The sequence below is a fragment of the Anolis carolinensis genome, chromosome 5, assembly GCF_035594765.1.
Source record: "Anolis carolinensis isolate JA03-04 chromosome 5, rAnoCar3.1.pri, whole genome shotgun sequence".
Classification (NCBI taxonomy): Eukaryota; Metazoa; Chordata; class Lepidosauria; order Squamata; family Dactyloidae; genus Anolis; species Anolis carolinensis.
In genome coordinates this window covers 113,085,706-113,374,063 of record NC_085845.1, presented here as the reverse complement: position 1 = coordinate 113,374,063, position 288,358 = coordinate 113,085,706, and the positions used below count along the sequence as shown (strand labels likewise).

General features: G+C 41.7%; 4 protein-coding genes across 10 annotated transcripts; 3 read left to right on the top strand and 1 right to left on the bottom strand.

Annotated features, from left to right (window-relative positions):
- The first annotated feature begins 49,791 nt into the window (after nucleotides 1–49,791).
- prom1 (prominin 1) lies at nucleotides 49,792–183,540 on the top strand. Of its 6 annotated transcripts, XM_016993315.2 has the most exons (28): nucleotides 49,796–49,959; nucleotides 64,140–64,549; nucleotides 106,820–106,878; nucleotides 118,397–118,423; nucleotides 121,009–121,214; nucleotides 126,054–126,174; nucleotides 128,513–128,576; nucleotides 129,869–129,958; nucleotides 132,622–132,839; nucleotides 135,122–135,196; nucleotides 139,554–139,617; nucleotides 143,152–143,311; nucleotides 143,862–144,014; nucleotides 144,994–145,117; nucleotides 156,481–156,584; nucleotides 159,031–159,115; nucleotides 161,363–161,509; nucleotides 162,542–162,613; nucleotides 163,497–163,589; nucleotides 167,581–167,634; nucleotides 168,334–168,414; nucleotides 168,532–168,600; nucleotides 168,847–168,939; nucleotides 170,696–170,811; nucleotides 172,196–172,219; nucleotides 172,652–172,720; nucleotides 181,490–181,529; nucleotides 181,803–183,540. In XM_016993315.2, the coding sequence occupies exons 2-27, from the start codon at nucleotides 64,327–64,329 to the stop codon at nucleotides 181,506–181,508; spliced, it is 2,610 nt and encodes an 869-aa protein (XP_016848804.2). In that variant the 5' UTR covers nucleotides 49,796–49,959; nucleotides 64,140–64,326; the 3' UTR covers nucleotides 181,509–181,529; nucleotides 181,803–183,540. The 6 variants fall into 6 exon arrangements, with proteins under 6 accessions (XP_062838253.1, XP_062838255.1, XP_062838252.1 ...); XM_062982185.1 differs by lacking the exon at nucleotides 172,196–172,219 and having other exon boundaries at nucleotides 49,794–49,959; XM_062982182.1 differs by lacking the exons at nucleotides 181,490–181,529; nucleotides 181,803–183,540 and adding an exon at nucleotides 164,829–164,846 and having other exon boundaries at nucleotides 49,794–49,959; nucleotides 172,652–172,724.
- A 140-nt stretch (nucleotides 183,541–183,680) lies between these two features.
- fgfbp2 (fibroblast growth factor binding protein 2) lies at nucleotides 183,681–188,946 on the top strand. Its single transcript, XM_008109786.3, has 2 exons — nucleotides 183,681–187,625; nucleotides 188,693–188,946. The coding sequence occupies exon 1, from the start codon at nucleotides 186,950–186,952 to the stop codon at nucleotides 187,613–187,615; it is 666 nt and encodes a 221-aa protein (XP_008107993.1). The 5' UTR covers nucleotides 183,681–186,949; the 3' UTR covers nucleotides 187,616–187,625; nucleotides 188,693–188,946.
- Nucleotides 188,947–203,452: 14,506 nt separating this feature from the next.
- On the top strand, nucleotides 203,453–209,665 carry fgfbp1 (fibroblast growth factor binding protein 1). 2 transcript variants are annotated; one of them, XM_016993322.2, is made up of 3 exons: nucleotides 203,463–203,584; nucleotides 204,514–204,585; nucleotides 208,232–209,665. In XM_016993322.2, the coding sequence occupies exon 3, from the start codon at nucleotides 208,253–208,255 to the stop codon at nucleotides 208,913–208,915; it is 663 nt and encodes a 220-aa protein (XP_016848811.1). In that variant the 5' UTR covers nucleotides 203,463–203,584; nucleotides 204,514–204,585; nucleotides 208,232–208,252; the 3' UTR covers nucleotides 208,916–209,665. The 2 variants fall into 2 exon arrangements, with proteins under 2 accessions (XP_062838251.1, XP_016848811.1); XM_062982181.1 differs by lacking the exon at nucleotides 204,514–204,585 and having other exon boundaries at nucleotides 203,453–203,584.
- A 34,875-nt stretch (nucleotides 209,666–244,540) lies between these two features.
- LOC100566030 (ADP-ribosyl cyclase/cyclic ADP-ribose hydrolase 1) lies at nucleotides 244,541–287,817 on the bottom strand. Its single transcript, XM_062982180.1, has 8 exons — nucleotides 287,459–287,817; nucleotides 263,389–263,518; nucleotides 258,755–258,890; nucleotides 258,268–258,350; nucleotides 256,154–256,230; nucleotides 249,274–249,366; nucleotides 247,610–247,696; nucleotides 244,541–245,690 (listed from the first exon to the last, which is right to left on the bottom strand). The coding sequence occupies exons 1-8, from the start codon at nucleotides 287,698–287,700 to the stop codon at nucleotides 245,627–245,629; spliced, it is 912 nt and encodes a 303-aa protein (XP_062838250.1). The 5' UTR covers nucleotides 287,701–287,817; the 3' UTR covers nucleotides 244,541–245,626.
- Between the last annotated feature and the right edge of the window lie 541 nt (nucleotides 287,818–288,358).

Below are 288,358 nucleotides of genomic sequence, written 5' to 3'. Positions count from 1 at the left end.
GAAGACATTACAAAATTCAGAAACCTACTGACTGAATATTTTGACTTAAATTCGACCCCAGACATCTCCGTACAAATGCTTTGGGATGCAGGGAAGGCAGTTATGCGTGGTTATTTCATGCAACATTCAGCCTGGAAGAATAAGCTGACAAACGCAAAGGAAAAAGAGATAGAGGTAAAAATAAGAGAGGTAGAACAACAATGGAAGGGAAATCCGGAAAACAACAAACTGAAACACCATTTAGAAATCCTACAAAAGCAGAGAGACCTATGGGAACAAGAAGAAAGAGTGAAACAACTAAAATTCATAAAACAGTACCACTTCTGCAACACAAATAAACCAGGCAAGTGGTTGACAAGGAGGCTGAGAAAGAAAAAAGAAAAGTCATACATTAACATTTTAAAAAACTAACGAGACAACCTTTACAAAAGAAGAAGACATACTTAACCAATTTAGACTATTTTACAACAAACTTTACAAACAAGAAAAAACAGAAGAGGACAAAATATCAATGTTTTTGTATCAACAAAAATTAACTAAGACCACAGAAGAACAGAAAAAGGACCTAAATAAAGAAATTACGGACCAAGAAATAAAAGCTGTGATCTGTAAATTAGACTCCCAGAAAGCGCCTGGACCAGACGGACTGACAGCCGCATATTATAAGACCTTCAAAGAAACCCTTATACCTCATTCACAAAGCGTAAGATCCCACAATCATGGCAGCAAGCAACAATCACAATGATCCATAAAGAAACTCGATAGAAACAAACATGAAAAACTACAGACCCATTTCCCTCCTGAATGTCGATTATAAATTATTTACAAATATCCTGGCGAGCAGAATGAATTTAAAAAAAAAACATGGATAAAAGAAGAGCAGTGAGGCTTTTTACCATATAGAAGAATAAGTGACAACGTCAGAACCATCTTAAATTTAATCGAACATTACGAAGTGACAAAACAGAAAGAAGTGCTTTCCTATCACTTGACATAGAAAAGGCTTTCGATAATGTAAACTGGTTCTTCCTCAAAGCTTTACTAAGAAGATTAGATATCAGTGCAGAATTTCAGAACATGATAGAAACAATATACAACACACAGGAAGCCAAAATCTTTATAAGTTTATATGGCAAGGAAGGAAGCTGAGAATAAAAATTAAAAACCTCTCAGATGACAGAATTAGAGGTGGAATGAACCTCCCAGACCTGCGCCTATATTACGAGTCTTGTGCTTTAACATGGATCAGGGACTGGCTTTTCCTAAAAAACAAGAAAACTTTAGATTTAGAAGGTTTCAATCTCAAATCCGGCTGGCACTTATATTTATGGGGCATCCCAGACAAAAATGAAAAGAAAATCTTCAGAAATCACACAATAAGAGACCCCTTAAATAAGATCTGGGAGAAATATAAGAACAGGATGTTCCTTAAAACGTGGCTATCGACACTGGAAGTAATCCAGAAGAGCCACCAAAGAAAAATGAACTGGCCAACTTACAAAGATATTCTAATAAGACAAGATAACAATTACATTTTAAAAACTCAGGAAGAAACTCTGGAGTCATTCAAGCAAATAACATGGCTCCACTTTAGACAAATAAAGGAACAATACAATAAAGAAAAACAAGTAGGCTTCATGATGAAAGACTCAGAATGGGAAAAAATATAAGACGACCACAAAAATCTACAAATAACTATTGGAGTGGAATACCGAGACAGAGCATGTCAAAGATTGCATGGCTCAATGGGCCAGAGACATTGGAAGACCAATCAGGTATGAAGAATGGGAAAGGATTTGGAATAAAAACATAAAATTCACCTATATCTCGGACCTAAAAGAAAACCAATATAAAATTTCTAGGAATATACAAGATTAAGAAGGGCACAAGCGGAGGATGCGACTTAAGGAACAGGAAACCCAGTAAATGAATCAAGAGACGAAGCCCCACCACAAACCAAATCACTCCACAAAATCCTCTTACCTCTACACCCCCTTCCTTCCCTTCCACATGCAATTCCCCCTCTTCCCAACCACTCTTAACCTACCCCCTACCCTCCCCCCAACAAAGTGATTTACCCCGATTTTAATTCTGTAATAAATGATATCAATAAAAATTATATTTTAAAAAAATCAAATTTAAGTACAGGAATATATCAATGTAGATGTGTTACTTCTTTGGTATAAAGAAACTTTGATACCGGAGCCAAAAATAAAAAGGAATAAATAAGGAGAAGTCCCATGCAGCACAAAAAAAGGACAGTTCCATTTGTTTCAGCAAACTTTTCATTTGAAACTAATGAACTAATTCAAAACTCATCTGGACAAGTGAGATGAAGCAACCATGTCAGGTAAGCCTTGCATAAGCAAACAAAAACAGTGTGAATCTTTTTGAAACTTATCGGTACTTGAAGGCTTTTTTCAAAATACAGTAGAGTCTTGTTTATCCAACGTAAACGGGCCAGCAGAATGTTGGATAAGCGAATATGTTGGATAATAAGGAGAGATTAAGGAAAAGCCTATTAAACATCAAATTAGGTTATGACTTTACATATTAAGTACCAAAACATCATGTTATACAACAAATTTGACAGAAAAAGTAGTTCAATACACAGTAATGCTATGTAGCAATTACTGTATTTATGAATTTAGCACCAAAATATCACGATGTATTGAAAACATTGACTACAAAAATGTGTTGGATAATCCAGAATGTTGGATAAGCGAGTGTTGGATAAGTGAGACTCTACTGTACATTCAGGGATGACTTTTGCTTTTACGAGCTTTCACTTCTTAATTGGGGGTCTTCTTTTTTAACATGGTGATACCCAGCGAGACAAATATTTCTAGACACAGGTTGGGATCCTCTCACCTCTGCAGGAGTATTGTATACCATACAGCTGTGGACAAGTCTACATAGGGTCCACCAAAGGCAGCATTGCCCAAACACAAATCAAGGAACATGAAAGGCACTGCTGACTAACTCAACCAGAGAAGTCAGCCATAGCAGAGCACTTGAGGAACCAACTTGGACACAGTATATTATTTGCAAACACAGAACTGCTGGACCACTCTGACAACCACCATGTCAGACTACATAGAGTCATTGAAATCCACAAGCATGTGGACAATTTCAACAGAAAAGAGGAAACCATGAACATGAACAAAATCAGGCTACCAGTATTAAAAAAATCCTCTAAAATCAGGACAGTAAATAAAGAAAAACACCCTGAAAACAGGGGAAATCCAGACATGAAACAATCAGGGCCAGCTAACCTCCCAACAAAGGATTCCCCCAGGCAGGAATCAGCCAGGCTTTGAAGCTACAAGGCTTTTCAATGTTAATCAAGGTGATTAATTGCAACATTCACACTTGCCTCCAACAGACAAGAGTTCTTCCTCCCACCCTGGACCTTCCACAGATATATAAACCTCCCTTGCTTAGTTTCCAATACACCTCACGACCTCTGAGGATGCCTGCCATAGATGTGGGTGAAACATCAGGAGAGGATGCTTCTGGAACATGGCCATACAGCCCAAAAAACTCACAGCAACCACTGTACAGTATATTTTTCAATGCCTCATTCCATTTTCATCCAGCACCACCTTCAAAATTCCCTTTTTAGAAGGTTATTTCAGAATTTCCCCTTTAAAAAAAAACCCTAATTCTAATCATGTAAACAGCTACATTGTTTGCTGGACTATTAGTGATTTTAATATCTGAAGTTTTGTTTTGCTAGCAGCCTGTCTGTGGAAACACAATGGTACACAATAAACAATGCCATGGTATCAAAGTAAGATACATATTAAGAAGCAAACAAAACTTTCGAGAGGCCAGAAAAGGGTTTAAAGCTTTTGGGCTGTTTTTACCATTTGTGTTTTGTGTGTGAGTGATAAAATCTGTCACCAGTCTTGGCTTGATTTCCAGATCTATTTATATGTTGAAGTGCATCTAATCCTTTATTTGTCCTAGCTCAGTACTACTGAACTGCAAGGAGAAAACGGATGTTTGAAAATCCCAGTTCAAATTACATATAATTCACAAGTTTCTTCCTGAAGCCTTGAAAGCTAAAAAAAGTGAATGTTCTCAAAATAAGGGACAGCAAGAACTTAAAACATTTGTGCTCTGTATCCAATTTGGATGCACTCAAGGATCGTGCATTGCTCTTTAAAGTTAATCATAGAAACTGAATCTCAGAGGGGCCCTCTCAGGTTAATCCCATGACATGTTGGCCAATCTTGAGTTAGCTCCTGTATCAGTAAATCTGATGGATGTACTACTACTGAGACTCAGGGATTCGTTGAATGATTTTGTTCCTCCCTCCCTTGTGATCTTCAAAAAAGTTAGTAAATAAGTTACTTTATCATGATTTCTCATCTGCCTCCTAAATCAAAATCAAAATATTTGTTTTCACTGGGCTATTGGTATATCCACAGCAGAATGAAGGGAAAACCTAATGCCAATTTATATTCTGGGGTTCTCACATATGCGGTGTCTATATCAAATGTCAATCTGTCTTCCCAACTCTCCAGCTGGTGAGAATCTCCAAGGTATTAACAACTGAGTTTGACTTCCTTTATTTGGAAGTGAATGCTAGCAAGCTATGATATGGAAGCAGAGGGGAGTTTCAATAATCCATCTGATTTGCCATAGACCCTAAAGAGTATAAATAGATTTAAGAACTTGTGTCAAAGGTCAGACGCCAACTGAGAGCAAAATATAGTTTATTTAAGTAATAATCCAAAAACAGTTCAGTAAATTATCAGGGACTTAAAACACTTAATCTTCAGTGTTATTAGGCAGTCAAAACAGAAAAAACGCCAAAAGCATGAACTGGCATACAATCCGGATTAACCAGAGATATAATCTGGATTTAACATAAAGTGCTTGAACTCAGCCCAAAAGCTCAAAATGGGCTTAAAATGGCAAAACAAACAAAGGTAAACAGCTATGAAGCCCCAAAAACTTTCCCAAAACCCAGGAGTACACCAGCAATTCCAAACTAAAGCAAAAACCCAAACCGGGCTAAAAGCTCTTTGCTGGGAGTGGCAAAAACAAGCGAAACTGGAAGACGCTGAGGAGTTAGTGGCAAGCCGCTGCAGAGACGAAAGCCAAGCCAGGAGTTAAAGGAGCAGAGTGTTGTAGCATAGTCAAGCCGGTCCGAAGTCGGGATAAGGAAACAGCGTCAGGGTCGGGAATGAAGCCAGTAGTCAGCAACAGAAGACGGCCACGGAGATGAGAACGATGCCAAGCCGAGTTTGGGAGCGAAGAGATAAGCCAAGTTGAGTTCCAGTCCAAGGTCCAAAGGGTGAAGTCGTCACAAGAAGGTCCACGTCACGGGATGGCACAAAAAGCCAAGACAACGGAGGCGAACAGCAGCTAATGCAAAATAGTAATAACAGTGCAGTCCAGGAAAACCCACACAATTCCAGCCCTCCCTTGAAGAATAACCTGGATCAAACTTACATCTGTTGCAAAGTCCCAAGCCAGTCTTCAGAATCACGTACAGGAAACCCAATGACTCCCAGCAACACCTTGCCACACGCAAAGCATAGTGGCCAAACATCCCCAATTTATTTAGGTTTCCTTGGGTGTCCAAACTTCCAACGCCCTAGGATCAGGTGTCCCAAGTTCCTCATCAGAATCTGAGCTCCAAACAGCCAAAGCCCTAGGAACAGGCATCCCAAACTCATCAGAATCAAGATCATCCTGCCCACACCCAACTCTATCCACACCTGTGGAACTACCCTCATTCCTCCAGGCAGGCCATGTGGGGTCTGCTTCTGAAGATACCCAAGCCTCTCCAGCATCTACAGCATCCATGGACCCAGATTCCTCCCCAAGATCCTCCGGAGCCCGTGCCCAATCTATGCCAACCTCCTCCGTCACCTCAGTATCCATTTCCACCTCAAGATCCCCTCCCAAGTCCCCACATGAATCCTCCTCGGAAGACTCCTCATCAATCTCCCTAATTCTCTTCCTGTGTAAATCTTCTAGCGAGCCCTCCTCGCGAGGGTTCTTCCTTCCTCTCCTGATCCCACCATTATCACTCACAGCCTCAGAAGACTCATTCACAACAACTTGACTCCTTTAAATGCCATGAGAAGAGTCATGCCTCTCCTCTACAGTCAGAAAAGAAGCTAATTACAAAATTATATAATAAACTGTTGGAATTGGCTACTGAAACAGAAGAATAAAGAATTCAGTGACAAAATGTGCAAGAAATATAGGTAGACCAATAATGATGAAAGATTGGGAAGAAGTATGGAAAAGTATGTTTTGAATTGTTATTTCCTGTTCAATAGGGGTTCCTTCACTGTGAAAGTCCTTCTTCTACTTGTGTAACATTGTTTCAGTGCCCGTAAATCTGTCAAAATGTTAGGGCATTGGAGGCCATTGGCCAAGAGACACATTGTGCTGCCACAATGCGCAATGACTTTCCCCAGGCATCCATATTGGAGGCCATTATACCACAGGGGTCAAGCCCCTACCCCTCCCAAGAAATGTAAGATTTGTGCGACGTTGGTTTGATTTATCGCCTGATGGCAAAATGGGGGCTTGGATCCCACTCCCCTGGGGAGCCGGCCACCGTGGGCCGGCTCCCACCCCCGCCCCTTTCCCCAAAGCAGCAGGGTATGGGCTTAACTGCGGAAATAGACATATGGGGGCATGGATCCCACACCCCCGCCCCTTTCCCCAAAGCAGCAGGGCATGGGCTTAACTGCGGAAATAGACATATGGGGGCATGGATCCCACACCCCTGCCCCTTTCCCCAAAGCAGTAGGGCGGTGGCTTAGCTGCAGAGATACACATGAGGGTTTGGTTCCATTAAAAGCACTGGCAGGGGGAGTGGGAAAAATTGCAGCAAAAAGAAAGAAAAAATCAACATGGTGATCCGAACCGCAATGGCCAAGATAGAGAAAAAAGCAGAAAGAAAAAATCCCCGTGGGGATCCGAACCCCAATGTCTATCTCAGCAGCAAAGACCCCACCCTGCGCCGGCCACAGTTGGCCGGCATGCATCCCGTAGAGAGAGAGAGAGAAAAAAAAACAGAGGACCCCGCCCCAAAGGAAGGATCTGGGAAAAATTGCCCAAATATGTACGGAAGGACAGCTGCGAGAGAAGAGAGATGCGATGCATCGTGGGAAACTCGACCACGTAGGCCGAGAGGCAGCAAAAAGAGAAGAAAGAAAAAATCCGCAGGCAGCAAAGACCACACCCTGCGCCGGCCACAGTTGGCCGGAACGCATCCCTGAGAGAGAGAGAGAGAGAGAAAAAACCAGAGGACCCCGCCCCAAAGGAAGGATCTGGGCAAAATAGCTCAAACGTGTGCGGAAGGACAGCTGCGAGAGAAGAGAGATGCGATGCATCGTGGGAAACTCAACCACGTAGGCCGAGAGGCAGCAAAAAAAGAAGAAAGAAAAAATCCGCAGGCAGCAAAGACCACACCCTGTGCCGGCCACAGTTGGCCGGAACGCATCCCTGAGAGAGAGAGAGAGAAAAAAAACCAGAGGACCCCGCCCCAAAGGAAGGATCTGGGCAAAATAGCTCAAACGTGTGCGGAAGGACAGCTGCGAGAGAAGAGAGATGCGATGCATCGTGGGAAACTCGACCACGTAGGCCGAGAGGCAGCAAAAAGAAAAGAAAGAAAAAATCCGCAGGCAGCAAAGACCACACCCTGCGCTGGCCACAGTTGGCCGGAACGCATCCCTGAGAGAGAGAGAGAGAGAGAGAGAAAACCAGAGGACCCCGCCCCAAAGGAAGGATCTGGGAAAAATTGCCCAAATATGTGCAGAAGGACAGCTGCGAGAGAAGAGAGATGCGATGCATCGTGGGAAACTCGACCACGTAGGCTGAGATGGAGAAAAAAGCAGAAATAAAAAATCCCCGTGGGGATCCGAACCCCAATGTCTATCTCAGCAGCAAAGACTCCACCCTGCGCCGGCCACAGTTGGCCGGAACGCATCCCTGAGAGACCGGCCCGGCCCACCCACAAAGTTTTCTGCTTTTGCGACCTTAGCCTCTACCCACGTCACCACCCCACCACCCAAGGGGAAGGGCGTGTTTTCTTCACGTCTGCTAGTGAAAAGGGGGCCCAAGCCCCACTGACCAGGGGGCCCGGCCACCGTTGGCCGGCCCCACGCCAACACCCCACCACCCAAGGGGAAGGGCGTGTTTTCTTCACGGCTGCTAGTGAAAAGGGGGCCCAAGCCCCACTGACCAGGGGGGCCGGCCACCGTTGACCGGCCCCACGCCAACACCCCACCACCCAAGGGGAAGGGCGTGTTTTCTTCACGTCTGCTAGTGAAATGTGGGCCCAAGCCCCACTGACTTCTGTGTCAACCAGACCAGAGCTCCAAAGTCTCTAGCCGCCACAAAGGCACACTCCCTGACAGAAAACCGTCAGCGGCCCTGGCCGCACCCCTACCGGATGGACACAAGCATGCTGGCAGTCCGCAGGGTAGTCATGGCCACCATCACATCAATAATGATTATAATAATAATAACAACAGTAAGATCTTTATTTTTATTCCCCGCCCCATCTTCCTGGAGGGACTCTGAGCGGCTTCCATGGGGCATGCCCGTCAACAATACAATGGGAGCAATTAAACCAAATATATATATATATATTAAAGAAAATGTTGCATCAATAACACATAAAGTAAAAAAGCTGTCACAGTCAGCATACAGCATTACCTGCTTAAAAAACAGTGGTGTAAAAACACGGCTCTGGGCCGAGGGCTGAATACTTCCACAGAGATGAGGTAGTTTGACAGTTAAAAATCAATAAAATGCGAAATACTCTTGGCCTGGCAACCAATTCTTCAACAGGCAATGATCCACCCCACTGTCCTTGAAGGCTTTTTGGAAGAGGAAGGTTTTAAGGCTCTGATGTAAGGCTCATGTTTCTACGGAGTTGAACTAGAGGGGAGACTTGTGTGTGTCTGGTGTTATTAAAGATCTCTAGCAGATGAGCTGGAAAGAGGGAAATGACTTCTGTTGGTATACAGTTTCAGTAAAGTTGTGGATGTAAAATAATGAAAGATATTGTCTTTATGGAGTAGAAATGAAACCAAAGAACTTAAACATAGCATAAATGTTGAGACAAAAGAAACCATGAAGACATAACTCATTGTTTTTAATAGCAATACAGAGTTTCTGAATGGTTTGTTTCTCTACTTATGAGTCTGCAGAAGATTAGCATCACATACTTACCCTCTGTGTCTTATCCTCTCAGACACACGCATAGAGAAAATAATTCTAGCAGGCAATGGCTGGGATCCATTAAAAAAAGGTTTATCCCTGTCATTGTGGGATTTCAGTTATCCCATATTGTAAAAGCATTGGAAAGGGGTGGGAGATAAATAAAATGTTTCCGTTATCCTAAACGACAAGAGGCTTTGGGCAGGGTGTCCCACATATAACAATGGCTGTGTTAACTAAGTTGGCTTGTAAAGCACCTTTCGTTTCATCCGTCAAAACACAGTCCTCATTTTCAAATACAAAACGCTAAGAATTGTCCTGGACTGTATCAGCTTAAGTGTTGGAAAAGTGCACCTGATACTTTTGCACTGCAGACATTTCTGCAAGTACCGTAATATTTTATGATGTCAACTCAAGACATAAAATTATTTTATTACTTTCATTAAAATAAAATAAAATTTAAATTATTTTATTTTATTTTGTTCTCATGTTGTTTGGGCCGCTGCCCCAAGTAAGCCGCACCGAGTCCACGCAGGGAGATGTTGGCGGGAAATAGAAAATTTTTTAATCATTTTACATTGATCGTATTATAAACTCGCTGAGAGTCCTCCTCGCTTCAAAGGGATTTCTTGATATTCCAGGACCGGGAGTTTGGCCTCGAGGAAGAGTATTCTCAGATCGGTCACTCGGAAAGCTGCTGCAAGGGGTCACACCATCGTCGGCCATGTTGAATACTCTCTTCAAAGCCTTGAACTGCTTGGAGGATAATAAATGGAATGTGCTGGGTTATTTGGGAATTTCAAGTCACCTAGTCTGTCCCACGAAAAGTGTTAGTTGACATGCTGGGAACAGAAAACAGATCAACCGCCGTTTTCAAGATTGGGAACGGGTTGCGGCAGGGCCGCATAAGTTCAGCCTCTGGAATCATCTAGCTGTTTGTGTGGAACATTAAATGCGACATGCGTGGCTAGAGGACCTGTAGGCAGGATTTGAAATTTATGGAAAGCACATTTACAACCTATGGTATGAGATAACAGTCTGCTGGCTGAAAGAGAGAGTAGGGGCAGATGAGCCTTCTCTCAAAGGTGAAAGAAGAAAGGACCAAAGCTGGGTTGTAAGAGAAGGAAGCCTAAAGGAACCACACAGATTTATAACTGTCAACAACATGGATTGGATGTGGAGGGTATGACAGACGTTTTATTTCTTCTTGCGACATATCACTGCAGGTGCGGACTGTGGCATGGAAGTTAGTAGATGTTTTGCAGAGCTATGTCCACACTTGACAAAATAAGAGCAGAGACTTCACGCAAACATTGGAGGACCGCATACTCGCATTGTCATCGCAATGCCATACCCCATAGCAACCTAAGGATGTGAGAGCTTGACCGTAAGGAAGGCTGAGCGTGGGAAGAATGGCACTTTTGAAATTAATTGCTTTTGGAAAAACAGGACAGTGCCTGGGAGTGTAAGAAGATCCAACTGGTCCATCCTCCATGTTTTAATGCCCGGCCGCTTCAAGGAGGTAGTGAAATTACAGGCAAAGCATCAGGATGGCATGGACTTGAAGGAAATGTCGCCGTTGATGTCCGACAGGGAATTCTTTTGTGAATCCGTCCGAGAGTTCTCCATAGATCGGAGAAGACTACAAGTCTTAGCTCTGAGTGAAAGACTTACTGCGGTGTGATTCCACCCTCTTCTATCGTCCCGCCAAAAAGCCAGCAAAAAGCACTTCCGAAGCCAGAGAACCTGCGCCCACAGGTCACTAGCAGCCGCAAAGGCACACGCCCTGACGGGCAAACGCCACCGTCCGTGTGCGCGTACAGAGGGCGCGGGGACCATCAGGCGGCCGTCCCGCGGCCACAGCGTCGATCACAGCCTTTCAAGGCGATGGGACAGTGAAAGACAACAATTTTGACAAATGGTGACCAAGGCCGAGGTGTCCTGCTTACTGCGGTGTGATTCCACCCTCTTCTATCGTCTCACCAACAAACCAGCAAAAAGCACTTCCGAAGCCAGAGAACCTGCACCCACAGGTCACTAGCAGCTGCAAAGGCACACGCCCTGGCGGGCAAACGCCACCGTCCGCATGTGCGTACATAGGGTGCGGGGACCATCAGGCGGCCGTCCCGCGGCCACAGCGTCGACCACACCCGCTCAAGGCGATGGGACAGTGAAAGAAGACAATTTAGAGAAGTGGTGGCCAAGGCCGAGGTGTCCCGCTTTCTGCGGTGTGATTCCACCCTCTTCTATCGTCCCGCCAACAAACCAGCAAAAAGCACTTTCGCAGCCAGAGGACCTGTGCTCACAGGTCACTAGCAGCCGCAAAGGCACACGCCCTGACGGCCAAACGGCCCCATCCGCTAGCGCGGCCAGAGTGGAAGACAATTTAGAGAAGTGGTGACTAAGGGCGAGGTGTACTACTTAATGCGGCAAGACACATCTGTGTCTAGCAGCCACAAAGGTTCTGATGGACCCTTATCTCTGTAAAGTGAGACTCTGCCGTATTCCTTCACCAAATATGTCTTACCGAAGGATCCACATCGATTATAACAATGTTCTTTCTGTACAGGAACTGCGAGGATCTGGAGAAGACCTTACAGTCATGGCTCATTCCCGAAATATTTTTTGCCAAAAAAAGGGTAGAGATTTGAATTTAATCCATTCTGAACCCAAAGCGGATGCATTTCCTACCTTGGCTTTTATGGACTAAGTTCCCCCTGAATATCCTTCTTCCCATCCGGAATCATTATTACGGGAGACAAAACCTATAGGAACCTCAGGGAACGGCCCCTAGAGATTGATTTACCCAAAAACGAAAGTGGGCAACGGAGTGTGATGATAAAGACGAGAACAGAAGGGATGAGAGGAAGGAAAGCATAGTAGGATAGAGGAGAGAGTTGTTGAACATAGGCCAAAGGGGCAACCCCCCCCCCCAACAGAAATAGCCAAAGTTAATCAGAAGCAGAGCTGCTTAAAGGAGGAGAACTGTTGTTCTAGGAGGCGTCGGTGTCAAAATCCAAATCGGGGAAATTCAACACGTGAAGGTTGGCCTTCAGGAAGACCAGTTTCTCAACTGTTTGAGGGTCCAGCAAGCTGCGGTGGGGCGTGACTACATCTCCCGCTAGGCTGAAGACCCTTTCGCTCTGCACGCTGGTGGGCGGACAGCTGAGAAACTGGCGGGCTACGTGCGACAGATCCGGCCACATGTGATCACGTGAAGCCCAATAGGCCAATGGATCACAAGAAATTATCTCAGGAGGCTCCTCAAAGTACCTGTTGACCGAGCATTCGGCCGAGTCTACCTTTTGCGCAGAAGCCAGCAAAGAGGAATCTTCCGAGCAGGCTAGTATTGCCACCGTCTCTGCAAAGAAAGCGTTTCCTGGTCGCGGCTGGAGATCCGTAACCCTACGGCAACCCCCTGCCGGCTCCCCGGGACTATCACTCTCGCCACTAGCGCTAGTGCTGGGGGTGGCAGGCATTTCCAGTAGAGGGGCCACTGTGCCCGTTTCCTCCACCCTGGCAGCAAAGACCTCCCTCACAAGGTTAACTAGTTGGGCCTTCCATACGGTAAAGTCTTTTGGGCAGATGTTGCACTTTAGCCGTGGATCACACAAGGCCGCCAGCATATGGACCTTGCTGGAAAGAAGTGGCTCTAGGCGTTTCCGTACAGCAAAGGACAAACTCCTCACCACCGCCTGGACCGGCGGTGTCAGCGGTCCAGCCAGGGAGTCCAGTGTTCGACCGGCCCCAAGCCTTTCTAGGTGCCTCCTTAGCCCCAAGACCATGGGCACTGCCTGGCTAAGAAGGGCTTTTGATTCCGAAAGGGTCTCTGTGGAATGTTTGAATGGCTTTAGGACGTCTACCAGCTGGGAGATGGTGTCCCACTCTTGCTTAGTTGGAACAAGCTTGCTAACAGGCGCAACCAATGTAAGGGAGATGCCGTGTACCGCCTTCTGCTGCTCGACCATGCGTTCGAGCATCTTATAGGTTGAATTCCACCGGGTAGAGACGTCCTGGAGCAGCTTGTGCTGCGGGAGGCCTTCAAGGCTCTGCCTGTCTCTCAGCTGCCGGGCTGCCTTGATGCTCCTGTGGAAGTAGCCAAAGTCTTTCTACAGCGCTCGATCAGCAGGGCGATGTTTGCGGTGCTGGCCAGCTGCTCTTCCGGGCTCTTTAAACCTTCCTTGACGGTATTGTGAAGCAAGTGGGCCATGCAGGTGACATTCAAAAACCCAGCACTTTCAACCGCTTTGATCATATTTTTACCAGCGTCAGTCACCATGAAGCCCCTCCTCATTTCTTCCGGCCTGCAACGCATCCACTCCCCCATCATGTTTCCCAGATAGCTGCAGATGGTCTCTGCCTTGTGATCACGATCAACTACCTCCAAAGCGAGGAGTGCCCAAAGATGGGATGTATCCATACTGCCTTCCTTCTCCCACCAATGTGCCGTGAGAGAGAGGTAGGAATGGCCTCCTCCCAAGCTTGACCAAATATCAGAGGTAAAATGGATGTGTCCTCCCATGGCGCTCCGCAACATCTGGATAATGCGTTCCTTGCAGCCCTCGTACAATCCGGGAATAACTTTTCTGGAAAAGGTGTGACGGGAGGGGATTTTGTAGCGGGGGCACAGGCGTTTCATAAGGCGGACGAAGCCTTCTTGTTCAACCAGGCGGAAGGGATGGTGATCAAGGGCCATCATCTCTCCCACACTTTGGGTTATCTGCTGGGGTGAGGGTAATGTTTCCCCCGTTCTCTTCCTGGCTAAAGGCATGCCCCAATCCTCCAAGGTGAACTGTGTCTGCCTTCCACCATCTACACCAGGAGAACTTTGTGTGCTAATGCTGCCACTGCAAGGGCTTGCAGCTCCCCCTCCTACCGATATCGAGGGATGGTGTCGCTTCATGTGAGAGCTCAACCCCGAGGTCGCAAGATGTCTCGGGTCTCTGCCTCTGCTGATATTTGCCCCACAGTGTCTACAAACTGCCAAAGTGGCACGCTGAGTGTGGACATGGAAATGGTCCCAAATATATGACCTTGGCCTCCCCACAGCCACTGTGCCGACGCCCAGGGAGATAGGAGTCGTGGGCACCCTTTCAGCAGCATGAGAAAGTCTATGATTTGATGGTACTACCTCCTCTACCTCCTCCTCACTGTCAGTAGCGGGTGGAGGGGTGGGGTTATCAAGATCCTCACTATCCACCACCTGTAGTTCCAGGACGGCAACACCTGCATGTTCCATTGATCGTCCACTTGTCTCAGCTCCAACTGACAACTGGCTCCGGGTGGAGGGCTGTGAACTTTCAGCAGTCGAACAGCCAGCTTCTTCATCAAGTCCACCCACTCCCATCGTTCCGTGTTCCAGACGGATGGGACCCACCCTAACTTTTTTGGCCCCCCACAGTGTCCGGGCTGTTGCTTGACCACTAGCAGGACTTGCTCCACCAGACCCGCGTTCAGCTGAACGCTTCATGATAACGGGAGTGTTTTCAGGTTACAGAAGGGAGGAAGGTATTGTGTTACTGGGGGGAAAGATGTGTTGTTTCTTTATTGGCAATGTGTTCTGGGTCGAACTGCCGCAAACCCTTCTACTACAGTTGTTCTTATTGTTATACGTTAAAAAGGGGATACCTGTATTTTCCAGACCTTGATAGGGTTAATATAGGAGAAAGATATTTGCAGCAAGCCCTACTTGAGCAGCTGAGAAGAAAGGAAAGAGGGGGAACCAAAAACAGGGTCCCTTTTTTCCCCAAACAGGTGGTATTCTACAGAGAATGATGGGATGCGCAACCCTTTTGCCAGACTTTGCTATTGAATCACTGCTGCCCTGGCACTGACTGCAAGCCCTATAGAGCAGCACAGCAGGAAAGGAACCAAAAACAGGCGGTCTTTTTCCCCCAAACAGGTGGTATTCTACGGAGAATGATGGGATGCGCAACCCTTTTGCCAGACTTTGCTATTGAATCACTGCTGCCCTGGCACTGACTGCAAGCCCTATAGAGCAGCACAGCAGGAAAGGAACCAAAAACAGGGTCCCTTTTTTCCCCAAACAGGTGGTATTCTACGGAGGATGATGGGATGCGCAACCCTTTTGCCAGACTTTGCTATTGAATCACTGCTGCCCTGGCACTGACTGCAAGCCCTATAGAGCAGCACAGCAGGAAAGGAACCAAAAACAGGGTCCCTTTTTTCCCCAAACAGGTGGTATTTTACGGAGGATGATGGGATGCGGAACCCTTTTGCCAGACTTTGCTACTAGCGTTGAAAAAAAGAAGTTTCCTAATCAAAACGAAAGCCCACCCCGCCCGCACCAGGCAATATGGCGCAGCAGAAAAATTGCAGGCCTGGTGGGCAAATGGCAAACGCCAAGCTTGTGGGGAAAAAAGGCCACAGGCCCTTTGGGAAAAAAAATTCAGAAACACCCAACAGTTTCCCACCCCACCTCACCCACCCACCCTTTTCTCCCGGTCTTATAATCTGTAGCTCAGCCAAGGAAGCTGTGACGCAGCAATCTTGCCTGCCTGCCTGGAATCTCATTCCCAACTAGCGTTGAAAAAAAGAAGTTTCCTAATCAAAACGAAAGCCCACCCCGCCCGCACCAGGCAATATGGCGCAGCAGAAAAATTGCAGGCCTGGTGGGCAAATGGCAAACGCCAAGCTTGTGGGGAAAAAAGGCCACAGGCCCTTTGGAAAAAAAAAATTCAGAAACACCCAACAGTTTCCCACCCCACCTCACCCACCCAACCTTTTCTCTCGGTCTTCTAATCTGTAGCTCTAGCTCAGCCAAGGAAGCTGTGACGCAGCAATCTTGCCTGCCTGCGGAATCTCACTCCCAACCCACCCTCTCTCTGCAGATCCCGAGCCAAAATGAGCCACGAGGCGCCCATGCACGCTCTTTTAATTCAGGTCGTACCAGCCCCTCCCCTGGGTTAAACGTGCTCTCTGATTGGCCACAAGGTGGAAACAACACGCTAGGTTGCCCCAGTGCACTTAAACAAGTTTGGGTGATTTGCAAAACCTTGTTTTCCCAACGAAAAAAAACGACGACATAAAAAAAATGGCCTGTCGCGGTTCGAAACCGCGATATCCAGATGAGTGGACAATCAAGGTCGTTTATTGCTTCACAAGTTACAAAAGTAACGAATTAGCAACGACTAACGAGGAAATCGAATTATTTGAGCAAGCCTAGTAATTACAGTAGAGTCTCACTTATCCAACACACGCTTATCCAACATTCTGGATTATCCAACGCATTTTTGTAGTCAATGCTTTCAATATATCGTGATATTTTGGTGCTAAATTTATAAATACAGTAATTACTACATAGCATTACTGTGTATTGAACTACTTTTTCTGCCAAATTTGTTGTCTAACATGATGTTTTGGTGCTTAATTTGTAAAATCATAACTTAATTTGATGTTTAATAGGCTTTTCCTTAATGCCTCCATATTATCCAACATATTCGCTTATCCAACGTTCTGCCGGCCCGTTTATGTTGGATAAGTGAGACTCTACTGTACTGTATTTACAAATTTACCACTAAAATATCACAATGAATTTAAAACACTGACTACAAAAACATTGATTATGAAAACGCAGACTGTGTTGGATAATCCAGATCATTGTATAAGTGAATGTTGGATAAGTGAGATTCTACTTTAATATGAAATAATTACTGGGATAGAATAATGCAGAACAATATAATCTCTAAAACCAGGACAGTAAATAAACAGGGGAATTCCACACAGGAAACAATCAGGGCCAGCTAACACCTCCCAACAAAGTATTCCCATCATCAAAGTCTGGCAAATCCTCTGTTTTCTCGGGGCCACAGACAGTAGAAGCACATAAAATATCGCCAACAACACCACTCTGAAAACAAGGGAATTCCAGACAGGAAACAATCAGGGCCAGCTAACACATCCCAACAAAAAATTCACTCAGCTGGCCTCGAACTCATGACCGAGTAATTACTTGTCAGGACCATAATTTCTGGGCCTGTACTCTGGCGCCAGAAATCAATGACGCTTACACAAAGAACTGATAAGGCACCTGCGGCTCCCAGCTCTGAAGGGAAACGGCTGATGTGCGAGGGGGAAGAATTCCGCGGGGGTTTTCTCTAGGCGGGAATGACTACTTTGAATGTGGGGGGAGTGTATATAAGGGAATCTTGCTGGGCCGACCATCAATCTCGGCTTTATATGTGTGTCAAAGTGTTCTTCAGTAAAGTTTTCAGTGACAACAGAGCAAGCCTCTTGTGTTCATTTGGAAGCGGCTGGAGTGAGCTGACAATTACTCGTGTCAGAGTAATTTGTTACAGCTGGTTGCAGCTGGCTGGCTGCTCACCAGCCTGCGCCACAGCCCAGGCCATTACATCCTAATCATTTTTCCTAATTGCAGCATTCATACTTACCTCCAACAGACAAAAAAAACCAATCAGAAATATTGTATATTCACAACCTTTCGGAAATAATATCCCCTGATGGCGCAGCGTGTTAAAGCGCTGAGCTGCTGAACTTCTGGACCGAAAGGCTGCAGGTTTGAATTGGGGTAGCGGAGAGAGCCCTCACTGTTAGCCCCAGCTTCTGCCAACCCAGAAGTTCAAAAACATGCAAATGTGAGTGCATCAATAGGTACTGCTCCGGCGGGAAGGTAACGCCGCTCCATGCAGTCATCCCACATAACCTTGGAGGAGTCTACGGACAACGCCGGCTCTTCGGCTTAGAAATGGAGATGAGCACCAACCCCCAGAGTCAGACATGACTGGGCTTAATGTCAGGGGAAAACGTTTACCCTTTACCTTAACTACCACCAATTCCTCAATACTTTATTTCCCATACCACCATACTTCGCCACAGCAACGCGTGGCCGGGCACAGCTAGTATTTACTAAAGAACAATAATACGAAAAGTTTGAAAATGACTGATTGGTCACCCTTAGAGAAATATATCAAAATGTCTTGCCAAGTTTAAAAGCTGATACTAAATTTTCAAACTTGCTCTTTTCTTTTCTTTTTTAATTATTTTTGTCTCTTTTTCTTTTTACATTTTTTATTTTTAATCTATCTTTTTACCCCTCTTTTCTATAAATAAATTTGTTCTCACACTTTCACTGTATATACCATCTGAAATCTTAATAAAAACTATATAAAAAAGAATTTGCCTCCTTTAAATGCCTTGAAAAGAGTGCATGCAGGCCTGGGAGAGAAAGCATGCACCTGCCTGCAACGCCTCTCCTCTAGAGTATAAACAGGGAAGAAGCCTCCCTAAAGTGCGCACACCAGACTGCAGCACCTCTCCTCTACAATAGAAACAGCTTTAAGAACTTGCCTCCTTTAAATGCCTTGGAAAGAATGTGTGGCCTGGGAGAGGAAGTGTGCATGCCTGCCTGCAGAGCCTTTCCCCTAGAGTAGAAACAGCTTAAATACCTAAAATGATGGGAAGGGGAGCCTGGGAAGTCACCCCCCCCCCAATAAAGGGCCAGATAGAAAATGGATATTTCAGCACCCCAGAGAAAAAACATATCTGCCCTCCCGAATGTGGGAGGCTTCCGAAAAATGGACCGGGGGCCCTACCAAAATCCAGGACACTGAAATGGATTGCAGTTTACCTGGAATGCACAAGCCTACTCTTTACCTCTGTTCTATCAGACTGCAGACTCTCGTTCTCTTTATTCTATAGTAGAACATATCTGGAGAGTTGTACCGGTTGATCTGAATTTCTTAAAGGAAGAGCCAGGGTGTCAGAATGATAAAGAAAACAGAGGGCTATTTTCTTTTTGCCACCATCTCGGAAAGAAAAGTCGGTATCAAATGGTCCTAAATGACAGCCCCTGATAAGTTCCTCCTAGTCTCCCTTAACATTTCCTGAGACTCCAGAGCATCGGACCACAGCAAGCAAAGCAGGAAATACAGGAAGCATAGTTGTTTTGATTCATGTTAAGGAGAGTGAGCTAGAAATGCAGCTGCAGCTTTTGGTAGCAACTGTGTATCTGTGTGAGGTCTGGCCTAGCCTGCAGAAACTGTCTAGAAGTAAACAGGCACAACAGTGTGACATTTACTGCCAGACTTTGCAAGCAACTTAGAAAGTCCTAAATTTTGGGTGAAAGAAACACCACAGACCTCTGAAAAAACCAATTTTGCTAGCACAAAAGCACAATCTAAAGCAGTGGTTCCCCCAACCTTTGGTCATCCAGGTGTTTTGACTTCAGCAACCACAATTCCAAACAGCTGGTAAAATGGCTGGGATTTCTCAGAGCTGAAGTCCAAAACACCTGGAGGATCAAAAGTTGGAAATAACTGATCTAAAGGAACAGTTCAATCACCTTTGTGAACTATTAACAGAGTGCATATTATTATGTTTGCAAGGTTCACAGAAGAGAATCGACATGTTAATTTTAATTACATTATTTAAAATTCAAAAACTCAAGGTTAAATGTAAGGCAAACACATATGCATTATTAAATGTTACCTCATGCACTTACATCACATTTTTTTCTTCAATTGTGATACAGAAAACAGCAGTTTTGTTGCATTGTTGTTCTCTTCGCTTCTTTGCCATCCTTCCCTGAGCAGTAACAGCAAATAGAAGAGGGAGGAGGAGGAGGCAGCTTGCTGACACATAGTCTTGTGATGGCTCAGAGACACACATAGACAAGGAAGACTTAAAGCAGTGGCTCTCAACCTGTGGTGCACAGATGTTTTTGACCTTCAATTCCAAGAAATTCTAACAGCTGGTAAACTGGCTCGGATTTCTGAGAGTCGTAGGCCAAAAACATCTGGGCACCACAAGTTGAAAACCACTAACTTAAAGAGAAGGCAGGAGGAAAGGGGTGCCAAGTTGCCGGGGGGGGGAGAAAATTAAAAAAAATGGGAGAAAAACAAGGAAGAGGAGGATCCCATTGAGAGAATGAAGATGAAGGTGGACAGCGAAAGCAGAGAGAGTGAAAGAAAGAGAATGGTCATGGAAACATGGATAGGTAGGTAAAGGTTTTCCCCTAACATTAAATCTAGTTGTGCCCAACTCTGAGAGTTGGTGCTCATCTCCATTTCTAAACTGAAGAGCTGGCATTGCCCGTAGACGCCTCCAAGGTCATGTGGCCGGCATGACTGCATGGAGCACCGTTAGATAGTATGAATGGATAGTAGATTAATAAAACAAATCTAAAAAGTAATTATTGAATCTGCCATTTTGTATAACTATCATCATTTTACTATGCCATTTTATATATTGGGATTTCAGCGTACATGGATTTAGATATCCACAGGGGCTCCTGGGACCAAACCCCAGCAGATACCAAGGGTCCACTGTATTTTTTAATGATTAATAAGCTTCAAAAGCTAATTAAATTTGATGCATTTTAGACATGGGGAGAATACAACCATTACATTTATCTGTAGAGAATGCAACTGTTACATTTAAATTGAATTGCCATTTAAGTCAAAAGGAAACAATAGAATCTAAGAATACCTCAGTCAGTGATTTTACTGACAACTTCACCCATCCCTGTCTTGAGCTAAGAGAAAGGACATGGTTGCATGAATTTTTGAAAACCTCGTTTTTCATCCACTCCAGCAAAATCCTACTCTTGTTTTTCCTTTTCTCCATGCCTTATAATCGCATCTCCTTCCTTTCTTGTTTCATTATCATCATAGGCTATCACTCATTGCCAAGTATGAGTGCTTTCCAAGTGTGGGGTCTTGGTGGTGGTTGACTGAGGAGACCTATTCTGGATCTGCATGTTCTTTTGGAGTGAGGAGATCAACTTCAAGATGGAAGATTTATTTATTTATTACAGTATTTCTACCCCGCCCTTCTCACCCAACAAGGGATGTCTTGATGCACCTGCCTCTTGAAGCGTTTCTCCCTTTCATCCTCCATTCATACCTCTTCGAAATCCACAGCTGACCTCCAGTTAGAATGCCCAAGGGCCAGGGCTTCCCAGTTCTCGCTGTGTATGCCACAGTTTTGAAGGTTAGCTTTAAGCCAATCTTTAAATCTCTTTTGCTGTCCACCAACATTCTGTTTTCCATTCTTGAGTTGAGAGTATAGTAATTGCCTTGGAAGACGGTGATCGAGCATTTGGACAACCAGCCAGTGAAGTTGATGGTGGAGGAACATCACTTCAATGCTGGTGGACTTTGCTTCTTCCAAAAAACTGGTGTTTGATCACCTGTCTTCCCAAGAGATTTGCAGAATTTTTCAGAGGCAAGCTGATGGAATAGTTCCAGCAGTTGTGAGTGACGTTTATAGGTGGTCCACGTTTTGCAGGTGTATAACAGGGTTGGGAGGACTATAGCTTTATAAACAAGCATTTTGGAATCCCTATGAATGTCAGATCCTCAAACATTTTCTGCTTTATTTTTTAAAATGCTGCACTCGCAGAGCTTAGATGGTATTATATGTTGACCTTTGTGGAGAGGTGGCTGCCAAGAAATTGTCAACATTTTCTAACATTGCACCTTTAAGCTGTATTTCTGGCATTGTAGAGGGATTGGTTGGTGCCTGCTGGTAGAGCACTTTGCTTTTCTCGATGTTTTGTGAGAGGCCAAGCTTTTTGTATGCTTCTGCAAAGTTGTTTAAAGCAGCTCGTAAGTCTTCTTCTGAATGAGCACAGACTACATTATCATCAGCATCTTGGAGTTATATAACAAACACTGTTGTGAACTTGGTTTTGGTTTTCAGCCTCCTGAGGTTAAATAGCTTGCCATCTTCTCTGATAGGTGATTTCCACACTGATGGGAAGCTACAGGGTTTCTTAGCACCTCTGCTGCTTAGCTTAGTACACATCATGTTATGTTAAGTAAAAGGCAAAACAGGACTTCACAGCATTAATCCTAGAAGTTAACCACCTACGGCCACTAAAATTTTATAATGATCCATTGCCAAAACAAACACAAACAAACAAATGAGAGAGATCTCTAATAACCTTCCCCAACTTCAGAGGCTTAATAGGAATTTTTAAAAGAACACTATACTTATGGTTGGTTGTTTTTATTTTCTTATGTCTTATATCTCTTTGAGGCACACATATACTGGAATGGTTTCATATCTGAGGGCAGACTTTCTGTCACCAGGTTGGTACTATCATGGGTAAGCATTGTTATATTAGCAACTATTAATTGGACAACAACAACTGATTCTACCCATTTTTCAAAATTAGAATACATGCACATCTGGTGTGCTTTTGCTTCAGTTTAATTTTTCTTTTTCTGTTATCCCAATATGTCAGGATGTCAAAGCCTGCAAGCAGAAATAAAAACACAGATTACCAGAAATCATAAGGGGAGAGTGACTCACAATAGTGTACATGTGTTGTGTAATCCCTTGTCATTTCATATCTTTATTTAGCTGTGAAATCTGTAGAACAAGCTGTGGCTTACTTCAAAGATGAAAAGTGATGAATATCATTTTAAATTTTCCATGACGAGTTGCTGCTTGCTTCTGTCTGGGTCTGGCTGTGAGAAGGCAAGGACAATGCAGCAAAAACAAACAAATAAGCAATGAATGACACATGAGCAATCCCAAAAGGAATACAAAGTGATATGCAGCTGGAGAAACTGAAGTTTAGATAAAGGAAGGCATTCCAGGTCAAAATGGTGCTACAAAGCAGTATCAATAGCATATTCCTAGGTAAAGTGAACCTTTCCTCTCACTTTCCTGTGGAGCAGTGGTGGAGAACTCTTAGCATTTCAGAAGTTCTGCATTCCAGTGCATATCCTTCAACACATCAGAGAGTAGTCAAGATGGCTAAAGTTATGAATGAGGACGAATGCAGAAGCAGAAGCTACAGGAGAGAAACTGTTCTCCATGATTGCTCTCGAGTTAGAGATTAACTGGTTGGGATAGCTGCATCTATGTTAGCATAGCAAAACACATGCATTATTATTATTATTATTATTATTATTATTATTATTATTATTATTATTATTATTGAGTTTGGGAAATATGACTGTCTAGATCAGGGGTCCCCAAACTTTTAAAGCAGAGGGCTGGTCCACAATCCTTCAAACTGTTGAGGGGCCGAATTATCATTTGAAAACAAAAATAACGAACAAATTCCTATGCACACTGCATATGTGTTATTTGTAGTGCAATACAACAATAACAATGAAAGGACAATACAATATTTAAAAATGAAAACAATTTTAACCAACATAAACCTATCAGGATTTCAATGGAAAATGTGGGCCTGCTACTGGCCAATGAGATAGTCAAGTTAATTAGGGTTGTTGTGTGCCTTCAAGTCATTTCAGACTTTGGGCGAGCCTAAGTCTAAAATTATTTATTTATTTATTTACTACCTTTATTTACTACATTTATATCCTGCCATTCTCACCCCGAATGGGACTCAGAGCAGCTGTATGTACATACAATATATTATATTATTAGCATAGCACAATATTAGCATTATATATTACTATATTGAACTATACCACTATACTGTAATATTACTGTATATGTAATATATAACATATACTTAATATTATTATATGGTATTATTATTAGTATTATATTGTATAACATAATATTTTTATCAATATTATATTTATATACAATATATTATATTATTAAAACTGATATAAAAATATTATATTATAAAACTAAGGGCGGGGGCCAGGTAAATGACCCTGGAGGGCCGCATCCGGCCCCCGGGCCTTAGTTTGGGGACCCCTGGTCTAGATGTTGTTAGACAGTTACTCCCATTAATTGTTGCCATCAGCAATGATGGATAAAGTAGATGGTAGTTCAGTATCTGCTGAGCCACGCATTAAAAAGTGATAAGAATTTTGCAATAATGCAGTTAGGGTGGTGTAGTTGTTTGAACATTGGACTATGACTTTGAAGATCAGGGTTTCAAATCTCTGTTCAGTGATGGAAACCCACCACTCTCTTTCAACCTCAGAGTACACTTTCTGAATTAATCTTGGTGAGAAAACTTCATGATAGCCTAGAACAGTGGTTCCCAACCAGTGATCCATGGATCACCATTGGTTCACAATAACTAAAATATGGTCTGTTACTACACCATTGCAACAAGAGCGACTGGTCTCGCAAAACCCTCTTATGGTGCTGAGGCTTATTAAATATGGTTTTTCTGTGGGTGAGCAGATGGTGACTACTGGATGGCATATGTTCTGTATCAGAAATTAGAACTGATGTGGTTTATCCAATACAATTTTCTGAATCAGCACCCCAAATAATAATAATAATAATGACAGTCGCATTGACAAAAAGCAACAGGAAAAACTCAGCCGCTATCAGGACCTCAAGATTGAACTTCAAAGACTCTGGCAGAAACCAGTACAGGTGGTCCCGGTGGTGATCGGCACATTGGGTGCCATGCTAAAAGATCTCAGCCGGCATTTGGAAACAATAGACATTGACAAAATTACGATCTGCCAACTGCAAAAGGCCACCCTACTCGGATCTGCACGCATCATCCGAAAATACATCATACAGTCCTAGACACTTGGGAAGTGTTCAACTTGTGATTCTGTGATACGAAATCTATCTTGTTTGCTGTGTCCTAATAATAATAATAATAATAATAATAATAATAATAACAATAATAATACTTTATTTGTATTCCGCCCTATCTCCCCAAGGGGACTCAGGGCAGATTCCAACATACAACGGCAAACATTCAATGTATCCACAAAACAAACAAATACTGACATAAAATTCTAGGAAAATCCCATATATAAAAGCAGCAATTAAAATCTACCATCAAATTAAAGCTAAGATTGATGAATTAAACCTATAATCAATAAATTAAACCAACATAGTCAGACAAAAATTATATAATGACATAAAATCTGAATAAATGTCCACATTAATTTACAGAAGCCAACTGGAGTTCACAAAGTTGTGTGAGTTAGTTGTGTGGCCTATGGTGGTAAATTGGCTGACATAGACCAGCAGAGACCAAATAACCAAACCAAATCTAAAGTTGACCAAAAACTGATTCGTAACCCTTTTGGTACTAATGTTGGAGAGTGGTCCCTGGTCAAAAAAAGGTTGGGAACCATTGGTATAGAATCACGGTAAGTCAGAAATCACTTAAAGGCATACAACATCAACGACAACAACAACAACAGCAACAACAACAACTTGCAATTGTTTGCTGTCCCATATGTACAGGAGGAAATTGATAATGAAGCCGGAGCAGTTTAAATGTGATATCTTGTTGGCCCTCTACAAATTCAACCACTCACAACATGAAAATATTTTTAAATATTCCAAAAAATAAACCATTTTGCCATTTTATATAAGGGTCACTATTTTACCATACCATTGTACATATTGGGGTTTGAGCTTTCATGGATTTTGGTATCAAACCCTAGGGTAAGGGAGGGAACCCTGCAATCAAATCAAGACATATGCCAGATTTCAATCCCCAGAAAGCTATCTTGTATTTAGCTGAAGAAGTATTAAAGAGGTTGTAAATTCTACATTAATAGTGAATTCTAGACTACTGAGACCTGTATTAGTGCTATGTGGTGATAGCATAATCACTTTTCCTGCCTCATACTTTTGAGCAGCCTGAGATTTTAGAAATAATGTATAAGAAATGCAATGTCATTTCAATTTATGGGGGAGCAAAATAGCAGAGAGAAAGAACTACACATTTTATGTCTTTGGCCTATGGAACATTGCATCCAGTTTGTTATTTTGTTTTGTTATTCATCCGCCTTCAATTTGTGATTGCAGCTATTTGAAACCCAGGAGGATTTTGAAGTGAAAAGAGTTCTGTTTTGCATTCCCTGGAAGTTTTGCATAGAACAGAAACTCTGCTATGCAGGCCGCCTATAATTCCTTTAAAAAGGAATGATCAATGTAATGAATTAAAGATTTCCACTGAAGTTAACAATACTGAATTAAGTTCTCCTTCTCACTAAAGATTAATGCAGTGGGTTTTTTTAAAAAAGAAAAGTTAATGTTCCAAGTTATTATTTTAAATCTTACGTTTAAATGATAAAATTCTTATACTTTCTTCAGGCACAAAAAGTATCACCCTTCAGTTATTAGATGGATATGTGGGTGGACAGTTTTGTAAGGTCACATACATTCCATCTCCAATATTTATGATAAAGACTAAAAAAGCTAAACAACCTAAACACCCTAAACAACCGTATGTATTTATGCAAGTGGGACACCCCCGCCCCCCACATACTCTTCCAGGGATATTTAATTACACCAAACTATTGCTGTATACATCCCATATATGAGCAGGGACTCTGTAAAACATTATAAGCACACAGAGAACAAAAGCAGGAACATCGTATTATGAACCAGCAAAACCAAGGATGCACCAGACTAACTGGATTCCAACTAACTGGATTTTCAGTGAAGCAAGGAACAATAAAGTTCTTAAGTGCCACTTTCATTTTACAAACTAATACCTACTCTGTGAGCTGCTGTACTTACTTAAGCGATCCCTCGTTGTCCGAGTATGGCCTTCCAAGTGTAGTGTCTTGGCGGTGGATACATAAGTGACTGTGGAGCCCTATTCTTGACCCGCATGTTCTTCCACATTGAGGACATCGGTTTTCAGGGTTGACTTGATGTGCCTTCCTCTTGGCAAGTTTCTCCCTTTCACCCTCCATTCGTGCCTCTTCAAATTCCACATCCTCAGAGGTTGTGAGGTCTGTTGGAAACTATGCAAGTGGGGTTTTTATATTTGTGGAATGTTCAAGGTGGGAGGAAGAACTCTTGTCTGTTTGAGGCACATGTGAATGTTGCAATAGATTACCTTGATTAGCATTGAATGGCCCTGCAGATTCAAAGGCTGGCTGCTTCCTGCCTGGGGGAATCCTTTCTAGGGAGATGTTAGCTGGCCCTGATTGTTTCATGTCAAGAAGCAGCCAGGCTTTGAAGCTGAAAGGCCATTCAATGCTAATCAAGGTGGGCAATTGAGGCATTCACACCTGCCTCAAACAGACAAGAGTTCTTTCTCCCAACCTGAACATTCCACAGATATATAAACCTCACTTGCCTGGTTTTCAACATACCTCACAGTCAGAGACGCTCCAACGGCGAGGCGAATTAAGTGGTCGCCGCTGGCGCACACCAACAAGGGGCACATTTGAGGCGCCCCTGTGTAACCATGGTGCCGCCACAGCGCCGCCATCATCCGCCGCCATCCCCCATGCTTTTTTGTGCTTCAGAAGCCTTGCGCATGCACACAGGAGTCCCATCGCCCAAAATGGCCTGTGGGACTCCTGTGCCCTTATGCAAGGCTTCAATCGCTCGCCCAGCACATAAGGCACACAAGTTGCCCGTCCACCTTACGTGCCAGGTGAGCAAGCGAGGCCCTGCACATGCACATGAGTCCCATTGCCCAAAATGGCCGACGGAACTCCTGTGCGCATGTGCAAGTCTTCGATGGCTCGCCCGGCACACAAGCTGCCCATCCGCCTTACGTGCTGGGTGAGTGATCGAAGCCTTGAGCATGCGCACGAGTCTCATTGCCCAAAATGGCCAATGAGACTCCTGTGCGCATGCGCAAGGCTTCAATCACTCACCCAGCATGTAAGGCACACAAGCCACCCATCCGCCTTATGTGCCAGGCGAGCAATTGAAGTCTTGCGCATGCGCACGAGTTCCATCACCCAAAATGGCCGATGGGACTCCTTTGCGGATGCGCAAGGCTTCAATTGCTCGCCCGGCAGGTAAGGCACGCAAGCCGTCTGTCTGCCTTACGTGCCGGATGAACGATCGAAGTCTTGCACATGTGCACGAGTCCCATCACCCAAAATGGCCTCTGCAGCTGCGGCCACTGTTATACCCGAGCTACCTTTGGGTTCTGAACCTGGTCCAGAAATGAAATTTGACCAGGATGAAGCTAGAGGGGATAATGGATAGGAGATTTCCTTGGGAGCCTTTGGGGAGTTGGTTTCCCTTCGCTGTGATTAGATCTAAGTTCCATAAAAGTGTCTTACACTGTGAACAATTTGTGGTGTCAATGTAGCGACTTCTGAGAACACTTCACCGTTTCCAGTTCCTTGATTTCACCAAGCCAAGTCTCCTGTTCCTGGAAGCCAAGCCGAGCCGCGACTCCCGATTTAATCCGGAGTAAATTCACGTCCTTGCCTTGTTCCTGAATCCAGATTGCTTTTAGCTTCGTCTTCTGCCTGCCTTGATATCAAAGACTTCCTAGTGACTTTGGACCTTGTTATTCACTCTTGCTTTCTTGTTGTTTCCCCGCTCAAGAACTTCCCAACAGTTTTGAGCGTGTTTTGGTTTCTGGACTTTGGACAATATTGGACATATCTCTTCAACTCTTTGGACTAATTCATACCATATCATAAAGGACTATTGCTCACTCATCCTTTCCACTTATTATTTCCTGAATTTATTATTGTTTTAATAAAGATATTATATGATTATTGGTCTCTGTTTGGTTTCCAGTGCTCACACTGCCTTGGGGTGCAACAGCCGCAGCTGCCGCCACAGTCTCTGGTTTGTGGGGGGTGGATGGGCGCCAAAATTTGGGGGGGGGGTGTGCCAGAATTAGGTTTGCCCACTACTTAGAATTACCTTGGGCCAGTTCTGCTCACAATCTCTGAGGATGCCTGCCATAGATGTGCATTTAGGAGAGAATGCTTCTGGGACATGGCCATACAGCCCGGAAAACTCTCAGCAACCCAGTGTTTCTGGTCATGAATGCCTTTGAAAACACAAATACTTTGTTTTGTTTAATGTTATTCATTCCATGCACGTTTGCTAAAAATGTGCTAAATTTGTTGCAACTCAATTTTCCTTAAATTTATGGCTGAGAGTTGGTTACTCTAGCTTCCAGGGAGGGTTCGAGTCTCATTTGCTCTAGATCCAATTTATCAGCCAATTTGGAAGTCCATGATAGCCATAGAACTGTTATCCAGTGCTTTTCAAATCTCTTCTTGTCATCTTTCTTCATTTTTCAAAACCAGAAATTGGAAATATAATGCCAATGCTTAGTATGAATATGACTAAGCCTAGCACAAATATGAATAATCTGTTCTTATATATTTGCAAGAAAGATACCATACTGTCTTCTAGAATAATAATAATAACAACAACAACAACTACTACTACTACTACAACTTTATTTTTGTATCCCGCCACCATCTCCCCAAGGGGACTTGGAGTGGCTTACATGGGGGCAAGCCTGGTCAACATTGTAAAATATAAACACATTAAAATACATACACAATATCATAAAACAGACTAAAACAACAATAATTATAACAGCATAGCAGTTGTGACAAAATAAAACAAGCTCGAACCAACAGCCAATGAGCCTGAAATAAAGTTCATTTCTAGGCATGGATGGGCGGGCTGGTGCAACTCACTTTTGAAAATAGGGCTAATGGATAAAGTGCATAAGTCCGATGAGCGATGTAAGTAGAGAGAAGTGATAGACTACTATAGAAACAACTATCCCATGTCTGGATTTTTTTTGTTTTACTTTCATCTCTCTCCAAAAACACACAAATTCACCTTTTAGCTCTATTGTAAAAGGTAAACATTGTGTATGAATGTTTGAAATACTATGGCAACCAGTTTCAGCAAAAAGCCCCTGAGGACACTAATAATTTCATATTCAGGATAGTGTGCAGTAAAAAAAGCTTTGAATGAAAAAAACATTGTCTAGTAATTTACAATGTATTTAATTATGTATTAAAGAGAGTAATAAGATAAAGCATTTGTGGAAAAAATAATGATGTGAAGCTTTTTATCATTCTCTTGTTACTAGTTTAAACTACCCTTTAAAACAAATGGTTCCTTGCTGGGTTTATTTATTTATTTATTTTAAAAAACCTATACTTCCTAAGTCTTCAGGCTGATGCAAAGCTTGCTCCCTAAATTTGTATTCTGGATTTTCCACTGCTGACATTCTTACCTGATAACCCATAAATTATAACATCAACATACTAAATGATTATGCAAACTGGCATATCTGTGAAATCTTGTCTTTGTCATTAACACTAGGTAACGTGTGGCAATGCGAAAGATACCCTGTTTCCCCGAAAATAAGACAGTGTCTTATATTAATTTTTGCTCCCAAAGATGTGCTAGGTCTTATTTTCAGGGGATGTCTTATTTTTCCACAAAGAAGAATTCACATTTATGGTTGAATTTTTAAATAATGAAAATTTATTATCTACTGTACAGAAGTTGTCATCACAAACCAGCATAACCAAACTGTGAATCCTTTCAAGAATTTCTATATTATATTTTATTGCTATACTGTTTTTAAATTACTGTTTTAAATGTCTGTTTGTATGTAAATTTATGTTGTTGTTGGGCTTGTCCCTGTGTAAGCTGCCCTGAGTCTCTTCTCGGAGATGGAGGTGGGATAGAAGAATAAAGTTATTATTGTATTATTATTATTATTATTTCTTGTTACTATCTTTATTTTCCACGTACAACAATATATGGTATGTACATTTACCGATCCTGCATGCTTCTAAACAAAACTTTACTAGGTCTTACTTTCGGGGGAGGCCTTATATTTAACAATACAGCAAAACCTCTACTAGGTCTTATTTTCTGGGGATGTCTTATATTCAGGGAAACAGGGTAGTTGCATCTATCAAGTAGGAAATAAGGTACCACTTATAAAGTGGGGAGGCAAATTTAACTAATTTACAACGTTGTAATGAGGAAGTGCTGTCACAGTGGATGATGAAGCAGCTGCTCCCCCCTGTGGCCAGAATCGAACATCCCCTCAGGAGAAGGTTAAATTGCCTCTGTATCTGTCTTGGTTCTATGTGTATATGGGCATTGAATGTTTGTCCTATATATATAACTAGCTTGGGGTCCCGGCGCTGCCCGGGTAATTAGTAGCGGACATTGAGTTGTTTTGGATATTATGAATGGGCCCATTGATGCAGATCTATGGCCGATGGGGTTTGCAGTAGTTTCTGGATGGGGCTGAAGCTACTGGAAATCCCATCGTCTGTGGTCAATCCTCCCAAAAACCTCAGCAGTATATAAGAAGAGTCATGGGGTCTGTGCCATCTTTGGTACAGATACATGACTGAGTGGGTTAGGAATAGTCTCTGGATGTGGGTGAACGTACTTCAGATCCTATCATCCATGTTCCATTCTTCACCAAATTCTCCAGGGTTGAAAGTCATAGGGAGTTTGTGTTCCAAGCTTGGTCCTAGTCTGCCATTGGTGGGGGTTGTGTGGTCTGTAAAGCAGGAGATGGTACTGCAAATTCCTTCGTCCATAGTCCATCCTTGTCCAAACTGCTCCAGATGCATGTTTTGTGGGGGGTTGCAGTGGTCTGTGGTAGTCAGATCCCAGGGCGGAAGTATACACCGCCGGATACATACATATATACATACATACAAACATACAAACCCAGAAACACTGACTTTTATTACTATATACCTGGTTGGGTACCTGGCGATGCCCGGTGTCAGAACCCTGCTACTAGAGCCTGGATGTGGCTCTGAGTTTCAGGGTCACTGACAGTGATAAGACACCTGCGTCCCAGGACTCGGAGGAGAAACGGCTGATGGACTTGGCGGGGAATTTGCGCGGGGTTTTACTGAGCGGGAAGAGACTGTTCAAATGAGGGGGAGGGTATATAAAGGAGGGTTGGCCGGAGCCTCCCATTCTTGGCTTTTCTGATGTTCATGTTTCCTACAGTAAAAGTTCCTGGTGATACCACAGAGAGTCTCGTGTGTTCATTCAGGAGCGGCTGTGGTGAGCTGACACTAAGCCAAGAATACGGACACCATCCCGCTGTAGCGGTGAGGTGTAACATGCAAGTGGAGGATGAAGAGCTCTTGGGCGCCGGAGGAGGAAGGTCGGAAAGGGCCACTCCCGAGACGGACGCTGAGTTCCACCAGCTGGCGGCCCTGGCGTCATCCACCGCTTATGCCCAGCCAAATGGGGTAACCCAGAGGCGCGGAGTGGTGCGGGGAGATAGCACCGGAGGAGAGGAAGGTTCACCTTCCCCAGGCCCGCAAAAGATGGTGTTTCTGGAGGAGAGGATGTCGGCGATGGAGACCACCCTGGCAGTGATGTCGAGGGCGATGGAGCGCCTGGCGGTTTTGGCGGAGCCGGAGCGAGGAAGGGAACTCCGGGCTAGCTCAATGTGGGACGTGAGCATGGGAAGCAGCCAGGGCTTTGCAGACCTCCCAGCACCGAAGGGAAGGGAAATGCGAAAGGAGCCCGGTGCCCGGCCCAAGATCCAAACGAGCCTGACGCGGGTGGAGGAGAGTGACGACGAAGGGGAAAAGCCTCCGAGAATCCCGGCTACGCTCCCAACTGAGACCCTGGTGCCCCTGGCGAATGCCGGGCGTGGCACAGGACAAAGGGAAGCAGCAGCGGGGCCCACTGGCCCGCAAGGGGGCTTGCGACGGGCGGAGAATTGGGGATTGCCACCACAGGGACCCCTACCGAGACGAGAGGAACTAAGGATCGAGTTTGGGGGAGAGTCCTCTGAACTGGATTTTTTCCTGACCACGGTGAGGGGCTATATGGAGGACAATGCCCACACTTTTAGAACGGAATCCAGCCGGGTACGGGCCATTGGTGCAGTGTTGAAGAGGGGAGCGGCCAGCTGGTACGTTCAACTACACGCGCGGCGCGACCCATGTCTGGGGTCACTCCGACGCTTTATGGGGGCCCTGGAGACCCGTTTCCGAGATCCACTGGAGCAGATCCGGGCGAGGGAGGAGTTGAAGACCGTCTCCCAGGGGCAGAGGTCGGTATCTGAGTATGCGGAGGAGTTCCAATGCCTCGCTGAAAAGGTGCCGGAATGGTCTGCAGTGACAAAGATAGAACTCTTCAAAGAGGGGCTCAGGCGGGAGATCCTCTCCTGGGCGGTGCATCGTGATGAGCCTGACACACTGCGCGGATGGATTCAGCTGGCGGGGCGCATCGAGACATCGCTGGCCCAGGCGAGGAGGCACCGAGGAGGGCTACAGCAGCGGCCGCAGATGAAAGAGGGGAGCCGGAAGGAGGGATCAACCCCAGCCGGGAGGAGAACGGAGCCGACAGGGAACGTGAGCACCAGCAGGAGGGGCTGCTTCGTGTGCGGCCGTTTGGGCCACAGGGCTGCCGAGTGCTGGCAGAGAAAAGGGGAAGGCGGAGGCCCGCCCAAACCAAGAGCCGTGGCAGGGAAACGCGCCGAGGAAGAACCACCGATGAGGCACCACTCGGGGGGGTTGGTAAGTCAGGACAAAGCCATGATAGTGGTCCCCATTCAGCTGGAAAGTGGCAGCAAACAAGCAACCTGCAAAGCATTTGTGGATTGTGGATGTTCCAGGAACATCATCTCCCCTGAATTAGCCGAGGGACTGGGATGCGAAAGAACGAACCTAGAATCCCCAATAGCTTTTTCGCAGTTGGACGGATCCACAGCATCGGGATCATTAGCTAAGTACAGTGCCGAAGATGTAAAGTGTAAGATAGGGAGTTGGGAAGGAAAGGTGTCATTTGTGATATCACAAATAGCCAGCTATAATGTTATACTAGGCATGCCATGGCTGGGGCAGGCCAACCCGCAAATCAACTGGGAGGATAAGAGCATGATCTTCAGGATGAAGTTGGAAGGAGGGAGCCAGGAAGTGGAAAGGGAGCCGGGGAAAAGGGGGGAGGAAGACTCTATCAGGATAGCAGAACTGGCAGATAAATTACCCCCAGAGTATCGGGATTTTGTGGACGTATTCGATGAGAAGGAAGCAGACAGTTTCCCACCGAAGCGGAGAGTTGAAGTGAAGATAGAGCTAGTCCCAGGAGCAGAGCTTCCTAAGGCAAAAATATACCCAATGTCGGCTAGGGAAAAGGAGGAACTGAGAAAATACATTGATAAAAACCTAGCGAGGGGTTTCATAGAGCCTTCAAATTCCCCTCTAGGGGCGCCTGTGTTGTTCAGGCGCAAAAAGGACCAAACGCTGAGGCTCTGCATTGACTACAGGGGCCTGAATGCAATCAGTTCTGGAAATAAATACCCCCTACCTTTAGTGAAGGACTTGATCGCCCAGTTATCGGAGGGACAGATATTCACTAAATTGGACTTAATTGAAGCGTACCATAAATTGCAGATTAAACCAGAGGACAGGTGGAAGACGGCCTTCTCCTGTGCATTCGGATTATTCAATTATCGTGTGCTCCCTTTCGGTTTGTGCGGCGGAGGCGCCGCGTTCATGCAATTAATCAACGAAGTGTTGCATCCATTGTTGTACAAGGGAGTCTTTGTTTTTTTAGATGACATATTGTTAGTATCTCGGACTAAGGAGCAACACATAGAACTAGTCAGGGAAGTCCTGCAAAAGTTGAGAGAAGCAAAACTGTATGCGAAGCTTGCCAAGTGCGAGTTCAATAAAGACCAGATAGACTTTCTGGGGTATAGGATTTCCTCCCAGGGAGTGGCGATGGACCCTGCGAAGGTAGAAGACGTGAGGGGGTGGGAAGCCCCCAAAACACGGAAGCAGCTGCAATCCTTCCTAGGGTTCGCAAACTTCTATAGAACATTTATCAAGGACTTTGCGCGCCTCACTTTGCCATTAACGGATTTGTTAAAGACTAAAGGTAGGGGAGAAACAGCCAAAGTGAAGGCCCCAGGGGCCAAACTGACCTGGACAATAGAATGCCAGGAAGCTTTCGAAGCCCTTAAAAAGCGTTTTACTGAGGAGCCTGTCCTACAGCACCCTGATATGTCTAAAGCCTTTGTATTACATTGCGATGCGTCAGACCGGGCATATGGGGCAGTTCTGCTACAGAAAGACGAGGGGGGGAACCTGAAGCCATGTGGCTATCTGTCAAAAAAGTTTAGCGATACAGAAAAAAACTGGCCGATTTGGGAGAGAGAAGCCTTAGCGATTCTAAAAGCACTAGAGTGCTGGAGACACTTTCTGGAAGGAAGTGGAACACCGTTTGAGGTGTGGACTGACCATAGAAATTTACAGTATCTAAGATCCCCTCGTAAACTATCAGCGAAGCAAATTAGATGGGCCCAATATTTCAGCCGTTTTGATTTCAGACTCAGATTCTTCCAGGGGAAACATAATATACTCGCTGACGCTCTCTCTCGGATGCCTCAGCACGGGGGAGGAATTCAGGAATCTGAAGGGAGTATTTTTCTTGATAAGCAATGGGGCCTGGCAGTACTAACTCGAGCACAAGCGGCCAAAGAAAACAAACGTACTGCCATTTCCACGGGGGGAGGAGAAATATGGGAGGAAGAGTTGAAGCGAGCGTATGGAATGGACAAATGGTTACAAACAAACAAAGAAAAGGGAGAATTGTGTGGGGATTTGGTGTTTGTAAATAAGAAATTGTATATTCCTGAATGTTTAAGACGAGAAATGTTAAGGAAGTACCATGATAACAAGGGTGCGGGTCATCTAGGCCCCACCAGGACTATTAAACTGTTGGCCAAACAATGCTGGTGGCCCGGAATGAGGAAAGACGCCAGGGGATACGTCACGCAGTGTGAATTATGTGCAGAGGGAAAAACACCACCGGGGAAGCCCCAGGGGCTATTGCAGAAGGTGGTGGAGCCCATGAGGCCATGGGAATGCGTAGCCATGGATTTTGTAGGCGAACTACCCCCCAGCAGAGGCCACAGATACATTTGGACAATATTGGACCTATTCTCAAAACAGGCACACTTTGTGGCTCTGCCAAAACTCCCTTCAGCTGAAAAACTTGCTGATTTGTATGTGAAGCATGTATATCGCCTACATGGGTGTCCCGACAAGATAATTAGTGACCGGGGAGTCCAATTTACTGCAAAATTTTGGGGAAAATTCTTACAGCTGTTAGGAGCAGAAAGGAACCTGAGCTCGGCCTTTCATCCCGCGACCAACGGGGGGGTCGAACGTACCCAACAGACACTGTGCCAATTCTTAAGGATGTACACCAATTATAGACAGGATGATTGGGCGGACCTTCTTCCGTTTGCTGAGATGGCTTTTAACGGGGCCGTACATTCGGCCACAGGTCGTGCCCCATTCGAAATAGTATACGGACAGGAGGTGGCACCTTTCCCCAGGCTACCCGAGTGGAAGGAAGGGGAGGGCCAGACCGACGAGGAATGGCCGGCCAAAATCAAGCAAGGGTGGCAAACCGTGGTAGAGGCATTGCGGGAAACACAAAAGAAGTACAAGCTCTTTGCGGATCGTAGGCGCCGAGAGGGGGACAAATTGGGCGAAGGAGATCTGGTTTGGCTGAGCACAAAAAACCTGAAATTGGGGTTCCCATCCAAGAAATTGGCTCCACGCTATATAGGGCCATTCAGGGTAGTAAAAAGAATAAACGAAGTGACCTATGAGCTGAGGCTACCAAAGGACCTAGGAAAGGTACACCCGGTATTCCATTGCAGCCTGTTAAAAAAGTATAAAGGAACTCTGGACAGCGGAGAACAATAGTTGTGTTTAATCTTTTCCTTCCAGGACGAAGGGGAGGAGGACGCCATGTCAGAACCCTGCTACTAGAGCCTGGATGTGGCTCTGAGTTTCAGGGTCACTGACAGTGATAAGACACCTGCGTCCCAGGACTCGGAGGAGAAACGGCTGATGGACTTGGCGGGGAATTTGCGCGGGGTTTTACTGAGCGGGAAGAGACTGTTCAAATGAGGGGGAGGGTATATAAAGGAGGGTTGGCCGGAGCCTCCCATTCTTGGCTTTTCTGATGTTCATGTTTCCTACAGTAAAAGTTCCTGGTGATACCACAGAGAGTCTCGTGTGTTCATTCAGGAGCGGCTGTGGTGAGCTGACACCCGGGTTATTTGAAAGGAGATTTTAATTTTTTTAAAATGAATTATCCCATTAATAAATGCATAAGGTTGTAGATGGACAACATCCACAACATCCTGTGGCGCAGGCTGGTGAGTAGCCTGCTGCAATAAATCACTCTGACCATGAGGTCATGAGTTCGAGGCCATCCCATGGCGGGGTGAGCATCCATCAATTAAAAAAAATAGCCCCTGCTCGTTGCTGACCTAGCAACCTGAAAGATAGCTGCATCTATCAAGTAGGAAATAAGGTACCACTTATAAAGTGGGGAGGCAAATTTAACTACCGTATTTTTCGCTTTATAAGACGCACTTTTTTTCCCTCCAAAATAGAGGGGAAAAGTCAGTGCGTCTTATAAACGCAATCTGCGTCCAGGAAGAGAGAATGGGGCAATCTGTGCCGTCCGCGCGTGCGAACGGCACAGATCGCCCCATTCTCCCTTCCTGCACGCAGATCGCCAGGAAGGGAGAATGGGGCGATCTGTGCCGTCCGTGCGTGCGAACGGCACAGATCGCCCCATTCTCCCTTCCGGCACGCAGATCGCCAGGAAGGGAGAATGGGGCGATCTGTGCCGTCTGCGCGTGTGAACGGCACAGATCGCCCCATTCTCCCTTCCTGCACGCAGATCGCCAGGAAGGGAGAATGGGGCGATCTGTGCCGTCCGCGCGTGCGAACGGCACAGATCGCCCCATTCTCCCGTCCTGCACGCAGATCGCCAGGAAGGGAGAATGGGGCGATCTGTGCCGTCCGCGCGTGCGAACGGCACAGATCGCTCCATTCTCCCTTCCTGGCGATCTGCGTCTTATCATCAGGTGCGTCCTATAAAGCGAAAAATACGGTAATTTATGACGTTGGAATGAGGAAGTGACGTCACAGTGGATGTCTCGGTTCTATGTGTATATGGGCATTGAATGTTAGCCCTATATGTATATAATGTGATCCGCCCTGAGTCCCCTTCAGGGTGAGAAGGGTGGAATGTAAATACTGTAAATAAATAAATAAATAAATAAATAATGTTGCCTAAGTACCTGATGTTGCCTGGGTTCATTTGGTAAGGCTATATATTAGAGATAGGCAAACATTCAATGCACATATACACACAGAATTGAGACAGAGACAGACGCAGAGGCAATTTAACCTTCTCCTGAGGGGATGTTCGATTCTGGCCACAGGGGGGAACAGCTGCTTCATCATCCACTGTGACAGCACTTCCTCATTCCAACGTCGTAAATTAGTTAAATTTGCCTCCCCATTTTATAAGTGGTACCTTATTTCCTACTTGATGTGGTGCTACAGTAGAGTCTCACTTATCCAACATAAATGGGCCGGCAGAATGTTGGATAAGTGAATATGTTGGATAATAAGGAGGGATGAAGGAAAAGCCTATTAAACATCAAATCAGGTTATGATTTTACAAATTAAGCACCCAAACATCATGTTATACAACAAATTTGACAGAAAAAGTAGTTCAATACGCAGTAATGGTATGTAATAATTACTCTATTTACAAATTTGGCACCAAAATATCACGATGTATTGAAAACATTGAGTACAAAAATGCGTTGGATAATCCAGAACGTTGGATAAGCGAATGTTGGATAAGCGAGACTGCACTGTACTTCCATCAGCCCAAGATCAACCTATTAAGCATGAAAAGGCATCGTTAAAAAGATAATAACGATGTTGTCTGCTATCTTTTGAAGAAAGTAGGGCCTTACAAAGAAGATGAAAGCTGCCTTCTTTTGAGGTAAGATGGCGTCCTTCTTTTAGGCCTAGCAGCATTTAGGCCCGCAACCATTGTTGAAAAGGAAGCATTAAAACATAATTATTTTCCATCATTCGTTGGATTCAGAATGCTGTGAATGTGTGAGTGAACTGTAATTCCTAGCACCCAAAGTTTTTTATTATCAGTATGTACAGTTGGCCATGTTGGGTGTATTTGTCATTTGGTTCCTGGGTTCTAGGGGTGATGTGTGTCAAGTTTGGTCCAGTTTTGGCCTTCCTGGTGGTGGCAGTGGTGTTTTGGATTACCAAAGTGTAGGTCAAAGACTGTTAACTGTACCAAAGCTAGAGTCGTTCTGAGGAGATAAGTAGGCTGAACGAAGCCAGTTGGTAGTAGTTTTTGCCTCAGCGGTCCCAGTGGCCTGTGAAAGTGGAGGCCAATCAGAAAGCTGACCCATATTCCGCCAGGCCAATCAAAACGAGAGCACATATTCCGCCAGGCCAATCAAAACGCGAGCACATATTCCGCCAGGCCAATCAAAATGCTGCCACAAACATACATACAAACATTCACTTTTATTATATACTAGCTTGGGGACCCGGCGGTGCTCGGGTTATTTGAGAAAAGAATTGTTTGCCTTTGTTCCAAGTTTAGTCTCGATCCAGTGTCAGTTGGCTTTAGTTGGTGTGGGTGAACTACAACTCCCATATGTAAGTCCATGGTCCATCCCCCTCCAAATAGCGCCAGGATGTAAAGTAGGTCATGGGGACGCGATGTGTCAAGTTTGATCTTGATCAGTCGTTGGTGTGGGTTGCAGTGGTCTGAGGAAGTGAGTGAAGGTACTGTAAATCCCATCTTCCCTGGTCAGTTGTTCCCTCAAACGGCAGGAGGACTTAAAGCTGGCCACATTGCACTTGTGTGTCAAGTTTGGTACAGTTTCATCATTCATGGGCATCACAGTGGTCTGTGGGAGGTGAATTGGATGAAGGTACTGGAAATCCCATCATCCATGGCCCACCCTACGCCAAACTGGACCAGAGCGTAAAGGGGGCCACATTGTACCTGTGTATCAAGTTTGGTACAGATTCGTCATTCATGGGAATCACAGTGGCCTGTGGGAGGTGAATTGGATGAAAGTACTGCAAATCCCATCGTCCTTGGTCCATCCTCCCCCAAACTGCTGCAACATATAAAGCAGGGGTCCTCAAACTTTTTAAGCCGAGGGCTGGTCCACAATCCTTCAGACTGTTGAGGGGCTGGATTATCATTTGAAAAAACAAATACAAACAAATTCCGATGCACATTGCACATGTCTTATTTGTAGTGCAAAAACAACAACAACAACAACAACAACAACAACAATGAAAGAACAATACAATATTTAAAAATAAAAACAATGTTAACCAACATACATTGATCAGGATTTCAATGGGAAGTGTGGTCCTGTTTCTGGCCAATGAGATAGTCAAGTTAATTAGGACTGTTGTTGTTGTTGTGTGCCTTCAAATCATTTCAGACTTTGGGCGAGCCTAAGTCTAAAATTCATTATTTATTTATTTATTTATTTATTTACTGCATTAATTTACTACATTTGTATCACACCCTTCTCATCCCAAAGGGGACTCAGAGTGGCTTACAAATTATATGTACATACAATATATTATATTATTAGCATAGCACAATATTAGCATTATATATTACTATATTGAATTATACCACTATACCGTAATATTATTAGTAATATTATATGTAATACCAGCTGTGCCCGGCCACGCGTTGCTGTGGCGAAGTATGGTGGTATGGGAAATAAAGTATTGAGGAATTGGTGGTCGTTAAGGTCAGGGGTAAAGGTGTGGAGTCCAGATAATCCAGTTAAAGCAGATAATATAAGATTATAAATGGGTTATATAGCTGTGTGGAAGGGCCTTGAGTCTACACTGTCATCTAATCCAGTTAAAATCTGATAATTTGTATTTTATAGGCAGTGTGGAAGAGGCCTAAGTGAGGCCTAACTCTGCCTGTCCCCTGGCCTGAGTGGGTTGCTAGGAGACCAAGTGGGCGGAGCTTAGTTTTCTAACTGGCAGCAATTGGATAAAAACAATTATTCATCTCCCTCTAATTAGGACTTTATTTTTCTTTTCTTTTTGTTGTATCAACCTAGAGGCGTGGATGATGGGTTGTGTTGTCAATTTTCGAGGTTGTGAGGTGTTTAGTTTTGTTTTTTTGGCGGTCGCCAGGATTCCATCACTCTTTTATATATATATATAGATAGAACATATAATTAATATTATTATATGGCATTATTATTAGTGTTATATTGTATTACATTATAATATTATTATCAATATTATATTTATTTATTTATTTACAGCATTTATATTCCGCCCTTCTTTCTCACCCCGAAGGGGACTCAGGGCGGATCACATTACACATATAGGCAAACATTCAATGCCTTTTAACATAGAACAAAGACAAACAAACATAGGCTCCGAGCGGGCCTCGAACTCATGAACTCCTGGTCAGAGTGATTCAATGCAGTAATTCATTGCAGCTGCTCTCCAGCCTGCGCCACAGCCCGAGCCCATATGTATTGTATATACATATTGTATATGTATATACAATATATTATATTATAAAACTGAGGGCAGGGGCCAGGTAAATGACCTCGGAGGGCCGCATTCGGCCCCCGGGCCTTAGTTTGGGGACCCTTGATATAAAGTGTGTCATTTGGGATATATATACCAGATTTGGTTCAGTTCTGTCATTTGTAGCAGTTGCTGTGGTCTCAAGAAGTGAGTGAAGTTAGTGCATGTCCCATCATCCTTGGTCTATCCTCCCCCAAACTGCCCCAGGACTTAAAGGGGTTCAAGGGGGTTCTGTGTGCGAAGTTTGCTCCAGTTCCGTCACTGGTGGACATCGCAGTGGCCTGTGGGAATCATAGTGATTGAAAGTACTACATATCCCATCACCCATGGTCCATCATCCCGCAAACGGCACCAGGTCATAAAGCGCATCATGGTGTAGGCTGTCTGGAATTGTGGGAGTTGGAGTCCAAAACACCTGGAGGGCCCAAGTTGACCCGTGCCTGGTTTAAAGGTTTCCATACAATCCTAGAGTTAGAAGGGGTACCCAAAGGCCATCTAGTCGAACCCCCTACTTCCATAGAGGAAGACACCATCCAAGCCCTCCTGACAGATGGCCATCAAGTCATAAATACGATTGGAAGATAGATAGAGTTCTAGATTTGAAAGGGGTCTCTAAAGGTCCTCCAGTCCAGCCACTTCTGCTGTAAAGGAAGATACCATCCAAGCCCTCCTGACAGATGACCATCCAGTTATAAATACGATTGGGAGATAAAGTTCTAGATTTGAAAGGGGTCTCTGAAGGTCATCCAGTCCAGCCCCTTCTGCCACAAAGGAAGACACCATCCAAGCTCTCCTGACAGATGACCATCCAGTCATAAATACAATTGGGAGATTTGAAAGGGGTCTTTGAAGGTCATCCAGTCCAGCCCCTTCTGCCACAAAGGAAGACACCATCCAAGCTCTCCTGACAGATGACCATCCAGTCATAAATACAATTGGGAGATTTGAAAGGGGTCTTTGAAGGTCATCCAGTCCAGCCCCGTCTGCCACAAAGGAAGACACCATCCAAGCCCTCCCGACAGAAGGTCATTCCAACCATACATACAATTGAGACATTTATTTATTTATTTATTTATGTCTGATATTTCTCCCCCGCCTTTCTGCAATGGACCCAAAGTGGCTTGCAAGGTCATTAAGCCACGTGCTAACATCCACCATATAAATAAAACATAAAATTAATGTCAAGCAATAGTATAAGACATAAAAGTAGAAGAAGCTGCCTTCTTTGGAGCAATCTTAAGGAGGCAAGATGGCATCCTCTTTGGGGCCCAGGAGTAGAAAGCCAGCCTGCAAGTCTTGAGGAGGCAAGATGGCGTCCTCTTTGGGGCCTAGGAGGAGAAAGACAGCCTGCAAGTCTTGAGGAGGCAAGATGGCGTTCTCTTTGGGGCCTAGGAGGAGAAAGACAGCCTGCAAGTCTTGAGGAGGCAAGATGGTGTCCTCTTTGGGGCCTAGGAGGAGAAAGACAGCCTGCAAGTCTTGAGGAGGCATCCTCTTTGGGGCCTAGGAGGAGAAAGCCAGCCTGGAAGGCCTTAAACATGTCAGCAGAGGGGTGAAAGGTGCCTCTAGTGGTGGGTGGGTAAGGTGTGTGTGTGTGTGGGGGGGGGGGGAATAAAAGTTTCCATAAAAGAAGCATTTAAAAGGAAGCATTAAAACATAATTATTTTCCATCATTAGTTGGATGCAGAATGCTGAGAATGTGTGAGAGAACTGTAATTCTTAGAACCAAAGATTTTTATTTTTATTATCAGTATGACAGTTGGGCATGTTGGGTCTATGTGGTCCAGATCTGTTGTCAGTGGGTTCATGGGTCATAGGGGTTATGTGTGTCAAGTTTGGTCCAGCTCCGGCCTTCCTGGTGGTCCCAGTGGTGTTTTGGATTACCAAAGTGTAGGCCAAAGGCTGTTAACTGTCCCAAAGCTAGCTTTGTTCTGAGGAGATAAGTAGGCTGAACGAAGCCAGTTGGTAGTAGTTTTTGCCTCAGCAGTCCCAGTGGCCTTTGAAAGTGGAGGCCAATCAGAAAGCTGGGCCATATTCCGGCCGGCCAATCAGAAAGCTGACCCATATTCCGCCAGGCCAATCAAAACGCAAGCACATATTCCACCAGGCCAATCAAAACGCGAGCACATACAAACACTGACTTTTATTATATATAGATAGATAGATATAGATATAGATGTGATCCACCCTGAGTCCCCTTCGGGGTGAGAAGGATGGAATATAAATACTATAAATAAATAAATAAATAAATAATGTTGCCTAAGTACCTGACGTTGTCTGGGTTCATTTGGTAAGGATATATATTAGAAATAGGCATTGTTGGATTTTGGATTTTAAGAATAAAGCTATTAGAAAATGCATAACCATATAAACAGAACCATTTATATATATATATATATATAAACAGATCACATTATATACGTATAGGTCTCATTGAAATAGTTGATTTTGTCTGTACTGGATGATTCTGGCTTCATGTCTTTCAATTTTTCTGGCTGTTGCTGTAATTTGTTCTTTCACGATTTCCAAAGCTTCTTCAATTTTTCTGGTGTTCAGCCAGTACTTTCTGATCGGGTATTGCTTGATTTTGTCATTCTTCAGTTTCTTCTCTTTCATATTTTTCAGGTTACTATTATTATTATTATTATTATTATTATTATTATTATTATTATTATTATTATTATTAGAAAGCATGCTTTTAAAGAAGGCTTTTTTAAAAGATCAAGTCAGGGGATGCTGTGGTTTTAGCTTTGAATACTTTTTAATCCATTTTTAAAGGTTTAAACCATTTATGTTTAATTCTATTAATATTAAATTCTATTTTAATGTTTGTATATTTTTATTTCATTTGGTTTTTACTATAAGCCACTTTGAGTGTCTTTTGTAGAAAGAGAAAGTGGGATAAAATGACTATAATAAACACAAACATAAATATAAACATAATAACTATAATAACAATTTCTTTTGCCCAGAATATATAGAGTTTCTTTTTCTACTCTAGTTGTGTGCTCTGGATTGTCACCTTGTCATGGTGAGAGGGCTTGCGTGTTCCAATGAACTTGCGGGCATAACCACCAGAGTCATGCAACCCCAACAGGGGCCGCAGGGGAGGTTCCAGACCAAGCACAATCTGAAGACCTCAACAGGGGAAGAGAACATGGTACATGTTGCAACGGCTGTGAAGGCGGAAGAAGGCTGCGACAGATTTAAAAGCCACTGTCATCGTGTTAACCATGCCACTGGTTGGGACCCTCACTCTGTGAAGACTGTCTTGATCAGCTGTGCACCGACCTCCACACATTAACAAACTCATGCACAGGCATCTCCCAAGAACTTGGAAGGCCATCATACTCGGACAAAGAGGGATTGCCTAAGTTATGTACTCTCATACATAATATCGGAATTTAACTGGGACTGTAGAGAAAATTGGGTGGCAAAATCTCGAGGTTATCAAGCAAACTGTATCACTCTAGAGTACAACCAGGGGACACAAGTTGTGAATGTCTCTTTGTATGTTGCTGGCAGTGGAGGTAGTGGTGATAGTGACGAAGGAGAATTGAGTGTCTAGTCTTGTCCTGTGCTTACTAGTGCCCGTTTTCCCACTTGCTGCCCATATGCAGTCCGTTGCTCATTAACAACAGGAGTGTGAATGAGGAACTGTATATATCTTTTTGCACAGTTGCTAGAGAAAGGTATCTCTTGACAAAAAAAGAAAGAAGGGTCAGGGAAGGTTTCAACTTGGCTGTTTGCTCAGTCTTAAAGTCGGTCACTCTGATTGCAAAACTAGAATAATGATTAGAAAAGAGGACAGCAGCCAAGGGAGTTTCGCAGCTGTAATCTTGACAGGAAATCAGAGCTGCTTCATAATAGCTATTCATTTTCTTTTAAGCTGAACATGATTGTTGCTTTAAATGAGTTACTTTTGAATAAGTTGTTCAGCTGTGAAAACAGGCAATAAAACTGCATTCTTATGGCATTAAAGGGTCAGGTGATATGTATTCTTCTTCTACAAGTGAAAGTGTGGTCACATTTTTCCAGGTGCACTTTTTTGAGATGGTGTGCTCCTGCTGAAATGTTAAGTACACAAAAGCACACACATGCTGTCACATATAATTGGAATAAACGATTCCTCTGTATCTAATACTTGGGCTTTCATTACACCCACAGGTCAGGTCAGAAAACATTGGCTTTTAGCTCAGGCCCCTCTTCCTATAAACTGCCTTGTGCACTACAGAGCACTTGGTTTCCACCAGTAGTATTAAGTATCAGGCAACTAGGCTTAATTTACAATTCTTGCTTTCTAAGTACAACTTTGGATTTTTTTAGATTTCTCCTTTCCTGAGAAGCAAAATGGAGAGCTGGTTTTATAGATTACAGTTATCTGGCCTTTGCACAGTATTAGGTTACTAGCTAAACTTCAACAACACATTCGAATCCTGTTAGTTAATTATGGCACTAGCCTATATCCCCAGCGTTGCTCAGGTATGCATTTTCTGAATATAGGATTCTGCTAACAACTGAAGAATTGTTCAAGTTTTGCCATTTTAAGAACTCCTTTCTCAAGTACCATTTGTCATCTCTCCCTCAGAGGCAGCCTTTCTGTCTATATACTGTCCTCTTGTGGTTGCATCTGAGTGCTACATACATACATAGAAATTTATTTATTGTTGGAGACCTAAACCTGAAAGAGATGATTTTTTAGTTAAAAGTCCACCAGTATTCTAAGTTGGATAATGAAGGGTATGTGCACCAAGTTTGCTCCAGATCCATCAAGCCACATAGGAGCTTTGGTGGAACAAACACACATATTTTCATTCGTAGGTATAGATAGATAGATAGATAGATAGATAGATAGATAGATAGATAGATAGATAGATAGATAGAGGGAGAGAGAGAGAGAGAGAGAGAGAGAGAGAGAGAGAGGGAGGTGGGGTTAAGTCAGATTTATAGAGTTCCCTGTTATAGAACATAATTCTGTTCTAGTTGTGCAACAACCAACCTTCTTCTCAACTAGTGCATCCTCCCCAACATGTACATATCTATGTTGTTGGAGAGGAGGAGGATGAGAAGGAACCTACCTAACTATCTTCCAGTAGTTGCTCATAATGCAAGGAGATCATCTACAGAGTGCCTGCAATGGCTTATAGTAGTTTCTGCAGATGCCCGTGGAAAATAGCTGGATGCATCCCCATCGATCTTCCTGTTCTCTGACAGAAATGGCCATGTTGAAGAATGTGCTGCTGACAAGTTGAGGAAAGCATTGGGGATGTATTGGAAGACAGATTACTAGGATATAACTCCATGATATACACATTTCCCAATGCAGAATCATCAAACACAGAGACCCATTTGTAGTTTATGAATGACATTTGGCATTCACATCTGGGAGCTCCTCTAGTGCCTCACCAAATCACAAATCACACCGTCATACACCCAGAATATCAAGGCAGAAAATCCCACAATATCTGTTACACTCAAAGGCAGGAAGTACCTCTGTACTTAACCACTGCACTCCAGTCCAAAACAAATCAGCAAAGCAGTTTATTGAAGATTATATAAACAGTTCAGCAAAAATAGTAAAAACGTTAAAGTCTAAATGTATGAAATAATCCACACGATTCAAGGTACAAGAGCGCATCAAAAACCAGGAATACAAAAGAACCAGGATACACAAAGCAGCATAAAGTCCAATACAAAAAATCCAGGAACAATCATTTAAATTTGGAAGCATGAAACATGTACAAACGAAGACAGGGAACTAGAATTCCCTTAGCAAGCTTGACTTGGAAAGAAATGTAGCTTCAATAACCGACATTAACCAGACTGCTGGAAAATCCCTCTGGTCTCTCTTATATAGCCATGAAATCATGCCATCTTTCCTGACTACCTAATAACTGCTTTTTTCTGTAACAAGCCCTATGATTTTCGCCAAGTCTGTGAAGCAGCTAGGAGCTTTTAGTTTACGAAAACTAAATCTCCCATCTATCAGCTCATTAACCTCTCCACCTGGCATTTCGTCCTCTGAAATCACTTCCCTAGAGAAAGATTTCTCAGTAGCATCTGGGATCCTCTCTGGAATTTGGCCTTTGCCGGAGGCACAGAGCACTCAGATTCAGGAAGTAAAATCTCATGCTGGCTCGCAAACCCAAAAATCCCATAATCCATTTCCTCATTGACATTAAGAGCAGTCTCAATCATGGGCTGAACTACAGCAATATCAGCTTTGAACTGGGTTATATGGCAATGTAGACTAAGGACCCTGCCACACAGCCATGTAACCCAGAATATCAAGGCAGAAAATCCCACAATATCTGCTTTTAACTGGGTTATCTGAGTCCACACTACAATATATTCCAGTTCAAAGCAGAAAATGTAGGATTTTATTCTGCTGTGTGGAAGGGGCCTAGCTCTTCATCTTAGGCGAAAATGAGTCACATAGGAATCTGCTGGAAACTCCAACCATCACCCAAGTAAAGAAAAAAGAAAAAAAAAAAGGACAATGAAAGCCCTGGCAAATTGTACAAAATGAATCTGTGAAGACCACCTCCTCCAAGGTGAACTGAATCACATAAACTGGGCTCTACAGGTCAATGGAGACTCCACCACAGACAAAGGAATTGATGCAAGGCTAAGAACAAGCCACGAGAGTAAAGACAAAGATCCAACCCAGAGGAAAAGTGTTCTTGCCTTATATCAAGGGAACCACTGATCGCATAGGGAAGCTGATGAAGAAACACAACCTACAAACCATCTACAGACCCACTAAGAAAATCCAACAAATGCTATGTTCTGTGAAGGACAAGAGTGATCCTCTCACCTCTGCAGGAGTCTACCGTATACTGTGCAGCAGTGGATAAGTCTAGGAACCACCAAATGCAGCAGTATTGCCCACGCATGAATCAAGGAACATAAAAGGCACTGCTGACTAATTCAACCAGAGAAGTCAGCCATAGCACAGCCACTTGATGAACCAACCTGTACACGGCATATTATTTGAGAACACAGAAATGCTGGACCACTCTGACAATCACCCTGTCAGACAACACAGAGAAGCCATTGAAATCCACAAGCATGGGGACAATTTCAACAGAAGGGAGGAAACCATGAAAATGAACAAAATATGGCTACCAGTATTTAAAAAACTCAGGACAGTAAATAAATAGCTGCAAGGCTATTCAATGCTAATCAAGGTGGTCAGCTAAAACATTCACACTTGCCTCAAACAGACAAGAGTTTTTTCTCCCACCCTGGACATTCCACAGATATATAAACCCCACTTGCCTTGTTTCCAACAGACCTCACAACCTCTCAGGATACTTGCCATAGATGCAGGAGAAAGGTAAGTTGAGGATGCTTCTGAAACATGGCCATACAGCCTGAAAAACTCATAGCATCCCCCCCCAAAAAAAACCCCACATTTATCTTTTATGTTGTGAGCCGCTCTGAGTCCCCACAGTGAGAGAGAGTGTGATAGAAATAAAGTTTTACTTATTTTTTGTATACTAAGCAACCCAGTTGAGAACTGCATATATTTGAAGTCAATTGGATAAACTGTAGGGGTGATTTGTATTGGTATCTTGACCCCTTTTTAACAGCTTGTTTATTTTACCTGTTGTTGTACTGTGGGTTGCATGATATTTTTGTCAAGTGTTTTGATACCGCCAATGGGCTAATCAAGAAAAAGTACTACTCTTAGTGTGAAAGACTCCTCTGTTTGCGGCAACTAACAAACTAGGCAAGTGGGGTTTGCAAAAAACCTTACAACCTCTGAGGATGTCTGCCATAGATGTGGACGAAATGTCAGGAGAAAATGCTTCTGGAACATGGCCATACAGCCCGAAAAATGCACAGCAACACAGAGATTCCAGACATGAAAGCCCTCAACAACACAACTAACAAACTGATGAGTACACCTGGAATGCTGTGTCCCATTCTGGGCACCACAAATGAAGGGAGGTGTTGACAAGCTGGAAAATGTCCAGAGGAGGGTGACTCAAATGATCAAGGGTCTGGAGAACAAGCCCTATGAGGAGTGGCTGAAAGAACTGGGCATGTTTAGCCTGCAGAAGACAAGGCTGAGAGGAGATATGATGGTCATGTATAAATATGTGAGGGGAAGTCATAGGGAGGAGGCAGCAGGCTTGTTTTCTGTTGACCTGGAGAGTAGGACGCGGAACAATGGCTTCAAAGTGCAGGAAAGGAGACTCTACCTTAACATTAGGAAGAACTTCCTCATTGCGAGAGCTGTTCAGTAATTGAACTCTCTGCCCCGGGGTGTGGTGGAGGCTCCTTCTTTGGAGGCTTTTAAGCAGAGGCCGGATGCTCATCTGTAGTTGGTGCTTTGAATGCAATTTTCCTGCTTCTTGGCAGGGGGTTGGACTGGATGGCCCATGAGGTCTCTTCCAACTCTAGGATTCTATGAGTAGGTACGGCCCGGTCCAAGTAGTTGCATGCAGGATGCTACGAAGCAAACGCTCCCTCGCCTGGCTTTCCGCAGGAGGGAGGGCGCGCGGGCACGTGTGTGTGTGTGTGAAGGCAGTGCGCGCGCGAGAGCAGATGCAGGACGCGCGAGGCGGAGGCGGCGGCGAAGGAAAAGAGGGCTGCTGCTGCTGCTGCGGCGGCGGCAGAGAAGCGAAGCGGGGCTCGGGTGAGTGGGGCTTCTCTGCTTGGGGCGGAGGTGGTGGTGTGGGAGCCCCTTTGAGGCGAGGGGTGTGTTGCAGTGTGGAAAGGGGCGGCGGCGGAAAGAGACGCAGAAGGAGAAGTGGGACTCCGCGAACGCCGAGGACCACGCAGCCCCCTTGCTTCAGCGCAAGGCAAGGTTTGCCTGAGGGAGAGCTGCCTGCGGGACCCAAAGCCGCGCCTTCCCTATCCGCGGGTGCCTTCTCTGCGCGTCGAGGGAAGAGGGGGCACTGGTCGTGGGCCGTTCTGGGTTTGCCCTCGCATTCCTCTGAGGCTGAGAGAGTGCGACCCGCCCAAGGTCACCCAGTAGGGTGTCATTGTCACTGACGGGGATTCCATGCATTGTCTCCAACATTCAAAGCCCTGCACATCCCTGAACCTCATTGCTTCAAATAACCATGGGTCTACCTTACGGGCTTTTAAGGCTTTTTGAATAGTTTGATGCCAAAGAAAGCCACGAAGTCACCCATTATCAGCAGTAAGGGCCCTTCCACTCAGCCATATAACCCAGAATATCAAGGCCGATTATCCAAAATATCTGCTTTGATCTGGGTTATCTGAAGACCCTTCCACACAGTCATATAACCCAGAATATCAAGGCAGAAAATCCCACAATATCTGCTTTGAACTGGGTTATCTGAAAACCCTTCCACAGAGCCATATAACCCAGAATATCAAGGCAGAAAATCCCACAATATCTGCTTTGAACTGGGCTAGCTGAGGGCCCTTCCACACACTCCTATGACCCAGAATTATCAAGGCAGATCATTCACAATATCTGATTTGAACTGGATTATTTTAGGGTCCTTCTACAGAGCCCTATAATGCAGAATATCAAGGCAGATCATCCACACTATCTGCTTTGAACTGGGTTAGCTAAGTCCACACTGCCATATATTTTAGTTCAAAGCAGAACATGTGGGCGCTTCCACACAGCCCCATATCCCAGAATATCAAGGCAGAAAATCCAACAATATCTGCTTTGAACTGGGTTACCCAAGTCCACACTCAGATAATGATATTCCACAGAGACCTATTTGTAGTTTATAGAATGACATTTGGTATTCTCATCTAGGAGCTCCTCCAGTGCCTCACCAAATGACAAATCACACAGAATATCAAGGCAGAAAATCCTACAATATCTTATTTGAAGTGGGTTATCTGAGGCCACACTTCCAGATAATCCAGTTCACTGTGGATTTTATACAGCTGTGTGGAAGGGGCCTAAGTCACCTGTCATCAACAATAATCTAGCTCATTTTCTTGTGTTTCTTTCTATGGTTAAAGTGTGACCATTGATATCTAAATGGGCATGTCCCCACTTCAAAATCATCCTGTACCTGTGCAAAGTTTAGGCAAATCTGCGAGACGGTTTTGTAAGGGGCCAGAGACAAATGTGGCTTGGTGTGGAAATGCCAGATGCAGAGCATACTTCGTATTTTTGTGTGAAACTCTGCCAGCACTCAATGTCTAAAGCTTCTGGGGATAGTGATCCATCGTCATTAATTCCGAAAAGCAAAGCATCGGGAACCTGGGGAAGTGCTTGCTGCTCTGCATTACGATTTTGAGCCATGTGTGGTGTTAGTTGAATTCAAAGTAGATTTGAGGTTGTTGTCTGGTCGAACAAGATTGCTACAACACCCCTCCCCCTTCTCCAATGATTTGAGAAAAAGAGATGATCATCTGTGCCCCTTTTCTTGCCCTCTAATTCTCTACCTGTAAGAGGCTTGGCTGGCTGAGACATCTCGGATGTGTTTGGACTTTATGATTTTGAAACAAAGTTCATTTGTTTTTGCTTGGGTTTTAAGTCAATGTATGTAGACAAACATGTACTTGCCCTCGCTCACCTGTACATACCAGCCATTTCATCCCCAGAACTGTTGTTGTTTTGTTGTATGTCTTTAAGTCATTGATGACAATCCTTCAATTAACCTATCATGTTTTTTTCTTGGCAAAGTTTGTTCAGAGTGGTGTTGCCTTCCTTTGAGGCTAAGAGTGTTACTTGCCCAAGGTCACTGAATGTGATTCCATTGCCAAGAAGGGTTTTGAATCCTGGTCTCCCAAGATCCCAACCCAGGGGTGTCAAAACTCATTGAAAATATCCCTGTTCAGGATATTTCACCTCACTTTCTGTCCCTGTGATAATTGGATTTTGAAAAATGTGGCTTGTTTTGGAAACCAGGGTTGGTGAGAAAGCTTCAAGAAGAGTCCCCTTTTCCCTGTGATAACTCTTTCAGGAGTGAGTTTCCCTTCCTAGGAGTAGATTTCTCTAACTTCTTGTTGTCTCAGCCCTTTTCTTACCTATGAGTTGTTTGTAAGTCAGATGTTTGTAACTCGGGGGTTGCCTGTAATCGTAATATTGTATGACTGTATCTGTATTGGCCTGGCAACAAAATCCTTGTGGGCCACATCAAATAATGTGGAAGGCCTGATTTGGCACATGGACCTTGCATTTGACACATATTCCCTAGTCCAGCCTTCAAACCACTACACCAGTGGTTCTTAACCTGGGGTCCCCAGATGTTTTTGGCCTTCAACTCCCAGAAATCCTAACAGCTGGTAAACTGGCTGGGATTTCTGGGAGTTGTAGGCCAAAAACATCTGGGGACCACAGGTTGAGCACCACTGCACTACACCATGCTCGCTCCTACATTTTCTTCCTCCTATTCCTTTTTGTCCTTATTTGAGCACCTAGCTGTCTGCTCTGCTTCATGTAAGCTTATGATTTATTTCCAGGTGAAGATATTAGTTTTGGTTTATTCCCTTTTACAAAGATCATCTGGCTCTCTGATCCTCCTTTTATCCAGTCGGGGAAACTCTTTGAGCCTGGTTGTTGACAAGAACTGTCTGGGACCTAAAAGAGAGCAGCTTGAAACATCCCCTATTGTACAATGCAGTGTAGCTTAAATGCTGCTGAACTATAGAACTTATGTTCTAATTAATGATGCAGGGAATTGAAATTAGGGTGTTATGCATGCAAATCATGTGTTCTATTACTGAACTATGAACTCTCATAGACACAATGCTCCAGTCTTGTACTCAGTAATAAAACACATAAACCATTAGTCTTTGAATTATAAACCTCAATAGTAGTTGTCTTTATAAAATAATTGTATACCCAGTGTCCCTGTTAAATGCATATTTATTGCAGAGTTCCTTCAATCTTAAGTGGTTCATGCTTTGTTTTGTTTTCCAGGTTGTTGAACTAGATACACTCCTGGAAATACAGATTGCAATCTCTCATCTATGCTTACGGTGTCCATACTTCCGCTACTGCCTGTCTACACTAATTGCATTGACAAAAGTCTTGATTAAGTACTTTCCTAATGGATAAGTGATAAGAGACTCTGTAAGCCCTATTTTGGATATGTAAAAACATATTGTTGTGGAAAATGTGAGGTGATGCTGGCAATGCTCTTAGGATTGTCCAACCCAAATTACTGTCCAACTTTATGGTCATCTCTTATTTAGACAGTTAGGTTCTGTTTACCTGTTTATTTTTGGAATTAGCACACCAATCAAATGATCAATCCAGTGTCATCAGCTGACCAACTGTTCAGCCACTTTTAGATATTCTGTGATGCTAAAAATGTCACAGTGTTAATGACAGTTTAATTCTCTAATTTCATTATGATGTCATCTTTTGGCAAGGGCAGGAGTAAAGGCTGTTTCACTGCCAGCTCAGTAGTAGACATTTGCTATAGCTCAAGAGAAACAGCCGCTATATTGATGTAATAGTATATAATCACAGCAACAATTATATTATAAAATTAAAATTAATTCTTTACATATTTAATATGAAAACCATTGTTTCCTATATGCATTAAAAACCCAAATTAATTACTCTTGACGAATAAAATGTTTTCTTTTCTAGTAAAGTAAATACATTAAAAATAAATGGTGAAATTTTTCTTCACCAGTCAGTTGACCAAATCCCTTTTGACTGGTTAAATGCCCAGCCTTGTTTTTGTCTCTCCTCATCAATCAGATCTAGGATCCAAGAGTTCCACACAACACAACTGCTGTATGATGCATAATTTAAAAACAAAGTGAAGCAGGGAATGGGAGTTCTCATATTGCTGTTTAAATTGACTATAATGGAGGCATAATAAGATTGGGATGCCATTTTACTGATATTTTAATTGCAAAAAATGCTGTACTTTGGGGATTTGTGTTCAAAGGTTCATTTTTGTGTGCACAAACCATGGTCTACACAAGCAACTTTTCCTGTAGAGAAGTTAAAATTTCAGTTTGTTCACTGTATGAAAAATACTATAATTGAGTCAAAACCTCTTGTTCACAGTTTGCACAGAATAAATCCCAAACTGTGAGGGTTCTTATCAGTCTAGTATTGTCTTCATCGGGGATTTCCAATGCTTGAAAAATAGATTTCAACTTTTTAAACATTTCCAGCTATACTTTCCATTCCTATAATAAAGCCAGGTTCACTAGTTTGTGAAAATTAACTACCCACACAATGGTGAATGGAGGTAGCTAGCATGCATATGTCACCTGGAAGTGGTATAAATGGTAGTAGGATATGTAAGTGGAGTGCTTGAACACATGTGGGTTGGAAGCTCCCTTATATAAAGTCCAAATATGCCCCCCCCCCAATAAATGTCATTAGGGCCAGCACTGAATCTTGCTGTTATTTCACTTTTGCTATGAAATATGGTGTTGCCTCTCCCACCTTCTACCCCACCTATTGCAAAAACAGTAGGACAGCAAATGTGATAGTTGCTTATCCAGTAGATTATTTTCCTCTTCACTATAAATGAATGGTAGAATTGATCTGGGAGTCTTTGTGGCTGAAAGAAAATGAAATGGAACATCCCTCCCTTGTAGCTATTCTTTCTGACCCATTGATATATAGATACACACACATATATACATCATTACATGCCTGAGAAGTGAATCAGATGCCACTGCATAATAGCCGTGCCCCCATTTTTGGGTAACAAATTGATATTTTTTGTTTTCCTCGCATAATAGTCACCCCCATTTGGAATTAATTTTTTCCTTTCTTCTTTCTCTGAAAGCAAGGCAGTTAAAAAACTATAAACTGGAGGTCTCTGAATCTCCACTGTTATCTCCCCTCTCCTTCTTCCAAAGCAAGGCAGTTTACAAAACCTAGAATGGAGTTATTTGGAAGAAGGAGGGAAGAACAGAGTTCCAGAGACTTCCATTTCTTATATGGTACCTTCCTTCCATTTACACGGTTTTTGAAATGTTTTAGGAATGATATTATGTTGGTTAATAATGTTTCATGTCTTGCTGCCTGGTGCTCTCATGGGGAGTGCTTTATAAATAATAACTGACTTTATTCCAATTAGCAAAATTATAATCCATACATTTTGGTCGCTGACTGAAATGCAAACCAGATGCCAGTTAATTCTTGCTTCTGGAGTTAATTTTAGGCTTATCATTCTTTTGATGCTTTCAATGTGCTTTAATAAGCCAATTATTGTTCATCTCTTCATTTACAGAAATGTTTCCCATCACACAACCTTATTCTGAGAATATACCACTGAATCCCCACTTACCATGTTAATTTTCCTATCATGATCCCTACTAACATTTGATTTTTCACCACAGAGACTTGTTAGGCGCTTTAGTTTGTGGTTTTCCGATTTGTTGTTTTGTCATAAACAGACTATACCCCAACCTAAAATAGGTCTCTAGGGCAACTTTCAGAAAGTAACAATAAAGCAAAACAAGAAAATTAGAACACCAGGATGTTGCAATAGTATGAAAGTAGTGCTGCCATGAATCCCAGGTTCCTAGGATGTTTTTCTAAATGGTTCAGTTTCCTCCCTTCTTCTATGGAGTAAGTAGTTATTTTATGAGCTTTTGGTCAAATCTAGGGACTTCATCAGATTACGATGGGAAGTGTTCAGAAGTTCTCAGAAGAAGAGAGTTCAGTCTAACTCCATTCCGTAATAAAAAGGAGTTTTCCCCTACCTTGGGATCGCACTGTTTAGTGCACTCAGTTGTCTTGCATATTTTTCAGTGAAGAGGTTTTCACACTGTAGGCATTTGGCCCCATCTACCATCCCTCTGGGTGCTCTTTGGTACTTCAACGTCCACAATTCCCAAAAGGAGAGAGGGAGAGAAAAGTGAGGGGGGGGGAGGATTCCCCTTTGGTTGACAAATCATGACACAGACAAATCATGGAAGGAAGAAATAAAGGTACCCTAAAAGGCTATTTTATTTTTTGGCAAAGTAGAAGCGTTATGAGGTAGCTTACAACCAAACCTTCCTACTTGGGGAGCAAACGGAAATGACGGAAATTGCCCAAAAAAGTTTATTTTGACTCCTCCCCGAAATTGGGTGCTCCTAACCTGAGAGCAGTGAGTGCCACTTCATTACAAATCCGGAGTTTTGAGAAAAATCAATTTCCTCACATCTTCCTGATACGTTGGAAAAAATTGCTGCCCTCACCATTTAAAAGACTAAAAAAACTGCACTTTAACCAAAACGAATGTAGTGGACCAGTGGAATACTGGTAGAACTCAGTGGAATTTAAGTTATGTGATGAAGTGGAAGGAATGGTTTGTTAGATCAAGAAGCATTTATTATGATTTGTCCCAATTTATTTGCTGCAAATTTTTATTAAAATGGTATATAATTTAAAGTATACGCATGATCATCATAATCACCAAATGGTTTTAAGACTTCCAGTTTTTCACACTGCTGACTTGTCAGGGGTGCAAATTTCCTGATAGAAGTTTTGTCTACATTAATTAAAATTACCGTATATACTCGAGTATAAGCCGACCCGAATATAAGCCGAGGCACCTAATTTTACCAAAAAAACTGGGAAAACATTGACTCCAGTATAAGCCAAGATACCAATAAAATTACATTAATTGAGGCATCAGTAGTTTAAACGTTTTTGAATCTTTACATCAAACTGTAATTTAAGATATGACTGTTCAACTCTGATTAAATCATTATTTTCATCTTCTTCAATGTAATTGTGCTTATGTATCCTTTTAATAATAATAGAGTGAAATAATAAATGTAATAACAATAATAATAAATGCAGTAAAATAATAAATATAATAATAGAGTAAAATAATAAATCTATTAATAATAAAAACAGAGTAAAATAAATGTAAAAATAACAATAATAGAGTAAAATAATAAATGTAATAACAATAATAATAAATGCAGTAAAATAATAAATATAATAATAGAGTAAAATAATAAATCTATTAATAATAAAAACAGAGTAAAATAAATGTAAAAATAACAATAATAGAGTAAAATAATAAATGTAATAATAATAATTAATAGAGTAGTGTCGGGGGTGCTTTGAACGCAATTTCCTGCCACTTGGCAGGGGGTTGGACTGGATGGCCCATGAGGTCTCTTCTAACTCTACTATTCTATGATTCTGTGAGTAAAATAATAAATGTAATAATACCAATAATAATAGAGAAAAATAATAAATATACCATATATACTTGAGTATAAGGCGACCTGAATATAAGCCCACCAGGACCCTCACCCGAGTATAAGCCAAGGAGGTTTTTTTCAGTCCTAAAAAAGGGCTGAAAAACTAGGCTTATACTCAAGTATATACAGTACTTGTCATTTGTATTTACCCTTCGGATTGCCACAAAGTTCTTCAGCTGTCTAGTTTTTGACTGGCTGATTGGATTTCTTTCTTACACATAAGATGCTACTATGCATCACTTAGCACTGCAGTTGTCCCTCTACATTTGTGTGTTAAACATATGCAGAGTTGATTGTTCATGGATTAAATAATTTGCCACGACCTCTATTGCTCAATGGAATTTTTAACAGGGACATCAATAACATCAGGGTTGCTGGAGGAAAACAGATTATGAGATGATGCATCACAACCGGATGCACATTCCCATGCTCATTCATAGGCAGGCAAGCAGATGGGAGAAGAGAATGGGACAGGGAAGTGTAAGGAAAGGAGTGCATGGGTGTTTGTATCCTTGTTTGCTCACTTAATTACTTGGGGGGGGGGGGGAAGGGGGATGGAATGGAAGTGTAAGCAGAGGTGTGTGTGTGTGTGTGTGTCATACTATATAGTGCATATTTCAGATTATAAAATTGGCTTTTCTGTGTATATTTGCTATATCTATTAGAAAAAATGTACTCCTTTCTTTACAGATTTATCTAGAGGCTGGGGAAAAAGAGAGTTTCTAATGCCTCAGAAACTTTATTACTCAAGTAACCAGAGAAACCAGGCAAGTAGTGACTTAAATTCTTTCAGTGAGTTACATTAAACTTTAATATAATCTCAAAACTAGAGTCATGGAATCATAGAATAGAATCATAGAGTTAGAAGAGACCTCATGAGCCATCCAGTCCAATCCCCTGCAAAGCTGGAAAAGCACAACCAAAGCACCCCTGACCAAAACAGCCTTTGTTTAAAATCTTCCAAGGAAGGAGCTTTGCCTTCTTCCACAACCCCAGGCAGAGAATTCTACTATTAGACCTTACAGTCAGAAAGTTCTTCTTACTGTTCAGGTGGAATCACCTTTCCTGTAATTTTAACCCATTGCTTCTAAACTGTTATTTGTTTAATAGTCACATACTCATTGTTTTGGATGGGAAAAAAAGATAATGAAGATTGAATTCAATGTAAAAGCTTTCTGGGCTGTGGCTATCTTGCATACCTTTAAGCAGGGACCTTTTTTTTCTAGCACTTAAACACTTCTGTTTTTGAGAGTTGGTAACTTTAATGGTAATAATACCCCATTTAACCCAAAATAAGACCTGTCATGATTTTTCAGCATTTCTGAGGATGTTTGAATTATAAGCCCTATTTCAAAAATAAGCCCTAGATATAGTTCATTTAAAAAGTCAATTTGGAAAAATAAGACTGCCCCCGAAAACAAGCGCTAACACATGTTTTGGATCAAAAATTAATTTAAGACCCTTTCTTGTCTTGGGTGAAATAGGGTATCAGAATGGCCACTTCGTAGTTTGAATCTTCTCAACTGGACTTGGAATAGGAAATGTATATGGTTTCTACCATTGTGTCTCAATATCAGGTGGTTAATCAGTGAAGGAAAGCTGTTCAGGTCTTTTTCAATAGTTTGGTGGAGAACGTTGATAGTCCTTCAGACAGAATAAGACTGCCATTCAAGGGTGAAATTGGAAGGGAGTGGTAAAAGAAGGGATTCAATCCCATTCTCCGAATACTGTCACAGGTTGACTGAGCATTTGGAGAATGGGACTGAATCCCTTCTTTTCCCACTCCCTTCCAATTTCACCCTTGAATGGCAGTCTTATTCTGTTTGAAGGACTGCTGCACTTGCTGACTGAAAGGTTGGCGGTTCAAATCCGAGGAGCAGGGCAAGCTCCCACTGTTAGTCCCAGTTTCTGCCAACTTTCACAGGTCTCCAAATAGAAAGCTCGACTCATACAATACCCAGTATTTCCAAGAACCACGATCAAAGTTTATTTAGATGAATTGTTCCTATGCAGATTGATATAAAACATATCTCGTAGGCCTTTTTTGCCCAAGCTGTAAGGACATACAGTAGAGTCTCACTTATCCAACATAAACAGGCCGGCAGAATGTTGGATAAGCGAATATGTTGGATAATAAGGAGGGATTGAGGAAATGCCTATTAAACATCAAATTAGGTTATGATTTTACAAACTAAGCACCAAAACATCATGTTATACAGTAGAGTCTCACTAATCCAAGCCTCACTTATCCAAGCCTCTGGATAATCCAAGCCATTTTTGTAGTCAATGTTTTCAATATATTGTGATACTTTGGTGCTAAATTCGTAAATACAGTAATTACAACATAACATTACTGCGTATTGAACTACTTTTTCTGTCCAATTTGTTGTATAACATGATGCTTTGGTGCTTAATTTGTAAAATCCTAACCTAATTTGATGTTTAATAGGCTTTTCCTTAATCCCTCCTTATTATCCAAGATATTCGCTTATCCAAGCTTCTGCTGGCCCGTTTAGCTTGGATAAGTGAGACTCTACTGTACAACAAATTTGACAGAAAAAGTAGTTCAATACGCAGTAATGCTATGTAGTAATTACTGTATTTACAAATTTAACACCAAAATATCATGATGTATTGAAAACATTGACTACAAAAATGCGTTGGATAATCCAGAACGTTGGATAAGCGAGTGTTGGATAAGTGAGACTCTACTGTAGTATCTGTGTGTGCCTTTCACTGTCTTTCCATAAAGACATAGCATAGTAGTAAAAAGTAAATCTGTACATTGTCCCAATGACAGTAAAATGCAAAACAAAAGTTGGAAACAGGCATAGGAATCACCATTTTAGTGTTCATATTTGTTTCATGCAGGAGGTTTTTAACGATTAGGTTTTTCTGCAGCTAATAATTGCTCCACCTAATAGTGGCCCTGCTGACCACCCACAATAGGCCCCCCCTGTTAAAAAAGGTATTCCCAGTGAAAGTTACGTTCTGTTGACCATTGCAGTATGCTTTCATTTGCAATGATGCAAGTCTGAGTTTTGGAAAGATGTCTTGAAGGGATGTGATGGAAGAGCAAGAGGCTTCTTTTGTTTCTGTGTAGTGTTTATAACTTCCCTTAAAAGTTTTTGTCTACCTTCTGTATTACTGTTGGTGGAGCAATTTTTAGGATCTGTTGGATGTGCATGACTGAAGTGAGAATGATGTTATATCAGCTGCAGCTATTAGGTGGAGCAATTATTAGCTGCAGAAAAAGGAATGAAGATAATATTAAAAAAATAGTTTATGGAAACTATGTCACTTGTTTCTTTAAAATTTAAAATCATTTGTGAAAGTGATTCCAGTACAGTGTAAAATGTATCTATGTGCTGAGGTAGAGGTAAATGTTTTTCCCTGTCATTAAATCTAGTTTTGTCCGACTCTGAGGGGTGGTGCTCATCTCTATTTCTAACCCAAAGATCCGGCATTGTCCGTAGATGCCTCCAAGGTCATGTGGCTGGCATGACTGCATGGAGTGCCATTATCTTCCCGCTGGAACGGTATCTATTGGTCTACTCACATTTGCATGTTTTCAAACTGCTAGGTTGGCAGAAGCTGGGGCTAACAGCGGGAGCTCACCCTGCTCCTCAGATTCAAACCCCTGACCTTTCAGTCAGCAAGTTCAGCAGTTCAGTGGTTTAATCCGATGTGCCAGCAGGGGCTCCATCTATGTGCTATATTTTTAAATTTTATCCTTAAAATTTAAAGTCTTACCTTTAAAAGTATAGATTTGTAGTCTGAGAGTGATTTGGATGAAATCACAAATTTTGGAATCCATGATCCCAATATTCAGAAACAAAAAAAAAGATTCTGGAAAATGAGGTGTTTTTATCCAGGAAGAATATGTGTCCTCTCCATATTTGGATCTTCAAACATCTGTTAATCTCAGAGTATTTATAAGACTATTTCAATAGCATAGCTTGATCAGATTTAATAGATTTATCACTAATTTCCAGTCTACTGAAGGGGATGACCCCCTTCCAGTCTCCCATAAGAATATAATTAACTAGCTGTGCCCGGCCACGCGTTGCTGTGGCGAAGTCTGGTGGTATGGGAAATAAAGTATTGAGGAATTGGTGGTAGTTAAGGTCAAGGGTAAAAGTTTTCCCCAGAGATTAAGTCCAGTCGTGTCTTACTCTGGAGGTTGGTGCTCATCTCCATTTCTAAGCCGAAGAGCCGGCGTTGTCCGTAGACTCCTCCAAAGTCATGTGGGATGACTACATGGAGCAGCGTTACCTTCCCGCCGGAGCAGTACCTATTGATGCACTCACATTTGCATGTTTTTGAACTTCTGGGTTGGCAGAAGCTGGGGCTCTCTCCGCTCCCCCAATTCAAACCTGTGGCCTTTCGGTCCAGAAGTTCAGCAGCTCAGCGCTATAACATGCTGCGCCATCAGGGGATATTATTTCCTAAAGGTTGTGAATATACAATATTTCTGATTGGTTTTTTTTGTTTGTTGGAGGCAAGTATGAATGCTGCAATTAGGAGAAATGATTAGGATGTAATGGCCTTGCAGCTTTAAAGCCTTGCTGTTTCCTCTCTGAGTGAATTTTTTGTTGGGAGGTGTTAGCTGGCCCTGATTGTTTCCTGTCTGGAATTCCCTTGTTTTCAGAGTGGTGTTGTTTGCGATATTTTATGTGCTTCTACTGTCTGTGGCCCTGAGAAAACAGAGGATTTTCCAGACTTTTATGATGGGAATACTTTGTTGGGAGGTGTTAGCTGGCCCTGATTCTTTCCTGTTTGGAATTCCCTTGTTTTCAGAGTGGTGTTGTTTGTGATATTTTATGTGCTTCTACTGTCTGTGGCCTTGAGAAAACAGGATTTGCCAGACTTTGATGATGGGAATACTTTGTTGGGAGGTGTTAGCTGGCCCTGATTGTTTCCTGTGTGGAATTCCCCTGTTTATTTACTGTCCTGGTTTTAGAGATTATATTGTTCTGCATTATTCTATCCCAGTAATTATTTCATATTAAAGAAGAATCTCACTTATCCAACATTCGCTTATACAATGTTCTGGATTATCCAACGCAGTCTGCCTTTTCATAATCAATGTTTTTGTAGTCAGTGTTTTAAATTCATTGTGATATTTTAGTGGTAAATTTGTAAATACAGTACAGTAGAGTCTCACTTATCCAACATAAACGGGCCGGCAGAACGTTGGATAAGCGAATATGTTGGATAATGAGTAATTAAGGATAACCCTATTAAACATCAAATTAAGTTATGATTTTACAAATTAAGCACCAAAACATCATGTTAGACAACAAATTTGTCAGAAAAAGTAGTTCAGTACACAGTAATGCTATATAGTAATTACTGTATTTATGAATTTAGCACCAAAATATCACGATATATTGAAAGCATTGACTACAAAAATGCGTTGGATAATCCAGAACGTTGGATAAGCGAGTGTTGGATAAGTGAGACTCTACTGTAAATACTACATAGCATTACTGCGCATGGAACTACTTTTTCTGTCAAATTTGTTGTATAATATGTTTTTGTGCTTAATTTGTATAACGATTACCTAATTTGATGTTTAATTGGCTTTTCCTGAATCCCTTCTTATTATCCAACATATTCACTTATCCTGCCAGCCTGTTTACGTTGGATAAGTGAGACTCTACTGTATATTTCTAATCTTATATTATCTGCTCAGAACTGGATTATATGAGGCTCCTTCTTCACAGCTGTATAAAATGCACACTGAAGTGGATTATATGGTAGTGTGGAGTCAAGATAATCCAGTGCAAAGCAGATAATATAAGATTATAAATGGGTTATATAGCTGTGTGGAAGGGCCTTGAGTCTACACTGCCATATAATCCAGTGCAAATTAGATAATCTGTGGAAGAAGACTCAGTGAGGCCTAAATCTGCCTGTCCCCTAACTGAAACCTGGCTGTCCCTTGGCTGGTTGCTAGGTAACCAAGTGGGCAGAGATTAGCCCTCTAAACTGGCAGCAATTGGATAAAAAAAATTATTGCTCTCCCTCTAATTAGGACTTTATTTTTCTTTTCTTTTTGTTGTATCAACCTTGAGGCGTGGATGATGGGTTGTGTTGTCAAATTTTGAGGTTGGGGGGCCTGTACTTTTGTTGTTTTGTGAATTGCCGTGATGCCATCACTCTTTTATATATATAGATAAAGGCAATACTTAGAATTCCTTTTGTTAATTTGCACATAAATGAATTAATCTGGAAAGAGTTTATAGAACATGGAAAGCTATTCCCTACAGTTAGTGGTTCCTTGAAATGTCAGAATGTCTGTTCTGGGGTCTGTCTGCCTGCTGCCGTCTGTGACCCTGTTTCTGTGTCTACTGAAAGACTGAACAACAAATGGGAGTCTTCATCTGTTGAAATTTTCTCATAATGGCTGAAAGCTTCTCATAATTTTGGTTCACTTCTGTTCTTTTTGTCCTGAAACACATAGTGTTACATGAGAGATTTGTATGCAATTTTCTCCTCCCTTTTTAACAGTCTCTTCTAGCGATGCTTCGGAGCACAGATCTACTTTGTCTGCCTTTCTTTCTAATGGGGTAATATGTGTGGAAATTTCACTAGAAATTGCATACATTTCACATCATTGTTCCTTCACGGCATGAGATGACACTTATTAAATAGCTGTTTTCTTTCTTCTTTTTTTGCTAGAGATGGAGCACTAACTGAGTCTGGTGAGGTGCCGCCAAAGTATTGAGAAGTGAGCACACATTCTGTATTGAGCAAAGGACTGAAGATTTCCCTCTTTCACTTCCTGGATTTTCCTGCTGTGAAGTAATATGTGTTGAAGATTTCATTCCCCAATCTATCTACCTCATTTTACACAGTTTTGTCAGACATGGCTGGGGAGCTCTCTTTATTGTTTCTTTTGTTGCTCTGTGGGAGAACAATTTCTGAAGTGCAGCCTTTACACCAACCGCCTTCTGATGCTCTGGATTTTGGGTTTGTTCCTGCAAAGACATATGATACCAGTGCATACCATGAACCTGGAGCAATAGGAATTTTGTTCCGAATTGTCCATGCTTTTCTCTATTTAGTGCAACCAAACTATTTTCCTCAAGGTAAGCATCTGATATTAAAACATTTTTTTCTAAAGTAGATGAAACTTTAGCTTGAAATGACAAATCTGGTGAAGAAGGAGATGTGTTGAAAGAAAGATGTGGCATGCCAAAGGTTTATGCTCCAAACAGATTGAACCAAAACTATGTTTTATTACCAAAAAATAACCCTTCCCAGATGAGAACAAAATCTAGGAGAAGAATGCAGGAAAAGCTGTAGAAATTATAACATCTTGTGGGTGCTCAAGTTGGCAAGCCTGGAGGAAAGGACACACTGTGTGAACTTGAGGCATTCAAAATGTTCTGGAACAACTCTATCCTCCCCAATAGATGACATACTTTTGAGCATTGAAGTGACATTTTATCAAAATTAATACTTTTACTATATAGGCTAAAGCCAGATGTAACTGTCTAGGTGTAATAGTTGAGACATATATTTCCTACCCTGAAAGTGGGTAGAATTGATATGCCATCTATATATATAAAAGGCTTCTGGCGTCACGTCGATGCACAAAACAGCAAAACCCAAAAACCCCCAAACTAGAAAATTTACAACACAATCCATCATCCCCGCGTCAAGTACAATACAACAAAATTACACTAAAAGCATAATCACAAGACCAAAAAAATGTACGCATGCACACAAACACAATCCTCCAAACCCTTGCGCCGCGCGCACACACACACAACCGTCAACCCCTCGCTCACCCTCTCTTGCGACCTCCACTGCCGCAGACTCACTAACAGGCTTCACCACCGCCCTGCACTGCTTCTGTGGGGGCCTTACCGGATCGCTTTCTTCACATGGGGTTTACAGCATTCCCTTACAGGCCTCGGCCCCTTTGGTCCAGCCGTTGAGGCCACAGCGACTCTCCTCTGGGGCCTCAGGACCCGCCTCAGCGGATCCACTCCCTCGCAGCCTTCGGCCTGTTGCTGCATCTTGCGGCCTTCTCAGCCTGCCCGATAGGCCTTAGGCCTCTGGCGTGGCCAAGGAGGCTGTAGCTACTCCCTACGGGGCTCCGGGTACCGCCCACAGCTTCCTTCTGGACTCCCTCGCGGCCTTCCAGCCGCTGGAGCTGTGGGCATCAGTTTCCGGCCTTCCCCGGCGACTGGGGAGGCCACAAAGGCTCCAGGTGGCCACTGCAGTTGCCGGCCTTGCTTTCTGACCTTCCTTGGAAGCCAAGGAGGCCGCAGAGGCTCCAGGCCCCGCCCCCTCTGCGGCCTCGCGCCTGCCGGAGCCATAGGCTTTCCGGCCTCCCCCGGGCGGTGGGGAGGCCGCAGAGGCTCCAAGCGGCCACTGGAGGTGCGGCCCTCGGTTTGTGGCCTTCCCCGGCAGCCAAGGAGGCTTCAGAGGCTCCAGGCCCCGCCCCCTCTGCAGCCTCGTGGCTGCCGGAATCATAGGTTTTCGGCCGGACTTCAACAACTACTACTAATGAGTATAAAAGAGGGACAGGGTCACAGCAAAAATAAAACCTAACGTACATTGACCAACACCACCAAAAAAAGCCTCAGCAACACGTGGCCAGGCACAGCTAGTTTTATATAATAGATACTATTTTACTGTGCCACTGTATACAATGGGAGTTGAACTTCAATAGGTTTTGGTATCCACAGGACAGGGAGGCGATCCTGGAAGCAATCCCCAGCAGATACCAAGGGGTCACTGCATTAGAGAAGAAATTGCCCTTCCTCCATTTGTTCTATAAATTTTGATCTTCCTAGACCTCCTTTTCTGATGAGAAAAAATGATTGATTGGCTTTCCAGGAAGCTTTCAGTAGCAATTTACTTTTGAACTCTTTTTGCTATTAAGGATATGCATATTTTTTAAAAAACACTATTTTTTAAATGGAGAAGTGGACTTTGGATTCTTAGTTTTTTCTTTTTTTTTCTTTTCCCCTTTCTTGACATTTTTCATAGTCACACAAGTCCCATGAGTAGAAAACTATCCCCTCTTACTCTCTGAAGGTGCCACTCATGTAATATTTACACTGTACATAAAGGGTTATATCTGTCTGTATCTTTCTGTCCTTTGCAGGATTCCAGGGTTGGGTCTGCATTGCAAATTCCATAATATGTATGAGATTTTTACATCTGTATTTGTGGATATTGGTATCAAAAATATGGGCCAACACATGTTGTATGCTGTCATCTGTGTATGTACCTTTCTGGAACGTGTTGTTTGTTTTAAAAGAAATGATAATTGTTTAACAAATATGCACCAATGAAGGGCTTTGTTCATTAATGCAGTGACAGGGAACCTGAGGTTCTCCAGGCATTGTTGGACTTTTACTCCCTCTATCTTTCATCACTGCTTTCTGCTAGGAATTGTAATCCACTAGCATCTGGAGGGCCACACACTCCCAAACCCAACGTGTACCTTAATGAGAAAGTTTGTTGATAATTGCAACAGTCATTTTCTGTTAAAAAGGTTTCCCACTTTCTGGTTTGAACAGTTGATATGCTGGGCTGATGCTGCCAAGGTTGTTTTTCCCTTAGAGGTCTAGACTGTAGCTTTCAGCCTCATTTCCATTTATTGCTGCTGGGAAGCAATAAGAGTTATGAAAGCCCAAATGCTTCTTTCCTTCCCCTTTTGTGCATTGTCAGCATTTAGGTGATCACTTTAAAAACCACTGTGGTTCTGTAGGATTATTCTTACTGTTAATGTATATTCACAGTTGAAGATATCCCAAATATTCCTGTCCTGCAGGCTAGAAGTGGGCATTGCATTATTCTCCCAGATTATGTTAAATTGCATGTCTCCTCAGCCCCTAACTGGCATGACCAATGGTAAGGGCTTGTGGGAGTTACAGTTCATCATTTGCACATTCCCAAGTTGCTGAGCTAAATGCCTTTCCTTCTTACTTGTTTCATTAGGGAAATGTATAATGTTAATGGGCAAAGAACAAATGGGAGCATAGGTTTTCTACACTGCAAAAATAGCACAAGGGCTAACCTCTCCCCTAATAAGACTGATCTCGTTCAAAGGATCTTTTAGATGCTTTAAAGAACAATAACAATATTTGAATGGGGATCTCCGTCCTCAACTAAAGTAACCTGAAGTATTGAGGAAAGTAAGGAGGGTTAAACAGACCCATCAATTTGCTGCATTCTAGTATTGGTTCCAAGATATTGGATGGTCCTGGGAGCCTGTAGCCCTCTAAATTTTCACTTACTAGAAGTTGAAAGAATATTGGGATATGTTTGAGAAATGGATGAAAATAATTTTTTGAGTGTTGGAAAACTTGATGATCGTGGACTGACAAGAGTCTTTGCAGTTTAGAATTTATTCTGAGTAATATTCGCACATGGTAAACTTTCTGTATAGGAAACAGCATTTCCTAGAAAAACTTGGTTCTTTGCAGAAAATATTGTAGCTGGGGACATATTTCAAACAAAAATTACATATGATTGTTTTGCACTTCAGATAACATTTTCTGTGCAATAAATATTTTTTCTGTAGAAATATTATTTTCTGTCCATGAAATGCTATTTCCTGTGCAAAATAACCAGATGTGATTTTTTTGTGTAGAATAAAAATGCACATTGGCTTAATAAACGGGCTGGTTTTTTATGACTTTCTTGCAGCAGAAGCAAAAAAGGTTAAAATTACCCCTTGCTTCCTTTGAGAAGAAAATTAATGAAGAATTTTATTGTGATCATTAATAGAGAACCACACCTGATTATAGTAACATTGTGTTTTGGTATTGCTGCAGTTGTTCAGGTAACTATGGGAGCTGTATCAAGACAGAGAACACTTATCATGTTCTGGCCATATAGTTTACATTGAGCTTAATCCTATTTTGTAATTGAGGCAAGAATCAGTAATATATTCCTTGTTTTCCTATCTGTTAATTAGAATCATAGAATAGTAGAGTTGGAAGAGACCTCATGAGCCATCCAGTCCAACCCCCTGCCAAGAAGCAGGAAATCGCATTCAAAGCACCCCCGACAGATGGCCATCCAGCCTCTGTTTAAAAGCCTCCAAAGAAGGAGCCTCCACCAAAGTCCGGGCAGAGAGTTCCACTGCCGAACAGCCCTCACAGTGAAGAAATTCTTCCTGATGTTCAGGTGGAATCTCCTTTCCTGTAGTTTGAAGCCATTGTTCCATGTCCTAGTCTGCAGGGCTGCAGAAAACAAGCTTGCTCCCTCCTCCCTATGACTTCCCTTCACGTATTTGTACATGGCTATCATGTCTCCTCTCAGCCTTCTCTTCTGCAGGCTAAACATGCCTAGTTCTTTAAGCCTCATAGGGCTTGTTCTCCAGACCCTTAATCATTTTAGTTGCCCTCCTCTGGACGCTTTCCAGCTTGTCAACATCTCCCTTCAATTGTTGTGCCCAGAATTGGACACAGTATTCCAGGTGTAGTCTGACCAAGGCAGAATAGAGGGGTAGCATGACTTCCCTGGATCTAGATGCTATACCCCTATTTATGCAGGCCAGAATCCCGTTGGCTTTTTAAGCAGCCACATCACATTGTAGGCTCATATTTAACTTGTTGTCCATGAGGACTCCAAGAAGAATTAGTCTCTCTCTTTCTTCCACTCTATGAGCCTTTCTCAACAAGCTAAAATCAGGGTTTTTCTTTAAGCGGGTGAGACTTGTACTAGCAGGGAGAATATTAGTAGGAAAAGCCATTCTTGCAAAATGATAACTTATTGCTGAAGTTAAAGAAGCAGGGTTAGTGAAATGTATTGTGGCCTGTGGCATATATTTTTTGTTTAAAATCCTTTCCTGAATCATTTTTTCTACAGTAATGCAGCTGCATAGAAAATTGACATAAATTCTTCCAAAGTATGCTGGTTTATGCATGCGTGCATTCGCTGTGCATATTAAAGTCAGAAAAAAGAAATTTGAATATGTAGACATGCAAGTTTATAGTGCTGTTTATAAAGTTCATTTGAACACAGTTTTCAACTCTGTTAGCACCATAGCTAGATTTGGGAAATGCAGGTGGAGGAGAGAATCATATAGCTAACAAAATATTACCCATGTGTGTTCACGTTCCGGAGGTCAAACTAAATTATGTTGAATTCCTTCTATTCCATTATATGAAATTGTATTGCTTATAAATAGCTGAAGAAATCTTGTTAGGTTCATGCAAAAGTTTCTGCACCACTGTTCCTGAAACAGAGCAAACATGGCTTCAGTAATCTCTCATCTTTTTTCTTTGTGCACTGAATAATTAGGTTGCAAAAACTAGCAGGAAAGGAAAGGTATAGAAAGGTTGCTTAACTGGTTAAGGTTGCTACCAGTATTTGCAGCTTCCACATCTCATCACTATGCAGGAACCTGACAAAAATGTTGATGGAATTGAGGTTTTAATAACATGTCTTTATATCTAACATTTCCTTTAGTAAACTAGTGCATTTGAGTACTTGGAACAATATCCCTGAGAAAGAAGGGAGAGGTACTTTTGTGGTTAAGTGAATCAAACTATATAATTTCCAATAAGAAACTCCCTAGATTGGGGACAAACTGCCATTTTAATCTAGTGGCTGTACTACTCAACTAGTTTGAATCTGGGGCAAGCCCTTGTAGTAGGAAAAACCTAATTGCTTAGTTATTAATAGCTGCTAAGGTGCAAAAGGAGTGGGAATTCTGCATGGATCTGGGAGTATAAGAAGCAATGATGATGAATGAAATTTCTTGCCAGTTAAAGCAAATTACTAATCCATGTTACAGAAATCTGTTGGAATGCTCAGATGGGAAGTACCCTTCCCTTGATCAGTGGGTGAGGTTTCAACAAGTGCATGTTCACATGTTCCTGAAGGAACACATTGAAATACTATTGGAGGGTGGATAGGATGACCTGTTGCAGAAATTAAGAAAGTAACTGGAGGTATTACTTGGGTCAGAGAAGCCTGCAAAAAAAAAAAAAAGATTATAAAAAGAGTATAATTTTTTGGTAGTGTTGAATTTGTAAGTTCTAACCAGAAAAACTTCGGACTCTAGTGGTACTTTGATTTTTAAAAATGTTTTCAGTGTTCTTATAAATTATAATCAAAAGGTTCTTTTGCTTTAGGACATGCCCACCACATATGGTAAAAGTTATTTCTTTTTTATGACATTTCCAACTTTTTTTAAAATTTTGGTTCCATCTTTGCTAATCATTCCAGCATCATGTACCATTTATACACAATCTTGTAGAAGTTTTCTCTTGGTCCATAACATCTTGTGAATTTCATCTTTGTTTTCCACATCTGTGCCCCATGTGTCTAGGTCAGAGGTCCCCAAACTAAGGCCCATGGGCCGGATGCAGCCCTCCAAGGTCATTTACCTGGCTCCTGTCCCAAACTTTAGACTTCAGGTTGACCTAAGTTTGAAACGACTTGAAGGCACACAACAACAACAATCCTAATTTTGGACTATTTCATCATAGTCCAGCCCCCCAACAGTCTGAGGGACTGTGAACCAGCCCTCCACTTAAAAAGTTTGAGGACCCCTGGTCTAGGTGAATATTATGACATGGGGCTTTTTAAACCTCCAAGACATTGGAGTTTATTTGAACATAGGCAGTCTTTTAGGTACCCAGCCCTCCCAGCCGGCCCTTCTCATCAGATAGACTGGGTGGGCTGGGTACTTGAAAAATTAAGCATCAACCTTTTGAAACTTTGCATTATTCAAGAACCACCAGGAGGTCTTCCCACCTGTGGTCCTAGCTTAGTTGCTGTCTTTGTAAAGAGTTTGATGTCCGCTTGACTCTGCTGGTTAGACCCAACTTGTCTAGGGGCTCTTCCACACAGCCATATAATCCAGAATATCAAGGCAGAAAATCCCACAATATTTGTTTTGAACTGGGTTATTTGAGTCCACACTGTCAGATATTCCAGTTCAAAGCAGACAAATGGGATTTTATTCAGCTTTGTGGAATGGACCTAGGTTGCTTTGTCTTAAAGAAGCAAGCCTACTGGGCACAGAATCACTGAACTATGGAATATATATTTGAGCCTTGGGTTTATATTCTGAATAAAACATTAAAGAGTAGATTAGCATACTTTCTTGATTAGCTCCTTGATCACCTAAAATAGAGTGTATAGATAATGAGCCTGCTATTTATTTTGCCTTTTGCTTTTATGAGTAATCTAATTGATCATGTTGATTGCTCTAAATGAGAAAAGAGACAGTAAACGGATCTGAGGATAAGGTATGAAAACAATATTGATTAGGCATTGCACTTGCTGCTGTTTTAATAGATTTCTTATCTAATGTGGTAGGGGAGGTCAGGGATGAGAGTTAAAGTTCACTAGGTAGATATTCACAGTTTTGTTCTGATGTTTTAGGAGTAGCTACTGGTTTGTTCAGTGACTGCTTTCTTCTTATACACTTAATTGGCTAATCCATAATCTCTTGTGCCTTATGTTTCCTCTGTTTTCTGTTCTCGTTGCATTAATGGATTTTAGGACTCCTTTCTAAATACAGGTATACTTCATTTGACAAAGAGAAAGAAAAATAAGTTTCTTTTTACAAATTCTTTTTGTGCCTGCCCAATGTCTTTCCCTCTTTTTCATCTGCCTAGCACGAAGGGTTTTTTTTAAAAGCATCATCAACATTGGGAGGGTGGTGAAGGAGGGCTGGAGAAACAGATACCATATTTACATTGTGAGGATGCCTGCCATAGATGTGGGCAAAATGTGAGGAGAGAATGCTTCTGGAACATGGCCATACAGCCCATAAAACTCACAGCAACCCAGTGATTCCAGCCATGAAAGTCTTTGACAACACATAGATACCGTATTTACTCAAGTCTAATTTGGCCAGAAAAGATATGCTTTATAGTTGCTGCCTGCTTAGAATTACTTCTTTAAAAATAAAGTGTTAGAATACCAAAGCTTCCAGCAATGGAAAAGAAACCCTTAGGATGCATCTATGCTGAAGAATTAATCTAATTTAATTGCCTTGTTTCAATGCTATGGAGTCATGGGGGCTGTAGTTTCACAAGGTCTCGAGCCTTCTCTGCCAAAGAATGCTAGTACCTCACCAAACTACAAATCCCAGGATTGCATAGCATTGAGCCATGGTAATTAAAGAGACGCCACCCCTCAAATAGGAGCTCTAGGTGCTCCTGAAGTAACTTTCCCTTTGGCTCACCACTAAGATTACCGTCTTACAAAAATCTAATGTGCACCCTAATTTTAGCAAGGGAATTTAGCCAAAAAAGGTGAGCATTAGATGTAAGTAAATAGCGTACTTGGTATCAGCCAATGCTACCATATCTGTGTGCATGCCTACCCACAATAAGCAAAGTAAACATCAATGATTCCAGAATAAGAGCCCCTGGTGTTGCAGTAGGCTAAACCTTTGTGCTGGCAGCACTGCTGACTTAAAGGTTGGGTTGCTCACCTGAAGGTTGCCGGTTTGAATCCAACCTGGGGAGAGGATGGATAAGCTCTATCAGCTCCATGCAGGGACACGAGAGAAGCCTCCCACAAGGATGGTAAAAACATCAAAACATCCGGGCGTCCACTGGGCAGTGTCCTTGTAGATGCCCAATTCTCTCGCACCAGAAGCGACTTGCAGTTTCTCAAGTCACTCCTGACACAAAAAAACCCAGAATACATTCAAGAAGTTTAATTGTGCTTTTATTCATATAAGTAAGGCTTACCTGACTTATATATTTTATTTCACATGTGCATATAGTTGTTTTCAATAAAATGTTTGCCAAAACTCATTGAACTTCTCTGGTGTTGAACTGATGTAGGAACCTATCTCTATTTTTTCTGTGGTACTTCTCTTTTTAGTAGCAATTTTTCTGTTTTTGAAGTAACACAGTTATATTTTGGCTAAAGTAATAGAGGACAATTTATTTTCCAACTCATCAAATACAAGCCAGAACTACTATTCAGAGTTGGAGTAGTGTAAGAGAGCCAGCATGGTATAGACTTTAGCTTTGGAGGTGAGGATTCAAATTCCAATTCAGCCATAGAAACCCACTGGGTTACCTTGAACAAGACACACTATCTCAGCTTCAGCAGGAGGCAAAGGCAACCCATCTCTGAACAAATCATTCCAAGATGATCCCGTGATGAGTTTGCCTTGGAGTTGACATAAGGCAGAAAATATTTTGCTTACCTATTCTTTCTTCCTTTAAATTAGTTGGAACTCAGGCCTTGATCCAGGGAGCGAGCATAACAGAGGACCTGGCTATGCTGTTGGGCAAGCAAAGTTTAATGCAAGCAAGTTGATACATTGGTTGTCTCTTCAAATAATGACCAAGGCATCTTAGCACAGTGTCAAACAAAGAAACACAGCATTAAAGCAACAATTGTAATCTTTTGTGTTGTGAGTTCTATGTCTATGGTGAAATACAACTTGGTAACTAGAAAAGCTTAGTTGTATGTATTTATTTACTGGATTTATACTTTGCATTTCCCCAAGATAGGACCCATTTGCCTAATTCCCATTTTAGAACATTTTGGCATATTTCTGGATTTGTTAATCATGGCTGTTGAGGAAAGCTTACTATCTTTCCAGAGTTTTCAGCCGGACACTACTGAGTTCCAACGGCCTGCTCAAACATAATAGTGCAGTCAAAAGGCAGGCTTCCACAAGGGCTATATTGACTGGGAATTATGCAAATTATAGTTCAGTGTATCTTGAGGGGGGTGGGAAAAAGACTAGAAAGTTAATTTTAAAAATCAGATACTTAGGAAGCTGAAGCCTGTACCTATTAGAGCTCATTTGTTCTTAAGCAATAGAATAATCACAGTCCCGTACATCACTGAAGAGGCACCATGCCGAAATATGCATTTGTAAACTACAGTATATTCTCATTGTATTTCTTTCTAACAGCTAGAATGAGGGTTCAAAGGAAACAAGACATATTGCTTTTTATATGTGTGTTTGGTATCATACTTTGTGTATTCTGAAGAATGAGTAAAATCATCCTCTGGGTATGTAAAATAGTTCTGGTTGGTATTGAAATGGCAAGCTCTGTATGTTCTGTATCAGAGGAATTACAGATGAAGGCATGTCGTGTTTTTGCTTCAATGAAGATCCATGAAGGGCAAAGTGATTATCAATAGGCTCATTGCTGAACACTTCCCTGAAGCATGATGTCAATGTTGTGCAGGCTAGTGTGCAGCATAGTTTGACTTGAGTACGGCTGAAAAGGGCATACTTTGCCTGTTGTGTCCCCACCATATACTAGTGAGTTGAATTAGTAACACGATTTTCTGTTGGAGATAGCAGCATGTACCTTGTTAGCCTGCTTGAATGCTGGTGTTTGGAATCACAAACAACACTCTGTTCAGTGTTTTGTTTTTTTTCTCCCCACATACTTTGAATGGAGAAATTATGGGGTCTGTAACCTGTAAGCCCCAGTGGCGAATTGTGTTAAAGCGCTGAGCTGCTGAACTTGCAGACCGAAAGGTCCCAGGTTCAAATCCCGGGAGCGGAGTGAACGCCCGCTGTTAGCTCCAGCTTCTGCCAACCTAGCAGTTCGAAAACATGCAAATGTGAGTAGATTAATTACCTACGGCGGGAAGGTAACGGCGCTCCATGCAGTCATGCCGGCCACATGACCTTGGAGATGTCTATGGACAACGCCAGCTCTTCGGCTTAGAAATGGAGATGAGCACCAACCCCCAGAGTCAGACATGACTGGACTTCACGTCAGGGGAAAACCTTTACCTAACCTGTAAGTACATTATGCATGCATAATAGCATCCCTGCTTCTAGTGGAATACATGATGTATTTTAAAAATGAAATTAAGTCTCTTGTATTTTAATGTGATTTTTAAAAACTCCTTGCTCTGCAGTTTCCTGAGGGGAAGACATTGTGTGTGTGTGTACTATATGTATTCCCATCTGGATTGAAGTGGCATCCGGGATGTGTGTGTGTGATGACAGCATGGATTGGTGGGTGGCATGCCATTTTAAAAAAAGAAATTCAGTAGTACTTGCTAGGGTGTGTCTTTAGCATTAGCTTCTGTGATCTCATTTATTACTTCATTAATAAAGGTACTGTTGATCTCATGGCTGAGTTTCATGGGATCAGGTGGCAACCCCAAGGAGAAGAAAAATGAACAGGTGCTTGCTTCCTTCTCTTCAGGATATCATCTGATCCCCAGCCAACTATAGCCATGAGATCAATAGTAAGGGAGTAGGTCAAGCACCTCAGGGTTAAGTGCACTTTTTCCTCAACCCCTCTGCAAGTATGGTTGCACATTTTTCTGCCTCAGTTTTTCTTCCTTTTTAAGTAGTTGTTATCCTTGTTTATTTCCCTAGTGCCTGCCTATCAAGCACCATTGATATATGCAAGGTTTTACAGTATGACATAAGTAAGCCTGTACCTCTTCTAAGGAGATTACAGAGTTGATAGCGCAAAGAAAGCACAAAAGCATTTAGTGCTTGATTCTGGCAGATGAGATGTTTAGAGCGTGCCAGTAGTTTTCCCGCTTGAGTCCCCAGATCCCGTTGTACCTAACTCCCATAGGGCTTGTGTGCCTTAATGCCCCTAGTAATGTCTGTTGGCAACAATTTGGGAACCAAATAGAAAAAGAAATGACAGAGATGCCAATGAGAAATCAGATAAAGTTCAGAGCACAAGGGCATCAATGCTGTTTTCTCAGTAATATGTTGCACAGATGGATCTCTGAGCTTTGCGGTAGACCTGAAAGGTAGATGATTTGTTGATGGCAACTGCAGCCTCTGCTTCAGTGGAGCAGGAAAGGGCTTTTGGCTGGAGTCCAGATAATGTTTATATAAGATGTAGAACTGAGGAAGGTAAAAACAGCTTGTTTTACGAAAGGTGTTAAACCAGTCCCAGTTTAGTCATTTGTTTATGTTAATGTATTATGCCTGACAGTGCTTTTCTAGGGTCCTTAGCCTATTGTTTGTGATGCTGCTTGATTGCTGTTGAGATTTTTATACTTGCCCATACTTGGATCTTCTGAAGTCAGCCATAATGATATGCTGTCGTTGTGATAAAGCTGTTGTTGTGACTGCACTTTCGGGGACTGTGGATGATGGTGGTGGGATCAGGAGAGGAAGGAAAAACCCTCGCGAGGAGGGCTCGTTGGAGGATTTGTACTCTGGCCCCACTATTATTTAACTTTTATATCAACTCCATGGTGGAGCACCTTTACAACTTGGACTACCACCCTCCAAAATTGGCAGAAAGGCACCTATCTATCCTGCTTTACGCTGACAACGCAGTGCTACTATCCAGAACCCAAGTTGGTCTGAAAAGAGCCCTGAGAGCCCTAGCAAAATATTGCAGTGCAGAACAGCTTCATCTTAACTTTCAAAAAACCAAAATTATGGAGTTCGCGAAACGACCCAAAAACCATACATGGAGACTAGATGGACACAACATCGAACAGGTCTCAAGATTTAAATATCTGGGGGTATTCTTTCACTGCACTGGAAATAGAAAAGTACATGCTGATTACGTAGCGGAGACGGCGCAAAAGAGCTCACATGCTATCCTAAAGTTTCTCAAGACAGGAGGAGGCCACTATATTCCAGCAGCTCTTAAGCTCTTTGAGGCAAAACCAATAGCGCAAATGATGTATGGAGCCCAGCTCGGCCCCTACCCAAACTTTGCCCCTCTGGAGCAGGTACAATCAAAATTTTTAAGATCAACAATGCAAGTCCCCAGATGCGTCTCAAACGCCATCCTGCGTTTAGAGACAGGCCTTGTGAGAGTGGAGGCGAGAGCATGGATCTCATTTACTGGCTGCATCTGTCTCACTCGCCATGTGTCCTTGCCCCGTTAACTCTGAGAGATGAGTTTCAATCTACATGGAACAAGGTAGTAGCAACAAAAATCGCAACTCTAGGCTTCTCTCAAAAACATCTACTAAGCATGGGATGGGACCAAGCTAAGGTCCACATCAGACAACGGATCTTGGACACAGAGCAACAATCTGATTTAGCTTGCTCTCCAGTCTTTAACATCAGTGCAGACAACAGATATACCATTGCTCCCATGGCTTATTTAACAAACCTGGAGATGCCTAATCATCGTAGAGCCTTCACTCTTGCAAGATGTCACGCCCTCCCATCGGCAGTACTGGAGGGGAGGTACCGGAAGACCCCTGCTCCGGAGAGACTGTGCCCTTGTGAGTCTGGCCATATCGAAACTATCGAGCACGTGCTCCTCCAGTGTATGTTTTATAGAGATATTAGAATCAATTTCATCACTCCTTGGCTTTTAAAACATCCAGGCCGCACTGAAAGATACTACACCTCTCTGCTGCTCTCAGACTCCTGTTCTGCAATAACCTATAGTGTCTCCAGGTTCTGTGCAGCAGCAATTTCCATCAGATGGACGATGACTGACCCCACAGGGCCTGTAGCCAGAGCAATCTGTTATAACTGAAAGACTGCAAATGCTTCTTCTATCCCCCTCCAGAGCCACTTAGTGGATCGATATTTACTATTAGCTGAATGTTATGATTGAGCCTCGTGGCTCTGTTACTGACAGGCGTGGGCGTAAGACTCCTCGAGAGTCAGATACTCTCGAGGAGCGAGAGAGAAAAAGACTGCGAGACATATTTGCAGCACCATCTGATGAAGAGTCTTTCGAGGGGTTTACGGAGAGAATGGAGGAGGGGCAGGTTAGCTCGGAGGAGGATGAGATGGATTGGACTCGGGTAAGGGAGGAATTGGGTGCCACTGGCCATGATGGGGCAGAAGATGAATGGGGACCTTCAGGATCAGATCCATGGCTTAGCTGGAGGGATGGGACGGGATCCACAGCTGGAGATGCTGCTGGGCGTAGTCAGAGGTGTTCCAGCTCTGACGAGGAAAGTGATGAGGAAACGCCCGGGTTAAGGAGGACAGCTGACAGTGATGAAGATTTGTAACTGGCATAAAATGGGGCTTGGGAGCAATTGCAAATTGCGTTGGGCAAGGTAATCTGGGCAAACGCTTGGGATCCGTGTGTGTGTGGGACGCTTCCCTGAAGACTTGTGTGCTTTCCTGTGCTGAGACGTAAGTTGATTGGAATCCAGGGTCAGACGGCAGGAGGGATTGTGTGGGCATTTGTTTGTGCAAACCTGTGCTTACTCTTATTAGCTTGACCTTCCGTCGTCTTCCTGACGGACGCCATCTCCTGCTTTGAATACCCGGACTGAACTGACCACGGCTTGGCTTCATCCCCTTCTTGGACTTGGGAAAACTACAAACGTCTGCTTCTGGCTTTGAACTACGGAACGGAACTGGTCTACTCTACTGTTGCATTCCCTGGCTGATTTGTTCGTGCTGGAAAATCCTGTCTGCTGTGTGTGTGTGGGAGCGACGCAAGTTACTGTAAACACTGTGTTGGCAGCAGAGAGGAATCTGCTGCCAATTAGTTGCATTCTTTGTATCTTTTGTTCTTGGCTCTCGTTTTGTTTATATTCAGGCTGAAGCAAGCAGTTTGTTTTTTACCCGGATTAAACTCCGGTTTAATCCGGTTTATCTTTTGAACATTTATTTTGCCCCTTTTTGCTCCTAAAGGCAAATACTGCCTGGCCCTTGTGTTTTACGGGCTTGTTTTGAGTTCTGTAACCTAATAAACTCTGTTACTTTGAATCTCGTGGCGTTCTGTCCATGACAGATTGCCCAACGCCCATAAAGAGTTTATTGCAGCAATAAACCCGTCAGGAAGACGATGGATGAATTAAGGGCCAAGTTTGACCAACTGCAAACGGCTTTTACCGTAAGCCAAACAGCTTTTGCTGTGAAAGGACATGTTTTGACTCCTGAACGCTTTGACGGAACCAGGTGCAAGTTGCCAACTTTTTTGGCACAAGTGGAGCTTTATTTTTCTCAGCTCAGCGTTCATGCTTTTCCTACAGACACTAGTAAGGTGGCCTTTATTTTGAGTTTGTTGACCGGTCCCGCAGGACAATGGGCCACTAATTTAATTTTGGGCAATGACCCAGTCAAGGACAATTTGAATGATTTCAAAAAGTTGTTAACTGATACTTTTGGGGATCCTCTCCGCACAGAGAATGCTGGGTGGGCTTTGTATCGGTTAAAACAGGGAAAGGGGACTGTTTTGGATTACTTAAATAAGTTTAACATGTATCGCCACCAGCTGGATTGGGGGGAAAATGCATTCATGCTTTTATTTACTGCTGGGTTAAGTGATATGCTCCAGGATGAATTAGCACGCTTGGAGCCGGCTGAAAGTTGGGACGCCTTAGTTGCCAAGGTGCTGCGCTTAGACGCAAGGTTCGAGGCTCGTAAACACTCGAAAGCAATGTGTGCGCCATCTACGCATGTAACCAGGGCACCTGTGGTGATGGGGGAAGAGCCTATGGAGCTTGGGGTCTTTAAAAAGCTGTCTACCGAGGAAAAGAGCCGTAGGAGGCAGCTGGGCTTGTGTTTGTACTGTGGGAATGCTGGGCATTTTGCCAAAAACTGTAATGTGAAACCTTCCCAGCTTTCGGGAAAAGGCCAGCCCTAGTGCGACGTGAGTCCAACGCACTAGGGCTCCTCAAGCAGTCAACTGAGGGGAGGAAGCATGTTTTCGTACCCATTACATTATCTGTTGGGGGAAGGGAACTTGTTTCTACTTTGGCACTGCTGGACTCAGGGGCTACGGTCTCTTATGTAGATATTGAGTTTGCTAAGAAGCATGGCATTCCTAGAGTGCGCAAGGCATGCGACGTGTGGGTGGAAGGAGCAGATGGGAGACTGCTGGAGACTGGGGTGGTTAACCATGAAACCTCAGCAGTAACGTGGGAGGTGCAGGGAGTAACGGGAACGTTTGTGTGGGATATTACAAGCTTGCCTAGATATGATGTGATCCTGGGGATGGATTGGCTAGCTGTAGTAAACCCACAAGTAGATTGGGCTACACGTAAGGTGATCTTAAAGAGGCAGGATTGTTGCACTCTAAATGTTACTCACTCTGATATGGAAGGAGTGCCTGCTGAGTATGGGGAGTTCTCTGATGTATTTTGTAAAAGGGATGCGGACAAATTACCACCGCACAGGCCTTATGATTGCGCCATCAAGTTGGCAGAAGGTGCGAAATTGCCAGCAGGGAGGCTATATGCCTTGACTGTACCGGAAAGGCAAGCTTTGCGGGAGTTTCTAGATGAAAATTTAGCCAAGGGGTTTATTCGCCCATCTAGTTCTCCAACTGCGGCACCAGTATTCTTTGTAGCCAAAAAGACTGGGGAACTTAGGCTGGTCTGCGACTATCGGATCCTAAACAAATACACCATTCGGGATAGGTACCCACTACCCTTAATCTCGGAACTGTTATCAAGGGTGCAAGGGGCTAAGGTCTTTACCAAGCTTGACCTGCGGGGGGCCTATAACTTAATCCGTATACGGGAAGGGGATGAGTGGAAGACGGCATTTAATACGTGCTTCGGATGCCACGAGTTCCGAGTCATGCCTTTTGGGCTTTGTAATGCTCCCGCGGTCTTCCAGAGGTTCATGAACGATGTGTTCAGGGACCTAATTGACCAATTTTTAGTGATTTATTTGGATGATATCTTGATTTTTTCTAAGGACGAGAAAGAACATCGTCAACATGTCAAGCAGGTTCTGCACCGACTGCGGGCTAATGGGCTTTTCGCCAAGGCTTCCAAGTGCGTCTTTCACGTGCCTGAAGTGGAGTTCCTAGGTCATGTAGTGTCAGGTAGGGAACTTAAGATGGACCCACATAAGGTTGACGCCGTCAACTCATGGCAAGAGCTAAAGACTAAGAAGGATGTACAAAGGTTCTTAGGTTTCGCTAATTACTACCGGGAATTTATTCCGAACTTTGCAAAGCTCACGGTACCTTTGACGCAGCTTCTGCGCAAGAAACAGCCATTTGTGTGGGGGCGGGAAGCTCACGAGGCGTTTCTGCGACTTAAGTCTAGTTTTCAATCGGACAACGTACTAACCCATCCTGATGTTGACAAACCGTTCGTGGTAGAAGCGGACGCTTCTAGCTACGCGTTGGGGGCTGTATTGTCTCAGAAGGATTCCTCAGGGACCTTGCGTCCCTGTGGATTTTACTCACGGCAACTAACACCCTTCGAGCAGAACTATACCATATGGGAGAAGGAGTTGTTGGCGATTAAGGTGGCGTTTGAGGTGTGGCGGCACTGGCTTGAAGGGGCACGGCACCAGATCGTGGTCAGGTCTGATCACAAGAACTTAGAGCACTTGCAAACAGCAAAGAAGTTAAACCAGCGTCAGATCCGCTGGGCTTTGTTTTTCTCCAGGTTTAACTTCAAGGTGCAGTTCGTGGAGGGGAAGGCAAACTTGCGGGCCGATGCTTTATCCCGCAAGCCGGAATTTAAGACCAATGAGCAGGTAGTATGTCAGACCATCTTGCCTACTGCCTCTCTGTGTGTTGTAGATAATGAGCTCGGGTTACATGACCAGATCCTTGAGGCTCAGAAGGATGATGTGTGGACTCAGGAGCAACTGATGCTGCTCTCTGCAGGTAACCGTACCATACTGCCGCATCTCCAGGATCAAGACGGGGTATTGGTGCGTAGGGGGCAGGTTTACGTACCAGTGGGGGCCCTCAGGTTGGAGGTGATTAGAGCCCACCATGACGAACCCATGGCTGGGCACTTTGGCAGGTTCAAGACCGTACAGCTTATCACCAGGAGCTACTGGTGGCCAAAGATGCGGCAAGACATTCTGCGCTTTTGTGACAGCTGCGCCGTTTGCCAGCAGAGTAAGACGCCTGTTGGGCGCCCTAGAGGGTTGTTGTCGTCTTTACCTGTTCCGGAGAGGCCATGGCAAATCATTTCCATGGATTTTATTTCAGATTTGCCTAAGTCTGGGGGTTATACTTGTATTTGGGTGGTGGTGGATTTATTTAGTAAACTGGCTCATTTTATTCCTTGTTCAACCATTCCGGCGGCCCCTACGTTGGCCTTACTATTTACAAAGCACATCTATCGTTTGCACGGAGCACCCGAGGTGATTATTTCAGATAGGGCTCCGCAATTTGTGTCACGCTTTTGGAAACACTTCCATGAGTGTTTGGGGACTAAGTTAAACGTGTCTTCAGCCTTCCATCCGCAAACGGATGGACAGTCGGAACGGGTTAATGGGCTCTTAGAGCAGTATTTGCGTTGTTTTTGTTTAGATCAACCCACGGCTTGGGTGAAGTGGTTACCGGTGGCGGAATTTGCTTACAACAATGCGGTGCACACGTCTAGTCAGCATACGCCATTTGAGCTTACTTATGGTTTTCACCCACGGGGAGGTGTGGCGCCGTCGACCAATGTGGTCTCTTCGGATCCTGTGTACCGCTCTACGGAAATGGCTGCATTGCACGATGTTGCCCGTCGCTTACTGTTGGAAGCTAAGGCAACGCAGAAGACTCAGGCTGACCGCCACAGGCAGGCAGGGGAGGAGTTGGAAGAAGGGGATTTGGTGTGGTTATCTTCCAAATATATTAAGCAGGCTGGGGGAAAGTTTGCGCCTCGGTATTTGGGTCCCTTTCCTATCGTTAAAAAGATTTCTTCCGTTGCGTTTCGTTTGCGTTTACCGTCTAGTTTAAAGGTCCATCCAGTCTTTCATCGTTCGCTGTTGAAACTTGATACCTCTAGTCGTCGTGGTGCTATAGCAGAGGGTATCACTGCCACTTCTCCACCATCGGGGGAGGAGGCCTTTGTGAGAGGGGATAGTGTTATGATTGAGCCTCGTGGCTCTGTTACTGACAGGCGTGGGCGTAAGACTCCTCGAGAGTCAGATACTCTCGAGGAGCGAGAGAGAAAAAGACTGCGAGACATATTTGCAGCACCATCTGATGAAGAGTCTTTCGAGGGGTTTACGGAGAGAATGGAGGAGGGGCAGGTTAGCTCGGAGGAGGATGAGATGGATTGGACTCGGGTAAGGGAGGAATTGGGTGCCACTGGCCATGATGGGGCAGAAGATGAATGGGGACCTTCAGGATCAGATCCATGGCTTAGCTGGAGGGATGGGACGGGATCCACAGCTGGAGATGCTGCTGGGCGTAGTCAGAGGTGTTCCAGCTCTGACGAGGAAAGTGATGAGGAAACGCCCGGGTTAAGGAGGACAGCTGACAGTGATGAAGATTTGTAACTGGCATAAAATGGGGCTTGGGAGCAATTGCAAATTGCGTTGGGCAAGGTAATCTGGGCAAACGCTTGGGATCCGTGTGTGTGTGGGACGCTTCCCTGAAGACTTGTGTGCTTTCCTGTGCTGAGACGTAAGTTGATTGGAATCCAGGGTCAGACGGCGGGAGGGATTGTGTGGGCATTTGTTTGTGCAAACCTGTGCTTACTCTTATTAGCTTGACCTTCCGTCGTCTTCCTGACGGACGCCATCTCCTGCTTTGAATACCCGGACTGAACTGACCACGGCTTGGCTTCATCCCCTTCTTGGACTTGGGAAAACTACAAACGTCTGCTTCTGGCTTTGAACTACGGAACGGAACTGGTCTACTCTACTGTTGCATTCCCTGGCTGATTTGTTCGTGCTGGAAAATCCTGTCTGCTGTGTGTGTGTGGGAGCGACGCAAGTTACTGTAAACACTGTGTTGGCAGCAGAGAGGAATCTGCTGCCAATTAGTTGCATTCTTTGTATCTTTTGTTCTTGGCTCTCGTTTTGTTTATATTCAGGCTGAAGCAAGCAGTTTGTTTTTTACCCGGATTAAACTCCGGTTTAATCCGGTTTATCTTTTGAACATTTATTTTGCCCCTTTTTGCTCCTAAAGGCAAATACTGCCTGGCCCTTGTGTTTTACGGGCTTGTTTTGAGTTCTGTAACCTAATAAACTCTGTTACTTTGAATCTCGTGGCGTTCTGTCCATGACACTGAACCTGCTAATAGTCTGCTTTTAATTTGTTTTTACTAAAGCATGTTTTTAACTTGTTCTTTTATCTGATTTTTATGGGAACTGCGATTCCCCTTTTCGGGCACCTGTGCCCATTTCTATATATTCTGGTCATATAATAATAACCGTAATAAATTGCTGATACTGATACAGAAACCGTAATAAATTGCTGATACTGATACAGAAAGAGGATTAGGGACCTCAATGGGGAGTCTTCTGAAGAAGATTCAGATGGGGAGTTTGTGGAATAAATGGATGCTGGTGAACAGGTGGTGGTTGAGGAAGTGGGCACTGACTGGGCACGGGCACCAGAGATGTCTGGGGAAATGGGGCCCATGGATACTGCTGAACCTTGGGTATCTTCAGAAGCAGATCCCACTTGGTCTACTTGGAGGAGGGAGGATGGATCCTCAGGTGTACATGGTGTTGGGTGTGGTTAGGATGATTGGGATTCTGATGAACTATTAGGCACGCCCAGTCCACGAGCTCTAGCTGTGTGGAGCTCTTATTCTGATTAAGGATTTGGGACACCTGCTCTTTGGGTGTTGGTGTTTGAACACCCAGGGGGAACTGGGATAAATTGGGAATGTTTGGTCACTTCACTTTGCGTGTGGCAAGGTGTTTGCTGGGCGCCATTGGGATTCCTGTACGTGTTTAAGAAGACTGGACTGGGACTTTGCTTCAGATTTGCCGTTGCCTTCGTTGTTTTGGCTCTTTGTGCCATTTCGTGGACCTTGAACTGATGACTACAACCTCTGGAACCTGGACTGGAATTCGACCCTGTTTCTGCCTACGCTCTCTGATTAGTCTACCCACGGCTCTTGACTTCTGGCTTGCTTCTGGACCCTGCTGCTGTCTCCTGTCCTGACCCTGGATCAACCTGACGACATTTCTTCGCTTTGTCCCTGGAGCTTCTGGCATTACCTGCACTCTTGAAGCAGTTTGCTGCTGTTCATGCTAATTCGATGTCTTTTTGCACTGCCCCTTTAAATCCCCAAAGCCTACAACAGTAAAGGCTTGGAGCCATTCCTTCCCTTTTTGCATCAGCTCCAAGTTTGTTTACAGGCTCTTTTGCCCAGTTTCCATTTCTGTTTAGAGCTTTGTGTTAAAACTGCTAGTTTGTGACTCTTGGGAGTTTTTTGGAAGTTTCCAAGTCTTTGTTTTGTTTTGGCTACTTTTCCAAGCCAACTTAGTTTGTTTAGAGCTGAATTGAAGCACCTTTTGTTTTATCTGGATTATATGCTTAGATAACCCGGTTTGGTTGCTAAAGCATTCTTTTGATATATTTTTGTTTGGACTGCTTTTAAACACTGTAAGTTAAGTGTTTAAAGCCACCTTTTTTGTTTATGTCTAATTTTTGGGCTATCTCTTGAATAAACACTGTTTTGCTCTCAAATTGGCGTCTGACTCTTGACAGCTGTGATCTTCCAATTGTGTTTTGGGGAACTGAGAGATCATTCAGAGAGACATTAAATGGATTTTTTTTTAAAAAAAAAACACCTAATAGTAGTGAGCAAACTACTAGATTACACAGCTTGCTGATGTCACTGATATTATTTCAAAATAGGATGGTGTGTACTCTATACTGTGAATTTACTTCCAGTGTGGTGACTTCTATGATCTGACCAACCTTGGAGACACTGCCCCATGGGTTCTTAAACCTAATTTCCCTTCCACAATATACTGGAATTCCAAAAAAAAAAAAAAAGGCCATTTAGGCATTTTGAAAAAGGTTACCTTAAGGCAGAATGCTTGAAAGCCACTGTGGTAAAGCATTAATGCAGGTTGATAAATGCTTAATTTCAAATATTGTCAAGGGAAATTGCTTCATTAAAAGTGGCTGCAACAGAACATCACACAAATTGCAGCTTTCCTCAGGACAGATCGCTGGCATCCTTGAAGGCTGTCTCATGAATTAGCTAATTATTCTAATAGATTCTGTATGGGATGTCTTTATAGGAGAAAAATTAGGCATGGATTCAAAACAAGCAATCAATTATATGTAAAGAAATATTTCAGAAGAGAGGTGTGATGGTAAAATGAAGTTAAGGGGAGTTTTTCTACAAGTAGTTGTGGTGTTTTGGTAAGATACTTAAAGATGTACATAGTTTTTACATTTTTGTATAATGTTTCTCAGGACAGGAGTAGCACTGAACAAAGTGCATGGGCTGTTCCAGTGAGTGTATATTTATGTGTATATGCTAGGGCTGTGGATAATTATGTTTGTGCCTCATTTATCATATCTATTTTGTAATATTTGGACACACGCGAGAGGTGCCTATGCAAAAAAAAAAAAAGATTCAAAACACTGACCTATGTCTTTTGGGAGAGTTATGTAATTCTCGTAAATGGCTCCAGGTCTCTGTCACAGGCACCACATCTCCCCCAAAAGGATTGGGTTTGGTTCCCCCAAAGGGCCCCGAGGAGGATGGTGAGGCAAGAGTGGGGGGAGAAGCCCTGCTCTTTCACCAAAGGGGCAGCAAGGGGGGCCTGGGGCAGGGAGGGAGGGTGGGATGCCTGGCTGGATGGCCAGGCAAGGAGGATGGCCAGGCAAGGAAGATGCCCCTCTGGCACATGGCTGGCCCAGAGAGAAACAGGCAGAGACCACATTCACATTGGGGCTTTAATTCTGGGAAATGTAGTTTAGAGTGGGGCCTTTTGAATTCTCTGCCACAGGGATCCTCGCCTTCCCAAACTACATTCCCAGAATGCTGCTTACCACCTTGTGCCTCCTCCTCCTCCTTGAAAGTTTTGGTGGGGGAAAACCCGTGTTCATTCTCTAAAGGGATTTTGAGATAAAAGAGGATTTGGGGAGTTGAATCAACCCTGTGAGGTAGACAGTGTTGAGAGGCAGTAACTCCAAAGTTTACCTAGTAGGTTTCCTGTTGTTGTTGTTGTTGTTGTTGTTGTTTCAAAGGCTAGATGGACATCTTTTGGGGGGTGCTTTGACTCTGCTTTTCCTGCCTGGCAGAAGGGGGTTTGACTGGATGGCCCTTGGAGTCTTCCAGTGAAATAGTACTGTTAAGTTTATGTTGATTAAAATTCTCTAAAAATCAGTGGATGTGCAAATCTTTCTGGGGAGGGGGATGATGCCCTGGTTATGTTATATCATTTAAAAGAGAAATTCAAGGAGTTAGCTCTTGTAGTTTTTAAAAAATGTTGTTCATAAAAACTGCTACAAATTCCCAAAAATCAGTGGATGTGTGAAACATTCTGAAACTTTGGGGGGGGGGGGGTAGTAACAGTGGTAAATTTGTTCTACAAATAGCAAGTTTCATCCTGATAGCTTTAAAAATGAGGAAGAAAGGAGCCCTGGAAGCTTTTCCCCTTGTATAATTACATAACAAAAAGTAATTAAAATTTTGTTGTATCATTATAGTTATGATACAGACCTTATGATATTTTAGAAACACTTTTGAAATGGTCCCCCACTCCCAAATTTAGTAATGAGTATTGAAACATTTTTCATTGATCACACAAGCCTAGCGGAGGCACATACAGGCAGGCTTACACATTCTAATGGTAGAATACTTCTTGACTCTGTAACACTCTCTCATTTGCCATGAATTAGATTTGCAACAACAGAAAAACTGATAACTGAATTGCTTCCCTTTTAACTGCAAAGCCACATGAGTAATTGTATAGCTGGCATGTTATGTTTATTTTTTCTATTATAATGCAATTTATTTTCAAAGGCAGAAGGAAAGCTCCTTAACCCCCCACCCCATTTTCATAGCAGTTGGGGCAAACAAAGCCACTTAAAAATGCTTGTCCTCCTTCAAATAATGACTGTGTGCATTGAACAATTAAGAGGTTATCCGCATCCACTAAGAGAAGCAAGATCTGAGAAAGAACATAAGCAAGAGTTAGGAGCCTACATTCACATTCACAGAGTGGAGCCTGAGAAATTTCAATATCTGTTGTCTTTCTCTACCATGCATATGCAGTTCAATTGAGAAAGGAGCTGGGGTAATGAAAAGGAAGTGTGGCATTCTTCCCAAAGGGTGGAGAGCATTGTTGCACATACGGGATGGGTTGAGGCCCAGGGCCCCAGCAAATGACCCTCACTGACCAGTAGTTCCAGGCTTGCTTGTCCTTTCCATAACAAGCAGTGAAGACGGGACTTTATAGCAGGGTTTTTATTGCTTCAGCCACCAGATTCTGAAGTGCTTTCTCGAATATAAAGAAAGTCCCCAATGTGTTCCAACCTATATACTTGTAAGTTTTTAGGATAGTTACAATTTTTACAGTGCATGGTCTCTACTGTGCATTTGGTGGCACATATTTATTTTGTGTAAGCTGCTTTTAACATTCTTGGGAAACATTTTTCCTTAAATTCCATTAAACCAACCAGTGTGGTGTAGTGGTTTGAGTGCTGGACTAGGACATTAGGAGATGAGGGTTCACATCTCTGCTTGCCATGCAAACCCTCTGGATTATCATGGGGAGGTCATACACTCTCATCCCCAGAAGAAATCAAGGCTTCAGAGGAAGGCAAGGACACAATCAAAGCCGCCAAAGTGCTATATAGCTGGAAATTTATGTTTAATTCCTCCCACCTCATTATGATGTCAAATTCTGAACAAATTCTGCCAAAAAAAACCTGTGATAAGTTCACCTTAGGGTTGCTGTAACTCAGAAATGACTTCAAGGCACGCAGTAACAACAATCCTTGAAAAGGCTTTTCATTTCCTAGGATGTAGCTTTTGAATGTCCTTGACTGAAGTAATGATCAAACAGAGGCAAATTTACATTAAACCTATGAATCCAAACCAATCTTGCCTCTACTGGTAACTTCAATGAATATTTATAATAAATGTTGTCATTTCCAGGATTATTGCAAGCAATCTGTGTCATTCATAGTTGTCAGAAGGAAACTATGTCAGAAAGTTGAAATAATTATTTTACTAATGGGTTGTGTTGGTATGCTGATAGTATCACTTGGTGCTTCAAATGGGATTGTACAATACATTAAAAATGTGTGGTTTTTATGGCTTTTTGTGTTACCAAGGAAACAAAGTGCACATTAAAATAAGAAAATACTAATCAGATTTCCTTCCTCCCTCTTTACAGTAGGATTTATACAGTAACTCTTCAGCTTAGTTTAGTTTCCCCAGGTAGAGAGAGAAACACCATAATGATAACATGGGAAAACAGAGAGTGCTTTCTATATCCTGTCTCCCACTTTCTCTAGGATTCAGATTGGTTCTTCTGTAAGAGAATTAAGCCTTCTAGCATTTATGGGTACAAGGATTTTGTAATCAGCATTCAGAGAGAGTCTGTCTGCAAGATTTAACCTCTTTACATTCTTCTAGAACAAGTAGAGTTCTTGCTTTATTTATGAATTTAGAAAAGTTGGCTTTATTTATTTTATGGAGAAAGTCTCCCTCTTTCTCTTTCATAAAATATTTGTAAAAAGGGTTTGACAGTAGATAACAACATAAAATTTTAAAGTATGTTTCCATGGATGCTTATTGTTTTTAACTTTGTGGTTGGAAAATAGTTGCTCGCTTAGATGGCTGTAAAGGCTCATCAGAAAATCTCAAGGCAGGAGAGAGTTGACCATTATTGCAAGTTGTCCCCATGAAGTACATAGAGCCAGAATAGTTCAAAGGCATTGTGCTGTTGAATCCCATTTTCCAGGAGCAGCAGAACAGTGGAAGAGATCTGCTGTGATCTTTATGGCCTTTGTGAAAAATCTGCTGATATTGGTTGGCCTCTGAAAAGTAGGATGCTAGTCTAGATGGGTTTTTGTAGTTGTTGAAAAGTGCACTCTAAAACGAAGCAGCTTTGTGTTTCTAGGTCAATTTATGTGATTTTAGCTGTATTATATCCCTGACAAACAGAACCGTTTCTTTCAGACGGAAAATTTCATTACTCTGATATCTTAATTTAGTCTCTGCTACTTTTCAGGCTTTTCAGGCTTGCACCAGATTAGATTTAAATTACTATTTGTTTTTCCACAGTCCATGATACTTCCCCCTGAAATCAATAAATAGAATTCTGTCTTCAGAGAACAAGAATTGCATTATGTATTAAACCTGATACAGCCTTTTATTCAAAGGTGCGATTGCTGCTTGAAAATACTAATGTGAGATGCTAGCAATAGCTAACAATAGCTAGCAACTACATTTCCTCCAGTAAAATATATAAACAATGCACTTATATCTGGGCACTTAAACTTTGCAACTCTTTCTCTTAAATCCAAGCACGGTGAGCAGATTTGAGGGAAAGGGAATGATAGCATTAAGGGGGCTAGATACCTGAAAGCATCAATTGTTTCAGGAACATTGCTTTTCAAAGAGAGTTGTATGTTAGTGTTCCTATATTTTTTCCAACCAAGAGTTTTCAGAGATGCAGCCTTCTTAGCTTTCATCTTTCCTTTTGACTGAAGTTGTCAGGGGCCTGATGTGTAAGTTAAAGGAAAGAAATCTAGGTGAGAAGAGATAAGACGCATCGGCCAAGCAGGAAAATTCCAGTCTCTATGGTCTTTGTCTCTTTGAGGCAAGTAGTTTCAAAAGCTCCCATCTAGAAATGAACCAGGGAAATTACTTGCTTCCCTGTGTATTGTTCATAACAACAGCAACTATTTATATCCAATCCTTTTCTCCTACCTGGAACTCAAGGAGGCTTACAAAACTTAACATTGTTGATACATATAAAGATACAAATTAGTTAAAGACACATATAAAGTTATACTTACAATGTAAGTAAACTGTGTATAGAATTAAAAACAATTATATAAATCTACCAGATGTATCCATTTGAAAACGTGTCCATTAGAAAGAGAAGACATAAAACAGTCTATCAAGAACCCTTTCCTTGTAAACCAGCTGCCAAAGGATTGCCAAAAGTAAAAGTATTTTCAATTGCCCATGGAAGGACATGAAGGAGAGAGGCAATGTAGTCTCCTTCAGAGATGAATCCCAGTGCCTGGAAACAGCCAAACAAAAAATCCATGCTCCCACCAGACATGGATGTGATGGTGGAAGAAACAAGAGAGGAGCCTATTCAATAAGTCTCAAAGCCCAAGTAGGCTTGTATGGGAAACATGGGCCTTCATATAGCCTGGACCTGAACTGTGTCGAGCTTTATAATCCATAAAACTTCAAGTTTTTGTGAACAAAATCGGCTGGATATGGTAACACAACGAGGGAAGACGCAGTACTCCAAAATCCAGAATTGTTTGCATTGGTGCTGGTGTTGTCGAGCAAATTTGGGGTTCGTCTCTGGGGCAGAGGCAAACCGATGCCCTCCGACCACAGGATTCGATCCTGGCCAGCGGGGGCGCTGCGAATTAAAAATCCTATTTCCCACAATAATCTCACCCAAATCTTGAAGAGAGAGAACCGAGTTGCCTTTATTTCGAGTCAGCTGACGTGGATTTATTTATTTCGTGTCAAAAGCATTGTACAACAAATACATTTCAAATAATGGAAATTAAAAAAAAAAGAAATCACAAGCAACTAAATAGTTTTGGACCAAAAGCGGGCAACAGGTAGTGCCACCTTGCCAAGTTGTCTTTTGATCTGCCCACTCCACTTCTGAGTCTGTTCAGGGACTTCCAAGTTGCTCATTCTTGGTTTGCCCCTGGAGGAAGACCCTCTTGGGGGGCCATCCAGTTAGAATTGCCAGGTTTAGCTGCCCAGAGGGACACCCTTGCTGTTGCTGGAGGAACATCAAGAGGAGTGGTGGTTCTCATGAAGCCCTTCCTTGATTTGAGTCTGGTGGGAGGAGGGTGATAGCCATGCAGTGGGTGGCTTTCACAATGCTCGACCTTTTTTCTCTCACCGTTAGCAGCAACTTCCCGTCGCACGTCAGGAGGGGCAATGCCAGCTAACTTGTAGAGTTTATCAACAGGTGTAGGTTTAAGGCATCCCGTGATGATTCTGCATGTTTCATTCAGTGCTATGTCCACCTGCTTTGCATGGGCAGACTTGTGCCAAACAGGACAGGCATACTCTGCAGTTGAGAAAGACAAGGCCAGGGCTGATGTTCTTATTACTTGTGGGTCTGCTCCCCATGCGCTGCCAGTCAGTTTCCGCAGGATGTTATTGCGTGCAGCTACTTTGTGCTTGGTGTTCATGCAGTGTTTCCTATATGTTAGTGTTCGGTCTAAGGTGACACCAAGGTATTTAGGATGGAAACAGTGTTTGAGCTCTTGGCCTTCCCAAGTAACTTTCAGTTTCCTGTTGGCTTCGCGGTTACGTAGGTGGAAAGCACACACTTGTGTCTTGGCAGGGTTAGGCTTCAGGTGGTTCTCTTTGTAGTAGCTGGAGAGATCTTTCAAGGCATTGGTGAGTTGCTTTTCAACTGTTTCAAAATCTTTTGCTTGTGTTGTAAGGCCAAGGTCATCAGCATATATAAAGCTCTTTGTGAGCTGACGTGGATGCCAAGACGCAATTGCTCTCAGTGATGACATGCCCCATAATACAGTGCAGCAATTTTTATAAGCGAAAAGACAGGCAGAGCAATTCAAATCTCCCTCCCCGCCCAGTTCCACGCTGATTGGTTCTTTGACTGGATGGCGCGAAATCCCTCCCAATCAGATGGCTTCCTACGGTCCGCCGTCTCTACCAATCAGAGACAAGGGGCGGGCTGAGCAGCGATCAATAGACAGCCAAGCAGATTATGAAAAGGATGAATGAGTCAATATGTCTTAAATGGGTGCCAATTTACATATGTGTCTGACATGCTGGTCTGGTGCCGGGAGTTTTTTTTAATGAGTCTGGTTTATAGACAAAGGGAGACCTGTTTCCCGAAAAATTCGGCTCTTCCTGCCAGATGTGCAGATGATTTCCCTTCTGATGGCCTTCTCCGAACTCAGAAGGGGGAATAGCCCGAATTATTGTCTATGCAAGAGTAGGTGATAATCTTTTCTGGGCAGGGTGCTCCAGCCCATCCGGGGGGCTGTCTGCACGTAGCCAGAGTCAAACCTCAGTCACACTATTTTTCAAGGGACATGCAGGGTACGCAGAGAAATCCATGAGATCAGATCATCAGCCCACCACCCACGTATAAGTTTAGTTCATAATCCTTTCAGAGAAATATGAAATTAAAGGAAATATAGGCTTCAATTGATATCCATAGTGGGGTCACATGGTCGAAAGGTCAGCAGGAGGGGGTTTCCAGGGTTGGGGTAGATGGCTCAGGACACAAGAGGACCTCTGGATGATCCTCTCAGTGTCTGCACGTAGTCCGATCTTCCGCGGGCTGGTTTTCATTGAGAAACGCTTATTTCATTGAGGGAAAACATTGCGCAATGAGGGAATCCCCGGTTTGACAATCAGCTGTTTTGGTGTTTTAAACTTGTCCAGTTCTGGCGCTGTTGGTTGTCCTGGAACCTGGGGCTCAGAAAAGTTATGTAAACAAAAGATACACATGTTCCAAGCAGTTTTGGGTGAGTTATGGCTCAAAATGTGAGCCCCCATGTTAATCAATGGCAAGAGAGAAAGAGAGAGAGATAAAGAAACGAGACGCTTTGCAGCGAGGCTTGGAATGGCGGCAGTATTTCAGAAGGGAAACAGAAGAGGTTTTCCATTCAAGGAGTTAAGAGGAAGATACAAAATAACCACTTAAGAGAAGATTGAGTTAAAAAGAAATTATACTTTTTATTTAGGGATTAGTTACATTGTCAGGGGCTGATAGAAAGGGGATCTTTAAGCTGCCCCTGGAACATACTTAATTCTTTTATTGATTTCAGCATGGCTCCTACGAATCTGTGGAACTCCCTGCTGCAGGTCAAATTTTAGTTAAATGTAGATGGCTGCTGCACGACCACACTGGGATAGTGATGTCTTTACTTTCTGATCATTTGATGTATATAAACTTCGTTTCATGCACAAAAATATTTGAAAGTATTGTTTATAAAATTACCTTCAGGTTATATTTAGAAGGTAAATGTGAAATATCAATAGATGATATATTAAGATTTGGGTACAATTTTCAAGATGTTATGTCCATTATGTTTATGTTGTAGGTATATGTAAATACAGGTCTTCCAATATCTGAAAAAACCCTCAATACAAAACACTTTTAGCCCCAAGCATTTCAGATACTCAATCTATATGTGTCCGAGGATCAAAAATTCTGTTATTTTCTAAATTTCTAAGTAAAAAGGTAAAGGTTTCCCCTGACATTAAGTCCAGTCATGTCTGACTCTGGGCGTTGGTGCTCATCTCCATTTCTAAGCCGAAGAGCCGGCGTTGTCCGTAGACACCTCCAAGGTCATGTGGCCAGCATGACTGCATGGAGCACTGTTACCTTCTCGCCAGAGCGGTGCCTATTGATCTACTCACATTTGCATGTTTTCAAACTGCTAGGTTGGCAGAAGCTGGAGCTAACAGCGTTTGCTCACGCCGCTCCCAGGGTTTGAACCTGGGACCTTTCGGTCTGCAAGTTCAGCAACTCAGCTTAATACACTTCACCACCGGGGCTCCTTAATTTCTAAGTAGCACCATAAAAAGTAACAGGTTTCGTTTGGTACACATAGGTTTTTGAGAACTCTTACATCAGATGCAAGGAGAGTCTGTGCATGGCTCTGGCGACATTCCATGTATGTTTACATAAATTCATTAGACATTGATGATGTAGGTGGCTGGATTGTGCCAATTAACTCTTGCTAGACTGAGGGTGCCCCATGACTTTTTGTTGCACTCATTTGTTGCTCTTAAAATGCAGTGAGCTATTCTCCCCCCCCCCTCCAAAAAAACTCCAACGTGAAATAACACTAGTAGATTTATATCACCACAAATGTGTGTGATATTTAGACAGATGCTGTCTGGGATTAAGTTCAAGGTGCACATGAGTGTAAGTAAGTTAACATTTGGACATAGCAGGAAGCATAAATGGGGCTGAATTGTAGGCTTGTCCGATCGATGGAAAAAATGTTTCAATTCTCGTTTCTAAAGTAGGGGGTGCCGGCTCTTCGATATAGAAATTATTTCTTAATTTTTCACCCAAAATTTTCTGATATTTCCGAAAATTCGTAATGTTTCTAAAATGTTTCTAAAATGGCGGACGCGCATGCGCAATCGCCAAAAAACAGGAAACCGGGGGGGACTTTTCTGGGGGTCTCCCGCCCTCATTTCTTGAGCTATTCTCATCAAATTTGGTACAGTGGGAGAACACATTCCACACTCTTTGCTCAACAAATTGCAGAACGTTTCCTGTCTCCTATGATTTTTGGCGAATTTTCATAACTTTTTATAATACACTATTTTTCAATATTTGAAGAAACCTGTTCCTGGTTTGAAAGTCTTATTTCCTGTTCAATTGGGTTATTATCACTGTAAAAGTCCCTCTTCTACTTGTGTAGACTTTGGATTAGAAATGCAGCACACGCCAAGCAATGCCTTGACAGGATTGGCAACGTCCTTTGGAAACTATAAATTGCCTTTGAATCTTTTGATCAATGGTGCCACTGGCTGACCTTGTGATTGCAAAAATGAAACTCTGGCTGAGGACTTTGGATTAGAAATGCAGCACACGCCAAGCAATGCCTTGACAGGATTGGCAACGTCCTTTGGAAACTATAAATTGCTGTGGACCCTCTATTGAATCAAATCAGTGTCTGACTTTGTGATTGCAGAAATAAAACTCAGCCCAAGGCTTGGGAATAGAAATGGAGCGTGAGGGAAGCAATGCCTTGGCAGGTGCCCCACGTCCTTTGGAAACTATTTTCAAGTCCCCCCCCCTTTCAGGATTGCAAAGAAGGGCTGATGTGGTGATTGCTAAATTCCAAAAAAGAAAACAGAAAGGCAAAGGGACTCCCTCTGGAGTAGAAAAGTAAAGCACCCCAAGCTCTGCACTTGCAGGAACGCAGACGTCCTTTGGAAAAATAAAAGTTCCCTAAAGCCACAGCAAGGACTCTGCCACAAGCCCCAAGCCAATTTCCCAAAAAAAAACACAATATCGAACCAGCAACAACAGACAGACACTCTACCCACTATAGCCAGAACAGTCACTTAGCCCTCTCTCCCCCAAGCAAGCAAGCAGCTTCCCAGCGTGCGCGAACCACCCTCTCTCCTCGGTATCCTAGCCCAGAATGGCTTGGCTCAGTTAGGGAGGGGATTTTTATAGAGATCCTCCACGTGGACACGGAGGACGCTAGCCCCCACCTTTTTCAGCCATCGTGGAAGTCTCTGATTGGCCAGGGAGCGGTAGCCATGTTAGGCTGCGCTAGGCTCCCATTCATGTTAGGTTGCAGAAACAAAAAAAATTATTATTATTTTTAAAAAATATATTAAAAAAAATTTTTGGAAGGAAAAAATTTAATGAAAATTTTAAGAAACAATTAGAGAATGGGCCAACGATGGTTCGAATTACATTGCCAGTTGCGCCCAGGGAAAACGTTTCAATACTCCTTTCAAAAAACGAGAACAATCCGAAATAATTACGAAATGAGAAACATAATGAAAATTTGGACAACCCTACTGAATTGGGGGAAAAACAGAATTGGGGAGGCCCCAAGAGATTGTGATTTTGCAGAAAAATATAAGGTCGTTTAAATGATACTTTTCTCCTTCCGCAACTAGTAGGAGCCAAGGGTTGCAAGTTCACTTTAGCAATAATTATCCATGGCATCACAGAATTGAGTCCAGATGGAAATCCTCAGTTGAATAGCCCTTGCATGTCTGGGGACAGAAGGTAAATGAGTGTGGACAACTGTGTACAAGGGAGGATTTGTCTGGAAGAGGCTCTTGATCTAAGCTCGATGTGCTTCTTTTTCCCTGATGAATTTTCATATATCTTATTTTCTTGAGAGGAACAATAAGATGAGTTGTCCTACTGCAGTGGAGAATGTCACATGTCAAGTTCTTACAGGGACAATCATTGTAACAGTAATAATAATAATAATAATAATAATAATAATAATAATAATAATAATAATAACTTTGTTTTTATACCCCGCCCCATCTCCCCGAAGAGATTCGGGGCGGCTTACATGGGGCCTAACCCGATAAGACAATCAATATCAATAGCACGACTATAAAACAATTATACCAGTAAAACATCAATAGCAATAAAACAATCGTTAAAATCAGCAAAAAGCATACAAAAAACATACAATATTAAAACAGGAGACTAATTCATAAAATCCAGAACAGAATGTGCCGGTAGAAATGGACAATAAAGTGCAAAATAGCATTGGCAACATCTCAGAAAAGGGGGCTATTATAAAATGGGCAGATGGATCAGTCCAACATCTAATTAGGTGTCAAAGGCCTTCTGGAAGAGCCAGGTTTTTAAACTCCTACAAAACGAGGGTAGGGTAGGGGCCTGCCTGATCTCTCTAGGGAGAGAGTTCCAAAGCCGGGGGGCCACGACGGAGAAGGCCCTCTCTCTCATCCCCACCAACCGCGACTGCGAGGGTGGTGGGAGCGAGAGAAGGGCCTCCCCCGACGAGCGGAGAGAACGTGCGGGTTCGTAGGGGGAGATGCGGTTTCTAAGGTAGGTGCCATGCTTTTTGCTGGCAATCTGTGGGAAGAGCCTCTGCAACTTGTATTACAGACTCGATGAGTTCATTTGAAGGCATTCTTTCAGATAACCTGGTTTTGAACTGTTTAGAGCTTTAAAGATAATCACCAGCACTTTGAAATGGTTCTGGAAATAAAGTAGTGACAACTGTAGTTGGCTGATAATTTGTTTTTTTGTTTTTTTTCAGGCTGGATTGTTTGACCTCCATAAGTAGTTGGGCTGTTGCAATTTTTAATGGATCCAGTTGACAAGATTTCTTAAATTTAAGAAAGATATTTTTATATATCTACCTGGTTACCATAAGTTGTATATTGATAGGCATCTACTTGATCCTTTGGTTAGCCACTACCACTTAACCATAGATGAGCCTCCTCCAATCTAGTGTCCTTTTGGATCTATCAAACTGCACTGTAGGCAGATGCCTCTGGTCTCATTTAACTGACCATTTAGTGCAGTTCAAAGCTAGTGTCAAACTGGCGGCCAGACAACCAACTCCCTCAAAAGCATGTGAGAAAAGTCCTTTAATGTGCATTAGTGCTCTGTGGTTTGTGTAATCACCATCTGGGCCTCAAACAGGTTCCAGGATTTCCTATGCAATCTTTTGGAGTATCAATAAACATAAAAACAACATCAACTACTACTACTACTCTGATCTGTTTGATGTTTTTGTAACACTTAATTGAACTAGCAAGGGAGAACTTCCTCAACTCTCAACTGCCTACTCTTTGCTCAACTTTTCAAGTGTTCCAGGCTGTGAAAGCCATTATGAACAAAAGTTCTTCAACAGTTTGATGACATGTGAATCGAACCTCTTGTCTTGGTACAATGAAATTTATTGGAGAAAATGCATTTCAAAAAAACTCAATTTAGAAAGGAAAAAACACAGTCCTCCAGACAAAATCAAAGACCTTAGTTACATATAGTAGCCATACGTTTAGAAACTAGCAGGTTGAAACAGGCTATGGTATCTGCAGCAACACCCTCAGTTGAACTCTTGCCCTTAATCCCTTTCAAATCCCTGCCAGATGGTGGTTTGGAGAAAGAACTATAGAAAAAGTTGAAGATGATATGGACCTACAGAATTATCAACTATATTGCATAGTTAACTATTTTAAGTTCCTATTCTTGTTTGTGTGCTTATTTTAGCCAAGCAAGCATGTTGTAGAATTTTGGCAATGTCTTGTCTATCTTATTATCTGTTTTGTTTTGTTTGGGTTTTTTTTTTGGGGGGGGGGGGGGTTAGCAAACTCACCATCATGATTGTGAGGATGAAAGCTGTGGGATTTTTGTATGTATAAGTATTCAAAGTATATGAACCACTATTTCTACTGGTATAGATTTTTGATTTAAATGCAGGTGTGGCCCAAGTGATGACAGTGACTTTTGTTTTAAATATGCGTGCCTTCTAGTAGCTTCACTGGAATTATAGCATGGTGTAAACCTAGGTTTGTCACAGAATGTGCAGCCATCAGGGAGATACAGTTCAATTATACAACATTTTTGCAAACACTGTTGTCATCAACACCCTCCACATTTTGATACTCTTCCCTTATTCCAACATTTGGTATTGTTGTGTGCCTTCAAGTCACTGCTGTTTTGCGGTGATTCCAGACTAACTTACTGTGAGGTATTCTTGGCAAGATTTGTTAAAATGGGTTTCTCCTTTGTTTTCCTTTGAGGCTGAGAGCGTGTGACTTGTCCAAGGTCATTCAATGGGTTTTCATGGCTGAGCGGGGATTCAGATCCTGGCAGTTCGAAAACATGTAAATGTGAGTAGATCAATAGGTACCGCTCTGGCGGAACGGCACTCCATGCAGTCATGCCGGCCACATGACCTTGGAGGTGTCTACCGACAACGCCGGCTCTTCGGCTTAGAAATGGAGATGAGCACCAACCCCCAGAGTTGGTCATGACTGGACTTAACATCAGGGGAAAACCTTTATCTAAAATCAAAGTCCAACACTCAGACCACTACACCACATTGGTTCTCATTGAAGCATTCAGTTGTAAATGTACAATGGAAGGATCCCATTTATCTTTATCTTTCCATGCTGTAGAGCAGGGCTTCTTAAACTTTTCCACTCATGACCCCTTTTAGTCCACAAATGTGTACATGACCTCAGGTATATAAAAAGGCATAAAAATCAAATATTCACCAGTAAGAAATCAACATTTGCAAGGCTTGTTACAAAGGCTGATCTTCCTTTTTATTAAGAACAGCTGAAGCATAATAAAAATAGTAATAAACTTTATTTATACCCCGCCACCATCTCCCCAATGGGGACTCGGGGCAGCTTACATGGGGCCATGCCCAGAACAATACAATATAACAAAATATAATAGAACAACAAATCATAGCACATTAAACAACACAATAAAAGAAAGTATACACTACATTAAACAAGATCAAAGAATAATAAAACCAAGGGCAGGCCACATGAACACTAGATTAAAACTCGAGGTGAGAAAGGAAGTAGGAGTAAAAACCACAGAGGACAGGATCATAAAGTGGTGGTGCGATCTGGAGGACAAATATTGAAGGAGAGCAGCAAAAGGGATGTATGTAGTGATTACTCTCCAAAGGCACAACGGAAGAGCCATGTTTTCAGGTCTTTCTTAAAGGCTGCTAGTGTGAGGGCATCTTCTGCAGAGTCCACTGTAAACACTGCACAACTGCACAGATTTGTGTAAGTGTCTGAAACAGCCACTAGGTAACATTTTTCGTGACCCTAACATTAAGCTAAGATGACTTCATTTGGGGTCAGAACCCACAGTTTTAGAAGCATTATTGTAGACGAACTGTAACTGCAGTGGGTGGATTGTGGTTCCAGTATTCAGCATAACTGAGAACTTTGCTCTTAGTACAGTAATAGTAATTTAATATGTTGACTGCATAAAAGGGGTTCTTAAGGCATTTTTAAAGCGTGGATTTGATGTATATCATCAACCACTAAGCCTTTTTTAAATTTTCAGACAGAAAGGCAAGTGCTCTTGATTCGTAATCCAGAAGTATCTCTTGCCAGGTTGAGAGCATTCAGTATCTAACACAGTGTTTCCCAACCTGTGATCCTCCAGGTGTTTTGGATTTCAACTGCCAGAAATCCCAGCCAGTTTATCAGCTGTTAAGAATTGTGGGACTGAAGTACTAAATATCTTGAGGACCAAAGGTTGGGAGCTACTGATTTGAAGGGACTTGTTATTCCTAGAATTCTGCTTTGGCATCGAGTGCCCAACTGTTTGAAGTTCTTAGCACTTCCTAATAAACTCAATTTCATGCCTGTGTTTGTTTATGATGCAGTTGCAAGAATGAGTAAGATAATAGTGTGAACTGCTCTAAACATCAGAATGTTGTGTTGGGTAGTTTTTAACTTTTTAAAGAACAAAACTGAATTAAATTATGAGGACAATTTCATGCCGTACTAAGTGTTTTCCTGTGTGAACCATTCTCAATCATTTTGCTAGTTAAAAGTATCTGATTAGGGAGAACACCATTTCAATGCAGGCAGAAGTGTTTAGATGACCTCAGACTTTAGGACACAGAGTTTTAAAAAGCCTTCCTTATATCACCAGTGCTGTATTGAGATAGAAGGTGCTTTACACTCTGAGAAGCCCCTATATATTAGCTGAACTGTTTACTTGTCATCCACTCAACTAAAGCTTTCCTGGCAGAGGAATTGTGTTCCAATTTCTTGTGGGTACTTAAGTGTCTTGAAAGATTATCACTAAGCCTTTGTTCTCTCTTGGTGTATCTTTAGGTTGTGGGTAGTGTGTTATGTTGAAAGACAAACCTTATTGTTTTATTACCACTGGTCCAGATTTCTCTTTATGAATATTTTGAAGATAAATACAATTCTTAACTCAAGTAACTATTTAGCACCTTCCTAAAGAGATTTGTGTTATTACAAAACATGTTACGATCGCACTGTAAACAGTGTATCTAAAAAAACAGATGGCATCCTTGAATGCGCAAGACGACCAGGAAAGCGACTGAGTAAAGAATTAATGTAATTAGTCTTGTGAATAAGCTTTAGAAGGCAAATCCCCTTTAACCTCTGTGATAAAACATATGTTGTGTCAAAGCTTTGGATTATTAGTCATACAAAACAGTCCTTACATCTGCTCTGGCATAGAGTAAAAGTAATTTAGTTAATTGGCATATGTACCATGCCACAATCCTAACAGTAAAGCTACTTTCATAGGTTTCCGTTTTTGACAACAGAATTATGTTCCCTGACAGTTTCAGCATGCAGCAAAATGCAGTGGTAAGTGAGCCAATTTCAAAAGTCCACAGGTATAAACATCCTGATAGAAGTGTTACTTAACTGAAAAGAGGTATAAACTCAACCCCCTCTCTGCTCCATTACAAAGTAATGCTATTTTATTTTGCAAGGATCATTTAAAAATCTGTTCCTCATGTCCGCTTTGTTTCACAGGATTCTGTCATCTTATTGTGCTGCATATGCAGTTTTCTATTGTTCTGTAAAATAGAGAAAAGGGTTTGGTGTCCATTATGGATTTAAAGCCATGGGAAAGGCTGGATTGCTGTTAGGGAGCCTCTGTATGCATGCAAACGAATGATGCCATTGGGCTATTCTCCCCCCCCTCCATATTTTCATTGATTGATGTGGTTTGAATGTTTTTATGTTAAATGTTTTTATATTGTGGAATGATATTTTAAATTGTAAGTTGCTTGGAGCACTCTGGTGGAGAGTGACTGAGAAATAAAGTGAAGTTTTCAGTAGGAAGTATCCACTAGGGTAGTGGTTCTCAACCTGGTGTCCCCAGATGTTTTTGGCCTACAACTCCCAGAAATCCCATCCAGTTTATCAGCTGTTAGGATTTCTGGGAGTTGAAGGCCAAAAACATCTGGGGACCCCAGGTTGAGAACCACTGCATTAGGGTCATTCCATGCCAGGTGGTCTAAACCTTCCCACCATCATTGTCAAAGGTCAGATGCCAACTGAGAGCCAAAATATAGTTTATTAAAGTAATAGTCCAAAAATAGTTTAGTAAATTAACAGAGACTTGAAACACTTAATCTTCAGTGTTATTTGGCAGTCAAAGCAGGAAAAACGCCAAAAGCATTAATTGGCATATAATCCGGATTAACCAGAGATATAATCCGGATTTAACATAGAATACTTGAACTCAGCCCAAAAGCTCAAAACAGGCTCAAAATGGCAAAACAAACAAAGGCAAACAGTTATGAAGCCCCAAAAACTTTCCCAAAACCCAGAAGTACAACAGCGATTCCAAACTGAAACAAGAACCCAAACCGGGCTAAAAAGCTTTTTGCTGTGAGCGGCAAAAACAAGCGAAACTGGAAGACGCTGAAGAGTTAGCGGCAAACCGCTGCAGAGACAAATGCCGAGCCAGGAATTAAAGGAGCAGAACACTAACGTAGTCAAGTCGGTCCGAAGTCGGGATAAGGAGAATGCGTCAGGGTCGGAAACAAAGCCAGTAGTCAGCAACAGTAGACAGCCACAAAGACAGGAACAACGCCAAGCCGAGTTTGGGAGCGAAGAGGAAAGCCGAGTTGAGTTCCAGTCCAAGGTCCAAGAGGTGAAGTCGTCACAAGAAGGTCCACGTCATGGAATGGCACAAAGAGCCAAGACAATGGAGGCGAACAGCAGCTAATGCAAAATAGTAATAACAGTGCAGTCCAGGAAAACCCACACAATTCCAGCCCTCCGTTGCAGAATAACCCGGATCAAACTTACATCTGTTGCAAAGTCCCAAACTAGTCTTCAGAATCACGTACAGGAAACCCAATGGCACCCAGCAACACCTTGCCACATGCAAAGCATAGTGACCCAACATCCCCAATTTATTTAGGTTTCATTGGGCGTCCAAACCTCTAATGCCCTTGGATCAGGTGTCCCAAACTCCTCATCAGAATCTGAGCTCCAAACAGCCAATGCCCTTGGATCAGGCATCCCAAACTCATCAGAGTCAAGATCATCCTGCCCACACCCAATTCTATCCACACCTGTGGAACTACCCTCATTCCTCCAGGCAGACCATGTGGGATCTGCTTCTGAAGATACCCAAGTCTCTCCAGCATTTACAGCATCCATGGACCCAGATTCCTCCCCAAGATCCTCTGGAGCCCGTGCCCAATCTATGCCAACTTCCTCCATCACCACTGGTTCCTCAGTATTCATTTCCAGCTCAAGATCCCCTCCCAAGTCCCCACATGAATCTTCCTCAGAAGACTCCTCATCAATCTCCCTGATTCTCTTCCTGTATAAATCTGCCAGCGAGCCCTCCTCGTGAGGGTTCTTCCTTCCTCTCCTGATCCGTCCATTATTACTCACAGCCTCAGAAGACTCATTCACAACAATCATGTCTCCAATTTTGTTCAAATTTTAGCTGTAGTGCCAGTCAGGTGTTAAACCAAGTTTATCAAAATTTGAGGTCTCTAACTGCAATAGTTGCTGATCTAGACTCCCTTTTCTGAAGGGTAGTCAGTCAGGGTGTGCATGACATTTACGAAAATGCAATTTTGGGGATCAATAAAATTGAAACTAAATGTATAAGAATGGCTAGTAAATTGAAATCCTGTACAGTTTTTTTTCCTTCTGATTCAGATGAAATTAATTTTAACATTATGGATGCAAAATCCAGTTAAACAAGTTGACTCAAAGTGTGCATCAAAATGTGTTGCGACAAATTTTGACCAATATTCAGACTGCAACAATTTCCATGCAAACGAAGATACGGACTTGAAATTTTGACCAAACATTATGCTTGTGCTGGACATAATACTGCCAAATTTGCAACTACCCAGCATCCTGCAGGATCTCTTCAAATTTGGCACTTTTGACACAAATCGTAAAATCTATCAAAGTTTAAAGCCAATTATTTAAAAAGCATCTACCTGAATAAGCTTGCGAACAGTATCATCCTAAAGAAAAAACTTTATCTACAAGACAAATATGTTTTGTTTTGCAATGAGACCATTAAGTATCCATTTACTCAGGTCAAAGTATGTTATATATCACACTAGCTGTGCCCTGCCGCACGTTGCTGTGGCCAATTGGAATTGCACTGAATAGCCTTTGTGCTTGTAAGCCTGGGCGGTTTCTATATAGGGGCCTCCTTGCTTGGGCTAGTGGAATGGGACGGAGTGGCCTGATGGCTTACAAACCTGAGGGCTATCCATCTAGGATATATCCTGGTTGGCCTGGTTGAACAGGAGTGAATAGTCTTGGTGCTTTGAAGCCTGGCCGCTTTCTACCTTGTGGAATTGTTGGTTGGGCAGGTCGAATAGTAATGAATAGTCTGAGTGGAGGAAGTATGAATGTTGCAATTAGTTACCTTGATTAGCATTGAATGGCCTTGCAGGTTCGAGGCCTGGCTGTTTCCTGGTTGAGGGAATTCTTTGTTGGGAGGTGTTAGTTGGGTCTGATTGTTTCATATCTGGAATTCCCCTGTCTGGAATTTTCCTGTCTTGTGAGTGTTGATTTGTATTTATTGTCCTGGTTTTAGAGATTATATTGTTCTGTTTTCTTATTAGAGCACAGTAATTCTTACATATGATATACAGTAATGTTATGTAGTAATTTCTGTATTTTCGAATTTTGCATGAAAACATTGCCACATTTAGTAGAAAAACATTGAGTACTAAAAGGGAGACTGCCTTAGGTAATAGAGAACCTTGGATAAGTGATGCTTGATTTGGAGGCCAAGTGTGAATCTTGATTAGCACTGAATGGCCTCACAGCTTCAGTGCCTGGCTGCTTGTTGTCTGTGATGGTTTTTATTATTGTTGTTGTGGTTGTTATTGTTATTATGAGAATTGAGGGGTAAATTGAGGGAAAGAGGAGTAGAAAATGTAAGTAATTGAGGGAGAAGTCTTCCTCCCTCCCGTTCCTCCTCCTCCTGCCCCCCCCCCCCGGTACCTCCGTACCTCTGTTTCATGGGACGGTGTGGGCCAGGCCCCTCCCTTCCTTCCTCCTCAGTCTGTTTCCCTCACAACAATGAGGAGGAGGAGGAGGAGGAGGAGGAGCATGCTGACACCTTCTTCTCGGTGCCGGGGCAGAGGAGGCGGAGGAGGCCCCGAAGGAGGGTGGCCGGGGAGGAGTTCTGGCCGCCGGGCCTTCTCCTCACCGCCTCCCCTGGCCCTCCTCTTGGCCAGGCTTTGCTGGAGGGTAGCAGAGGGGGGCTCCGTGCAGGCCTCGCCGCTGTGCGGGAGCAACCATTGAAGGGAGGGGTTGGGGAGTATGTTGGGCGCGCGCCTTTTTGTGTATGGCACATGTGCTCTTTATATTTGCTGGTTTTGGGGGTTTTGCGGGTCCCAGTTCCATTTTGGGGGTTCGGTTGTGTTGTATGAACCTTGAGGCAAGGCTTTTGCGTTGTGTTGTCAAGTTTGGTGGTTCTGGGGCGTATAGTTGTGTTGTTGTAGTCATGGCACAAATAACTTTACCTTTTTATATATATAGATTGAAACCAGCAGCATCCCCATCGCCATAGGGGCCGTGCCTGATAGCCATGCAGTAACTATCAGGACCATGATGATGCATAAAATATAATGCATTTACTCACAAAATATAACATGAAAGTGAAAGGTACCTGTTTGTCATAACATGTGTTCAGTTCTCTGTCTTGCAGAGATAGGTGCTTTGTTTCGTGATTGATCATTACGGGGTAGATATGGGCTTAATTTGTAATAATGATTATAATAATGATTGTTCTGAGAAAAGCCTGTTTCAGAGGGAAAGAGGTGCTAATAACAGAGGACATACATTTCCCCCTAACATCTAGTGGGAAAGTAATATAGGATCGGCAGCCCCATACTGAGATTACCTGTGCACTCGAAACATTTTGACAAATTTTATTGCCATCACTACCATGAAGAATTTTATCTTGGAGTATCAGGTCTGAATAAGTGAAATGAGAGCCATTGTTATAGTAACTAACATTGCCATTTGATTAACACTGGAGAAATGTTTTAAATAATGCATTTACAAAATACTTTGTTTTGAGAGTACAGTATTTCTAAACTCTGAGAATTTTTTTTGCTTATTTTCAGATCTTATTAAAAAACTGGCACAGCAATCATTTGGAAGTAAGCCAGGTGATTACCAAAAGGTATCTTTTCCTTTATTTTTACCTATGGTATTGGCAAATGTGCAGTTGCATATCTATATATGTATGCAGATTTTAATTTTAAACTGATAACTGAGCTATCATTGATGCATTTTCTTTTTGAATCTCAGGAATGAAAAGTTTCCAGAGGACTCAGTGTTTGCATAGCGATGATGTCCTTGTCTTCTGTATTGAGTCTTTGATGTTGGTTCCAATGTGTTAATGACTCATTCCATTCCATTCCCAACCCCAAAAACTCTCTTCACACCTTACCTTTCATATTTTGAGATAGATTATTGAAGCAACATTTTCCACATAGAAGAAGCAAGAGAGTGTGTTTACATAGGTCAGATGGGCTTCATTGACTTCAGTTGGTTCTTCTTGAGTAGATAAGAAATATTAGATAAATGTCATTGAGATAAATCTTGGCTATTACTTTCTCTCCCTCTCCCATCATCAGTGACCATGAGGGTCTGCTAGGTGTGCTCTGGAGTGTACAATTTAGGTTATGAAATCTGTAGTCTTAAAAGATGGATTAAAAATGAAAAGAAATAATAGGTGTGATAAGTTACAGTAAATCTCAAATGTAGGATGTGTGCCTGCATTCTCTTGTATGACAGATTGAGAAAGTACTCCAGGATAAGGGAATTCTTAAAGACACTAGTGTAATTTACTGAAAAGGATAGTTGATTAGGTTTATTGATAATCTTGTGACTGGCTTAATGATGTCTGGATTAAGCCAGTCCTTTTGAAATCTGTACAAAGATATGAGTTTTTCAGGCTGTATGGCCATGTTCCAGTAGAATTATTTTCTGATGTTTTGCCTGTATCTGTGGCTGGCATCTTCAGAGGTTCTGCTGCCAGTGAGGCAAGTGGAATCTACATGGAACACTTCAAGAAACAAGTCCTGGAAACAGCACCAAAAACCCCACTATATGGTTTAAATATGTGGGTGACACTTTCACCATTTGGAGCCACAGAGGAGAACACAATATGTTCCTGAACCACATCAACAACATGCACCCAAACATCCTATTTACCATGGAAAAAGAAAACAAAGGAAAACTACCATTTCTAGATGTCCTAGTCATCCACAAATCAAATCAACAATTGGGCCACACAGATTACAGGAAACCTATGCACACTGACAGATACCTACATAAAACTCCAGCCATCACCCAAGTCAAAAAAGAAGCACAATTAAAACTCTGGTAGTCCATGCAAACAGGATGTGTGAATCCCACCTCCTCCAAGATGAATTGAACCACATAAACTGGGCTCTATAGGCTAATGGGTATTCTACGACAGACATCAGAAGAGCTGCAAGATCAAGAACAAGCCACGAGAGTAAAAACAAATACTCATTTATAGGAAAAGTGTTTTTACCATATATCAAGGGAACCACTGACTGCACAGAGAAGCTGATGAAGAAACATAACCTACAATCTGCAGACCCTTAAAGGAAATTCAGAAAAATGCTACATTCAGCAAAGGACAAGAGGGATTCCCATAGAATCATAGAATAGTAGAGTTGGAAGAGACCTCATGGACCATCCAGTCCAATGCACTGCCAAGAAGCAGAAAATCGCGTTCAAAGCACCCCCGACAGATGGCCATCCAGCCTCTGCTTAAAAGCCTCCAAAGAAGGAGCCTCCACCACAGTCCGGGGGACAGAGTTCCACTGCCGAACAGCTCTCACAGTGAGGAAGTTCTTCCTGATGTTCAGGTGGAATCTCCTTTCCTGTAGTTTGAAGCCATTGTTCCTAGTCTGCAGGGCAGCAGAAAACAAGCTTGCTCCCTCCTCCCTATGACATCACTTCATGTATTTGTATATGGCTATCATGTCGCCTCTCAGCCTTCTCTTCTGCAGGCTAAACATGCCCAGTTCTTTAAGCCGCTCCTCATAGGGCTTGTTCTCCAGACCTTCGATCATTTTAGTTGCCCTCCTCTGGACGCTTTCCAGCTTGTCAATATCTCCTTTCAATTGAGGTGCCCAGAATCGGACACAGTATTCCAGGTGTGGCCTGACCAAGGCAGAATAGAGGGGGAGCAGGACTTCCCTGGATCTAGATGCTATACCCCTATTTATGCAGGTCAGAATCCCATTGGCTTTTTTAGCAGCCGCATCACATTGTAGGCTCATTTTTAACTTGTTGTCCACGAGGATTCCAAGGTCTTTTTCACATGTACTGCTGTTGAGCCAGGCATCCCCCATTCTGTATCTTTGCATTCCATTTTTTCTGCTGAAGTGAAGTATCTTGCATTTGTCCCTATTGAACTTCATTTTGTTATTTTCAGCCACCTCTCTAGTCTGTCAAGATCATTTTGAATTCTGCTCCTTTCTTCTGGAGTGTTAGCTATCCCTCCCAATTTGGTGTCATCTGCAAACTTGATGATCGTGCCTTCTTACCCTTCATCTAAGTCGTTAATAAAGATGTTAAACAAAACCGGGCCCAGGACAGAACCCTGCAGCACTCCACTCGTGACTTCTTTCCAAGATGAAGAAGATGCATTTGTGAGCACCCTTTGGGTTTGTTCGCTTAGCCAATTACAGATCCACCTAACCGTAGTTTTGTCTAGCCCACATTTTACTAGTTTGTTTACCGGAAGGTCGTGGGGGATTTTGTCGAAGGCCTTACTGAAATCCAGGTACGCTACATCCACAGCATTCCCTGTATCTAACCAACTCGTAACTCTATCGAAAAAAGAGATCAGATTAGTCTGGCATGACTTGTTTTTGGTAAATCCGTGTTGACTATTAGCAATGACCGCATTTGTTTCTAAGTGTTTGCAGACCACTTCCTTAACGATCTTTTCTAGAATCTTGCCTGGTATCGGCGTGAGGCTGACCGGACGGTAATTGTTTGGGTCGTTCTTTTTTCCCTTCTTGAAGACTGGGACCACATTCGCCCTCCTCCAATCTGCTGGGACTTCTCCCGTTCTCCAAGAACTCTCGAAGATAGTTGCCAGTGGTTCTGAAATAACTTCCACTAGTTCCTTCAATACTCTTGGATGTAGCTGATCTGGTCCTGGAGACTTGAATTCGTTTAGAGAGGCCAGGTGTTCCTGGACAACTTGTTTCCCTATTTGGGGTTGGATTTCCCCCAATCCTTCATCCATTCCATGTTGCTGAGGTTGAAGATGGCTTTCTTTTTGTGAGAAGACCGAGGCAAAGAAGGCATTAAGTAGTTCTGCCTTTTCCCTGTCCCTTGTCACCATCACCCCATCTTCTCCTCCCAGAGATCCTATTGCCTCCTTGTTCTTCCTTTTTCTACCAACGTAAGCAAAAAAGCCTTTTTTGTTGTTTTTTATGTCCCTGGCAAGCCTGAGCTCATTTTGCGCGTTAGCCTTGCGACCCTCTTCCCTACAGGAGTTGGCTGTATGTTTGAATTCTTCTTTGGTGATTTCTCCCTTTTTCCACTCCTTGTGTGTGTCTCTTTTGAGTCTTAGCCCGGTTAGAAGTTCTTTGGACATCCATTCTGGCTTCTTTGCACTTGTCTTATTTTTTTTTCTTTGTTGGCACTGTTTGCATTTGCGCCTTGAGTATTTCACTTTTGAAAAACTCCCATTCATCCTTGACTCCCTTGTCTTTTAGTATTGGCGTCCATGGAATGCCGCTCAGTAATTTCTTCATTTTTTGGAAGTCAGCTCTCTTAAAGTCCAAAATGCGTGTTTGTCTTGTTTTAGTTTCAGCCTTCCTTTGTATCGCAAACTGCAGGAGCACATGGTCACTTGCCCCTAAGGATCTAACCACTTCGACTGTATTGATCAGGTCTTCCACATTTGTTAAGATTAGATCAAGAGTAGCTGATCCCCTTGTTGCCTCTTCTACCTTCTGGACCATAAAATTGTCTGCAAGGCAAGTGAAGAATTTCTCTAACCACTACTGCTGCTGCTCAGTCGTTTAATCGTCTCCGACTCTTCGTGACCTCATGGACCAGTCCACGCCAGAGCTCCCTGTCGGCCGTCACCGCCCCCAGTTCCTTCAAGGTCAACCGAGTCACTTCAAGGATACCGTCCATCCATCTTGCCCTTGGTCGACCTCTCTTCCTTTTTCCTTCCATTTTCCCCAGCATCGTTAAGTAAACGTCTTCTGATTTCCTGGCTGCAGTCTGTATCTGCAGTGATCTTCGCGCCTAGAAATATAAAGTCTGTCACTGCCTCCACGTTTTCTCCCTCTATTTGCCAGTTATCAATAGGTGTAGTTGCCATGATCTTGGTTTTCTTGACATTTAACTGCAACCCAGCTTTTGCACTTTCTTCTTTCACCTTGGTGATAAGGCTCCTCAGCTCCTCCTCGCTTTCAGCCATCAGAGTGGTATCATCTGCATACCTAAGGTTGTTAATGTTTCTTCCAGAAGTTTTAACTCCGGCCTTGGATTCATCAAGCCCCGCATGTCGCATGATGTGTTCTGCGTGCAAGTAGAATAGGGAGGGTGAAAGTATGCAGCCCTGCCGCACTCCTTTCCTAATCTTGAACCAGTCTGTTGTTCTGTGATCTGTTCTTACTGTGGCTACTTGGTCTTTATACAGATTTCTCAGGAAACAGACAAGGTGACTTGGTATCCCCATCCTACCAAGAACATGCCATAGTTTATTATGATCCACACAGTCGAAGGCTCAATAAAGCAGAAGTAGATGTTTTTCTGAAACTCCCTGGCTTCCTCCATTATCCAGCGGATATTGGCAATTTGGTCTCTGGATCCTTTGCCCGATTCTGAACCCAGCTTGGACTTCTGGCAACTCTCCATGTATTGCTGGAGTCTGCCTTGCAGGATCTTGAGCATTACCTTACTGGCATGGGAAATAAGTGCCACTTTATGGAAGTTTGAGCATTCTTTAGCGTTTCCCTTTTTTGGTACGGGGATATACATTGATTTTTTCCAATCTGATGGCCAATCTTGTGTTTTCCATATTTACTGGCATATGGCATGCATCACCCTGACAGCATCACCTTCCAAGATTTTAAACAGCTCAGCGGGGATCCGGTCATCTTCTGCTGCCTTGTTGTTAGCAATGCTTCTTAAGGCCCATTCAACCTCACTCCTCAGGATGACTGGTTCTAATTCACTCATCACACCATCAAAGCTATCCTCTATATCATTATCCTTCCTATACAGATCTTCTGTATATTCTCGCCACCTATTCTTGATCTCTTCAACTTCTGTTAGGTCCCTGCCATCTTTGTTTTTGATTATGCCCATTTTTGCCTGAAATTTGCCTCCAATGTTTCTGATTTTCTGGAAGAGATCTCTTGTCCTTCCTATCCTATTGTCTTCTTACACTTCCATGCATTGCTTGTTCAAAAATAGTTCCTTGTCTCTCCTGGCTAACCTCTGGAATTGTGCATTTAATTGGGCGTATCTCCCCCTATCGCTGTTTCCTTTCACCTTCCTTCTTTCTTGGGCTACTTCCAGTGTCTCAACAGACAACCATCTTGCCTTCTTGGTTTTCTTTTCTTTGGGACGTACTTTGTTGCTGCCTCCTGAACAATGTTGTGGACTTCTGTCCATAGTTCTTCTGGGACTCTATTTATTAAATCTAGTCCCTGAAATCTATTCTTCACCTCCACTGCATATTCACCCTAACCACTACACGAGTATACTTTATACTGTGCAGCTGTGGACAAGTCTACATAGGGACCACCAAACACAGTGCTCAGACCCACATCAAAGAACATGAAAGGCACTGCAGACTAATTCAACCAGAGAAGTCAGCCATAGCAGAGCATGTGATAAACCAACCTAGACACAAAATATTATTTTGAGAACACAGAGATTTTCAACCACTCTGACAACCATGAAGTCAGATTACACAGAGAAGCCATTGAAGCCTACATGGATACTTTCAACAGAACTTAGGAAACCAGGAAAATGAACAAAATCTGGTTATCATTATTAAAAAAACACCAGAATCAAGGCAATAAAAAATGAACACCACTCAGAAACAGGGGAACTCCAAATAATAAACAATAAAGGGCCAGCTAACACCTCCCAAACAAAGGCAACAAAGGGCAGGCCACCTCTATGCACATACACACTGTGATTGGCTTTGCAAACTTCATGGCTACTCAAATGTTTATTCAAGCTTACTATTTACAACATTCACATTTCCTTTCAACAGAGAAGGGTTCTTTCTCCCACCCTAGATATTCCACAGATATTTATACACTCCACTTGCCTCACTGCCAACAGAACCTCTGAAGGTGCCAGCCACAGATACAGGCAAAACGTCAGGAGATAATGCTACTGGCCCAAAAAAATCACAGCAGCCAAATGATTACAGCCATGAAAGCCTTTGACAATATATGTACAAAGAAACTCCCATCATTGGAGTTCCATCATAGCAAAACTATTCAATTCGGAATTGCATCCAGATGACTGCCAAGGAAGATATTTTATTTCAATATATCATTGCTTTTCAGCTTTCAGCATTGCAGGCTAAATTCAATTCAAGTTTTGGTGTGGGTTTTTTGTTTGTTTTGAAAATGAAAAACATAGGTATTTTTTTTAAAAAAATGGTCCTTGGAAAACTCTGCCTGGACTGTTCAAGATTAGTGTATAGGTGGGGAAAGTATTTATTAAAGTCAGTACTATAAATCCCAGTGCATACTTCTTCACTAGTTCTAGCTGTCAGTGCAGGGGAAAGCTGTTCATTTGCATCTTTTAAAGATGGGAAGGCAATGTCACTGGAGCTAAAGGTGGCCTCCAGTACTCTTTTTGTGATCCTGTGATTATCTTTGCAACCCCCGTCCCCAAGAGCACCTTTTTTCTGGCAAAAAGGAGGCTGAATCTTACCCCCTGAAAATCTCAAGGGGTAGCATTTAATCTTCAAAATCTGTTGCCAAAAACATGGGGCTGTTTCATTATTTCGCACCCTGTTTTTAAAATTTACAGTTTGGGTGTTTTTTCCCCTTACTTTTGTGGCAATTTTCACAGTCTGTATTGTTTTCAGAGGAGCAGAATTTATTTTTTTTCCTGTAGACATTGCCCAGCCCTTTTTAAGAAGCAACCTGTCTAAACACGACTATAGATGTTATCATTTTTTCCTTGCTGACTATTTGGGAAATCTGAATAACTTTTGAGCTATGTCTCCCTGCTTTGTAGAAGAGATGGCATTAAACTTCTCCTGGACTGGGCATAGATATGGAAACTGCTGGGACTGATAGAAACCTGCCTTAGCTAAGAGGCAACTTTCTAAAAATCTTGATATATTTTTTTCTTGACTTGAGACATAATCCAGTTAGGGAGAGGCATAAGTGAGGTGGTGGCAGTATTGTCCTCAATGCCAGGGATCTGAAATACAGATCCCAGGAGGCCTTAGAACATGAGTTGCACTCTGATGTAGGTGCTATCAAGAATGTGAGGAAGCCAGGAGGAAAGGAAAAGGTATATGTTCCTTTTCCCTGTGTAACATGCCATCTTGACAGGGAAGAGGGAGATATGTTTTGGAACTGACAAGAACTGATAGAAATGGCTGGCATAGTTAGGCATGGAGATTTTGATGAGTTGTTAGGGCAGATCAGAAGAAACTATCTGAGTTCTCATTGTTGAAAAAAAAACTTAGATATTGTCCAAGTTACTCTGCCCTTTAATTTTATTTCATTAAAAAAGATATGGAGTGGGGAGACAGAATAAATGTTCCCCTATATAGCAGTAATATTTCACTCATGTAAAAGACTTGTGCATTTTTAAAGTCATATGCTCAAATTAGCAAGTTGTTATTTAAAATTAATAATGTAAATATGAGCCTAACGACAGTTAGTGCCGTATAGAAAAGGAGCTATGAATTGGTTAAAGTATTGCCTCTGTCATGAACTCACTGTTTGGTCTCCTCAAACAAGACAGTCAATAATGTTATAGTTTAGAGCAGGTATGGGCAAACTTTGGCCCTCCAAGTGTTTTGGATTTCAACTCCCCCATCTCTTAACTCATAACTCAGATATGGTTGTACAGGACTATGCCCTTCTTCTCTTGAGCTGGTCATTGACCATAATAAAGTGAACTTGACCTGACGGCTCCCCCAGCTGTTGGGAATTGTGGGATTTTAAGTTCAAAACATCTGAAGGGCTGAAGTTTGTCCATGCATGGTTTGGAGCAGTGGTTCTCAGTCTGGAGTCCCCAGATGTTTTTGGCCTACAACTCTCAGAAATCTCAGACAGTTTACCAGCTGTTAGGATTTCTGGGAGCTGAAGACCAAAAACATCTAGGGACCCCAGTTTGAGAACCACTGGTTTAGAGGGTTGTAAGACTTACAAATAGGTATTCCGAAAATTCTTGGACATCTGGTCTTTGGTAAATTATTTTTCACAGGCTAAAACACTTTACAAATCTCTGAAGCACAGTAAATGGAAACACTTATAAAACATTCACGTTCCATGAACTTAACATCTTAATGCCTTTAAAGTATTTAACTTATTTTAAAACATACCAATATTGTTTTTGCCCTTCCCTTTCATTACATGTTGCTTTATGTTTCCTCTATTTTTAATTCATCTTAATTCGTGTGAGAAGAAATAAAGGAGGAATAATAAGTCTTGAGGCACCTTAAAACAGGAAGGGAAAGCTGGGATTTTGGGGCTTCGGCTAGCTATGCTCACTTTTTCATGATGCTACTTTGTTGTAGTTTGCCTACTATTGTATATGCTTCCCCCTTCCCCTGCCCTGCTAGTTCTAGAAGATTATAATGCCTTTCCTAGGGTTGATTTAAAGTCACTAACTAAAACTAGTATTTATTGATTCAGCCTTTTTTAATCTGTCAATTGCTGGAAAGCAGACCCTGAGAACATCTTTGTTACTGATTCAGCCTCAGGATGAAATCGATTCTACAAATACCTGCCTTAAAGATTGACAAGTTTTATTTGGCATTCAATTTTATGGCTGTAATTTTAACTAGCTGCTGCATAAATGCACATGCCAAATGAAATACTTCCATCTTTGGTGTGTTTTCTAATATAGTTGTTATCCTGGACATTTCTGCAGTTTGGAGATGAGATTTGCTTGCTGAGGTGTCAAAAAGCAACTAGAAACCTTTATTTATGGTCATGATTCTGAAGCAAACAAGGACCTCCTGAGACTTGTGTCATAGCGATGCTTCCTTGAAATTCTAGATGAGTAATCTCCAAAGAACAAGCTAGTTGCACAAGACAAAGCTAATAATACAGTAGGGAGAGAAATTTTCTCCCTTCCCCTTCAGGATTTTTAAGCATAAGAACTGCAATCGGGATGTTTGAATCAATTTCAAAATATATTCATATGTAGTGTAAATGTTTACCACTTCCAAAAATCTGTTCTAATCTTCCCCAATCAGGTATACTCTGAATATTTTGGATAATTTCTGCCACCATCACCAGACAGCATAAGGCTACAGCTATGTTCTGGATTATAAATGCCAAACTATGTGTTGAGAGCAGGGCTTCAATGACCTTCTTTCCCCCACACACTCCTTCTCTTTCTTTCTTAACATTGCTTTGAAATAGTTTGGGCCCTTCAATATCATGTAAAATACAAAGGGCACTACTCTGTGTAAAAGTTATCCAGCTGTATTGTCCTTTCTCCATCTACTACTTCCAACTAAATTTTGTATATATTTCCAAACCCTCTCCTATTGGGCATCCTATGCCCTTCCTCCAAGGGTTCCATGCTCCTTTTCTTTCAGCCAGTTGGCAACTCCTTAAGCAAATTTCATGATTTGCATCTGCCAGCATCTCCCTTTTTCATGGGGAGTTTTTTTTTTGAGGGGGGGGGAGAAATACTGTGTTTACTCAAGTATAATGCACCATTGAATGTAATGCACACCTCAGTTTTGAAGGTGAACAAGGATTTGTTGTGGAGTGCACCCAAATTTGGAACCTCTTGAGGCTGATGAAGGGGCATGACTTCTTGCTTGTCACAGGCAAGGAGAAGCTGTGAGCCTTGCCCCTTTGCCAGCCTCGCACAGTTCCCAACTGACTTTCTTTACTAGGCCTTCAAAACTTTCATGCAGCTAGTTGAAAAGCCAGCCTTGGCCCGACAGAAGGATGCACCTTCTCATTGCCTGTCGGCTGTTCTACTACTTGCCTCTCCCTTGGTTTTGAAGGCCTTGTAAAGGAGGTCTCCCCTCCATCAGGCCGAGGCTGGCAAACTTGTCTCAGACTGACAACAGGGCAAGATTTTGGCCTGATGGAAGGGAGCAGATGGTTTTACATGCGCGATTCTAATGCACCATTGACCCTAATGTGCACCTCAAGTTTGGCTATGTAATTTATCCAAAAAAAAAAGTATGCATTAGACTCAAGTAAATATGGTATGTCATATTTGCAGCACATCTGGGTTTTTAAAAATCTAGGACAGCCTTGTAAGAATGTCCTTGGCTAAGTATAGTTTTGGGAAGAATTAGCCTGTGGACAGGGAGGAACCACAGAGCAGTACAACCTGCACCTTTTAAAATTCTGACAAGTCTGCAGTCTTACTTCTAAGACTCCAAGTCTCTAAATGCAACAGAAGTGAAATAAGATAGCAATTAACAGAGCTCTTGGAAACATCAGTACAGAGGTGGGACTTTTCCGTTGTGGTTTTGCCTGTAAGAATTCAAGCAGGACTTCTTACACAGGTGAACACTGCTACTTACAATTCTCACTCAGGCTTTCCTTAGACACCTCTGCTTATATGATATAATTTCTCCCTTCTCTCCTAGTTTAGCACAGACAGTGAAAGGAGGAAATCTTCATAGTATATGGGGAGGGAAGGGGTAACAAGGCCCCTTGAAGGCCCATTTGTAACATCTGAACCTGTGCCACATTTGCAGCATGTATCACCAAACTAATCTTGTAAGACTCCCTTTATTACTCCTCTTCTCAATAGAACTACATCTTTTCAGACAAGTAGAGACTTGTTTTCAGGTAGCCTAAGAGTAAGTGCACTATAGGGAAGACAGTTTAAGTCTGTCCCCAGGGGAGGGAAGACTCCACTTTACTGGAAATAATTATTTCAGGGACTTAAAAACAAGGCCTGATTCATGACCCTTTTTGACACATCTGCTTCAGTTCAATACCATAAGGAGTTGAACTAATTCTCTAGATGGTGTGCATCTTCAAACTTAGTATACATTTAAGGAGAGTGATGTTCTGTATAGTCTTTCAGGTTATAAACAGCTTTCATTTGCAGTTATTCTTCCCCAACTATTCTGGTTTACACTGAAAGTTTTAGTGAAAAATATTGTATTAAATGTAGGAATTGAAAAAATGAAATCTCTACAAATTGGATTTTTCCCCTTGACAGAATTGAGGAAAAGATGAACAGAAAATAGAATTTGAGTAATCAGGGCATTTAAGTTTTGCAAAATTGAAAGGTGCCTCTGGAACTTAATTGAACTGTGTGTCTTGTCAGTAGTTGATGTGCTTAACTGTTTGCTGTCCTTATCAGTTATTTTGGTTTTGTGGCATCATACAAACTGGCTACTTTTGTTTATTGCTCACCTGCCTTCTTTTTATGCATGCTGCCTGTGCGCCACATACACTTTTCATCTGCCTTGACTTCCACAGCCAGAAAATGTTGTCCTGACTTTGCAGGTAAAACTTCTTGATGCATCTGATGCACAATTTATTTGGATAGCTTTAGTAACTAACCAATAACCGCCTACTGAAATAGCAGTTCCTTTGTTATGACTACACATGGTGATGTTTTATTTTAAAATGTTTGGTTGCATTGCTTACATACTGATTAATTTAGTTTGTTCCAACCATATCTTTCTGATTTTTAAGATAAACCTATCTCCTATTGTCCAACAGAAATATTTAGTTCTGCTTAAAACTGTAATTAGGTCACTTGATGCAAATGACTATATATTGCAGTTGTTTGTACTTGGAGCTATTTTCATTGAGGATTTGGTGGGATTTTGAAGCAGATTCACTGAGAACAGAATTAGAGCATGATGAGATGTAGCTGGTGAGACACACTGGCTTGTAACTGGCCTGGGAGGCAGATGCCTGATAGCTGTTCTCTCTCTACGCTGGTAATAGGCTGGTATTTACAGACGGGTAATAGCAGTGGTGGAGAAGCCAAGTAACATATGGAATAACCATAAATTTACTGTTTTTCAAGTTAGATGGTTACAGCAATGCACCCAGTAGACATGGAAGACAATTTGGGTACTGAAACATCTTAACTGCTTCTTAGCCTGCTGGTGTTTCCTTTCTTTGTTTGAGGAAACAAGTCACATCTAGAAAAACTATGGTCTCTTTCACATTATGTAGTCATAGCACTTCAATGCTATTTGAATTACCATGGATGTATCGTGGAGATTGCAGTTCTTTGAGTTATTTAGAATTCTCTTCCACAGAGTTCTGGTGCACTCTCAAACTATAGACCCCAGCATTCCTTCAAACGCAACCATGGCAGTTCAGGTCAAAATCAACATCATACAGTTGTGTTGTGTGAAACAGACCTAAGTGTCTGTCTAATTCACCCCATTGTTTCCAGCTATTGCCAGTCAGGAACTTCCATAAAGTCTGTAGCAAGAGCTGCATTCTGGTAGTTTTCATTGCTGAACACCGAGTGTATGGGGTATGTTGCCTCAAAGGGTTTCTTTGGCTATACTGCCAAAGTCACTGATAAACCAATCACCCCTAAATTTTCCTAATGCTTTTGTTGAAAACAATGTGATCTAGTGGTTATCACTGTACCTTGTAATGCGAAATTCCTTAACCAAGTAAACATTGAACATTTTTTCTGGTCTTGACTTCTTCCTAGCTGATCTTACTTATTTAGGCAGGGCGTCCGGTTATTTTTATCATGGTTGCATTTCTACTGTAGCACTTCATGACACTAAAATCTATTTTTCACTGTATATCAGAGATGGACAACTATGGTCTTCCAAATGTACTTGGTGTACAGTTCCCATCTGCTCTAGCCACACCAATCAGATCTAGATCTGTCCTGTATTTCAGGACAGGTAAAAGTGGTCACTGATGGAGACGGCACATTGTCTTGGTACTAATAGAATATGCAGTGGGCCCTTGATATTCAGGACTCCGTGGGATAACAAAAAATCTGGTTACTGGAGTCCCTATTAATAGAATAGCATAGGACAGCAGCAGAAGTGGTGACAAGCCCTGGCTTCCAAGTGTGCCACCAGGCGTATTTTCTTTGAGCTTCTGTGATTCTGAGGAGCACACCAGCTGCCTGCTTCTGCCTTCAAGGCAGCAGCGGTAGTTTTGAAGGAAAATGTTTATATCCTCTGGTTGCTTTTCACATAGCCAGGCTGAATAGTAGTTCTCTTTGGAAAATGATTTGTTATGCCAGTCATTTTCAAACTGTGCCCCCTTTGAGCTATCCTCTCAAATAGGTAACATTTCAAAATGTATGATTGAAAAATGCCTACTTAGCAAATCATACATTGGGAATCTACTGCTGTTTGTTTCTTCATCCCAGTGAACAGTTCTATAACAGTCTAAAACCATCACAGCACCTGGTAGAGACTGAATCAGATGTCAGGCATCTCTTCTTCACTTTACACTTCAGGACAGTGAGCTAATGCAGACTCCATGGCATCAACTATTTAACCTGCCACTTTTTGACTAATACATAACCCGAAGAATGTAAAAGCTTGTGCAGGATTTTGACTAAAATAAGGGTTTGGGTATTTTTCATATAGTGAAAATTCGTTCCTTTTGCTTTTTATTGCTTTTGTTGTAAAACTGAAAGTGTGTTTTATGTTTGCACTGAAAATGTATTTTCAAAACTACATTTTCTCGAAAGCTCCATTATATCCCAATTAAAATTTGCTTCCGAGCATCCCACTTTCCAGATTGTCCAGTCATGGTTCAGTATTGAGAATGTGCCTTCTGAGCAGAGATAATGCTTATACCTAGAATACTCCAGCCCAGTTTTCTGCAGAATGGACAGCACTGGGAAGTCTTGGTGGCTCATCGCCCCTTTGCTTGTAATGGTGCCACATCCAATGAATTGGCAGAGAAAGTATGGGATCCATAGTGCTCTCTACTCTGAGGATAAAGGGGTGGCAAGTATCAGATATAGTGGCCTGATTTATCAAATTAGGAAAAAGATTTGTTTGATTTAGAAGCTTTACCTGCAATGTGAACTTCATTTGTAACTATAACACTTGCTTTTGCTGTTATCTCTGTCCAAATTGCAGGCCGTTTACTATGAAATTGGTTTTATAGTCTGTTCTGCTGTGGGGATACTGTTTGTTCTGTTGCTGCCTCTAGTGGGGCTCTGCTTCTGCATGTGCCGCTGCTGTGACAACTGTGGTGGGGAAATGCACCAGAGACAGAAGAAAAATGCAGACTGCCAGAGGGGCTGCTTTGCTACCGTTCTTTTTGTTGCTACTTTATTAATCAGGCAAGTATTGCCAAGGTGGGAGCAGTGTTAACTTTGCTTTGCCATATAGCCAAAGTAAGTTTGGTCCAGTCTATTATTTTATTGGGCTTTTCTGTTAGACTAGCAGTAATGTGCGGTCGAAGGTAGGAAGAATTTCTGCTTGACTGAGCCATTCCATTTTATGTCCATAGTTCTTTGTAAAATGATGCTGGAATAGCTGGAGCAAAGCTGTATGAAAAGCATTATTGAAAGATTCTTGCAGTAGTCAGAATGTACCCCTACATACAAACAGGCAGCAGGTAGGGAAAATTGAAAGTTCAAATACAATGCCATTCTGCACTTAGCAAAATTGTATGAGAAATAGGTTATTCTAGCAAGGATGAATTTATGTTTTTCATCTGAGAAACTAGACATACATTCAATTCTTTATATAAAACCTATTCAGTAGTGGCATATGGAGCCAACAATATATCACGTGAAGCTGCTGATCATGCAATTTGTCTCTTAAGATTATATTTCTGGAATTCAGTGCATAAGTTTTATTATTTCTGTATGTGTTCACTGCCTCCTTTTATTAAATTTGAATGATCCTTTATTTGCCTTTCATAGCTTTTCATGATCAAGGGGCCATTGCTTATCTTGTTCATCTGTTTTGCTCCTAACACTGGACAAAATAAAATATTGTCATGCTTTTTGTTTATACGCTGAAGTATGCTGGTTTTGTCATGATTATTCTGTGACTATTTTCTATATTCCTGTGAAACACTAATTCAATATAGATGTCTGCTGTGCTTCATACTTGATGTGATGAATTAAACTACTATAATTTAGCAGTTTAAATATCCATTCATTTAAAAGAGGATAGTAGAAAGTAGATTATGGTCTCTTGGTATGCCACACAGCACTTTCAGATGAGCCATCTGGCAAACCTTCTCAGTTGGATAATGCAAATCCGAACAGAGGTGTAAAGAATATTTACAAATTGGCTCTTCCTTGGTGAGAAAATGGTTGACCACACACCCCTCCCTCACACACTGCCTGCCCCTGGAAAGGAAGGGAGGGAGGAGCAAAGGAAAGGAAGAAAGAATGAAATAGAGATAGGAAAAAAAGAGGAAATGAAGTAGAAAAGTAAGAAGGGGAAAGGAGAGAGGGAGGAGGAAAGACGGAAAGTTCAAAGCTGTCTCCCTCCTTCTGTCCCTCCAATTCTCCTCTCCTCCAAGGTCACCTGCTTTCTTTTCTCTTGCACAATTCCATTTTTACAAACTATTCTCTCAACTCCCTCCTTAGGATGGGAAGGCTAATGGGGGATTTAGTACCTCTAATGTGTGTGTATGTCATTTGTGATCCCTTTCATAGATTTTCCTAGCTATTGTAGGGCTTTTCCCAGACAGAAAGGAGGAAGGATGGATTGGTAACGTATTGGTCTCTCCATCTCTGCCTCTTTCCTTCCATTTCCAAGCATCAGCCATTTCAATGCACCTTGTCACTTCACACAAGCTCTAGGAAGGCAGGGGGGACTGTCCTGGTCTGGGTGGGCTGTGGGTTTGAGGGTTTGGGAGACACTGGCGACACACACGGGCTCCTGTGTCCTTGAGGGTCCACATCCTTTCAATCTGCAGTACTCTGCCTCCATCTTCCAATGTTGCTGAGTCAAAGGGTTCTCTTGGGTATGGTGGGAGGCGACAGGTAAACCCTTAGGCAGCTGTTTTTGGGGTGCTTTGCTGTTAACGCATATAAACACATTTGCCATCACCGCATATCCCAGCCACCCCCTTTCCCTGTGCGCACCTCTGAAAGAAAAGGAAGAAAAGGGGGGAAGGAGGGAGGAAGACAGGAAGGGAGGGGAGAGAGAAAGAAAAGAAAGAGAGAGAGAGAAATGAAGAAAGGGTGGGAGAGAGAAAAGAAGAAAAGGAAATAAGAAAGAAAGAGAAGGAGGGAGGGCTGAAGACAGGAAGGAAAGAAGTGAGCGAGAAAAGGGGAAATAAATAAATACAGTAGAATCTCACTTATCCAGCATTCGCTTATCCAACGTTCTGGATTATCCAACGCATTTTTGTAGTCAATGTTTTCAATACATCGTGATATTTTGGTACTAAATTCGTAAATACAGTAATTACTACATAGCATTACTGTGTATTGAACTACTTTTTCTGTCAAATTTGTTGTATAACATGATGTTTTGCTGCTTAATTTGTAAAATCATAACTTAATTGGGTGTTTAATAGGTTTTTCCTTAATCTCTCCTTATTATCCAACATATTCATTTATCCAACGTTCTGCTGGCCCGTTTACGTTGGATAAGCGAGACTCTACTGTAGATGTAAGAACAAGAATGAAGAAGGGAGGAGGGGTGAAAGAAAGAAAAAAGTAGGAAAAAGAGAGGGAAGGAAGGAAGGGAGAAAAGGAAGAAAGAAAGATTGGTAAGAAAAAGAGAAAGAAGGAATCAGAATTTAGAAAGCATGGTGTATTGATTTTAACCTCAGACTATATTTCTGAACCCACTTGGTGACTTTAGGCAAGTCACACTCTCTCAGCCACAGAAGAAGACAAAGGCAAATGCCTTTTGAATAAATCTTGACAAGAAATAGGGTTGCCTTAGGATTGCATTAAGTCTGAAATGGCTTGAAGGCACACAGCAACAACAACCCTAATTCATCATTAATTATACCTTACTTACCTTAGTGTTGCCCAGAGGCTTATGTGGAAGAGCATAAATGTTTCACTTGTAGAAACCAATAATGAGAGAGTGGCAGCTTCTGCTAGTATTCTTACCTATAACATTGTACTTTAATAGGAGTCAGTGGTTTTTTTCAAAGCTGTGTTTAAAATAGTACTCTGTCCTAATTTCTAGGAAAGAAAACTCTTTGATAATTGGCTTATTCATTAAAAATAAGCTAATGTTTCTTTCTTTTTTCTTTTTTTTAAAGCACAAAATATGAGCAAATAGTCTTTAGAAACATATTACTAAGGTGAATACATTTTTTCTGTGGTGATTGTTTTTGTCACAATGAGAAATTATCAAATTGGAAGTTTTTGCAAACATTCTTTCATGGTACATTGTTCCTTTTGTATTTTGTATTTTGAGCACAAAGATTGAAACAGTATCTTCTCACAAACAAGTTGTTCCTGTAATTCAAGCCCTCGGAGTGGGAAATACATGTTTTAATCAGCTCTCCATTGTGATATACTTTTTGGAAACTGCCAAATGCAGATTTATTTTTTCAAAAGCAACACTCAGAAACATTGCTTCCCTTATAGCTGTTGGATAAATGATTGGGGACTGCACAGGACAGTCCCACATCACTTACCCTATGTGAGTCCAAGTCCCAGGTGTCAAAGTTGGTAGATGGTCCATGTTATGCAGGCATAGAACACAGTTAGAGGGACAATAGCTTTATAAACAAACATCTGGATACCCTATGAATGCCCCAATTCTCAAATTACACCCTTGATTTCCGGAAAGATTCTGTCAGTGTTGCCTCTGGAAAACCCTACAAATCTCTTGGGAAGACAGATGGACAAATGTCAGTATTCTGGAAGAAGCAAAGACCACCAGAATTGTTGTCTGAATACCTGATCACCATCTCCCAAAAATGGTTATTTTACTCTCAGTTCAAGAATGGAAAACAATGTCAGTGGACAAGAAAAGAGATTTACAGTTCAGCTTAAAGTTAACCTTAAAAAATGTGGCATAGACACTGAGAACTGAGAAGCTCTGGCCCTTGAGAATTGTAACTGAAGTTTAGCTGTTACCAACAGGGTTATGGATTTTGAAGAGGCATGAATAAAAGGTGAAAGGGAGAAACGTACCAAAAAGAAGGAGTGTCAAGCAAACTCTTGCCTTCCATCTGGAAATGTATGTCCTCATTGCGATAGACCAAGTGGATCCAAAATAGGTCTCTACAGTTACTTATGGACCTGCCGCCAAGACTCTACTTTTAGAAAACAATCATACTCGGCCGCGAGGGATCACCTATGATGATGTTGTGTCAAAGCGCCAGTTGCAGTAGTAGCACGCACATAGAAGAGTCCCTGCTGGCTCAAATCAATCTGCATCTATTCTACCATTTCACTTATAAAATATGAAATTGTATCGACTTCTGTCTTTCCTGTTATATGTTCCCCCCCCTCCTCAAAAATGGATGTTCAGAACTTCAATTTATTCTAGGATACAGGTATTAAAAGCTTGAAACATTGTGGCCAGTCAAGTGAGGTTGGGTGGAATAATTTATATCTGTATCAATTAGCTTTAATCTACGATTAAATTCTTAAATTTAATCTACGATTAAATCTACAATTACTTCTTTATCTACCTGATGAGGGGCCTCCAAATCCAGTAGGAAATTCTTGTTCTCTTTAGCTATGGATTTTGTATTACTAATTCAAATTATTTCCTGTATCATAACTGTTTATATAGTTGTCAAGGTGAATTTTGCTTTTCACTAAATTATCCCATCTGTGATGGAATGTTTCTTTAAGGAAGTTCTTAAACAATCAGTTGAACAGCTTGTAAATATTGAATAATATGAACAGCTCAAGAGAAACACAAGTGTCCACATTGTTTCTATGGAGTATTTATCAAAATCTTTTCAGCTTCTAGGTATGAATTTTAAAATAACTCTATCCTAATCTCTGCCCGTAACTTTAGTTCTCTGACACCACCTAATGGTCAATGATAGATTGTGATTCAAAGTATATATAAAAGTATTTTCTAAATACAGTAACAGAGCCTGTTCTGTGAATGTTGTGTGAACACTGATGGTTTTAATTTGGCAGCAAATAAGATTCATATTTTTACCATTAAAATGTACCATATTTGATCAAGTCAAATCTTTCCTTTCCATCCTCTTTTATACATAGCGTTGGTGTGCTTTTTGCCTATGTTGCTAACCAACACCTCACAAGTCAAGTCCGAGGAGCAAAGAAACTGATGAACAGTAATTTCAAAGACCTGAGGACTTTTCTAACTGATACTCCTGCGGTAAAGTGACATTTGAAATGATTATCTTCAAAATATGCAACTCTGTAGTTTAGAACTGCTTCTCTGTTTTTGTTTTATAATTTAATTTTCACTCCAGATGCATGTATTCTTTGCTGTTCTAAATGTAGAGCAGACTCTGGATGCAGAGTGATGACTATCTAATGCTTTTTACAGTTTAGATGTGTCAAATCTATGGCTAAAGCTCCCTTAAACATGATTTACATGATCTGAATTTGATGCAGCATATTTATCAATTTCTTCTAGTGGCCTTCAGCTTTTCCAGACATAAAATACCTGTTCTAACATAGCCCTCTAATATAGAATAAGTGCTTATTTTCTATCATGCATTTCATTTTTATCAGTTATCCATATCACTTCTTGTTTTACTTGTTCTCTTCCTCTTCTTTTTTCCTTGGCTTTAGCACACATGTTTTTGCCTTTAAAAAAACATGCACATCTATGGCTATTAGGAACCCAATATTAATTGCTTTTTCGACATATGTTGGAAAGGAATGCATGGGCAATTGAAATTTTCTGTACAAACAAGCTATTCTTGTGTATGTTGTAGAATATATTTCCAAAATTATTGAAACATCTGTTTTAAAGATGATGTGATTGGACTTTTCAGTAAGGATGCTATTCCTCCCATACATATTGCCTCCTAAAATGTCTGGCATAATATTAAAGCTGTATCTGGGAAATGTGATTCAAAATCCCATTTAATAGAGCAGAGGGTGTTATATGATTTTCTCTTTAAGCCTAGTGTGCTTCACTGAGGCAACTTAAGTGAGAATTAACTAGAATGTGCCTTATGTCTTAGCAGAATAATCTAGGATAGTTGGTCTCAACCTGGGGTCCCCAGATGTTTTTGGTCTACAACTCCCAGAATTCCTGGCCAGTCTACCAGATGTTAGGATTTCTGGGACTTGAAGGCCAAAAGCATCTGGGGAGCCCAGGTTGGGAACTACTGATCTAGGAATTTGTGTTAAATGGTTGTGAAGGTAAAACAGTATTGTATTAGGAATTGAAAGAATATTTGAATGTTTTTTACATAAAAGCTTTCTCACACAAGGAAAATCCTAGATGGACAAGAATTTTTGCAATTCAGGACTTATTTTGTGTGGCAATGCATGTGGGGTTTGTGTGTGTAGGAAACTACTTTTATTGAACATAATATTTTAAAACACAGAATCAGTCCTAAACTGCCAATCCTCAAAACTGTATAGTCTTTTATGAGCTTCTTACATTGAAGGAAAACTAATGATTTCCTCTTGTTAACTTCTATTGAAGAAACCAATCACCCTAAATCAGAGTTTCTCAGACTGTGCCTCCAGAAGTTTTGAACTTCAGCTTCCACAATTCCCAACAGCTGGTATGATAGCGAAGATTTCTGGGAGCTGAAGTTCAAAACACCTGGAGGAGCACAGTTTGAGAAACATTGCCTTAGATTATTAACAAATCATTAACTTAGCAACCATTCTTTGGTTTCTAGAGGAACGATATGTTGTAAAAATATAAATGATAATAAAGGCATCTTGAATGTAGAAATTTGAGTTCCTTTCTCTTCAATGATAGAGTGAGTCATTCCTTACACATGTCCTCGTGTGTAACTCAAGACATTTTATTTAAAAATCAACCTCCAAAACCTGAAGCTTATCCACAGGTTAATATAAGTAATGTACTTTGGTTCTTATATTAAAAAAGGAACCAACTCCTTCTCCATATACAGCAATGAAAGGCAAGAGCTCATTGCATCCCTGGAGAAACACCCATTGCTATCTTTACCATGGTGCTGCTGCTGGCTATTTTGAATGCTTGAGTGGGAAAATGGCAGTGGTGGCAAGAGTGGTGGTCCCCTGATGCATCACTGGTGCTTTCCCATCTCCACGAGATAACCCTTGACTTCTCCATTAAAATCCATAATTCCCATCTCAAAACCTGCCTTCAACTTATTCATAAATTTGACCTATACATGAGTATATATGTAAATCAGTAGCAGAGTACAAATACAGATATAAAACACAGAGTACAAATACAGATACAAAATTGTGTATTGTATGGTATATACTGGAATCTTCTGTTCACTTTGTAAGAACTGCCATAAAACTTTGTTCTGACCCAATCTCAGACAAGTGCCTCAGAAAAACAATGTAAACAATGTAAATCAGTAGAACTTACAGAGACACTGATGTGCCGAGTTCTCATTCAGTAGGTCTCCTCTAAGAGCAATTAACTATTAGGCCATTAAATATAGTGTGAAGGGTTTGTTTTTAAGTCTACTACTATGTTTCTGTTGTGAGTCATCTTTAAATAAAATATAACTTTCATTTCTCTTTAGCAAATTGATTATTTGGTGAGTCAGTATAACACTACCAAGAAGAAAGCACTTTCTGATCTTAACAGTAAGTTTATTCAAATTGTTTTCCCCAGAATATTAGACAAGACTGATTGTAGAATGCCATGCCTGAAATGTGCATGCAAGTCTCCCTTCCATCGTCCCCATCTTTCTCTCTCTCCCTGCTAAATAAAAATATTAATGAAGACAATAAACAGGTATTAAGTAGTAGGCTTTGACCTAAACTGAGCTGACAACCAAGATGTGAAATGAATGTTTGATTATATTTAGATTAAAAATAAGAAGATATATTTTGTTTTTATGTCATTGTTTAACTCATGTCACACTTAATTGCCATCAGAAAATTAAAAGTGTTCTCTGCTTTTAAAAGGATTTCCCAAGTGGACCTTTTGAGGAACCTAAAAGTCATCTTTTTAAGTTCACTGCTTTGTGCACATAATGAATGATTTTGATGTGAGACAGAAAGTGGAAATCACAACTTTTGTGCATCATGCATATCATAATAAATTTTACTGTCTGCTTCTGATCTGTATTTCATCGAGCTTACAATCAACATTTTGAAATGAAAACTAGTTTGAAATATCTCTGTCACCATCCAAATAAGATTTATCTTAGCTAGAATATCATATCTGGGGTACCAAAGCTCTAGAAAATCAATCACATATTCCATGAAATATTAGTTTCTTTTAGAAGAAGAGTGAAAAAAAAATGTCTTCACAACTGAGCAGCACAAAGACAACAAAGACAAATTATTGTATATCCTTAAACGTTGCACTGAAACAGCCCTTTGTGTTCAAAAGAAATATTCTTAACCATTCACAGTTGCATTTATGGAGTAGGCATGGTGTGGTTTGAATGTTGGACTATGACTCTGGTTGATGGTTTGTGTGTTGGACTCTGATCCTCTGCTCAGCCTTGGAATCCCACTGAGTGACCTTGAACAAGTTATACTCTCTCAGCCTCGGAGTAATGAAAGGCAGGTTGCCTGAATAAATCTTTTCCTAGGAAACTTCATAATTGATTCACTTTAGGTTTGATACACTGTAAGTCCGAAACAACTTCAAAGTACACAACAGTGAAATAGGAGAAAAATGTAGAAGATTCAACTTCTGTAGAGAATTAAAATTGCTTTAGAATTGTTTTAATATTAAAACTGAGTACCAACAGCAAAAATAGTTTTAAAAAACAAACAAAAACTTAGAATTTATTTTTTTCAAGTTAAAGTTTATAAAAATAAGGTTCTTTTGTTAGAATATATAGCTTTGCCCAATACAAAGAATAGCATTTAAAACCATTCCTTTGAACTTGATGATTTTTCTCCTGCGCCTTTTCCAACAGATGTTGGCCCAACACTTGGCAGTAGAGTCCAAGAACAGCTGGCAAGGGAAGTCCGCCCTGCACTTGATGCAGCCCTGACCATAGCAGGAGGTAAAGGGAATTTATTTATTCTTACCAATAGCCTTCTTACTTAATCTCCTAAATTTTTCCTTTTATGATATGGCTAATATCTAGAAGGATTGAATAATAAGTCCCAAAAACCCATGGGCTGCATTTCCTGAAGAGGAAACTTCCACATAACAAATCATTGAATTTAAATGTCTTTGAAGTATTTGTTGTTACATATTTTTGTCACATTTCAGTTAGAGTCATAGAGGAAGTAACAAAATAGATTCACGTGGGTCTTTAAAAATTCTTTTGTTCCTTCTACCCACTTCTAGTTGTTTCCTCACATTTAGTTGGCGAAGGGAGTTGTGAACAATTAGCTGAGGAGATGGGAGGAATGTGGGCAAGATTATTGTTAAGCAACCCACTTCCACTTGTTGTTTTTTTCCTGCTTTATAGCCCAGTGCTTATGAGTTTTTCCGGAGTCTTCTGTTCCCAAACCTCAAGTCAGCCAGAAATGTACTGCCAGCCATTATCTAGATCAAATCTGGGGAAAGTGGTGCCTGCATTAAACCCCTGGGGGCCTTGAATATTCCCCCCCCCCAAAACCGCTCTAGAAACTTCTGAAGCCCCAAATGGGAAGAAAGCCAACTTATGTCCCACTTGCCCTCATAACAGCCACAAGCAGATATTGACCATATTTCAGCTTTTCTGAAAAGGTTATATCAATTCTTCTTATGCCATGTGTACTAAGGGAACGAGGAAGAGTAAATTGTCCCATGCCCACTCTGAAATTTCCCACCCCCGATCCAGAGTCATGGATCAGTCATGCAATTTGTAATGGATTGTAGCTGCTAATGTGCTGCAGGTGGGATGCCTCAATGTCAAAAATAGGAAGTGTGTGTTGACAACTGAAAGTGTTTGCATTACTCACCAGAATATTTTCTCATCGTCCACTCTTTGCTTTATTTCTTTGTTTGTCTTGAAGTCAAAGTGGAAAGGGCCATTAAAGGTAAAATATCTTGAATGCATTGTGTGATGTGCTCCCTTCTCTTGCTTAAAACCTCTTTTGTGGTTGGTTTTGTTGTCATATCTCCTCTTGTGGTTCACAATTGATTGTTTTGGCTAAATAGGATAAAACCTTGAAGTTAAAGCTTAAACCAATTTCTGGATGCAATCTATAACTTGTTTACTGTCAGGATGAATCCCATTAATGTGAATAAAGCTGAGGTAAACAGGTTGCTTATTGAAACAATGGTAGCAGCATGTTCCAACTCAGTTCAATACAGCAGAATATGTGGAAGTGAAGAGAACCTTACCATTGATCCAGGCAAAAGCCTGATTTTGCCTCTGCTGTGAAGAATTGTTTGGGATATTTCAACAAACTGGCCTAAAGGGAATGGAAGTTAACATAGTTTTAGGCGACTTTAGGCGACATAGTTTTGTGGGCTTCTTTCTGGCTCATTTTGTCCTGATGCACATAAAATACTCAACAGTGTGTTTATTTTGTATATTATTATTATTATTATTATTATTATTATTATTATTATTATTATTATTGTAATGTTCCATGCATTTATTATATACAAGACATGTTACACTTAAGTTTGTGTAACTATTGTTCCAGATATTAGATTTATTTTATTAATACCCCTCTTTTCTGCTGGCACAGAACTCGAGATGGTTAATGACAAAACAAAACAAAATATAGTTAATATGTTATATAAAAATGAAAAACAATTAAACAAATTATTCTATTAAAAGAACAAAGTTAAAACAGTTTACACAAATATAATAAGAGAGATAAAAATGGCAATAGATATTGCAATATATTAGCCATTTGCAGAGCTGTCCTGAGGTAATTTTCAGGAGTAGGCGACCAGAATTTTGCCCCCCCCCCTCGAATTTTGGTGCCCCCCCAAACAAATTGCTGAAAAATACATGCGGTGGCACACCCCTGGAGAGCAAGCATGCCAGCGCACGTGGACACGGAAGGCTCAGCCACCCGTCCGTGTGGTCGATTGGAAGGCCTGTGCACGTGTGCAGGCCTTCCAATCGACCCCGCGGACACAGAAGGCCCACCCGTCCACGCGGTCAATTGTCTGGAACCACGCAGAGCAATTGCTTCAGTGTGGCGCCGCGCGGAGCGATTGTTTTGGTCTGGTGCTGCGCAGAGCGATTGCTTCGGCCTGGCGCTGTGTGGAGCAGCCTAGGTGGGCCGGGACTCCTGGCACACGCGGGGGCGCCTCGATGGTGCCCCCAATAATATTGCGCCACAGGCGAGCACCTAATTGGCCTTGCTGGTGGACCGCCTCTGGTCATTTGAAACCATTGTACATGCACACAAATCATTAAATGCAACTTTTTTGCCATACCTACTTGCCAACCAAGAAGCAGACACCTATGGAGAAAATAAACCTATTCAGAAAGCTTGCTAGCAGGCAGTTAGTGGGAGTGGAGTCTATGCCCCAGTGTACTGCTCTTTGTTGTTTTGGTAAGTGGACTTCTAGGAAACTCTGTTGCTGGTTAGATCTGTAGTGATAGATAGTTTGAGTGTGACTAGAGTTTCCTTTCAAGATCTTGCTTTCCTACAGTATGGCCACTTCCCTTTGATAATCGTTTTTTCAAGTTATGCTTTTTTCTCCAGCGTTGGTCTAATTAAGCCATTGTATTAAATTTGATTTAATTTCTTTTGAAAACCACTGTAGCTATTAGAGAAACAAAGGAGGCGCTGGAGAATGTAAGTGTTTCTGTGGAAGTCTTGCAGGAAGGAACTGAGAGGCTGCATGGCAACCTGACAGAAGTTAAAGGACACCTGATCAACACACTTAATGATTCTGCCTGCACAGCTGCTCAGGCTGCCTCAACTTGCAATATCATCAGGAATTCATTAAATCAGCTAGACATCAATGCCAACTTCAGCAAGGTAAACTTCATATTTGTCAGTTCTACACAGTGGTCTAAGTCTTTCTTAGTGATCATCTTGAAGGTAGAACATTTTATGATTAAGTGTTCTTCTATATTAAAACATTTATAGCAGGGGTAGACATCTTTTGACCCTCCAGATGTTGTTCAATTGCATTCCCATCAGATTCAGCTAGCATAGATTAATAAGAGAAATTAGAGTTCAGCAATATTTGAAAGTAGACGTATTCTTCATCCTGGGAAACATCAAACCACCATTTATAGTCCAACATAACAGTGATTTCTGGGCCAACATGATGATTTCTGATTCAGCTTGTTTAATGGTAGTTTTTTAAACCTCCCTACAGAAAATCTGATTTCCTTGCTCAGGAACCTTACATGTGATGGAATATTTGGATGCACATACTCTCCGTGGTATACTGTTTACACTCATATATAAGTCAACCTCACGTATATGTCAAGAGCAGATTTGGGGGGCATAATTTTTTTATCATGTCAGAAGTGACTTGAGAACATACTGCAGGTTGCTTCTGGTGTGAGAGAATTGGCCATCTACAGAGACGTTGCCCAGGGGATGCCCAGATGTGTTACCATCCTGCTGGGAGGCTTCTCTCATGTCTTTGCAAACTAGAGCTGATAGACCCCGTCTTGCGGATTTGGACTGGCAACTTTCAGGTCAAAAGTCCAGCCACCACAAGGGTTTAACCCATTGTACCACCGCAGCTCCTTGGAGCCATAATTATGAATAAATGGATTAATGGAGATTCATTCTGCAGAGAGGGAAAAATGTCTGAGCTGCCTCAGAGAACAAACTGCTCCTGTCCCCCGCTGCCATTTTTTCCTCCCAGGCATTCAAAACATGCAGAAATGGCACCATGGTGGAGAGAATGGAAGGGATTGTTGCTTCTTTTAGGTCCTCCTGAGAGGGACTGTACTGCTTCCTTCCACCATTCTTCTCCTTATTTTGTTGAGAAGACCATTTCTAGTAACTCAGAGATGATAGCAGATCAAGGTTTACAGCATTTCCTTTCTTTTATTGGTGAAATAAGAAGAGACTGTTATTTGATCTGTTTCCTAACCATGAGAGTAAATAAAAAGTTCTGAAAGCAGAATCAAGAAGACAAGGATTAAAATACATTTTCATTTTCTCACACATTTAAAATATATTGTGCCTTTACCATAAATCAGTTTGGAAAGTTGTTTGGTTCTGTTCATCTAGATCAGATTTCTACTGTGGCTGCCTTTGGCTCTGAAACTTCCTGTCAAGAGAGGCTAGAATGGCTCCTTTCATTTCTGTCAGGCACTGTTTGCAATTGTATATGGTTTAGTGTAGTCTAGTGAATTTGCATGCAGGCCTACATTAGGTCAAATTATATACTCTTCTAATTTATTAAACAGCCCTTTCCCACAAAATAATTATGAGAAGTGGGCAGAATCACAGAAGTGCTTGGACGAGCCCTCTTAGCCATATGTGAAATGATTACAGCAGCACCGAGACCTGCAAAAGAGCCTGGTGAATATCAGCACTGATTTCATTGCCGGCTGCAGGGTGAAGCTTCTGTGATTCTGTCCATTCCCCACAATGCAGGGTATGGCTAGGCAGAGGGTGACTGAAGTTGTTTAGTGAGTAGTAGAGAGGGATTTGGGCATTGCCAGGGGTGGAAGGGAATACCAACACCTGAAGAACATGCTTATACATACTCTGAAAGAACATGATCATATGTACTCACAAGCATCTCCCTAATAGGATGTCCCTAACATTTTTTATTCAAACAGGCCTCTGAAAACGAAAAGCTTTTAAGTGTGCACTATATTGTTTTAATTTTATTGCTATTAAATTACTTTCTAATGTTGTTACTGAATTCTAAATTAATTTTTAGTGTTGTTCTTAGTTTAATTCCATTTTATATTGATCTTTTGTTTTTCTGACTGTGTTGTATAAAACTGAGTTGTAATTTTAGGGAAAAGATGAATAAATAAAGATGATAATGATTCTAGAGCTAATCAGCATAGAGAACAGGGAAATCTCAGAGTACATTCTGAGTCTTCTCTGAGTCTGTCATATTGCAACTTGATCCCTATGTACCATATAAATCACAATAATAACCAGTAAGTTGACACATACATAGTTTTAATGGATTAGTATGTAGAATTGGGACACTTCCAGAAATAAGTGGCAGTAGATACTGTAGTTAGATGTAAAAGCAGGATACAGATAAAAGTTAGAACTTATATGTAAAGTAAAGGTAATTCAATTCCTTTCCCCACTTTGTTTTCTTTTAGTTGCCAGGAGTTAGCAGTCAGCTTGCCAAAGTTAATGAAGTCCTTAAAATAGACCTCTCCAGTCTGGTTCAAAAGGTATGTTAAAATAAATCTAAATTTCCATATTATAACAGAATGTGGCTTTGAAATAACATTACATGTTTTAATAGGCAAGTGCACAAGGATTTCATATACATAGGGATGTGCAATAAGATAGCAAAGCAGTTTCTCCCACCAGTGTTTTTCAGAAGTAAAATATGCCCCTCATATTGAAATGAAGGATATACCTCAGTTCTTTGATCTCTCCCACCTTTAGAGCCAAAAGAACCCTCAAGGCAGCTTACGCAAATTTATGAAACACCAATGACATCAGGATTCCTTTAGCATCTTCACGCCTACCCCTTGGATGCATAGCCCACCTCAATGGATTGTCACCTTGCTGTGGTGAGGGGGCTTGTGTGTTCCGATGAACCTATGGGCACAACCACTGGAGTCATGCACTCCTAGGAGTGGCCGCAGGGGAGGTTCCAGACCAAGCACAATCCGAAGACCCAAAGTCCTCAATGGCGGAGCAGACGGAGGATAACATGATACATGTTACAATGGCTGTGAAGGCGGAAGAAGGCTGCAACAGACTGAGAAGCCACTCTCGTTGTGTTAACCACACCACTGCTGGGACCTCATTCTGTGAAGACTGTGTGTTGACTGGCCGTGCACCAACCTCCGTACATTAAAAAAAATCATGCACAGGCGTCTTCCAAGAAAAAATAAAAACAAACCAAAAAAATCCCATGGTGATCAGCGAGTGGCGACGGGGGCAAGACTGAAATCTGGAAGCCCCTAGTCACAGACTGGCACATGGGCGGTGGATATGGACTCAGTCGTTCTACCTCAAGGACTGAGTCAGTTGAGTAGTCTGGCAGCTGTATCCATGACTGAGCAGCCCTTTTTAGGATCTGCTCTGCTCACCCCACATGGGGAAGGGGCTAGAAAAGGTGCCCTAAACATAGTCTGCCTCTCTTATCCTGACTGGACTGCCGCGTCCAGAGTGGTCACCACTCTGCGAACAAAAAAAAGAAATGAACTTTGGAACATGGAACGTACGGACACTGTTGGATAACACTGACAGCAAACGCCCCGAACGCAGGACTGCTATCATTGCAAGGGAGCTGGGACCGTTTAAGATCGACATAGCAGCCCTTCAGGAGACCCGGAGAGCAGGAGAGGGACACCTGAAGGAAGAAAAGGGAGGCTACACCTTCTTCTGGAAGGGACTGCCTGAAGAAGAGCGAAGAATACACGAATTTGGCTTTGCTATCAGAAATGACCTGGTGAAGCACCTGACTGAGGCACCCACTGGCATCAATGAACGACTCTCAACCCTCTGAATTAACCTTGCCAAAAACCAACAGGCAACCATCATATGTGCCTATGTACCAACTCTAGATGTGACGAATACATCAAGGAAAATTTTTATTGTCAGCTGGAGACCATCCTATCGGAGATACCTAAGAAGGACAAAATCATCCTCCTGGGGGACTTTAATGCAAGAGTTGGATGGGACTCCGACCTGTGGCCAGAGATCATAGGAAAAGACTGGGTCGGAAACAGCAACTTGAATGGCATCTTGCTTCTCACCAGATGCGGAGAGCACAACCTTGTCATCAACAACACTCTCTTCCGCCAGAAAAACAAGCTCAAGACATCATGGAAGCACTCCTGGTCAAAGCATTGGCACCTCTTGGACTATGTTATTACACATGCCAGAGACCGCCGCGATGTGCTTCTCACAAGAGCCATGAAAGGTGCCGATGACTGCTGGACAGACCACAGGTTAATCCAATCCACGATGGCTATTAAGATCGCCCCCAAACGCAGACTCCAAGGAAGAAAAACAAGGCGCAAAATGAACACCCAAGCCCTTCAGGAGCCCTCCAAATGAGCCCTTCTCCAAACAACACTCAAGGATCATCTACCCACAGAACACCCTGAAAATGTTGAGGAACATTGGAACAAACTGAAGACATCCATCATCACAGCCTGCGAAGAAACCATTGGATACCAAACTAAAAACATCAAGACTGATTTGACGATAACGACAAAGAGATCCAACAGCTAATTGATAAGCAAAGGAAAGCCTTCCAAACATGGCGGAGAGACACCAACTGTGCTGCCAAGAAAAAGATCTATACCAGTGCAAAAGCTGAGGTCAAAAGAAGGACCAAAGAACTCAAGAACATCTGGTGGACAAAGAAGGCTGAAGAAATCCAACACCTTGCAGATACCCATGACGCTCAGGGATTTTTCAAAGCCACAAAGATCATTTATGGACCAAGAAACCATGCTCCTACACCATCTCATCAGATGGAACCAAAATTCTGAAGGACAAAACATCAATTGCACTACCTTGGAAAGAGCACTACCAGAACCTGCTGAATCGCATCTCCAATGTAGCCGAAGAGACCCTCTCACAAATACCGCAACAACAAACCAGGGATGAGCTTGCAGCACTGCCTAGTTTGGAAGAAGTTAGCAATGCCATCAGCCAACAAAAAGACAACCAAGCCAGCGGACCTGATGGGATTCCTGCTGAAATCTTCAAAGCGGGTGGACCTGAACTGATATAACAACTCCACCAGCTCATTGAAAAGGTGTGGGTGACTGAGAAAATCCCAGCAGAATTCAAGGATGCCACCATCATCACCCTTTTCAAGAAAGGGGACAGAACACACTGCGGGAACTATTGCGGTATCTTCCTTCTAACCTCCACTGGGAAAATCCTCACAAGAATCCTTTCAAACCGCCTTCTCTCTGTTTCAGAAGACATCCTCCCAGAATCCCAGAATGGCTTCTGTCCCTCCAGAGGAACAGTGGACATGATCTTCACTTCTCGACAGCTCCAAGAAAAATGCAGGGAACAAAATCAACCTCTGTACATGGCATTCATTGACCTTGCAAAGGCATTCGACGCAGTGAATCGCAGCGCTGTCTGGACCATCCTCCAAAAAATTGGGTGCCCTGACAAATTTGTGAACATCCTGCAGCTCCTCCATGATGACATGATAGCAACAGTCTTGGACAGCAACGGCTCCCAAAGTGACCAATTTAAGGTGGAATCAGGTGTCAAGCAGGGATGTGTTATTGCCCCTACCTTATTTTCCATCTTCATCGCTATGATACTTCACCTTGTTGATGGGAAGCTTCCCACCAGAGTGGAAATCATCTATCGGAGAGATGGCAAGCTATTTAACCTCAGCAGACTGAAAGCCAAAACCAAGGTCACCACAACATCTGTTATAGAACTCCAATATGCCGATAACACCTCCTGAGCTCTGCGAGTGCAGCATTTTTCTGTATGAAGCAGAGAGTGTTTGATGACTGGGACATCCATAGAGATACCAAGGTGCTTGTTTATAAAGCCATTGTCCTCCCAACCCTGCTCTATGCCTGCAAAACATGGACGGTCTACAGACATCACACTCAACTCCTGGAGCGTTTCCATCAGCGTTGCCTCAGAAAAATCCTGCATATCTCTTGGGAAGACAGGCGGGCAAATGTCAGTGTGCTTAAGGAAGCAAAGACCACCAGCATTGAAGCAATGCTCCTACACCATCAACTTCGCTGGACTGGCCACGTTGTCCGAATGCCCGATCACTGTCTCCCAAAGCAGCTCCTCTACTCCGAACTCAAGAAAGGGAAACGGAATGTTGGTGGGCAGGAAAAGAGATTTAAAGATGGGCTTAAAGCCAACTTTAAAAACTGTGGCATAGACACTGAGAACTGGGAAGCCCTGGCCCTTGAGCGCTCTAATTGGAGGTCAGCTGTGACCAGCAGTGCTGCAGAGTTCGAAGAGGCACAAATGGAGGGCTTAAGGGAGAAACATGCCAAGAGGAAGGTCCGTCAAGCCAACCCTGACTGAGACCGCCTTCCACCTGGAAACCGATGTCCTCACTGCGGGAGAACATGCAGATCAAGAAAAGGTTTCTTCAGCCATCTACGGATCTATCCCCAAGATAGCGAAGATGGAGAACCATCATCCTCGAACTACGGGGGATCGCCTAAGTAAGTAAGTAAGTAAGTAAGTAAGTACTAAGGATGCATAGCATTAGTCGGATGTCTTCCTGAAAACCTAGTTCTTACTGTCTAATTCTCATAGTCGCTATTGCCTTATGTCCCATTTCACCTCTTTGACCATTAGCTACTTGGCAGTCTATTGTCTGCCTGACTCCTATATGGAGAAGACTGGAGGTCTGGAGTGGAGAAGTGAGAGGCACATTCCCTTAAGGCTTACAGCAGGAGCCTTTAGTCATTGAGTATATGTGGATTTCTAATTGTTATTGAACTGCAACTGCTAGTGATATAAATATTTAGCATAGCCCTTTTAAAGGTAGAAATAAGCATACTGATCTTTTGTCACCAAGACAATGCTGAACGTGTACATTTTTAATTCTAGGGTTATGCAGCATTTAACAATACTCCAGATTTAGTACTTGATCAAACAAAGAACATTTTGGCAGGTAAGACTTAATAATTTGACTGCAGACATTTGTAAACTGTTGTTTGAATTTTTCATCATAAAGTTCTTTTATCTTTTTGTAAAGTTAAAACACTATTTAAGTATCTAGAATTATGCCAAATAAATGTATCATCTGATGTAGAGTAACACTTTAATGTCAACTACATAATGTTGAGCTGTAGTAGTGTATATTAATTGTCAGATTGAGAGGCATAAAGAAAAAGGTTTCATGCCAGGGGAAGAGAGGAAAAGAGACAAAGAGGCAAGTCAAAGGATGAACATTGGTAGAAACTACGATGCAGCCACATTTTCTTGGTAGCTGGCCCTGGCATAGAGGACCAACTAAATGGAAGCCAGAAACATTCCAGCAGGAAATGCATGAAACTCCTAAAATGAAAGCTTCAGTGGTAGCATGCTGAGGTCTGAACTCACATGTGAAGCAGGGAAGCTCATGTGAAGCTCATGTGACAAGCAGGGAAAGGAGAATAGATGCAACATGGATTCAATGGCTACAAGAGGTAGAAAGTGGGAGAAACCTAGAAGAAATAATCTTCAACACTTCTTTCTGGAACAGAGATGTCATAAAGAAAACTTTGGAGATACATGTATGTTGTAGGGCTAGAAGAAACACTTCTTAGGGAAAGTAAATGGGCTTCAAGCTACAGATGACCAACTTTTTTATTTTCAGCGGCCTTGCTGGGCTAGGCAGGGCTCCAGAAATATATGATGTTTTTATGTCTTCTGTATGCCCTCAGCAGTAATCAAACTGTGTAATAAATCTGACATTTTCTAGCAGAGAACAGGAAATTTGAAGCAGGGAAAGAAGTACATAAGGAATATCTCTTAATATTTGCTGCTTGAAATCATTCATTTCTTTCTTTGGTTAACCAGAACCTGGATAAATGTTTGTAGTGCTACCAGGGAACAGATAACACTAGGTAATATGATTTTGTTCCTGGGTTGTAAATGTCATTTCCTAATTGATTCAATGATAAAAACACAGAAAAGGTTTATTAAACTGTAAAAACTTTGTTTTTGTGGGACATCCTGCAGCATATTTTGCTATACTTTTTCAATTAATGGGAACCCCGGTGACGAAGTGTGTTAAAGCACTGAGCTGCTGAACTTGCAGACTGAAAGGTCGCAGGTTCAAATCCAGGGAGCAGAGTGAGCGCGCGCTGTTGCTCCAGCTTCTACCAACCTAGCAGTTCGAAAACATGCCAGTGTGAGTAGATCAATAGGTACCACTTCAGCAGGAAGGTAACGGCGCTCCATGCAGTCATGCCGACCACATGACCTTGGAAGTGTCTATGGACAACGCCGGCTCTTCGGCGTAGAAATTGAGATGAGCACCAACCCCCAGAGTCAGACATGACTAGACTTAACGTCAGGGGAAACCTTTACCTTTTACGTTTTCAATTAATATCTCATAGAATCTCAGCCAACTCAACATAGTCTGTGGCAGCCAAAAAACAAAGTTTCTGGAGTACAATAACTACTTTTAAAGCAGGTATCACACAATTAAACAGGAAATAACACTTTCAAACCAGAATCAGAAAAAAATCAAATTTTGTTACATAGCCTTGGGTTCCAGATCTTGCTTGCCATCAACTGTGCAACACAAAATATGTGCAGGATGAAACCCTTGAGACGGTCAGAAGTCACTTTCACACCCGTTTTTCCAAAATGAGCATGTGTTTGGTGTGTTTGGGCTGAGAATATGTTTATTAACCTTTCTTTAATCTTTGTTCTTGCATTATGGACCTGTTCTGCCAATATAAGCAGCTGTACCTTGTAAGTTTTCAAAACAAATACACAGTATGTTTATAAACATATGGCATACTGTGTGACTCATCAAAACTGTAATGTTAAAGTTTTGTTAAAATGTCTTTTAACATTTGAACTTGGGAGAAGTTAAGTGCAAAATCATTTGTTCTTGACAATAACTATTAATATGCATTAAACTGTTGCAGTTTCCTTTTAAGTGGGTAAAAATTAAGGGTAGGATACACCTGCACTTAAACTCACTGCTTTGTTTTCCTGGAGGGAATTAAGCATCTTTGATCCCACGTAATTCTGCATGAAGACAGACATAAGATATAGAAAGTTTTGGTTCCAGTTTAGAAGTCCTCTGTTCAAATTGTGGTCAGGTATCTCAGATATGTCAAAATTCATAGAAAGAAGTCCTGTAGATAGTGCGAATGCAACTTAGTATTTAAAACAGTTTCTCAGCTCTTTAATTCAAGATGTTGAGTAAACACTAAATAAAGGTCTGTCTGGCTTTTTAAAAGCAGCAAGACATTCTGCCTGATCTCTGACGTCTAAATCAGGGTTTGATTCATTGGTATCTGTGCTTTGCACCATTGTACATTGAGAAGCGAAACTTTTCTGCTCTTAAGGACTTGCTACATCTCTATTAAAATATTTCTGTATTGACCATCATCTTGAATTACACTCAAGAGAGAAATCCCAAGTATCTAAATGTGTAGGTTAACTTGATAAAAAAAGATATAAACATTTTATGAGGGGAAGCAATACATTTTCTTGTAGAGATTGTACATTATTCAGCAAATGTCCAGAAACATAAAACCAGATCTATTCTGATATGTCCTAAAACACTTGAGAATTTTAAAAATTGAAATTACATTTAATGCATATTGAAATTCATAATTTATCATTCTTTTCATCCCAAGAAATTTAACAAGCGGTTGTTATAGGGTTGTTGTTGGGGTTTTTTTGCATAGTTTATTTTCCCACAAAGTAGCATTAGTTCTTTAAAATATTTGTTACAGCTGTGTAAGTCCTCTTTAGCTCAGCAGTTTCAGTAGGATTTGTGCACTGGCCATACTTGGAACACTGATCAAAACTGCAAGAATGTTTGAATATCTGAAATTTTGCTATTGTTATTCATAGACAGTTGGTCTGAGAAAGCTGACACTTAAATTTCTAATTTTGATAATGTTTGCATGCACCACCAAGAATGTAACCAGATAGAAGCCTTGCTATCAAAAGTAAGCAATGAACTATTTGACAGAAAATGATGTCATAAAGCTATAGCTGACCATAGAAACTGAGGATTTTGGAGAAAACATCACACATTTAGCTTGGTCCTTTTAGAAGTGAGAAATCTGGGCTGTATGGTTGCAGCTGAACATTCAAACATCTGAATGATCTCACAAAAGTATTTGAATTTTATATGAAAGAAAAATTATAATGTATGTTCTCACATACAGCTTGAAGTTGAATATCTCAGATATAGGTGTACACCTTTGATAAGAACTAGACCATAGTTTCATTATAATGAGCACAGAAATATGGAAGACCTTGACTTTCATCAACATGCATAAACTTACATACATTAAAACACAATCTCATGTTGATATATTTGTGGCTTGCTTGTATCAACTCCATGCTTCTTTTCACGCCTTATTTTGCTATATAAAGCTGCATCAATCACATATTTTTGTTAGCATGCAGTAAATTGTTTTTTCTTGCATGGCAGAACAGCCATCGTAAATACATTTATTTCTTTCAGATATAAAAAATATTCTGGAAGCTGTTGGTTCAAATATCACAGCATTTACTAAAATGCTTCCCGTCCAGAAGGTACTGGCAGACTTCACAATATATCTTACCCAGGGTGAGGCGTACGTTCAGGATCATTTTCCATTAGTGGAGCAATATGATTTCTACAGGTATGTGTCTGTCGTTTGGATTATGATATGTAAAAGCTATACTTCAAAGTGGTGTGCTCCACTAAAAGCTAATTCCTGTAACTTCCAGTTTCATAATATCACATTACAGTGGGATCTGCATCTCCACCAGAGACATTAATATGTCTCTTAAGTCCCATGCAGATACATGATGTATTGCAGAAAAATGCAGTTGTGTTAAGTAGCTATAAAACTTTGGATCTGTTTTGTCATTCAGGTGGTATCAAAGTGGCACAAAATTGCATTTAAATGTTAAGTATACATGCTAACATGACACAGAAGTGAAGGTTTAGGTATGGCAAGTGAAGTCTAGTTATATGGTTTGGAAGGAAATAGATGTAATAAAACATGGCTTCTATGCATTATATTACTGATCAAGAAATCTGAAATTAACAATGGAAAATGGAAGTGATAATGTATATGCCTTTTCTGGGACTTAATTGCTTTCAGATTTGTAAGGGGTTTTTTTTGTCTGATCTCAATGTTGCACCATTCATAACTTTAATTCCTTTTTAACATTGATTTTTCTTAGATGGCTGGGTTGCTTAATTCTCTGCTGTATGGTGATATTGATCCTTGTATTTTACTATCTGGGACTGCTATGTGGTACCTGTGGTTATGACAAAAATGCTACTCCAACGACAAGAGGCTGCATCTCGAACACTGGGGGAAATTTCTTAATGGCGTGAGTTCTTGTTGCTTGAGAATTTCATCAAATTAAGAGGATTACGTTGTGAGACCCAATGTAAAGAGCAACAGCGACAATAACGAAAGCTCTTCTTGGGACTAATCCAAGATTTACAATGTTAACCTTGTGAAGACCACAGAACTCTTTTAGCAGAACATTAAATGAAATTTTATGTGTAAGATTTCTGCTGATCCAAAAAAGCAGCGACTACATGAGAACATGATCAACATATGTATGCTTTTCAGATCTCAAATTGGCTAGAAAGTGCAGTTTGGTGATTTGCTAACTAAGGGGGGCTATTTGGGAGGTGTAACGTGTTTGTTTTGCTGAGCACTTTCCTTCCTTTGTCCAGCTGTAGCATAAATTGGCATAAGTGTAGGTAAGAGGAGGAGCTAGTTCTACCGGGCACCCGTCAGGAGGGGCAAAACTCGGCCGGCTGAGTCTTTTCCTGTCAGGCACAGTGTTCGGCCTACACCGGCTGTTTCTCGTACCACCCGGCGGGCGCCCAGCAGAACTAGCTTCTCCTCTTACCTACACAGCTGCAAATTTATGCTACAGCTGGGCAAAGGAAAGAAAGTGCTCATCAAAACAAACACGGTACCCCTCCCAAACAGCCCACTTGCTCACCTTCTGTGGACAATGTTCAATGTTCAATGACAACTTCGGGAGGTTGGGACAGCATTTCAAACTGCTGTTTCTCTAGGCAGACTACATTGGATAATACAGAACGTCGGATGAGCGGAGGTTGGATAAGCAAGACTCTACTGTATTTTTTTAATTATGTTACATACATTATGAGTTCAGCCTAGTGGTACATACATTACGAGTTCTAAATATTCTAAATATTCTAAATATTACTTATGTTTGTGGAACCTTATCTGGTTTGTTCTTAAAAGTGCATATTAGTAAGTAAGTATTTGTTCCTTTGATGCAGTTATCTCATAAATAGCTCAGATATTTTATTTTATTTTTCTAGTGGAGTTGGATTCAGCTTCCTCTTCTCTTGGGCTCTGATGCTAATTGTAATGATCACTTTTATTACGGGTGGAAATGTGGAGAAGCTTATCTGTGAACCATTTGAAGACAAGACTTTATTCAAAGTAAGGTTGTCCATATCACTTGCATTAAATTATCAATAATAAAATATTGTAGATTTCTAGGCATAAAAATATTGTTTCTTCTTTATAGTGTGAATCAAACTTTTTCATATCCTTTTGTTAACAAGTTGAAGAATTAAATTTTCAATGTAGGCTTTCCAGTACTTGAAAGTACTTGAACAATATTTTCGTATTCTACAACAACTGAATGAAGAGAGGAGGAGGAGGAGGGGGGGGGGGAGGAGGAGGAGGAGGAGGAGGAGGAGGAGGAGGAGGAGGAGGAGGAGGAGGATTACATGAAAACAAAAAGGAAAGAGATGCTAGATATAGAGTGAACAAGAGAAAGTTGTTGACAAAGTGATTCATTTATGCTTTGTACGTTTTGGAACACATTACAAAAGCACATACAACAGTGGTTTGAACCTTGGACTACAACTCTGGAGGACCAGGACTCGAATCTATGCTTGACCATGGAAATCCACTGGATGACTGTGGGTGACCCACATTCCCACAGCCTTAGAAGAATTCGAAACAACCAAATCCCTAAACAAACCTTGCCAGGACCTGATACCAGACTACTTCCTATATTCCCAATTTTCCCCCATTAGTTTCAGTGTATAGGCAGTCCCCGAGTTACAAACATCTGACTTATGAACGTCTTATAGTTAAGAAAAGTGGTGAGACAACAGGAAGTGAGAGAAATCTACCCCTAGGAAGGGAAATTCACTCTTGAAAGAGTTATTATGGAGCTTTCTCACCAATCCTTGTTTCCACAACAAGCAAATTTTTCCATAATCCAATTATCACAAGGACAGAAAGTGAGGTGAAATCTTCTGAACAAGAACACAGACAGCAAAACAAATACCACAGGAGTGTCAACCCTTTTATCCAAAGCTTGTGTGTGTGTGTGTGGTTGCAGTTCCAGGATCCCTTTATGGATAGAAAAATGCATGGATGTTCAAGTCCATTTATATACAATGGCATAGGAAATATGTAAAATGGCAAAATTAAGGTTTGCTTCTTTAGGGTTTTAGCTATGGAATTGTGGATATGGAGGGTAGAATTGACAACTTCAGGGCAGTGCCAGCTTGCTTCTTCTGGTGCTACAAAAATGATATATTTGTCAGGTTTAAAACTACATTCCAGAAGGATTGTGCTATGGAACATATCCAAAATATATTTAAAAGATCAGCATTCTTCCCCCACCGTCCTTCCTTCCAACATAGATCATATGTCTTCATTTTTGGAGACCCAACCACTTTCATTTTTCCTGGTTATAACTAACACCACTGCAATACCACTTGAAACTGATTTCTTTTTAATTTTTCTTAAAACTTCAGGACAGATGAGCACTCAGCAAAAATTGATATATCTTTTTTGGCAATTAAGAATGTGAAGTATTTTCTTTTCTCAAAACTTGATATGCCCTTAATCAACAATCAGATAGCATTGGCTTAAATATTATTGTTAATCCCAGCAAGAGCTTGGAAAGAATTTGTAAATTTAATTAATTATGGTTATTATTAACACTCTCCCCCAAAAGAGACTTAATTTGTGGGATTAGATTCTTGTGTGCCCACACAGTTAATGTTGTTGTAGCAGCAGGAGGATAAAGGTTTGAAGTAAATTAGACAGATTAATCACCATTGTCAAAATGTGGAGAATGCAGACAACTTTAAACAGCCTCTTTCTCCAATTCCTAGCTTCTGAAACAGAAACTATTCTTAGATCAAAGGTGTTCTGGGAAGGCTGGCTTGGAATATTATCTGTGCCTTGGAATAAATGGTTTTCCAAGCCAGTCTCCTGAGAACATCCCTAGTTTCTCTTGGGAGTCAAGCATTAGAGAAATAACATGCTCTGAGGTAGCAGATTTTCTTGCAGCAATGATGATGATAGATATCTCTTATTTAGTTAGTTTTTTTATGCATGACATGGATCACAATTCAGCCACTCATGTCATGAAGCTTTATGAGGATAGGTAAAGGTAAAGATTTTCCCCTGATATTAAGTCCAGTCATGGTGCTGGCACAATATCAATAAGGCACAGATATCTATATCAAAATGCTACAAGAACGGTATCAATAGGAATGAGCAATTAAAAAAACACACATTTCAGTGGTCACTCTTGTTTTAAAGTGATTCTAGAGTATCAATGTTCTCATATAAACTTAAATATATATGTTTTCATACAAATTTAAATGTCTTTACAGTCCCAATTGGGTACTACCTTATTATGTAACAAATTAAACATAACATACATCTATCTCAAATAAGGTAAAACATTGATACTCTAGAATCACTTTAAAATGAGAGTGAGAACTGAAAATTGTTTTTTGAATTGTTTAGTTCTATTGATACCATTCTTGTAGCATTAAATCCAGTCGTGTCCGACTCTGGGGGTTGGTGCTCATCTCCATTTCTAAGCCCAAGAGCCGCCGTTGTCCATAGACACCTCCAAGGTCATGTGGCTGGCATGACTACATGGAGCACTATTACCTTCCCGCCAGAGGATCTACTCACATTTGCATGTTTTTGAACTGCTAGGTTGGCAGAAGCTGAAGCGGATAGTGGGAGCTTATTTCACTCTCCAGATTTGAACCTCCGACCTTTCAGTCAGCAAGTTCAGCAGCTCAGCGGTTTTACCCACTGCGCCATCAGGGATAGTGCCTCAGTATAATTCCAACTTTGCTTAATCACATTCAGAGCTTGGAAACAACTGTTTTTTAATTGATTATGCTCTACTTTGCTCTATGCCATCATTGAAGCTTAACTTAGCCCTTTTCCAGCCGGTCCTCAGATGCATCACACTGGAAATCCAATATGTGGGATTTGTAGCCCAGTGCATTTGAAGAGTGCAGCATTCAAAAAGGAAAATTAAATGCTACACAAAAACTACTTTTGAAGTAAGCACTTTTAAATAGTTTGACTAGGGGAAGCCAGCTGCAACCATAGAATAATAGATTTGGAAGGGATGTCCTGGGAAACAGATCTCAGCCCCCTGCTCAGTGCTAAAGCATTCCCAGCAGGTAATCTCCAGCCTCTTTTTGAAGACATCCAGAGAAGAAGGCCATGCCACCACTCTGGGCCATTGGTTCAATTGCAGAACTGTTCTTATTGTCAAGATGTTCATTCTGATGTTCAATAAAAATCTGCTTTCCTATGACTTCAAACCATTAAACCTCATTCTATCATCTACTCTCTCCTCTTTGTGAAAGCCCTTGAAGTATTTAAAGATTACAGTCATGTCACCCCTAAGACTTTCTTCACCAAGTTGACCATGCCAAGCACCTTCATCCATTTCTCAAATGTTTTGTTCTCCATACCACTCAAAAAGATTTCCCTGTAACTTCCATTGTTTCTTCAAACCAAAAATTTAAACTCTGGTTCAGAGTAACAGTTATTTGTAACTCATTCTGTTACTTGGAAATAACAACAATGTGTTGATCTCATGATTTGTAATAGTTCATATTACATGCTCATTGTCTAGTGAATCCTGCAAAAACTGAGATACTTGGCCAGCCACCAAAGTTAATCCAGTCACTGCCTGATTTTGATGGGGAAGTTCTGGTTCCGTCTACTACTGTTGAAAGCCTTGGGGTTGTGTTGGACACATCGCTGACAATGGAGGCCCAGATCACTGCCATAAGTAAGCAGGCCTTTTTTCATCTTCGTCAGGCAAGGAAATTGGCATCCTACCTTTCGACAGAAGCATTGGCAACGGTAATCCATGCAACAGTCACCACTAGGTTGGATTATTGTAACGCCTTATACGCCGGCCTTCCGAATACAAAAACCCAGAAGATCCGAATGGTCCAAAATGCGGCGGCCAGGCTGCTAGCGGGATCATCTATAAGATCCCATATTACACCGATTCTGAAACAACTGCACTGGCTACCAATAGAACATCAGATCTCTTGCAAGTTACTGATCCTGACATTTAGAGCTCGAAATGGCCAAGGACCATTATATCTTAGGGACCGCCTCATTCCTTTTTTCCATCAGTGGTCACCTCGATCCTCCCAGGAAAATCTCCTATACGTACCGGGCCCTAGGGAGGTATTGTCAAGACCCAGGCTGCAGAGCACCAATAACCATACACAGAGGCCAGAATCTATCTAATATCTTTATTGAAGGAATATATAAAGTTAATAAAAACAAGTGTAGAAAATAGTCCAGAATTAGACCTTTCAGGAAAGGTCAGAATTAGTCCAAAAAAGCAATGTCCAATAAGAAATATTAAGGTCCAAAGTTGTAATCCAATAACCGAAACACTCACTTTGCCAAGCAAAGTGAGGGGAGATGACAAGGTCCTTTAGTCCATGAAACTTGAGCGAGGCTAGGAAATAACTTGATACTTGAAACAAGGCTTGAACGTGGAACAAGGTAACTAAGAACAAGAACAAGGTCCGTGGAATAACTTGATAAAATCCGTGGAACAAGGCAAGGATTGATCCTGGGAAACAAGGCAAAGTCCGTAGATAAACAAAGGCTGGGAAGCAAGGCGAAGGCTGGATAGCAAGGCAAGGCTTGAGCAGGAGCGAGGCTTGAATCGGAGCGCGCTGTCCAGACACAACTCGCTCCGTAGGCTGACGAATTGACTCCGCGAAGTTACTACGCGGGTAAAACACCTAAATAGAGTCTAACTTTCCCGCCGAAGCAGTTCTCTGGGAATCAGAACCGAAAGCTAAACTCTGAGACCAGATGTGAGACTCCCCAAAGATTCTCACGAGAAGCAGTCTTAATTGGCCACATTCTTAGCTGCAATCCTCGCACTCCTGCGCGAAGCTGATTCCAAACTTCTCTGTTGTTTACAAAACTCCCGGCGCAAGAACACGGGAGAAGTAGTCTCTGGGCTTGTTTGACATACTTCTGGGAGACAACTTTCTTGCAGGTGCAAGGTTCCCAGATCTGCCTGGGAAAGATCTGGCTGAGAAGAATCCAGTTCAGACTGGGAAGGTAAAAAACCCAAGTTTTCATCTTCATCAGGAATTACAATGTCCTGAGCAGGACTACAAGGCCCATGGGTCATCACACTATCCCCCCCCTCAAGGCCCCTCCCAAACTGGGGCCCTCTCCCCGAGGCGCGAGGTCGCGGTTTGGTGGGATAGGTCTGATGAAAGCGACGGGTTAGATCAGGAGCATGGACTGTGGAGGCGTCTTCCCAAGAGCGTTCCTCAGGGCCAAAACCCACCCAGTCAATGAGATATTGTAGGCGGCGGCGGTGAAAGCGAGAATCCAAAATGTCCTCAACCTCGAACTCCTCCTCCCCATTCATCAAAACAGGAGGGGGGGCCGGTTGGTCTGTATCAGGTCGCACACCATCCGCCGGAAGGAGCAGGGAACGGTGAAACACTGGGTGAATGCGCATTGAACGCGGAAGTTGGAGTTTGAAAGTCACGGGGTTTAATTGCGCCACCACTGGATAGGGGCCAATGAAACGGGCATCTAACTTCCGGCAAGGGCGGTGGGAGGGCAGGAAGCGAGTGGACAGAAAAACCCGATCTCCTACCTTGATTTCGGGGCCCGGCTGGCGATGTTTGTCAGCGTGGCGTTTATAGTCCTCCTTGGCTTGGTCCAGTTGCTGGAGCAAAAGTTGTTGCACCGCTGTGAGTTCCTGCAGCCAATCCTCTGCTGCGGGAACTTCTGAAGTTTCAATGACAGGGGGGAAGAAACGTGGATGGAAGCCGTAGTTTGCAAAGAACGGCGTTTCTTTTGTAGAAGCTTGAACTCCATTGTTGTAGGCAAACTCAGACAGTGGTAACAGAGAAGCCCAATTGTCCTGTTGGTAGTTTACATAACAGCGAAGATACTGCTCCAAAGTGGCATTGGTGCGCTCCGTTTGCCCATCTGTTTGGGGATGATGAGCTGAAGATAAGCGAGAGTCTATGCCCAATAGTTTTTGTAGTGCCTTCCAAAAACGAGAGGTGAATTGAGATCCACGGTCTGTGACTAAACTCTTGGGCAATCCATGTAGTCTGAAAACATGTTGAAGAAATAGATCCGCAGTTTCTTTGGCCGTGGGGAGGCCTTCACAGGGAATGAAATGGGCTAACTTGGTGAAAAGGTCCACCACCACCAAGATCGTGGTGAATCCACAGGAAGGTGGTAGGTCAGTGATGAAATCCGCGGAAATTATTTCCCATGGGCGAGATGGGGTAGGAAGGGGGTGTAAAAGCCCTGAGGGCTTCTCCCTTCGTATCTTGGAGCGCTGGCATACTGGGCAGGTGTTGACATATTTTTCCACATCCTTGCGGATCTTGGGCCACCAAAAATCCCTTAGGATCAAATGTATAGTTTTAAATAGTCCGAAGTGTCCTGCTGGTTTGCAGTCATGACACAGACGAAGCGCTTTTTCCCTGCCCGGTCCGGGTGGGATATAAACATGATTTCTATAGCAGAGCAGCCCATCTTTAAGCGAAAAGGGAAAGTGCAGACCTTGGCGAAGTTGGTCCTGCGCCCAGGCATCAGCTTGCTGACTAGCCCTGATTTCTTGAGCACAGATGGGTCCTGGAGTAGGGGAAGTTGAACCAATGGGAATGGATTTGGTGTTCCCCACCGTGAGCGTGGCAAAGTTCTCGGGTTGTAGCAGTTGGGATTCAAAGGTCTCCTTGCGTCCTGCAGCGTATTCCGGTTTACGTGACAGGGCGTCTGCTTGCTTGGTTTGGGCTGGGGTCACATAATGGATCTGGAAGTTGAAACGTTCAAAGAATAAAGCCCAACGTTGCTGCCTCTGATTTAGTTTGCGGGCAGTTCTTAGATGTTCTAGATTACGATGATCAGTGTGGACTTCAATGGGAAATTTGGCCCCTTCTAGCCAATGTCTCCAAGTTTCAAAGGCTGCCTTTATGGCCAGTAGTTCTTTTTCCCAAATGGTGTAATTCCTCTCTGGTGTGGTTAGTTGACGAGAATAAAAGGCACAGGGATGGAGGTGATCTCCCACCGGTTGTAAGAGTACAGCCCCAATTGCCACATCAGAGGCGTCCGCTTGTACCACAAAAGGGGTTCCAGGATTTGGGTGCTGTAGAATTGGCTGGGAGGTGAATAGTTTCTTTAGTTGCTGGAACCCTTTCTCTGCTTGATCAGTCCAGCGGAAAGGCTGCTTTCCACGGATGCAGCTAGTGATGGGGTCGGACCAGCGGGCAAAATCTGGAATGAACTTGCGGTAATAGTTCGCGAACCCCAAGAAACGCTGCACCTCTTTCTTGTTAGTTGGCGCCCGCCATTCCAATACTGCTGAAACCTTGGCTGGATCCATGGAAAGCCCTAGAGGCGAGATGCGGTAACCAAGGAAATCTACCTCTTGCAGATCAAAGGCGCATTTTTCCAGCTTGGCATAAAGTCCATGATCCCGCAATCGTTGTAACACCATTTTGACGTGGTTCTCATGTTCTGATTGTGATCTAGAAAACACCAAAAAATCGTCCAGGTAGATTATCAAGAACCTGTCTAGATAGTCCTGAAAAATGTCATTGACAAAATGCTGGAACGTTGCGGGGGCTCCGCATAAACCGAAATTCATAACTCGGGACTCGAATAATCCGAATTTGGTCTGGAAGGCGGTCTTCCACTCGTCCCCTTCCCTGATGCGAACTAAGTTGTAAGCCCCCCGAAGATCCAGCTTGGTGTAAACCTTGGCTCCTCGAAGCCGATCCAGTAGATCCGAGATTAAGGGCAGGGGATAGCTGTTCCGCTTGGTGATATTGTTCAATGCTCTGTAGTCCACCACCAAGCGTAGTTCCCCTGACTTCTTCTTCACAAACATCACTGGGGAGGCGGCTGGGGATTGAGAGGGTCTGATGAATCCCTTGCGAAGGTTTGTCTCTAGGAATTCCCTGAGAGCTTCTTGCTCTGGTTCAGTCAGGGAGTAGAGATGCCCTCGCGGGATCGGGGCCCCCTCCACCAAGTCAATGGCACAGTCATAAGGTCTATGTGGGGGTAATTTTTCGGCTTCTTTCTCATTGAATACATCCCAATACTCGGAGTACTTCTTTGGCAAGGTGATGATGGGCTCGGTGTCTGTGGCGTGGCATACCTTGGCTACGAGGCAATGGTTTTGGCAGTACGGTGAAGCAAACTGCAGTTCTCTGTTGGACCAGGAGATGTTAGGGTCGTGGAGAGTCAGCCATGGAATTCCCAAAATCACAGGGAAATGGGGGACCTCGGTAACAAAGAAGGAAATCTCTTCCATATGTTCCCTTATCCACATCCTGGTGGGTTCCGACCACTGACTTACGGGGCCCGTCTTGAGGGGGCGGCCGTCTATGGCTTGCACCACACGGGCATTCTTGAAATCATGATATTGTAATCCCAGAGAGTCGGCATACTCTCTATCGATGAAATTGTTGGTAGCTCCAGAGTCTATCATGGCGTGGATCATGACGGGTCCCCTTTTTGCTGACCATAATGTGACCACGAGAAGGAACAGGACCCCGGTTGGCGGCTCTTGGATGGATTTTTTGACCGGGTTGGCGAGCCTCTCTACACCCGGTCGTTGGCTTCCCCCGCCGGCTGTGTGCCAGTCGGCTCAGACGTCTTCGTCTCCGTGGAGGACGCCGCCGCAAGACGGGCGGCAGGCTTCCCTTTGGCTGGGCACTCTCTGGCGAAGTGGCCCCCGTTCCCGCAGTACCAGCAGAGGTTTAAGCGTTGACGACGGGCCTTCTCGGCGGCATCTAGTCTGGGACGCACATTGCCCAACTGCATCGGCACCTCCTCGCCTCCTCTGGGGTATGGGGTTGGCGGTGGGGGTCTCCAGACCGGACGTGGCTGAACGCTGGCGGGAGCGGGGGGTTTTGCCCCGGCTCTACCGCCCTGGCCTCGAACCCACTGTTTCCTGTTGGCAATCATGACTTCAGCCCGTAAACATTGATCAATGAGTGCCTCGAGGGTCTGGGGAGGATCCACCTTGGAGATTTCTTCCAGCATTTCAATGTTGAGACCCTCCCGGAATTGTCCCCTGAGGGCTACATCGTTCCAGCCGGTGTTGTGGGCCAGCACTCGGAACTCGGCTATATACTGAGACATAGGTCTGTCTCCTTGGAAAAGGCGACGGAGTTTGTGACCGGCTGCCTCCAAATTGTCCTCGATTCCCCAAGTCTCCTTGAGGTGGTCCAAGAAGCGTTGCGCTGATCTTAGGTGTGGAGAGGCTTGGTCGTACAGTGCCGTCGCCCAGCTGGCCGCTGGCCCGTCTAGAAGACTGTAAACCCATGCCACTTTGATGTCTTCTTGGGGAAACTCGGCAGCACGGGCCTCTAGATAAGCTTGACATTGGCGACGGAAGACATGAACCTTAGAAGCTTCTCCAGTAAACTTGGTTGGCAACGCCATGGCCGGAAGACGAATTCCGCGTTCCTTCAAACCCCTTATTTCTCCATCCTGTGCATTGAGCTTATCACGGATTCGGTCCACCTCATCCTTGTCGATGGTGTAGGTAATCGGCTGGCCGCTCGGCCCAGGTACGACTCCGGTAGACATTCTGGCCGAGGTTAATTGGTGCTTAGGGTGGCGGAGTCAAACTGTCAAGACCCAGGCTGCAGAGCACCAATAACCATACACAGAGGCCAGAATCTATCTAATATCTTTATTGAAGGAATATATAAAGTTAATAAAAACAAGTGTAGAAAATAGTCCAGAATTAGACCTTTCAGGAAAGGTCAGAATTAGTCCAAAAAAGCAATGTCCAATAAGAAATATTAAGGTCCAAAGTTGTAATCCAATAACCGAAACACTCACTTTGCCAAGCAAAGTGAGGGGAGATGACAAGGTCCTTTAGTCCATGAAACTTGAGCGAGGCTAGGAAATAACTTGATACTTGAAACAAGGCTTGAACGTGGAACAAGGTAACTAAGAACAAGAACAAGGTCCGTGGAATAACTTGATAAAATCCGTGGAACAAGGCAAGGATTGATCCTGGGAAACAAGGCAAAGTCCGTAGATAAACAAAGGCTGGGAAGCAAGGCGAAGGCTGGATAGCAAGGCAAGGCTTGAGCAGGAGCGAGGCTTGAATCGGAGCGCGCTGTCCAGACACAACTCGCTCCGTAGGCTGACGAATTGACTCCGCGAAGTTACTACGCGGGTAAAACACCTAAATAGAGTCTAACTTTCCCGCCGAAGCAGTTCTCTGGGAATCAGAACCGAAAGCTAAACTCTGAGACCAGATGTGAGACTCCCCAAAGATTCTCACGAGAAGCAGTCTTAATTGGCCACATTCTTAGCTGCAATCCTCGCACTCCTGCGCGAAGCTGATTCCAAACTTCTCTGTTGTTTACAAAACTCCCGGCGCAAGAACACGGGAGAAGTAGTCTCTGGGCTTGTTTGACATACTTCTGGGAGACAACTTTCTTGCAGGTGCAAGGTTCCCAGATCTGCCTGGGAAAGATCTGGCTGAGAAGAATCCAGTTCAGACTGGGAAGGTAAAAAACCCAAGTTTTCATCTTCATCAGGAATTACAATGTCCTGAGCAGGACTACAAGGCCCATGGGTCATCACAGGTATGCCCGGAAGCTACAAGGCATACAGCCTTTTCGATCTATGCTCCAATTCTGTGGAACTCATTGCCTCCATATATCAGAGCAATGTCGGAGTTGCGACCTTTTGTAAAAGCACTCAAGACTTGGCTGTTTGGTTGTGCATTTAAGTAAATCAGATCTAATTTGCCAAATAGTCACTGTTGAATGTTTTTAGGTTGAATGTTTTTATGTTGAATGTTTTTATGTTGAATGTTCTTTATATTGTGGAATGATATTTTAAATTGTAAGTCACTCGGAGCACTCTGGTGGAGAGCGACTAATTAAGAAATAAAGTGAAGTGAAGTGAAGTAGTAACATCTGCAGGGAGTCTACCTTGTGAATCAGACTAATGTTAAAGATAATGCATATTTTCGTCTTATTTACATGATTTCCTCAGAAACAAATGCTTTTGCAAATCAAGTCATGTTTATCTTTTGTGATGTCCAGTGATAAAACAAAGCATGCTAAAAGCAGGATGCTTTATTGGATAAAATGACATGCTAAGCCAAGCAGACATTTAAGGCAGTACCTCATGTAAAGGCATGCTAAGCATGCTTTCTAGTTCAGCCCTAAGTGATGTTACTAGGAAAAGAGATTGAATTGTTCCATATGTTTGTTGTTCATAAAACTCCACAATCTCAGGCAATAAAACTCTCTTTGGGCTTGATTCAAGTCTATGTGAAATCCAGAGCATTGAATAGATGAAAGTAATTCTAAAGAATTCAGTGGTTGACTGTTATTCTTTCTTTTCTTTTTTGAAAAAGCAATTAAGTTCACTAAGTGTTTATATTTTATATGTATATTTGATTTTCTCATAACTTACATGTAAAAAGATTAAGCCTTTATTATGTTATCTTCTAGATTTTGGATACTCCCTACTTGTTGAATCGCCACTGGAAACACTATCTCTCTGGCATCATTCTTAAAAATCCAGATATTGACTTGACCTTTGAAAAAGTTTACAGGTAACCTTTTGATGAATTGTGATACAAGTTAATTAAGTAAGATCTTACTTGAAATTCTCATCTACATGCCATGTTTCAGTTATATGACAACTAAGAATCGAATGTTCCTAAGTGATTGAAAACAAGCTTTTGCTAAAGGTTTTCTTTTGTTGTTGACCCAGTGTAGGCTGATTATAGCCATCCTCTACTCCCCTGTTTTCACAGACATGTAGAAAAATGAAATGATGGATTTATACAGAGAGCTTTCTCAAACTTTCATTTCAGACCATCTATTTCAGTGGTTCTCAACTTTCCTAATGCCACAACCCCTTAATACAGTTCTTCATGTTGTGTTGACCCCCCCAACCATAAAATTATTTTTGTTGCTACTTCATAACTGTAATTTTGCTTCTGTTGTTAATCGTCATATAAATATCTGATATGCAGGATGTATTTTCATTCATTGGACCAAATTTGGCACAGATACCCAATGTGCCCAAATTTGAATACTGGTTGGGGGGGGGGTTGATTTTGACTTTTGGGAGTTGTAGTTGCTGGGATTTATAGTTCATCTACAATCAAGGAGCAATCTGAACTCCATCAATGATGGAATTGAACCAAAGTTGGCATATAGAACTCCGATGACCAACAGAAAATACTGGAGTGGTTTGGTGGGCTCTTGAGTTCTGGAGTTGTAGTTCACATCCATACAGAGAGCACTGTGGACTCAAACAATGATGGATCTGGATCAAATTTGACACAAATACTCAACATGCTCAAATGCATATTGGTGTAGTTTGGAGAAAACAGACATTGACATTTGGGAGTTGTAGTTGCTGGGATTTATAGTTCACCTACAATCAGAGAGCCCTTTGAACCCCACCAATGATATAATTGGGCCAAATATCCCACACAGAACACCCATGACCAACAGAAAATACTGGAGGAATCTGGGAGGAACTGACAGTGATTTAGGGGAGATGTAGTTCACCTATATCCAGAGAGCACTGTGAACCCAAACAAGAATGGATCTGGACTAAATTTGGCACAAATACCTGATACGCCCAAATTTGAATACTGGTGGGGTTGGGAAGGAGATTGATTTTGTCATTTGGGAGTTGTAGTTGCTGGGATTTGTAGTTAACCTACAATCAAAGAGCAGTATGATGATCTTTGCCGACCCCTCTAACAGCCCTCTCATGACCCCCCCCCCCCCCAGGTTGAGAAACACTGATCTATTTATTTATTATGCTGTTTTTCTCACAAGAAGGGATCCAAAACAGCTCACATCCCACATTAAAATGATACAACTATTAAAATGCAACAATTAAACAAGTATTAAATAACCACTTAAAACATTATTTTTTTAAAAATAGAATCAAATTAAAACCTGCCACTTAAGTACTCCAATCAGTTTAAGACTGAAGGTTTGTTTAAATAGAAAAGCCTTGGCCTGCTGATGAAAGGAGAGGAAACTTCCTTAATTGGAATTTGAGAATATTCACATTTTTGTAACTCTAAATTCACTCTATTTAAAAGTACACTAACTGGTGTAACTGAGTATTATGTTAATTGGCTAAATTCATTTACATAATTTCAAAATGCCAGTGAGTATCTTCAAAGAAAGCAATGCCTTCTGAAAGTCCCAAATAGCTATGTTTTCCTAACCATTTGTTCAAGGTCAGATGTCATGTGACCATCCAGGTTTTGTTGAGTTGCAAGTCCCAGAAGTTTCTTACCATAGGGTTGTTGTATGTTTTTTTGGGCTGTATGGCCATGTTCCAGAAGTATTCTCTCCTGACGTTTCGTCCACATCTATGGCAGGCATCCACAGAGGTTGAGGTATGGAGAATCTAAGCATCCTCAACCTCTGAGGATGCCTGCCATAGATGTGGACGAAACGTCAGGAGAGAATACTTCTGGAACATGGTCATACAGCCTGAAAAACATTCAACAACCCTGTGATCCATAAAAGCCTTCGACAACACATTTCTTACCATAGTTTTGGGGGCTTGAGCTTTTGCTAGTTGCTCCTATATCCTGCTGGAGACTATCTGGGAAAAGAACATAACTGCTAGTTTGTACAGTCACTGATACATAAACATTAACTAAATGGTTTGCTCTAACTAAATCCTCCCAAAGCTTTGTAGATCTCATAGAATCTACACTAAAAAAAGTCTTTAACTTTCCCCTTGATATTATAGACTTCTGTACTATATCACATACTCTTTTTCAGTTATACTGTATCTTTGCCATTTGCCATGAAACTGGGAAGGAAGGGATCTTTGTGTAATACAGAAAAGCTAGCATACTTTGAAGGCAAAGATGTAACTCTGATCCTGTGAATCTAGGCCATTATTATTCCTGAGACATTCTTCTGAATGTCTAGTTTATCAACTGCAAATGGATATATAATGGCAGTGTTACCAACTAACTCTGTTGATGTGTATTTTACATGTATCTTTAGTGACTGCAAAGAAAACAAAGGCATTTATCCCACACTTCAACTAGAAAACATCTTCAATATCCATGACATTCTGAATGTTAGCATGGTAAGTCAATTTAGGTTAGTGTGAGTGTTTTTTAGTATTTCATCTATGTGACCTTTACTTATTTATTTGAATGATCACCTGAACCCTTCAAATGGAGACTTGGGAAATTAACAAGAAATAAATTGAGGTTTTGACACTTATTTCAAAATAGGCTAAAGAGCTGCAAAATAGTGCAATGCTATATAGGGTTATTGCCTAACCCCCATGCCCATGTAGATGAAGATTTAGCCTGTGCAAAATTTGGCCAATTTGAACCTTGAGGGGCAGACTCGTATTGGAGAAGGCTCGTATTCCATGTCTCAGGATCTGATCCAGATTATCTGTTTTAAACTGGATTCCAATCCAATGCAATAAGTCTCTATTGACATATATAACAAGACAGTGTAAAATGCAGGGTACATTATACAATAGAAAACTTCACGTTTGTTATATATTCAATTTGCAGACTTCATTCAGAAACTTGCCACTGTGAGACAACAGTTAAAATCTGTCATCTGTCGGGGATGCTTTGAATGTGATTTCCTGCTTCTTGGCAGGGGGTTGGACTAGATGGTCCATGAGGTCTCTTCCAACTCTATTATTCTATGATTCTATGAAAATCTTGAGAATTTAAAAAGCATTATTACTTTGTCTGGCTCTGTTTGATATTTCTTAACTTGCAGTAACAAGCTTGATCTTGATCTTAATTCCTGGTAGAGTGGGCAGTGCAAAAGAATATGTGAGATGGAATCCAACTGTCCTGAGCTGCAAGGACAGAGCCTCTTGTTGCTCGGTAGGCCGTTGAGTCTCCCTCTATGGAACGGGGATGGCTTAATTTTGAATCCGGATTATATAAGTCTCCACTGCCGGATAATTTTATTTATTTATTTCAGGAATTTCTTTCTCCCAACGGACCAAAGCAGCTCCCAACAACTATCAAATATACAATGTAACATAAACAATTGATTAAAACAACCCAAAGAGTTACATAAATGCTCCATAGCATCATCCATTTTATAGACAAATTAAATTAAATTAAATTGAAAGAGAGATAAGAATAATCTGGGATAAGGCAATAATCTCAGATCAGATCTTGGGATATAGACACAATGTGGACAGGGTCTTAGATAACCTGACTGTAAGCCATTTATCGGAAAAAGGCTTCAACTTGAGCTGGAAAACATTTGGTCAAGAACTTGACTCACTTGTTTGGAATCTTTTGGTGTTCTGGGGAGTCATGTACAGAGTGCATCGCAGTAATCTGGTCTAGTGACTTTCTTATTAATATGCTGTATGTGGACTGTCCTTAAAGATGTCCTTGAAGCTTCAGCTATTAAAGAATGTGAGCACTAAAAGGTTAATTGATCCAGCCAGAGGGAGCCATGTTCATGCTGATTCTGAAGTTGCATTACTGAGTCAACTTATTGTGATTTAAAGCTTTATAACAGCATGGAAAGAAAATATTTGAAAGATAGATGAAATGGCTTTTTGAGTGTCAAAAAATTTGGGCAGACAGTGGACACATTTACAGGCGATTACATGGGAAGCCCTGGAACCAAGTCAAGGCCTCAACCTTCGTCCCGGTTTTATAATCTGCAGTATCCGTGGCTTCACAGCTGTGAATGATTCCTTATCCCGACTCTCGTTGGAGTGCCTGTCTCTTAATGACTTTCACCATTCAACGTGATTACATATTGCTGCATGTTATGGGCTCTTTTTCAAAGTTATCCTGGTTTAAAGTCCTTAATATATGCTGTTGCATGCGTTTCCTCTATGTGTTATTTAAACACCACATTCTCAGACTGCCCTCAAACTACATTAAGTGGTCTGTGTATATGTGCCCAATAATATCCATTTGGTGTTATTTGTTATACATCAAACACACATGTAGATAATGACTGTGTGTAGAAAATTGCATTTTTTTGTGCATAAAGCCACTTTCTTGGGCAGAAAATTTATAATTTTATGTGCAAAAAAATTGAAGGGTGTTTTGCATAATATTTTTAAAGTGCAGATAGCCCCTAAGAAATACACATTTGACAAGAATTTTCTCCCAGTGAGAAGAAAAATGATAAAAATTATTAATAGTTACTTTTGAGAACAAAAATTTCAAAGACTCACTACCATTGTGCTGCATGAATAGAAGAGGCTTAAGTCTTTGGTGAGCAGCTGACAATAAAGTTTACTAACTTTGTATTGCAATTGTTCTAATGTAAGCATATGAGAGTTGAATGAAAACCTCTTTCTTTTTTCTTTCCCCTCCCATAGTATGCAGAAGATGTATCACTTAAAATCAAGCATATTAATGTAAATCTGAGCAACATAGTCTTGCTGGATGAAATTGGAAAGAAAAATCTTTTGGATTTTAGTGCTTCGGGAATAAATGAGATAAACTTTGCAGCATACCTGACAGAGGTAAGACATGAGGTTTTTACAAGCTTAGTCAACATTTGGCTAAAAAATACTGTATATTTGAATAAAATTTAAATATATATATATTGATGACATGTGTGTGGAAAACGTGTCCCCTTTGTGGGCTCAGATATAAAGGCATCAGTGAAATAAAGATATTATTTATCAACACCCAGCCAGTTCAGGGGTTTTCTCAACTATCTGGTCCTGAATACATACAACTTACTATTTATAGCTATTTTGGAGCATCTACTTAGCATACAACACATATAGAAAACATTTATTTATTTACTCAGTTATTTTATATCCTGCCTTTTTCCTATCATGTGATTCATGACAAGTGAAAAGCCAGTCATGAAATAATAGTAATTAAGCCATAAGAAAACATTATGAGGCAAAGACTGATTAAAAATTAGTCATGCCGAACCTTTATCTTGTATTTTAGATTATTAATGTTATCAGTAGATTAAGTAATTGATTAGGATACAGATAGAATGTTATGTAATCTGCTTTTAATTAAGATATCTAAAAATGTTAATAATTATGCAGCTTCTAATGTTTTCTAATTTGGAATACATTTGTTAACATGGCTGTATCTTATTTTGTCTTTAAGACCATCTTTTGGTTTTTCCCCTTTTCTTGGAATGAATCTCTGGATTTATAATAATATGGATTTTATTTAAAATATTTGTTGTGTCTGGGAGTACAGGACTGAGACAGCTTCAGTCACTATGGAGGCAGACCTATGCTGGGCAGTAGCAAGGGGAGTGTGTCCATATTAAGTCTGGTGCCATCAGTATGTGGACAAATCTAGCTCCGTCAAAATCCATGTCTTGTTACTAAACCAATGACTGTTATCAGCTGTGGACTGGATAAGAGTAAAAATCTGAAACTGGATGTTCCTGGTCAGTTGAAAGACAGATCAAGAAATAAGGATTCACCCTTTTCTGGGTGGAATTACAAGTACCAGAATAACAGTGAAAAGTACCACATCTAAAGATTTTGCTGATGCAATTTTGTTTCTGTCTTGTGTAGATCAATAAGAGTGTTACCAAAGTGGATCTCTTGTCCTTTGCTAACGATTTAGAAGCAAGAGCAGATCAACTGGTGAGTTTTCATTGAATGAAGAGAAATAGTAGCAATTACTGAATCTGTTTTGTAACTGGAAAAGTTTCAATGTCGTATATGTACACCAAGATCATGGTTCCCATAAATCTGAAGCTTTTACTGCTAGGACAGCATCAGTTTTGTTACAACTACCTGATTCAGTGAGACATCAAATTTATTCTCAGCTTTGAACTGCACTTGATCTTGGAACAAAAATACTATACCTCTGAATCTCTGCCCAACAGGTCTTTCCAAGGAGAAAAACATACCCCACAAATTTTCATTCAGGTCTTTTATCTGTATTTAATTAAACATCTCAGTGGAGGGCGCCATTGCACCTTTCAGTCTCCTGGAAAGATAAATGGGGGTTCCCTGTAATGAAAACTATCTTGTTTTTTGATAAAAGAATGAACGTTGAGGTTCAATGACTTTCCATTATAGCAAAGTGAAATTGCTGACCCTAATAAGGATAATGAGAACTGCTTATAAAAGGAGGGAAACTAGCCAAGAAGGGCATTATTATTAATTATTATTATTTAAAAATACATAAATTAGAACAAAAGCACAATATTAAAATCAAACAGTTTACAAATGAAATCATTAAACATTAAAATATTAAAATGCACTCATAACCATAATCATTACAAACATTTTAAAATTTTCAAAACAATATCACATGCCATTAATAGCCTTGTCCTTGTCAGCTTGTAAAAGCCTTGGCAGAACAGAGATGTTTTTATTTGCGGAGATGTGTCTGACTACATTTTATGATATTTTGCGATTTCTTATTGCATGGTCAATGTACTTCTGTCCCATTCTTTGATGTATACATTTTTTTGAAATTGTTAACTAGAATTTCTAACATATGTGCTTACATTTACAGCCTAAAGGAGCACTGGAAAATGCCTTGAAAGGACATGCAAATAATATCCGAATGATACATAGTCAACAAGTGGTTCCATTGGAGCAAGCAATGGTAATACAGAACTAAAAGTTGCTGGAGTAGGACAAGATTGGAGGGAGGATTGTTTAACAAGCTGTAAAAGTGTTTGACATTATAAATCAAGCTTGTGCCCCAGTTTCTGAGGATCAAGATGAGCAATTGCATCAGGATCAGTTTTTGCTCCTCTGTCAGAAGCACAAAAACAGCCAGAAGCACAAAACAAAAGTGATTGGAAGGTGACTGCCACTGTTCCATGAGAATCAGGGCACTTAAAAGGTTAACTGCCACAGGAGCAATTGCAGATATTTCTTCATTCATACAGGGTTGAGTTGAGCTCTGGTCCACTTCCTTCTTAAATTAAAGCCTCTTGTGGGAATAAAATGAGGACCTCCAAAATAGCAAAAGTACCACCTACTCTCTAAGGCATATAAGAGGGGAATCTGCTTTGAATGTGGGAGAGACATGGAGAAGAGCTCATCCCTTTCATACCCTGCAGGGGCAAATGCAGCAACAAATTCCTAAGAATTACTCAGCCTTTTCTTGAGTAAGGTTTTAGTGTCTTTTTGGTTAAATCCACTTGGGTACTTCCAGATCCCTTTCAAACTATGGTTTAACTTTACTTGTATGAATAATAGGGAGTGTAAATTCTAGGCATGTTGATTACTTTCTACCTCTATCACAGTTGAAAGGAGATTGATAGAGTTTGTTTCCCCTTTTAAAATCACCAGAATTCTTTATTATCTTCAGTATGAACGCTCTGTGTTGTTAAGCGTAGTTGTGTGGGGCTGAATTGGAAGGCAATAATATTTTGCTATATATCAATCTTTTTGAGCTGGTGGCACAGTGTGTTAAAGCACTGAGCTGCTGAACTTGCGGACCAAAAGGTCCCAGGTTCAAATCCCGGGAGCGGAATGAGCGCCCGCTATTAGCCCCAACTTCTACCAAAATAGCAGTTTGAAAACATGCAAATGTGAGTAGATCAATAGGTACCGCTCCGGCGGGAAGGTTACAGCGCTCCATGCAGTCATGCCAGCCACATGACCTTGGAGGTGTCTTCAGCTTAGAAATGGAGATGAGCACCAACCCCAGAGTCGGTGACGACTGGACTTAACGTCAGGGGAAACCTTTACCTTTACCTTAATTTTGTTTTGCAGTAAACTTACTGAAAAGCAGACATTTTATACTTTTGCTTGTTTGTTTTTTTCCTTCAAACTTTCTGCTAATTTACTTTTAATCATTTTAACCTTCTTTTTCCAAAAACTGACTGTCAAGAAATATGTTAGAGCTAGGGTAAGTGTTTTTCCATTCATACTTTGAAAGTAGGTTACAATGTTAGACCCATTTTAAATTGCAGGTTTCTCCATTTAACTTCAGTAGGGCTCTTCCAAATGGGGTAAAAATGCTGGGAGGTTGCAGTATTTGTTGCTGTAGCCCTCTCTTCTTTGTTAAATAATATCCAAATGGCTTTCATGTTGTGCTGGACTATTTTCTGGAAATTCCTTGAACCAGCTGCAACATTTTATTAACCCATCAATTGGCTTTCTTTCTAATTCCATGTATCAAATAATACATTGCCTTCTCTCCTCTTTCTTTTATTTTTTTCTTCGAGTTAAAGTATTATGGTCCATCAATATGGTCCATCAACACATTGCTTTTATTCCACTATAAGTTTTAAGAAGACCTTTTTTTCAACTTGAGAGGAGAAAATGTGCCTTCAAACCATATGACCACCTCAGCAAATCACACCTCAATTTATTTTATTTTTTTAATTTAAAAAGGGGCCTAACTTGGTATTATAAATCCAGGGAAACACTACAGTTGGGCACTAAACTAAAACGTTGGACACAGAGAGGACAATTACTGGTATAACCAAAGGAGTTATGTTACAAGATATCATGTGACCTTCGATCAATCTGAAACAGTCCTTAATTTTTAGGGGGAGGGAATACACTAAGTGATTAAGTAAAAACTCCATCATTAATTGCTTTTACTAATATTTCTAGCTGTTGAAGCCTTAGAAAACCTGGAAATATTTCTAAAATATCTCACATACATGCAGAGATCAATTTTAAGACTGTACATAATAATATACTGTAGATGTTAATTGAACATGCATGCTGTTCATGTTCTAGTGGTATAGTATGAAACTGACTTAAGCAGATTGATATGTTGTTTCAAGAAATATGGTCCTGAATTCATAAACCACAGCCCAGGAGTAGTTTGTCCCTAATTCCTGGCTGCCTTTCATTTTCTGGACCCAATTCAAAGTGCAGCTCTACAAAGCCCTGAACGGTTTGGGACCCACCTACCTTTGTGATCGTCTCTCCCCCTATGAACCTGCACGATCTCTTCGTTCATCGGGGGAGGCCCTCCTCTCGCTTCCGCCATCGTCACAAGTGGTGGGGACGAGGGAGAGGGCCTTCTCTGTAGTGGCTCTGGAACTCACTCCCCGGGGAGATCAGGCAAGCCCCCACCCTGATGGCCTTTTGGAAGAGCCTGAAAACCTGGCTTTTCACCCAGGCCTTTGGTTAAGATCGCCCATCCCCATCATAATCATAACTATATTCCTCAACCTTTCCTGCATTGGTCACACTTCTCCTGGTTACTTGACATTAGCTTAGGGCTCCTCTCATCCCAAATTGACCTCAAACGAATCTGTAGCACTTTATCTATGTTTTGAGTTTACAACCTATGATGTGCACTTTGCTAATCTACTATTACAACCTCACTGTTTTTAAATTCTATGTTTTTAATAAGTGTGTTTTATTCTTTTTGGTTAATGTGCAAATATTACAATTGGTTCATGTTATTGTTTATTGATGTATTGTATATTGTTATTGTTTTGTATTTGATATTTCTGTGAGCCGCCCCGAGTCCCCTCCGGGGGAGATGGTGGCGGGATACAAATAAACTTATTATTATTATTATTATTATTATTATTATTATTATTATTAATTCCCCCCTTCCTCTCTTTGTTCCTAATATGGTGTACAATTTAAGCACATGTCCTTAGGTCCTGTCCCCCCCCCCTCTGTCCCCCCATTGTCATCCTATGATGTATAGAAGGAATGGAAAACTCCTAGAGATGGAATTGCTTTTTAAAGTTTTAAAAATGCATTGGGAAATCCTGATGTGGGGAGATGCTGAACTGACAAGAATATTTCCAGTTTGGAATTTATTTTGTGCAAAATTCACACTTAGTTTTGTGCAGAAAATAGTATAGCATGCTGTTTATTGTGCAGAAAAAGCTACTGCCTATGCAGAAAAGTGCAAATTTTGGGCAGAATAAGTCTACAACATTTGTCTGTGAAAAAAATAGATGTTTCTACACAAACATAATTTCTGCACAGAAAAAATACCAACGTGAATTCTGTATTAGAGACAAACTTGAGCTTTCTCACAGTGGGGAGAAAATGTTTAAATTTTCTCATCACTTCCATTGAAAACAAAATTAGCAAAGGCTTTCTTATAACATGTAGTTTAGCCCTATAACCTGGATGTAACCTGGTTTGATCACAGTGTCATTAGTGATACCGAGGTGCCTTTTCATGGAGGTGCCTTTATGTAAAGAATGTATGTGTTGCATATATTTGTTCTACCAAAAGACACCTGTCAGCAGTGCAAATTGATGCAATTATGAGACCATCTAGATCTGTGTAATTTATATGGTGGGATATAGACAAGATAGAATGAATTCTCATTTTTTGACACTTGTGTTTTCTGCTCAATGGATTTAGGGATCACATTTATTTATTTACTATATTTATACCCCACCCACTCTCACACCAAAGGGAACTCAGAGCAGCTTACATTGAAGCTTGAAAACCTTACTTACTTACTTGAAAACCTAGGAAAATATCTCCACCTTATCTACATCAAAGGAATCTCTGTGTTCTGATTTCCACAGTTCTTATGACAGACTTATCTCTTTTAGGCTGTGCATACTTCAAGTTACTAAGTATATTGAATATGATCTAAGAAATGCACATGATATAATTTCTTTGTTCTATATGTTTTTAATCAGAGCACTTTAAACCAGAGCATAAGGTTACTCCAAAAACTCTCATCAGAACTTTCGGTAAGGGTTTGTTTTTGTTTTTTTGCTGTTGTTACAGAGTCTTCAAAATTAAACTTGTTTCATCCCTTTTACCTCATTAAACATTACGCTGTTGGGATCTGTACATGATGGGGAAATCCAAGAGTTGGTTCTTTTTATTAAAAAAAATAATAATTTCAAATTGTGTTATTGATTGTACCCCATGATTGAGCCTACATATGTTTTTAAATAATTAATAATGAATCAAGTAAGGTAGATTATAAGACTCTTTTGTTAGATTGTAAATAGCTAGTTGTAAAATAGCTTTTTCATAATATGTTGAATTTCCATAGGTATTTTTGTAATATTCACACAAATATAGAAACATGTGACCCTAAAAGACTTAGCAAGTTTTATTTACTGTAACCTTTCAAGGAATATTGCCAACCATCATGGAATCTTAGTGTCCACCTATCATATGCAAAATATAAAGCATTGGACTTTCATTTGCACCAAAATATACTTTCTTCTTGTTGCAACAGAATAATATGGCCACTCAATGGAAGGTCTTGTTGTTGCTTTGTACTTTCAAGTTCTTCCTTACTCATGGCAACACTGTGGTACCCATATCAGCTTTGTGTTTAGATTCAACCCCATGAGTAGCAGTAATAGTAACTAGCAGATTGAACTAGCATAATACACTTACATCTTGTTGACAGCAACCTCCTTCTCTTTTTCCAGGGAAAGGTGAAAAATGTGATTGGAGCAGTTGATTCTGCTCAACATATTATAAACAATAATGCTTCATCAGTTATTGTTCAGGTAAATTTCTTTTTTGTTTTGAAAAGGTTTTTAATTTTTAAGCCAGTTTTTTATTTAATCCATTATTCCTGACACTGTTATATGTACCTTCATTCCTTGTTTCTTCCCCACCTTCAGGAAACAAAGAAGTACATGAATACTATAATAGGTTACTTTCAGCAATATGCAGAATGGGTGAAGGAATCGGTAAGACAGTTATTTCAAAATCACATAATATTGTAGCATTAATGTACCTGGAGTTTTACAGAAGTGGAAAGGTAGAAATGATAGAATCTATTATCAATTCCCTTTCTAAACAAGATTTAGTCAGATTGAATAATATGAAAATTATATTAGTATTTCTAACATTATAACTTAACATGGACAGCTTTTAATTTGAAAAACTCAGTATCAAATGTTCAGTTCTATCATTTTGTTCTTGATTTGTTCTAGATTACCATGGAAGTGGCGACATGTAAGCCCATTGCCAATGTGATCGATACAGCCGTAGATATATTTTTGTGCAGCTATATAACAGATTCTTTGGTAAGGAATTTTTGTATTATAATAAGCTCAGGCATTAGGGAGAAGTGCTCTAAACATCTAATTTAGGGTCTCTGAGTGTATCTACACTGTAGAATAAATGCAGTTTGACACCACTTTAAATGCTCTATCGTAATGCTGTGGAATCATGAGACTGCAATTTTACAAGGTCGTTAACATTCTCCCATAAAGAATGCTGGTGCCTCACCAAACAATAACTCCCAGGATCCCTTATCCAAATACCAACCAAGGCAGAATTTAATTGGTTTCCAAAATCAGATAAGATATAGTGCATTTTAGACTATTTATAAATTCAGATATATATATTTACTGAAGAATGGCAATACATACAGAGGTGTTTTGTAATGGCAACATCTCCCACAGTGTATAATTTCTGTACACTGAAATTTTATATTTACATGAAAAAAACACTAGCAAAACACCTGAATATGATCCTATTGCATTTACTACAGGCATTTCTGGCCATTAACTGAAAGAACCACAGAATACGCTTTTCACCAGAATCAGAATATCTTAGTAAATCAAGTTTTATTGCAACCAAAATGTAAAGCCAGCTTTTTTAAGAGCTGAATCTAATCGGGCTAATCTGTGCAATCATTCAATTATTCATTCTTGTTTAAATACCCAAAAAATACCACTAACATATGAAGAGGCCACTCCATTGCAAGCAAAAATAAAGCTGCTTCTGTTCAGCTCTGCTGCTGGAGGAAAGCCTGGCTCGCCTATTAATCTCCTGAGGCATACACATTCCTTTCCAGTTTGCTTTAGGATGGTTGAGGTGAGGCCCTGTTATTGAATGAGTTTTTCACAGTCGTCTCACTTAATGAATTAAATGTTCTGTCCAAAGTCCAAGGTTGAGAGCACACTCCTCACCATGTTTAGCTTGGCTGAGACTTAGATTTTGCTTCAGGTACTTATATTATGGTGTTATGAGATAGTTCCCTAGTCAATGTATTTTCTGTAAAAGCCAAAAAATTACTAGCAGGGTGATTTATCATGGCATCCTTGTTCCTCTTACTATTTCACAATGCAGTGACATCTCTCTACATACAGAATGTTTGTATCATTCAAAATCCACCAAGTTGCATGTAGAACATCTGCCATGTGTGATAGCCTATCAAGTGGTTAAAAAGTCCCTTGTTTTTATAGTCTTTCAAGCACAGCAAAAAAGTTGACATCCAGTAACTCTCAAAACACCAGACAGGCCACATTCACTTTGAATTTCAAATCATGAGGTTCAGCATAAGGGAAGTTTGTGCACAGCATGGCAGGCTTAGAGCTGCATTGTAAAATAAATTGTCCATCAGTTCTTGAAATAAAATAAAATTAATGAAATAAATGAATTAGCACAAACTGCCCACATTCTGTTGATGTTAAGGGCATGCGCAGAACATATTCGTATCCTCTTCTTCAAACAGATCTTCCATTTACTTCTGCATCCAGAATCTGGAGCTAATAAAGAAGGATAATTGTGCCTTCTGGTTAAGCAGAATCTTAAACCAGATGAAATTGGCCTCCCAGTCTGAATGAACGTTAATAGTGGTTAACAGGTAGCAGCAGGTTGTAGGGAATGTAGGAATGAAATTCAGGATGCAGGAGAGTAGAGGAAGGAAGAACATTTCTCCAAGAGTGTCTCCTAGTTCTTCAACTGCACTTAAAAAAAGCCAGCACTATTTAATCATATTTTCTATTTCTAATGAATTGGAAATGCATTTAACTATGTTTTCCTTTTTTCTAGAATGCCTTCTGGTTTGGTTTAGGGGGCTGTTCACTATTTCTAATCCCTGCCATCATTTGTGCTGTAAAACTAGCCAAATTCTATCGTAGGATGGATACAGAAGATGTATATGATGAGTAAGTAAGCCAAGTAATATTGTAAATGGCATGTTTGAAATGGATTTCAGTGGAATGTTTTGCATGAAATAATTATTTTGAAGCTACATAAAAATATTTACGAGTTTTGTGGCATAAATCAATTATTCTTTCATCAAGAGTAGACCTATATCCACAGAACTTGCACATATATTGAGTTATCAAGCTTTTGTTGGTTCACACTAATTGGAACTAACAATTGGATACACACCTATCTATTTAAACATTAATAGCTGTTTCCAGATCATCATGAGGGTTGTAGTTTGTTGAAAATGATGAGAAATTGGAGATCTCTCTCTCATACAGCATATAACAATCCCTAGAGCAGTTGTTCCCAACCTTTGTTCCTCCAGCTCCCACAATTCCTAACAGCTGGTAAACTGGCTGGTCTTTCTGGGAGTTGAAGTCCAAAACAACTGGAAGACCAAAGGTTGGGAACCACTGCCCTAGAGCATGCTAAAAAATCAAAGGGATACAGGTTGTTGTTGTTTTTAGAAAAAGGTTTTACATAGCTATAGTAGATCTCCCTAGTTCCCAGTGTCAGTTATGGCAAATACAGGTAGAAATACAGATTTATTTATGACAAAACTTTGGAAGAGTAATGTAAAGTATATTTGCAATATGCAATCCTCAATGAAAAGGGGTTTCTACATAGATCTCAATATGTTATGAGAGGTGGCATATTTTTCAGTGATCTTTTGCAAAACTCCAGTTGTGCAAAAACTGTAGTTTCCCTGCCAAATAAAATATGTTTGCACAACAAAATATTTCAGCAGAATGCAATGGGTGCTTTTAAAATTGTATTTTTACTGCCTAAAAGTGTTTTGCACAAAAAAAAGCTTCAAAAAAGCTTCAAAATATGAAATATATTAAAATATGTTGCAAAAAATATCTGAATTATTGTACTATTGTTTTGTGTGAAAATGAATTATGTGAAGATTTATGATTAAATACGATATGGGATATTATTATATGGTGAATATATGATGCAAACTATGCTGTGCTTGCTTTTAGATTTTCCTTGCAAGAACTCTTTGCTTTTGTCTTATATAATTCTCCTGCGCTTCCTAACTGCTCTTTTATTCTTCTGTTCTTCCAATTGCAGTTCCTCTGTCTCAGGGACTTGGCATTTCACTTTATGATAGCTGTTTTTACTTATTTTTCATTTGTCTTCACTTTTTTTTCTTTTAGTCACCATTTTCCTGTACATCTGTCCAGTGCTTTTTCCTAATTTCATATGTATTTATGTGGACCATGTTTACATTATACTTTTACTAAACCTGGTAAATACTGTAAAGCCAAATAATCTCATATGCAGTTTCATTTTAACACACAAGATAACTACTTCCTTTTTATATTTTTTTAGTGTTGAATCTATGCCCATGAAAAAGTAAGAGAATTTAATTGCTATTTTGGCTTGTAATAAAAGAGGGATTTTTGATTTTTTTTTAATGTAGATTTTTTAATTGATAAACACTGCATATTTGCAATCACATTTCTTTTGTACATTTTTGGCATATTGCTCTGTGTTGTTTACATAAATATCATATATAATTACATGCAGAGCTTGTTGGAATGAATGTTCTATGGAATTAATACGTTATGTACATTAGTTAATGGACAGTCTTGTTTCAGAGTGTGCTGGGTTGTTTACACTCCCTTTATATACTGAACTATTTCAGTTATCTTTACATTCTTTTTTATTGGTTGTTGGCATTTAAAATAAACACATTTTTAATTATCATCTTTGTAAACCATGGTTTGTAACTAGTTGCATTCATCATTAACCCAGTCCTTTCTTGGTATATTTATTTTATTACAGTTTGGAAAATGGTAATAATGGTTATCATAAAGAGCATTTATATGGTATACACAATCCAATTATGACAAGGTAAACCAAGTTTGAAACTTTATAAACGTTCTTAATACATTTCTCATTAGTATTTCTCCTTTTTTGCATGTTTTAAAGTCAAATTCTTTTGTTCTTGCATGACTTCACGTGGCTGACTCTATATTTTTTATTTTTTAATGTATGCTATGTATAGCGAGAAATAACAGAACTGGAATTGCATAGGTTTTTCTCATTAACACTACAACTGTTTTGTCCAGACTGTTTAAAGAAATATAATTATATCTGGAAACTAAACAACATATCACAACTAATATTATATTTATACCTCCAGCTCTTTTAATTTAGAAGTGAACTACTATAGGTTGAACCAGAATTAACCTCCTGTGAAATAAGTATTCAGTCATTGTAAAGTCTGTTCACATCACCCTAGATCAGTGGTTCTCAACTTGTGGGTCCCCAAGTGTTTTGGCCTACAACTCCCAGAAATCCCAGCCAGTTTACCAGCTGTTAGGATTTCTGGGAGTTGAAGGCCAAAGAATCTGGGGACCCACAGGTTGAGAACCATTGTCCTAGATCAGGGGTCCTCAAACTTTTAAAGCAGAGGGCCGGTCCACAATCCTTCAGACTGATGAGGGGCCGAATTATGTGTTATGATGTGTTGTTCTTTTATATTCTGTTCTATTGTATTGTTTTGGGCATGGCCCCATGTAAACCGCCCCGAGTCCCCATTGGGGAGATAGTGGCGGGGTATAAATAAAGTTTTATTATAATAATAATTATTATTATTATCATTTGGAAAAAAAAACGAACAAATTCCTATGCACACTGCACATGTCTTATTTGTAGTGCAAAACAACAACAACAATGAAAGAACAATACAATACTTAAAAATGAAAACAACTGTAACCAGCATAAACCTATCAGGATTTCAATGGGAAGTGTGGTCCTGCTTCTGGCCAATGAGATAGTCAAGTGAATTAGGATTGTTGTTGTTGTGTGACTTCAAGTCATTTCAGATTTTGGCCGAGCCTAAGTCTAAAATTATTTATTTATTCATTTACTACATTTATTTATTACATTTATATCCCGCCCTTCTCACCCTGAAGGGGACTCAGAGCAGCTGTATGTACATACAATATATTATATTATTAGCATAGCACAATATTAGCATTATATATTACTATATTGAACTATACCACTATACTGTAATATTATATGTAATATATAACATATAATTCATATTATATGGTATTATTAATAATATGATATTGTATAACATTATAAGATTATTATCAATATTATATGTATATAGAATATATTATTAAAACTGATATAAAAATATTATATTATAAAACTGAGGGCGGGGGCCAGGTAAATGACCTTGGAGGGCCGCATCCGGCCCCCGGGCCTTAGTTTGGGGACCCCTGTCCTAGATGCTCAAATTAGTCCTAATTAGCCATGGATAAATATCATCAATGCTTTACAAATAGCTGAAGAATTTACTGAGCATATACTTAAAACCCAGAGAAGATGGAGTGCAAACCTCTGGATGGCCCCAGCCAACAGTTTCATGTAGTTGTTGAAATGTATGAGACACAAGATGAAACCTTCTGGTATCCCACAAGTCATAGGTATGCCACAGGATAGAACATGTCCCCAAGCACCATTCTTCTGCTTCTGGCCTTCCAGGTAGGAATCCAATTATTTAATTGTGGTAATATATGCACCCGTCTCAACCACACTGACCAAAAGGATATCCCACTCAGTGATATTTCAAAATCATAGAGAACCCAGTGCAATCATTAGGTGTCAGGACCCAGGCTGCAGAGCACCAATAACCTTACACAGAGGCCAGTCTCTATCTAATATCTTTATTAAAGAAATATATAAAATCAATAAAAACAAGTGAAGAATATAGTTCAGAAGCAGACCTTTCAGATAAGGTCAATTATAGTCCAGAAATGTATTGTCCAATATGAGATATTAGAGTTCAAAGTTTTAATCCACTTGACCGAAACACACACTTTGCCAAGCAATAGTGTGGGGAAAACAACAGAGTCTTTAAAGTCCAATGAAGCTTGACAACAAGGCTGGAAATAAACTTGATTCTTGACTTGATCCAAGACTTAAAACGAGGCAAACATGAAACATGAAACAAAGTCCGTGGCAAAACATGAGACAAGGCAAGGCTTGAAACTTGATCCGGGAACCAAGGAACTGGGATTACGAAGTCCACACACGATCTCTCTCCTCAAGCTGATCAATTGACTCCGCAAAGTTCCCCTTGCGACAAACACCTATATTGGGTCTCGTTTTTCCTGCCAACAGAACTCTTTCCCTAGAGAACGAGAAGCGAAACCCAACTCTGTCCAGATGCATGACTCCTTAGAATTTCCCAAGGGAAGCAGACCTAATCAGCCATTTGTTTGGCAGCGATTCTCAGGCTTCTGCGATTAGCCTCCCTGACTCCCCTATCCTTAGTATAATTGTGCCTCCGGGAAAACGGGGGGGAGTTCTGCCCAAGGCCTGTTTGGCTGAATTCTTGAGGGCAAACGTCAACATCCTGCAGGTGGAGAGGCTCCGGCTCTGGCTGAACCGGCGAAAATCCCATGTTTTCCTCTTCGTCTGCCACAATAGTACTAGGAACAGGACTACAAGGCCCATGAGTCATCACACTATCCCCGCCCTCAAGGCCCCCCTCAATCAGGGCCCCTCTCCGAGAGTCGCGGGGCCGCGGCTTGGTAGGGTAGGCCTGATGGAAGCGGCGGACTAAGTCGGGGGCATGGACTGTGGAAGCGTCTTCCCAAGAGCGTTCTTCGGGGCCAAAACCTACCCAGTCAATGAGATACTGAAGGCGGCGGCGATGGAAGCGAGAATCCAAAATGTCCTGAACCTTGAATTCCTCCTCCCCGTCCACCAAAACAGGGGCGGGGGCCGGCTGGCTCGCATCGGGGCGTACACCATCCGCCAGAAGGAGCAGGGAACGATGGAACACCGGATGAATGCGCATGGAGCGCGGAAGTTGGAGTTTGAAAGTCACAGGGTTAAGTTGCGCCACCACTGGGTAGGGACCAATGAAACGGGCATCTAACTTCTGGCAGGGACGGTGGGAGGGCAAAAAGCGAGTGGACAACAGAACCCGATCTCCTACCTTGATCTCGGGGCCCGGCTGGCGACGACCGTCAGCGTGGCGTTTATAGTCCTCCTTGGCTTGATCCAGTTGCTGGTGCAAGAGTTCTTGTACTGCTGTGAGTTCCTGCAGCCAGTCCTCCGCTGCAGGGACTTCTGAGGTTTCAATGACAGAAGGAAAGAAACGTGGATGGAAACCATAGTTTGCAAAGAACGGGGTTTCTTTAGTTGAAGCCTGGACACCATTGTTGTAAGCAAATTCTGAGAGAGGTAATAGGGAAGCCCAATTGTCCTGTTGGTAGTTTACATAACAGCGAAGGTATTGTTCCAAAGTGGCATTGGTGCGCTCAGTTTGCCCATCCGTTTGGGGATGGTGAGCAGAAGATAAACGAGAGTCTATGCCCAATAGTTTTTGTAGTGCTTTCCAGAAACGAGAGGTGAATTGAGATCCACGGTCAGTGACTAAACTCTTGGGCAATCCATGTAGTCGGAAAACATGTTGAAGGAATAAATCTGCAGTCTCTTTGGCCGTGGGGAGACCATCGCAGGGGATGAAATGGGCCAGCTTGGTAAAAAGGTCCACCACTACTAGAATCGTGGTGAATCCAAGGGAGGGTGGTAAGTCAGTGATAAAATCCGCGGAAATTATCTCCCATGGGCGAGAAGGAGTGGGAAGGGGATGCAGTAGCCCTGACGGCTTCTCCCTTCGTGTCTTGGAACGCTGACATACAGGACAGGTATTGACATATTTCTCCACATCCTTGCGGATCTTGGGCCACCAGAAATCTCGTAGGATCAAGTGCATGGTTTTAAATAGCCCAAAGTGTCCTGCTGGCTTGCTGTCATGACACAGATGAAGTGCTTTTTCTCTGCCGGGACCTGGAGGGATGTAAACATGATTCCTGTAGCATAGTAGCCCATCCATAAGTGAGAAAGGGAAACGTAGTCCTTGGCAAATCTGTTCTTGAGCCCAGGCATCTGCCTGTTGACTGGCTCTAATTTCTTGAGTGCAAAGGGATTCTGGGTTAGAGGGAGTCGGTTCAATTGGAGTGGATTTGGTGTTTCCCACTGTGAGCGTGGCAAAGTTTTCGGGTTGCAGCAATCGAGATTCTGAGGTCTCTCTGCGTCCTGCAGCATACTCTGGTTTCTGTGATAGAGCATCTGCTTGTTTGGTTTGCGCCGGGGTCACATAATGGATCTGGAAGTCAAAACGTTCAAAGAACAAAGCCCAGCGCTGCTGCGTTTGATTTAACTTTCGTGCGGTCCTTAGGTGCTCTAAATTTCGATGATCAGTATGAACTTCAATGGGAAATTTGGCCCCTTCCAACCAATGTCTCCAATTTTCAAAAGCTGCCTTTATGGCCAAAAGTTCTTTCTCCCAAATAGTGTAATTTCTCTCTGGGGCTGTTAGTTGACGGGAGTAATAGGCGCAAGGATGAAGATGTTCTCCCACTGGTTGCATGAGTACAGCCCCAATTGCCACATCAGAGGCGTCAGCCTGCACAACAAAAGGGGTTTTAGGATCAGGATGCTGTAGAATTGGCTGGGTCGTGAATAGCTGCTTTAGCTGGTGGAACCCTTTCTCTGCTTGCTCCGTCCAGCGGAAAGGCTGTTTCCCTCGGATGCAGCTGGTGATTGGGTCAGACCAGCGAGCGAAGTCTGGGATGAATTTGCGGTAGTAGTTTGCAAACCCCAAGAAGCGCTGTACTTCCTTCTTGTTGGTTGGCGCCCGCCATTCCAATACTGCTGAAACCTTTGCCGGGTCCATGGAGAGCCCTAGTGGCGAGACGCGGTATCCCAGGAAGTCTACCTCTTGCAGATCAAAGGCGCATTTCTCTAACTTGGCATATAGTCCATGATCCCGCAATCGTTGTAGCACCATTCTGACGTGTTGCTCGTGTTCCCTTATCCACATTCTGGTGGGTTCAGTCCATTGGCTTACTGGACCTGTCTTTAGGGGTCGGCCATCTATGGCCTGCACCACTCGGGCATTCTTGAAATCATGATATTGTAATCCCAGAGAGTCGGCATACTCTCTATCGATGAAATTGTTTGTTGCCCCTGAGTCTATCATGGCATGGATCATGACGGGTCCCTTTTTCACTGACCACAGTGTGACCACCAGGAGAAATAGGACCCTGGTTTGCGGCTCTTGAGTGGGGTTTTTGACCGGGTTGGCGAGCCTCTCTACGCCCGGTCGCTGGCTTCCCCTGCCGGCTTTGCTCCAGCCGCCTCGGCCGCCTCCGGCTCCATGGAGGACGCCGCCGCCAGGCGGGCGGCGGGCTTCCTTTTGGCTGGACATTCTCTGGCGAAGTGGCCCCCATTCCCGCAGTACCAACACAGATTCAGACGTTGGCGGCGGGCCTTTTCGGCAACATCTAGTCTGGGGCGCACATTGCCCAACTGCATCGGCTCCTCCTCGCCTCCCATGGGGTTTGGGGCTGGCGGTGGGGATCTCCATACTGGACGTGACTGAACACTGGCAGTAGCGGGGGTTTTCACTCCGGCTCTTCCACTCTGGCCTCGGAGCCACTGTTTTTTGTTGGCTATTAGGGCTTCGGCTCGTAGACACTGGTTGATGAGTCTCTCAAGAGTCCCTGGAGGATCCACCTTAGAGATCTCTTCCTGCATCTCGATGTTGAGGCCCTCGCGAAACTGTCCTCTAAGAGCTATATCGTTCCAGCCGGTGCTCTGAGCCAGCACCCGGAACTCGGCTATGTACCGGGACAACGGCCTGTCCTCTTGAAAGAGACGCCGGAGTTTATGGCCAGCCGCCTCCTCGTCGTCCTCGATCCCCCAGGTCCTTCTAAGGTTGTTCAAGAAATTTTGCGCAGAGCTTAGATGCGTGGAACCCGCATCAAATAGCGCCGTCGCCCAATTGGCCGCAGGCCCATCTAGGAGACTATAGATCCATGCCACTTTGACATCTTCTTGGGGAAACTCGGCTTGGCGGGCTTCTATGTACACCTGGCACTGGCGACAAAAAACATGAACCTTGGAGGCTTCTCCAGAAAACTTGGTTGGTAGCGCTAGGGCAGGGAGACGGACTCCGCGTTCCTTCAAGCCCCGTATTTCTCCCTCCTGCGTTCGGAGAGTGTCTCGGATTCTATTGAATTCATCTTGGGAAATGGTGTAACTGGGCGGTTGAGCCTCCGCTCCGGTTCCTGTAGACATTCTGGCCTTAGGTTGTTTGGTGCTTAAGGTGGCGGAGTCAAACTGTCAGGACCCAGGCTGCAGAGCACCAATAACCTTACACAGAGGCCAGTCTCTATCTAATATCTTTATTAAAGAAATATATAAAATCAATAAAAACAAGTGAAGAATATAGTTCAGAAGCAGACCTTTCAGATAAGGTCAATTATAGTCCAGAAATGTATTGTCCAATATGAGATATTAGAGTTCAAAGTTTTAATCCACTTGACCGAAACACACACTTTGCCAAGCAATCGTGTGGGGAAAACAACAGAGTCTTTAAAGTCCAATGAAGCTTGACAACAAGGCTGGAAATAAACTTGATTCTTGACTTGATCCAAGACTTAAAACGAGGCAAACATGAAACATGAAACAAAGTCCGTGGCAAAACGTGAGACAAGGCAAGGCTTGAAACTTGATCCGGGAACCAAGGAACTGGGATTACGAAGTCCACACACGATCTCTCTCCTCAAGCTGATCAATTGACTACGCAAAGTTCCCCTTGCGACAAACACCTATATTGGGTCTCGTTTTTCCGCCAACAGAACTCTTTCCCTAGAGAACGAGAAGCGAAACCCAACTCTGTCCAGATGCATGACTCCTTAGAATTTCCCAAGGGAAGCAGACCTAATCAGCCATTTATTTGGCAGCGATTCTCAGGCTTCTGCGATTAGCCTCCCTGACTCCCCTATCCTTAGTATAATTGTGCCTCCGGGAAAACGGGGGGGAGTTCTGCCCAAGGCCTGTTTGGCTGAATTCTTGAGGGCAAACGTCAACATCCTGCAGGTGGAGAGGCTCCGGCTCTGGCTGAACCGGCGAAAATCCCATGTTTTCCTCTTCGTCTGCCACAATAGTACTAGGAACAGGACTACAAGGCCCATGAGTCATCACATTAGGGTAGCATTATTATTCAGGAGCCAGTTAACCAAGTCAGTTTCTAATTCAAAACCAGAAATAAAATCAATTCCAATTGATCAAAAATGCAGAAAACCATGGAGTTTTTAGCGGTCAGTTGTTATATAGCAGATTATGTCCTACAAATATTTTGAACAAAGATTTGTTTCCTATATTTTCCTAATCAGTCTTCATTTTGAAGATAGCAGAAGTTAACATTCTGTAATATTTTGCTGCCAAGATGGTGCTGTCTAAACACATGTGAGAATGAGAGATACTACTTCCCATTACCTTGTTCCTCCCTTGAGTGGGTATAAGGTGCTGTTACAGGGTAGTAAAGCCAGGGGAGAGACACCATCGACAGTGTGCTGGTTTCCATCCATTATTGGTAACGTGCAGTATCCTTAATACATTCATTTGACTATGGAAAATGTTCTCTATCACTTTTTAAAACTTTCTCTGAGAATCCTTGGAAAAACTTTGGGTTTTCCCAGGAGATCTCCCAAATACAAAAGATACTCTTCCTAGCCCATCCTGCACTATTTCATTTCTCAAAAAAAAAAAAAATATGAAGAGTATGTGTAGTGGAAATCCATCATGACGAAAGCTCACTATGGAACCAGGATAGGAGGCTGTTAAGATATCTCCTACACTCAGTTGGGTACATTTTGAAAAATGTTTCTTATGTTATGCTTTCTTTATTTCTGTTATTTCTCTCCCCCCCCCCCAGCCCCAAATCTTTTGATCCAAATGAATGATTGTCTCCTGAACTAGCCTTTTCTACCATCAGTTTTCCCATTCTTTCACAAGTGTAAGTTTGCTGAAGGTGGGGAAGATGCTAGCAAAGTAGGATTTGGAATTAATCTTAGTTCAAAAGGCCTTAGGCCAGTTTGTAAAGAGACATGGTTCTGAATTGCATAAAATTTGAGCTGGCTACCCATTCCAAAATTCTGTGTTGCTAGTGTTTGACACTTCTCGTACAAAATGTTGATGCTCTTGAGAAATAAGATAAAATAATAATAAATAGAACATATTTAAAGTATGGAAATTAACTCCAAACACTTTGTAAAAGTTTTTTTAAAACTGACAAGTAAGCACTTTATCATTTTCTTTCTCTAAATTAAGCACTTTCTTTTTATAATTGTGGTACCTGAGACAGAGTTTGAAAAAGCTATGCTCCTTAATGTGGCAGCTTAGTAGTTTCCATTCAGTTCCTCCTTAGTGACGCCCTCCCTAGCCTTTTTTAGTTTTCCATTCTTCTCTACTCCTTTTAGTATTTTCAAAGAGGCTCTGTATTTTTATTCCGAAAGAAGAGAATCATGTTTCAATTTTTTATCCGTTTTCCTGATGCAGGAACATATGATAGTTACTGTGGAAGATAAATTACTTGGTTATGTTTATATGTAGTTCTAATAAAACTGCATAATGTACTATACAAAACACTTTGAAATACAAGGAACAATTATCAAGTGTTCTCACACTGGCATTAGTTTTCAATTTAGTGACTATGTTACACTGAAGAATGTTTTGCTAGATGCAAACAGACCATTCCCCTGCAAGAAATGAGTATGATTTCTATGTTCTGTCTTGTAGCTCTGTGGAACAGTGGTAGCACATACTGGAAATGTCAAGGGTAAGTCACATGGTTTGATGATAAATGTTGGCCATTTAAGCTCAGTTGAATTAAGAAATATAGTTCCAAATGAAGGCAACCAGTCTTAAATTGTTCCTCCATCCCTGAGCTATCTTGCCGTAAGCCTGTCAATGCCCTCTTTCTTGTGCTGACTTATCTTATTTCTCAGCTTTGTTCATTATGATACAAACATTTATTGTTTTATTTTAGTTTCTTTGTAATGTGGTCTTTATGGAAATTATCCTTAATTTTATTCTGTGTCTTCATTTTCAGCTCGTGGAAAGAGTAATTCAGATTCTCCTCTGGGAAAACACCATCTTTCCAATCAATGTTGAACTCTGAATATTCATTCTTCTTGTGTAGGGCCTGCACAGTGAATTATTCTTGATTATTTGCTATTTTGTACCACTGAAATCTGAAATTAGTGGTTTCTATTCTTGCTTTACCATACCATTTTTCAGTTGAGATTTCTGTCTCATATGTTCATAATAATTTGAGTAAACAGGGCTGTCTGGGTTTTCTGTTAACTATTTTGTGTGTTTTGTTTCAGATTAATTGCCCATATATAATTACTGAGTTTTTCTTATAATGCCCAGATTTGTTAATACAATACGTAAAATGTGTTTACATGAAGAATACATTCTCTTTGCAGACACTTTTGTATCTGTGTTTTTTACAGCTGTCTTACAGCAGATTTTTAATACTATTTGTTATATACTTCACAAACAACCTACTCAGCATGATCAATGTTCCTTTGGTGCTGTTGGATGCCCACCACTGGCTGGTTTGTTCTTTAAAAAAGGAAACCAGTCTTTCTTATTTTCAGAAAATTTAATGTCATTGAATGGTTGTTAATTTTTTCTGAGTGATTATTTAATATGCCATGTCACTAAGACCAAAAGTGTATTTTTCTTCTATCAGTTAGCATTAAACATTCCGACCTAATGTGAAAATGAAAGATAATTTTTAAAATGTCTTCCTTAGAATCTGAATAAATATAGCATGTCAGGTCAAAAGGACCTATTCAGGATATCAGCAAATAGTATACTATGTGTAATGAATGAAAGACAACACATTAATTGCTATCTCTTGATCATACATGCCTAGTTATGTACATATTCCTATGTACATCATTTGCATGTGTACGAGAAGCATTGGCTTGGGGTGCATGTAGTGAGATGCAGGTATATCAGTTTACCTCATCTTGGATATCAGGTGGAAAAGAAACATTATTCCATGCCCACTTAGTTTATTAAGTTTGGCAAAGATGTGAGACTAGGCGAGATTAACTAACACCGTTCATCTGTCATAGCCTCTTTATATATTACTTGTAATCCAAATTTTGGAAAAAGAACTGCCTATATTTTGTGAAATGTTAAAGAAGACTATAGAACTATTTAGAGAACTGTTGCATTCCATTTTCCTTGAAATTGGGTGTAAGAGTTGTGAACAGAATTAATTTATTTGACTAATTTGGAAAGGATGCTCAATGCGTTTTTTAAAAATAAAATGCAATGTCTTCTCAATGCTTTGACATTGTATTTCTTGAAATTGCGAATCAAGACTATTAAGACTACTGTTTTTTGGCTCCTTGACTGTAAGGAAGCTCCTTTAATAGAATTTTGTTCAATAATCTTTCCTGATTTTAATTACATAATGTTTACACATCAGTTGTCCATTCCAAACATTTGCAGCAACATTAATTTGTACCATTCTTCATTCAGTGGAAGTACTTTTTTCTCATTGTGGGGAAAATGCCACCTATGCAGCAGCTCTCAAATTCAACAGAAGCTGGCGTTACATGAGATAGAATAAGGATTTATCACTAATAGGGAAAAGTGATTATTCCTACTATCCAATGTGCAGAATACTTGTGTGTGTGTGTGTGTGCGTGCGTGTGCGCGTGAGAAAGAAAAAGAGAGAGAGATTCAAAATTGTAGATTTTAATAACTTCCTATTTCAAACTTGGCAATGTCCTGAAATCATTCAAATAAAGTGAAATATTGATAAATGTTGGTGTAGGCTTTGAATTGAAGATGCTATTACATTTTGGTTAAAACTTTGGTCCAGGACCCAAGCAGTATGGATTTCTTCTTATTTAAATATTTAGATTGACTTGATTTTGGGTTAGAGTTAAATCAAGCTGATTTTGTTAAGGCCATGACAAAAAGGCACAACATGCACAGAACTGTACCCCCAGAGCAAACAAGAAACAGAAGACACCAAACAGAGTTCATCATCATGCTCAAGTATATATCTGAAAGATATATAGATATATAAAGAAAGATATATATCTGAGAGAAAAATCAGTATTGTATCCACATTCTGCAGTGATCATGTTTAATGAGTTATGTATGAGTGGCTTTGTATATGTGATACAACTTTTCCAACTTTTCATAAGCTGATCTTAAATTTCCACAGAGTTTAAAAAGCATAATGTTCATAGAGGTATCAATTGACCAAACACAATTGTAAGCTGATTTTCCCCCTTCTGGCTCTGTTTGGGGCATGACTTTGCCCTGGATTTAACAGAGGGGATACAACTTCAAAATGTACCTCTGCCTTCTATAACATGGTACCCTCCAGATGTTTTGAATCACAACTTCCTACAAAGTACACCAATATGCGTAGTAGCTGGTGATGGTATGAGTTGTACTATGAAACCTTGAAGACACTAGATTTGAAGAACCCAGCTGGCGTTTTCTCATTATGCAGAGTGTGAAAGGAATTATACTCCTTCTAAAATGACTATGTGTACTATAACGTGTGCATGTGTGTATGACAGCCACACATACATGTATGAACAGCCAGATAATAAATCCTAAGTCATGTAAACTGCTACATTTTGTTACAAACATATACCCCTTCAAAAAAATAACAGCCCTGCATTTGAATTCAAATGCAATATTTTAATGAAGACAGAAGGGGACTCACATAACAGTAGTGAATGCCAGGGAAAAGAAACATACACACTAAGATCCTTATTTTGAAAATGTGATACAAGACCTGGATTTTTTAATGGGAGAAGGGTTGTAGAATGAAAAAAAAAATAGATTGCATAAGCCACCTAAGACCAATACATCAAATAGCAGTCCACCTCCTGCACTTTTCACTGTGTTTCCCTAAATACTGGAAAAGACCAATAGAAAATAATGATTCTGATATGTAACGCAAATTGCCACTCCTCGTGAAACACTGCTTGAAGGGAGCCTTTATAAAGTAATTCCCTGATTAGAAACACACTAGGGCAAACCATCATCAAATCTATAGCCCCTTATTTTTCCCTCTCCACCCCCAGCTGGTGCTTTCTCGTTATAAACTGACAGTGACATAAACTGACATTTTAAACTGACAGTGTTCATGTATCCTGATCTACTTCAGAGAAAACACAATTTTGCTGCTAAAATTCCAAATATAATAATAATAAATAATACAGAGTCGCAGGGTTGTTGTATGTCTTTCAGGCTGTGTGGCCATGTTCCAGAAGTATTCTCTCCTGACGTTTTGCCCACATCTATGGCAGGCATCCTCAGAGGTTGTGAGGCATGGATAAACTAGGCAAGGAAAGGATATCTGTGGAGAGTCCAGGGTGTGGTAAGAGTCCTTTGTCACTGTCTTTGTCTTGCCACACCCTGGACTTTCCACAGATATATTCTTTTTCCCTTTCCTTGCCTAGTGTCAAGTGAAGTAATACAGCAGGAGGGTGTAGATATGCTGGCCACCCAGGCATGCAGCTTTGAACAGCTGAGGTATTGCCATGACATTATGCCTGGGGCTGTGCCATCTTGCCCATAACAATGGGTCAGAACCCAGTCTTCAGGGCCTGTATTATGGTGCCAGAAATCTGGGTTGTTGACGTTCCAAACTGATAAGACACCTGCTACGCCTGACCCTGAAAGGAAACGGCTACAGAATTTGGCGGGGGGATTTCGCGGGGTTTTTATCTGGCGGGAATTGTGTCTTTGAATAGGGGAGAGGGTATATAAGGGAGCGCGAACTGACGCCTGGCACGCCTGTCAATATTTCCTGTAGTAAAAGTTTCCAGTGATCACAGAGCAAGTCTCGTGTCTTCATTTGGGAGCGGCTATAGTGAGCTGACACAACGAGTCTCCTTTGTGGAGAGAAAAGCAGGGTATACTAGACATAACAACAACAATGGTCAGTAGCAGCTATTCCTTGTCACAGGATGCCATGAGAACAAGATTCCAAGGATCAGATGCTATGTTTCACCAAGATGGGACCACAATTCTTTTCATCTGTTTTGTAGAAATCTTGGGACAAAACCTGAGGGCCATAATAACAACCTTGCTGTGCCCTGATTGCATCCATCTTTGACATCTGTAACATCCAACTTGATGCAAATGTGAGAGATTTTGTTTGCAAAACAGTAAGCTTCTACCACTTCAGCCCCTATTAAAAAGAACTCTGGAGGTAAAATGGTGGCAGAAAAGTGTTTTTTAATTTGTTGATATTTTCAGCAAAATGTCAAAGACTTATGTTAATTTGATCAGGGATTTTTAGGCACCAACATCGACTGTATATTTTAGTCCTATCGCTCAAGTTTTGAATCCTAGGTAATCTGTAGATATCATATCTGAGCAGAGAGATTTAAACCTTATGGATCATAACTATTCCTCAAACCCATCTTTTAGATTAAGTATTCAATGTCCTCGCAGACTTACTGAGAATTTTAGGACCTTGCTTTTATTTCAGCCAGGTTCCTGTTATATCAAAGCGGAGCCTGTATCTCCGCTACTTTTTTTGTGAGTTTAACTTCACCTTTTTGTTACTTCAACATAGTCAGAGAAGATATAGTAAGAACCCTGTATCCATGGAGAATATGTTCCAAGATACACAAACCCATTGATACCTGAAATTGGATAATAGTGAACCCTATATTTTGACTATACTTGGGTTGGAAGCATATCACATAATCGCACTGGATGATCTAGAGAAGTCCACAAATACTTTGGGAAGAGGGAAAATATTTTGGAGGATATGGGTAAGTGAAACTGTGGGTATCAAATCTGTGGTTTAGGGAGTCATACTGTACTATATATGACAATTGGAAAACAGAAGTGCTAAAAACTCCACTATATAAGATAAGTGGAAAATGGAAGTATACATATTTGGCAGAAATAGTTCTTTCAGTTGTTCAACTGTTATGCTGTGTGAGGGCAGCAAGATTTGTCTTGTTTCCTTCTTGAATGTTCGGGCTGTTTGGCATTCCATTCAGCTATAAATTATGACCTTATGTATACACCAAGGGAATGTATTTAAAAGGAGGCTTAAGTGGGAACCTCACATGCACAACCCAACCTAGAAGAGAGACCTCTTTGTATGTCAGTTCAGTTACAGAAACCCAGTTTGGTTGCTTCTCATTTGTGAACAGGACTCCAAGGCTTTGATTGTGTTTCACTATGAAGAGGACTATCATCCTTTTAATCTTTTTAATCAGTTTTATGGAAACCTTCGCACTAAACCCAAAGGCAAAGAAAAGAAGCAGTGGCAAAGAGATTCATTTTCAGACCAAAGTTAAACATGCCTGCATAATGAGTATGATTGGAAATGGTGAGACAAAGCTAAGAATAGAGTGTAACAATCAAGGCAAGACATACTGGTGTGAATATACAGGAAAACCATCCCTTTGTCCTTCTTTTAACAACAACCCAATGACTTACTGGAATCAGATTGCCATGAATCTAAAGAAACGGAACAATGCCTGCTACTCTAATCTGGTTCTGAAGCCTACAATGTGTCAGAGGGTTTCTTCCGAAACTCACATGAGGCAGGTGAGTTCCAGCATAAGGACAAAGTCAACTCCTATCCAACAAGCAGATGCTGTTAACTATGGAAAGATGGCCCAGAAACCTCTTTCTGCAAAGCACATTGAAGAAAGCCAAGCAGGGAAAGGTTCCATTAAGAAATTGGGGAAACCAAAACCATCTCCTATCCCTGTGGTGAAACCTACCCAACAAGGTCAAGTACCTGGAAATGAATCTGAAGCCATGAAGTTAGCACAGAAGCATTGTTGGGAATCCATGCACAACATCTGTTCCTACATCATCGGCATTTTTAAAGGCTGAGGAAGAAAAGGTAAACCTTTTCCTTTTTATACTACAGCTCTAGCAGGAGTAATTTGAGCTCTCATCTTCAAAGTATGTAGCATTTGAACAAGGTTGCAGCTTTCCTTGTTAACATAAGCAACTACAACTGTTGTTGCACGTAATACTAATAGAGTAATATAGTTAGTGGTCCTGTTTTTTAAGAAGTAGTTACAGTACCAAAAGAGGTTTACATTTTGGGGAGGATTTGGATCATGGGCTGGTTTTAACAGACTGTCACTACAAGAATTACTGCTTTGAAGGTCTGTTCAGGACAAAGGTGAGCTTTTTCATATTTAAAACTAGCATTCTAGAACATGAAATGAGCATCAAAAGTGAGTATGTGAGTAGTGAGGGAACACTGTATATAGGTTTCCACATTCTTGGAAATTTAGAGAAACACAAACATGAGGAAACCTATATACAGTGTTCCCTCACTACTTCGCAGTTCTCTTTTTGTGGATTTGCTGTTTCACAGTTTTTCAATAAACTCTAAAAGACTATTATAAATCATAAAAAATTACAATTTACAGCCTAAGGAAGGGAGGAAGGAGAAGCCAAAGGGAGAAAAGAGGAGCCCAAGCGGCAATGGGAGGAGGAGGCGGCGATTTATCAACACACGATTGGTTGATAAAGCCTTAAAATAGTGTATAACTACTAAAATAATGTATAAATATTAAAATAAATATAGCGTCCCTACTTTGCGAATTTTCACTTATTGCGGGTGGTCCTGGAACCTAACCCCAGCGATAAATGAGGGAAAACTGTACTACTTAGAATAAAATTGTATTGTTTCGGAACTACATTTAGTTAAATGATGGTGTGCTTATACTGAATTAACAACAACAACAACAACAACAACAACAACAACAAAACTTTATTTATATGCTGCCACCATCTCCCAGAGGGACTCGGGGCAGCTCACAGAACACTCAAGGTGCGACATGCAAAATACAACAAGTGCAAAACAACACATAGACAATAAACAGTCAAGTCTTGCCAAGACTTGTTTTAAGAAGGCAGGTTTGTAAATTTATTTCTTGATTTCTTGTTTTGCAGGGCAAAAGTCGTGTGCTTGGAGAGTTTCCACAAGTGTACATTTTCATCTGGGTTTATGTATCCTCCTTGCAACTGCTTTATATTTTTAAACAATAACCCAAAACATTTCCAATCCTTGAACCAGCATAAAAAGTAGTCTACATATGTTGTAGAATTATATGCCAGTCTAACTACAGTGTACTTACATATTAATTGTTTACTGAAACACAGAGTTATTGCTTGTTTGTACATTGAATTAAAAATTATGAAATATGCATTTGTCTTTCCTAAAACTATATGTAATGGACTAATCAAATTCACTTTTCAGAAGGATCTATTAACAGACGTAGTAAGCAATATCTGAAACATAGCTTGTAATGAGCTGCAAAGAGATAGATTGAAGGGCTTTTAAAAAGTGGACATACTTTAAGGTTCTGCTTCAACCAGGCTGATAATACTGCAGCTGAAGCACATAAATCACTGAAGCAAGGAACTGTATGTGTATTAATGGGAGTATCAGTTATGCAGCTTCTTTCTGTGCTGCACAGGTTGTGTGAAATTCCCATAGGCAGAGCTCACACCATGGCTGCCCCCAATGTAACCATTGTTCTTTGGAAGCTGACCTTGAACTGTGAAAGAGCATCACCCAATATGTGATAAATGGGAATCTTGCCTATAGTAGGCTCTTGGAAGGAATACTCGCAGGACAGAAGAAGACCAAATACCACTTTTCAAATGTTCTTGGACTATGAAATTTCTAGGATTCCTCACCAGAGGCTAAATTGTGGGGGCTGACAGGATTTGCAGAACAACACCTAGCACATGACTTCTTAAACTATTTCCACACACAACCCCTTTTTGCCTGAGAAATTTTTATGTGATCCCAATTATGCTGCTGGTGCTGCTGCTCAGTTGCATAGTCGTTTCCAACTCTTCGTGACCTCATGGACCAGTCCACGCCAGAGCTCCCTGTCGGCCATCGGCCGCCCCCAGTTCCTTCAAGGCAAGCCAATTATATAAATATATAATAAAATAGATATAAAAATCAAACATTTGCAGATAACAAATCCGCATTTACAAGGCTTGCTAAATAGGATGGTTTTCCTTTTTATAAAGTACAACTGAAGCATTTTCATCGTTTACTGAAATCACTGCACATTGTTGCTCACAGGTTTGTGTAAATGGTGACATTCAGAAATCTTTTATTGTTACCAAGCATTTTTTTGTGACCCAAGCATTGAGCTAGGGGGATCCCATTGGGGGTCGGGATCCATAGTTTAAAAAGTAGTGCTTTTTAAAAGTAGTACACTTTGCCATTCTGTACTTTAACAGGTAATATGTTCCTTTTGGCAGATAGTGGTAATTCACATGGGAATGATATCTATCATACGCTACTCTCACATAGTTGGATGTTGGTTCCCAGAATTCTGTTAATTGCTCATGGGATTTTAACAGTGTTCCATTCTTGTTTATCTGTGTGACAGAAGAAAAGTTTGTAGATAAAATCTGCCATAAACTATTGAATCAACAACTTTGCTAGCGGAAATGGCACAATCCCTTCCCTCCTCCACCTTGCAACCACATTCTTGATTGGAAGCTGCACGTGAGCAGAACGGTTACTTTAGAGCAGTGGTTCTCAACTGCTTACAACTCCTGCTTACAACTCCCAGAAATCCCAGCCAGTTTACCAGCTGTTAGGATTTCTGGGAGTTGAAGGTAAACCATCTGAGGACTCACAGGTTGAGAACCACTGATTTACAGCAATAGACTGAATATTGCGGAACAAAAAACTGTTCTTGAAAAGCAAGTGCATATTGGGAAGATAGATTGTGGTTTTTGTTTACCATCAGCTCAGTTTCAATTTATGGCAACTTTAAGAATTAGAGACTTTCAAAAACCCTTATTAACTTGTTCAGCTTTCTTTGGCTGTCTGGCAAAGGGCATATTCCAGTTTCCTTCTATGCAAATATAGTTCCAAGGTATAAAAAGATGTGGGTTCATGGTTTCCCTGTTGTCTTCCTGAACATCACCTCACTGTCTCACTAGCAAAACAAAGCTTCAGTGTAATCTTTACACACAACCAAAACAAACTTGAGACAAAAGTGGGAGGGAAACAATGAAGAGGCAAGAGGAAAATAAGCAAATGTGGGCACCATATCTCACAATATTAGATTTTGATTTCTTTAGAAGGAATGATGAAAATCTCAGCTAACTAAATTGCTATCAATTAGGAATCAAAAGAATAATCTCCAAAAACAAAATAGTGATCTCTACATGCATCTAATTCCCTAGTCAGCTGCTGCTCAGTCGTTTAGTCATCTCCGACTCTTCGTGACCTCATGGACCAGTCCACGCCAGAGCTCCCTGTCGGCCATCACCGCCCCCAGTTCCTTCAAGGTCAACCCAGTCACTTCAAGGATACTGTCCATTCATCTTGCCCTTGGTCAGCCTCTCTTCCTTTTTTCTTCCATTTTCCCCAGCATCGTGATCTTTTCCAAGCTTTCCTGTCTCCTCATGATGTGGCCAAAATACTTCAGTTTTGTCTCTAATATCCTTCCCTCCAGTGAGCAGCCGGGCATTATTTCCTGGAGGATGGACTGGTTGGATCTTCTTGCGGTCCAAGGCACTCTCAGGATTTTCCTCCAGCACTAGAGTTCAAAAGCATCTATCTTCCTTCGCTCAGCCTTCCTTATGGTCCAGCTCTCGCATCCATAGGTTACTATGGGGAATACCATTGCTTTGACTATGTGGACCTTCGTTGCCAGTGTGATGTCTCTGCTCTTCACTATTTTGTCAAGGTTGGCCATTGCTCTCCTCCCAAGAAGTGTCAGCTCACTCCAGCCACTCCCAAATGAACACAAGAGACTCACTCTGTTATCACTGAGAACTTTAGGATACCTTGACACGCATAAAGCCGAGATTGCTAGTCGGCTCACCAGGACTCCCTTATATACACTCCCCCCACATTCAAAGTAACAATTCCCACCTAGAGAAAACCTTCCCGACAAGCACACCAGCCGTTTCTCTTCAGGGCCGAGAACCGCAGGTGCCTTATCAGTCTGTGATGTCAGCGTCCTTGATTTCTGGTGCCAGAGTACAGGCCCTGAAATCAGGGTTCTGACAAGAAGTAAACGTCTTCTGATTTCCTGGCTGCAGTCTGTATCTGCAGTGATCTTCGCGCCTAGAAATATAAAGTCTGTAACTGCCTCCACGTTTTCTCCCTCTATTTGCCAGTTACCAATAGGTGTAGTTGCCATGATCTTGGTTTTCTTGACATTTAACTGCAACCCAGCTTTTGCACTTTCTTCTTTCACCTTGATGATAAGGCTCCTCAGCTCCTCCTCGCTTTCGGCCATCAGAGTGGTATCATCTGCATACCTAAGGTTGTTAATGTTTCTTCCAGCAATTTTAACTCCGGCCTTGGATTCCTCAAGCCCCACACGTCGCATTATGTGTTCTGCGTACAAGTTGAATAGGGAGGGTGAAAGCATGCAGCCCTGCCGCACTCCTTTCCCAATCTTGAACCAATCTGTTGTTCCGTGGTCTGTTCTTACTGTGGCTACTTGGTCTTTATACAGATTTCTCAGGAGACAGACAAGGTGGCTTGGTATCCCCATACCACCAAGAACATTACATAGTTTATTATGATCCACACAGTCGAAGGCTTTAGAATAGTCAATAAAGCAGAAGTAGATGTTTTTCTGAAACTCCCTGGCTTCCTCCATTATCCAGTGGATATTGGCAATTTGGTCTCTCGTTCCTCTGCCTTTTCTGAACCCAGCTTGGACATCTGGCAACTCTCCATGTATTGCTGGAGTCTGCCTTGCAGGATCTTGAGCATTACCTTACTGGCATGGGAAATAAGTGCCACTGTACGGAAGTTTGAGCATTCTTTAGCGTTTCCCTTTATTGGTATGGGTGGTGTGGATAATATGGGTGGTGATGGCACCAGATAAAGGAAACCTGTTCTAGGTGTGATAGAGCTTTTAAGGTAAAGGGTAGGAAGATAATATTTGGCTTTCTCAAAGTGCTTTCTCAGAGCATCTTATAGGGCTCTTTGGGACTCTAGGTAAAGGTCAGGGGAAAACCTTTACCTTTACCTAGAGTCCCAAAGAGCCCTATAAGATGTTTACCACAGCACCTTGAGAAAGCCAAATATTATCTTCCTACCCTTTACCTTAAAAGCTCTATCACACCTAGAACAGGTTTCCTTTATCTGGTGCCATCACCACCCATATTATCCACACCACCCACATAATCCCTACCAGGCATTTGGAGAATTCCAGATTAGGGAAAATTGTTTTAAATGCTCATTGGTTGTTATGTTTTCTTAAATGTTAAGATAGCTTTTAAAAAAACTTTTATAGGCATATACACTTTTTGGATCACAGTGATCCAAACATATGCCCCAACCACAGCTGCTGAAGAAGCAGAATTAGATAAGAGATTACAAACCATCCATACTTTTTGTAATGAGTGATGAGGCTTGTTGATTTGCTATGGGAAGAAGAATTCCTTAGGCAAATCTCAACTCTGCATGTCTGGAACAAAGACCAACAGGCCATATCAAAATGGGGCACAGGCAGCAATTTCTTTCAGATTTATTTATTTTTAAAACATTTTCCAGATAGTTATATTTGCCAGAGAGCTAGCTAGGTAAAGAAACGCTCTCTGTTGTTCTTGACTAAAGTCATTGTAGAGCTAAAAAAAAAAAAACCATAGCAAGAAAAATACAGCCTGCAGATTGATTAGCCAGCCAAAGCAGGGTTTCTAGCACATTTCTTGACATTTGGCAGGGGCCTGGCCAAAACTCAAATATCAGCCTTGCTTCTTTGCTCCAAAATGTACAACAGGTTTCTTGAATTCCAATAACTGCTCTTTTATACAATGCTTACCTTTGGGACATTGGGGGAGCTTGTTCCTGACAATATAATTGCTTGTCCAGTAGGTAACACTGCAGCTAAATGGTGGACAGTCTCAGTCTTAGGGACAAACTGAAGGTTGTTTGTGGGTATCTGTAAGCCTTCAACTTGCCTGGTGAGTTATTCTTGAGCCCATTTTTTTTTCGTGTCAGGAGCAACCGGAGTTGCTTCTGGAGTGAGAGAATTGGCCGTCTGCAAGGACGTTGCCCAGGGGGCGCCCGGATGTTTTGATGTTTTTACCATCCTTGTGGGAGGCTTCTCTCATGTCCCCGCATGGAGCTGGAGCTGATAGAGGGAGCTCATCCACACTCTCCCCAGGTGGGATTCGAACCTGGCAGCTTTCAGGTCAGCAACCCAACCTTCAAGTCACTTAGTCCACTACGCCATCTGGGGGCTCCTCTTGAGCCCATACAAAGCAATGAATACTCAGAGGTTGTTTTCTCAAATCTTTTCTCTGAAATATAACCTTGTTTGTGGTTTTCATTGGTTCAAGGCCAGATGTGATCTGGTGTCTATAGGATAGTTGGTTCGGTTCATAGGTTAACCAAAAGTAATGGACACATTTCAAACTAAAAATTGTGTCCTGCTCAGTCCTGCTATCTGAGTGGTAACACTTTGTTTGATATTTATTTGATTATAAATTACAGTTAGCCAACTTCTTAACCAAATTCACCAAGATGGAGCTATTTAGAGAGGGAGCTTGTATACAGGTTTTCTATCCTAATGGCGATAGTTTCTGAGCCAAAGTAAGAGAAATTGAAAATGGAAAAGGGACATCTTGTAGGGATACAATTTCAGTGGATCTACAATTTCAGTGGATTGAACAACAATGAAATCTGAATTTGTAGTGTCTTACAAATATATATATACTAGCTGTGCCCAGCCATGTGTTGCTGTGGCTTAGTCTGGTGGGGTTGGTCAGTCTACATTGGGTTGTATTTATGCTGTGACCTCCACCCTTCTTTATACTCACATTAGTATTTGAAGTCTGTTACTGTCAGGATGCAAAAAGATCAGCATTCTCCAAGCTGTTCTTTTCACACCTGACTACAACAAATAGGATAAATAAGACCATTTGGCTGGGAAGGCTGATTTATGACAGGGTCTGGTCTTCAAACATGGGAAAGGACAAAAGGAAAGGGAGGTGTGAATGGAGAAGAAGAGACGTGAAGGGAGGGGGGAAGCAACAACCCAATATACCGAGGGGAAAGAGCGGAAGACGGGCAGTAGAAGCTTTGCGGTCATTTTGGCAAGGCGAATTCAATAAAGTTTTCCATAGCTACAAGCTGTGTGAGCCTATCTTTGTCTCCTACACCTTCCAGGAACTGACAGTTACCTTCTTCAATTTTTGTGAGATAATTGAGATCCCTGTTGTCTTTGGTTTGTTGTTAATCGTGATGTCTGCTTCTGCTGAGTGTGGTTTATATTTTTATTTTGGTAGAATAGTCTTTTTTTGTTTTGCCTGTGTAGGTGTTTATTATTGTTGTTGTTGTGGTGGTGATGAAGGTTGGATAAGTTAGATGCTACTGTATTGTTTTTTTGGAGGCCCAGTGTAGGACTGACTGGCCTCTCAGCTTCAGTGCCTGGCTGCTTCTTGCCTGTGATGGTGTTGATTCTTATTGTTGTAGTTGTCATTGTTATTATTGTAATTGTTTTTTTGGAGGCCAAGTGTGAATGTAGGGACTGGAGAGGTAGATGAATGGCCTTGTAGCCTCAGTGCATGGCTGATTCTTGCCTGTGTAGGTGTTTATTATTAGTGGGTGAGTGGATGGATAGATGAGTGGATGGATAGATAGAGTGGGTGCTCTCCTTGTTTCCTTTATTCCTATGCTATTACCTTTCTCTGCTCCGATCCTGAGCTCGCTGATAAGAACACACTGGTCAGAAAGGATAAATATAACCGGATCAATGGTCTTTCTCTCCCTTTTGCCCTTGGCCTTCTGGGCAGAGTGGGAGGGCTTTTGTCCTTGGCATTCCTTCGCTTCCCTTCCCTCCCTCCTTCCTTCGTTCTATCCATCCCAGCCTTTCCTGCCTGCGGAGCCATGGAACTGGGTCAGTGGGTTGGATGGCAGGAAAACGGAGAAGGAAGAGGCCTGTAATTGAAATGCATGGACTCCATGCCATGGGGTGCTGGGATTTGTAGTTTGCATCCAGTCCAACCCCTTTCTTTCTTTTTGTCATGGAGGAAGACCCACCCAAACCCCTCAGACAGATGGCCATCCAGTTTAGTTGTGTTGTTATAGTCACGATGCATTGTTGTGAGTTTTGTGGGTCCGGATTGTGGTTTTGTGGTGTGGTTGTGTTGTTACAACCGGGAGGCAAGGCTTTTGCATTGTGTTGCCAAGTTTTGTATTTCTGGGGCATTTAGTTGTGTTGTTATAGTCATGATGCATTGTTGTGAGTTTTGTGGATCCGGATTGTAGTTTTGTGGTGTGGTTGTGTTGTTGTAACCGGGAGGCAAGGCTTTTGTGTTGTGTTGCCAAGTTTCGTATTTCTGGGATGTTTAGTTTTGTTGTTATAGTCACTGTGCAAACAACTTTATCCTTTTATATATATAGATATATCAAATCTACCCCAAATTCTTTGTCACTTGAAATATCTGGGGCCTGTTGACACAACAAAATCATAGCACTATGGTTGCATCCTATAGAATCCCAGACTTTGCAGTGTATGGAAGGGCATTTAAAATTCTCAGCCAGACTCTAAACCCCTGAACTTCATAGGATGCAGAAATTGTAGTTTAAGGGGAATCAGAGTGTGTAATGTGTAACTATGCAATGTGAAAGGGCCCCCAGTCTCAGGACAATATTTTCCATCCATGGCTAAATCCTTTTGAACGTGACTAGTCAGCAGAGATGTGGGTGGAAATGAATTTATGTTATCAACCAGCCTTCTAACCTAAAGTTTTGCTTTCCTGACAAAACAAAAGATACTTGGGTATTTTCATACTAGTTTTTTTATTACTGCACTACATGAAAAAACAGTTGTGACACATTGACTGTATCAACCCTGGAGAATTATACAAGTTTGACACCACATTGATTGCCATCGCTCAATGCTATGGGAATCTAGGATTTCCAGTTTTGGGAGAGATTTACCCTTCTCTGACAGAGCATTCTAAAGCATGTGGAAAGAGTTTGTTTGGTGGGATCTGAGCATGTGGAAAGAGTCTATGAATGATGCAGGATAATTGCCGTGTGTGGAAATACACCTAACCACATGCTCTGGAGCAAGCCTCGTGAATTCAGTGAGTCTGTTTGGGAACAAGAAAAAGGACTGAGGTGGGAATTAACATAACAAAATGCTCCTTTATATAACACTGTCTGTGCATTGGAAAATCAACATTTCAGGCTGATATGTGAGTCCAGCTTTTTTCTAGTTTTCTGATAGTTTTCTATGGCAGGAGGTTTTAAATCATGTGGGCCTTCACCTGAATTCTAAGAGGTCCATCCTAGAAATAATATAGATATACCATCTTCTGAGATGGAGTCCCAAACTCAGGGTCTAGGTATCCCACAAGGAAAACTGGAGAGGGCTTCTGTATCCTTAAAGATTGCATTGAAGAGGGATTTTCAGCAGATGCTGCTTGATACCTGGTTGTGTGACCACCAACACCTTACATCCCCATTAAAAAAGCAGGAGTTCTCTCTACTTTCTTTCCTGGAAACCCGGGCTCTCTAGTTGGAAGGTAATTTTGAACAAGAGACCATACTTTGAAGAGTCATCACTGTTATAAATGGACTTTTGTCATACATGTCAACTTCGAAGAAAAGCTGGACTGAGGGAGAAGGGCTTGACTATGTTCAGATAACATAGTCAAGATACAGTTCCATGTCGTTCTCTACCAGTTAGTAGAGATGTGTATGATACAGTCCATTCGAATGGCACGAAACGGAAAGGCCCCCCAGAACAAAAACCAACTCAAAACGAAAGGCAGGCAGGAGTAGGTAACAGTTCCAAGTCTGCTTTTCAGATCGATCAGCTGCAAGCCCAGGCCTCGCAGAGCCTGCAGCTGATTGCAAAGTAAGGAGCACTCCTTAGTCAGGAATCGGCTGGGCCTTGCTGGTCCTGCTGCAGCCGATTGCAGAATAAGGATTTCTCCTTAGCTGCAGCTAGCCCAACTAGGCCCGGATGCTCTGCGTAGGCCCAAAGCCTGCACCCGTAGCCCTGGGTGCTTTGGGACGAAAGAAAACAGATCTTTTGGCCCAGAAGACAAAACAGAACAAACAGAACAAATGTCTTGATGAAGGTGTATTGGGAAAATATAATACTTGTATTGGAAACTATATATTGAATGTAATCATATTAGAAATAGGAATAGGAAAATATGTAATCACCAGCAGATTGTGTTCATATAGCCCCAAAAATACACTCTACCCAGCAAATAACTGCCTCCCCATAATCAGAGACCAAAGTTCACCCTAAGGGCCAGAGACATCTGTCAAGTGTCAACAAGAATAGATAAACTAGTGGACAAAAGACAAATTAAGAATTTTGGGATGTCAAGATAAGACCTGGCGCCATGTAGGAGTGCTAATGGCTCCCTGAAAGCTACAATAAGGGGGAATTCCTCAATTAATGAGATCTCAGAAAGCCTAGATAGGAATTCCTTAGATAAGGTCTAATGGAGGGTCAGAGGTCTTGAAAGTAGCCTATATTTTAGGAAAATGCAAAAGTAGCTTTTAGTAAAGTGCAAAGTAAGACTTTTTTGACACTAATTGGTGATGGATAATGCTTATATGACGTAGGTAGATGAAGGCAAAAATAGTATATAAGGACCTGTGTTTCTTTGTTCTGTACATTCGCTTTCCTGATTACAGGAGAAGGTCCTTCTTATTGCTTATTCTCTCTGGCCACTGAGAATAAACGTCTTTTTCTACAGCAACCGGAACTCTCTTTGTCTCATTACCTCAAACCTTTGTCTGCCATTTCAGTCTGACCTCCCAATTTCGGGAGGTCAGATGAAAATGGAAGCGGGCCCCACCGAAAGCTGGGACACAAAACGGGACAAGGTAAGTCCCACATGCACACCACTACCAATTAGCATGGTAAAGCAAGCTGCCTCCAGCAACAAATATTTGACGAATACAGCAAAACACAGCTTGCTATGTGAATGGCCCAGCAACATCTTCTGGATTATTAGGGGGTGGCTAATACTCCTCCTTTTCTTCCTCCCTTGTCATTTGTTTATTTGTTGTATTTTGAAGGATGTATTATCCATTTTGGTGATCAGATATTCAACCTATTTTATATTTTTCTCCTTATTTTTTCCTTATACTGTTAGGTGACCTTGTGTTTGGTGACCTATCTTTGAAGATGGCCAATTCTCTCACACCAGAAGCAACTTGCAATATGTTCTCAATTCGCTTCTGACAAAATTAAAAAAAAACTAATCAAAGTTTCCACTTAACTAATCCAATATCAGATGAAATTGACTTCTAAAAAACCTCCCATCATCTCCAACCAGCATAGCCAGGGACTGTTTGACCAGACTGGTGAGTTGAATAAATGTAGGCTTGCTTTGCTGCCACCTGGCAGCTTAGGCAGCAATTGATCCTTCAATAGTTTAGGATACAAAATGTCTGACCATGTGGCCCTCAAGCCAATTTATTTCACCAGTTCTATATTTATTTCAAGTAGTAGAAAATTAAATGAACATCCTGCCTTGACTTGTTTACCAGTTGGCAGTCTAACTGTGCCAGAATTCCATAGACTTCCGTAATAGGAATTGCTTCCACAGCACACTTTGAAAGAGAAGCCAAAGAGCTGCCATCCATCACATAATTAAAAAGGCCAAGATTTTCAGCATTTGGCATTTTTGATACTCTCATCTCTTTAATTTTAAATAATTAAACTGTCAGAAAACATGCCAATATTGAAACACAAACAGATTGCACTGGTACATAATACTTATTAAAACACCCCCACTTTAGATTTATATATACCAGTGATCCAACAACTGTAAATAATCTGTATCATCTCATGATCTCAGAGGAAGAGTGTTCATTCAATAATAACAGTTATTAAGAAAGAAATTTGTGGTTTCATATTATTTAACCAGAGTTGTTAGTACGAGCAAGCATATTCACGAGCCACTCGTTCCAGACAGCAGTTTACAAGGAAATACAGATTTGAAAGTTTAATTATAATTAAATAATTGTGTACACTGTGGGCACACCCTAGAAAGTAGATTCCCATGCCAGAGGTTATGCAGAAATTCAAATTGGTTTTTTGACTTTGTAGAACTTTTGGAAGAGATAAAACAGCATTTAAGGTAATGGGGACCAACTTGGGTGGCAAGGAGAGGTGAGACCATAGGTGGAGCTCATCAAGAAACACAGGAGATATGAAAGTGAAGCTCTTGGCTGAGATCCAGCATGGGAGATATTGCTATGGTGATATAGCTATGATCCATCTCCCAATCTGCTTCCTGTTAAAAACCAGGAAGATGGACCAAATGGAGACGTTTCGTGGCTCTGGGTTCACTTTCAGTTCTTGCTGGGGGTGAATAAGTTAGTAGGCAGCTTTACTAGGCCAGACCTGGTTGTCTCTTGCTTTGTGGTAGGGGCCTCCCCTTTCTGTTGCTATTCCTCATTCACAGAGAACACAACTACCAGGGGGGGGGGGGAGCTAGAACACAGGGATAGCAATATTTTCTTCTCAAAACCCCTGCTGTGTGATCTGGTGGTTGCAGGAGGCCCAGGACCATGGTGTTCTCCGTCACGATGACCAGGGTTCATCAGGTTGGGTTGCTGCTCTGAAGGCTGGCGGTTCGAATCCACGAGATGGAGTGAGCTTCCATCTATCAGCTCTACCTTGCGGGACATGAAAGAAGCCTTTCAGTAACACATCTGGCATCCCCTGGGCAATGTCTGTGTAGATGGCCAATTCTCTCACACCAGAAGTGATTTGCAAGTCGCTTCTGACATGATAAAAAATCAGGTTTCCATCATACACTTCTACAGAAACTGTGAAAAAACTGGCAGTTTCCATTTACGTATCTGTTTCATAACCATTTTTCAGATTTAGTCATATCTGCTCACATTTTCTGAAAGGAATTCTTATATGTTATAATTCATCAAATTATTTCCTGTTATACTTCGAATCTAAAAAGATTTTTCCCCAAACAGCTGTTCCTAAACATAGCTCCAGCCTTGCTGTACACTTCATTGAGGCAGCTTCCTCAGGCACCAGGGTGTGGAGCATGGCAAAGCCCACAATCTCTGCCCTGCCCAAAAAGAACAGAGGTGGGAACAGCCAATTCTGTACAGTAGACCTAATGTCAGATGTTATTAAAAGGTAAAGATTTCCCCTTGACTAGTTGTGTCTGGGCGTGGTGTTCATTTCTAAGCCAAAGAGCTAGTATTATCCATAGACACCTTCAAGGTCATGTGGCCAGCATGACTGCATGGAGTGCAGTTACCTTTCCACAGGAACAGTACCTATTGATCTACTCACATTTGCATGTTTTCGAACTGCTAGGTTGGTAGAAGCTGGGGCTAACAGTGGGAGCTCAGTCCGCTCCCCAGATTTGAGCCACCAACCTTTCAGTCAGCAAGTTCAGCAGCTCAACAGTTTAATCCTCTGCACCACCAGGGGTTCCCCAGATTTTGATATTAACACACATTTTACTTCTTCTTTGGGGAATGAGGACTGCCATGGCACCACCACCAAGACATCTTCTTACTCTGGGACTCCTGTGGGGCTCCCTAAAACTCCAATAGCTTGCCCAGCAAGCTATAGGAGTTTTAGGGAGCCCCACAGGAGTCCTGTAGAGGCCATCACATGACGTAAGGGCACTTTCAGTAGGACTTCATGGGGCTCTGTTTGTGAAGCACATGGAAACAGAGCCCTAAACCCATCTTCAGGAGACAGGTGTTACTCGACTCCAAATGGGACAAAGCTGCAGAAAATGGGGGAAAGACCAGCCTAAATGTGGAAACGACGTGGGATGGCTGCCAGAAGACAGGGGAAGACGGAAGGGAACGGGTAAGATGGTTCCCCCACTTTCCCCTGCTTTCCCCCAGCTGATGGAATGAAGTCCAAAAAGATGGGTTTATGCTATGAGCAACTTACCCTGTTTCCCCGAAAATAAGACATCCCCGAAAAATAAGACCTAGTAGAAGTTTTGCTGAATTGCTAAATATAAGGCCTCCCCTGAAAGTAAGACCTAGGAAAAGTTTTGTTTGGAAGCATGCCTGCCAAACAGAACACCAGAGCATGCAGGATCAGTAAATGTATGTACCATATACATGGAAATAATGGTAGTAACAAGAAATTCTTGATAGGATTCCCAGTTTGTCTGGTTATGCTGGTTTGTGATGACAACTACTGTACAGTATAGAATGTTCATTTTTTTTGTTCAACAATAAATGTGAATTCTTCTTCATGGAAAAATAGGACATCCCCTGAAAATAAGACCTAGTGCATCTTTGGGAGCAAAAATTAATATAAGACACTGTCTTATTTTCGGGGAAACGCGGTAGTTTTGATTCTAATAGAAGAGAGAGAAAGGAAAGATAATTACCTTGGTAATATTATTCATTTCCAATTCTAATAATTGAAACTATATTGGTGTGTGTGTGTGGGGGGGGGGGGAGATTGTATCTAAGGCTTTAAAAAGAATGTTGATGAGCTTTTGTGTGTGTACATTTAATTATACATAAGGTTACATTGACCTGGTGTCTATAAGAAGTAATTGAATGAATGAATGTGCAATAGCATGACTATGCCAGGTGTCTTTTTAGGCAGCTGGTTTCTGACAATAGTTGCTGGCCCTCAACTGGGCTGGTTAGAAAGAAGGGCTTTCTTCTTCAAAAAGACTATAATGTTAATATTTTTGTAAGAAAGGCATGGTGATTAGTAGACATGTGTGTGGAATTCGTTTCTCCCATTTCATTTGATCCTTTCATTTCTTTCATTCAGTTGCAGTCATGGAATGGGAACACCCCTCCTAGTACGAGAATAAACTCAACACAAAATGAGATAAAAGCGGGTACCGGCTCCAAACCTGCTTTTCAGCATCACAGTTATATAGAGAAGAAAAGGAAGATTGTGCTTAGGGTGAAAACTAGTCAGCTCGCTGCCATTTGCCCTTCACTCCAAGGAGAATGTGTGTGTGGCATGCAGGCGCAAAAGGCATGCGCCTACCAGGGCCTACAGCTGAGCACTGAATAAGAGGTGCTTGGCTGCAGGCCCTGGCACTCGTGGTGCTTTGGGCCTGCACGCCACACACACACTCTCTTTCCAAGGAGAGTGCATATGTGGCATGCAGGCCCAAAGGCGATGGGTCTTCAGCCCCAGCCAGGGAGCTATTTGGCTCCCCAGATGAAGGTGAGGCAAATGCCAATAAAAAGCCTCCTTAAAGTGCGCGCCGGGAAGGGGAGCCTGGGTGGGAAGCCCCCCCCCTCCAATAATGGGCCAAAAGAAAACATATTTTGGCACTGAAAAGGGAAAACAGATATCTGCTCTCCTGAGTTTGGGAGGCTCCAAAAAACAGATTGGCCTCACCGAAAGCCAAGACACAAAACGGATCAAGGTTTACCCTGAGTGCACAAGACTAGTGACTAATACTTAACTTCTCAACCAAATACATAATATAACCACAATAATCTTTTCTATTCCTCCATTCATGTTTTCATTGTTCATTTACCAGCCCATCCCTGTTCTGATTTATCAAGGTGTGTTTCCACTACGTTGTTAGGAAGAAAGGGAAAAGAGTTGACACAACTCTTCCTTTCTTCAAATATGCAACTACTGCTGTAACTATGTTTTTTTTTATAACTATCACAAATCAGACCTGGCATATCACCAGAAGGTGTGTCTTGGTTAGCAAATAAGGCAGAGAAGCATGCTACTGTGGAGTAATAGTTTTCTGGAGGCATGTAGGTGTGTCCCTAGCTGTATAAATAAGCATCAATTTTCAGTACTTTGAAAGAGACGGAAATCACCGTGGGTTTTGTATTTGGATACATTCAAAAGCCAGCAAAAGGTATGTGTTGCAACTATCTTGCGCTTTGTGTCTTCAGTAGGGAGGTATTGTCTCAGAATATTCCTTCCTCCTGAAGGTCAAATTACACATTACTTGTAGTGTGTGGTTTTTCCCCCCTGCCAACATTTAAAACTGAAAATCAGATGTACAAATGATATTATGGGAGGGGTGGGCTGCTTTGGTTTTTCCTTTTCATCTTTTTCTCATTAAGCTCACCTTGATCAAGCTATTTTCTCCACAGAGTTGAAGGAGCATAGTAGCTTTTCCCCAGCTAGCGAGAAAGCAACTAGGACAGGATGATTTTGTATGGAAGCAAAACAAAGGGTGTCTATTAATGCATTTTGACTCCACTATAGCTGCTATAGCTCAATGCTACGGAGACATGGGAGTCTTAGTTGTAAAAGGTCTTTAGCCTCATCTGCCAAAAAGTGCTGCTGCTTCATCAAACTACGAGCCCCAGAATTTCATAGCATTGACCCATGGCGGTTAAAGTGGTGTTAAACTGAATTAACTCTACAGTATATATGCACCTAAAGTTAAGCAACCACTGCTACTGGTTTTCAGCTCTTGACTGCAGTCTCTTTGACTGCTTGGTGGGGAAAGAAAAATGGAGTTGTATGTAATTTGGCCCTAAGTAATAATACTTTTAGTACTTCACCTTCGAAGAAGACTTGTGTGTAGCAATCAGCAGGGCATAAAAAGAGTATTCTGGGATGTAGGTAAAGGTAAAGGTTTTCCCCTGACATTAAGTCTAGTTGTGCCTGACTCTGGGGGTTGGTACTCATCTCCATTTCTAAGCCAAAGAGTTGGCATTGTCCATAGACACCTCCAAGGTCATGTGGCCAGCATGGCTGCATGGAGCGCTGTTACCTTCCCACTGGAGCAGTACCTATCAATCTACTCACATTTGCATGTTTTCGAACTGCTAGGTTGGCAGAAGCTTGGACTAACAGCAGGAGCTCACCCCACTCCCTGGATTTGAACCTCCGACCTTTCAGTCAGTAAGTTCAGCAGCTCAGCAGTTTAACCTGCTACACCACTGGGGGCTTCACATTCTGGGATGTGGAGCCCCATATATGTCCTCAGAGGTTATCCTGCTGGGGCTTTAACCCAAATAGATATACTTGAAACTGCCGGTTTATCCTCTCAAACTATGTGCAGATCATCCAATTCTTCATTCAGGGATCATTCCCTTGAAATCTGTAGACTGTGGGGCCCCTTCCACACATTTGAACTGGAATATATGGCAGTGTGGACTCAAATAACCAAGTTCAAAGCCGATATTGTTGGATTTTCTGCCTTGATATTCTGGATTATATGGCTGTGTGGAAGGGTCCTGGATTGCATCATCAGGTTTCCCTATTTTTGCTTTCAAGAGATCCCATCTTTGGATGAGCCACAGTCTAGTTCAGTTGGTTGGGAGAGCATTACGCATGACTGAATGTTGCCTCTATCTAGAAAACATGCTTTGACTAACTCACTTGGAAAGCATGTGTTGAAGGAGGGAGGAGGCATGCTGGTGTTAAAAATGAAAGTGTGTCGATGTAGGACAGCTTTTCATAATACTACACTAACAGTTGTTCTAAATCATGTCATAATTGCCAGGTCTGACATTCTTACTTATAACCAATAATGCTGATCTGCTCCTTGAATCTTTGTTGGTATACTAAACAGGTTTGGGTTTGTGAAACAAATGACAGGTAGGGAGCAAATTTAACCTTTCACTTTTAAAAAAGGGACATGTTATCTTTGCATTTCCATATTTGTAGTTCAATCACATATAGTTTAATAGCATGGAGAGGAGAGCAACCTTTTGACGTTATTCACAGGAGAAAGTAAAGCATATACAGTAGAGCCTCACTTATCCAACAAATGAGCCATCAGAATGTTGGATAAGCAAAAATGTTGGATAATAAGGAGGGATTGAGGAAAAGCGTATTAAACATCTAATTATATTATGATTTTACAAATTAAGCACCCAAACATCATGTTTTACAACAAGTCTGCTCCTTGTTTGGGAGCGTGGCTGCATTTGTGTTGTTGTTGGACGTGTTGGCCTGCTGTGTGTTGCTGCCTAGAGAAACAGATGTGGATCTGGGTGGGAGGCAGACTGCGTTGGATAATACAGAACGTTGGATGAGCGAAGGTTGGATAAGCAAGACTCTACTGTAGCTAAATGTTTCTGTCATTTTACACCAGAGCCTTGATGAATAGAGGGGAATTTAATATATGATTTGATGATTTAGGCAGGAGATATTGCTCAATAAGCAGAACCCCATTTGTTGGGACCCACAGATTAAAAAGCAGTGGTCTAAAGCTTTGTCAGTCCAGATCACAGAAAGGAGTCAGTTACCAGTTATTGCAGTGCAGGAGCAAGGGCTATTTCCATGCTATGGTATACCTACTGTACGGTTGATTTTATTTCTTCTAACCCTACCTGTGAGATGCTTAGAATGTTATTTTAATTCCATGGCAGCCCTATGAAGGAGTTTAGCCAGTGAGTTTCCGGGCCATGTAGGAATTAAAATGTGGGGATCCTCATAAAGCCTCATCCAACAATTTAGCATTCTAGAGGAAATGCTCTACCTCATTTAACAGGCGTGAGGACGATGAGAATGAGGATTCCTCAGCATTTTAACTGTTTCAACCATTTTCTCTGGGCAGCATTTTTAAAATTATATTCTGACATTTTAAAGTGTAATTGTTTCAATTCCTATCTTTTCTGGAATTCTGTAGCTGGTAATGATTTAGGTTTGGTTAGAAACAAAGGAGCATGGACAGCATAGTGGAAGCTGGATGAGAAACAAAGGGGTAGTTTCATTCAAATACAATTTACATCTTAACAGTGAGTTCCACCCTAAGGTGAAGTAGCAGACAAAGGTTTGAGGTAATGAGACAAAGAGAGTTCCGGTTGCTGTAGAAAAAGATGTTTATTCTCAGTGGCCAGAGAGAATAAGCAATAAGAAGGACCCTTTTCTGGAAAGCGGGGGTACAGAACAAAGAAACACAGGCCTTTTTATACCATTTTTGCCTTCATCTACCTACGTTATATAGGCATTATCCATCACCAATTAGTGTCAAAAAAGTCTTACTTTGCACTTTACTAAAAGCTACTTTTGCATTTTCCTAAAATATAGGCTGCTTTCAAAACCTCAGACCCTCCATTATGCTTTATCTAAGGAATTCCATTAATTGAGGAATTTCTCTTATCTTAGCTCTTAGGGAGTCATTAGCACTCCTACATGGCGCCAGGTTACTTTAAGCTTATTTTGACAACCCAAAAGCCTTAATTTGTCTTTTGTCCACTAGCATGGAGCTTATCTATTCTTGACAGTTGACATATGTCTCTGGCCCTTAGGGTGAACTTTGGTCTCTGCTCTGAGGAGACTAGGTATTTGCCAGGCAGAGTGTATTTTGGGGCTATATGCACACATTCTGCTTGTGATTATATATTTTCCTATTCCTATTTCTAATACAATTACATTCAATATATAGTTTCCAATACAAGTATTATATTTTTCCAATACACCTTCATCAAAGGGAGTCTAAAATATGAGTCATTGCTCCACAGTTATCTCACAAACTTGCTGTTGATTTGTTAGTGGTGATTAGGGAATGATACTTAATTTACATCTTTATCAGATATGGATCCAGACATGAGTCAGTTCCACGCAGTCATTAGAAACTGATGTCATTTCCATGTGAATTATTCAAAGTATCCAAAGTGCCCTTCAAACTGCCACATTGTGTTTCACCTGGAATCACAAAGACTATCTGATACAATTCTTTTCTTGCTGACATTGTTTAAGCAGTGGTTCTCAACCTGGGGTCCCCAAATGTTTTTGGACTTCAAATCCCAGAAATCCTAACAGCTGGTAAACGGGCTGGGATTTCTGGGAGTTGTGGGCCAAAAACATTTGGGGACCCCAGGTTGAGAATCACTGGCTTAAAGGTATAAGAAGACATTGAAGTATGAAATAAATGTAAAGAACTTTATTTTGTAAATTTCTAAAAACTCATATTTGAATTACCTCATTATGGGTTAAATTCAATGTTGCCCTGGTAACAATGGATCTCTTCTTCCGCTTTTATTTCTTCTTTTTTTTTCAGCCAAAAACTAGACCCAGGGGTTGATGTGAGTTTTCTGGGCTGTATGGCCATGTTCCAGAAGCATTCTGAAACACGGCCATACAGCAACCCAATGATTCTGACCACGAAAGCCTTCAATAACACATAGATCCAGAAGGTTTCTTAGTCATCACATTGCCACTTTTAAAGGGAAGCTAAGTGCCAAATGAGATCTTTTGCTTCCATTTCTGCTAGAGTTCTCAGTTTCATGTGCAGACGTCCGCTATTGTGTCCTTCCCTATGTGGGGCCCCTATTACACAGCTAAATAAAATCCCACAGGATCAGATTTGAAGTGGAATATATGGCAGTGCGGAGTCAAATAACCCAGTTCAAAGCAGATATTGTGGGGTCTTCTGCCATGATATTCTGGGTTATATGGCTGTGTGGAAGGGCCCTAGGACACTAATAATCCATTCTATGATCTTTGGTTGTATTTCATGGTAGACTGTTTCAAGCTCAACATTTATAAAAAAAAATAGTGTTGGTTTTTACAAGTTACTTTTCTATTTCCAAAACAGGCTTCCAGAGAACTAGGAACCATGAGATTTGGACATTTCGCTTTTCTTTGCACCTTCATTATATTCTCTCAGTTGCTGCACGTCGACTGTGAAAGACAGAAGGAGAGAAAAATGGAAAGGTTGAACAGTGAAAAAGGTCAAAGGCCACAAGCTGGATCCAATAACCAGAGAACAAGAGGTTCTCCTAAAGGCAAGTTTACCACCAAAGATAAAGCTATGTGTACATGGACATTACATGAAGCGGAAATGGCTACCTTGAATATTAATTGCAAAAAAGAGGAAAACACCTTCTCTTGCAAATTTTCCGGCAAGCCTTCCACCTGTCCTCAATATGCAGAAAACAAGAAGATGTTTTGGAAACAAATCACAAGGTCTCTGAAGAAAAAGCAAAACATTTGTGGAGACCCCAAAGGTATCCTAAAATCCAAAGTCTGCAGCAAAGGTCCTCCAGCTGCTCACCTTCGACTGGTAACCCAAGCTTCATTAAAACCCAAACAAGAGAAGCCTTCGGTACAAGTAACTTCTATTCCAACTGGAAACCAACCAGGGGAGTCCTCCAGCGATTGTGTTGAAGATGTTGATTATATTGATCAGCGAAAGGTGGCTGAAGAATACTGTTCAGAGTCATGGCTCTCCCTTTGCAATTTTTTCATTTCAATGATGCAGGATAAAAAGTGCAAATAGAAATGTAACAGCGTTAACACTACAATACAGTACAAAGATACATATATTAATATATCTGGTCAAGAAACAGTATTTCTCAAAGATTAATCTGATGAGAGAGTAGGGAGTAATTTCCCTCTAATGCCCAAAATGGACTCTAGACAAATCCCATAATTGTAACCACTAATCCTATCCATATACCTACTGCCTTCATGTAACATTGGGGGAAGGAATTAGAGGGCAAATCTGACTACTGACCTCATCAGACGGAACTGAATTCGGCGGCATACACTGGTTCCTCTCCAGTTTAGCCATGGAGCCCAGCTCCCATCTCACAATGTACAGCTACTTCCAGTGGGGCTTCATGGCTAAACTAAAGTGCAACCGTGGTGGTGGCAACATGAGAGGCTTTTACCTGTGGGATGGATTAAGTGTAAATTGAGCGATGCAGGGTGTGGGGTGACAAATTCTCCCCACCTCCTGCTGGACACCACTGGATTTGCCATGATCAGTGGCAATTCTGGCAACTAATGTTCATTAGTGGCTGCCACTTGCTGACATGAAGTCACTTTTTTCAGCATATTATTCAAATGTTACCTTCAGATGTTACAAAACTCTGTAAATATGCACACTGAATACTCTAAAATGTTTCCCCTTTTTCTCCTGAATCCACATGTTTCTAACCAAAGTTATGGCCTCAGTGCTATGTACATTTTCATACTTTTTATTTTAAAATTGTTTTACATAAATAAAAATATTTGTCTTTTAAAATTTGTTGTCTAGGTGTGCTAAACCCTACTTTTTACATATGCATTGTGGATACATAGCTAATCATTGTACCATAATCCAGTACCAACTCTCTCTGCTATTTTCTAATCTGCCCACAGAAAACTTCTAATAGCACTGGACCATTCCCACCATTAAAACAGGCTTCTTATATACTGACCATTAGTGTGGGCCCAATACAGCATCTGGGACACAGATCAGGCTCACATAGTGCCCAGACAGGCACTCTGTGGAAGCTGTAGGAAGTCTTGACTACCTAGCTGCTCCAACAATGGTTTGGAGCCACTGAGCAGCCATACTAGGGGTCTCTCCACAATCCATGTCCCCAGCCGCAACCACCACCTAGCTGGTCTTGGGTGCTTTGGCTAACATCAGCCAAAAGGCTGTCTCACTAAGGAAGCTGGAAGAGGGAAGTTCCTCCTCTCATCCCATTCAGCATGTGGACCTTCTGGTTAACATCAGCTAGAGTGCCAAAGAACAAGGTCAGTGGGTGTTGTGCCGGAAGACAGCCACAGCATGGGGAAAGGGAACAACAGATGATTACCATCTCATGTCCCCAGGCCACCTGAACCCAAGGAATGTGAGATGGCAATAAAGACAGTTGTGGTCAGTTCTGTTTAAGAACCAGCCCAACTGTTTTCATTCCCCCTTAAGTCATGTAAAGCATTATATCCTATTTATGTAGTACAATATGAGGTACTACTTAGAGCTGCTCTCTATTCTTCTACAGAAGACCTCAGTCAAATATGAAAGAACTACGTTTATTTTCTAAAATATATATTTTTGCCCAAACAGAAATCAACTTTTGGAACAGACTCTCATCTGGTCCACTGATTCTGCATCCATGAATTCAACCATCTATGACTTTTAAAATATCCAGATAAGAAATCCAAAAAGCAAATCTTGATTTTGCTATTTTATATTGGGCACACCATTTTATTGCAAGAATTGATATTGATATCTTGAGTATCCACAGATTATGGTATCCACAGGGGGACCTTGAACCAAAACTCCAACAGATAAGAGGAAGCCACTGTACATCATGTTCTAGTGATCACATGCCATGGGATAGGAATCACTGTCCCACAGTACTGATTCCCAAATAGCCAATAGTTATAACAGGAACTCTTTCATAACATGCAATTATATGATTATGCTGCTATGGTTGAATCCTATGGGATTCTAGAATTTTATGGAAATGCATTTGAAATCCTCAGCCAGAATGCTCCTCTGGAGCAGTGGTTCTCAACCTAGGGTACCTAGATGTTTTTGGCCTACAACTCCCAGAAATCCCAGCCAGTTTACTAGCTGTTAGGATTTCTGGGAGTTGAAGGCCAAAAACATCTAGGGACCCCAGGTTGGGAACCACTGCCCTAGGGTATAGTCACAGCAGTGAAAATTAGAATCACAGTGATATAACATCTGATGGGTTTTTCTGTATCTCATCAGATGGACTTCTGTCTCCATTTCCATGCACTTAGGAAACAGAGTCCAACAGGAGCTCCACAGAGGCAATCATATGACATAAAGGCACCCCCGGTGGGACTCTGGGGCTCTGTTTCCTAAGTGCATGGTAAAAGATGGGGTAATGCAGTCCCCTCCACTTTCTCCTTACCCGTCTGATGAAGTCCATAGGAGATCCGTCATATGGGGATAGTCATCCAGTACCTGCCTTTGAGGGCTTACCCTCCAACATTTCACAGATGAAAGCTAGGTATCCGTTCCTGGAAGGTGTAGGACACAAAGATAGGCTCACACAGCTGGTGATCCAAAGAAGAAATAAAAGCGGAAGAAGAGGTCCATCTTTGATTCGAATCCTATAAAAAGCCTCCCGCAAGTCCAGTTTGGTAAAGATGCGTGCCTCGCCCAATTGCGGCAACATCTCCGACATTAGGGGGTATTGGTTTGTGGTGGATATTGCGTTAAGACCTCTATAATCCACAACCAATCTCAGGCTGTCCGCTTTTGGCCTGAAAAATACTGGCGCTGCCATGGGGGACTGAGATGGCTCGATGAAGCCTCTCTCTATATTTTTGTCAATAAATTCTCTGAGTGCCCTTTTCTCTGGTTCCGACATTGCATAGAGTTTTGGTTTAGGTAGTTTGGCATTGGGGTCTATTTCAATTGCACAATCCGTCTTCCTATGAGGAGACAACTGGTCACACTCCTTCTCACTGAACACCTCTGCGAATTCATGGTAGACTCTGGGAACGCTTTCCAATGGTACGCCCTGTGATGTGGCTGCTATCACCCCCTCTGGCTCCAGTACCTCTATGTCTTTTGGGATCCTTTCAAAATTGCAGTTCCCATCCCAGAAGGTAAAAGTCTCCCTTTTCCAGTCAATCTGAGGGTTTTGCCATCTCAGCCAAGGAACGCCCAAGATGACTGGCTGGTGTGCCATTGTTGAAATCACAAATTGCAATGTCTCAGCATGAGAACCCATAGTCAGTCTTAAAAACCCCGTTTTTTCTGTTACTGGGACTTCGTATGCCGGGGTTCCATCTAATTGTGCGAAGACTACTGGTGTCTTTAGTAGGTTTGGCTTCACTCCCAACTTGTTTGCTAGTTCGGGAGTAATTAGGCATCTCGTACACCCACAGTCCAACATAACATCTCTCTCTATCTGGATCCCTGTCTCTGGGTTCAACAGTCTCACTCTAACTCTCACAATGTCACAATTTACCCTTCTCAACTCACCCCCGTCGCCCTCTGGTGGTTCGATCTGTTTCTGGGCGTTCAAAACAGATCTCGGTCGTTTCCCGGTAACTCCAGGTCCTCCGCTTCCTCCATCTCTTCTGCCTGAAGCTGCCCTGGGGCTAAAGCCGTTTCTGTTGCCATGGCAGCTTTCACTTTTGCTAGTTTGGAGTTCTGGTGGGGCGGCTTCTGGCTGTGAAACCTCTCTCCTTTTGTCTCCATGCCTGTCCTTTTCGGACACTCTGCCGCTTGATGTCCCTCGCGGCCGCAAGAGAAGCAGGCCCCCCTCCCTGCTCTCCTCTCCCTGCTGGTCGACCTTCCGCGACGAGGGGAGAAGCGCCGTGTCGCTGCTGTCGGTGGTTTGAATCTGCTGCTCTCCCTTGGACGACGAGAGATTTGCTGTTGGTCCACCTCCACGCGCCCTGCCAGCAAAATCCAGTCCTCCAAGTCTCTTGGTGTGATGAGTTATGGGCCATGTAGTCCCGCTCATGGCACTGTAGTGCCAGATGAAGAGGAGAACTTGGGTTTTTCACCGTCTCAGTCAGAATTGGAATCTTCCCAGCCAGATTTGGGAACCTTGCACCTGCAAGAGATTTGTCTTCCAGAAGTATGTCAAACAAGCCCTGAGCCTAAATCTCCTGTGTTTTCTCGCCACGAGTTTTGTAAACAACAGAGAGGAGTTCAAGCGGCCTCTCGCAGGAGTGCTAGGATAGCTGCTAAGAATTCAGCTGATTAAGCCTGCTTTCCATGAGAATCTTTAAGGAGTCATACATCTGGACTCAGAGATTAGCTTTCGTTTCTGGTTCCCCAGAGAACTGCTCTTTGGTGGGAAAACTAGACCCTATTTAGGTGTTTTACCCACAAAGGGATCTTGCGGAGTCAATTCGTCAGCTACTGGAGTAAGTTGTGTGTGGACAGCGCGCTCCGTTTCCAAGCCTCGTTCCTGTTTCAAGCCTTGTTCCTGATTCCAAGCCTTCGCTCCTGTTTCCAAGCCTTCGTTCCCGTTTCCAGCCTTGTTTACCTCCACGGACCTTGCCTTGTTTTCCAGGGCTCAGCCTTGCCTTGTTTTCCGGATTTTGCCAAGTAATTCCACGGATCTTGTTCTTGCTCCTCGTTACCTTGTTGCCTTGAATCAAGCCTTGTGTTCCAAGTATCAAGTTATTTCCTAGCCTTGCTCAAGTTCATGGACTAAAGGACCTTGTCATCTCCCCTCACTTGCCTGGCAAGTGAGTGTTTCGGTTATTGGATTACAACTTTGGACCTTAATATTTCATATTGGACATTGTTTCTTGGGACTAATTTTGACCTTTCCTGAAAGGTCTACTTCTGGACTATTTCATACACTTGCTTTTATTAACTTTATATATTTCCTTAATAAAGATATTAGATAGATTCTGGCCTCTGCGTATGGTTATTGGTGCTCTGTAGCCTGGGTCGTGACACTTGGATTTCCTCTGTGTAGAGCCCACTCGAGCACCTCAGAGCGTAAACCAGCCCTGAAATATTCCAGTTTGGTGGTGTCTGACCAGTCTCTAATCTTCCCCGCTGTGGCTTTAAATTCCAGGGCGTATTCTGACACTGTCCTTCCTCCCTGGTATATCCTTTTGAGCTGGGCCTTCGCCCTCTCCTCTGTCAAAGGGTCTTCGAATCTTTCACGGAGGGCTCTTAGGAAATCCTCCAGGCAGGCCAGCTCCCGGCATTAGCCAGTCTGCAGCTGCTTCTTTCAAGTTTGCCCCGACCGTGTGGATTTTTGCGCTTTCTGAAGGGAATTGGTCCACAAAATTCTCCATGAAGTGTCTTACGTTTGTAATGAAATAAGACAGCTGTTTGGGGTCCCCGTTGAACTTCACCCGAAATTCTCCCTTACCAGGCATTTGGCTCCTTCCCGACAGGCCCGTGGGGAAAACTGATGTCCCCTGCCGAGGCATCTTGTCCTCATAGTCCTGTAGACCCTCCCCGGCAAAGGGACGGGGCTCAGTGCCTCTCTCGGGCAGCCCTCTCCTCTGCTCCCGTTGCTCGACTGTCGCCCTCCAGGACGTGGTTACCTGCTGCTGCATCAGATCCATCTGTCGAGAGAAAGTTTCAAACATTTTCTCCATCGCATCTAATCTCTTCTCCATCCTTCTCGTCTCCGGGGCTTCCTCTCCGTCTCACTGCCAATCGCCCCCCATCTGGATCTTCCGTCTCACTGTCACTCCCCTGCCCGTGGGTAACTGGGTGGAGGTCAGCGGCTTCCACGACGGGTCCGAGGGGTCTGTCCCCCCTTCGCTCAACACTGGTGATGGGTTCCTTTCCTCTCTCAACTCATCTGCACCTCGTGGGTTCGCCTGTTCCTCTTCCAGGAAGAGGAATTCCTTCAGGGTTTCTCCTCCATCAGGGTTCATGCTCTCACCGGAGAGGACTTTCCTCATGGGATGAGCCGGAAAAAAAAAGGGAGTAGAAGCTTAATGTCCGTTCCTGGAAGGTGTAGGACACAAAGATAGGCTCACACAGCTGGTGGCTATGGAAACTTTATTGAATCCGCCTTGCCAAGATGACTGCAAAAGCTTCTACTGCCCCTCTTCCGCTTTTCCCCCCAGTATATTGGGTTGTTGCCTCCTCCCCCTTTCTTCCCCATCCACACCTCCCTTTCCTTTTGTCCTTTCCCACATTTGAAGACCAGACTCTGTCATAAATCAGCCTTCCCCGCCAAATGGTCTCCTTCCTCTGTCCTCTTGTAGTCAGGTGCAAAAAGAACAGCTTTGAGGATGCTGTTCTTTATTGCATCCTAACACTAGGATAGTGTTGGCACACGGAGAGGGCAAAACCTACTGTGACTGTATGGGCTTGCCATAGTCATTAAATACATGTCCACTCTACTCACAAATAAAGCAGCAGGTGGGGTAAATGTAAATTAAGAATATTCCCTTGCCATGTGTTCCTCCAACCTGCTGCCCTATCAGATTTTCTTCTGTCCTGACTCCAATACCAGGAGTGAACTCAGCTAGGAAAATAGAGTGATCATGGAATTTATTGGAGAAATGGATGAAAACTCATTTCCTCTTCCCTAGATGTCCTTTTGCTTCTACATAACGGTGGCAGATGTATGAAGAAACAGGTTCACATGACCTCAGTAGGGAATGGTGGCTCTTTTGGTTCCATGAGTGATTATGAAAATAAACTGGAAAATTTCTGGTCATTTTAGCATGATGCTGACGTATTCACCTAGCAAGGTTCTACTTGGACAAATAATGCAGGGCCAACAAAGACACCGTAAACCACCTTGACAGTGGAAGGGCATCCCCACTGCAAAGCTGGTTCAGCTCAAATATCACACAAATACCACTATTAGCTATAGTGGAACCTACCTCCTGAAGCAAGAAGAAGCAGTCCTCTTCTTCCTTCAAAGCCCCCTCCCTTCTCCCAGATTCCGCTGCCAGTTACATGGCACACAAGGAGGAAGAGAAACTGCCAAGCATGAGGTAGGTTAACTCATCATTGCTGTAGTTGGCAGTGACAGGGAGCAAGAAAGTGTTTCCTTCATGCATGGTAAAAGATGGGGAAAGGACATGGCTAATGGAATAAGGCAGTTCCCTCCACTTTCTTCCACTTTCCACTTTCTTCCACTCCTAACAGCTGGTAAACTGGCCGGGATTTCTGGGAGTTGTAAGCCAAAATCATCTGGGTACATCCCCGGCCGGCTAAGGAGTACAGGATAACTGTTGGGATACCATAGCCAGTTACTGATATGAATCAGATGTGGGTGTCTTGACTGCCAAAACTCGGGGGAGAACCTTCTTCACTTCACTTCACTTTATTTCTTAATTAGTTGCTCTCCACCAGAGTGCTCCGAGCGACTTACAATTTAAAACATCATTCCACAATAGAAAGCATTCATCATAAAAACATTCAACATAAAAACATTCAACATAAAAACATTCAATAGTGACTATTTGGCAAATTAGATCTGATTTACTTAAATGCACAACCAAACAGCCAAGTCTTGAGCGCTTTTCCAAAAGGTCGCAACTCCGACATTGCTCTAACATATGGAGGCAATGAGTTCCACAGAATTGGAGCATAGATCGAAAAGGCTCTACGCCTTGTGGCTTCCAGGCGTACCTCCCTTGGGCCCGGTACATATAGGAGATTTTCCTGGGAGGATCGAGGTGACCACTGATGAATCAAAGGAATGAGGTGGTCCCTAAGATATAATGGTCCTTGGCCATTTTGAGCTCTAAATGTCAGGATCAGTATCTTGTAAGAGATCTGATGTTCTATTGGTAGCCAATGCAGTTGTTTCAGAATCGGTGTAATATGGGATCTTATAGATGAACCCGCTAGCAGCCTGGCCGCCGCATTTTGGACCATTCGGATCTTCTGGGTTTTTGTTTTTGGAAGGCCGGCATATAAGGCGTTACAATAATCCAACCTAGTGATGACTGTTGCATGGATTACCGTTGCCAATGCTTCTGTCAAGAGGTAGGATGCCAATTTCCTTGCCTGGCGAAGATGAAAAACGGCCTGCTTACTTATGGCAGTGATCTGGGCCTCCATCGTCAGCGATGAGTCCAACACAACCCCAAGGCTTTTAACAGTAGCAGATGGAACCAAAACTTCCTGAAACCTGCAACAAGAGTTCCCAAGTTATTTTAACCTGGGGTCGAGCTGTCTTAGGCAGCTTTCTCTGGGTTAAATTAGTTCAGCCCATGTGCATTGTATAGCTGCCCGTGAACTGATCCAAATTCACAATGACCTAAAAGGCTAGTATAGATGAGGCCATAGTTTTATTTCCCCTTCACATTTTCTCATGGAAACATTTTATGCATCTCTGCCCCTGTCACTGTTGACTTCATTCATTTACTTACCTGGCACTGGTACAAGCACACACCTATCTCATAATCCTATTGCATAAGAACCTGCTGGGGATACAAGGAATGAGTCAACAGTTCTTTCCTAGATGCACTCCCCTTTTCAGTGGTGGCCAATGACTGACGACCTCCTGATATCACCTCACCTGGGTCTGGCCAACCATTGTGTCAGGTTAGTGATCAGTTGTTGAAGACATTTTACGCATTCTTCTTTAGTCCATGCAAACATGTTAGGTGCTCAGATAACAAGTTCCACACCTCTCTTTTGTTAACCCCTTCTGACAGTGCCTGAGGCTGTGCAGCTTCTTACTTGTCTGATATTCTGCTTCCGTTGGCTTCTTTCAGATTGTGGAACTGTTTGTTTCCTCCAGACTGTCTCCTCGCATGGCACTCCTTTGATTTACTAATGTGTATAACTCTTGAATCAGACTCTGTGCTCAGAATCTCTTTTAAAATAACGGGAAACACAACATGCTTTGTCTTGCAATGCTTCCCACTTATCTCTATAGGGACGTTTAGCTGTGAATCACTGTACACTGCACTCAAATAATTATGTTCTTTGGGAATTAGCCTAGTATATCATGGCTTCCATGGCAAGCATAGGCCTATCATAGTTTATATCTAGTCCTGTATAACTACCAGATCACTTTTCCTGAGCTGTCTTTTCCCAGCAAGGATAAGGATAATGATGGTGAGGTACAAAAAAACTCTGCTGTCATTAACAGATTACTATCTATAATATAGACTCATGTATAAATTGACCTCATATATAAGTTGGGGAAAAGTTTGGGAACAAAATAAGAATTTTGATATAACCTGTGGATGAGTTAAGGGTCATTCCATGGAAAGGGGAACTTTCTAATGCTGACTTAGAAGGCATGCCACCATTATTTTTCCACCCAGTCATTCAAAAAGGCCAGAAATGTTGCCACAGCAGAGAGGGTTGATGCTCCATTTAGCTTCTCCCAATATGGACTAAGCGCTTGCTTTTTGTCACCCTAGTCACTCTTTTTAGATTCTGAATGGTGGCCCTATTATATAGTATATCCCACCAACGCAACAACTTAGGTAAGTAGGAAAATGTGACAGAACTTTTTTGTAGTAGTGTTCTGTCTATTGAAGTTAAGGGAAATTATGCTGGATCCATTCCTTTTGAACTTTTGGAAAACAATTAAGATATATTATTTTACATGGCCTTTAGTCCTTAAAATTCAGGATAGTCACTGTTGTTTTTAAACTAATTTAAATTGTTTTAGTCTATTTTAAAATCTCAAAGAGTCAAGGAGACCCCAAAAACACAGTTCACTTTCTGCTCTTGTTACCGAGCTTCAAAGACCGAGGTACTAGTTGTATAGAGTTAGAAGCTACTTGCACTGCCTTCAATCAAGTCAATTACAGTATTCTGTAAAAGCATCACTCCGTTACACCATGTGCTCTGAGCACATGGCCAAAAACACAACTCTTCAAACAACTATATAGTCAAAGAGCCAAGAATGACCTCCACAGATCATCATCTACTCTTTCCCGAACACATCAGTGACTCAGCAGAAGGCCCATTAGATCATGTGCTCAAGGAGATCACATGGCTAGCATGGCTACCTTTTAAAAAAATAGGCAGAATTTATTCAGAATATTAAACTCTGAATCAATTTATTGATGCATTGCCATGCCATACTAATCAGATGCAAACACAGAGTATGAAAATGAAAGCGGGGAGGGGATTCTGCAGTGCTGATGAAAATCTATGACAGAGATGGCATAAAAAACCTACTAACTTCATCTATTGCACAGTTAAATGAGGAACTAACATCCTTCAGATTGCCAAGGAAAGCTTGATGGTTGATGAAAGGCATGCAACCTCAAAAGTGTCAACTGTGCAGACTCTCCTTCAGCCTACTAGTGATGGGGAAAGCTTCCATTCCTGTGTGTTGGCAGCATTCAGGACATGTACAGCCCTTTCCAGTTTTATTGCATTGGGTTGGTGATTGAAAATAAATGGCAGAACTAGAGGTCCAAAGACTTGGTGTATTTTGACACAATTCCCATCCTCTGCCCTGAAAACATGGGGGATAGAGAGGGTGATCACCATTACAGCTAAAGACATTTATCCCACTACCGTTACATGAATGTTCTTAGTATCCTAGTTAGGTATCCAATGCTTTCTTCGCAGGCTGTGATGATGGAGGTCTTCAGTTTGTTCCAATGTTCCTCAACATTTTCGGGGTGTTCTGTGGGTAGATGATCTTTGAGTGTTGTTTGGAGAAGGGCTCGTTTGGAGGGCTCCTGAAGGGCTTGGGTGTTCATTTTGCGACTTGTTTTTCTTCCTTGGAGTCGGCGTTTGGGGACGATCTTGATAGCCATCGTGGATCGGATTAGCCTGTGGTCTGTCCAGCAGTCATCAGTACCTGTCATGGCTCTTGTGAGGAGCACATCACGGCGGTCTCTGGCACGTGTGATAACATAGTCCAGGAGGTGCCAATGCTTTGACCGAGGGTGCTTCCATGATGTCTTGAGCTTGTTTTTCTGGCGGAAGAGCGTATTGGTGATGACAAGGTTGTGCTCTCCGCATTTGGTGAGAAGCAAGATGCCATTTGAGTTGCTGTTTCCGACCCCGTCTTTTCCTATGATCCCTGGCCACAGGTCAGAGTCCCTTCCGACTCTTGCGTTAAAGTCCCCCAGGAGGATGATTTTGTCCTCCTTAGGTATCTCCGATAGGATGGTATCCAGCTGACAGTAAAATTTTTCCTTGATGTCTTCGTCAGTATCTAGAGTTGGTGCATAGGCGCATATGATGGTTGCCTGTTGGTTTTTGGCAAGGTTAATTCGGAGGGTTGAAAGTCGTTCGTTGATGCCAGTGGGTGCTTCAGTCAGGTGCTTCACCAGGCCGTTTCTGATCGCAAAGCCAACTCCGTGTATTCTTCGCTCTTCTTCAGGCAGTCCCTTCCAGAAGAAGACTGGAAACTGGAAAGAAGAAGAAACATCAAGACTGGTTTGATGATAACGACAAAGAGATCCAACAGCTGATTGATAACAAAAGGAAAGCCTTCCAAACATGGCAGAGAGACACCAACTGTGCTGCCAAGAAAAAGATCTATGCCAGTGCAAAAGCTGAGGTCCAAAGAAGGACCAGAGATCTCAAGAACATCTGGTGGACAAAGAAGGCTGAAGAAATCCAACACCTTGCAGATACCCATGATGCTCAGGGATTTTTCAAAGCCACAAAGATCATTTACGGACCAAGAAACCATGGCATACAGCCCCTACGCTCATCAGATGGAACCAAAATTCTGAAGGACAAAACATCAATTGCACTACGTTGGAAAGAGCACTACCAGAACCTGCTGAATCGCAGCTCCAATGTGGCCGAAGAGACCCTCTCACAAATCCCGCAACAACAAACCAGGGATGAGCTTGCAGCACTGCCTAGTTTGGAAGAAGTCAGCAATGCCATCAGCCAACAAAAAAACAACAAAGCCAGCGGACCTGATGGGATTCCTGCTGAAATCTTCAAAAAGGGTGGACCTGAGCTGATACAACAACTCCACCAGCTCATTAAAAAGGTGTGGATGACCGAGAAAATCCCAGCTGACTTCAAGGATGCCACCATCATCACCCTTTTCAAGAAAGGGGACAGAACAGACTGCGGGAACTATCGTGGTATCTCCCTTCTAACCTCGGCCGGGAAAATCCTTGCAAGAATCCTTGCAAACCGCCTTCTCCATGTCTCAGAAGACACCCTCCCAGAATCCCAGAATGGCTTCTGCCCCTCCAGAGGAACAGTGGACATGATCTTCACTGCTCGACAGCTCCAAGAAAAATGCAGGGAACAAAACCAACCTCTGTACATGGCATTCATTGACCTTGCAAAGGCATTCGACACAGTGAATCGCAGCGCTCTCTGGACCATCCTCCAAAAAATCGGGTGCCCTGACAAATTTGTGAACATCCTGCGGCTCCTCCATGATGACATGATGGCAACAGTCTTGGACAGCAACGGCTCCCAAAGTGACCCATTTAAGGTGGAATCAGGTGTCAAGCAGGGATGTGTTATTGCCCCCACCTTATTTTCCATCTTCATCGCTATGATACTTCACCTTGTTGATGGGAAGCTTCCCACCGGAGTGGAAATCATCTATCGGACAGATGGCAAGCTATTTAACCTCAGCAGACTGAGAGCCAAAACCAAGGTCACCACAAAATCTGTTATAGAACTCCAATATGCTGATGACAACGTAGTCTGTGCGCATTCAGAAGAAGACCTACAAGCCACTCTAAACACCTTTGCAGAAGCATACGAGAAGCTCGGCCTCTCACTGAACATCGAGAAAACCAAAGTGCTCTTCCAACAGGCACCAGCTAATCCCTCTGCAAAGCCAGGAATACAGCTTAATGGTGTAACATTAGAAAACGTTGACCATTTCCGCTACCTTGGTAGCCACCTCTCCACAAAAGTCAACATCGACACTGAAATACAACACCGCCTGAGCTCTGCGAGTGCAGCATTTTTCCGTATGAAGCAGAGAGTGTTTGATGACCGGGACATCCAAGGTGCTTGTTTGTAAAGCCATTGTCCTCCCAACCCTGCTCTACGCCTGCGAAACGTGGACTGTGTACAGACGTCACACCAAACTCCTGGAGCGTTTCCATCAGCGTTGCCTCAGGAAAATCCTGCAAATCTCTTGGGAAGACAGGCGGACAAATGCCAGCGTGCTTGAGGAAGCAAAGACCACCAGCATTGAAGCGATGCTCCTACGCCATCAACTCCGCTGGACTGGCCACGTTGTCCGAATGCCCGATCACCGTCTCCCAAAGCAGCTCCTCTACTCCGAACTCAAGAATGGGAAACGGAATGTTGGTGGGCAGGAAAAGAGATTTAAAGATGGGCTCAAAGCCAACCTTAAAAAAGGTGGCATAGACACTGAGAACTGGGAAGCCCTGGCCCTTGAGCGCTCTAATTGGAGGTCAGCTGTGACCAGCAGTGCTGCGGAGTTCGAAGAGGCATGAACGGAGGGCTTAAGGGAGAAACGTGCCAAGAGGAAGGAGCGTCAAGCTAACCCCGACCGGGACCGCCTTCCACCTGGAAACCGATGTCCTCACTGCAGGAGAATATGCGGGTCAAGAATCGGTCTCTTCAGTCACCTAAGAACACACGCCCAAGATACCAAGGTTGGAAGACTATCGTCCTCGAACGACGAGGGATCGCCTAAGCTCTTAGTATCCAGGGCTAGCCAGGCTATTTTGGCACTTGAAGCAGAAAATCTGACAAACCACCAACTTGTTGAGGGAATGCATGAGAATTGACTTGAGCAGGGAGCCTTCCCCTCAATTCCTTTTCTCACTGTAAGAAGGGGGAAAAGAATCAAGGCATCATGGGGCTGGCTGGGCATTATGAGCATTGTAGTTTAAAAGTAATTTTTCCAAATACATACACATATTTATGTGTATCTCTGTTAAGCAATACAATGAAGGTTTTGTTGTGTAGTGTTTTTCTTAGTGTGACCTCTGGATTCAAAGACTTTTGTGCATTTGGGTATCTAAAGCATCTGTTATCCTCAAATGCCACATACTGGGCTTTGAAGTGTTTTTTCTTTCTTTCCAGACAACATTATGTAAGGCAACTTCTGATCCACCACGATGTTGTAGTTCTACAATTGTCCCATCTCAACGCCACAAGATACATCTAACAACATAAATATTAGGCCTTAATTCCATTAGGCACTCTGCTGAGGATGGGATGTGCTTCCATTTCCTCACCGTCAATTTGGGCTGACAAAGGTGGTTTGTCCAGAAAATCCATTCGGCTGTGGAAAGTATCTAGTAACGCTTTTCTGTTCAAGGATTAAAGTTCAAATCAAAATGACAAGAAGTCAGAAACAGAGTCCAGAAATGGAGTTGAGAATCCTGTAGTAAAAGGGCTCCCATCCTGACTGTTAACACCCTACCACTTTTACTTACGGGTTCATTTGTCTTTTGCTTGTTAAAAAATAAACGTTCCACCTTATCTCTTTGGAAAAATGTTTAAGACAGTTCAGAACAAAAGAGTTTTCAAAACTATTAACTGCTATTAAGAATTAATGGTCACTATTGTCAGCTAAGTAGACAAGCCCAAACAACATCAAAAACAGTTTGTATCTGAGATGGCTGCCCAGAGAGGTCACGAAACCCTATAGAAGAGGATATTGAGATAGGAGTGACAGGAAATGGGACAAATGGACTGAACTTGGGCTATACAAATGGAGCGAGTATGATGGAAGAGGTTGGAGGTCAACCCCCCCCCCCCCCCCGTACATGCTACTTCGCAACCCCCCCTCTGCCCCCCACCCTTCCTTTTTCATTTTTTCCCTTCTTTTCCCCTTCCCCCACACTCCATCCCATCTCCCTGATTTTATTACTTTGTTTTCAAGCACTCCCTAATAAAAAATAATTTTTTAAAAAATATATGACGGAGCAATTCATGTGGAGGAGTCTGGTGAGCAAATGGCAGGGTTAGGGGCAAGTGCTAATGGTAGACAAGGATTCCCACTTCATGTCATCCCAGAACAAACTGGCTCAATTGCCTCTGGATCCTTAGGTAGTCCTGAGAATAAGCCATTTGTTCTTGTGTCTAGGGTTGCCAAGTCAATAGCTGCTCTCTCCCTGAGATTTCCAGCAAAATCTAAGAACTTGTGATATCATGGGATGGATATTTGTTATGTCACAGAGGTGGGGCAGGCAAGCATTGGCAGAATCTGGATATGCTTTCCATAGAAACCAGTACTTGGGCAATCTGGGTAAATGGGTCCAGCAGCTGAGAGGGAGGTAAATAAATTATTTTAGGGGACAGAGAAGGGCAGTCAACAGAAAGTACAAAGTAGTTACAGTTGTTGCTGCCATTCCCACGCAGGCTTATCTGCCCATATGGACTTATCTAAAGGACACCTGGCAATAGGATTTTTCTCATGGCCCTATACTGTTGCTGATGGGAAGGGAAGTTTTCCCAAGCCACATACAGGTGCTGCTGCCACAACAGTTATGTTATGAGTCACAACGCTCCACTCCCTACTTTGTCAGAAATTACAAGCTGGACCCAAGTGCATGTAACCATCTTCTCTCTCTCTGCAGTCTTCTCCCTTGGACTTTTGGGTGTCCGTGTGTCGCACAAGCACAGCTCATATACAAATATATTTGCAATGAGCCAGAGGACCCCGGAGACAGCTAATAAATAGTGTAAATGGCTATTTAAGTTTCATTGCCACCTCACACAGGAAGACTATTTTTTTCCCTTTTCTTCCACTGTTGCTTGCCCTGAGTGGAACGCCATGATCTGAGACTCAGAGAAATATAGTAATTTTCTGATATTTCATCTGACCTCCTGAGAACTGGCAGTTCCATTTCCTCTCTGGCATCACATGAGAGATGTCTGCTGCCAACATCATATTCCAACATTACTGGAAAGACTTGATGAGAGCATAGTAAAACAGAGGTACTAGTACAAGCCTTGCAGGCTTACTAAAATCCTTCTTGCAAGCTGCGACTAGCAATTTATGTAATGGCTTCACTATAATAGGAAGCTTAGATATGAAACATATATACCGTAATATGCAAACATAGCCAGGAAGGGAGATGAAATTCTAAACAGGTAGGAAAGGGCATTTACAGGAATGCTTGATTTTTTTTTACCTGCTCGGAAAATAGCTGATAAGCCAAGTTTATTTAATTATTCTTTTCCCTTTAAATCTACGGGGAAAGATTAAGAGACAATTCCATGTTCACGTCTGCATCTGTAGACTGAAGCCTCCGGAGACTGGTTTCTCAATTTTTTCTTCATTGGTGAAGCTAGATAATCTTTTTTTTTTTTTTGGAAGAGATCCATAAGGTATTGAGACATAACATTTTGCAGTTGAAAACTGGAACACATATAGTCACATAACATATCTGCAGTCTCTCGGAGCTTGTGTGCTCTTTTTAAAAACCTTTTGCCATCTTGACTGATATTGTTTGGCCATACTTCTTCTGGTCTTCACCTCTGAAATGTTGAAGGGTATGCATTCCAGTGCAGGGATTAGTTTACTATTTTTATATGATGGGTGTGTAATCATAAAGGGGAACCATGTAATCTCCAAATGCTCTTCCACCATTAATAGTTTCAGGACTACGATTCCAATTTAACTTCCATAAATATATCCTAGGGAATCCTGGGGCTTAGGGTTTACTGATGCCCCATTCTATACTACCATATAATTCAATCTGAACTGCATTGTAATAGCCAGTGTAGACTCAGGCCCCATCTACATTGACCATATACTCCAGTTTCTGCATGCAGTTTATCTGCTTTAAACTGGATTATATGAATCCTCACTGCCATATAATCCAGTTTAAAGCAGATAATCTGCATTCAGAAACTAGATTATATGGCAGTGTGGATGGGGCCTCATATAATGCAGACTGAACTGCATTGGACTAGATTATATTAATTTGTATTGCCATATAATCCAGTTCAATGCAGTTCATCTGCATTCTGAAACTGCATTATATGGCAGTGTAGATGGGGCCTGAGGTACTAGATCTCTTGTAGAATGTAAATTCTCCCTAAAATGCAAACTCTAGGATTCAATGAAATGGAACAATAACTGTTAAGTGTGATCACTATGTTAGAGCTGTGTAATGCAAAATGTTGTCAAATGTTCCCAGTATTTCTCACAGTTAGCCTATGGTTGGTGGAACTTGCAATCCCAACAGCATCTGAACTATATTATATGATCAGCTCCTTTCTGTTCCAATAGAAAAGATAGGATTCAGTTTGTAAAGCTGAAACTTAGTTGATGATACTAAATGTTTTGATCATATCCCAAGGGTGTGTTTTTGGTTTTAGGTTTTTTTTGTTTTGTGTGCTTGAATACCACTGTTTGACACTGGGGCATTATGAAGAGGTATGAAGGACAGAGTTCAGAGAGTGAATGCCACCTCACTAGTTTTGACTTAGCACAGCCTTTGATAACATATTATCTCTCAGCAGTCATGATAAATATCACGTCTCAGTTTCAAAACTTATCGTATAGTCAGAAGGTGGCCACATCAAGTGGACTTTGCTGTGCGTATCACAAGACCCCACAAAACCCTACAATATATCCCTGTTATGAATGTGTTACTAGATTTTATGGTTGGCAAAAAGATAGCAGCAAAATCAGGAGTCCCTGCTTTGACTTGAGACTTTCTGAAAATGTGTTTGCATGTTTTATAGTTTTGGGTGCTTCAAAGAGCATGCATCTGAATGGCAACATAAATCTTCCAACTCTATTTAAAAATAGGCATAGGAGGAGTTCTGGGAAGACTGCAGTTTCCAGAGGGAAACTAGGACATGTGCAGTCAAGCAATGTCACCAAATAGTCAAAATGGTAAAAATGATCTATGAGGAAGAACAAACAAGCTAATACAGTAATTCTCAACCTTTTTTTTGACTGGGGACAAATTGAACAGGAACCACTTTGACCAGGGACCACTCTCCAACATTAGTACCAAAAGGGTTACAAATCAGTTTTTGGTCAATTTTAGATTCAGTTTGGTTATTTGGAGTGCTGATTCAGAAAACTGCATTTAATAGACCACATCAGCTCTAGTTTCTGATACAGAACATATGCTATCCAGTAGTCTCCCTCTACTTGCCCATAGAAAACCATATTTAATAATCCAGAGCTGATGTGGTCTATCCAATGCAATTTTCTGACTCAGTACCCCAAATAACCCCAGGAACATGAAGATACCAAGGTGTTCCCACTTCCAGGTGCCACTTAGAATACCTTCACTCAGGGGGAGAGAGGAGGAGGAGAAGTAGCAGTCAGGAGGCTTGTTGTCCTGCCTTTCATGGGTAGACAGCCTCTCTCCTCTCGACAGAGGATTTCACAAGACCAGTTACTCTCATTGCAATGGTGTAGAAACTGTGAAGCTGTAATGAGATTGGGCAGAAAGGAGAGGAGCCCAGGGAAGGGGATCTGTATTAAGAACGATGCCTCAGGTCTCCTTGAAAGTAACGTGTCTGGAGGGGAAGTCAGGTATTCCAAAAGTGGTGTCTGTCTTAAGAACGGTGCCCTAGGTATCCTTGAGCATAATGGTGTTGAAGGGGAAAGTCAAGAATCCCAGAAATGGTGCCAGTTTAAAGAATGGCGCCTCAGGTCTCTTGGTAGAGGTGTGAGGAAGTGAACCTGTGTGATGGGGATAAGTAAATTATTTGTCTTCTTTAAAGATGGAATGCCATGCAAAGATGTGTCTACTCACAAAAAGTTTTCCCCCGTTTCCTTTAATTTTCCCTTGCTCTGCCTGATGAGGTCCTAAATAAGGAAAATGAACCATAAAGTGACATGTACACATTTTTGCAGGCTTTGAACCATATCTGGGTATCCCACCGAACTGGAAATTTGGGGCCAAAGGAATTACTTCTTCTGAAATAAATCCAGAAGTAGCAATTTCCCTTAAAACAGTGTTTCTCAACCCGTGGGTCCCCAGATGTTTCGGCCTTCAACTCCCAGAAATCCCAACAGCTGGTAAACTGGCTGGAATTTCTGGGAGTTGTAGACCAAAACCCCTGGGAACCAAAAGGTTTAGAATCACTGCCTTAAAAGAAAGTGCAAACATGTGTGCATGAACATACACATGTACACCAGTCAATGGCAGAAATTAGGTTTTGAATAAAAAAAATGATGCCTGCCATAGATGTGGGTAAAACATCAGGAGAGAATACTTCTGGAACATGGCCATACAGCCCAGAAAACATGCAACAACCCTGTGATCCCAGCCATGGAAGCCTTCGACAACACAATGAATGGAAGGTTGCAATAAAAAATGGACCTTAATAGAGATTGATAATGGCTTCATAACTGTCCCACCAATGGTCCTATGTGCATTTGAAAGACTCAGAGAGAGAAAACTGAGTGATCACCCCTCTCTTCTTTTGCATGACTGAAGATTACCATAAAACAATCAAGGAAATTGATAAGTAACTAGATGTTCTATATTCCTGCTGTGTGCTTTGAACAGGTCGGAGCTCAGCCCCAGAAGAGAAGGAAAGCGAACTCTTTTTGCATAGGCAATTCCTTTCATAGTACTTTATCAAACCCTATCAAAGTTTCATTTTGAATGCAAATCTATTGTCCATGCCATTGAAGGATGGGGCTGCAGCTGCCAGTGGTTCAATAGCCATATGATTTCTATGGGTTCTCAGGGTGAGGATCACATACCTCCCTCCACTGTATTCTCATCCCAGTTTTATTTTATTTCATTTTCATTTATTTGTTTGTTTGTTGTGGAAAAAAATTTAGAACTCAAAATCCACACTCTGCCCTGTGTGGGGTATAATGTCACTTCGTTTACCCTCCATGGGCTATATTAGTCATAGGAGAAACCTTTTAAAACCCAGGATGTAAATTAGAAGGGTGGGGAAATTTGAAAATGAAATACATGGGCTCTCTGAGATAGTCAAAAGAAATGTTTTTATAAATATTTCAGTAAAATAATGGACCTTTCTACTGTTCTCTGGTGCTGTTGTAATTGCATGACTAATGAAGTAAAACCACATAAGGACAACTGGTCATTCAAATGATTACATTTCCTAGAATGATTACAACTGAGGCTTTCATCAGAAACCTCCCAGCCCACAATCATATAATCTTCTTTCCTCCTTCACATACATAGAGACAAATGTTTTATAGTGACTGTTTCCATAGAAGCATGTACGTTAGTTTAAACAGCACCGCAACATGTCGATTGGCTCATTAAAATCACCCCATATTCCATCTTTTAACTGTGTCAGTAAATGGAAATGGTAGCTATTGCCTAGTGACATCTTTGTGTCTTAGCAATCTTTCTGAGCGTCAGAGAACTGCATGCTAAGAGGTATATGGAAACCTTGTAAGCATAGAAAAGAAGGGATAGCCTTGCCTCTCCTACTGTGTTTCCATGCTAATAGGGAAGGTGTACAGTAGAAATGTGACTACATTCAAATGAATGTGATTAAAAAGCCCCATAGGATTGCAAAGACTGCCTTGTTATAGTTTTCACCCAAATTTCAACACATCTGCCCTACTGGTCTTCCCCAACCAAAGTCATATTGTGAATGAGCCTTGTCCTTTTCCACCCTGTGCACTGTCTTTCACTTAACTGTCTGTTCCCATGTGTATTTTGTCTGAAATAATAGGTTACTCTCGTTGAAGAATTATGACACTATTCAGAGGAAGGCAATGGCACACCTCTTCTAAAGAAATTTTGCCTAGAAAGCCCTGTGATAGGTTCATCTCAAGGTTGTCATGGGCTGGAAATGACTTGAAGACAAACAACAACAACAACAACAACAACAGAGGAAACTTTTGAAATGATCATAGAATCATAGAATAGTAGAGTTGGAAGAGACCTCATGGGCCATCCAGTCCAACCCCCTGCCAAGAAGCAGGAAATCGCATTCAAAGCACCCCCGACATATCAAATTCACTATGTAACATGATTTTTGCCCCTGGGTTATAAATGTCATTTCCTCATTGATTCTATCATACGATCATGAAAAAAGTTTATTAAACTGCAAAAAAACTTTGTTTTTGCAGAACATCCTACAGCACATTTTGCAATAGTTTTTCAATGAATATCTGATCGAGTCTTAACCAATTCGTCATCGTTTGTGGCAGCCACAAAAATGAAGTTTCTGGAGTATAAGAACTGCTTTCAAAGCAAGTATCACAAAATTAAACAGGAAATAACACTTTCAAACCAGGAACAGATTTTTCCCCCAAATTTTGTTATATAGTGTTATTAATATAGCATCACATATTTTCAAAATGTAAAGCCAATGACAGCAACTCCTCCTGTATAGTTAAAAATGATTGAAACTATTTTCAGTTTCATTGTTTTTCTTTTCAAAAGCCCCACTCAAAACGTGTGTGTGATTTCTTGGTTGCCCAAAAGTTATATAAAAATGAGCTTGTACTAGATCTTTTTTGCAACGCTGTTCTTCCTCTGGCATGCCTTATTCCAAGGCTATGCATTTTATGCCTAGCCTATAACTTTTGAAAACAAGAAAGAAATGCTTTTGTTTGCCTAGGCCTTTTAACCCAGGATCAGTGATATTTTTATCTGCCCATAGCTTTTTAGTATAATTAAACATACCTGCTTCTTTTAATATTAATATTATTAATTCTGTCTGCTTTAGTAAGTTTGCACTGTATGGCAAGATACAAATAGAATAACAGGTCATGACTATTTGCAGCTATAGGTTCCATTGCATTGACTGAGGTTGCTCACAGGCAAATGGGTACAGGACCGTGGTGTCATAGGGTATTGAGGTTGCAGGCCACACCACGTGACACGATCTGAAAGGGTGACACCAATCATGGGGCTGGGAGACAGGAAGGCAAGGCAGCAGAGAAAACAGCCAAGTAGTACTGAATGGCAGTCTTTGTAACCTTGTTTTTCTGTAGGCTGACAGAGGAAAAGTTTGTTTTTCCTGTCTGGGCTGGATTTCTTTACAGGATTCAACTTACTGTCACCACATGCTCAAGTGGGCTCAACCCACATTTACATAGAGTGTTTTCCCACTTTACCTCCTCTATTTCGACATCCTTCTATTTTCTTCAAGCAATATCCAATTGGTCTCCCAAGACTTATTTACTGGATATCTTTACAAAGCAAATACTAGCAAAAGTCATTATATTCAGGCTCTTTTTTGTGATAAAGACTACTTTGGTCTGTGGCTTAGACAACCACGGGAATTCTTATGTACTGGTATTAGGTTCTCATAAATTTGATAAAAGCTGGATGAAATCATTTTGGCAAAACTGTTTACTCTCTGATTTTTTTAAATGGTTCTGTTACTCACCAATATTGTCACAAAGTAAATGAAGTCATTTTGAGTGATACATTTACTCTTTGGCATTCCTGCACCGGTTCTGCTAATGTAATGTCACCATTCTTTGAATTACTGTCCATAAAAGTTTTCATTGCTCCTAATTTGTCCATCATACAGTTTGGTAATTTCATCAGTCTACTTTTAATTACATTAAGTGGCCCTACCTCAGATGTCAGCAAACTTACACCATGTGAGAAATAAATATATCTCCTCCAGTCCTGAACATGGTGTGATTTCTGTGCACATTTTATGGCACGGCTATACTTATGCATTCACTTCTATACAAGGGGAAGCAGTGTCTTGCACGTTTTGGTGCAGCTCACTAAGAATGAGAGTGTGAGCCGCAGTGGTGCAATGGGTTAAACCTTTGTGCCAGCTGGACTGCTAACCTGAAGGTTGCTGGTTCAAATCCACGAGACGGGTGACCTCCCATCTGTCAGCTCTAGCTTGAGGGGACATGAGAGAAGCCTCCCAGCAGGATACTAACATATCTGGGCATCCCCTGGGCAACATCTCTGTAGATGGCCAATTCTCTTACAGGAGAAGCGACTTGCAGTATGTTCATAAGTTGATACAATAAATAAGAATGTATGTTGTAATGTATTGCCTTTCAGTTTGCTAGCTATAATAGTAAAAGCTGCAAATGTCAAGGGCTGATCAAGACACATATGAATGTAATAGTTTTATAAATAAGAAAGATGGCACTGAGGAGGTAGGAGGGTTCCAGCAGAGCTCCGTGGTGAGATTCTTCAAACTTGGTCTTTCCATCGACATCCACTGCTCCCCAACTCTCCAATTTACAGGGTTGTTGTATGTCTTTCGGGCTGTGTGACCATGTTCCAGAAGTATTCTCTCCTGACGTTTTGCCCACATCTATGGCAGGCATCCTCAGAGGTTGTGAGGTATGGATATACTAGGGAAGGAAAAAATATATATCTGTGGAGAGTCCAGGGTGTGGCAAGAGTCCTTTGTCACTGGGAAGCCAGCATTAATGTTTCAGTTAATCACCTTAATTAGCATTGGAAAGGTTTTTGTCTCTTGCCTGGGGGGATCCTTTGTTCAGTCAATAGCCATCCTTGGGGCTCCTCTTCCTTCAGAGTGTTGGTTCCCATCTACTGTTTTGATTTTAGAGTTTTTTTAATACTGGTAGCCAGATTTTGTTCATTTTCATGGTTTCCTCCTTTCTGTTGAAGTTGTCCACATGCTTGTGGATTTCAATGGCTTCTCTGTGTAGTCTGACATGATAGTTGTTGGAGTGGTCCAGCATTTCTTGGTGTTGTGCCACCCAGAGGAATGGTGTTCTTACCATACATCAAGGGAACCACTGACCGCATAGGCGAACTGATGAAGAAGCACAACCTACAAACTATCTTGTCTTTCGCTAACCGTAGCATTTGTTGGATTTTCTTTGTGGGTCTGTAGATAGTTTGTAGGTTGTGCCACTCAGAGGAATTGTGTTCTTACCATACATCAAGAGAACCACTGACCGCATAGGCAAACTGATGAAGAAGCACAACCTACAAACTATCTACAGACCCACAAAGAAAATCCAACAAATGCTATGATCAGCGAAAGACAAGAGGGATCCTCTCTCCTCTGCAGGAGTCTATCGGATACCATGTGGACAAGTATACATAGGGACCACCAAACGCAGCGCCCAAACAAGAGTCAAAGAACATGAAAGGCACTGCAGACTAATTCAACCAGAGAAATCAGCCATAGCAGAGCACTTGATGAACCAGCCTGGACACAGTATATTATTTGAGAACACAGAAATGCAGATTTCCCTGGTTAGCCTACTCATTTCATGCACAAGGTGCACTCTGTAAGTACTGTGTGGTATTTGGAGGAGAAGTTGGGGGTAAAGGTGGTCATCAACAACTTGGTGCATTGGTTGCTAAACCATTTTTGCAATGGAAAAATGCAATAGAAATCTTCAATAGGCACCAAAAAACAGAGTACCATCAGAACAACTTGTGCTTGGCTGAAAACTTCTTGCTAATTCATAGTGGAAAACATCCTGATGTAACCCGTCATCACGATAAAGGAAATAAGAAGAAAGCAGAAGAAAACAGAAAGAAACTTCTGCCTATTGTGGAAACTATTGTCCTTTGTGGCCAACAAGAACTGGCTTTAAGAGGGAGCCAAGATTCAGGACCTATTACCCTTGAAGAACCTTTGCACAATGATGGTAATTTCAGGGCTGAAATTGTCGAAATTGGTGGAATAAGAGAAGACATTATAAGCTTTGTGAAGATACATGATATGACAGGTGGAGGACTTGCAGACATCATTTTGAAAACACTGGAAAACTTGGGTTGAACTTGCTATATTTGTGTGGACAGGGTTATGATGGAGCTGCTAATTTGAGTGTTCATATTAGTGGAGTACAGGCAATTATATCAGAAAAGTATCCAAAGACTGTCTACATCCACTGCAGTGCTCACTCACTAAATCTAGCTTTAGCAAAGGCTTGCAGCATTCCAGCTGTCAGAAACTGCCAAGGAACAATATCATCTGTGTGCAATTTCTTTAGAGCATCATCCATCAGACTGGAACTGTTGAAGAAAAATATAAAGGACTCTTTTCCTGAATCAAGAACAAAGAGCCACTTTGTGAAACCCGTTGGGTTGAACGACATGATGCAGTTTTACGTTTTATTGAACTGTACAGTGTGGTGGTGAGAACACTTGAAGAACTAAAAGAGAGCCCTCTATACAACAGCGAGACTTCTTCCCAAGCTGAACAACTTCTTTTTACTGTTCTTAATGCTGGATTTGTAGTAACCATACACATCCTAAGAAAGCTTCTGTCATCATCCCTTCAGCTTAGCAAAACATTACAAAGAGTAGATGTGGACATTTTTGGTAGCCTGCAATATGTTGACAGTCTCTTAGAAAAAGCCAGGGAGATGCGCACAGATTCTGTGAAGGAATTTCAGGAGCTCTTTGACACAGCAAGATCAGTGGTGGAGTCTATGGGTGGAGAAGTGAGGATTCCTCGCATCTGTTCAAGGCAGATCTGTCAAAGCAACATTCAGGCAACTTCACTAACACCAATGTAATATTAAATGTGTACATCCCATTTCTGGATATTTTCTGCAGTCAGCTTCAAGAAAGGTTTACAAGGCACAGGGAACTTGCAGGTTCAGGAACTGCAAGTGTTCCTCCCTATCAATTGTGGGCATTTAAAACCCAACTTGAACAAGTGTACAAAACTTTACAATGCATTCCTTCAAGATTCTGTCACACTGATGGAAGAATATGACATGTGGTGTAGAAAATGGGAAAAGATTGCACCTGCAGAAAAACCATCAAATGCACTGGAAGCATATCTTGTTTGTGATGGACAGTTTTTTCCGAATGTCAAGAAACTTCTTCAGATTTCTGCAACATTGCCAGTGTCAACAGCTACAAATGAAAGGTCGTTTTCAACCCTTAAACGTTTGAAAACATACACAAGAAGCATAATGAAGCAAGAAAGACTAACTGGACTTGCACTCTTGAGTGTCCACCAAAGTTTATCAATAGAGCCTGATTTCTGTCAAAGTGTATTGACACAGTTTTCAAGTGTTTCTAACAAACGTTGTGGTATTCTTTTGTAACTATAAATTATCAATTAGCAATCATTTTCAGTTATTTTAAGACTTGAAACTTTAACTAAAATAGAAATTTGATTTAATGAAGTTTATATAAAATATACTTGAAACCATATAAAGTATTTTATGTTATGTGTCAGGACCCAGGCAGCAGAGCACCAATAACCATGCACAGAGGCCAGAATCTATCTAATATCTTTATTAAAGAAATACGTAAAGTTAATAAAAGCAAGCGTATGAATTAGTCCAGGAGTAGACCTTTCAGGAAAGGTCAAAATTAGTCCAAAGAAGCAATGTCCAATATGAAATATTAAGGTCCAAAGTTGTAATCCAATAACCGAAACACTCACTTTGCCAGGCAAAGTGAGGGGAGATGACAAGGTCTTTTAGTCCATGAACTTGAACGAGGCTAGGAAGTAACTTGATTCTTGGAAAAACAAGGCTTGGATACAAGGCAGCAAGGAACGAGGAGCAAGGACAAGATCCGTGGTATTTACTTGGCAAAATCCGGGAAACAAGGCAAGGCTGGGTCTTGGAAAGCAAGGCAAAATCCGTGGAGGAACAAGGCTGGAAAACGAAGGCTTGAATCAGGAACAAAGGCTTGGAAGCGGAGTAGCTGTCCACACACACTACTCCAGTTGCTGACGAAATTGACTCCGCAAGATCCCTCCGGGAGCAAGGAACCTAAATAGGCCTTGTTTTCCCCACCAGAGAACACTTCTCTGGGGAACCAGAAACGAAAGTCAATCTCTGTGTCCAGATGTATGACTCCCTAAAATTTCTCATGGGAACAGGCTTTAATCATCTGAATGCTTTGCTGCTATTCTCAAACTCCTGCGATTAGCCTGTTGCACTCCCTTCTGCTGGAGAATGTAATTACGGCGCGAAAAAGGGGGAGAAAAAGGGGGAGAACTCGACTCCGGGCTTGTTTGGGAGATTTCTGGAAGACAAGCCTCCTGCAGGTGCAGAGGCTCAATTTCTGGCTGAAATGGTTCCCTTTCTGGCTGAAATGGAGGAAAACCCAAGTTCTCCTCTTCGTCAGTCACAACAGCACTAGGAATGGGACTACATGACCCATGAGTCATCACACTATCCCCCTCCTCAAGCCCCCTCTCAAACTGGGACTCTCTCCCCGAGGCGCGAGGCCGCGGTTTGGCGGGATAGGTCTGATGGAAGCGGCGGGTTAGATCAGGAGCATGAACCGTGGAAGCGTCTTCCCAAGAGCGCTCTTCGGGGCCAAAACCCACACAGTCAATGAGATATTGTAGGCGGCGGCGGTGAAAGCGAGAATCCAAAATGTCCTGAACCTCGAACTCTTCTTCTCCGTCCACCAGAACAGGGGCGGGGGCCGGCCGGTCTGCATCAGGGCGCACACCATCCGCCGGAAGGAGCAGGGAGCGATGGAACACTGGATGAATGCGCATAGAGCGCGGAAGTTGGAGTTTGAAAGTCACGGGGTTAAGTTGCGCCACCACTGGATAGGGACCAATGAAACGGGCATCTAGCTTCCGGCAGGGACGGTGGGAGGGCAAAAAGCGAGTGGACAGAAGAACCCGGTCTCCTACCTTGATTTCGGGGCCCGGCTGGCGATGCTTGTCAGCGTGGCGTTTATAGTCCTCCTTGGCTTGGTCCAGTTGCTGGAGCAAAAGTTGCTGCGCTGCTGTGAGTTCCTGCAGCCAGTCCTCTGCTGCGGGAACTTCTGAGGTTTCAATGACAGGAGGAAAGAAACGTGGATGGAAGCCATAGTTTGCAAAGAACGGGGTTTCCTTAATTGAAGCCTGGACCCCATTATTGTAGGCAAACTCCGACAGTGGTAACAGGGAAGCCCAATTGTCCTGTTGGTAGTTTACATAACAGCGAAGGTACTGTTCCAAAGTGGCATTGGTGCGCTCAGTTTGCCCATCTGTTTGAGGATGATGAGCCGAAGATAAACGAGAGTCTATGCCCAATAGTTTTTGTAGTGCCTTCCAGAAGCGAGAGGTGAATTGGGACCCACAGTCAGTGACCAAACTCTTGGGCAATCCATGCAATCTGAAAACATGTTGGAGAAATAGATCTGCAGTCTCTTTGGCCGTGGGAAGGCCTTCGCAGGGAATAAAATGGGCTAACTTGGTGAAAAGGTCCACCACCACTAGGATCGTGGTGAATCCACAGGAAGGTGGTAGATCAGTTATAAAATCCGCAGAGATTATTTCCCATGGGCGAGATGGGGTAGGAAGGGGATGCAGAAGCCCTGAGGGCTTTTCCCTTTTTGTCTTGGAGCGCTGGCATACTGGGCAGGTGTTGATATATTTTTCTACATCCTTGCGGATCTTGGGCCACCAGAAATCTCTTAGGATCAAATGCATAGTTTTGAATAGCCCGAAATGCCCTGCTGGCTTGCAGTCATGACACAAACGAAGTGCCTTTTCCCTACCCGGTCCTGGGGGGATGTAAACATGATTTCTATAGCAAAGCAGCCCATCCTTAAGCGAAAAGGGAAAATGTAGTCCTTGGCGAAGTTGGTCCTGCGCCCAGGCATCTGCTTGCTGACTAGCCCTGATTTCTTGAGCACAAAGGGGCCCTGGAGTAGAGGGAGTTGATTCAATGGGAGTGGATTTGGTGTTCCCCACTGTGAGCGTGGCAAAGTTCCCGGGTTGTAGCAGCTGGGACTCAAAGGTCTCCTTGCGTCCTGCAGCGTATTCCGGTTTCCGTGACAGAGCATCTGCTTGCTTGGTCTGGGCTGGGGTTACATAATGAATTTGGAAGTTAAAACGTTCAAAGAATAAAGCCCAGCGTTGTTGTCTCTGATTTAGCTTGCGGGCAGTTCTTAGATGCTCTAGATTCCGATGATCAGTATGGACTTCAATGGGAAATTTGGCCCCTTCTAACCAATGTCTCCAAGTTTCAAAGGCTGCCTTTATGGCCAATAGTTCCTTTTCCCAAATGGTGTAGTTTCTCTCTGGTGCGGTCAATTGACGGGAATAAAAGGCACAAGGATGAAGATGATCTCCCACCGGTTGTAGGAGTACAGCCCCAATTGCTACATCGGAGGCGTCCGCCTGCACAACAAAAGGGGTTTCAGGATCTGGGTGCTGAAGGATTGGCTGGGACGTGAATAATTTCTTTAGTTGCTGGAACCCTTTCTCTGCTTGATCTGTCCAGCGGAAGGGCTGTTTCCCACGGATGCAGCTGGTGATTGGGTCAGACCAGCGGGCAAAATCTGGAATGAACTTGCGGTAATAGTTCGCGAACCCCAAGAATCGTTGCACCTCTTTTTTGTTGGTTGGCGCCCGCCATTCCAATACTGCTGAAACTTTTGCCGGGTCCATGGAGAGCCCTAGTGGCGAGACGCGGTACCCCAGGAAATCTACCTCCTGTAGATCAAAAGCACATTTTTCCAGCTTGGCATAAAGTCCATGATCCCGCAATCGTTGTAACACCATTCTGACGTGGTTCTCATGTTCTGATTGTGATCTAGAAAACACCAAAAAATCGTCCAGGTAGATGATCAAGAACCGATCTAGATAATCCTGAAAGATGTCATTGACAAAATGCTGGAACGTTGCGGGAGCTCCACATAATCCATAATTCATAACTCGGGACTCGAATAATCCGAATTTAGTCTGGAAGGCGGTCTTCCACTCGTCCCCTTCTCTGCTGCGAACTAGATTATACGCTCCCCGAAGATCCAGCTTGGTGTAGACCTTGGCTCCTCGAAGTCGGTCTAGTAGGTCCGAGATTAAGGGCAGGGGATAGCTGTTCCGCTTAGTGATATTGTTCAATGCTCTATAGTCCACCACCAGTCGTAATTCCCCTGACTTCTTTTTCACAAACATCACTGGGGAAGCGGCTGGGGATTGAGAGGGTCTGATGAATCCCTTGCGAAGGTTTGACTCTATGAACTCCCTGAGAGCTTCTTGCTCCGGTTCAGTCAGGGAGTAGAGATGTCCTCGCGGGATCGGGGCCCCCTCCACCAAGTCAATGGCACAGTCATAAGGTCTATGTGGGGGTAATCTCTCGGCCTCTTTTTCATTGAATACATCCCAATATTCTGAGTACTTCTTGGGCAAGGTGATAATGGGTTCAGTGTCTGTGGTATGGCAGATCTTAGCTACAAGGCAATGGTTTTGGCAATATTTTGAAGCAAACTGCAGTTCTCTGTTGGACCAGGAGATGCTTGGGTCGTGAAGTGTCAGCCATGGAATACCCAAAATCACAGGGAAATGGGGAACCTCGGTAACAAAGAAGGAAATCTCTTCCATATGTTCCCTTATCCACATTCTGGTGGGTTCCGACCACTGACTTACAGGACCCGTCTTGAGGGGGCGGCCATCGATGGCTTGCACCACACGGGCATTCTTGAAATCATGATATTGTAATACCAGAGAGTCGGCATACTCTCTATCAATGAAATTGTTGGTGGCTCCGGAGTCTATCATGGCATGGATCATGACGGGTCCTTTTTTTGCTGACCACAAGGTGACCACTAGAAGGAACAGGACCCCGGTTGGCGGCTCTTGAGTGGGTTTTTTGACCGGGTTGGCGAGCCTCTCTACGCCCGGTCGCTGGCTTCCCCCGCCGGCTGTGCGCCAGCCGCCTCAGACGTCTTCGTCTCCGTGGAGGACGCCGCCGCCAGACGGGCGGCGGGCTTCCCTTTGGCTGGGCATTCTCTGGCGAAGTGGCCCCCGTTTCCGCAGTACCAACAGAGATTTAGGCGTTGGCGGCGTGCCTTCTCGGCGGCATCTAATCTGGGACGCACATTGCCCAACTGCATCGGCACCTCCTCGCTCCCTCTGGGGTATGGGGCTGGTGGCGGGGGTCTCCATACTGGGAGCGGCTGGACGCCGGTGGGAGCGGGAGGTTTCACCCCAGCTCTACCGCTCTGGCCTCGGACCCATTGTTTTCTGTTGGCAAGCATGACTTCAGCTCGTAAACATTGATCAATGAGTGCTTCAAGAGAGTGGGGAGGATCCACCTTGGAGATTTCTTCCAGCATCTCAATGTTGAGGCCCTCCCGAAATTGTCCTCTAAGGGCTACATCGTTCCATCCAGTGTTGTGGGCCAGCACTCGGAACTCGGCTATGTACTGGGACAAGGGTCTGTCTCCTTGGGAGAGGCGCCGGAGTTTGTGGCCGGCTGCCTCCAAATTGTCCTCGATTCCCCAGGTCTCCTTAAGGTGGTCCAAGAAGTGTTGCGCTGACCTTAGATGTGGGGAGGCTTGGTCGAACAGTGCCGTCGCCCAGTTGGCCGCTGGCCCGTCTAGGAGACTGTAAACCCACGCCACCTTGATGTCTTCTTGGGGAAACTCGGCAGCACGGGCCTCTAGATAAGCCTGGCATTGACGACGGAAAACATGAACCTTAGAAGCTTCTCCAGAAAACTTGGTTGGCAACGCCATGGCCGGGAGACGGATTCCGCGTTCCTTCAAACCCTTTATTTCCCCATCCTGCGCATTGAGCTTATCACGGATCCGGTCCACCTCATCCTTGTCGATGGTGTAGCTGATCGGTTGGCCTCCCGGCCCGGCTCCGGTAGACATTCTGGCCTAGGTTAATTGGTGCTTAGGGTGGCGGAGTCAAACTGTCAGGACCCAGGCAGCAGAGCACCAATAACCATGCACAGAGGCCAGAATCTATCTAATATCTTTATTAAAGAAATATGTAAAGTTAATAAAAGCAAGCGTATGAATTAGTCCAGGAGTAGACCTTTCAGGAAAGGTCAAAATTAGTCCAAAGAAGCAATGTCCAATATGAAATATTAAGGTCCAAAGTTGTAATCCAATAACCGAAACACTCACTTTGCCAGGCAAAGTGAGGGGAGATGACAAGGTCTTTTAGTCCATGAACTTGAACGAGGCTAGGAAGTAACTTGATTCTTGGAAAAACAAGGCTTGGATACAAGGCAGCAAGGAACGAGGAGCAAGGACAAGATCCGTGGTATTTACTTGGCAAAATCCGGGAAACAAGGCAAGGCTGGGTCTTGGAAAGCAAGGCAAAATCCGTGGAGGAACAAGGCTGGAAAACGAAGGCTTGAATCAGGAACAAAGGCTTGGAAGCGGAGTAGCTGTCCACACACACTACTCCAGTTGCTGACGAAATTGACTCCGCAAGATCCCTCCGGGAGCAAGGAACCTAAATAGGCCTTGTTTTCCCCACCAGAGAACACTTCTCTGGGGAACCAGAAACGAAAGTCAATCTCTGTGTCCAGATGTATGACTCCCTAAAATTTCTCATGGGAACAGGCTTTAATCATCTGAATGCTTTGCTGCTATTCTCAAACTCCTGCGATTAGCCTGTTGCACTCCCTTCTGCTGGAGAATGTAATTACGGCGCGAAAAAGGGGGAGAAAAAGGGGGAGAACTCGACTCCGGGCTTGTTTGGGAGATTTCTGGAAGACAAGCCTCCTGCAGGTGCAGAGGCTCAATTTCTGGCTGAAATGGTTCCCTTTCTGGCTGAAATGGAGGAAAACCCAAGTTCTCCTCTTCGTCAGTCACAACAGCACTAGGAATGGGACTACATGACCCATGAGTCATCACATTATGGCATGATGAAACATGCCTGTTACCCTTTGTAGTCTTTTACCTAGGTCATTGCTATCTTAAATGCTGGTTATAAGTTTTAATCCTGGTTTTATCAGTTTTATCTGCTACCCATATTGTGTGTTTTAATCAGTTTTGGCTTTTTTTGGCCGTACTAACTTTGCATACCTTATATCTTATACCTTTTACAGAGCAATAAGGGTCTTTGGACTGCAATTAAAATGTTGTTGTTGTGTTATCGAACTGCTCTTCATTATTTGCTAAAAAAAAGTTTCAACCCCCCCCCCCCATTTTTTTTCTGGCTACGGCCCTGGCTGGGCTATAACATGTGAGAAAGAGAAGGCAGTACAAGAATGCTTCCATTTTCATCAGTCAGATACTGTATGCCTATGTGGTTTATTGCTTCAGGGAGACCAAATCTCATAAAGTCCTGGTCGTCTATAGACATTTCCAGATATTTTAGCATGACTCTGAAAGGTGGTTTATGTAAAGATCACAGCAATTTACTCTCCTTTCTAAGATGTGTGGCTTAAACAGTGCAGTGGTACAGCTCCGAGATCAGCCCACGAACTTGTCCTGCCTATCTTAGTGAAATTTATAAAAACTTTCACAAGCTCATTGGAAGCTATCACTCTCAAAGTAGATCAAGGAAAGAAGCAAGATGAATGTTTCATGACTTCATAACATTCATTGGGTTTTAGTGCCAGCTGACTTCATAAGCTTCCAAAAGTAATATTTCTACTGGCATGGGGGAGTGCCAATAACCACTTGTGCATTATTAGAGTGCAGTCATTGGAATTAATGGCCCACATTTGCCTTAAAATATGCCATTTTCTTGATGAAATGAAAACCCCAAAGTTTTCTGGCAGTTTTCAGTGTTTATACAATGACAATTCTCTTTAGCGGAAGTGAATTAGCATGATGCGAACGGTATTCAATTTGCTTGGCAGCTTCCTCCTAGAGTGCTGAAACCACTGCAGTATGCAATGTACACCTGCAGTGACATAATCACTGTTTGGGTCAAAACAACATTTTAAAGAGAAATAAAAATAATGCTAAAGGTCTGAATACCTTTAAGCAGTGGTTCCCAACCTGTGATCCATGGACCACCAGTGGTCCCCAAGAACTAAAATACAGTCTGTGGCCTCACCATTACTACATCGTTTCAACAAGCGCAACTGAGCCTCGTGAAGCCCTCTTATAGTGCCGAGGCAACAGGAATGTCAGGAGGAGAGAGGATGATTACCCATGAAAGGCATGACAACAAGCCTCCTGACTGCTGCTTCTCCTCCTCCTCCCTCCCCCTGAGCAGAGCTGTTCCATGTGGCACCTGGAATTGGAGGCCCCTTGGTGTCTTCATTTTTAGGCCTGTTCCTGGGGTTATTTGGGGTGCTGATTCAGAAAATTGCAATTGGATAGACCACATCACCTCTAGATTATTAAACATGATTTTCTGTGGGCAAGCACATGACGGCTACTGGATGCCATATGTTCTGTATTGGATACTAGAGCTGATGTGGTCTAGCCAGTGCAAATTTCTGCAATTTATCCAATGCATCCCAAATAACCAAAAGGAATCTAAAGTTGACCAAAAACTGATTTGTAACCCTTTTGGTACTAATGTTGGAGAGTGGTCCCTGGTCAAGTGGTCCCTGGTCAAAAAAAGGTTGGGAACCATTGCCTTAAAGGTACCAGATCCTATCTGTTCTTGGAAGCTAAGCAAGTTCAGTCTTGGGTAGTACTTGAACAGGAGACCAATAAATACCAGGTGCTGGATGTTGTATTTCACAAAAGAACTGACAAAATCACCTATTAACTATTCCGTGCCGAAGAAAACACTATGAAACTTTTGGGCTCACCATAACTTTAGGCATTTCAAAGACATATATATACACAATATTTAAAAATTATTCCTCACTTTTTCTATCTGGAAATAATGATAGACAATCCATGGGAAAAAACATAGAACTATTATCTGAAGGAATCTATATAGGTATATCATAAAAAAAGAAGAATGACCAAACCAAAACATAAATATTAGCCTTTTCTGTTTCTGCAATTGCTGCTGTCCCTTCTTTGTGACTTGGATTACATTTATATGGGCCAAATAATCCAGACAGGTGAAATTGGTCTTCTTGCCCCCAATGTAGGACAAGGCCAATAAATGCTATGAATCAATTAAAGTTGGAAAATTCCCCAGAGCTTCTTCGCACTTTAAGGATGTGTAAACAGTTGGTCCGATTCTGAATTCAGATAAGAGGGGATGAATTTTTTGAGGTATTTTTTTTAAAAAAAACTGAACTCTTTCTGGTCCCAAACATTTCAGATAAAGGATAGTCAACCTGTATGAAGAATTGACTTTGACAGCATGGAGAATAACAGGTTCTTTTACACTGCCATATATTCCAGATAATCAAGAAACCTGAGAATTAGTGCAATGAGGGCAGGTTAAATTCAATGAAAATCATGCTGAAACATCAGCAGAAATAAGAAGCATCATTCAACAAAGGCCCCTTCTACCCAGCTGTATAAAAGCCAGATTATCTGCTTTGAACTGGATTATATGGCTGTGTGTAAACTCAAATAATCCAGTTCAGAGCAGTTATTTGTGGATTATTTGCTTTGATAATCTGGATTATATGGCAGTCAAACATGTCAATAAAAATTGTAGATAATTTCACAGGTGAGTTTTGTTCCCGATCAATTATATTTTGATATATAAACATCTATCATTTGCTTAGTGTAGCTGGTTTATGAATATGACTAATCCAATACATATTTTATCTGCCTACAAATCCCAGTGGTAGTAAACAAATTCATTTACATTTCATTCTGATTCTCAGGGGCCTTTAAACACCAGCAGTAGCTTTTGAAAAAGTTGGGAAAAGTTAAAGATGCAGGGATAATATCCTAAAATCCTTTCCCATCTACTGATGAATGCTGTACATAAAGACTACTAGGCTCCTTCCACACAGCTGTATAAAATCCACATTAAACTGGATTATATAGCAGTGTGGACTCAGATAACCCAGTTCAAAGTAGATATAGTGGATTATCTGCCTTGATATTCTGGGTTATATGGCTGTGTGGAAAGTTCCTAAGGCCCATCTACACTGCCATATAAAATCACATTATCTGCTTTGAACTGGATTATATGGCAGTATAGACTCATATAATCCAGTACAAAGCAGATAATGTGGATTATCTGTTTTGATAATTTGAATTATAAAACAGTGTAGATCCAACCTAAGAGATCATTGATTTAAACATTTGTTTGATTCACCACCTTTGGCCAGTATTTCTCATTAATGAAAGAAAGTCATCACCTCAAAACACTGGTCCAAAAACAAGATTTAATTGTTTCTGAAAAATAGGAACATATGTGATGTGAACTCTTTTTATTAAGACCGGGGTATTCCACCAATGTAGTTCTATTAAAATTTATATTAAAATATTTTAAACAAAGTACAAAAGAAAACAAATATAAAAAATATGAAAATGACCTATTCATTATTTGTATTATGAGGGGTGAGTTGTTATACCTACAAAGATGTTTTACCAGAAATATACATATAACAACTGATATCCTAAACTAAGCCATGTGATGCAGGATTTCAATGGAGGCAGAGGATATGATTGTAGTTTGGTTTTCTGCAAGCGGGTTGCCATTTTGATTGCAGATTTCAGGATGCAGTTGCACTGTAGAAGTAATACAGTTTGACACCATTCAAACTGCTCTGTCTCAATGCTATGGAATCCAGGAAGTTTCCCAAAGCTTTCATCCCTATCTGCCCTTAGCTCTTACTAAACATGACTTAGATCTAATGGGGAAGATGGGAGATTTAAGATATAAGCAGGGGAAAGGTCCTGTATACTATGTGCTAAATCTAATGTAACAGCATCATGTTGAATAGATCTACTGACCAGACAATTTGATTTGTTCAGTTGGGTTGGGAAGCAGACATGGGTTTAAAATACAAAGATCTGCCAGCATTTAGTTTAGTTCCAATCAGATACACATGTATGAGTAGGTGGGAACTATGTTTCTGATTGAACTGTGGTTACGTGAAACTGTGGATATTACAGAATATCATGAAATTGCCTCACTTCTGGTCCCAGCATATGAAGGATATAGAGATTCCTAACACACACACACACACACACACAGAGAGAGAGAGGCCGTTTTCCACATAGCTGAATAAAATCCCACATGATCTGCTTTGAACTGGTATATAGGGCGGTATGGACTCAGATAACCCAGTTCAAAGCAGGTATTGTGGGATTTTCTGCCTTGATAATCTGGGTTATATGGCTGTGTGGAAGGGCTCATACATACACACACACAGACACACACACACACACAACATTCCATATTATACAAAGCTGAACAATGACATAAACAGCACAGAGAACCATGGTATCAAGAACAAGCTTTGCAGGCGATGTGCTCAGGATTTCTGGTACACTGAAGCAACTGAACGGGCCTGTTGTAAGACAAAAGACATGGAATCAAATCCATTTATATACTGGCTGTTTTAGTAAAGCAAAGAATAAAAAACTACAAGTTACTCTAGCAGGGAGGGGAAGGCATTTCAAATCATTAGTCTGCTGTTTGTCCGCATAATATCAGGACTCATTTTGTGCATACTTGTCAGGGAACAGGTCAATTGAACACATTCACTGATGCAAGGTTTTCTTATTCTTTTTCCACTTGCGACCACTTTTTGCCTGAGAACTTTTTACGTGACCCCAGGTATATATGTATATAAATCAAACATTTTCTAATAATCAGTATTTTCAAAGCTTGCTAAAGAGGCACGTTTTCCTTTTGTAGAGTACAATTGTAGGATTTTCTGCAGAGTACACTGTAAACACTGCACATTAGTGGTAACAGATTTGTCGAAATGGGTGGTGTTCAGAATCCTTTTACACTGGATCTACATTGCCATATTATCAAGTTTCAGAATGATGATTAATTGCATTGAACTGAATTATATGGCAGTGCAGATTCATACGTATAATCCGATTCAATGCAGTTAATTTGCATTCTGAAACAGGATTACAATAATATACTTTATTTATATTCTGCTTTATCTCCCTGAGGGGACTCGGGGTGGATTACAGAACACATATAGAGCAAACATTCAATGCTGTTATACAATTAACAAGGACAGAAAATACACAGACAGAGGTGAAGGCATTCCCCATCTTATTTCTGACATCTTGGAGACTGTGCTCGACTCCGGCCAAAGGTGTGGGGGGTGGGGGTGCTGTCACTTCATCTTCCCTGCTGAGGAGCTTTTTCATCCTCCTGATCAACGTCCTTAAGGATGCCTTAATTACCTCTCCACTAAAAGCGGTACCTATTTATCTACCTACATTTCTGCTTTTGATCTGCTAGGTGGGCAGGGAGCTGGGTCTAATGGTGGGTGCTCACTGTGACCCAGGCTCGAACTGCAGCCCTTTCGATCAGCAGGATTTTTCTGCAGCTAGCGGTTTAGCCTGCTGGGCTAAGCCTGGCCCATTATATGACAGTGTAGATCTGGCTTTACTATTGCCAATTTTTTCATGACCCCAACGTTGAGCTAAAGGGACTCCACTTGGGATCGGGACCCACAGTTTGAGGATCTGTGCACTGATGCTTACAGATCATAAGTGAAGTGAACAGTTTTGATCATTTTGATAACTCGGGTTCATTTCCAAACTATTGGAGGTTGGATAACAGACATACATTTATTTTCATGTATTCACACCATTCATACATAAAGAGTGAAGATTGTGTTTAACTTAAATTTAATAACAAAGGCCTGTGAGGAAAGCTTCCGCTCCAATGTTATAATTATTTTAATGTATTTTCTCTCTGCTGTATTCAAATAACATAATAAAAATGTGCCATACACAGTTCTTCCACAAATTTCATTATTAGCTTTAATACTGATTTCATCTAGTCATATTTGACAACATAGGAATGTCAAAGCAATATGTGAGGGAACAAATCTAGGGCCAACTTTAGGTTAAGAACTCCAAATTCCTATAAAACGGACTTATATTTTTTTGGACAAAGTTTTTATAACCCTCAATTTTTCAGGCCTGTGTAATAAAGTGAATATATAGGACAATTGCTCCAACATGGAATTATATAATATACTTCCACCATGCACTATTTATTTTATGTGTTCTTTTGTCTTATCAGGACTAGGAAAGGAGAATAGGATCCCCTGAAGAAACCAACCATCCAGAACTAATCTGCTGTATTGTTTCATCGGTACCCTTCACACACACTTCTTTTAAAGTAGATCCCTGTCCTGAACATTACATGGAAATTACTAATACTTGAAAATATTTAGTTTCCCCATTTTTTAAAAATCAGATCACTGGAACACAAAAGGATATAGAAAACTACCTGTAATTATCTTCACAGAAGACTCTTATTTTCTGCTTTTTTAGGATCTCTTTTAGGATTGTGATGGAACGGCCCTCGCAAAATTCACTGGAAAGAAAAATAATCAGATTTCCATGTGCTTTTTCAAATGATCATTGACAGTGTAATAGTCATGGTTGGCTGTGTACTGCACATTAAAGTCACACATTACAGAAAGATTACCTCTGAGATGTTGTCGAGAGAACAACAGTCATCTTACGCATAATATAAGAACAGATAGTGTCATTTGTTTTTGTTTGTTTTGCATAAGGAGAGACATTTATGTAGGTTAACATATCTTTGTATGGTCTACATAAATTACTATTGGGCTTGGAAGAAAAACTACTAATGCTGCTACTTTTCCACGTGTTTCTCAAAACCTATTTATGTGGTGCAGAGACCTCTGCTGACATAAAACAGAAATTTCAACCAAAGAAACACAAAGAATTATGGATAAATCGACAATACTTATACAATTGCCATACCCTCCCAAATTGAAATAAGATTGGCAGCCTTTTATTGACTTTTTAAAAGAACAGATGAAAATAAAAACATTGCCCTTTTTATACTAGTAAGAGCAAATCAGTACGACAGAGATGCAGGAACAACAAGAAAAGAAAAAGGGGAACAACCTGCACATGTATTTATTTTGCGTGTTTTGTCTCTTAAGAAACATATTTTTGCATGTTCCCAGGTCAAAAAATCCTGTGAACAGAAAAGACAAGACCATCCACATGCAGAATTATAGCTGGTTGACACCATTTTACCTGCCACGGCTTCATTCCATGAAATCCTAGGATATGCTGTTTGTTGTGGTGTCACAGCTCTCTGTCAGAGAAGGATCAATATCTCACAAAACTACAAATCCCAGGATTCCGTAGCATTGAGCCATCAAAGTCAATGTGGTGTCGAACTGCTGATAAAGCAGTCAGCTGCAACAAATCACTCTGACCAAGAGGTCATGAGTTCGAGGCCAGCTCGGAGCTGCGTTTGTCTCTGTCTTTGTTCTATGTTAAGGCATTGAATGTTTGCCTTATATGTGTGATGTGATCCGCCCTGAGTCCCCTTCAGGGTGAGAAGGGCGGAATATAAATACTGTAAATAAATAAATAAATAAATAAATAAATAAATAAATGGGCACTGTGGATACCGTCCCTGAAACTGTGGGTATATCTAGATGACAGCTTTGAACTGCTTTCATACTTATGTTCTCTTTCCAGGTGACTCTCCAATTATATTGCTGTAGGGTGGAGATATGAAGCACAGCAATTTATACCAAATTACAAATCCCAGGATTCTTTAGGAAAACCTATCTCTGTTCAGTGATATGATACTGATATTCATTTTTTGGGCTCAGTATGCCTTCAGCCAAAAAGTAAAGAACTTGGCTAAAAAAAAGTATTATAGGATTATGCCTAACTTCAGAAGCATGCATTCATTGATGTGATGCCAAGGGAGTGCTCTTTTGCCCATTTTGTGTGGGAATTGCATATCAAAGAACTATATAAATGATTAATAATAATGCCAATTTAACAAAAACATCCCAACCTGTGAAGAATGTGGAGTTCATTTCGGAACAACCAGATCTATGAAGAACATGTTGATTTGGTTATATATTAATTTTATTCTGTATTGTGAAATCATACCTTTGTGGTCCATCAATATTGTGCATTAACCAAACATACATCCCTGAAATCTTATCCGAATTTAAGTTCCTAACTTCAACACTGCCAAAAATGCTGAAAAAGTAGAAACAGAAAAGGGTTATCAAACATTTTTTCTAGCAAATATTACACACACATATCTATAACACATAAAATTGTTAAGCAATTTTAAGCCTGTTGACACTAGACACCAATCGTTTCAGAGAAGAGACTCTTTAAGAAGGAATGTCTCCATCCTCCAGAAAGGAGTGCTAGATAAGAAGAGCAACTATGATGGGAACCAGTAGAAACAACATTCATTAGCAAGTGGACAATGGTATTCAAATCAAAATCCATAATCAACTCATGCACAGTTATACCCACTAATTTTAAAGCAACAACAAAATTATATATTGGGAAAATTTTCAGAGGAGTTATTATTGGTTTGACTAGGAATCGTTTTGGTTCATTCTTTTATTTATTTATTTATTTATTTATTACCTCTGTGGTTTGACAATATTTTGTAACTTATTTTTCCACTATTTTAAAGGATTGTAACAAACTATCAGCTATCATCGAAGCAAAGCGAGTACATTACGCCTCTTTGATAGCGTCCGCCAGCTCACGCCCGGCAAAATTGTTCAAAATAATTAGATCTTTAACTACGGTTCCTAACAACCCAAAAAGTGATGATCAGGCCCCTACAGCCGAGGCTTTTCAAAGCTATTTTGCTGACAAGATCTCACTACTACACCGGGACCTCCCCGCCACAATTGATACAGTGAGAGAACTTGAGACTCCGTGGCCACTTGCTGGGCCCACCCTCGACTGGTTCTGGACGCAAAGGCTGTCGATAGGCTCATAGCTGCAGCTAGACTGAGCACTTGCTCCCTCGATCCGTGTCCCTCTTGGTTGGTTAAATCCTGCTTGGAGGGATTACGTGACCCTCTGTTGAAGATAATAAACAGCTCACTTGAGCAAGGAGTCTTTCCAGAGGGTTTAAAAGAGGCAGTGGTCTCTCCCGTGCTGAAGAAACCAGATTTAGATCATTCAGTTCCCTCCAGCTATCGCCCAGTTTCGAACCTCTCATTCCTGGGCAAGGTGAGAGGGCAGTAGGGGAGCAGTTGCAACAGTTCCTAGACGACACAGCTGGATTAGATCCCTTCCAATCCGGCTTTCATGTGGGGCATGGGACAGGGACTGTGCTGGTCTCCATCACGGATCATCTTCGATGCCAGCTTGATCAAGGCGGGTCAGTGCTGCTCGTGTTATTGGACCTCACTGCAGCATTTGACACAGTCAATTATAATCTTTTGACCCACCGCCTTGCCGTTGTTGGAGTCAGGGGGACAGCTTTAAATTGGCTGGCCTCCTTTCTTCACAACCGTGGACAGTGAGTGGAGAGGGGAGGCCTGGTCTCTGAAAGGTCCCCTCTACTTTTTGGGGTTCCTCAAGGTGGCATTCTCTCCCTTCTGTTGTTTAACATCTATATGCGACCACTTGCTCAGCTGGTTCGAGGTTTCAGGCTCAAGTGCTACCAGTATGCTGATGACACTCAGCTTATGTTGAAGATGGAAGGCCGACTGAACTCTGTACCTTGACAACTTTCATCAATGCCTCGAGGCTGTTACTGGATGGCTTCGTGCCAGCAGGTTGAGGGTGAATCCAGCAAAGACTGAGATTCTATGGCTGGGTCGACCAGGCAGTGGGGATATCCAGTTGCCTACCCTGGATGGCGAGGCGCTATGTCCGTCATCATGTGTGATGACTCATGGGCCATGTAGTCCCGTTCCTAGTACTGTTGTGACAGATGAAGAGGAAAACTTGGGTTTCCCACCGTTTCTGCCAAATTTGGAGCCCTTGCAGCTGCAAGATGTTTGCCCACAAGAAGTCAGCCAAACAAGCCTTGAGCAGAAATTTCCCCCATTTTCTCGCCGCCTTTATTATAATCAAGATAGAAGCGCTCGGGAGGCGACTCGCAGGAGCGCCAGGATTGCTGCCAGACAATTAGATGATTAAGTCTGTTTCCCTTGGGAAAGTTTAAGGAGTCCTGCATCTGGACACAGAATAGGTTTCGTTTCTTGTTCCCCAGAGAAAGTGTTCTTTGGCGGGAAAACAAGATCCTATATAGGTGTTTGGCCACAAGGATTCCTTGCGGAGTCAATTCGTCAGCTCGTGGAGTGAGATCGTGTGTAGACTTCGTATCCAGTTCCCAGCTCCTGAATCAAGTTCCCAGCCCTGCCTTGTTCCACGGATTTCTATGGACTCAGTTCTTGTTCCATGATTGCCGTGTTTCAAGTTGGACCTAGCCAAGTCTCAAGTCTTGCCTTGCGTTTTAAACCACGGACCCTGCTCCTCGGATTCCAGCCTTGTTTTCCTTCCCTTCGGATTTACCTTAAGCCTCAAAGACTATGGACAGTTCCCCACACTATTGCTTGACAAATAGTGTGTGTTTCGGTGAAGTGGATTATAACTTTGGACTTTAATATCATATATTGGACATTGTTTTCCTGGACTATATTTGACCTTTCCTGAAAGGTCTACTTCTGAACTATATTCTACACTTGTTTTTATTGACTTTATATATTTCCTTAATAAAGATATTAGATAGATTCTGGCCTCTGCGTATGGTTATTGGTGCTCTGCAGCCTGGGTCCTGACATCATTGGTAAAAAGTCTGGGAGTCCTTTTGGACCCTCTGCTGATGATGGAAGCCCAGGTCTCTGCCATTAGTAGAACCGCCTTCTTTCACCTGCGGCAGGTTAGACGGCTGGCCCCCTATCTGTCAAGGGATGGCCTAGCTACGGTGATCCAGGCCACGGTCATCTCAAGACTGGACTACTGTAACACCCTCTATAATGGCCTTCCTTTGTCAGTGATCCGGAAGCTCAAGTTGGTACAAAATGCAGCTGATCGACTTCTTGCAGGAGTCCCGATGAGATGTCATATAACACCAATCTTACTGCAGCTGCACTGGTTACCAATTGAGCACTGGATCACTTTCAAAGTGATGGTGCTTACCTTTAAGGCCTTACATGGTCTAGGGCCAATGTACCTGAGGGACCGCCTCACCCCCTACCAACCCCAGAGATCTCTCCATTCTGAGGACCAAGATCTATTGGAAGTTCCCAGTTTTAAGACCTTGCGTCTAACAGCAACTAGACGTAGAGCTTTTACAACAGTGGAGCCATCACTCTGGAACACTCTGCCACCTGAAGTTCGTGCCTTGCGGGACTTATCAGTCTTTCGCAGGGCATGTAAGACACACCTGTTTTGGCAGGCTTTTGATTTCCGTTATTGCTGTTTTTAAATTGCTTAGATTTTAGCTTGTTTTTGTAAGCCACTCCGAGCCCTGGGGGAGTGTTTTTAAGATGTTTTTAAAGATGTTTTAAAGATGTTTTTAAATTGTTAGATTTTACCCTGTTCTTGTAAGTTTGAATAATAAATAAATAAATAAATAAAACTGGTAAGTAATACTCATTTTCCATTACACTTAACTTACATCCTCTAAGTGGGCACCAGTAATTGAGGGTGCATCCAGACAGCCCCTTAAAAGCATGATCTCCCGTATTTTAATGTGGGGCATCCAAACGACACCCCATGTAAAAGAAAATGCATATGGTACAAAACAGGGAAACCCTGCTTTGTGCCAAATTAATTTGATATTGGACAGACCCAGGTCTTCCTGAAAGACCCAGGTAAATTCCAGTATGGCCGCTGTCTGGGCTGTGCCCTCAGAAGATTGTGGGACTTCTAAGAGGATCATCCACACAGCTGTCTTGCATTTTCCAGGTGGACTATCCTGGAAAACGTGAGAGGGCTCTAGCCTCCTCCGCAAACCCCCTTAAAATTGCTCCTGCCCCCCCCCTTCTCCTGGCACTCATTTGTATGCGCCAGGAGAGCTCCGGCAGCAGTTTAATGGTGGCCAGATAAGTTATTTTACTCCCCTCCTGCATTTTAAGGGATTTTGAGGTGGGGTGAGAGTGTCTCCCTGTCCTCCTGGAAGGTTCTGGGAGGGCATATGGACACACACACACACCCCTAGAAATGCACATGCTTTTTGGGGCGTGTACAGACTTCAACTTGTGTGCAATCATGTTTTTAAAACACAATTGCTCATGGATTAAAGGGCTATATGGAACTGCCCAGAAAGAATTCATTAATTTTCAAGTAAAAATTGGGAATGTCACAGAGTTTGGTTCCATAAGATTTGAATTTCTGGAAGTTAGTACTTTGTTAACAGAGGGCTCATTCAAGATAAGTAAAAGAAACTAACCTGGAAAGCTGGTATAAAAAATCTCAAATCATAGTGGGAACTGATAGAAAATATTCTGGGATAAACAAGACATACACGAAACTCCAATTGGAATGAATGAGAATCAAATCTAGTGCTTTCTGGTATTTTAAATCAGTCTGAATATGTCCTTAATCAAGATTAAGGACCTCATCACACTTAACTTTTTTTTAGCATCCTAGGATGGTAAAGGGACAGTTCAGCAATGGATAGGTCGCTGGACTTCCTATTGGAGCCCTGCCCCCAACCAGAATGGAAACGTCATAGGATGCTTCCCTCCTAACACACTTGCCACTTTGGCAACACTTCCCTCATTTGTTTGAAGTCCCTGCCATTTCGACACAGAGGCTGGCAAAACAGCACAGGGTGGAGGTCGTCCGTGTAATGAGGTCATGAGATTGACCTCAATTGGAACCCAATTTTTAAGAGATAAAATACAACCTCCAGCTTATTGGCACTTTTGCCATATTGTGTTACATCTTTTTTGGAAATTTCTTCACTGTGAGTCCTTGTGTGTCTTCCTGATATTTTAGAATCATAGAATCATAGAATAGTAGAGTTGGAAGAGACCTCATGGGCCATCCAGTACAACCCCCTGCTAAGAAGCAGGAAATCGCATTCAAAGCACCCCCGACAGATGGCCATCCAGCCTCTGCTTTAAAGCCTCCAAAGAAGGAGCCTCCACCATGGCCCGGGGGATAGAGTTCCACTGTCGAACAGCTCTCACAGTGAGGAAGTTCTTCCTGATGTTCAGGTGGAATCTCCTTTCCTGTAGTTTGAAGCCATTGTTCCGTGTCCTAGTCTGCAGGGCAGCAGAAAACAAGCTTGCTCCCTCCTCCCTATGACTTCCCTTCACGTATTTGTACATGGCTATCATGTCTCCTCTCAGCCTTCTCTTCTGCAGGCTAAACATACCCAGCTCTTTAAGGCTCCTCATAGGGCTTGTTCTCCAGACCCTTAATCATTTTAGTCACCCTCCTCTGGACGCTTTCCAGCTTGTCAACATCTCCCTTCAACTGCGGTGCCCAAAATTGGACACAGTATTCCAGGTGTGGTCTGACCAAGGCAGAATAGAGGGGGAGCATGACTTCCCTGAATCTAGACGCTATTCCCCTATTGATGCAGGCCAGAATCCCATTGGCTTTTTTAGCTGCCGCATCACATTGTAGGCTCATGTTTAACTTGTTGTCCACGAGGACTCCAAGGTCTTTTTCACACACACTGCTGTCAAGCCAGGCGTCCCCCATTCTGTATCTCTGATTTCCATTTTTTCTGCCGAAGTGAAGTATCTTGCATTTGTCCCTGTTGAACTTCATTTTGTTAGTTTCGGCCCATCTCTCTAGTCTGTCAAGATCGTTTTGAATTCTGCTCCTGTCTTCTGGAGTGTTAGCTATCCCTCCCAGTTTTGTGTCATCTGCAAACTTGATGATCGTGCCTTCTAACCCTTCGTCTAAGTCGTTAATAAAGATGATGAACAGAACCGGGCCCAGGACAGAGCCCTGCGGCACTCCACTTGTCACTTCTTTCCATGATGAAGACGACGCATTGGTGAGCACCCTTTGGGTTCGTTCGCTTAGCCAATTACAGATCCACCTAACCGTAGTTTTGTCTAGCCCACATTTTACTAGTTTGTTTGCCAGAAGGTCGTGGGGGACTTTGTCGAAGGCCTTACTGAAATCCAGGTACGCTACATCCACAGCATTCCCTGTATTGACCCAACTTGTAACTCTATCGAAAAAAAGAGATCAGATTAGTCTGGCATGACTTGTTTTTGGTAAATCCGTGTTGACTATTAGCAATGACCGCATTTGTTTCTAAATGTTCACAGACCACTTCTTTAATGATCTTTTCCAGAATCTTGCCTGGTATCGATGTGAGGCTGACCGGACGGTAATTGTTTGGGTCGTTCTTTTTTACCTTCTTGAAGATAGGGACCACATTTGCCCTCCTCCAATCTTCTGGGACTTCTCTCGTTCTCCAAGAACTCTCGAAGATAATTGCCAGTGGTTCTGAAATAACTTCCGCTAGCTCCTTCAATACTCTTGGATGTAGCTGATCTGGCCCTGGGGACTTGAATTCGTTTAGAGTGGCTAGGTGTTCCTGGACAACTTGTTTCCCTATTTGGGGTTGGATTTCCCCCAATTCTTTGTCCATTCCATGTTGCTGAGGTTGAAGATGGCTTTCTTTTTTTGAGAAGACTGAGGCAAAGAAGGCATTAAGCAGTTCTGCCTTTTCCCTATCCCCTGTCGCCATCACCCCATCTTCTCCTTGCAGTGGCCCTATCGCCTCCTTTTTCTTCCTTTTTCTACCAACGTAAGCAAAAAAGCCTTTTTTGTTGTTTTTTATGTCCCTGGTAAGCCTGAGCTCATTTTGCACTTTAGAATAAGAATACAAACGCTAAACTACAAAAAGGTGTGCCTCTTAATTATACAAATAAACAGTGAAGGTGGATGTATATTCTCATTCATTCATGCAATGAATTTTCTTACAGAATGTTAAGCAGGTGAGCATTTGGATTTGCTAGCACACCTACTTGTCATTTATTCACAAATGACCAGGCAGATAAATATTACAAAAGGAAGAATATACCTGTCATTTCTAAATGCACCAGCTTCTATTGACCCATTGAGCATTACTTGGACTGTCCCACAAGCTGCTTCAGCAAACTGAAACGAGTAACATCACAATCCTTGGATAAGCATAAAGCAATAATTATGTATTTGAAGCATTAAAACATATGTACAGATTATTTAGAAGTCAAATATAATTAATATGTTCTTGAGGTGTCCCAGGCCTATGAACCCAGCCAAATATACAAGTAGGTAGACATTTATTTATTTGCTACATTTATATGCCGCCCTTCTCACCCCGAAGGGGACTCAGAGCGGCTTACAAATTAAATTTACATACAATATTATATTATTAGCATAGTACAATACTGGTAATAAATTACTATACTGTACTGTACAAATATATTGTAATATAATTAGTAATATAATTAGTAATATTACATGTAAAATATATATAATTAATATTATTATATTGTATTATTAGTATTATATTATTATTATGTTCATAACATAATAATTTAAGGACAGCGCTAAAAGCTACACTTTTCTTCTTTTTCTAAAGTAGTTCCAATGTCTGTCATTATTCTAAGTAAAGGAAAAAGGAAGACCTTGATCTCCACTCTTGTCCCAATCCAGCCCATATTTTATTTACTGAACCACATTGGCACTATTTTTACAGCAAACATTGCATGCATGGTGTGGCTCCAGAATCATAACACAGTGATGGCAAGGGATTCAAACCATCATATCCCATACCATGCAAAGGTCCTAGTTCATATTTTCATGAATCTATGTATTGTTTTTACTTTTTCTAAATTCAGTTATTTGTCTCAAGTACAATAGAATCATGGAAGCAATGGGATTTACATGTACACTTACTCCTTATTCATGGCCAATTGATCATGATGGTTATGGGTCAGAGAAAGTCCCCACATGGGCTTCCCCACCACCACTGTAGAAACAGAAAGGGTTGGTGCCACTGGGCACTTAGCCTAGATGTCCTCCCATGACCACCCCCCACCCTAATTGGGAGATGGCACCTACTTTTTCACCATCACTTGCCCTGACATCAGCCAGAGTGATGAGGCATTGAGGCAGAGAAGAAAATCCTTCCTCTCCCCCTCCCCCTTCCCAGCACTCCCCATCACTTTGGTTGGTGTTAGGGAAAGTGACAGTGGGTCTTTGGACCATAGTAAAATGTTGTTGTTGTTGTTGTTGTTGTTGTAAGTGACAGTGGAAAGGTAGGCGCCAAATCATGGCTGGAGACCACTGCAAAAGGAGGGAAAGGGCACTGCTATCCCATGTCCCATTGCCCATGAGTCCAGGGAATGTGCAATGGCTATGGGACAGCTGTGGCCAGTTACGGTTAGGAACTTACCCAACTGTCCCCACTGCTTCTAAGTCGAGGAAAAAACCTCAATCCAAATCATGCTGACCTAAGTAATCAGCATAAATAGGGCCATTTCTTCATTAACTGACCCAGTGGGTCTAGTGCAATGAGATTATCAACTGGATTAAGGACTCTATTGGAGCCTCCGGTGGCCTAGGGGATAAAAGCCTAGTGACTTGAAGGTTGGGTTGCTGACCTGAAAGCTGCCAGGTTCGAATCCCACCGGGGAGAGCGTGGATGAGCTCCCTCTATCAGCTCCAGCTCCATGCGGGGACATGAGAGAAGCTTCCCACAAGGATGGTAAAACTTCAAAACATCCAGGCATCCCCTGGGCAACGTCCTTGCAGACGGCCAATTCTCTCACTCCAGAAGCAACTCCGGTTGCTCCTAACACGAAAAAAAGGACTTTATTTTTAAAGGTCTGCCTAGAACAGTGGTTTTCAATCTGAGGGCCCCCAGATGTTTTGGCCTACAACTTCCAGAAATCCCAGCCAGTTTACCAGCTGTTAGGATTTTTGGGAGTTGAAGGCCAAAACATCTGGGGATGAACAGGTTGAGAACCACTAGCCTAGGAGGAAGAAAGTGTGTCAAGCCTCAAGAAGAGATATTACATTTCTTAATTTATTATTCTATTCACTATTCAATGAATGCTTCTTTCATTAATCTTTTTATATTATGAAATATTGTTACATGATAGATTCTTGAACGTGTTTTAATACTGAAGAGGGTTCTAAAGAACATACCATCTTGGAGGCCATTTTCCAATATATTGTACCTGGGTTGCTTTCACATTCGGTCCATTTTGGGCAAGATTTGTAGTTTACTCCTAAAATAAAGAAATGTTAAACATAAAATGAATTTCTAGTGCTCTGTGAAGCAAGAAGAATTAGGATTCTATATAATTTCTCTCTCATACACAGACATATGAATCCTTCTGTTGATATGATCTAACACATTCTATTTTCTGTTTTCTCCATAATATAAGAAATTGTTTTGTGTTTAAATTGTGTGCATAATGTAGAACTTTTCTATTTCACTGATTTTTTTTCACCAAAAAAATAATTTAGTTGCCTCCTGTGAGTTCACTATGGAAACCTTCCTTCTGCAGACATAACATTCTTCCCATTACAAATCTCTACACTTAAGAACATAATATCTGCCCGCCTCCATATCCTCCTGCACTAAAAATCATGTCTCTCTTTTTTACACAGAATAGGAAACTCTTCTTACCTGGACTAGAGGGGTCTCCGCACCATGAAATGCCATCTGCTATGTAGCCTAGCAGAGTATCCTCCAAAGTGACAAAATCCTGATTAGCTTTAGTGTAACGATGGACAAGGTTACTTGTCTTGCTCCAGAATAGTGACTACAAATAGAAAAACAATAAAGAATGTTGTGTACTGGTTTCAACATTGGACAATGACTCTGGACACCAGAGTCTGATTCCTACCTTAATCATGAAGACCTACACTCTCAGCCCCAGGAAGTTGTAATAGGGCCACTATAAGACAGAAACAACTGGAAGGAATACAACAATAACAAAAATATTTTCCCTTCTATTTGTATCATCCAAGCAATATATTACACTTGGCTCGAAGTAATTAGGCTATCCCTTGTAGTCCAAGTATGATGGCCTTCCAAGTGTAATGTCTTGGGGGTGGATGCATAGATGACCATGGAGACCTATTCTTGACCCGCATGTTCTTCCACAGTGAGGACATTGGTTTCCAAGTAGAAGGCGGTCCCGGTTAGGTCAGCTTGATACGCCTTCTCTTGGCACGTTTCTCCTTTTCACCCTCCATTCATGCCTCTTCAAATTCCACAGCACTGCTGGCCACAGCTGACCTTCAGCTAGAGCGCTCAAGTGCCAGGACTTCCCAGTTCTCAGTGTCTATGCCACAGTTTTTAAGGTTAGCTTTAAGTCCATCATTAAATCTTTTTTCCTGTCCATCAACATTCTGTTTTCCCTTCTTGAGTTGGGAGTATAGTAACTGCTTTGGGAGATGCTAATTGGGTATTCGGACACCGTGGCCAATACAGCGGAGTTTATGGCATAGGAGTATCATTTCAATGCTTGTGGTCTTTGCTCCTTCCAGCACGCTGACATTTGTCTGCCTGTCTTCCCAAGAGATTTTTTAGGATTTTTCACAGGCAATGCTGATGGAAATGTTCCAGGAGTTGAGTGTGACGTCTGTAGACAGCCTATGTTTATAGCAGGCATATAATATGGTTGAGAGGACAATAGCTTTATAAACAAGCACCTTGGTATCTCTACAGGAGATTCCTACCTTAGCCATAAAGACCTACACTCTCAGCCCCAGAAAGTTGTGATAGGGCCACTACTATAAGTCAGAAACAACTGGAAGGAACACAACAACAACAATACATTTCCTCCTATTTATATCATCCAAGCCAATCTATATATATAAAAGGGTAATGAAATTTCGGCCTAGGACAAAACAACAAAACTACACATCCCAGAAACACTAAACATGGCAGCACAACCCCTCATCCATGCCTCTACGTTCATACAACAAAAATAAAATAAAAATAAAGTCCTAATTAGAGGGAGAGGAATAATTGTTTTTATCCAATTGCTGCCAGTTAGAAGGCTAAGCTCCGCCAACTTTGTCTCCTAGCAACCCACTCAGCCCAGGGGACAGGCAGAGTTAGGCCTCACTTAGGCCTCTTTCACACTGCCTATAAAATACAAATTATCTGATTTTAACTGGATTATATGGCAGTGTAGACTCAAGGCGCTTCCACACAACTACATAACCCATTTATAATGGACTTAATGTCAGGGGAAAACCTTTACCCTTTACCTTAACTACCACCAATTCCTCATTACTTTATTTCCCATTCCACCATACTTCGCCACAGCAATGCGTGGCCGGGCACAGCTAGTCTATATATATAAAAGGATTAAAAAAATTCGGCCTAGGACAAAACAACAAAACTACACATCCCAGAAACACTAAACTTGGCAACACAACCCCTCATCCATGCCTCTACGTTCATACAACAAAAAGAAAAGAAAAACAAAGTCCTAATTAGAGGGAGAGGAATAATTGTTTTTTATCCAATTGCTGCCAGTTAGAAGTCTAAGCTCTGCCCACTTGGTCTCCTAGCAACCTACTCAGCCCAGGGGACAGGCACAGTTAGGCCTCTTCCAGACTGCCTATCAAATACAGATTATCTGATTTTAACTGGATTATATGGCAGTGTAGACTCAAGGCCCTTCCACACAGCTATATTACCCATTTATAATCTTATATTATCTGCTTTGAACTGGATTATCTTGAGTCCACACTGCCAGATAATTCACTTCAGTGTGCATTTTATACAGCTGTGTAGAAGGGGCCTCATATAATCCAGTTCTAAGCAGATAATATAAGATTATAAATATACAGTAGAGTCTCACTTATCCAACATAAACAGGCTGGCAGAACGTTGGATAAGTGAATATGTTGGATAATAAGAAGGGATTCAGGAAAAGCCGATTGAACATCAAATTAGGTAATGATTATACAAATTAAGCACCAAACATCATGTTATACAACAAATTTGACAGAAAAAGTAGTTCAATGCTCAATAATGCTATGTTGTAATTACTGTATTTACAAATTTAGCACAAATATCACAATGAATTTAAAACATTGACTAGAAAAACATTGACTACTAAAAGGCCGACTGTGTTGGATAATCCAGAACACTGGATAAGCAAATGTTGGATAAGTGAGATTCTACTGTAATATGAAAGAATTACTGTGGTAATCCAGTCCAACCCAATTCTGCCATGGAGGACACAATCCAAGCACGCCCAACAGATGGCCACCCAGCCTCTCAATAATAATAATAATAATAATAATAATAATAATAATAATAATAATAATAATATCATACAATCATAAAGTTAGGAGACACCTCTAAGGATCATCCAGTTCAACTTCCTTCTACCATGCAGGACGACACAAACCAAGCACTCCTGACAGATATCCATCCAAGATCTGCACAGTAATAATACAAATCGAATCATAGAATCAGACAGTTAGGAGAGACCCCTAAAGGCCATCCAGTCCAACCCAACTCTGCCATTGGACGATACAATCCAAGCACTCCCAACAGATGGCCAGCCAGCCTCTCAATAATAATAATAATAATAATAAGAAGAAGAAGAAGAAGAAGAAGAAGAATATCATATAATCCTAAAATTAGCAGATACCCCTAAGGATCATCCAGTTCAACTTCCTTATATCATGCAGGAGGACATAATCCAACCACTCCTGACAGATGGCCATCCAATATCTGCACAATAATAATACACATCGAATCATAGCATCAGACAGTTAGGAGACACCCCTAAAGGCCATCCAATCCAACCCAATTCTGCCATGCAGGACACAATCCAAGCACTCCCAACAGATGGCCACCCAGCCTCTCAATACTAATACTAATACTAATAATAATAATAATAATAATAATAATAATAATAACAACATCATACAATCCTAAGGTTTGGAGTGACCCCTAAGGATCATTCAGATCAACTTCCTTCTACCATGTAGGAGGACACAATCCAAGCACTCCTGACAGATGGCCATCCAGCCTCTACATAATAATGATGATGATGATGATGATGATGATGATAATAATAATAATAATAATAATAGAAGCATAGAATCCAAGAGTTTAGAGAGACCCCTAAGGGCCATCCAGCCCAACCCTTTCTACTATGCAGCAGGACACCGTCCAAGCATTCACATCACATGGACAACGTATAAATACTATACAATACTACACAGAGACATAGAACCCCTCTACCCTCACCACTTTCACAGTACACAACCAACCAAATGCATACTAAACATAAAGACAACCATACAACAGACATTCAATACCACCAGTACCTCAACAAGTTCTCACCAACACCACCAGACAACGCCACAGCAACGCGTGGCCGGGCACAGGTAGTTACATATATATTACATTTGGCTCAAAGTACTACTCTAATGTTTACCTATATTACTCTAAATGTCTGGTGCAAAGAGCAGGATCCCCTCTTCCCCCAAGTCCATGTATAGAAGTGAAATGGAGAAACAGCTGATTTTTGTTTCAACATTGGCATTAGGATGGCATCCTCCAATAGACTTGAGGGCAGCTGGGTAGTTCAAGGGATGCATAATACACTGTACTTCTTAAGCAAACGAATATGGGGAACTAGTAGAGTTTTCTGCTTAATGTGATAAGGACTGGCACTATAAATACACTCATTGACTACACTATTTATTTTCTGGAAATTTACAGTGGAACAGGAAAAAATGATTAATACTCATACCATGGAAAAATATCAGTGGCTACCTTTTATAACCACCTGCCCAATTTTGGGATAGCTCATGAAAAAGCGATGTTGGTGATTCAATGCATAGGTAGCATTATGTAACACGATTTTTGTTCCTGGGTTATACATGTAATTTACTAATTGGTTATATTATGAAAACATGGGAAACGTTTATTAAACTGCAAAGTTTTGTTTTTAAAAAAATTAATTTTGACAAAATTTAAAATCTAGGTTGAAGATCACATACCAGTACCATTAAGACCCAACTAAACCCATGTCCATGGGACTCAGGTCAAATAGAAGCAACGGAGCCTGTGCTTCTGCAGTGCCTGTTTTATAGAGACATTTGAACACATCTCATCATGCAAAGTTTTTGTTTTTGTCATCTGCATGGCACATGAAAGGTTAAAAACAGCACATCGAAAGGTTCACGGGTTACTGAAAATACCCTTTATGAAGAAATTGCAGTGAAATCCAGCAGAATAAAAAAGTACAAAAACACTCCAAAAACCCCAAGGGTTACCTTATTACAGGGGATAGGATGGCTTGCCATGTCCATCAGAGGCTGGTAATCTTTCTCAGTTATGCTGCATGGGTTCTTGTACATAAATGCATTTTCGAATAGTTCCCAAATTTTGAGGCAGTCTTTATTCCTGCAGAGAAAAACAATGTGGGAAGTCAGAAAAAGGTTGCACTTCAATCCATCTTGCATACTATGAAAACATCTGTGGGTAGGTTTATGCGAGTTTGGGAATTTGCTCTTCCCCCTTATAAATAGTGACACTATGCTGTTGTTCAGGAAGATTATTTGCAGTAGAACTTTGTGAGCACAAACATATTATATGATAAGACAGCTGCCTTAAGGCAAGTTCTCTCCAATTGAAAAGTGATTCTAGTCTGGACAGTGGCACACTGAGTTGGAGGCCCCTTCTACACTGCCATATAAAATCTAGTTTATCTGCTTTGAACTAGATTATATGGCAGTGTAGACTCATATAATCCAGTTCAAAGTAGATAATATGGACTTTGTTTTGATAATCTGGGTTATATGGCAGTGTAGAAGGGGCTGGAGAGAATGAATGAATATGTCTATCGCACATCTAGGTACAGTCCAGTCACATGCAGATTTGAGTTTTGCATATTGAATTATTGACAGATTTGATCAAAATGTTCACTCTAGAAATTTCTCAGACTCCCAGTGTGAGTCTGTGGTTACATATCACCAGGCATTGACCATAAAGTCACATAGGAAGACCTAAAGATTCCTAGAGAACACTTCACTAGAAATCTCTAGGTCCTTCAGTGCAGTTCTATGTATGGCCAACTACTGGCAGAAGGCAACTACAGAATCTCTCATTTAAAAATAGTGAAACAAGGTTGTAGTTGCAGGGAAGGGGTGAGAACATTGCCCCTTGCATGAAAATTCTCTCTCCAAATGAAATTATCCTTTAGTCCACAAATTTCCAGCAGTGCAGTAATGTAAAACTTCAGTTGAGTGTTTAGAAATATAGTATAGGCATCTAAAGACAAAAGGGAGACAAAAGTATCAAATTTTCACGCAGCCGAGGAAGCTGATGGATCCTATTAGACTTTTGAGTGTCCTTAAAGAACTGGATTACACCGCTGTTTCTCTACATGAACGAGTGGAAAATTGGAATAAAAATCTATCAACTGCCTTAGATATAGTTGCCCTAAATGGGCTTTTCGCCCTCGCCGGAATAGATCTCCGTGGTTCACGGATGTATTACATTAGATGAAACTTGAGCGGAAGAGATTAGAATGTAAATGGCGCAAGAAACCTGATGAAACATTGAAGTTGGCTCTCGAAACACATCAGAAAATCTACGAAGCAGCCACCAGAGAGGCCAAAAAAGAATATAATTCCTCACTGATAGCTTCCGCCAGAACCCGACCTGCTCAAATATTTAAATCCAACCCATCCAGCCAAAGATATGGCCAGTTAAGATATCACAACAGAGACCTTTCAGAACTACTTCATAAATAAGATCAATCTGCTTCGCAAAGGGCTACCTCCCACAGAGGACACATCGAGGGAACTAGAGGCTTTCTGGCCATCTAGTGATAAACTCCTAGAACTCTTTGTGCCATTAGAAATGGAAGATCTGGAAAAGACTAGCTGCAGCAAGACCAACTACCTGCTCCCTCGACCCTTGCCCCTCCCAGTTGGTTAAGGAGTGCTGGAAGGGACTACGAGATCCCTTAAGGAACATCATTAACAGCTCCTTGGAACAAGGAATTTTCCCAGAGTGTCTTAAAGAAGCAGTGGTTCACCCTCTTCTGAAAAAACCAAGTCTAGACGCCGCCATACCTAGTAACTACCGCCCAGTTTCAAACCTTCCGTTTTTGAGCAAGGTGATTGAACGAACAGTGGTGGGACAGCTACAGCAATTCTTAGATGAGACTACGGGCTTAGACCCCTTTCAATCAGGCTTTCGTTCAGGTCATGGGACAGAGACTGTCTTGGAAGCTATTACTGACAAAATTCGTCGTCAGTTAGACCGAGGCGGATCAGTGCTATTGGTACTCTTGGACCTTACAGCTGCATTCGACACTGTGGACCATGACTTGCTGATCCATCGATTGGCTATGTCTGGTGTATGAGGTTTAGCTCTTAAATGGTTCAATTTGTTTCTTCGGAACCGGAGACAGAGGGTAGAGTGGTTAGGCCAAAGCTCTGAGAGGTCCTGCCTTTGCTGTGGAGTTCCCCAGGGTGCTATCTTTCGCCCCTGTTATTTAACATCTACATCCGACCACTTGCTGGACTAGTGCGGAGCTTTGGCATAGAGGGCTACCAGTATGCAGATGATACCCAGCTACTCTTGCATCTTGAACCTGGGACAACCACGATTCCTGAGAACTTTAAACTGTGTTTGGAAGCAGTGATGAGTTGGCTGTGAGCGAGTAGACTAAAAGTGAATCCCGCAAAAACTGAGATACTCTGGCCCGGCCAGCCGCCAGAGTTAATCCAGTCACTGCCTGATCTCGATGGGGAAGTTCTGGTTCCGTCTGCTACTGTTAAACTCTTGGGGTTGTGTTGTACTCATCGCTGACGATGGAGGCCCAGATCACTGCCATAAGTAAGCAGGCCTTTTTTCATCTTCACCAGGCAAGGAAATTGGCATCCTACCTTTCGACAGAAGCATTGGCAATGGTAATCCATGCAACAGTCATCACTAGGTTGGATTATTGTAACACCTTATACGCTGACCTTCCGAAGACAAAAACCCAGAAGATCCAAATGGTCCAAAGTGTGGCGGCCAGGCTGCTAGCGGGATCATCTATAAGATCCCATATTACACCGATTCTGAAACAACTGCATTGGCTACTAATAGAACATCGGATCTCTTACAAGATACTGATCCTGACATTTAGAGCTCAAAATGGCCAAGGACCATTATATCTTAAGGACCGCCTCATTCCTTTTTTCCATCAGTGGTCACCTCGATCCTCCCAGGAAAATCTCCTATACGTCCTGGGCCCAAGGGAGGTACACCTGGAAGCTACAAGGCGTAGAGCCTTTTCGATCTATGCTCCAATTCTGTGGAACTCATTGGCTCCATATATTAGAGCAATGTCGGAGTTGCGACCTTTTGGAAAAGCGCACAAGACTTGGCTGCTTGGTTGTGCATTTAAGTAAATCAGATCTAATTTGCCAAATAGACACTGTTGAATGTTTTTCTGTTGAATGTTTTTATATTGTGGAATGATATTTTAAATTGTAATTCGCTCGGAGCACTCTGGTGGAGAGCCACTAATTAAGAAATAAAGTGAAGTGAAGTGAAGTATCAAGAAAAAAATACAGAGCAAATATAGAAGTTTCTTGTGTAAAATATTTTCAATATTTGACTTTTTGTAATGCAAAAAGTGGGGACATTTGGAGACTGTAAAATGCTTCAGTGATCATTCTCTGAATCATATTATAACTTGATATAAGATTAAATACTGCCACCATGTGGAAGAAAAAAAACCAAAAAGTATTTGTGAAAAAATTAGTTAAAACTTTTGAGTGTTGCATGGATAACAGTGCAAAGTGTTGAAATAATTTTCAGTTTTTGTATGTGAAAACCATGGTTTGAAAAGGTCTCCTTTGTGACATCCCCTAATGAATTTGGGGCCATCTCCACAGGACACAAACAACTAGGGCCATCTACACAGGATGATAGCCAGAGGGATAAAGAGATGCAAGATAAAAGAGAAGGGAAAGGAGAAATTGCTCCCTCCTTTTTCACATCCCTTCTGCAATAACCTCATAGTTTCGGCAATCATAATTACAGAGGTCAAGCGCCATTTTCATTTCCAGTGGCCGTTGCAAATAATAATAATAATAATAATAATAATAATAATAATAATAATAATAATAATAATAATGGGATCTGCATGCATCATCCGAAAATACATCACACAGTCCTAGACACTTGGGAAGTGTTCGACTTGTGATTTTGTGATACGAAATCTAGCATATCTATCTTGTTTGCTATGTCATACAATGTTGTTGTGTCAATAATAATAATAATAATAATAAATGTACTTTATTTATATTCCACTCTATCTCTCCTAGCGGATTAGAGGTACATATATGGCAAACACTCAATGCCGTTTTACAATTGACAAAGACAGACAGTACATAAATAGAGGCAAGGCTTTCATCTTTTTCCATCTCCGGCATCTGGAGGCTGTGCTTGACTCGGCCATGGGGAGGTGTTGTTGTTTCATTTTTCCATGCCGAGGAGCCTGTCATCCATGGACGCCTTCCTGCTCAATTGCTGGCATGTTTTTCAGGGGCACTTTTTACCTCCCCGCCAAAGCGGTACCTATTTATCTACCCATATTGTTGTTTTCGAACAGAAGCTGGGACTGATGGCGAGAGCTCACCCTGACCCGTGGCTTGAACTGCCAGCCTTCTGGTCAGCAAGAATTTTTATAGCTGGCAGTTTAAACTGCTGTGCTAGCCGCGGTCCCTTAGGCAGACAGGCTGAGAAGTGCAAGTGGCATTCTTTGTCCCTGGGCTGCCAAGCCTAGGAAAAGCAGGGTGGTGGTATGGACAGTCATAGATGCTTCCTGAATAGGAAACAGCATAACTGTTTACACCAGCCGAAAAAGTGGTACGTTTCAGACATCCCATGACTCTTCTTAATGTGGGACAAGGATGCAACACTTGAAAATTGACTGTGTGCATCACGTGGCCATCATGGAGTCCGTCCAACCCAGGAGATTTGTCTGATTCCCTCCCTGAGGAAATTGCTTCATCTGGCATGCCTCCGGCCTCTTCTGTACTTGAATTTTTCATACCTGCTCATTCAGTTATTTCTCCTTAGTTGTATTAGTTTATATACAAATTGATCACATTTATCAACTCCTTCTTATATGTTACAGACTTTTTATCCCAGTGATCCAGTCAGGTCACATTTCCACATGGAATAAATTGACTTCTGCCAAGTTTACGGATCCGTTGAAATTGTTTATTCACTCTTAGAGTGTGATCTACATTCTAGAATTAATGCAGCTTGACACCACTTTAACTGTCATGCGCCTAATAGTATGCGAAAGAAAGAAAGAAAGAAAGAAAGAAAGAAAGAAAGAAAGAAAGAAAGAGGAATTTTTGTTCCCCGCTACATGTTTTTTGGCTTACTCCCCTTGGGCATTGGGATTCCAAACAGCTGTCCAACATAAAAAGTGTCCCATAATCTCTCAGATATTTTCTGCCCCAGCTTCAACCATCTCAAACTGCAGAGACAGGACAATTCTTCATTTTTAAAGAAATTTATTTGCAGCCAATAAGAGAAGTTGGAACATTTGTTTGCATTACAAAGAAAAAATAAATTGTTATTAAACAGTGTTTTCAAGCTTTGGAATTTTGGGGTTTTTGTTTTCCTTTTTGTAAATGCCTAGACAGTTGAATGTTGTTTGAATTTAGAAAGGCAGTACTTTTTCAAGCTTTCTAATTTGTGTCTAAAATGTCTTGCCAATTTTAGAGGTTTTGAAAAGGTGGCATTTCAAAGACTCTTTGTAAGCTTTGTTTGCCTGTAGTTTACTACTGCCTAGAAAGTCTCAGACACAAGTGATCTATTTCATACCCGGAATGCATCTGATGCAACTAAATTTGAAGAGTGAGCAAATTTACCTGCAAGGATTTGTTTTAAAATAAAATATTAGTATTGGAATGTTACATAGGAAGTAATGAGAATGGCAGATGAAACAATCCTGATCCATAATAAGCAAGTATACACAGTTAGATCTAGAATACTTCAAAATATGCCTTGTGCTATATGCAAACTCATGTTAAGCATTGCTTAACAAAAGCGGACTCTAAAAACTAGTGATTTCAAGGATTCCTACATTTTAAGATGTTGCGTGTATCTACACCAGTGATTCCCAACCTTTGGTCCTCCAGGTGCTTTGGACTTCAGCTCTGACAATTCCTAACAGCTGGTAAGCTGGCTGTGATTTCTGGGAGTTAAAGTCCAAAACACCTAGAAGATCAAAGGTTGGGAACCACTGATCTACATTGTAGAACCAATGTAGTTTGACACCATGTTAACTGATATGGAAATCCAGGGGTTGTAACTTTACAAGGTCTGTCTTTAGCCTTTTCTGTCAAAAAAGTACTGGTGCCTTACCAAACTACAAATCCCAGCATTTCAAAGCATTGAGCCATAGCTGTTAAAGTGGTGTCAAGATACATTCATTCTACATGTAGATGTACCCTCAGCCCCAGTGTAAACTTGAAGAAAACTGCATTACAAAGAAATGAATGCATTAATGAGGGGAAATGATATACAAAGGAACTTCTTTTAGAACCGTAGTGAGTCATTGGACTCAAGGCTCTTTCACATTTCTCAATTATAGCACTATGGTTCCACTCGGACTATCCTAAGTACATCCCACGTAATTTCAGAGTTTATAGTTTGGTGAGGCACTAGAGTTTACTTGTTAAGAAGTCAAAAAGCCCTTCCCTAAACTACAAAACCCAGGATTCTGTAGGATAGATCAATGGCAGTTAAAGTGGAATGGTAGATTGGATATTATTGGAATACATACACACACACACACACACACACACACACATATATATATGTGTGTGTGTGTGTGTGTGTGTGCGCATAATGAGATATCTTGGAGATAGGATCCACAGCAACACACAACATTAATTGAAGTTTCATGTATACCTTATACACATAGCCTAATGGTAATTTTATATGAACCTTTTTAATAATTTTGTGCAAGAAACCAAGTTTGTGTCTTTTGAATCATTCTGAAGCAGCAATATTACTTTCTCAGTCACCCATGTGGACAACTTTGAATTTTGGAGTCTTTTGTGTTCTGGAATTCTGCATAAGGGATGCGAAGTGTCCGACATGTGATCCAATACAAAAGCCAGCATAGTGATCTTGTTTGCTGTGTACAAATCTTGCTGTGTATCAAACAATGATAACAACAACAACTACTACTACTACTACAATAATGTCTATTTCATCAGATGCATGGAGTGAAATACCTAGGAAAAGACCTTCATAGGTATGAACAGGCAGGTGGTAAATGTGAACAGTAATCTATATGCAAAACCTGAAGATATAATGATTGGGTGGCAAGTTCAGTTTTAACATTTGGGGAACAAGGGCAGGAGGAAAGGCCTTGCCTAAACTAGATAGCCAGACGAATGGTGGAGGGAGTTATTGAAACCTTGGAACTAGAAAGGAGATGTGATAAACTGTCCACAAGAGCCCTCATAAGTCTGGGTGCTAAGTAGTGTTATAATATGTATAGTGTGCCATTGTCTCTGCTCAACCCACTGTTGAAGGACTGCAGATTGTGGATATATTTCAATTCTGCTGTTTCTCTTTCCATTCTTCCTGTATAGGGTTTTTTGTTTGTCCAAAGACAGTTGTTCTGAGGTCTGAGCTGGAATGCTCAGGAAGATTGAAGTGTTCTGCAACTAGTTATTTTGTCTTCCCATTCTGAAATTTCTGATTTATGTCCACTTACCTTTAGGCACAGAGGCTGCCCTCTTTCCTTAATACAGAATGCTGAAGGGCATTGCTGACAGAGGATGACATATGACATCAGAGAATGAGAATCAGTTCAATTACTACATCAATCCATTACTACAATTTTCATGTTAAGACTGTATCAAGTATGTTGTAAAGGTCAGCCCCAAGCCATTCCTATGGAGAGGCAGTTACTTATAACATACATTATAAACCGTTTTCGTATGCAATTTCCTGACAGTTTAAAATGTATCTTAAGAATATTGCTCTCTGGGTAGATTTGACAGAGGCAAATGTTGCTAAAGGTTATGGAATTTGAAACTGCTGTTCTCCAACCTGTACTGACAAGGAGCATGAAACAACAGACATCATCTGCGTGTGGAGGTGGCACCATCAGTTACCATCAAAGATGATTTGTCCTGGCAAGTTTTGCTTCTTTTACCTGTCTGGATTGGCCCCTTTTTTAATAGGAATGACCATTGGGAGCGGCGGGAGGGGGGGAATCTTGTACTCAGAAAGACTTTCCTGTAGCCTTTACATATAGCCTTTTTTTGTTTTATTCAGTACTAGCTTGGGGACCCGGCGGTGCCCGGGTTATTAGAAGCAGGCATTGTTTGTTTTGGGATGTTTGGTAATATCACTACAGTTTGGTTCAAATTCATCGTTGGCTGGGTTCAGTGCTGTTTGGATAAGGGTGAACTACAACTTCCAGATTCCCAGAGCAATCACCCCCAAACCAGGCCTGTATGCACAGTTGCCCATGTTGGGTTTGTATGCCAAGTTTGGCCCAGATCTGATGTCAGCTGGATTCAGTGCTTTCTAGATGCAGGTGAACTACAACTCCCAAAATCAAGGTCCATTCCTCTAAACTCCTGCAGTGTGTTCAGTTGGTCAAGGGGCTTCTCTGTGCCAAGTTTGGTCCTGGTCCATTGTCGGTGGGGGGTCACAGTATTGCTGGATGCAGGTGGACTGCAACTCCCAAAATCAAGGTCCATTCCCCCAAATGCCTGCAGAATGTTCAGTTGGTCAAGGGGCTTCTCTATGCCAAGTTTGGTCCCAGTCCATTGTCAGTGGGGGTCACGGTTTCTCTGGATGGAGGTGAACTACAACTCCCAGAATCAAGGTCCATTCCCCCAAGCCCCTGCATAATGTTCAGTTGGTCATGGGGCGTCTCTGTGCCCAGTTTGGTCGCAGTCCATTGTCGATGGGGGGGGGGGGGATCACAGTATCAGTGAAGGTACTGCAAGTCCCATGAACCATGGCAAGTTTGGTCCAGATCCATTGTTAGTTGGGTTAAGAGTGCTCTCTGGGTGTAGGTCAAGTACAACTCCTGTGAATCATGATGAATTCTCCCCAAACCTCTCCAAAATGTTCAGTTGCTGATCAATGCCTCTGTTAACTGTGTGCCATAGGAAAGGGTAGGAAAGGGTTAAAGTAGAAGCAAATTAAGGAACCCTGACATGTCAATTCTGGAGGAAAACAGAACATCTAAGATGAAATTGTCCCCGCACAAAAAGCCTTCACTTGGATGTGGGGGGGGGGGGGCAGAATGGTGTTTGTGGAGGACACTGGCAGGGTTTGGGTTACATGTTCATGGTACTCACTATAACCTGCATGTCAGTGGAGGGAGGGCTATTGGTTTCTCCTGCTCAATGGGAACTATAGCTGTTTGTGGAGACGGGAGGCTGTCTGTGTAAGTGGACACCTCCTCCACATACACATTTCTCTTTTTTTCCCCTTCTTGTTAATGATTTTCAGAGTTGTTTATAAATAGTGTGTAAGCAAGGAATCAATTTAACACTATATTTTTATTATGGTTCTATGTTACAGGATGAGGCTTGTGTCTCTCATCATCAGTGACCTGATGCATCTGCTGATTTGGGAAACAGGGTTTTTAGGTAGACTGATCTAGCAGCACTCATCTTCTTAAGAGGCAGTCAAATAGTAAGATTCCCATTCTTCCCTTAACAGATGTGAGTGTCTTTAGAAAGGAGGCTGTGCTTTCTACAACTTGGATAGGACCCTATCAATTAGTAATTGTACAAAACAACATATTCATATCCACCAACAAATCCAAACATTTCATTATTTCTGTAGGCATCTGGTACTGAATTTATGCATATCACTTTGACATTTAGAGTCCAAAATTTAGTTTACTAAAAAGCCCACTGACACTTTGTTTCATGTAAGTTGCTGAAAGTTTCATGTAAGTCACCTTGAGTCCCCTTCAGGGTAGAGAAAGGCAGGATAGGAATGTCGTAAATAATAATAAAGTTATATAAACTAGAATAATACATCTATTATACTAACTTTTCTTATAAAAAAACTTTGATTGTGTTCAGAAGTAATTGCAATAAGCCATTTCTTTGGGGGCCGGGGGAACGCACTGGATTCAGTTGCTACTGGGAGGAGTTTTGCACAGCAGTTTAAAGGTAGTCCTGGAGGTGTACTTTTCTAGGTCAATAGTATTCCATGCAGCGTATTTACAGTAATTGATATTTAATCTCCCTCTCCCTGTCCCATTCAAATAGTGTTCATTTACAGTCACATAATGAAAAATATGCACCAAGTTTCATTGTAATATCTTAGTGCCCAGAGTGCCAATGGGAAGCGATTCGGGTTTTATGTGTGCTTCTTGGCAGGCCTTGCTGGCCTTTCCAAAACTTGCTTTCTAACACCTGGCTTTCAACAAATCTAAATTATAGCCATGTACTGTATTTTGGATCTCTAGTCTAGTCTTTCCCTCCTCTCTTGGGGCTGTGGGAGTAGGAGGGAGTCCTGGCTGTCCAGTGGTGTCAAACCTGATTCAGTAGCACCGCAAGGCTGCTCTTGCTATACTCTTCCCATTCTTCTCATCATGGCACCCAGTGTGCACAACATGGCCCATGTCAATCATTCATTATCTGGAGTGACAACAGCACAGGCACCAGAGCAATGTGCAGGGTGTATGTGTATGAGAGTACCATCCCATATTTCACTTAGCTGCCCAAACCCAGGGAATATGGGATGGCCATGTAAACAGTTACTGTCTCAGAATTGGCCCAATGATATATATGGATCCAAAATCACAGTTTACACTGGTTTCTTGGGGAGAATTCAAAGCAATCTATGGACCTCATCACATGGAGGTCTCTGATGTGGGGGATAGCGAGGGAATCTGTAGGGTCAGTGGGGCAAATCACGGGGCAAATTTGTCACCCAGGACCCCGCTTGTCCATCACACACTGGAAAGTGTACCTTTCTGGCTTGCTCTCGCACTGTCTCCAGTATTTTCAATCTGAACATGGGCAGTCTCCCGTGTTCAGAGCTCCCTTTTGTAGAACAGTTCACCGATGTAGCCAGCATGGAGCCCTGTCAGAAGTAGCTATGAGTCATGTGATGCAATCCAGCAGGCTTCGTGTTGACTGTGTTGGCAAACTGTTATTTGATGGGGAAATTGTCAATGTTTGGTGAACTGTTCTATGATGGGGAAATTTGTCAATGTGATGACTTAGGTTATTGCGGTTCAAGTGTACATTAAGGTGGCTTTGGATGGCATTAACCTGAACCAGCTCCATGTATTGTTTAGCCAACATGGAGTTTATCTGCCTATCATTCGGGACAAGTGGTCACTGCAGATGTAACAAGCATGCCGGTGTTATTTCTTTCAGTCAGTTCAGCACCATGTATAGTTCAGTCTTACATTTGCAAGCTAAAATAATACTGAGTACTTTTCAATCAGTTTCAATTTTGGTCAGTGATTTGGTCCCTAGTCTACTAAATAAGTGAGGGAGACCTGTATATGTCTACTAAGTGTTATTATACATATTTTTAGCTTCATGTAAGCATAAATATATAAAACAATTGTATATTCATTTAGATTTGGAAGTGAATGACTCAACATGATTTTTCACCACTATTTGGTGAATTGTAGTGTCTAGATCAGGCATTTGCAAACTTTGGCCTTCCAGGTGTTTTGGACTTCAAATCTTACAATTCTGTTAGGCTGTTAGGAATTGTGGGAGTTGAAATCCAAAATACCTGGAGGGCTGAAGCTTGCTCATGCCTGGTCTAGATAAACTTCAAGTTATATAGTGAAATAATATATCAAGACAATCAAGGAAGAGGAGGACAAAATAAAGTTTGGTCAATAATTTTATGACTTCAAATATGTTTGATATTTGTGGTAAATTTGGAAACTTTAATAAAGGAGACTTTCTCCCCTCACAAACCCGGTCTTTGAATCACTTACGGGTAGGAGGAGATATTGCAGTGACCTTTCCTAAAGCTTAAAATAAAGCAAGGTAGTAAAAGTACTGAGACAGATGCCTAGGGCGTTGTGGTATCTCTTCCGATCACCTGTCCATGACTTGAAGCACAATAATACTTTGTCCCGAGAAAAAATAAATGGATCTTAAACTTCAGGATAATTGTGCAAGTAAATAATTTAAAAAGAATAAAAACATGCCTCTTTTATTGATGTTCAGAAAGCTCAGGTACAGAATGATACTTTTGTGTTCTCTTTACATAAGCAAACTGAATGTTCTTAGAAGTCCTCATGCTGAATTTAAGAGGCCTCAAAGGCAGAATAAATTAATTATTTTTACTATATGTCACAATGCATATTAATATAAGACTGTCAAGTGGTCAAAAACACTTTTTCTTCATTTACTTGTTACAACAATCTATAACAGTGGTTCCCAACCTTTTTTTGACTAGGAACCACTTGACCAGGGACCATTTTGGCCAGGAACCACTCTCCAACATTAATACCATAAAATCATAGAATCATAGAATAGTAGAGTTGGAAGAGACCTCATGGGCCATCCAGTCCAACCCCCTGCCAAGAAGCAGGAAATCGCATTCAAAGCACCCCCAACAGATGGCCATCCAGCCTCTGCTTAAAAGCCTCCAAAGAAGTAGACTGCCGAACAGCTCTCACAGTGAGGAAGTTCTTCCTGATGTTCAGGTGGAATCTCCTTTCCTGTAGTTTGAAGCCATTGTTCGGCGTCCTAGTCTGCAGGGCAGCAGAAAACAAGCTTGCTCCCTATGACTTCCCTTCACCAAAAGGGTTACAAATCAGTTTTTGGTTAACTTTATATTTGGTTTGGTTATTTGGGGTGCTGATTCAAAAAATTGCATTGGATAGACCACATCAGCTCTAGTTTATGATAGAGAACTTATGCCATCCAGTAGTCGCCATCTGCTCACCCACAGAAAACCGTATTTAATAAGCCTCGGCACTATAAGAGGGTTTTGCGGGACCAGTCACTCTCGTGATGTACAGTATATTAACAATGAGGCCATGGACCATACTTTAGTTCTTGCGGACCACTGGTGGTCCACGGACCACAGGTTGGGAACCACTGATCTATAAGATAGTCACTGTTAAGAGTATCTCCATAATACAGTGCTGAGGCAGAAAAAAGTTGTGTTGGGTAAGGACATGTAACCTAGGGATGTCTCCTTCTTCTTCCAGTGATCCAGACAGGCAATGGTTGGGCAAGGCACAGTTATATAGATCTTGCCTACCCTGCCAATGTTTACCCTGAAGTTGTGTGTATGCACACTCTTATGTAACTACAGTACATCATACCTCTGTCCTCCGTATCTTCAATTTTTTCCTGTCTGACACTGTTCTTATTAAAAAGGCAAGATTCAAACTGGAGACATCTGGAATCATTGTTCTGTCTTTTGGGTACCATGCTATGTCAATTCTTTTTACACATTTTTCAACTTTAAATCTATCTTGATCCTTTTCTAACAATAAAAGGGTCAAGACAGATTTAAATCTAAGAAAGCTTTAAAATATGGATGATTAGGATATTTGATGTAAGTCGGAAGAGGTACATGTTTTAACTGTAACTCCACCCATGTGTGTGTGTGTATATATACACACACACACACACACACACACACACATATTTGTATATATATCAGCTTTGGATAGCATAGGGAAGGGTTCAAATCCCTGTGCTGTTTGTTTTGCTGTATATGCCCCTGTTCAGAAGATTTCACCTCACCTTCTATCCTTGTGAGAATTGGATTTTGACTCATAGTTAAGAATGGGGCTGAGACAATATGAAGTGAGAGAAATATACTCCTCGAAAGGAAGGTTCACTCCTGCAAAAGTTATCATAGGAGAAAGGGGTCTCCACTGAAGCTTTATTACCAATATTGTTTTTTAAAAAGCAATTTTTTGCAAAATCCAATTATCACAGGGATAAAACATTTGATGAAATGTTCTGAACAGCGACACAGACAGCAAAACAAACACTACAGGGGCGTTAACCCCTACCAACTCTAATTTATGAGTTATACTTAAAAATGTACCTGTTCTGACTTGCATACAAATTCAACTTAAGAACAAACCTACAGAACCTAACTTGCGGACTGCCTGTACATACCTAATGACAGATCTTGGAGATGGGATCAGGTCTAGGCCTGAAATTCATTAACGTGCCACGTATATCTTTTACACATAGCCTAAAGATAATTTTACACATGGCTTTAGGTAATAAACTCTAACACATATTGATGGAAGACTTTCTACAAGTGTTGCTATGTGGAGATTGGAGCAGCTCATGGGGTTTCCACCCTCAATTGTTGTATTATTCATCCAATAAATTAGGAAGAAGCATTTTAATAATTGTGCATGAAACAAATTATGTGTATATACTGAACTATCAGAAAGGGAAAGTGTCACTATCTCTGCCTTGCATGTGGACGATTATGGATTTTGGACTATTTTTATTTAGGGAATTCCAGATAAATTATGCTTTAACTGCAAATGTAGAAATAGCTTGAAAAGTTTGGCCACCTGACCTCATATGGTCTAAAAGCTCCATTAAAAACCGGCATCTGAATTCTCAGTGTGAAGTTTCCTGCTCTTATCTCTGGATCATATATGTGTGGCTATTCTCTCAGTTACAACAATAATGTTTGCTGTGTTGTCGAAGGCTTTCATGGCCGAAATCACTGGGTTGCTGTGAGTTTTCCACGTTGTATGGCCATGGTTCAGAGCAGGAGATAATGCTTCTGGAACATGGTCATACAGCCTGGAAAACTAACAGCAACCCAATAATGTTTGCTTTCTTGGCCCATTACCTGTGTTATTGAATTACAAATGTGACAACCAATCAAATATAAACACATACTGTTGTGACCAGCATTTGGACAAGCACAGCTGTGTTTGCCTCATTTCTGTGAATGGCCACTTTTCCCTGCTTTTCTCTTCCCCCAAATAACTACATGAGCTTTTGGGATTCTCTAACTGGAAAGCTAACCAAAAAAATTCTAGACTGCTTTTGATGTGAGCAGCGGCATATATGTGTATTCCTATAGTGATTTATGTTCAGATTTTTGTCCTGAGACTTTAGAGTGGTCACTCCTTTGCTCCAAAAATGAGTTGATCGCGCTTCCTTATCATTCTAATTCTATTATAATTGTATGCATTCCACATTTTTCCCCATGAGAGATGAGTGGGGAAAGATACAGACATCTTCCTACCCTGATACTCCTTTTAATGTGATTTTGAAAATCTGCTGCAGTATCTATATCTAATTTTATCTCCCATTCATGGCAAGAGATTACACATGAGTGACATCATCAGGTTATGAGAAATGCAAGTATGGTGGACAACAAATGCTTGAAATGCCACTAGGGAATAAAGACCATTTTTCCCATATGGATACTTTCCTAGATCAGAACAAAGGAGAAATAAGATACAGTAGTCTCATTTATCCAACATTCACTTATCCAACGTTCTGGATTATCCAATGCAGTCTGCCTTTTAGTAGTCAATGTTTTTGTAGTCAATGTTTTCAATACATTGCGATGTTTTGGTGCTAAATTCGTAAATACAGTAATTACTACATAGCGTTACCGTGTATTGAACTGTTTTTTCTGTCAGTTTGTTGTAAAACATGATGTTTTGGTGCTTAATTTGTAAAATCATTGTAATTTGACATTTAATAGGCTTTTCCTTAATCCCTCCTTATTATCCAACATTTTCACTTATCCATTTTCACTTGCCCGTTTATGTTGGATAAGTGAGACTCTACTGTAGTTTCTTTGAAAAGCACAAGGTCGAAGCTGTCAACGCTAAGTTACCAAACAAACTGGCATATTAACTCACTCTAGTTTTGCAATGCACAGAATATCATTTTGACTGAATATATTATGAAGAAGAATGTGTCAATAATAATGCAAAAGTGAATTTTATTCAGGCAGGCTTTTAAAGAAGGTTTTTAAGATTGAGTTAGGGGGTGCTGCGGTTTTAGCTCTGAATATGTTTTTAATCAATTTGAAGGCTTTTAACTTTTAATTTTTAATTAATACCATTGATGTTTAATTCTGTTCCAACTATTCTATATTTTTGGATTTTAAATTGTTTTGAAATGCTTTTAATGTAATGTGTTTCCTTTTTGGAGAGAAAAAGTGGAATATAAATACACAGGAGGAGGACAACAACAACTATTACTATTACTACTTTATATTCAAACAACCCAAACCTCAAAAGATTAGTAAGGCAAATGAAGTGTGCTATAATTCTTGAAAGTTTAGGCCAGATAAAACTTCATGTTGTACAAGGTAGCACATGACTCTCTTGTTTCAAAAGTTATGTCACAACACAGTAAGACGATAAAGAAAATAAGTCCTTGTGCTGTTGTGCAACAAAGGATGAAAAACTTTCAGCCCAATTCTTCCATTTCTGCAGCTGCGAAATGGCCTGCCACATCTCATGCCCCTTTGAAAATAAGGCATACAAGGAGTTTGTAACTTGCTTTAAAATAAAATCACACTCCTGAATGTCTTTTGGAACCATGCTTGTTGGAAATTACGAACTTCTTCAAGTCTCCTCTAGTTATTTGTTTCTAATCCTGTTGCTAATTTATTGTATGTATGTTCTGGTATGCAGCTTTCCTTTTTTTACTCTGTGGTTCCTGATAAGTTACATGCTTTTCTTCTCTCTCGCCTTTTGACTATGTGACCTGTTGATGTCGGTTTTGTGAGAATCCACGACATGTGAGTGTGGAGAAGAGCAAACCACAAACCACTTACTACAATGCAGCCTGAGCCCTGCCACATGCACAATGGAAAACCTTCTCACAGAGACAACACAGGCACTCCAAGTGGCCAACTTCTGATTACAGGAAGTCTAATATAATGTCAGATTTTTACTTTGTTTGTATTTTTTAGTAAAGTAAAGATAAAGGTTTTCCCCTAACATTAAGTCTAGTTGTGTCCAACTCTGGGAGTTGGTACTCATCTCCATTTTTAAGCCGAAGAGTCAAAGAGCCGGCGTTGTCCATAGACACCTCCTAGGTTATGTGGCCAGTATGACTGCATGGAGCACCATTACCTTCCCACAGAAGCAGTACTTATTGATCTACTCACATTTGCATATTTTTGAATTGCTATGTTGTCAGAAGCTGGGGCGATTAGCAGGAGCTTACTCCGCTCCCCGGATTTGAACCGTCAACTTTTCTGTCAGTAAATTCAGCAGCTGAGCGGTTTATAACTGTACCCTCAATTTGTTTCTGACATGATAAATAAATAAGAGAGATGCCCTGGGCAACTGGACTGATATGTTTTGTATCTCTGCATGCTGAACACATGAAGGTTGTGAATAAACCAAATATGTTATTTTCATCAAAGTCTACTTCATTTTTTGTCTCTTGAGTGCATGGTATAAAACAAATTGTTTTATAGGAGAGTTTATATATTTTGGCCATTGAAAAACACTTCTAAAGCTCTGTTGTTTTTATGCACTGGCAAATCTCTGTTTTCCTAACAGAACAGAGATAACAGGTTATTCAGTCTAACAACTGAAACCACTGCCTTACATAATTATATCTGGTTGTATACCACAAGAGAAAATTATACCATAAGGTTTTTTTTTATTCTTCTCTGCAAGGTCATGCTTTTCTAAAAGTTATGATCTCCAAAGGCGGTTTTTTTCCAAAAGGTTATGAATGCCATTTTCCAAAAAATGCTTTTCCTTTCAGATGAGGTATAGATTTCCCATATGTCTTTTCTTTAAAGCCATTTCTGAGAAGGTTGATGGCTCAGCAACAAATTCAATCAAATGGCAGCAGGAAAAGGTGTTTCTGTATGGAAGTCTGGCATAGAATTTAGACTATGATTTTTGGATGGTGTGATTTTAATTGAATGCAATGTTTTTAAATGTTAATATGTATTAATTTTTAATTCAAATATTTTAAGCTTATGTTTTATATGTGTTTTTGAGGCACTGAATAATTGCCATATGTAAGCTGCCTTGAGTCCCCTTTGGGATAGTGCAAGGCAGGATATAAATAGGGTAAATAAATAAATGGCACTGTATCACAGAATAAATCTGGCACATTTTGCAGCACTTGGGGCATCTGCCATATTCAGAAGAAATTTGGGTCTTATCACAGTCCTAAAAATTGACTCCAAATTTCCAGAGGTTTTCCTTGTTCTCTGTACCATTGAACAGTGTAACAGCAAATAAGTTAAATATGATAACATACCATGAAACTGTCCATTTCATCCTGCATGAATTGGGGTGGCGGTGGGGGTGTATGTGCATTATCAGGGAAGAAATGTAATCAAAATGCTATTCGCAAATAGATTTGCGAAACTATTTCAGTCTATTGGTGCTTTTCTAAATTAAAGACTAACATTATTTCCAGCTGTAGGAGAAAGAGCATGAAGCATTGAGAAAGTTTGTGATGATTTCACTGATGTAATGCAGTAGCAGAAAACACTCAATTTGCCACTCGAAGGGAAAGATAATGTTAATTCTGATCATACACAAACACTTTTCAGCTCCCAGAACACGTAAGTGTTAAATGTTAATACAGTAGAGTCTCACTTATTCAACATAAACGGGCTGGCAGAACGTTAGATAAGCAAATATGTTGGATAATAAGGAGAGATTAAGGAGAAGCCTATTAAACAAATTAAGTTATGATTTTACAAATTAAACACCAAAACATCATGTTATACAGCAAATCTGATAGAAAAAGTAGTTCAATACGCAGTAATGCTACATAGTAATTACTGTATTTATTAATTTAGCACCAAAATATCACGATGTATTGAAAACATTGACTACAAAAATGTGTTAGATAATCCAGAATGTTGGATAAGCAAATGTTGGATAAGTGAGACTCTACTGTACTTGTAAATCAAGCATTGCATCAAATAACTTTGGAAACCATCTTAGGTATACAATGTCCTTGGATTGCTTACCATCCGTTTCATCCTGCATGAATGGGGGAGGGGTGCATTACCAGAAAAGAAATTTAATCAAAAAGCTGTGCTGTGAGAAGTTGTTATCAGCTAACAATTACTTCAATAGATTTGTGAAATTATTTCAGCCTAGAGGTGATTTTTAAAATTAAAGACAAGTATTATTCCCAGCTATAGGTGAAAGAGCATGAAGAATCGAGCAAACTTGTGACAGTGTTCTACTATAATGCAGTAGCAGGAAACTCACAATTTACCACTCCAAGGGAAAGATAAGATTATTTATGATCGTACACAAACACATTTTTTTCAGCACCCAGAACACATTAAGCGTTAACTGTTAATGCTTTTAAAGTCAGATATTGCATCAAAGAACTTCAGAAATCTTCCCCACCTTAAGTATACTATGTTCTTGGATTGCTTGTGGAAAAAATAAATATTTGAATATTAAATTTTATGGTAGACTGGAAGATTGAGGAAGATTAGATTCTCTTTCGACTTCTGGAAAACCATTTATCATTTATGTCATGGTGGTCAGATTCCCCAAACCATGGCCACAGGAGCATCTGATATAGCAGTGGTTCCCAACCTGTGGTCCGTGGAGTACCAGTTGTCCCCAAAAACTAAAATATGATCTGTGGCCTCACCATTACTACACTGTTGCAACTAGAGTGACTGGTCTTGCAAAACCCTCTTATACTGCCGAGGGGTAGTATCCCCTGCAATGGGGATGTCAGGAGGGGAAAGGATGACTACCCACAAAAGGCCTCCTGACTGCTGCTTCTCCTTCCCCTCCCTCCCCGAATGGAGTCGATCTATGTGACGCTGGGAAGCAGGGGTTCCTTGGTGCCTTCGTTTTTAGGCCTGTTCTTGGGGTTATTTGGGGTGCTGATTCAGAAAATTGCATTAGATAGACCACATCAGATCTAGATTATTAAATATGGTTTTCTTGGTGAACAGATGGTGACTACTGGATGGCATATGTTCTGCATCAGAAACCAGAGCTAATGTGGTTTATCCAATGCAATTTTTTGAATCACCACCCCAAATAATCAAACTGAATCTAAAGCTGACCAAAAACTGATTTGTAATTCGTATTGGAGTGTGGTTCCTGGTCAAAGTGGTCCCTGGTCAAAAAAAGCTTGGGAACCACTGTGATATAGACACTGAACTACTGAAACTTCAGTAGGATCACACAGGATGTTGCATGTACCAGCAGTAGGATTGTTAAAACAAGTGTCAGGAATAAATCACCTATTGCAGAGGGTGTAATCTGTTTCAGTTTTTGGCACAACATACCTTTCTCAGTCTCTGGACTCATTTATGTATTTTGTAAAATCTAAACCGTGTGATATGGACTGGTCCGTGAGGTCACAAAGAGTCGGAGATGACTAAACAGCAGCAGCAGCAGTGATAAGTTTAATGTGCACATTTGAATTTGGTTCCTACATGGGCATCAGGTTTAGAGTTTCAAAAACCTTTGAACACCTGCTCATTTTCATGTACCAGAGAGCAAGGATATAAGAGATGACTGAATACAAGCTAAATAGATCCTTGCAGGCAAGGCCATAGCCAGGGGGGCAGTTTGGGGGTTCAAACCACTCCCAAAACGTTTCAGGTTAAAAAAAAACCTGGTTTACCCATGAATTTTTACTGGTTAACCAAATCCCCATGCCAAGATATGAGAAGTAAAAAAATAGAGTCCCTCCAGAACTGCAAGCACTATCTCAACCAAATTTTGATTTGTCACACTATCATTATCTACCTTTCTACCAATTTACACTGCAATTGCAGCAATAACTGATTTATTGGAAGTGACCATAGTGGAAACTGACAAAATGTGGTAGCCGGCAGGCAAAGACTAAGGCACAGGACAGGACATGTGATCGAGGTGACCCCCTCCAGGACTTTGTAAAAGATAGTTCAAAAATCAAGACTTTATGTTCTATATTTCATAATTTATAGTAGAAGGTGATTGGGACTTTTTACTGGAGTTTACTGTGGTTTACTAAAACTCTCTGCACAAAAGGTGTTTGACCTTTTAGCCTGAGGCAAAAGATAACAACTTCCTTAATCCTTTATTTAACCAGTGACAAAAAGCACTCCCTTTTGTTTACCCAGACAAAGGAGTTAGCAAAGGAAAAAAGCCAGTTTTAAACCACATGCTTTACAATCTTTCCTTTGGATTCTGGATTTCGTATGAAACTTTATGAACTCTAGACCTTTGGGTGGCTGGGTGTGGGCAATATGATTTCTGATTCTATGAATGTATTCCTATATGTCTCCCTTCCCAAAATGCCTCATATATGAAAAATAGAGTGACTGAGGTTTGACTCAGCTACGTGCAGACAGCCCCCCCTCCCTTGGATGGGCTGGAGTACCCTGCCCAGAGGAGATTATCACCTACCCTTGCATGGACAATTATTTGGGCTGTTCCCCCTTCTGAGTTCGGAGCAGGCCATCAGAAGGAAGAATAGCTCACCCTTCATCCACACAATTATTCAGGAAACAGCTCTCCCTTTGTCAATATCAGCGTGTCAGACACATATGTAGATTGGACATATTGACTCATCCATCCTTTTCATAATCCGCTTGGCTGTCCATTAATCGCTGCTCAGCCCGCCCCTTGTCCCTGATTGGTAGACTGTAGGAAGCCATCTGATTGGGGGGATTTCGAGCCACCCAGTCAAAGAGCCAATCAGAGTGGAACTGGGCGGGGAAAGGCGGGGAGGGAGATTTGAATTGCTCCGCCTGTCTTTTTGCTTATAAAAATTGCTGCAATGTATTATGTGACATGTCATCACTGCGAATGATTGCGTCTTGACATCCGCGTCAGCTGACTCGAAATAAAGACAACTCGGTTCTCTCTCTTCAAGATTTGGGTGAGATTATTGTGGGAAATAGGGTTTTAATTCGCAGTGCCCCCGCTGGCCAGGATCGAATCCTGCGGTCAGAGGGCATCGGTTCGTCCCTGCTCCAGGGACAAACCCTAAATTTGCTCGACAACAGACAGGGAATTTGACCTGGATTGCAAGTGAAAACTGAGGAAACTGGAAACTGAGGTATTCACCACTGGTTCATCTAATCCAAGTCCAGCCAAAGAAACCATGAAACAGGAGCAAAGAGAAGAAGCTGTGTCATTTTTAGACCTTTATATGAACAAGACTGTTTCTGATGACCAAGTGAAAGCTCAATTAGTGCAAAATCCACAGACTCCATTGTTGGGATATATATTTCCTGTGGATAAGAAGAGGCACCTAAGATTTCAATGCAAATGGTTCAGCAGATTCCTCTGGTTAGCCTACTCATTTCATGTACAAAGTGCACTCTGCAAGTACTATGTGGTGTTTGGAGGAGAAGTTGGGGGTAAAGATTGCTAGACTGTTTGTGCGATGGAAAAATGAAATAGACATCTTTAATAAACACCAAACAATAGAGTACCATCAGAGCAACTTGTGTTTGGCTGAAAACTTCTTGCTAATTCACAGTAGAAAACGTCTTGATGTAACCCATCATTCATGATAAAGGTAAGAAGAAGAAAGCAGAAGAAAACAGAAAGAAACTTCTGCCAATTGTGGAAACTATTATCCTTTGTGGTAGACAAGAATTGGCTTAAAGAGGGAGCAAAGATTCAGGACCCATTGCCTGTGAAGAACCTTTGCAAACTGATGGTAATTTCGGGGCCTTGTTGAGATCTCGCACCATATCAGGAGACACTGGCCTCTTTGGGGGAGGGGGATTTCAACCCCTCTGAAAAAAAATTCTGGCTACAGGCCTACTTGCAGGGGACTAAATCTCAATTCTATAGGAGAAAGAACATGCCTACCATATTCAAAGTGACAGATCAGCTAAGTCACCTCATATCATTGAGCTTTCAATCCTGGAGTTTCTTCCAAATTTAGGATTGGTAAGTGTCCAGTGTGCCTAGCACATTTCTGGATGTGAAATATTATGCATTCCATATACAGGTAACAATGCAGTGTGCACTAGACAAACACTTTCTATGTGCATGCAAGCAAATATACAACTGTCAAATCCAACATGGCTGCAACATTCATTCTGAACATGGCAACAAATGGGAAAGTGATGCATATTTTTCTCGAAAGGACTTCACAGAACAACTGCCAAACATTTCTTACTGTTCTTCTACATACCCAACTATCTGACAGAGGCACATTTAGCATTGCAATTGATAAAGTTCAATGAATGCTATTGTAAAACATTGATAAGGTGAAATAAGCAAGTTTTTATATTATGCCCACAAGCAAAAATTAACAGCCACATATGTCAACATTTATTGGGGATTTTCAACTCTTTTCTCTGAACCTTAATCTAAAAGTCTAAAGCTATAAACATAAAAGTTCAACAATGGGATTATTTCTCAGTAATGAGATGCATGCGATTGTAGGCCATACATATACTTCTTTGTATATGTATGTAAATATACATCAGGGTACACTGTGAGGTCTAAACCAGGAAAAGAAAATCTCTAGTTCAAATATTAAGTTTTCATGACTCACTAGATGACATTAAGCAAACCCGAAGTCCACAAGATCCTGCTTCTTCCCCCACATACAATGTGGCAAAAATAATGGCAGCATTGTTGTAAGGACAATTAAGCTATTAAAACAGTGAGCATTTTGAACCTTCTGTGGCACTCAATGTCTTTTCCCATTTAGTCTCTTTCTGTCTCTCTCTCTCACACACACACAACTCAAAAAGATTATATCCTATCTTTCATTTCATTTATAATTCCAGCTTCCTGTTCTAAATAACATATTTTATTTGGTCATTCCAATGCCTCAACAATGGAGCCCCCGCTGGCACAATGGGTTAAACTGCTGAGCTGCTGAAATTGCTGACCAAAAGGTTGGCGGTTCGAATCTGTGGAGTGGGGTGAGCTCCTGCTGTTAGCCCCAGCTTCTGCCAACCTAGCAGTTTGAAAACATGCAAATATGAGTAGATCAACAGGTACTGCTCCGGCTGAAAGGTAATGGCGCTCCATGCAGTCATGCCGGCCACATGACCTTGGAAGTGTCTACAGACAAAGCTGGCTCTTCGGCTTAGAAATGAAGATGAGCACCAACCCCCAGAATTGAACACGACTAGACTTAAAGTCAAGGGAAAACCTTTACCTTTATCTTACCTATGCCTCAACTACTGTACAATAAGAAAAACATTTGATACATAGAGTATTATAGATTTATTTCCGTCACACCCATAAATAGGATGAAGCAGCATTTCTCCAGAAAAAGTTGGCAGCCCTGCTTACTGGAAGTATGGCAAGAATAGAATGAGAAAGGCAGCGCAAGAGAGGTGTTGCTCTGACTTTGAAAAGCAAAGGAAAGAAAATGAAAGAAAGAGGCTTACCTGAGTTCAGAGTTCACTGTCGCCACATAGTTGTAACATCTCCCCAGGACGATTTCACGAAGGTATGGGGTAGTCCCCTTGCCTCTCCACTCCAGCAGTATTTCTGAACTGGGGCCTTCCTTTCTTCCCTGAATGATCACAACAAGCAACACAACCACAACTAGCATAACTAAGGGGATAATGGTTGCTGCCAGTATCAGCTTGTGCCGCTGGGTCCTGGCAGAACTATTTGGAAAGGGCATCTTGATGGAAGCTTGTGAAAAGCAACAGCAGCTGCTGTGTCTCTTTCCTTTCTCCCTGGCAGGAGAGAGACAGCCTAAGGTCACACAGTGTCCCAGTGCCTCCTCCCTCTCTTTTCCTTTCTCTTTTTGTCCACAGGCTCACTCAAGGCAAGTGAATTCCACCCAGCACAGGAGCCCAAGGAGCATTTCAATTAGCCCAAAGCAAGAACAGTTTCCTCAAAACAAGAGGAGATAAAGCCCATTCAGCCCACTGGGAGAACAATAGCCTTTGCAGATTTGTAGGGCACTGGAGTGACAAGTCATTCATGTTTTTTTTTTGGTTTTTGTTTTGTTTTTTACATTAGACTATCTTTTGGTTTTCATGGTAGCTAGCATCATAAACCCACCCTTGCAAAAAATGTGGCAGGATTATTTTGTAAAATCAATCAAAGGCTGTTTGAGCCAGAAGGAGAAATTTCTTAGGGCCCCTCCAGACAGGCTCTATATCCCAGGATGGGATCCAAGGTTTTCTGCTTTAAATTGAATTATATGAGTCCACACCAGGGCCATAGCCAAAAAATTTGGGGGGGGGGGGGTTGAAACTTTTTTTAGCCAATCATGAAGAGTAGTTCCATAACGCAAAATAGTTTAGAAATCAGTCTCCACCGATAAACTTCAG

What these genes read in the sequence shown, in the direction of transcription:
- prom1 (XM_062982182.1), top strand. Translation starts at nt 64,327, where the DNA reads ATGGCTGGGGAGCTCTCTTTATTGTTTCTTTTGTTGCTCTGTGGGAGA. An exon ending in TCTCCAGTCTGGTTCAAAAG is followed by an intron (nt 135,197 to 139,553) that starts GTATGTTAAAAT and finishes TTTTAATTCTAG; the next exon opens with GGTTATGCAGCATTTAACAA. An exon ending in AAGACAAGACTTTATTCAAA is followed by an intron (nt 145,118 to 156,480) that starts GTAAGGTTGTCC and finishes GTTATCTTCTAG; the next exon opens with ATTTTGGATACTCCCTACTT.
- fgfbp2 (XM_008109786.3), top strand. Translation starts at nt 186,950, where the DNA reads ATGAAGAGGACTATCATCCTTTTAATCTTTTTAATCAGTTTTATGGAA.
- fgfbp1 (XM_062982181.1), top strand. Translation starts at nt 208,253, where the DNA reads ATGAGATTTGGACATTTCGCTTTTCTTTGCACCTTCATTATATTCTCT.
- LOC100566030 (XM_062982180.1), bottom strand. Translation starts at nt 287,700, where the DNA reads ATGCCCTTTCCAAATAGTTCTGCCAGGACCCAGCGGCACAAGCTGATA. An exon ending in GGTGCATTTAGAAATGACAG is followed by an intron (nt 249,367 to 256,153) that starts GTATATTCTTCC and finishes CTACTTTTTCAG; the next exon opens with CATTTTTGGCAGTGTTGAAG. An exon ending in TTCTGTGAAGATAATTACAG is followed by an intron (nt 245,691 to 247,609) that starts GTAGTTTTCTAT and finishes GTCTTACAACAG; the next exon opens with GCCCGTTCAGTTGCTTCAGT.